The following is a 288358-nucleotide window of genomic DNA, read 5'->3' on the forward strand; positions in this document are numbered from 1 at the left end:
GATGATGACGACTATCATCCTGGCTTGCGTTCGCTGGCGAGACAAGGTGGCTAGAGAAGGACATTAGGCTACCGAAGGTACATAGGCTGGTACACAGGCTACAGATCTGCTGCTGTACCTGGCGTTCGTTCGTGGCTACAGCCTCACAGGTCCCAACGTTCCTTGTCCCATCTTCAGGGTTGCGGTCAAGTAGCCGCCGGTTACTTTTATTTTATTAGATCTACATCTTTTCCGCAACTGAGTGCATTGATAAGTGTAACTTCATCTTATTTCATGTCTGTTTTTTTCTCCGGGCCAGTGGCCTACCCTCTGGTCAGCCTCTGTTCCCCCTCGAGATCTGCCCTTGGAGTTGTTTCTCCACAATGGAACCCGTAGCGTTGCTGTCGCTTTGGTGCCGACCACCGGTGTGCTCATCCGCATGAAAAATCCCAGGACAATCCAAACGGAACTTTTTGTGATCACTTCCCACTCTCTACTGGTAACAGAGGTTCGTCAGTTTGGACGCGGGGGGATACTATGCTGCTCACCAGACAAGACTTGTATCCAAGACCTTCTGAAGTGCACTACTTTTGCATCACATCTGGTGAGCTCTTTTATCCCACCTCATCTAGCTTGCTGCAAAGAATTGGTTCGGGGGGTCGACGCAAGTCTAAGCCCAGCAGAAGTCTTGAACATCTTTTACCCAGCAGGTGTTATTTCTGTTTACCGCTGTACCAAACATGAAAACAAACAGAAAGTTCCCACTGAAACTGTAATTGCCACATTCGCTGGAACGGATCACCCTTCGGAGATCAAGGCATGGCCGCTTATCTACAGGGTCGAAGCTCTAGCTCCCCATTCGTTGCAATGTGCTAAATGCTGGCGCTTTGGACACAGTACTAAAGGTTGTCGATTGGACACTTGATGCCGCATATGCGGAGCCATATACAGGGCTGCTCATAGTACTGCTGAGTGCCAATCAGACAATAAGACATGCTGTTTGCGCAAGGCGAATCACTCTGCAGACGATCCTAACTGCCTGTCAAGATCAAAGGAACTTCAGGTGATTGAAATCATTAAAAGGAGACGATGCTCTCGTAGAGAAGCAATGAGAGAAATTCAAAGCAGAAATCAGGGTTATGCCGGCATAGCAGCTCGTCTACCACTTGCTATGGATGCACCACTTTCTCAGTCCATTTCAGCTATAATAGAAACGGCCGTAGAAAAAGTATTTGAAAATTTTTTACTCAATCTGTCCGACTCACTCAATAATATTATGGATTCACAGATGTCAGGCGTATCTGATCGAATAACTAAGCGTATCCAACCTCCCAGTGCTTAAATCAATAAGCCTGCCGAACATCAGTCAGATGCCTGTATCGATAATGAGGCAAGGCCTTCCCGATCTGACACAACGGAGCAGGAAGGTATATCTAATTCAGAATCAATAAGTAGTCGGGATGTAGACATGGATGCTCGCCTTTTCAAACGCACCAGGATATCTACTAGCAAACTTAATAATTCCTCTCATCCAAAAGCAAAGAAAAGTGTGAAGGAACCTAGGACTAATGTGGACTTCTTAAAAGACAGTATTGTCACGAGGTCGTGACGTGGTCGAAGACAGGAGACTTTGCGTTGGAATTTACCTGTTTATTTGGGCGAACCTGTGCCCGGCAAACTGAAAGTCCGATTGGCGGCGAACGGAGCGTCGGCCGTCGATCAACTACTGGCAAGTGGCGAAGCGCGTCGGCATTTATACTCTTGCCGTCGAATGTTCTAGCGTTATCGCTGGCGATGACGTTGGTTCCAGAATAATCTGTACCATTCGCAGAGTGGGCATGATCTCATCGAAATGATATACTACAGTCCGGAAGCTTCTCGACAACTGCAGGCGCGATTTGCGCTTAGAGTCGTGTAGTGTTTTGGGACGATGAAAAAACTTGGGAAATGGAACGTGGTATTGCCCCCATCTGAAAAAGGCGTCGTCCCGATGCTTTAACTAAATATGAAGGTGCAACAATAATGCAAGAAAGTACAATGAATAAATTACGATACAATAATAATACAAAACCACTGTTTTTAGTTTGATAACGCGCATGAAACGGCTTGAGGCGCGTGACATGGACGACTTCAGGTCGCGATCAGCGTCGTTGAGAGTTCGTGATGCCGTCGGGGACAACCTCGTAATCAATTGGGCCGAGACGTCGAACCACCCTGTACGGTCCGAAGTACCGTCGCAGAAGCTTTTCACTTAGTCCCCGTCGGCGTATCGGCGTCCACACCCAAACACGTTCACAGGGCTGGTATTCCACGAAGCGTCGTCGAAGATTGTAACGGCGGCTGTCGGTCGTCTGTTGATTCTTGATACGGAGACGCGCGAGTTGTGGGGCTTTTTCGGCGTGATGAAGGTACTCACTCACATCGAGGTTTTCTTCGTCAGTGACGTTGGGTAACATGGCATCGAGCGTCGTTGCTAGGCTCCTTCCGTAGACCAATTTGTATGGAGATATCTGCGTCGTCTCCTGCACCACCGTGTTGTATGCGAAGGTCATGTACGGAAGAATGGCGTCCCAAGTCTTGTGTTTGACGTTGACGTACATTGATAGCATGTCGGCAATCGTCTTGTTAAGCCTCTCGGTGAGGCCGTTGGTCTGTGGGTGGTGGTCAGGGGTGCGCCAGACGTCAGTCTTCCTCGGCGCACTGCACAGGCCCGCTGACGAACGGTAGGACGTTGGTGGCGGTGGTGGCGGCGGTGGCGTCTGGTGACGGAAGTGCGATGGGGCAGTGTTTTGGCGTGCGCGTGGCGGAGGGTTGTGGCGGTGGGCTGCAGCAGCATAGTTCATGGCTTGCAGCTGAGGCTCTTGAGGCTGAGAGACGCCCAGCAATTGCTGCATCTCCTGGCGTACGACGTCCGCGATGGATTCTACGTGAGGCTGCGCTGAAGGAAGTAATTTTCGCAGCTCTTCTTGCACAATCGCGCGGATTATATAACGCAAGTCAGTGGTTCCATGCCCTTGAATGCCAGCGTAGCTTGTAGACGAGAAGCTACGGTTATATTGCCGCATGCGCATCTAGAGCGTCTTCTCTATCATAGATGCTTCTGAAATGAATTCGGCGACCGTCTTTGGCGGGTTTCTGATCAGCCCGGCGAAGAGTTCTTGCTTTACTCCTCGCATGAGCAGACGGACCTTCTTCTCCTCGGACATGTCGAAGTCAGCGTGGCGGAAAAGTTTAATCATATCTTCCGTGAATAGTACCACGTTTTCGTTTGGCATCTGCATGCGGGTTTCGAGAAGAGCTGCGGCCTTCTCCTTGCGCACCACACTTGCGAAAGTAGTGAGGAACCTGGCGCGAAAAACGTCCCACGTTGTAAGGCTTCGCTCTTGATTCTCGAACCAGGTCCGAGCAGCATCTTTTAAGGCGAAATACACATGCCGGAGCTTGTCATCGTCTGTCCAGTCATTGAACGCGGCGACGTGGTCGAAACTTTCGATCCAGCTTTCCGGGTCTTCCAGTGGTGAACCGCGGAAAGTTGGCGGCTCTTTGGGTTGCCGGAGCAGGAGTGGTGCAGGCTGCACGGGGGCGGTCATGGTTGCAGTAGTTGATGTCGCGATCCGGGTCTGCCTGGCTGCTTCAGGAAGGGGTCCGTACTCTGGTTGTAGTCCCCTCTGCCTGCGGCTTGTTCGCTGTTCAGGGTTAGCGTCGGTGTCTTCTTTGCCGCTTTGGCTGGGGACACGGCTTGAAGGGGGCGTCCGGAGCATCAAAGAAGCAGCATCTCCACCAGATCTCACGGTGTCGTGACGTGGCCGAAGACAGAATACTTTGCATTGGTATTTAACTGTTTATTTGGACGAACCTGTGCCCGGTAAACGGAAAGTCCGGTTACAGTAGCAGTCTTGAACTGATAGCGGCAAACGGAGCGTCGGCCGTCGATCAAACTACTGACAAGCGGCGAAGCGCGTCGGCATTTATGCTCTTGCCGACGAATGTTCTAGCGTTATCGCTGGCGGTGGCGTAGGTTCCAGAATAATCTGTACCGTTCGCAGAGTGGGCGTGATCTTATCGAAATGATCTACTACAGTCCGAAAGCTTCTCGAAAACTGCCGGCGTCGTTTGCGCTGAGAATCGTGTAGTGTTTTGGGACGATAACAGAACTTGGGAAATTGAACGTGGCAGTATTTTAGATCAAACAGTTGCTACTGCTTGCTTATCATCATAGGGTGCCTTACAGTAGTTCAGTGGAACTGCCGTTTAATTCTCTTTGCAACTACAGACTTATTATACCTAATTTCTCAACAATGGTTGATTGATTGATTAATTGATTGATTGATATGCGGGGTTTAACGTCCCAAAACCGCTATATGATTATGAGAGACGCCTTATTGGAGGACTCCGAAAATTTCGACCACCTGGTGTTCTTTAACGTGCACCCAAATCTGAGCACACGGGCCTACAACATTTCCGCCTCCATCGGAAATGCAGCCGCCTTTCTCAACAATCTCCAGACGTCATAATGCTACAAGAGACTTGGCTGTCTGCTGATCAAAACTTCAATCTAAAAACTATCAGTGCTTTCGACTGGACAGAGACTTACGTGGTGGAGGATTAATTTTTTTCATTTCATCCAAAATTTATCATAAAGCACACTTAGTTTACAAACGGATATCAGAAAATTATGAGGTTTTGGTTCTGGAAATTCACTTGCCCTGATGCGCGCCACTATCTATAGTCAACAACTACTTTCTAGCCGGAATACAAGATGAAAGAGCCCTTGATGTGACTGTGAGTTTTTGCAGAAACAGTACACTGTTTGGAAGAGACTACAATTCCCATCACGTGTCGTGGGGATTCCGCACTGATTCATCGAGAAAACGGTTGTGGGACTGGACTAATCGGAATAACCTTATTTGTTTGAATTCCAGAGTTCCCACATTCGTTCGATGTAATTCGAGGTCCGTCTTAGATTTGACATTTGCTAGCTCAAATGTGACAATATCGTCTTGGACTGTTCTTGATACCGCTACAAGTAGAGATCACTGCCTTCTGGTATTTGAAGTCAGCATTTTTTTAGTGATGGTAGATCGCCAGGTGCAAAGTTTTGTAAACTACTCTAAATTTAAAACGAATTTACAGTCAACGTTGTCTTCTTTGCCCAATATGGAATCAAATATGAAAGATATTAGCTTTTGTTCCACTCTAAAGTGTACAATTAAAAAGTCACAGTTCACTATATCTTCATCAAAAGGAAAATTCATTTCTGCCTAGTGGAATCTGGATTGTGCCAGAGAATATAGACGCCGCAAAGCTGCATGAAAAAACCTCTTACTAACCAATGTCTGACTAATTGGAGAAATTATTTATTTGCTATAGCTACGTTTAAGAGAACAGTTTTATTAGCGAAAGACGATTATGAAGTAAAACGGTGTAGCTATCTATCCAAAAGCGGCAACAAGAAAGCTCTATTCAGATTTCTCCGTAATCGTAAAGCTATTACAGCACCCGTAAATATGGACTCAGTTATTTTTGCTTCAACTGAGTTGGAAGATACATTAACTGAAATTGCATCAAGGTTAGAGAAGAGATTTACATCATAAATTAAAATAAAGTTTGCGAAACCTTCATTCGGAAAGTATTTTATCGAAGTAAGTAAGGATGTACTTGCGCACGTCGTTCGTATTCTGCCAAACACAGGTCCTGGACCAGACGGCGTCACTTGAGAAATGTTAAAAGTATTATTCGACATCTCTCCTGAAGACCTCCTTAACGTTGTCAACTATTCACTTGAAAATAGTTGGATACCTCCTGACCGGAGACTTGTAAAAATAATACCGCTTCTTAAAAAATAGGGACTAGGAATGCAGATAGATAACATTAGGCCAATCGCTTTAACATCACGTGTAGTCAAGTAAATAGAAAGAATACTTTACATTACAGTTATGAAGTTCATAACAAATAATGCAATACTCAGTGCGTGCCAGATTGTATTTAGACCAGGTTACTCTTTATGGTGGGCGCACGTTGATTTAGAGGCTCGTATAAAGTTTGCTCGCCACAGACGACAATATGCGGCCCTAGTAACCCTTGATTTAGCCAAGGCATATGATAGTGTTGAACATCCTATTATTATCAATGCCCTAAAAGAGCTAACGTTCCCGTAGTACATAACAAATTGGATATACGAATTTCAAAAGACAGAAAATTTTATTGCTCCCAACGAGGTGTTTCCACACTGAAGTATAGCCAAACGAGAGGTGTTCCTCAAAGCTCTGTTCTGTCGCCTGTGCAATTTAACATTTTGTTAAGTTCAATACCACTGAGTGACAAGGTACAAGTATATGCAGACGATATTGCGTTTTTTACATCTGACTGTGATATTCATTTACTACATTCGACTTTACAGTTTTATTTGGCAAGATTGGAAACTTGGTTTCAGAAAATTCATATGAATCTCAACGTAACTAAAAGTGCTATAATCGTTTTTCCATTGGATGTACCAGTTACTATTTCTTTTCAGTACCATCAAGAAATAATTCCCCAGGTTAATTGTATTAAATATCTTGTGTATTGTACGATCAAAAACTGAGCTGGAGTCATCACTTTGAACATATTAAAATTAAGGCTACACGCGCTGTTGGAATGATAGGTAGGCTTGGCTGCCTCCGTTCCGGTCTTCGCAGAGATACGCTGATCATGATTTATTGCAAGTACGGTCGTCCGATTCTTGAATTCGGATGCGTACTATTCTCTGGTGGACCAGCATACAAAATGAATCCCTTGATTCTCTTAGAGCGGGAAGCTCTTCGAATTTGTTCAAATGTGCCAAAATTCACAGCTAACAATGTTTTGTATCAAGAAGCTCGTATAACCACCGTTGCTTGCAGATTCCGTATTTTGACAGTCAAAACCTATTTACAAATTTCTGAACCCCCCTCAAGAAAGCGACAGTTTGTATTCTTTTCCGAGCCCGGTATCTTTTTCAGTGAGCGTTGGTCCCGTGTATACAAACCCCAAGTGCTATTTGCTCAAACACTTCTAGATGCTTTATATGCTAATATATTCGAAATCACACCATCGGACAAACCAATCGGCCATGTGCAAACAGAATTTGACGATATTTTCCCAATGAATGCTAAATACTTGCTCTCTAAATATTCGATTGGCTTATTTGAACAACGCGAGTCTCAATTACGTACTAATATAGTAATTGCAGCGGGAGCATCTATGAGTGGCGAGAAGGCAGGTGTGGGTATTTTTTCTCTCTCATTATTCTGGTCATATTCATTACGCCTCCCAGATTATCCACATATATTTGAAGCGGAATTAACGGACCTTATACTAGCAATTTGTAAACTTCCTGCGACTCATTCGACAGCTGTGATAGTGACTGACTCGTATTCCGTGTATTCATTTTTATCATCGTCGTCGGCATCAGCAGTGCTTGAAACTTTTAAATCATTAATTTCAGCAAACATTCGTGTAGTGCGAATGATAAGGGTGCCAGGCCATCGTAGTATATTTAGAAATGAGATGGCTTGCACACTCTCGCGAACATCCCTTGATCTTCCGATTGTTCGAATTATGCCTCTTACAGCTTATGTAACAGCAGCGAGGTTTAGAAAACTTTCCCTTCTTGAAAACTCATCAAAAATTACGATACCAAATCCAGATTTCTGGCACCTGCACTTCGCATGGAATAATAAGTGATGTCCCACGCGTAAATTGGAAGTCTCTATAACAAAATTAGTTGTCATGTACCACTTCCTAAATTCTACTTAAACAGGTCTGGTCTGCTGCCGTCCCCTCTGTGCTCAAGCTGTAACGAACCTGATCATATCGACCATTTTTTATCACATGTCGCCGTTTCAAAAATCAAAGAAAAAATTTTTTCAAAATTTTATTTAAAAAACTAGGTATGTCACTTACTACTCCTAATATTTTGTCTTTTGGGGCCGCTTCATTGGGACACAGCGACAGGAACATCTGCAGGGCTCTTTGCGAATTCCTATATAACACAAGATTAGCTTGCTGAGCCATTGATCAGCTCTCAAATTTTACTAGCCCATCTACCATTTATTATTTAGCTGTTACACTGCAATGATTGAAACCTTCAGAAGAGTTTCATATAATGGTTATACCTCAGATATTCAAGAAGTTCTATGACTTCTCTCCTCCCTCACTTTTTTTACATTGCGCCAAATTAATTTCACAGTCAAAACAAAGTAATCCTATTCCACTAGTCTAGAAAACCTAAAGGTATTGACTTGCATTAATCACCGGCTTCTTGGCCAATCCCCCTTAGTGGGTGAGAGCCACAACAGAAAGGAACATGCAAGCAAGCAATCCGGGACAACGACTGGTGTGTGGTGTTGTTAGCGTCTCAATATGCTCTGCGATCCATTTCGTATGACTAGAAACAACCAACAACCACCAAGAAAACGTGCCCAGATCCAATGCCACAAGGCAGTAATAACGAAAGCAAGACAATATTCCCAACACAACATGCCAGCTGTGACAAATAAACCTTGTATATAGCTGTAGACCCTTTTGTCACTCAGTTATGTGCATGGGTGACCACCGATAATTTACAATGACACCGAACCATCCTACTGTTTCGCCCACTAATTATTATTCACTTCGTGGACAGCCATTGCTGTTTTTATTTTAACAGCAAAACTTCCTCGAGATTCCGGCTTGTGTCAACGCACATCATTAGACCTTTGTTAGCCTCGATTTGTTCAAAGCTGTTCCACGTGGTATATGCGCATATTATGGTCGGTGCGACCACGAGATTCCAGAAAAAGGATCCTTAAGCTTCGCCTATAGGAGTGTGGCGCGATAGCCTTATCCTGTCCCTAGCTATCAGAAATTTATATGTAGGGTTTAACGTCCCAAAACCACCATAAGATTATGAGAGACGCCATAGCGGAGGTCTCCAGAAATTTCAACCACCTGGGGTTTTTTAACGTGCACCCAAATCTGGGGTGCACGGGCCTACAACATTTCTGCCTCCTTCTAAAATGCAGCCGCCACAGCCGGGATTCAATCCCGCGACCTGCGGGTCAGCAGCTGAGTACCTTAGCCACTAGACCACCGTGGCGGGACAGTTCTTAAAAATTGAAATCTTTTTGAACTTGCTGTGTACCCACTACGTGGGGTAAAGGAAACAGGTGGAGCAAAGTGCGTGCTTTTTGTCCTTCATTTATTTATTTTATTTATTTTGTTTATTTCTGTACCCTGGAGGCGCAAAGGCATTACATAGGTGGGGGGACACACAAATATGAATAATACACCGTAGCACAAGTTCGAAACAAACATAGATGATACAACATTATCTTCGTGGCAGCCATATCAATGTCCTACGAAGCTAACTAAATGTACAAATAATATATACAGCTGTAATTCAAACACGTCACACACTTAAAAACGCTACAACAATACAAACGACATAGGAACAAATGAAGAACTAACACAGTGTATTTTTACAGAACTGAGTGGGAAAAAAGGTCAGATAGGACAGTATTACTTGGATAACAACAATATTATTATCTCTTCTGAAACTAGATAAATGAGGAAACATTGAAAATGACAGTAATCCAAGCTCTTGAGATATATGCAAATGCTTGAGCGAAATACACACGACACTAGAAGTCAAGTAGTAAAACAATATTTACGAATTGCACTTTGATGTGCAAAATGTCGAGAAAAGAGGGGTAAGAAAGGGGGGTGGAATTCAACATGCAAAAATTTTAGCGCTGAAGTGACATTTCAGACCATTTGCTAATGTATTATAATTAGTATCAACTGCAATGTCAGCTGAAAACTGATTTCAGTAACGAATGGCTCCAAGTAGCGGGGAGCTAAAGAAAGCATTGCTACGGACGAAGACGGGCCCAGCTTTATGTCGATGATCAAGGCGTTGCAACACATGATCTGGGGCCGGATTCACAAAACTCACTTACGAAAACATTTTTGCGCAAGAGAAATTTTGTTGTGTAAGTCGATTCATGAAACAAAAAAAACGTCGTAAGACGCCATCGTTGTCACATCGGCCGCTGCAATAGAGCGTGCTGTGACTGCCCGGGAACATGTTAACGATGGTGATGCAGTTGCTATATTTGCTTACATCACCGAAAAGTGCTCGTAAGTGGATTCACGAAGCGAAATTGTGCGTAAAAACAGCGTGGCTGAGAGAAAATCATAAGAGTGGTCCGAACCACTCTTAGGAACAATGTGGCTACTTAGAACCTGCCGCCGCGGCGGTATACTTTGGTGCCCTGGCTGGTTTAGAGTTAATTCACGCCCATGAAGGGCTGCTTGATGACTGCTGGTGCGCTTTTATTTCTTTTGGCACTTTGAGTTTCGTGTGTTGTTTCCCTTGTACGCAGTGAATGGTGTTGACAACCACCGTCGTCCAATAAGTTCGAAGTCGCAGTAATCGAAGAACTCTATTGGGCGTCAATGGCGTAAAATTATGCATTCAAAGATTTGTGGTTGGATGAAAACCAATGTGATACGTGAATTATCGATGCATTCGAACGCGGCATGGCGTAGGATCAACCTTATTTGTTATGTTGTTGTGTTGCGCCCCATCTCATCCAATTAAACGTACGACTCGAGATCCTTGCCTCATTGGTGAAAATTACCACCAGAGACGTTAATGGGAGCACATTTTTTGCACGCTATTGGAAATAAAAATGAGAGGAACTTTATAGTGAGTGGTTCATAAAGCTTGTGCTCTAGTGTACTTCTATTGGCTCTAACTGTCCAATGGGTGTGATCTCTGAAATACAGCTGTCAATACACTTTGGGACGATCTGGAACGGCGCGTATTTTGTAAACCGAAGCGTATTAGGGGTGTGCGTGATTACGCAAGGAACTACAAAAAGTTATGCATTTTCACCTTCACTGTTCGGAAACCGATATGGACCGTGATAATATGGCAAGCAGTCGGAATAAAATGACCCTAGTAACTTTTTATGACACCGGAAATCTGCAAACCCTCACGATTCTGCAGCAAACCTTGGCTGAATGCGACAATGACCTGCGACAATCACCAGCCGTTTAACTTGGCGCACGAACATCATTCAAAGGTAGAGCGAGTCACTGACATGTATTTTGTGCGACGCAGTGACCACTTGACCTGAGAATAATAGCGTTGCGAAGGCGAATCCTATCGCATGCTCTGATCGAAGCAGACGACAAACGCGAGCAGACGACGGCTGGGCTGACAAGCATAGCTTGTGATTGGTTGTGAAGCAATACCCTCTACATCAGCTCACTCCGCGACGTTGCCAAAACACTTCTTTCATCTGATTGATTGATTGATTTGTGGGGTTTAACGTCCCAAAACCACCATATGATTATGAGAGACGCCGTAGTGGAGGGCTCCGGAAATTTCGACCACCTGGGGTTCTTTAACGTGCACCCAAATCTGAGCACACGGGCCTCAACATTTCCGCCTCCATCAGAAATGCAGCCGCTGCAGCCGGGATTTGAACCCGCGACCTGCGGGTCAGCAGCCGAGTACCTTAGCCACTACACCACCGCGGCGGGGCCTACTTTCATCTGCCACGCCTGTTGTGTTCGTCATATCAGCCCCCTCGCACATAAGATCAAATTTTGTCACGCCATGAAAATTGCGCAAGTACTTTCTAAGAGCTCTCTTATGTGCTGCGCAGTTGTCAAAAACAACATTTATTTATTTATTTATTTTACCCTCAGGGTACACAGTACATTTCAGAGGGGAAGGGCATGCCCAACAATGAAAAAAAAAACAAGGAATACAAAACAAATAGCATAAAAATGTTGTCACTAATTGGGGTACAAAGATTATTACTCCTAACAACTCACATCATAATAAAGCAAATGATAACACTAATTTTATTTTTATTACATAGTGAAGGCACAAAGCAATACAAATAAACTGTTCAACAAACATACAGGGGGTAATTAGGTAATCATTGTTTTAAGGACATTCTTAAATTGAATGGGTTCATTGATGCTTGTTATTGATGCAGGCAGGAAATTCCATTCACTACAAGTTCTTGGGAGATATGATTGGGCATATGTTACTGTGCTGCAATGGGGGACTGTGACTTTTTGTTGGTGATTACGGCGAAGAGAAATGAAGGGAGCAGCTTGGATTAAACGGGAATGGAGTTTCGGATTACGATAGAATATTTTATGAAACAGACAAATGCGAGTGCGCTTTCGTCGGGTAACTAGTGAGATGAGGTTTAGAGATGCCTTCATTTGAGTGACACTAGCTGAACGATGGTAGTTAGCCAAAATGAAACGAGCTGCACAATTTTGAATGGATTCCAACATGTGTGATAATGTTACCTGACCGGAGTCCCAAACAGATGAAGTGTATTCCATTTGAGGACGGACGTATGTGGTATATAGTAATAACTTTAGTGATGATGGAGCAAGAAAGAAGTTTCTTCGAAGGTAACCCGGTGTTTTATTAGCTTTGGACGCTACATGTTCTGTATGTAATTTCAAGGATAAAGTGTTAGTTATGTGGACGCCGAGGTACCGGTAAGATGTTACAGTTTCAAGGGGGTGACTGTGAAGAAAGTAAGTTGGACAAGTTGTACTCGACCGAGAAATCCTCATAGATTTGAATTTTTGAATGTTTAGTTCCATTTTCCAAATATGACACCAATGAATTATCTTATTGAGATCAGCCTGCAGAGAATGAATATCATTGTCATTAGATATTTTACGGTAAATCACACAGTCGTCAGCGAACAAACAAATATTGGAAGTAATAGTAGCAGGTAAGTCATTATATAGATTAGGAATAGCAGGGGGCCAAGTACTGATCCTTGAGGAACCCCAGAATCAACCGGTGCAGTGGAAGAATTAACATCGTTAGTGCTGACAAATTGAACACGAGAAGAAAGGAATGCACGAATCCAGTTAAAAACGGCAGGGTCAATTTTTAGAACACTTAGTTTATGTAAGAGCAGGGAATGGTTAACTTTATCAAACGCTTTAGCAAAGTCAAGAAATATACAGTCAGTTAAAGAAGCAGAGTCCAAAGATAAATGCAAATTATTAGTAAAAGAAATTAGTTGAGTATCACAAGAAAACATCTTTCGAAAGCCATGCTGATTTGAAGAGAAAAAGCTATTATCCTCTAAAAAATTAACAAGATGAGAAAATATTATATGTTCCATTATTTTGCATGGTACACATGTGAGAGATATAGGATGATAGTTAGATGGACTATGTTTATCACCGCCTTTATGTACTGGAATAATCGCAGCAGTTCTCCAGTCTTCAGGTTGCACACCATCATGATGCGATTGTGAAAATATTCATTTAGGGATGATGGAACTGTATTCTTTGGTATTCTTTAAAAATTTACTATTAATTCCATCAATACCGTGAGAAGACGTCAGTTTCAGGTTGTCGATAATCGTGATGATGCCATGCAAGTCAAACGTGATGAGATCCATCGCAAAATGATTGTACGACTGAAGCTCAGGACGTTGGGTATAATTATATGAAAAAAACGACTTAATAAATGTATCATTTAGCACAGTAGAACAAAGATGGTCGGGAACAGGATCGCCGGTGGGTGTAACCAATGGTACTTTACTGGTGCTAAGTGGTTTCATTACACTCCAAAAACGTTTAGGGTTAGTCTTCAGGATATTCGGCAGGGTTAAATTGAAGAACAAAGATTTAGTATCCTTTAGCGCTCGCGAATATGCTAAAGAGGCTGTCTTGTACTTAGTCAAGTTGGCCGGTTTAAGTGAATACTTAGCGATTCTAAAAAGTCTTTTTTTCCTGTTAGAAATTCGGTTTAAGTATCTGTTATACCATGGAGCTTGGTTATTGGAGTACACCCGGCGAAGAGGAATTTGGAGATGAATTAGTTCAGACACTTTATTACGGAACAAACACCAATTAGTTTCTACTGAGCGCCCAAGATAACCTGGTAAGAAAATCTCTAAAAAGGAGCACAGTTCATTATTAATGGCTAGATAGTTACCCTTGTTAATGTCTCTGATGTTCTTGGACTGTTTTACTGATGGTGCATGCGACAAATCGAATGTGAAATGCAAAATATTATGGTCGCTCAGGCCAGGCATCTGCAATACGGGTGACGTGACAGTCTCTGATGACGTTAGTACTAGGTCTCTAAGGGAAGAAGAAGTTTGAGTGACACGTGTGGGTGAGGTGACGATTTTTGTTAAACCAAAGGCCATGCAGGTGGTGATAAACTGGCTTCGTAAACACCATATTGGTCGGTGCGACTTACAGAAAACGCTTCTCGCATGAGTTACTTCAGCGTTGTGATTATGGCACCGGATGCGTTGTGATTACGGCAGCTCTTTCGGTGCGTGTAAGCAGTGCAGGAAGCTGCGGCAGTGCAATGGTGTACGGTGAAGCGCAGCGAAGCCTGTGCATCGGTGTGGTTATCAAGCGGGGATCGGCGCCGGTGTATCGACGGCAACTAGCACTCGAGAAGCCTGCAATGTGTGTTTGTGTGCCGGTAACAGTTGTTTGCTTGAATTTCCAGTCCCTCTGTTGGGTGCTGTGCTCTATTTCGGATTGACAGTGTTTTGGCACGTTACTTGAGTGACCCCAAGTACGTACGGAAACGTATGAACTATGCGCTGTGTTCGGTTCTTGCTTCGCCATTGGTTAGCCCGTGCGCTTCTATTTTCTTGTGAGCAATCTAGTGTTCGGGAGTGAAACGATGTTCGTTGGGAACAGTGGTGCTGTGTTGACACTCCAAGACTTGTGAAGAAGCTGTGCTCGTGTGACCGAAAATTGAAAGACAGCGTTGATAACTGTTTTGCACTGCGAAGTTGCGGTGGTGGAGCTTGGCGCTTTTGTTTGCTAACTCGTCACTTCTCCTTTTTGTGATAACCATAGTCATAGCGCTGTGATGTGATCAACCAAAGCTGTGAGATGCTACTTTCTGTTGTGGATCGTGTTACTTTGGCAGCGCGCCTAGACTGTTTTTCGGTAAAAACTTGAGAGTTCTATGTGGCAGCGAGAGCCCGTGAGCGTCAAGCTTCCCTCTGGCCCCCAGAAAGAGCAAATATTTCACCGGTGCCTAGCTTTGGACGAAGTTGTAGGCCAATACCGCGTAACTACAGTTTTCCGAGTTCATCTGGCCATCGTTTTTCACGGCACTAGAGCCTTGACAACAGCCGGTCATGGCCAGTTCTTACACGTGCACGCCAGGCCAGCCCTTCATTGCTGTCATCGGCAGCTTCCAGTCTCCAGATGCTCTTTGCCTGTTGGCCGTAGAGCACACTTGGTTCCTCATGACACAGACGGCTACTAAATGCTGCCATCGGTGAGTTGACCTTGCAGAACTAAATTTCACTGGTACTATAATTCACGCAGTACTATAACGTGTGCATGTTTTAAGCCCATCAGATGTAATGTTTCTCTATGGTAAGTTTAAGCATGAAAAATTTACTACTACTGTTATATACATATATATATATATATATATATATATATATATATATATATATATATATATATATATATATATATATATATATATATATATATATATATATATATATATATATTATCGAGCAAATACATCAGAAGTTCTTTGTGATTTGATACAAGTGAGCTCTTGTTTGATTATAAGGTTGGGCCTGTCGATTTACGATGTTGGATAGTTGGAAAGTTAATGTGAATGTATTTTGCAGGAGCCAGGTTGCACTTAAGAAATTTGTTATTTTGGAAAATTAGTTTTATAGACGATTACCACTGTGGGAGCACTATACTTCACTAGGACGTATATATTGCGGTACGTAAATTTTACATGAGGCTTCAGTTTATTTCAAAGTGGTTAAAGCAGATTTCGGTCACTTTGACGAAGTGATAACTTCATCAAATAAGTATTAGAAGTGAGTGCTTTTAATGATTGTTTTTAAGTATCTCGTTTTTGGCTCTTCTCAGATTGCAGAGATTGGTTTGTTAAGGTCCTGTTATGCATCGGTTGCAGACACTGGTACATCAATCCCCATTATGACTTGGAGCACCTGTACAAAAATAGAAAGGACGCGTGCTCCCTAACTGTGCAAGTCTATGTCACTGCTGGGACTGTTAACATTCAGCAGATGTGGCCTGGAACCATGCATAGCAGTTTCATCTGGAAGGACTGTGATCTGCTTGGGAGCTTCGAGGGCATAAAACAGCCTAATGGCTGGCTGCAAGGTTGCTTTTTTTTAATATATATCATTAAGTGAACACCACTTACTGTGCACAAATTGAAAACCCAAGCAGGGTTGCTTGCAGTGAATACCTGTATTATTCTCACACATAATTCTTATTCAACATTTATAGAACTAAATTGCAAGATAAGTGAGAATGTTAAAATTTGAAAGTCTGCAACTTATGAATGAAACTCCAATCATCTGAAACTCAAAAGCTTGTGCTTTTAAACGAGCAAAAATACTTTGGTTCCTTATTGAGCTCTCGAGCTTGTGACTCCCTCTGTCGATCAAGTGCTCTGGATGGAAATAGCAAGTGGGTGAAAATCGCCTGGCTGTTCACAACTTGCAAGGAGAAAGGCCTAATGAACAAGCCTCAGACGACATAAGGCCAGCAACTGCATCTTTTACTTCATGAAGCTTTTTCTCACTCAGTGCTGTGGCTTGTTGTGTTTCAGCCGAATGTGTTCACCACGATTGTATAATGATATATATATATTTCTACAAATTGTACCTGACCTAAGTATGCATTGTTGGTCTCGAAAGGTGACGTTCAGTGTGTTTCAAAGCCATGGCTCCTCATCTGTCTGTGGCTAGCCTACTTCAGCAGCAGTGCGATGCAGCCAGCACACATGCAAGCTAAGTCATGGAGCGCATCTTTGGTGTTCTGTGCAGGACGCAGCATATCCATCCAGCAAGACACCGGTATCAACAATAATGGCGAGTGTTAGTGGCACCTGTGAGAGCCCGTTGTGTTTGTTGCGTATGATTATTTCCCCTGATGAAGTGCATTTTTGAAAGGTTTTCTTCATTTGGAATAATAGATGTCAGCAACATTGGCTGTTGTGTTGTCATGCAGTCTAACTTGTGTTTCTTAGTGAACTTATTTGTGGTCTGCTTCTTGCACCTAGTGTAAAGTCGAAATAGAAGAAAAATTTATTGGCTTTTTATGCCTGGCAGAAGTTTCATGCCTTCATCTATAACATTGTAGTTTTGCTCTTGTATCATAATAAAATATATTTTCAGTCTTCACTGTTTGTGTGTGTGTTGAGGCCTGTCATTGGCTTCTGAAAATACGACATCTGTAAATATGAGTACATATTTAACAACTGTCCACTCATGCATGTAGCATGGTTGTAACAATGATCTGTATTTTTCTAAGTTCCAGCTGTAACAAGGGATGTACAGTGTATGACAGTCATGTAGAGTGTATCAAGAACAGAGCACAGAAGACCAACAAGTATAAAGGGACTGCCAGTGACTGTTCTCCTGCTCAAAGTTTACGACAGCAGAAAGAGCACATTGTGATGTCAGGAGCAGTTTGAATTGTGTACGTAGTAACATTCTGCGCAGCTGCAGCTTAACTTCTTAGCAGTGCATTATTTAGCAGTTCCTTTGCTTGCATTCCAAATTATTTAAATTTTGCATGAAAGATACCAAACTATGACACTAATTTAAAGGCTGCTGTAGTGTTAGTGTGGCAAATAATTTTGAGCTGAAGTTTTTAACATGCGTGTTAAGTGCCTGCGTGTTTCTGCATGTACCTGTCATAAATCACAGCATCCATGGTCGACAATGGTAACGGTGTTTGCATTCTTTGTAGTACAAGAAGTAAAGCCTTGGATGCGGTAATCTTGTACTTAGTCGATGTAATCCTTCAGTCTACACTCATTGGTATAGCACCATGGATGCCATGAGTGTATAAGCTCTGGGAAGTGAATCTATGTGAATTATTTTATTTGGAAGGAAGAGGATCATCACTACTCCTAGTATATCTTAACAGTAGATTTTAGTGCTTGTGTATTGTTATCCCACTGCCTGTCCGTCCTTCAACAGTCTACTTATCTGCTTCTACTCTGTAAGTGTAACTTTTTTAATGCATACTTTGCTCGGATAGGCTTGTTCATAATGTAAACGTGTATTATGCAAGTGACTTATAATCTCTGCTGCTTTACTTAGAATAGAAATAAAAGTATCTATTTTAATTTTTATGTAGCTATAGCATGCATTTATTTATCTTTTTCTAGGTGCCTGTACAATTCTTGAGCCCTACAAAGGTACTGGTATGCTCTAATATTGAAGCTGGCATCTTAAAATACTTTGTTAGAGAAGTAATAATGCGTTTATAACCATTATTACTATTCTCAGATGAGCTGTGAAAACTCTATGGAAATGTATTTACATTTTTCTAACTGTGCGAAGGTAATTTTTTTATGTTCTTTCATTGTGGTCCCTGTTTCATGCAAATGACACATTATTACTTTGCAGTGGCATAGTATTAGTTGTGATTTTACACATACGTGCTGAACAGCATCGCAGTTGAGGCCAGCAGCAAGACATACATGCAGTGCACTGGAGCATCACCTCAAATAATTAGTGTACACTCTTTGCCCACCAGTAAACTGAATATTTTTCAACCAGACTAATAGACAGCTGTATGGGAACTGTGTTGATGTGCAAACTTTGAAGTCTTCTTGAGTGTTTTTCATCATTTTAGTCCAAGTGAACTAGCTACCCAAGGCCACAACTGGTGAAAATGTGGTGGTTGCCTCTCTCAAAAACCACTCCTACCAGCTGCCTTATTGTTAGCATGGGCTGAATTCACGAATTGGAAAAATAATTGGTCTTTATTTTCTTGGCCGAAAGAGACACTTCCTCCGTTGAACCACCACGACGGGCCAGAATAGAAACTTTTAGCTATATAAGTTGACTCTACTTTTGAGAAGGTTTTTTTGGAAATGAAATGGCGCCTATAGCTGTCAATATAAACACTGTTCGCACCAAGGAGCTTAGTAGCTAATAATTGTATTATTCATATATTGTCTAGAATTTCTTTGCGCTGTGCCAACTTTCAGCCCAAGTGTCCTAACATGCTTTGTTAGTGTGTTGTGAATGAGCCAAGCTATGTAAATAAACAGAGTGAAATCGCAGACATCTACAAAAGATTGATGCCCAGCCCTTTGCTTCAGTATGACATTGTCAAGGGCTTTATTCTTGTGTTTCTTATAAAAATGCTTGTCACTGGGCAGCAGCAGAAACTGTGTAGCAAGCTTTTGCGAGATAGTTAGAGAAACATCGCGTTCAGACATTACAGTGCTGGTGGATTTCTCTCGTAAGTTACTATGTGTAGTATATTCAAATTGAGTGTATTAGAATTGTTGTTTTATAGCCATTCATTTTAATATTTACACCTGAGTATGTATGTATGTATGTATGTATGTATGTATGTATGTATGTATGTATGTATGTATGTATGTATGTATGTATGTATGTAGGTATGTATCTTTTAAATGAGAATCCACTTATCATTGGTGAGTAAGTTTTGTAATAATTGGGCTGAATTTGTTTCTAGTTCTGTTTTCTTTTGAGCCATTATACATTTAAATTTGTTTTGTACTGCATGAAAATAAATGTAACCATACACAAAATATGTGTGTTCGAAGAAGTTGTTGCATTTGCCAACCTACAGTCATGGGCAAGAAATTGGGTAAAATGGAACGAACTTGTGAAGATTAGTTTAGAGCGTAGCCACTCTACATAGCATATCTTGTGCACAATGCGTTTGTCGAATATGTTGATTTCAACATATCAATTTTAATCAGAATAAGCAAGCTATCACCCATGGTTGTGTATGTGTGTGATATTAATGCATATGGTAATACCGGTTGGCAATTACAATTAAGGTCACAAAACCTAGTCAAGCTGCATACACGAATTTTGCCCATGCACCTTTCAACTGCACTAGAAATGTTGTTAATATAAAATAAACTTTGGTTTAAAAATTTATTCTAGTAACCAAAAGCAGAGTATCTCTCTATGACACAAATCAAATTTCCATTGTTCTGTTCCAATCCGGACAATAGGGGACCCTCTCATCAGAACTCAAATAACTGCTATAGTTCATTTTAACCATTTACAGTGGCATTACACTGAAGCGCGCAGCATGACAGATAGCGGGAGAGAAGACACAAACTAATCACTCTGTTTGTGTCAGCTCTAACTGTCCGTGCTCTTTGTTCTTGCTGCATGTGATAATGTCCACCAAATTAGCACGAAAGCGTGTCCTTACAAAGGCAGTCAAGTTGGCCGCAAGCAGTTAGCTCGTTGCATGTGTAGATTTTCTTCAAAACATCGTGACGACTGATCGCTGGTCGAATATCCAAACACGTGAAAAGTAATATACCAGGTATGATATTGGTATTTCAGCACTGGACACTTTTGCGATAAGAGAGGATGAAGGGGAAAGTTATGAAACCTGAATTATGTAATTTATAAAGGAGCACGGTACAGCGCCTTTGGGTCAAAAGGGGAGTAACAAAAGCAAGTGCGAAAGCCACCTTCCGAAAAAATTAGTACCCGCCACCACGCATAATGTCAGGCCGGGCAACCTCTTGAAAAATAAAGTGCTCAGTGATTCTGCGAATCGAACCAAGTACCTCCTAGGTTCTAGTTGAACGCTGTAACCGCTCGTCTACTGCAGCAGTGCTTGCATTCGCCCTATTGCTGATATATCGTCATTCCTTCGAATGAAGCCAAATGCAAAAACGTCCGGTGAAGCTTCGTCAAAAATAGAAAAAAAAACAGTTAGAATGCGTTTGCCCAAGGTTACCACAAGATAGAAACCGCCACGTGTGGCTGTATAACCGTGCACTATTTACCTTGTACATTACTGTCATGACGTTGGGATAGCCGGCTCTAACGTAGGCTACCTTCTCATAGTTTGCCAAATATAAATAAAAAATAAAAATTTATATCGGCCTGTGACAACGCTAATCAACTATTATAATTCACTGTCATTAGTGTCACTTTCACTATATGAATACTCAGTTTGTTTCCATTATCGTTATTTAAGGAAGATTTGGCTCAATAACTCACAACTCTCCTAATTAGCATTGATTGTCACATCAAAAGACAGTCACACTTCATCTCACTTTCTGTGTGACTGTCGCTCACATAAAACGTGTTCCACTTTTTTATGCTCTCCAAGCATCCGACGCTGCTTTGCGGAAACTTTTTCTGACGTCTGCTGGGCCAGAAAATTGTCTTTATTATCTATCGATTTCAAGCTTTCGCGGAGCCGAAACTTGAATCTCTCTCTCTCTTTTTTCGTCCTTTTCGCACATGTGATAACGTCTCTCTACTTCAAGACTCATATACACGTCCCTTGCTTTGTTTGCTCACTCAAACAACGCTAGACGAAATATTTGCACCGTGTTTTGTGAAAAGCATTAGCACTGAAACACCTCCCGACGAATCTCCCTCGTTTTACGTGGACACATACGTAAGCGTAAGCGTATGCACGTTCTCGCATTCCTGCTTTATAAAAATGCTGCGGCGCATGTAACGAGCGAAATCCCGCTCGCGATTTCATTTTATTACTCCTGTTATCTATTTTCGCACAATGCGTCTGCAGGCACAAAAGTCGCTCCTCTGTCTTGTAATAAGAATATTGTAACAAAGGCTACCTTTTACTATAGGTACAAAACACCCTTACGTTCACCACTATACTGTGCTCGATTGCACCGAATTAGTTAAGTAGCAGCGCAGCTTCATTAAAATGTAAGGTCGCGCTAAATAGGGGAAGACATTTGAGGCACATTTTCAAACATTGCATGCATCGATTTATGCGTGGTTTCATTGATGTGGTGCACCTGGAATGTTGTTTACTTGTACTTGGCGAGTTAGTGCATGGATTGCTCGATGGCTTTAGGCCACCGAGCAATTTCTTTTTTAGCTACAGTCATTGGGGAAAAGCGAGTGCTTGGCTTTGCACAGCCCACCAAAATGTCTATTACACCGTACGCTGCATCCCGTAAGCGCTGTAGCAGACGGTCGCGAACTGAAACTTAGATGCAGCAAATCATTGGCTATCATCGTATACTCTCGATGCTAGACGCTTTGCGTGCTTCCTTGATATTATAGGTACACCCTTCTTTCTTTTCTTGTCGTTTCATCGGCTATCTTGTGTCCTCCTCGCTCTCTTAAGTGCCGTATAAGTTAAATTCATACCCGCGCTATAGTAATCCCTCCTGATAAGAGAATTCTTGGCTAAGAAATTGCGTAGCCAAGAGAAAGCTTTGTGAATTTGGCCCCAGCTTTTTTGATATAGAAATCAGCACGTGATGACGGATTGTGATAAATTTTACGAAAAAAGAATAGAAGTGTGACAAGTCTGTGCGTTTCCAGTAGAGTGACATATATTGAAGATTCATTTCTGTTATACTTGATGTTTGCAGATACTTTATTGTGATAAATCGAGGATCTTTCTTTTGTAGAAATTCTAATTTATGAATGAGGTATGCCATATGCCCGTTCCAAATTAGTGATGCATATACAATTGTTGAACGTACCAACATGTTTTAAGCAAGAAGCTTAGTGGTGGTGTTAGCTAAACTTTCATTTCGCCGAACAAAACCGAGTGTTTGAGATGATTTGTTAACTATGGTGTTTATATGGGTGCTCAATGTCAGATCAGATGACAAATGAACACCCAAGTGCTTGATAGATCTTGATAATTGATAGGTGGGCTTAATGTCCGAAAACCACCATATAAATATGAGGCACGCAAGTTTGAGGAGGTTAGAGACGCGTTGTTTATTGTGTAGTTGAATAATGCATTATTGGATTTTGCCGGGAATCGAATGACTTTTGTCTTGTTGGTGTTAATTTCCTTTTGGCAATCTTCACATCATTTGCGATTTTATCCAAGTCCAATTGTAACTAGTGAGTGTCCATAGTGCTAGTATTTTCTTTATAAATTACGCAATTATCCGCAAATCCTAATTTAGAAAGATAGTGAATGATTAGCTTTAAAGATGAAGTCATTGTGATAATAAGATGTTCTGACGCCCGATGGTAATGTACGCTTGCACCAGTATTAATATTCCAATATTTCATCTTTCATTGTGAAGCATGTTGCAGGACGTTTGCGTTTCGTGTGTACCATGTGGGTGTTTTGTAATGAATCACTAGCTTTAAACGATGAAATCATTGTGATAATCATATGTTAGGACACCCGATGGTAATATACGCTTGTACCACGCATTAGCATTGTATTGTTCTATGTTGTATTGTGAAGCATGTATACAGTACCCGTGTGTTTGTGAAGCACGAGTTCTTCCACTGCCTTTCCAAGCAGAGGAACTTATTTTTACTGTATTCATTAGCTGACAATTGGCTGTGTGGTGTAACACCCACTTGAAACGCATAGGGCCGGGTTCAATCCTCACTCAGGCCCAAACTTTTGTATTTAATTTGTTTCCATCTTTCTCGACTTTTCGGTCACGTACAAGATTGTTTTTTGCTCACAACCAATCGGATGTCGACAGCGACGAAGCAATTTCTGTGAAGTGAACTTTTTAACGCTATCGCGTTACTGGATGCAAGGGCGATGGAGGCTGTCTGAGCTGACAAGCTGCTAAAGCAGATCGCTGGAGGAGGTCGTACGTTGTCCGAAGCAGACGGTGGGAACTTGTACGAAATGCTATAGATAATTTTGATCATGTGATCGTACCCACACATGGAACCAATTTTATTCAAATATCAGGCTCCGCTTCAATATTTGTCCCAAGGACTGTGTATGATGTCGCCCCTCTGGGACGAAATGTCCCTGACCTGGTGGTCATGCCTCAGACGAAAAGGTGGATGGTTTCACAAAGAATTTAATTGAACTTGCGTGTTTGGTACATGAAACTTGGTAAAAGGAAAAGCTGCAATAAAGCGGCTCGACTAGATTCCCTTACTTCAAAAGAAATTGATCAGAAGCAGTGGCCCATAAGTAACAAAGCAAATAATGGGGCTGAAATATAGCAAGATGAATGAGTGAAACGGGAGAAATTAGAATACTTACGTAATCTAAACGCAAACAGGACACAATAGTTGTTATAACTAAGGAAAGCAGCCCGACTGTCACTTTATCATAATGTAAAATGAGACTGTTCTCTTCGGGAAAATGTGCATTTTGCCTCCCCAGGATCATTTATTGGCTCTCAAAAAAGGCCAGCTACGCCACCAAGGTCCAAACGTAACTAATAAACTAAAAAAAACACGGGACAAGGTGGAGCTGACAGACAGGACGACTCTTAATCTTGTCCGTTGCTTTTAGCGCTAATTAGTTATGCTGCACCTAATATGCACAAAATAGCCCAGCCCACCTCTTTACTAGGATGCGCCACAATCTTTTCATGGTATCTTGTAGATAACCCATGAAAATCTCGAGCTTTCTAGACAGTATTTGGTGCTTAGGATGTACAGAAGAAGCTCTGTATTGAAAACAGAGAATTTATCCGGCACGTTTAAATTACTGACTTGCTACTCTGCTAAGAAAATGAGATTGAGGATTGAAAGTACTGATGGGGAGTGAAGGAGAAAAAAGAGAGGATGTCAAGTAGAACAGAATAAAACAATAAAGCAAAAGAAAGGCCACATCTTTGAACATTGAATGAGGACGCGTGGAAATTGTTTTTCCGTGGTGTCAAGCTACAGCGATAGTTTGCGTAGCTGACCTATGCTGTGCAAGTACGCGAACAAAACTTTCATAGCACGCCTCTGCATGCAGTGGGGATAAGCTAAAGGACCCAGTACACTGTCTGGGGAGAAAGTTCTCTCGATTATCGAATGCATGCAATGCTCATACAGCTCACGCTCATCAGCATACGCTCTACACTGAAACAAGATACGTTCCACGGGTTCGATGAAGCCACAGTTGTTGCAGTACGAACTCGCCGACTGACCGAACCGGTACCGTAAGCTGTTTACGTTGGCACTGTTTAGATCAAAACGACTGTAAAGCGTTTCGAGATGTGTAATAGTTCTGAATGAGAGTCTTGTTCTTAAATAGCCGTGTATGAGTGATAGAAGGCAAAATCATGTGTCGGAAGGTTCCAGTGTCTCCAATTTTCTTCAACCGCAACTCTTTTAGCCATCTGGGAACGCTTGATTTGGTGGAATGAGTTCGTCCGTAATTGGTGTGTTGAAGACGTTGTGCTTCTCCATCTACTTTTTTGTTAGCCAAAATGCCATGTTGAACTGGTATCCACCAAAATTTGATATAATTACCGTGAGTAATATTTAGGTGATGTAGGTATGCTATGCCGAATGAAATGAGGGGGGAATTCGTTTTTTTAAAAGGTTGAACAATATTCGTGGTACTCCCTCGGAGTCGGTGAAAATTGCCCATCGGTCCGGCGTTTGGCGCAATATGTAAAAGAAAGCTTATTTGATGCCATGAAGTTCTGCTGCTGTCATGGATGTGATCAGTTGCAGTAGAATAACGCTAGTTTTTTAGAGGAGATATAAAGCCCATAAGCGGAAATCTTTTGAGTGGTTAAGGCGTCAGTGTAAATATATGAGTTCTGAGCATAGTGCTCGGCTAAGATGAGGAGAATAGTCTGCAGCAGCACAGTATGTGACATTCGTCTCTGTGCCCCATTGATGGAACGATTTGTTTTATAGTTAGAGGCGAGAGCGTCCAGGGAAGAATTGTTGCAGGCAGGAATTTCTGAGGCTGGCGGTAGGGGCAAGTTGAAGCATTTGCACAGCTTTGCGTAATGCAGAATCGCTGTGGGCTAGACGGACTCGGTACAGGAATTGTTTTTGCCTTGTAATACATGTCGAAGACAAGTATATATGGGGCCTTGGGTAGAGATTACATCTAGAGGAAAACATCCTGCTTCCGCAACAGTTCCCGATGCTGATGAGGCCTTCGGGAGCCCTAGGCATAATTGTCGGGAGCCGTTGCGTGCGGCTTCCAGAATTCTCTCATTAGCTGGGGAGAATCAGTGAAGCACCGGTAGTCAACAGCGCAGTCTTCCTTCAACGTATGCTTTCTCAAGCAGTACCGTTGAGTGGCCGCTACTCCCCATCATATTCCAGCCATGAACTTGAAAAGTTGAGTTGCTGCTACTGTTCTAGCCCGAAGTTTCTTCGCCTGTGGAGACAAGGAAAGATTTCTGTCGTTGACCATTCCTATAAATATTTGAGACTGCACCTAGGTCAGCAGCTAGTTTACTGAGGAGGAGTGGCAAGTGGCTAGTTTTCTTTCTGGTGGAAGCAATGGCTGTACTTTTTGCTGGTGAAAGGCGCTTGCCTCGGGGCGCTAAATACGCGGAGAGGTTCTGTAAAGCTTTTTCAATTCGCTGTTTGGTGATGTAACGGGAATTTAAACGGGTCCTGGTATACGTATGTCATCGGCGTAAATTGTGAGGTGTACTCCTCGAGGCTGTGTACTAGTTATGTGTATCAGAATAAGGTTGAAAAGACGCGGGATAAGCACGCACCCTGGGGTTCACCCTTCTCTACTGTATTGGACTCTGTGTGACCGTTTGGAATGCGCATTTATATTTTCTATTATTTTAGATAGCTCTGAATTTATTGTATAGCTTCCCTCCCAGGCAAAGATCGTCCATGGCTGCGAAGATGGCATGGTGAATGACTGAGTCGAAAGCTGCCTTGATGTCAAAAAAGATGGCTGTCGGGATACGACCAGCGAAGAGGTCTTCAAGTGAAGAAGCAAGTGCGATGACAAGGTCTACAGCTGACCAGCCTTGGCTGAACCAATTCATTTTTTTTGCGAAAATTCTTTGCGGCTTTCTAGGAACTACGTCAGTCGCTCATCAATCATGCATTTCATGAGCTTCCCAAATAAAACGGAGTAGTGCGACGGGCCGGAAAGAGGTGTAGGTTGTTGGCTGCGTACCAGGTTTAACATGGGCACAATTTTCGCCAGCTTCTACTTATCATGGACCACACCAGACATCCACGACGTGTGAGTGATTCTTAAGAGAGAGAAAGGAAGAGAAAAGTGAGCCCCGTTATTGTCTGCTTCAGTGAGCGACACCGCCACAGTAGCTCACAAGGGATGGGGGTGAGGAGGGATAAAAAGGGTAGAAGTAAAGGTGTAGAAAACAGGAAGAAGAAGCAACAACAAACTGAGGGCATAGGAGAGACAGGAAAGATGGAAGCACGGTCACTGGAGTCCGAGGACGGGGCACACTTGCGAGAGCTCTTGTCGGCGTCGGTAGATGGCGTAGAGCAAGTCCAGTAAGTCAGAGCTACACTGTCGTCGAAGGTCGTCGGCGGCAGGAGGTGACGTAGGGCGAGCCCAGTCGGCCAGAGCTACGCTGACGCCGAAGATCGCAAGCGCGCGGAGCGCGCGGGCGCACAACCAGTCGGCACGGAATCCAGCAAGCGACTGACATCCACGAAGAATATTAATATTCTAGGAGTCGTAGGCGGGATCCATGGGACAGCTATGCAATGGCTTCATAGATTTATTTTTTTTATTTACCCTCAAACCCACAGCGCCATTCAGGCGTTGCTGTTAGGGGGGGGGGGGAGGGAGTTACAAAAAGAACTTATACATCATATCTTTCACAAGCAATGGCAGAGAAAAAAAAACAAATAGCAGTAAGTCCATCGTTGCTATGGGGAACTTGTGGCATACATTTTTTCAGTGCTCATGAATGACATAAAGATTATCTGACCTAGATGAATGGAGGAAGGACAGAAACCAAATTATACTGTAAAACATAAAAATGCAAAAACTCTATGAAAAAATAAACATTGCATGAAATTCGACTGCAGTCGAAAAGAGAATAAGATGTCACAGAGCGGCTACGTAAGCTTCACTGTCTTTTATGCTAACCATGTCAGCAGGCAGAAGATTTATTCAGAAACTGTTTGAGCAAAACAGTGATTTTAAAAATATTAGCTCTAAAGATATACATTCTAACCTACGGTTTATGATCTGGTTATCTTGATATGTGATGATATGTACTTCGTCATGACCGGTTGATTTGCGTATGTTTGATTTGCCGATAGCAGTGTTCAGTTCCTCTATTGTAAAAGGTAAGCGCTGGCAGCGCTGCCTGTGAGTTAGCAGGCTGATTACCTGCAGATGAGGTTCAAGGCGTTGAGGCCGTTGATAGTAGTTCGCAGTATCCTCTCCTGAGGCCTCTTTGAGGAATTTTAGTTCGTGAAGGGAGAGTGCGGTGAAAGGGTGAAGCTGTTGAGGTGGTATGCGCATGCCTCAAAAACCCGCCAGATTTTGACACATGTTGAGAGCATCTAATGTTGAGCAAAATTCGCGCCATCGTTGCCAGCTACGTTTATCCAGGTGGCACCGATTGATTTGTGGGGTTTAACGTCCCAAAAAGGCACCGAATATGACGGTGTGTCTGTCGGCAAGCGCGGAGGTCTTCCGGACACACTGTATGCAAAACTTTCCTTTCTGCTTGCCTGCTAGTAGCACACAGTCTATCAAGCTCATCATCATTTCACGGAAATCTGTCATTTTTTTAGCTCAAACGTGTGTACATTCTTTCAGATAATGATTCGTCGTAGTGAGTGATTCAATATACTTGGTAGCAGTAGTTATTTCCTTGCCTGCGGCGTCTTTGTACACATTCTACTCTGTAGATCCTGTGACGGCTCCCTTTGATGAAATTCGCGCCAGCATCTTTTGTCATGATTGCGTAGTGATAACTCCCAAACGTTTCCAAGTCGGTGCCTCAGTCAAAGCTGCGAGCGACTGAACATGTTACGAATATCACGTCGGTGCTACTGGTGGTCATGCCTTTTCGGTATAAGTGATGCTGCCATCATTTAGAGGTTAAATAAATGTTTTGAGAGAAGCTCTGCAAGGTTAGCTCCTCGAGTGCTAATGTGTGAGCTGCCCAAATTTCATCGAGGGAAATGAAGCCTTCACAAATGATTGGTGAAAAGGTGTCCTTGAAATCAAGTTTTCAAGCCTTGAAGCATCGAAAGGCCTGCCTAGTTTGAGGTACACTTCGTCGAAAGTGTATTCTTGTTTACCTATTATATTTATGGCACATATTTATTGTCGCTGTGGGGTGGGATGTCTGTCTCGGAAGCTGTAATGTCTATGCGAAAGCCGACGATCAATCTGCTCATACGATCAGGTCGCTTTGAGTAAAATGGTACTCGTTCATTCTAAAATTTTGGTCAACGCTCGATTTAGAAATGACGATGAAAGGTAATTGATATTTTTTCACCAGTCGCCGGAAATCTGGGAGCCTCAAATGAAGGCCGCGAGAGTTTCACTGAAATATGTTGCATCTGCCAAAGAACTTGCTGATGGTCAGTTCAGGTGAGGAAGTTGTTGGGGAAGCCTTGTTCTGAACTGTGAGGGAGTACGCCCCAGCGAAGCGTAAGACGTCGACATTGACGGCTCCATTGTAAGAAACGCATGTACCTCTGGGAGTACGGCAATGGCTTTCAGAACCGCAAGCAACATAGTGAGTACGCGCTCAAAATTTCGCTTGTGTTTCCGTCTTGCTGCTTTTTGCAGATCCGCTTGTCGTGTTGCGGTGGCTGAGACTGGTGATAACTGCACTCGACTGATGGATTTTGTGAGAAGCGTTGCAGTAGTTTTGAGCAATGTGATGAGCCAGTGGGCTTCCCATGCATTTTTTTGTTACATCAGCATGCGTTTTATCAGATGCCTTTTGGCTTTGTAACGATCTTCCCTTGTAGATGTCCTGGCGGTGATTAATTGCGCCTTGGTGGTTTCAGTGTGCTTGCTCTGACGAGAGTGCAAATGTAGCAGCCTTCTTTTTAACGCACCCTCCATATGAAGCAGGGTGGGACCACCAAACTTAGCACATTTGAGTTGTGCTCTTCAGGTACACTACTTGTGCGAATGAGCACCTACACAGACTTTGCAGCGCACCGGGCCAATCTAATGTCTCCGTATGTGACCGAGCCTCTGGCCCTTAAAACACTCTGTAGCTGCCCTAAGGCACTCGGCGACCAGGTAGCTACAGAACCCAAACTTTACTCGCACAGTTTTTATAGACGTTTAGTGGTGGATCATTGGCGAATTCCAAAATAATGGATCGAAGACAAGGTATATATATGTGTATATATATATATATATATATATATATATATATATATATATATATATATCATTGATATATGTACGACAAGGTATATATATCACTGACGAGTGATAACATGTACCTTGCATATCATTACCGTTTGCTTATGAGCATGCTCAACGAAATATTTTCGTTAAAGTATGACGGTACGTTCACCACTTTTTTGTGTTTATTATTTGCAGTGATGTTGCCTACCAGCATCTAACGGACAACATTGTTATGACTTTTCAAGAATATTTCAAACTGCTTGTATTGACTCGGCCATAACACTTGACACTACAGTTTTCAGATTATAACTAGAAACTTACTCTTGACCTTGTGTGTTGGCTATACGAACGTATATTGAAAGCCCCTTATACCGTTTGACTTTTCCTATTCTAAGTTAGTCAAGCGAAGCATCACTGAGTCTTTGTTTCATCAACTCTTAGGAAATCACGTCATCACAACATGCAGCGCAGCTTTGCTGCAAGGTGAACGGCTTTCGAATGCTGGGTACTCAGACATTCTACTATCATGCATAGCTGCAAATGAAATAAAACAAATAACGAAAGACCATGACTCCAAGGCCAGAGTCTAATAACCGTAAGAGACGTGTACATTTGTTTTACGTCCATGAAATGTCCCACTGACTAAAAATATAGGCTAAAAAGGTAGCGTAAACGTGGTGTTTTGAGCGCCGGACAAGCTGCAGCGGCTTTAAAAAGCATTCAATCCTCTCAAATCATGTGCCGCTGTTTCGTACACAAAGCACAAAACATCGTTTGTGCCCTGCTACACTGGTGCTGCTTACACGATACCACTCTCATATGGTAAGAGGTATATGGGGTGTTGCCTTAATGAAAGGCTAAAAGAGCACCATCACAATGCACACACAGCAACTAAGGGACGCATTAAAATTCACTGCCGTGATTGTAGATTTTATTCTTACTTTGACTGATGTGAAGGGGCAATAAAGCACTCGTCAAAAATCACTCAAAAATAGTTGCAGCGCATTGTATAGCAAGCGTGTGATGGGGGGCAGTTAGTTGGTAAGACATCTAGGAAAATTACAACAGCGCTAAAAACGAGACAAGAGAATGAAGTGGACAGGACGATATGATGGGGGGTAGTTGTGGAGGAAGCAACAAAAGGGAGGATGCAGGCAGGTTAACCAGAAACACATCCGGTTGGCTACCCTGCACTGGGGGATCAGGGAAGGGGACAAGAAAGATGAGAAAGACGGAAGAGAGGGAAAAAAAGGGGAGAGACTGACAGTAATTTCACTGCAGCGTGAAGAACTCTTCCGCATGTCAGAGGCGTTCACACAAGCCTGTCTTTCTCAGGAAACACAGCAGGGATTTCACTGCCTTGTGGGCTGTCGAGGCATGTGAACGTTGCTGTAATAACACCTGCACAGAAAGAGGCCGATCATCTAGTCGCCGCATTGCGTTGGCAAGTACTTGTCTATCTGAGGCAAATGGAGGACAGTGGCACAGCAGGAGTTTGATAGTTTCGTCTGTGTCGCAAACATTGCACGCCGCACTGTCAGTAATTCTGATTAACGTGGTATAAGTTTTCGTTAAAGCAACTCCCAGCGAAAGGCGATAGAGAAGCGAAGCCTCACGTTGATGTAGGCCACGTGGAGGCCGGAGTTGTAGTGAAGGGTCGAGCTCGTGCAGTCTTGTACGTCGTACGCTAGGTGTGTTCCACTCAGTCAGTGTGAGACTGCGGGCCAGTTGACGAATCCGTCTCACCGCATTCGCTCTTGAGAGCGAAATTGGAACGCTGTTTGCTTCTTCATGTGACGTGTGAGCAGCCTGATCTGCAGAATCATTTCCGCCTATACCACAATGCCCAGGTAACCACTGAAAGACGATGTCGTGGCCTTTTCGTATTAAAAGGTGGTGAACATTCACGGTTTAGTAGGCCAACTGGTCGGGGCATCCGTGTCGGAGAACTGATAGCAGGCGCTGTAACGTTGGTTTTGAGCCAGAAAACACGGCCCATTTACCTGGCCTTTTTTCTGAATTGGTGAGTTCTAGTGCACTGCGCAGAGCCTCGAGTTCTGCCGTCGTTGAAGTGGTCACATGTGAAGTTTTAAAACACCGAGTTATCCCTTGTGATGGCATAACCACTGCTCCACCTGAACTAGACGGCGTAGTCGAGCCATCCGTGTAAATGTGCACGTGGTTACTGTAGTTTTGTTCCAGTAGGAATAGACTCAGTTGTTTCAGGGCATGTGTTGGTAAGTCAGATTTTCTCCTCAATCCTGGAATCATTGAGTGAAATCGCGCCCGGCTGAAACTCCAACAAGGAAGCAGTGGCTCTGATGCAGGTGCGTACGTCTGAGTAAACGATGAACGATGCTTGTAGACAGTAGCACCGTATGCCGTGCGGCGCCTTTAGGCAGCTAGGCTCGCCATGTGGTAGGAATGGGTCCTGGCATTATTGCTTAGGTGCATGCGCATTGTCTCGGTAATAATATACGTGTTTATCGAGTGATCTTGAGTGATGGCGATGGTTTCAGCAGTTGAAGCACTGTGGGGTAATCCAAGGCATATCTTAAGTACTTGTGCTTGAATGCTATGAATTGCGCGCAGGTTGATCTTGCCGGTGTTAGATATTGCAGGTCAGCTGTACTGTAAGAATCCGATAAACAGCACTCTGTACAGTTGTAGCATGGATGGTATGGGCACTCCCTAATTCTTTCCTGCAAGGAATTTGAACATATGGCATGTTGCGATCAGCTGCTTCTTCACGTAGTTCACGTGTGGAGTACACGACAGGTTTCCGTTTATTATGACTCCCATGAACCTGTGGCTTCTGCTGAACGATATGTATTTATCATTAATCGATATGCTGTAAGCAGACATTGGTTTCCGCGTGAATGCTGCCACTGCACATTTTCTGCAGGACACCTCGAGGCCCTGTTTACGAAGGTAGCATGACGTCATTGTAGCAGCTTTCTGAAGGCGGATGCGAAGCTGAGGCCTTGTCACACCTGATGTCCAAGTGCAGATGTCATCAGCGTAGACAGAAAGTTCTACAGCGCTAGGTAGCTGATAGACTAGTCCAATGCGAGTTTGATTGAAAAGTGTAGGGCTTAGCACTTCTCCCTGAGGAGCTCCTCGGCTGTTGTAATAATCAAGTGTTGGGCGATTTGCTGTCTTCACGTAAAATGATCTAAGCTTTAAGTAGTTGTACACCCACATATACGTCTTGCCACCAAGACCTACCGTTTCCAAAACACTAAGGATGGTTTAGGGGATGGGGGGTAGTTAGTTGGTAAGACACTTAGGAAAATTATAAGAGCGCTAAAAACAAGACAGGGGAATGAAATGGACAGGATAATCACAGTCCGTTTCAATCGTCTGGTCCACTTCATTCCTGTGTCTCGTTTTTAGTGCAGTTATACTTTTTCTAAATTGTATAGCGAGGACTAGCATCATGTGTATTTGCGTCTCTTCATTGGCTTTAACGGAACATGAAGTTTCCTTCCTTAATCAGGTGAACCATCCTTGAATCTTTCGCGCGTCAGGTTGCGAAAGTGGTGTGTAATCTTGGTGATACATGCGGGTGTTCATTGTATGCTTGCAAAAGTGTTACGTCATGCGATTTGAGAATAAGCTTAGTTGGAGCGCTCGTTTCTCTTGAGGTGGTCTGCTAGGTCAGTTCGTTTTATATGCTAAGGAGCATAGAGTCGAGCTCAACGCAGTGTGCTGCGTAATCAGTCACCCTTACCATGCATGCGCGTCCACTCCCTTTCTCTCTATTGTCCTATGCCACCCCCACTTCATGCCCCGCAAGGCCGACACAAGGAGCATCTGCCTCTCACTTCCCCCCTTTCTCCTCTAGGCATTCCTCCCCGCGGCGTTTACTCCCCCAGTGCACATGCGCGTCCCCCCCCCCCCACTTTGCTCTCATCGGTTACACTCTTCACTCTGTCACCTCTAGACGCCTCAGCAGGCAACGTCTGCTATCGAGTTTCTTGATTGAAAAAAATGGCAGATCCCACGTTCAGTGGGAATCGATGATATGCGAAGCACATATGAGAAAGGTTGACATGTCACGTTAAAATCAGCACAATGTTATGAGGCGAACGTACATTAAAACGTACATGACTTCCATGTCGAGTTTATCAAGTTTGAACATGTCATTTACCTTCGTAATCTATTCACTGTCACAAAATTTGTGTTTGGAGCTAGAGAAATGGCTGTGACTGTGCTATGAGCGTAGCATGTAGTCATGTTTACATGACACGCATGCCATGATTATCACGTTTGGACGTGTCATATACCTTCGTCATCTATTCACGTCTTGTGATACCATTTCGGTATATGTGGAACTAGCGGAACGGCCACGAGCACGCTCTGAGCGTAGCATGTAGTCATGTGTGACATGATATGTAAATCTTGATTATCGAGTTTAGACGTGTCATTTACATTCGTCATCCGTTCGCGTCATGTAATACCTAATTTGGTATATGTTAAGCTAGCGAAACGGCCACGAGCACATCATGAGCGTGGTTTGTGGTCATGTTGTTACATGACGCGCATCTTTTAATTATCATGTTCGGACATGTAATTTACATTCGTCGTTCCTTCGCATCACGTGATACCAAATTTGGTAAATGTGAAGCAAGTGAGAAGGCTGCGAGTGCATCATGAGTGTGGAATGTAGTCATGTTGTTAAATGACACGCATGTCATGATTTGCATGTTAGGGTCTGTCGCTTGTGTTCGACATGCAGTCTTGTCAGATCATACCAGTTTTTCAACATGTCATGTGAACGAAACGACCGCAAGAGCAGCATGACCATGAAATCTAAATCAATGCATTTATAACGTACATGTCATAATTTTCATGTTATGAGTAGTCATTTATGCTCGTCACACAGTCATGTTATGTAATACCAGTTTTCGTACCGATACCAGATAGACAGATAAATAGATAGATAGATAGATAGACAGACAGATAGAAAGATAGGTAGATAGTTATATATATATATATATATATATATATATATATATATATATATATATATATATAGATAGATAGATAGATAGATAGATAGATAGATAGATAGATAGAGTTCCGTATAAATAGGCACTGAATCTTGACCTGCAATGTATTGCCACTAAGACATTTCCCCTGTGCGTTGCTGAAAAATGAACACTTGCAGCTAAAAGTGGGCTGCGGTTGTCTGTGTCTAATCTGAGTCAATGGCAGGTGCGTCGGTAGTTGTTTGATATATCTTGGTGTTCTTGTCACATCTTTGGGAAGCTCGTCGAGGCCTCACGAAACGGTGGCGCCGACAAAAGCTAAATAAGAAACTCAGACTCCGTATAGCGAAAATCACGGAGGAAGTAAACGCATACTCAAAGGAACTTTACAACAACAACTGGCGCACCTTCTGCGATTCCTTAAAAGGCACATTAAGCACGAAAAAGACGTGGAACATCCTACGGAGTCTTTTGGATCCCTCTGCAACAAGAACCGAAACAAACGCTACCCTTCAACGGCTCGCTGGGGAATTTCAAGGTGATCCGGATCAGTTAATAAAAGAGCTGAAACAACGCTACACAGGAGAACGCAAGCGAAACGTTAGCCCAACACCCAGTCAAGAATACAATGGAGAACCCAACACTGAGCTCGACGCCCCCATAACCTTTGCGGAGGTTTATGCAGCGGCTCAAAGCTTCAAAAGAAATACAGCGCCCGGATTGGATGGCATTACAAATGCCATGGTACGGAACCTCAGCGAGGAAGCATTACAAGCCATCACAGACCACTTTAATCAGAAAGTCTGGACACCGAGTGGAAAGATACATGCAGAATGGAGACTGGCACAGGTTGTACTCATACCTAAACCAGGCAAATGGCGAAGCCTTGATCAGCTACGACCAATTTCTTTAACGTCATGCATTGGCAAGCTCTTCGAAAAAGTTATACTCACTCGCCTTGACCAATACACAGAAGAACGGGGGCTTCTACCAACATCTAAGTACGGATTTAGGCGAGGAGTGTCTACCCAGGATATCTTCTTACTGCTCAAAGAGGAAGTGCTTAGCCCAGCGCCAGGTAGTCTCAACAATCTACTCGTTGCACTCGACATCGAAAAAGCATTTGATAATATTGCACACTCTACCATACTAGACGGTCTTGCAGCCATAGGATGCGGACAACGCGTATTCAACTATGCCTCTGATTTTCTTGGAAATCGCAAGGTGCAGATTGGCATAGCTGGTACCAAATCATCACCATACGACCTCCCACTGAAAGGCACACCTCAGGGCTCCATCTTGTCTCCATTTTTATTCAATATCGGCTTCCGGAAACTAGTCCTCCAGCTGGAGACTGTACCAAACCTGGGCTGTGCCTTTTACGCGGACGATATTACGCTATGGGCAACAAAGGGCTCCTATGGAGAACGACAAGATGTACTGCAAACCGCTATAGACATAATTCAAGGCTACCTCACTGCTGCAGGCATGTCGTGCACACCTAGCAAATTGGAATATTTGCAAATAAGACCCCCACGCACTCGGTCCAACCGTGCACCCGCGCTGCAGCTAGAAATTGCCGGACAGATCATCAACAGGACCCCAGTAGCTCGAGTATTAGGCATGCACGTGCAAGAAAACAACAGCGTAAAGACTGCAATAGGCAAACTCAAACACACCGTAAGGAGTATTGCATCCCTTATAGCTAGAATTGCGCGAAGTAATGCTGGGATGACAGAGGCCGACACGGTACGCCTTGTACATGCCTTCGTTTTCAGCCGAGTCACGTTCGCTCTTCCCTTTCAATCAACACGCAAGCCCGAAATAGAGCAGGTTGACAGACTCATCACAATTGCGTAAAAAGCAGCATTGCGACTTCCGAACAGCACAAGCACAGAAAAACTCATGGGACTCGGCATGCGTAATACGTATGAAGAATTGGCCGCCGCCACGGTAATCGCACAGCGAGAACGACTCACCACTACGCTCCAGGGAAGAACACTGCTACAGAGGCTGGGATACCCTCTCACCCCTCAATACTGTGGCGATGAGACAGTCATTGTACCCAAGCAAATACGTGATCAAATAATCGTGGAACCAGTTCCAAAAAACATGCACCCGCTCTACAACAAAAAGCGCCGTCAAGCGTGAGCACGAAAACTCCTGCAGAGAAGTAGCGATCCAGACGCTTACTTTACCGACGTCAGTCTTTATCCCGCGCCACCACAAGGCTCCAGAAAACAAGCATATGCATTGGCAGTGACTAACCAAAGCAAAGTCGTGGCCTGCGCGTCCCTACGCACCAGATCAAGCGCCACCGCAGAGGCAGCAGCCATAGCCTTGGCAATCAGAGAAGCCGAAAGAAGGGGGCGCTCAGCGTATATTTTGACAGACTCACAAGCTGCAGGTCACTTATACCTTAGAGGCACACTTCCAAGGTGCGTCACTGATATTTTGGGGTCCATGTTGATGGAGGCACATGGCGTCACTTGGTGCCCAGGGCATGACGGCCTGGGGGGGAACGAGGAGGCAAACTGCGTAGCTCGCGGACTTACTGGCCGAGACGCAGGACTCTCCTCAGGACACCTCACAGGGCATCATGAAGAGGAAAGTGTAACAAGCAGGCAGATATTGGAAAACCAACGCCTTACAAGACGCACGTACGCCCCTCCACATCCGAACCTAAGCAGCCAACAAGCCCGGGATTGGCGCCGCCTCCAAACTAACACATACCCCCCCATATCAAAACTACACGCAATTTTTCCACAGATATACACAACAGGGGTATGCCCATGGTGTAGTAACCACACAGCCACACTTACACACATAACCTACCAATGTACCGAGCGGCCAGCCAATGCAGTATCTAGGTTGGTGCGCTCACTACAAACACTCACAACGTGGTCTTGGGAGGCACGGCTTTCCGAGCAGGCACTGGGGAGCCAACTGGTGACCCTAGACCAGGCCCGGCGAGCCGCTATGGCCAGTGGGGCTCTACAAGAGGGCTCCACCCGGGATTAGTCACGTAATTTTAATTCTTCAATAAAGTTTATTCTCTCTCTCTAATCTGAGTCGTTTGTCTTCTGTTGTTCTTTAGGAGCAATTAGCATGTTGCAGTGGGAAACACCGGTCCGCCACTGCGGTTCATCGGCGCCGCGATGAACACCAGTGTCCACATCGCTGCTTGTGTAAGCGTTCGTGTCCACTGCTTCACATTTCCACGCGATTACTTTTAGCAGGAGATGGTGTAGTTCTTTTTTTTTTCACTGTAATGCGCTATACCAGTTCAAGGTACAGTGCCGCATTACTAGAAAAAAATTGGCAGCATATCCACGGAGTGAATGATGGAGAGTGGGGCGAAGCATTCGTCCGTCCATTCGTTCTTGCTTCCGTCCGTTCATGCGTCCGTCTGTGTGACCGTCCATGTGTCCATCCACCCGTCCGTGCGTGCGTCTGTTCGTGCGTGTGTTCGTGCGTCCGTCCCTGCGTTCGTCCATCCATTCAACACTCCAAGTACAACTACTCTCACCTTTTCATCATATGTTCCCCATATATAAGCACCGCCATCCAGCGGACATTCCAAGGACTAAACGAGAGGTGGCACACACACACTTTCTTATGGTTTGCGCTTCGGGTCTACTTGCAACCTTTAACCACATCGAATTCATGGTATATGCTACACTCGGCGACAGCTTTTGTTGACATTGGAGCGAAGGCTACGGAGGCGGGGCCTCCACACATTTGTCTTACTACGCAAGTAGTCCAGCAGCTTTCAGCCGATTTCGGTTCCAGTTTCGGTTTTCGCTTGCTCGCTGTGCTAGTGTGTTTAGCAAAATGTATGCATGCAAAATGAGAACGTCAGAGTTAAACTTTGATGAGAGTGCATACATGCAGCTAGTTACTGTGCTGTATATATACTGGTACATATAAATTTTCCGTTGTTCAGAACGTTTTCCCAGCATTATTCAGCCTTTATAACAGTGACGTTTAGGTTCCGTGTTCAGCCCAGTATATACGGGTACGCGCCACACGTGATCGAATGTTAACGTTTACGGTGTTGAGCCCAGGTACAGGTGAAATGGAAGGCCGGTTGCGGCACGATCCGGCCACGGGCCTGTCTTGTTTCAGTTTTGCTGTATTCGGTTAACGCCCTCAAAGGCTGTCGGCCATAATCGGCGCAGACTGTGCCTCAGTGTTCGAGAAGCCTCACAATTGTTGTAGATCGTTGTTAAGATTGCGCGCAAGACGCGAACAGTGAAGCTTATTTCAGAGCTTGCGCGGCCACCAGTGATAAGGCTGGAAAGTTCGATGCGTGATGTATAAAAGACGGCGCGTCCCAGCAGACGCAGGCGGCGTGCGGAAAACGTGGTGACGTCCAAGAAATAAAAAAGAAAAAAAACTAGGGCGCACGATAATTTCTTTTCTATGAAAAGCGTCCGATACTTGTTATATCCTTATAATGAAGAAAGTTTTATTTATTCGGGCCAAGTAGCTATTAGAATCAGAAAATAAAATAGGTACTATTTCCTGGCGCGCGCGCATGCAGGCGGTTTGGCTCTATAGCTTCCACAGTGCTGTCAAGAAAAGCTGTCGCTGAGTATATTTCATTGTATTCACGGCACTGCGGCTCAACGCTCGCTAAACATTTCTAAAACTAAGGAGGTTACGCTTAGCGAGTATAACGTAGCAACCCTTTCTTGTCAGATAGTGCTCAATGTACATGCAAATGACTGCTAATGGGGATGGACGCGTGCGCGTTAACTAAAAGCCGAATGCTCCTGTCTCGCATTCCCCACTAGCAGCCGTTGGCATGTACACTGAGCACTATTTTTCATTGTTCAACAACGCACAGAAGAAATATCTCACCGGCACCACCTTGGAGGTCAAAATGTTATACTTGCTACACACTACAGCGGCTACGAGGGACGAACGGGTGCCGCTATAAAAAGCTTCGCCCCTAAAAAGTAATTGCGTGCTATTCTCTTTCATGATCGAACGAACGTTGTGAGTTGTGAAGATGGGGTGGACAAAATCTTTAATGCTCATTTACGAAATCACCTAACATGACTGAAAAAAAATTACGGCATATTCACGGGGTGAATGATGATGAATGGGCGAAGCTCCGGAGGGATTCATCGGTAAACTGTGAATCTTCCGTGTAATTCGCCCAGTCGATCATCATGTAAAGACGTGAGAAACGCTGTGTGTGTATATACACAAATCAACTTTTATTTGTTCTTAGACGATGGATGGCTTGCGATGTCCCTTACCTCGCGCGCTCGCACATCGGGATTCTGTCTGCGAGCGCGCGCTGCTGCCGCCTTGCGCTCTCTCCGCTGTGCAGCCTTATCCATCCGGCGACTCCGAGCACGCGCCAACAGCGAACGGATTTTATTACAACGCTCCCCCTAGCGTACGTCGCCGCACTAAATCGAACGATTACCTTCAACCAATGACACGCGCCATATGTGACATCATTCCTATTTTATAAGATCTCGCGTCTTTCATCAACTACAAGTACCGCTTTATAGTTTATAACATCTTGCATCTTTTCATCATCAGCAACAAGTACCACCATCTAGTAAACACTACAAGAACTAAACGAGAGGTGGCTACATACAGGAGACGGTACCGCCATCTAGTGAACACTGCAAGAACTAAACTAGATGTGGCTATATACAGGGGATGATACCGCCATCTAGTGAACACTGCAAGAACTAAACTAGAGGTGGCTACATACAGGCTACAGGGGACGCACAGCCCACGCCCTAAGGAGCTTCGCCCGTAAGAAGAATGCTATACCTCGTTTTGGGGGCGAAGTTTCTTAGGGCTTGCCTTGTCTGGCGATGTACACGGGTCCACATTCGTACCTGCTACACAGCTGTAATGAAAGCACCTGCACCGTTCGTTTGTTATACTATTCGCAGACTTCAACACAGACATCATGGACCTCACGGCCTTGCTTCGCCCACTCGTGATCAATCACTTCGAGGAGATGCGCGATTTTTTTTTCAGTCACTGTAGTAATTCCGTTCCGCAAACTTTCGAAGAGATCTCTGTACCTATTTTGGTTTTGCGCTTCCTCCAGGATCGAACGCACCTCACCTGGTTTTACTGCAATAACAATTATACGGATACACGCGGCTCCATTTCGCCGCCGATGTCGGCATCATGCACCGTATATGTATTCGTGTGTATGTATATGAAAATGCAAGAAAGAAAGAAAAATCCCAGAAAAAGGACTCCGGCATGCGGAATCGAGCGAGCGACATCCGCATCATGAGTGCGAAACGTTAACCGCTAAACCCTTGAGGGTTTTTTACTTAGTAGTGGTTTTGCACGTGGTATAACCATGAACCATAATATACATGAACAATAATATACACAACAGAAGCGATGACAAGACATTCGCGGGACTATCAGTGGTTACAGAGCTAAAATTCCTTTAGGTTCACAAGGGGTTCAACCCTGGAGAGCCATTCTGAAACAAAGTGTTGTTGTTACAGTATATCTACGTATAAAGCAACGCTTTCGCAAAAAAAACACGTGTGCCGAACGCCTGTCAGGGTCACAATAGTAACCGGCCATTCTTGCCCGCCATAGACAATGGAGGCCAAGCAGCATTATAGGATCAAAAGGCAGTCCCTCCCCTTTTCCTACTGTTAAAAACCTGATACCCAGTGAATGCAAGGGAAGCTCCTTTTTTAGAGTTCTCTGTAAAACATTCTTGAAGTAAACCCCTTCCCAACAGTGCAAAAAAAACGAGATTTATTGTACCCGGCTTTCGGCAGATCAAACAGTTCCAACCCCATGGCATATAAACTCCTTCATCTTCTAGAAAAGTCTTGACTGGTAGCGTTCCGGAGTGTAATTTAAAGAAAAAGCTTTTTGCACTAGGCTGAATTTGCATTTTCTTAACACACCTAAGAACTTCATTGCCTTCTCCCCCGCTATTAAATACCCCTACATAGGAACTGGAAAAATGATGTCGCATATACCTTTATGCAATTTCTTTCGCCCGACCGAAAACAGGTATTCATTGATTTGTGGGGTTTAACATCCCAAAACCATCAAATGAGTATGAGAGACGCCGTAGTGCAGGGCGCCGGAAATTTTGACCACCTGGGGTTCTTTAACGTGCTCTCAAATCTGAGTACAGGAGCCTGCAACATTTCCGCCTCCATCAGAAATGCAGCAGCCACCGCCGGGATTTGATCCCGCGACCTGTTGGTGAGCAGCCGAGTACCTTAGCCACTAGACCACCACGGCAGGCCAACAGGTATTCATTAGAAAACCGTACTGAGAAGAAGTGGACGCTGTCCGCAACTTCCATACAGAAACCTCGCGTGGCTCCGGGCATGCTTGCGATGCTAACCACAAAGTTAGGCAAAACATGATAAAGGCGTAACTGGCGTACAGCTCTCAAGAAGGGGATGTCGAACGTCTTGAAAGAAAATAAAACGATTGACTAGTTGTCGCGCGAACAAGCCATCTCCCCCCCCCCCCTGTTTAACTATTCAGAGCAGATTCGTCCTACTACGTCTTTCCCAAGTAGACCCCATACAAACATAGCAAATATTCTAAGCAGTTCTTGCACGTGCACTCGTCAGCAACACAAAACCTGCATTACATACCATAATTCACTCATTTAAAATAGGTTGCATACAGTGGCTCTGGCAAACATTGAGAGACAGTTGCCGTTCCACTGCGCTTTTCTTTCGTGTGTTTCTTTTATTTGTTCAGTTTAGTAGTCATTAGTGTCTTTGTAGTGCTGGAAAGGCACGCCAAGATATTTTACTGGAGTTTTAAAACATTGAGCGTTAGCATAGATATCTGAGGTTGTTGACCAATCTCTGTGCCACAGCCTCAAGCACTTTTCGCAATTCACCCGACTTCCTGCAATTTCTCCAAAATTTTCGACAACCGCAACTGTCTCTTGTATACTTTCTTTGCTAGTACAGCACACTGCTACATCATCAGCATATGCCTAATCTGTAGGGGCAAAGCTTCTTATAGCGGCCCTTGTTTGTACCTCGTAGCTGTTGTAGTATTTAAGAAGTATAACATTTTGTCCTCCAAGGTGGTGCCGGTGAGAGATTTCTTCTGTGCGTTGTTGAACAATAAAACGTAGTTCTCAATGTAGATGCCAATGGCTGCTAATGGGGAATGAGAGACAGGAGCATTCGGCTTTTAGTTAATGCGCATGCTGCAATCCCCATTAGCAGTCATTGGCATGAACATTGAGCACTATCTGAGAAGAAAGGGTTGCTACGTTATACTCGCTGGGTGTAACCTTCTTAGTTTTAGAAAGGTTTAGCGAGTGTTGAGACGCAGTGCCATGAATACAATGAACTAGTATATACCATGAATGAGGAGACGCTAGGTGGTTGAGTGGCTTGCGGACGCGTCTGCATCGGCTCCGCCAACTGACGTAGTTCAAGTGAGTCTTGTGTGCTTTCCCTCCGAGATTTCTACTGGGGCAACTCCGGGAAGTTTCAAGGAACACCTGGATACCCCAGAAATCACGGTAGGTCCACTGGAACCTCTTTTGTGGGTCTTTTCTCCGACACCAAGGGTTAGGCCTATTTGTGCTTATACACGGCATCGGGCGCCGCCGTGCGGAAAGGCGGAACGCGCGGCCGCTTGTTCGGCCGAACGCCAAGGAGGCCATGCCTCATGAGGCTATGGTAGAAGGAGAACAAATCTCCAAAGAGGAATCCAAGTCCAACGGCTGGATTACGGCCCACAGAAAGCGGAATGTGGATAAAACCCGCTTCAAGCACGAGACGCACTCGGCAAAAATAAAGGAGGATATGGCTAGGCAAACTGGAGCCCACGTTGGCCCCGCTTAAGCCAGCCAGCTGAGAAAGGTTGCCGCAGCCTCCAGGCTACCGCGCCTGCCCATATCGCATTTTCTAGTGGTCGTCCGCCCGGGGGGAGGGCTGGACGTGCGAACATGCGTCAGTTAAAGGTCACGCAAGCCATTTTAATGGCTGCCAGGCTGCCCCTAGCGGCAGCCGAGGAGGATATCGTGTGTGCGAACGCTATGCAGAATATCTTCGTTATAAGCACACCCTCCAAATCGAATGCCAATGCATACTGCAAAGTTCAGGAAATATGCTTGGCAGATAAAAAAAATGGCAGCATATCCACGGAGTGAATGATGGAGTGTGGGGCGAAGAATTCGTCCGTCCATTCGTTCTTGCTTCCGTCCGTCCATGCGTCCGCCAGTGTGACCGTCCATGCGTCCATCAGCCCGTCCGTGCGTGCGTCTGTTCGTGCGTCCGTCCCTGCGTTCGTCCATGCAGCCGCCCCTGCGTCCGTTCATACGTCCATCCAGGCATCTGTCTATGTGTCCGTTCGTCTATCTATTTAACACTCCAAGTACCACCATCTCGCATCTTTTCATCATATATTCCCCATATAGAAGCACCGCCATCCAGCGGACATTCCAAGGACTAAACGAGAGGTGGCACACGCACACTTTCTTACGGCTTGCGCTTCGGGTCCACTTCCCACCTTTAACCACCTCAAGTTCATGGTATATACTAGTTCACTGTATTGATGGCACTGCGACCGAACGCTCGCCAAACCTTTCGAAAACCAAGGAGGTTACGCCCAGCGAGTATGACGTAGCAAACTTTTTCAGTCAGATAGTGCTCAATGTACATGCCAATGGCTGTTAATGGGAAATGAGAAGCGGAGAATTCGGCTTTTACTTTCTTACGGCTTGCGCTTCGTATCTACTTCCCATTTTTAACCACCTCGAGTTCATTCATGGTATATACAAGTTCATTGTATTCATGGCACTGCGGCTCAACGCTCGCTAAACCTTTCTAAAGCTAAGGAGGTTACACCCAGCGAGTATAGCGTAGCAACTCTTTCTTGTCAGATAGTGCTCAATGTACATGCCAATGGCTGCTAATGGTGATCGCAGCCTGCGCGTTAACTAAAAGCCGAATGCTTCTGTCTCTCATTCCCAATTAACTGCCATTGGCATGTACATGGAGCACTATTTTTTATTGTTCAACAACGCACAGAAGAAGTCTCTCACCGGCACCACCTTGGAGGTCAAAATGTTATACTTGTTACAGACAACGAAGGACGAACGGGTGCCGCTATAGGGAGCTTCGCCCCTAAAAGCACTCTATCTCGGCTTACATTACACCTCCAGGAAATACCTGTAGAGGTGTGATCAGAGGCATCGACACCGATCTGGCCGAACCTGCGCTGCAAAGCCTTTTTGTCACACCCAGAAACCCGATAGTGCTCGGAGTCGGGCACATAAAGGAGACCCCTACCGTGATTGTACTGTTAAACGGCATGAAAGAGCCCAACTATGTTCACTGCGGCCCCAACATGCTACGCAGTACACTAACATGCTACGCAGTACACGCAGTACAGCCATAATCGGCGCAGACTGTGCCTCAGTGTTCGAGAAGCCTCACAATTGTTGTAGATCGTTGTTAAGATTGCGTCCTCTTCTGCGCTAGTACTGGTGGATTGAAGAGGTGCTCTTTATAGCGTGTCGGCGTCTTCGTGCTTTTTGCCTGACTTGTACACGATGGTGACATCAAATTCCTGTAGGCGCAGACTCCATCGTGCTAATCGTCTTGAAGAGTCTCGTAGATTAATCAACCAGCACAAAGCATGATGGTCAGTCACCACTTTAAATGGTCTTCCATAGAGATAAGGCCTAAACTTTGTAATTGCCCAAATGACCGCGAGACATTCTTTTTCTGATGTGGAATAGTTAGATTCCGCGCGAGACAGTGCGCGACTTGCGTAGGCTATTACCCGTTCAATGCCATCTTGTCTTTGTACCAAAACAGCTCCAAGACCAATATTGCAGGCATCAGTGTGTACTTCAGTGTCAGCATCTTCATCGAAGTGGCCGAGCACGGGAGGGGAAGAGAGCCGGTGCTGTAGTTCCGCAAAGGCAGTCTGCTGGTCGTCAGCCCAGACAAATGGTGTGTCATCACGCGTGAGGCGTGATAGTGGCTCCGCAATGTTAGAGAAATTTTCAATAAAGCGCTGGTAATACGCGCACAGACCCAGAAACCGTCGAAGACTTTTCTTATCAGTTGGAGGTGGAAAAGCGGTGACGGCAGCAGTTTTGTAAGGATCAGTCCGAACACCAACGGTGCTCCTGACGTGACCAAGAAACTTTAATTCTTCGTAGCCGAAATGACATTTCTCAGGCTTGAGTGTGAGATCGGCCGATCTGAAAAACTCCCAAGCATTTCCCCGAGAGTGAACATGGTTAAGTGCGAATGCACGATCTGTCCCTTAATGCCGTACTGACCGTTGCCCCGCGCGAGCCGCCTGATCCTCATGAAGGGGAGTCGAGGCGAGATGAGGCGCTCTTCCACCGGGTTCAGATCGGGGAGGTCCGCGGGACGAGGCGGGTACGCGTAGCCGTGGCTCTTGCTTAACGGCGGAACCCGCCCGGCCAGCAGGGACTCTCGGCAAGACGCACACACCCGGAAAGCACCGAAGGGAGCCAGCCGCGGGTCTTGCGCATCTATGTCCTTGCATCGGTGTTCGCCCGACCGTCTTTCGAACTCGTTTGAAAGAACGCGCCACGTGTGCAACCTGTTGGTCTCGTTCCTCACGCCGGAAATGCAGCTCAGGTTGTTACGAACCACAGCCGGTCACACACGGCGCAGCTGTGACCGAAGCTGCGATCCACAAAGTCACGTTTGAAACGCGTGTCCGGACGAGCAAAGTCCAGGGCTCGCACCCTCTCCCGCGCGGCACGTTCACTGGCTCGAACGGCTTCGGGAACGTCCACTCGCCGTTGACGATTCGAGCGGCGTCTTGACGCCGGCCTTCATCGCCCTTCTCCGCCTGACGCTTGCGTTGTCGTTCCGCTTCTTGGGCCGCGTTCGCGGCTCGATGCTGACGCCTCATCTCGGCCTCGCGAGCGCGCAGTTCACCATCCGCTGCACGCTTCGCCCGCTTGTCCTCGGCCTCACGAGCGCGAAGTTCGGCATCCTCTGCATGCTTCGCCCGCTTGTCCTCGGCCTCGCGAGCGCGCAGTTCGGCATCCGCTGCACGCTTCGCCCGCTTGCACTCGGCTTCGCGAGCACGCAGTTCGGCCCGCTTACATTCGGTCTCACGAGCCCTTCGCAGCGCCGCCTTGTCTTCCAACGTCGGCGAAACCACCACGGTACCGTCACCTCCAATGACGGGTGCAGTGCTGGCATTCGGTTGTACTGCATTCGTTGTTGATGGTAGCGTTGGCTCCGGGATATCCGTAGCACGACCCGCTCTCGACGGGAGACTGAGAGAGAAGGCGGGCGCGCGAGAGAGAGGGGTGCGCGCGCAGCTGCAGCGAGCGAGGAGACTGGAGGAGCGAGCAAAGGGAGAGGGGGACACGCGCAGTGGCGTTAAAGATATAAGGCGCGTTACTGACACCGATATCAGCGTCGCGTCCGTGACTTATTCGGTAGAGCGTCGCGCTGCGGCCCGCCAAGGCCTCTTTCTTTTAAAGATAGAGAGAAGACTGCGGATGCCGCCGACGGCGGTGGATGGTTTGGGGTCGCTTATAAAGTGTATTCACACTTAATAACTTCGAGCACATTCCGAATGCGACGAAGATGCTCGTCAAACGTTTCTGAAAACACAACGACATCATCGAGGTAGACGAGACAGCTTTTCCACTTGAGGTCTGCCAGGACGGTGTCCATCATTCGCTGGAATGTGGCTGGAGCGAAACAGAGGCCGAAAGGGAGCACTTTGAATTCATAAAGTCCATCCGGCGTTACAAAAGCGGTCTTTTCCCGGTCACGTTCATCGACCTCTATTTGCCAATAACCACTCTTCAAGTCGACGGACGAAAAATACTTCGCGCGTCGCAGCTTGTCCAGAGAATCATCAACTCTGGGCAATGGGTACACGTCTTTCTTTGTGACATTGTTCAACTTTCTGTAGTCGACACAAAAGCGAAGCGTGCCATCTTTCGTTTTGACAAGAACGACTGGTGATGACCAAGGGCTGCTTGAAGGCTGTATCACGTCATCCTGAAGCATTTCCTTAACCTGCGTTTGAATCGCGTGCCGTTCAGTTGGCGAAACACGATAAGGCTGCTGCCATATGGGATGCGCGTTGTCGTAGGTGATAATACGGTGTTTCGTTATCGGTGGTTGACGTATCTTCGAAGAACGTGCAAAGCATGTGTGGAACTCCAGCAACAGCTCGCTCAAACGCTGCTTGTTCGCTTCAGAAAGCGTTGGATTGATGTCGACGCTGCAGAAAGGTGTTACAGCAGTGCCGATGGCCTCGGAAGCAAAACAATCGGTGACATTGGCGACTGGGTCGGCATAGGCGATGACAGTTTCAGAAAAAAGGTGCCGGTGCACGTACCTGAAGTTTGTGACAAAAACGTTGCAGTGATCATCACGAAGGTAAACAAGGCTTCTCGCTACGCAGACACCCTAAGACAGCAAAAGCAAGTGATTGCTTTCTACGACTGCTTCACCGTGCATCACTCCGTCCCACACCACCTGAACCACAACAGTTGCACGGGGTGGTAACGTGACAGCGTCGTCGACGACGCGAAGAGACACTCAGGAGTTTCTGGGGTCGGCGTAAGCTGTTGTGGCGTTTGTGGTCGTGAAAGTGACTAGACGTCGTCGAATGTCAATTATAGCACCATGCTCTCTGAGAAAATCCATGCCAATGATCAGGTCTCGAGAACACTGCCGGAGAACGCTTAAACTAGCAACAAATGTACAACCGCGAACTTGCAGTCTTGCCATGCACATACCGAGTGGCGTTCTCCGGCAGTGTTCTCGAGACCTGATCATTGGCATGGATTTTCTCAGAGAGCATGGTGCTATAATTGACATTCGACGACGTCTAGTCACTTTCACGACCACAAACGCCACAACAGCTTACGCCGACCCCAGAAACTCCTGAGTGTCTCTTCGCGTCGTCGACGACGCTGTCACGTTACCACCCCGTGCAACTGTTGTGGTTCAGGTGGTGTGGGACGGAGTGATGCACGGTGAAGCAGTCGTAGAAAGCAATCACTTGCTTTTGCTGTCTTAGGGTGTCTGCGTAGCGAGAAGCCTTGTTTACCTTCGTGATGATCACTGCAACGTTTTTGTCACAAACTTCAGGTACGTGCACCGGCACCTTTATTCTGAAACTGTCATCGCCTATGCCGACCCAGTCGCCAATGTCACCGATTGTTTTGCTTCCGAGGCCATCGGCACTGCTGTAACACCTTTCTGCAGCGTCGACATCAATCCAACGCTTTCTGAAGCGAACAAGCAGCGTTTGAGCGAGCTGTTGCTGGAGTTCCACACATGCTTTGCACGTTCTTCGAAGATACGTCAACCACCGATAACGAAACACCGTATTATCACCTACGACAACGCGCATCCCATATGGCAGCAGCCTTATCGTGTTTCGCCAACTGAACGGCACGCGATTCAAACGCAGGTTAAGGAAATGCTTCAGGATGACGTGATACAGCCTTCAAGCAGCCCTTGGTCATCACCAGTCGTTCTTGTCAAAACGAAAGATGGCACGCTTCGCTTTTGTGTCGACTACAGAAAGTTGAACAATGTCACAAAGAAAGACGTGTACCCATTGCCCAGAGTTGATGATTCTCTGGACAAGCTGCGACGCGCGAAGTATTTTTCGTCCGTCGACTTGAAGAGTGGTTATTGGCAAATAGAGGTCGATGAACGTGACCGGGAAAAGACCGCTTTTGTAACGCCGGATGGACTTTATGAATTCAAAGTGCTCCCTTTCGGCCTCTGTTTCGCTCCAGCCACATCCCAGCGAATGATGGACACCGTCCTGGCAGACCTCAAGTGGAAAAGCTGTCTCGTCTACCTCGATGATGTCGTTGTGTTTTCAGAAACGTTTGACGAGCATCTTCGTCGCATTCGGAATGTGCTCGAAGTTATTAAGTGTGAATACACTTTATAAGCGACCCCAAACCATCCACCGCCGTCGGCGGCATCCGCAGTCTTCTCTCTATCTTTAAAAGAAAGAGGCCTTGGCGGGCCGCAGCGCGACGCTCTACCGAATAAGTCACGGACGCGACGCTGATATCGGTGTCAGTAACGCGCCTTATATCTTTAACGCCACTGCGCGTGTCCCCCTCTCCCTTTGCTCGCTCCTCCAGTCTCCTCGCTCGCTGCAGCTGCGCGCGCACCCCTCTCTCTCGCGCGCCCGCCTTCTCTCTCAGTCTCCCGTCGAGAGCGGGTCGTGCTACGGATATCCCGGAGCCAACGCTACCATCAACAACGAATGCAGTACAACCGAATGCCAGCACTGCACCCGTCATTGGAGGTGACGGTACCGTGGTGGTTTCGCCGACGTTGGAAGACAAGGCGGCGCTGCGAAGGGCTCGTGAGACCGAATGTAAGCGGGCCGAACTGCGTGCTCGCGAAGCCGAGTGCAAGCGGGCGAAGCGTGCAGCGGATGCCGAACTGCGCGCTCGCGAGGCCGAGGACAAGCGGGCGAAGCATGCAGAGGATGCCGAACTTCGCGCTCGTGAGGCCGAGGACAAGCGGGCGAAGCGTGCAGCGGATGGTGAACTGCGCGCTCGCGAGGCCGAGATGAGGCGTCAGCATCGAGCCGCGAACGCGGCCCAAGAAGCGGAACGACAACGCAAGCGTCAGGCGGAGAAGGGCGATGAAGGCCGGCGTCAAGACGCCGCTCGAATCGTCAACGGCGAGTGGACGTTCCCGAAGCCGTTCGAGCCAGTGAACGTGCCGCGCGGGAGAGGGTGCGAGCCCTGGACTTTGCTCGTCCGGACACGCGTTTCAAACGTGACTTTGTGGATCGCAGCTTCGGTCACAGCTGCGCCGTGTGTGACCGGCTGTGGTTCGTAACAACCTGAGCTGCATTTCCGGCGTGAGGAACGAGACCAACAGGTTGCACACGTGGCGCGTTCTTTCAAACGAGTTCGAAAGACGGTCGGGCGAACACCGATGCAAGGACATAGATGCGCAAGACCCGCGGCTGGCTCCCTTCGGTGCTTTCCGGGTGTGTGCGTCTTGCCGAGAGTCCCTGCTGGCCGGGCGGGTTCCGCCGTTAAGCAAGAGCCACGGCTACGCGTACCCGCCTCGTCCCGCGGACCTCCCCGATCTGAACCCGGTGGAAGAGCGCCTCATCTCGCCTCGACTCCCCTTCATGAGGATCAGGCGGCTCGCGCGGGGCAACGGTCAGTACGGCATTAAGGGACAGATCGTGCATTCGCACTTAACCATGTTCACTCTCGGGTAAATGCTTGGGAGTTTTTCAGATCGGCCGATCTCACACTCAAGCCTGAGAAATGTCATTTCGGCTACGAAGAATTAAAGTTTCTTGGTCACGTCAGGAGCACCGTTGGTGTTCGGACTGATCCTTACAAAACTGCTGCCGTCACCGCTTTTCCACCTCCAACTGATAAGAAAAGTCTTCGACGGTTTCTGGGTCTGTGCGCGTATTACCAGCGCTTTATTGAAAATTTCTCTAACATTGCGGAGCCACTATCACGCCTCACGCGTGATGACACACCATTTGTCTGGGCTGACGACCAGCAGACTGCCTTTGCGGAACTACAGCACCGGCTCTCTTCCCCTCCCGTGCTCGGCCACTTCGATGAAGATGCTGACACTGAAGTACACACTGATGCCTGCAATATTGGTCTTGGAGCTGTTTTGGTACAAAGACAAGATGGCATTGAACGGGTAATAGCCTACGCAAGTCGCGCACTGTCTCGCGCGGAATCTAACTATTCCACATCAGAAAAAGAATGTCTCGCGGTCATTTGGGCAATTACAAAGTTTAGGCCTTATCTCTATGGAAGACCATTTAAAGTGGTGACTGACCATCATGCTTTGTGCTGGTTGATTAATCTACGAGACTCTTCAAGACGATTAGCACGATGGAGTCTGCGCCTACAGGAATTTGATGTCACCATCGTGTACAAGTCAGGCAAAAAGCACGAAGACGCCGACACGCTATAAAGAGCACCTCTTCAATTCATCAGTACTAGCGCAGAAGAGGACGGTGCCTTCGTGGCAACTGTCAGCGGACCAGATCTGATGTCTCATCAACGAAATGACGCTGATCTAAGAATGATTATAGATCATTTAGAGGGTGGCACCGCGCCCATTCCTCGACCAATGTCGCGAACGTTGCCATCAATTTGCCTACGAAATGGCGTCTTATACAAAAGGAACGCCGGTGCTGGTGACAGATCTCATCTTCTCGTCGTGCCTAAAGCCCTCCGCGATGACGTCTTATTAGCTTGCCACGACGAGCCCACATCTGGCCATCTGGGCTACTTGAGAACTATGGATCGGGTGCGGCAACTTTACTACTGGCCTAAAACGTCTGCCTGTGTCAAACGCTACGTGAAGGGATGCCGTGAATCCCAGCGTCGCAAGACACCACGTTTAAAGCCTGCAGGTCATCTACAACCGATCGATCCACCACGTACACCGTTTGAACAAGTGGGGATAGACCTCCTAGGCCCGTTTCCTTTGTCTTCTTCTGGCAACAAATAGATTATTGTCGCAACCGATTATCTGACGCGTTACGCTGAGACAGAGGCGTTGCCACGAGGGACCGCATCTGAAGTTGCCAGTTTTTTTATGCATCAATTGTGCTATGGCATGGCGCCCCATCTTATGTCATCACTGATCGAGGGACATCATTCACAGCGAAACTCTTGGATGATATCTTCAGGGTGAGTTACAAAACCCATCGAAAGGCCACTGCGTATCACCCTCAGAGTAATGGTTTAACAGAAAGGCTAAACAAAACGCTAGCCGAAATGATCTCTATGTACGTGGATGTGCAGCTCAAAACGTGGGACGACATCCTGCCGTACGTAACATTTGCGTATAACACTGCAACGCAGGAAACTACACGCTTCACACCATTCCGACTCGTTTATGGTCGAGATGTCAGAACTATGCTGGACGCCATGATTCCATATGAGGACATCGACAAGCTCGACCAATTAGCCCCCGACATCAATGAGTACACTCAGTGCGCTGAGAAAGCACGTCAACTGGCCCGTGTGCACATCCGAACTCAACAGTGCGCAGAAGCACGGCGGTACAACATCCACCATCGAGAAGTTAATTATGAACCTGGTGACCAAGTTTGGGTTCGGACACGCATTAGGCGGCGAGGTCTCAGTGGAAAACTCTTGAGGAAGTACTTTGGACCTTACAAAGTACTCAGACGTGTCAGCGACGTGAACTACGAAGTGGTTCCAGACGGAGGCTCACCATCATCCCAGCGCAGGTTACCACGCCCAGAGACTGTAAACGTAGTCCACCTAAAACCATACTTTACGCGGTGATGCGAATTTTCTTCTTGTGCCAGTGAACTTTTCACGTGAACAGTGAATGCCGTTTATTTCCGATTGCCGGGCCCAGGAGGCATTTTCTCTCGTGCACTAATTTGTTTGATGTTTTTTGTGTGACCTACTTCGACCCACTGCTGTGCACACATTTGTTTGAGCATCGGGTTGATGCTTTCTTGGGAGGAGGAGTAATGCCACCTGGTGTTCTGTGCCAGTGAACAGTGGGTCAGTTCTGTGCCGGTGAACGAGGAAGACGAAGACGAGCAACCCGTGCCAGCGGAGGCGTCCTTCTTTATCTCTAAGATTTTTGACAGTCGCGTCCTTTTATACGTTTTTTCGTGCTCTTAGCGCGTGACAATTTGTCTGATTATATTGTTGGTATTTCACCGTAGCATGGGCCTGAGGAGGAGCTGCAGTATATTAAAAAAACAGTAATCTCATGTGGCCCGATTGTGTCTATTTCTTTCTCTTTATCTGCCTGTTTACTCTTTCTGCCCTGGTTACCTTCAGGAATCTTCTAAGCGCACTCACCTCCCTTTTCTACTACCTCACTATAGTAAATATTGTTACGTGAAGGCACATGTGGAACTAGGCGTTTGAAGATATGTTTACACAGAGCCAACGCGCAAGCCAAGATGCAGAATAAGAGCTGTGCCCTACACCAAAATCACGTCGTCTTTCCCGGTGCCTATCTAACCGCCTTAGTGGAGCATTGTCTCATATCATAACCCCCGGGTGCTGAAGCACCCGGGGGTTATGTCGCCGCGTATTGCGTAAGGTCACAGAAAACTTGACGATGATGGGAGTTGTAAGGCTGCCGCTACTGATCTTGCGATGCTAAAAGGCGCTGACAGGCAACTTCTCATGCTTTTCGAGCTCTGGTGATAGCATTGCGGGCGTATTCGGTCGTCGAGTGAACGGCTGTCAGAAAGATGGTGTCAAACGTTAAAGTTGGATCACGTCCAAACACGAGATAGAAAGGTGAAAAATCAGCTGTATCGCGGCGTGAGGAATTATAGGCGAACATAACAAAGGGCAATGCAAAATCCCAGTCATGGTGGTTGAACGATACGTACATGGCGAGCATAGCAGTTAGAGTCCTGTTGAAACGCTCAGTCAGTCAGTTAGTTCGCGGATGGAAGGCTGTCGTAAATGATGTTTTGTCTCGCAGGAGCGAAGCAAGTCTTCGATAACTCGGAAAAGGAAATAGCGCCCACGATCTATGAGGAGTTGGCGTGGGGCGCCATGATTAAGTATGAAGTCGTGCAGAAGAAAATTGGCAATGTCCGTGGTACAGCTGTTTGGTAGAGCCCGTGCAATGGTGTACCGGGCTGAGTGATCCGTCGCAACAGCCATCCCCTCATTTCCAGAAGTGGACGCAGGGAAAGGCCCTAGGAGGTCAAGACCAACTCGAAAGAACGGATCAAAAAGAACGGCAAGTGGTTGGAGGAACCCGGCAGGACTCACAGAAGGTTTTGTTTCGGCGTTGACACTGGTCGCATGAGGCGACGTAGCTGTGGACCAAGCAATAAAGACTGGGCCAATAAAATCGACGCTATACACGGTCATACGTCCGAGACTATCCGCGGTGACTGGCAGTGGGAGCGTCATGGAGCTGGCCGATCACGCTCGCACGTAAGTGGGAAGGTACCACAAGGAGCAGTTTATGTCCATCACGGCGGGTGTTGTAACGGTACAATGTGCCATCCTTGAGCACGAACAATCGAGTAGACGGATCGGGTGCCGCATAATGAAGCTTCTCGATGATGTTACGTAAGACAGGATCTCGGCGCTGTTCCTCACGGATGTTGCTTAAAGCGGAGAGAGACAGGACACATGACGATCATCGAACGCCTCAGGTGAGACCACTGGATTCCGAGATCAGCAGTCAGCGTAAAGGTGTTAGAGGCCAGGTTTGTAGGACACCGAGTATGAAGTAGGCACCGAGTAGACACCGACGCGGAAATGTCGACCATGTAAGTAGGGCCTAGATTTTTCTACTGCCCAAACAAGAGCAAGGCATTCCCTTTCAGTGATTGAGTAGTTTTTTTCTGCCTGTGAGAGGAGGCGGCTGGCATAGGCGATAACGTGGGCGCAGCCGCTTTGATGCTGGACCAAAACAGCACCAAATACGTGGCTACTGGCGTCAGCGCGGACTTCTGTAGAGGTGGCATTGTCAAACTGGGCCAGAACAGGTGGTTCTCTTAGCAATGCAATAAGTATGGAGAACGCCGTAGCCTGCGCTGCACCCCATGTGAATGAGACATATTTTCTCAGTAAGTTTGTGAGAGGACGGGATACTTCCGCAAAGTTGTTCACAAAACGTCAAAAGTATGAGCACAGACCGAGAAAGCTGCGGACTTCTTTGGTGCAGGTCAGAATGGAGAAGTTCCGCACGGCTCGCACTTTATAGGGATGAGGGCGTACACCCGGGGAGACTACAAGGTAGCCCAACATAGTTGCTGGCGTCCGAAGTGGCACTTGGACGAGTTCAGTAGGAGACCGGCATTGCGAAAAATAGTCAGTATTGACGATAGGCAGTCAAGTTGGGTTTTGAAGGTCGGAGAAAAGACGATAACGTCATCAAGGTAACATAAACGAATCGACCATTTGAACCCACGAAAAAGAGAGTCTATATATATCATCCACTCGAAGGTGGCCGGAGCGTTGCATAACCCGAAGAGCATGACCTTAAACTGGTAAAGACCATCGGGCGTGACGAAAGCGGTCTTTTCGCGATCCATGTCGTCGACAGCAATTCGCCAGTACCCTTATCTTAGATCAATGGACGAAAAATACTTAGCGCCGTGAAGACAATCCAGCGGGTCGTCTACGCGCCGTGGCCGGTAAACGTCTTTTTTAGTGATCTTGTTCAGTTTTTGGTAGTCAACACAGAATCGTCAAGTGTTGTAATTCTTTTTGAGAACTACTCGGGAAGCCCATGGACTACATGATGGCTCAGTTAAGCCTCTGGTGAGCATTTTGTTGACTTCTGCTTGAGTTATGTGACGCTCAGTTGGAGATACGTGGTATGGCCGTCGATAGACAGGGGAGGCATCGCCACGGGTCAATGCGGTGCTTTACAGCAATGGTTCGACCTAGCGGACGATCACAAAAGTCAAATACGTCCAAGTATGACTCAAGTAGGTGAAGGAGCGCGTCAGCCTAATGCGGCAAAAGGTCTGACGCGATAATTTTTTTAACGTCAGAAGACGGGCTTGGTTGCGGAGATCGAGCATGCTTGTAGCTACAGTGTCCAGCATCGTTTGAAGACAGTGCTGGGATGACGCATTCGTCAGAGGGAGTCAGCATGGCGTGGGCAATTCCACGCTGGAGCACTTGTGGACACAGAGCAAACTTGAGCACAGGAATGAAGGCGCGGTTTGAACGTAACTGAATAACAATGTGTGGTAAGGTAACACTGTTAATGGAAAGAATAGATGTAATGGGCGCGAGCACATAGTCGCCATCGTACACAGGTGGTGAGGTCATTATGGTGATGCAGGTCACAGTTTGCGATGACGAACGGACATGCTCAGCAGAGCACATACGATCTTGGGGTGGACTGGGCGGATGAATCGGACACGGTAGGTCCAGTTGCACAGTACCAGATGAACAGTCGATGAGAGCGGAATGAGTGGACAAAATGTCAAGATCGAGGATCACATCATTTGCAGTGAGACAGAACAGTGAAGAGAACTGAAGTGTGACGGCCGGCGATAGTAACGCGTGCAGTACAGACGCCAATAACAGAAGCTGTACCACCATCAGCAACACGAACACTGCGTGAAGGGGCTAGAGTAAGGACTTTATTTAAGCGGTTACGAATGTGCAAGATCATCACAGAAATATGGGCGCCAGTGTCTACCAAGGCTTTAACAGGTAAACCGTCCACTTCAACGTCGATCAGGTGCTGATTGGTCGGGAACGTCAACAGAGGAATTGAAGAGCAAGTCGTATCAGCAGCGTCACCTCCAGGGGCTGCAGCCATTACTTTTCTGAAGAAAAACACCGGGCAGAGAATGGCGGTGGTGAACGGGCTGGTGGAATAGACAGGGAAAATCTACGTCGAGGTGAAGGTCAGCGATTGTACTGGGCAGTGGTTGTAGTGGTCGGGTCGTAATTAGCTGAGCCATCACGCCGTAGTAGTTCCTGGCCATAGAGATGGGCTGGTGAGTAAAGGTTGGAGAAGCTTGAGTTTGCCCGATACGGTGAAGTCTACGTGCTTCGGCAATGGTAGGAAATGTGTCCCACTCGTTCACAACGGAAGCAAATCAGCCTGTCATCAGGCGCCCTCCACGCATTTCGGTCACGGTTACGTGGAGCAGGGCGGCGATAATGCTGTGGGTGGCTGGAGGTACATGAACTGACAGCGTCAGGACTGTGCACAAAACAGACCGTGTGAATACCCGCGTTGGCTAGTTTTTGGTGAACAACGGTCTGTATTAGCGATATGGTCGGCCGAGGACCACTCGGTGCTAGTGCTCTCAAGGGTGCGGGTGATATGGCCTTGATTTCGTGGTGTACGATTCTCGTGATGTCACCGGAGTATGAATTGGGCTGGGCCAATATAAGGAGATCCTCGCAAGTTGACGTCACAGCAGTGTTGGGAAGGCACGTAAAGTAATGGGCAATGCCACGGTTTTTAGCTTTTTGAAAGCGTTGGCACTCCAAGATAACACATTGCACGGTTGTACAGCCTTTGCACACAAAGAGGTTAAATGCATCGTCGCCAATGCCCTTGAGCACGTGTGCTACCTTGTCTGGTTCAGCCATGGTTCGGTCAATTTTACGGCAAAGGGTCCGCACATCTTGTATATACGCCAGGTAGAACTCCGTGGACGCCTGAACACGTGTGTCAAGTTCTTTCCTAGCGGCCTGCTTGCAGCCGGCAGATTGACTAAACAACTCGCCTAACTTGGTCTTGCATACGTCCCAGCTCGTGATCGCGTCTACATTGTTATAAACCATGCCTGGGCCGTTCCTTGCAAATAAAAGATGATGTTTGCCAGCATCAACGTTGGGTTCCACCTGTGGTTTTTGCTGATGAGCTCGTAGAGTTTAAGCCACTCATCCATGTCCTCGTCCTCCGTTCCCGAAAAGTTGCCGGGATCGCGGGGTGGAGCGACCACGAGAAAAACAGAGGCGGTCGGCGCCGTTGATGCAGTGGGCTCGGCAGTTGACGAAGTGTCACTGCCAGCTGACATGTTGGAAGCAGCGACTAGGCATCCACTCGGTAACTCCGTCGTGCGTTGTAACCAAGCATCTTCCACCAAAATGTTACGGGAAGGCACACGCGAAACTAAGCGTTTGAAGATATATTTACACAGTGCCAACGCGCAAGCCAAGATGGAGAACAAGAGCTGTGCCCTACTGATGATGATGATGATGATTCCACAGCCATGGCTCGTACCCACTCGAGGGGATCGGCCAAGAATCGTTGACTTAATTCAGTAAGATTTTTTTTATATTCAATATCGAATCCACCCACTAGAGAAAAAAGAAAAGACACCCTAGGCAGAATGAAAGGAGTGCAATAGTTGTGTGTCACTCGTTCGGATCAGACAATCATTCATTACCTTGAATAGGAATTAGCGTGGTTAAACAAAGTTCCTGTTTATGTTGGAATATTTTTGCAGGAATAATAATCACGTAATTAAAAGCCTAATTCTTTCCCTTTCAATAAGGTTCTTGCAAACTGCATAGAAAACGTCCTCGTGGCTGATGCTCTGATCAGAAGCACCGAAGGGAAGCATACTTTCTATTGTGAAGTTCAGCCCCAGGCTAGCGAATGGGAGGACTAAAAGTCTTTTTGTGAGCAATTTGTATCATCGACATGATACAAAATAGTGCTCCATTGTTTCTGATTTTGAACAAAAATTGCATAGCGGTGATATCGCCAGACCAGCCCTGGCGATATCCCAACATCGAAATCTGGTTGCTATGGATCCCATCTTTCTTGTAGGACACCAATAAATTTTCCACAGAATTCTTATGTAAGTAAATTCTCGTGTTGACAACATTGCTTCCACTGCGTCTGCACGAAGCGAAAGTTTTCTGTATCTTGTCGCAGTTATAGTGGCCACTTCGGGAAGGACTGATAGTACTGGCCCTTCCAATGCTGCTCGTGCTTGAGAGAAGCCTCAATGATCAGATACCCACACTAATTTCAGTAGCTGCAGCTGAGGAGGGACTAGCGTAAGGAGCGTCTTTAAGGCCATCGATTTTGTTGACGCCGTAATCGACGTATTACTGATAGGGAATGCGTGATTATGATCACGTTATACGCATTCAAAGGTAGCTTTTGCAGCGCTAGAACTATTGCCAACAATTCAGCTTCGAAAACTGGGATGAAATCTGGAAATCCTAATGATAAAGGCCAGTCAAGTGAATAGGAGAATATGCCTACACCTGTCTTTGCATCCATTACTGAAGCATCTGTGGTTATAATATTATTCGTTTCTGCGTGTGCAAGATAATCCTGCAGTCGGCTATTTAAGACTCTATAGAATTTTAATTTAGCCTTAGAAGGAAAAATTGCTTCGAATTATATCTCAAGATTTTTATTTGTAACCTGGGCCGCAATCACATCTCGAATTTTTACATTTATCCTATCTGGTTGTTTCTGGACAAATGCAATCTGAGGTGTTCGAAACCGTGGCAAATGGGCAAGAAAAAAGGTGTCTGGGTCATTTATATAAGCATATACAGATCGTCTTGGCGCATAGCTATAACATTTCAGAGACATCTGAACTGTTAGGATACAATAACGGCAAGGCAATGTAGGTAATCATGATTCCTGATACAAAACATTGTTTGTTACAAACCTAGCAAGTCCTAGACATAATCTCATGGCTTCTCGTTCAAGCATAACAAAAGGCTTTATTTTGTAAGCAGGACAACCTGAGAACAATACGCACCAAAATTCTAGCATTGGTCGCATATACATTTTACATATCATCACACTTGTGCTTCTGCGTAGACCATATCGGTGGCTACTCAGTCTACGAAGAACTCTTAAGGCGCGTTGTGCTTTAGATACCATGCTTTCAATGTGGGGAGTCCAGTTTAGGGTGGCATTAAAAATTATTCCTAAACATTTAAGAGATTCCACCTGCGGAATGGGCTCTACCAAAATCACGTCGTCTTTCTCGGCGCCTATCTAACTGCCTTAGTGGGACAGTGTCTCATAACAATATTCTGAATTGTACTGTAGTGTACTATAATACACTACAGTATATTATAAAGTGCCATGATGTCAAGTGGCTACTAGCTCGCCTTCCTATATATACGGGTTACACGGGTAAAAAACCCCTGTGTGACGTGTTCTAGAAGTACCTGTTGTGAGAAGAAAGACGAGGACCAAGAGAGTGCGTGCCAATTTATATAGAAGATAATTTTTTACCTGCAACACGCGGCGAACCTCGAGCACTGCTGTAAGAAAATAAACACGCAAGGAAATAAGATCTGAAGATATGGAGAGGCCCACTATGCATAAGGCTGCGTGGATGAAACTGGTTGCCGGAAATGTTTAGTAGCTATTTTGATAGTCGCAGAGATGGCATGATTTATTCACCAGAGCAATTCTGTGGGCGTTATTTTGACACTCTTCCAGCTTTCACAGTGACTCTGCTGTGCGTTCCGTGGACGCCTGACTACTTTTTTTATTCGCCAATTGTTTGCCGCTTGTGGCATGCTTTCTCGTTTTAAGTCGCTTCACTATATTTTTGTGGGACGAAAATCAAGCACGTAATGTCTTAGTCTTTCGCGCTGTTCTCTGGGTCAGTCATCGTTGTTCGTAATGCTTCCATCGTTCATTTCCAATCTCGCTGTTTTTGCTCTCATTCATTATGCCCATTCGGTCTGTCAGATGCGCCGCTACACCCTTTCCACGTTCTGTTACGTTCACTAAAGACTGAAGGTAATATTACTGACCCTCGCCCGGACACTCCCGAAGCAATGCCTGTGCAAATTAGATTCTCGTATAACGAGCTTTTGGCGTGAAAGGAGGGGGGGCGCAAAGGGTGACGCAAGCAGCCGAAATTTCGCGAATGAACAGGCTCGGAATTTTCCTTCGTAACGAGCGCGGCGCGCGATATGCACCGCTACCCTCTCGCCGCGCGGCCCCGTAAAGGGTTTCCTCATTGAACACTCAAGAAAAGCGTTCGGGGCCAACGGGCGCACGTTTCCGGCGTCGCCTGTTGCTCCGATACCGTGGGCGACCGTCGACAGCGCTAATGGTTATGACGGGCCCGGCCTCTCGGGAATTGCTGCTGCCTGCTCAGGGCCCTGGGCAAACCGCGCGACGTTTCTCTGTTCGTGCACCCTCTCCCCGCTGTCTCTGGACACACGGACTCTTCAAAGAAGACTTCCCTCGCAGCCGTCCAGCCAGCCAAGCAGGCAGCCATCCGAAGCGAGGCGGCCTGACCCGAAAATACTCAGCGAGAAAAGAGGAGCCCGGCTCGGTCGATGCACTGGCAGATGAAGCTCCCCTCGCAGCAGCTCGCCCTGCCCTTGCCTCGGCTGCTGCGCTCGCTGGCGACGAGTCGCCGAGACCAGGCCGAAGACGAGTCCGGTCCCGTGCCGCGACGCCCGGCGACCAGCGCTGTCTCGGCCGCCGAGGCCCCCGCAGAACCAGCGCCCGCGGCCCGGACTTGCCGCCGGAGTCGGCCCGCCTCATGAGTGGCCGTCGATGGTGGCCGCCCCCTCCACCTTCCGAACGGGAGGCTGGCCGGCCGCGCTCCTGCCCTGGCTGCTGCTGCTGCTCGCGGCCGCGGCTTGTATGGCCGGTTGCTGGTGGATCGCGGTGTCGAAGGCGGTGCCCGCAGTGGCGCGGACAGCGGTGGTGGTTGCGCCAACAGCGTCGGGTGAGTCACGCCGTTGGTGGTGGTGGTCGCCCTAGCGCCTGCGCGGCACCTTTTGACCCCTCGCTCCTAACCGCTTCGACGAACCGGTAGTACTCCGGCGGAGCAGGTGCTTCAGAGGTGCGAAGTGACATTGTACAGCTACCCCCCCCCCCCTCCCTCTACAACCATATGGGGCCCGCCGTAAGGGTCGTTGCTCGGAGTGGGTGGCTATTCGTGGCCGTGAAGCAACTTAAAGGACCATTATTCTTCTTCTGGGCGGGAGGCGATGACGCGATAATTGTTTGCTTCCGAGTTTTGCGGCGCTCTCCTTCGCGACAGGCGAATTTCGAAGCGTTCGCGTTTCTTTTGAGGCACATAGCGGCATTTGAAAAAAGCGGATATTGTATTTCTTGAGAGATGTGTTCTCGAAAGCGCATACGTTGCCCGCCTGAATACTTGGTTCCTTGCTTGCGATCAAATCAAGCAAGCTTGGTAATGTTGTACGTTGTTTTTTTTACCATACTTCGTGTGGCTCCTTCCTGTGCTTCAGGTATCACCACGATGAAATCATCCGCGATTCGACAACCTTCTGAGCTGTCCGGAAAACGTTCCAGCCTTGTACAAGTTTTCAATTCATTTTTTTACATTTAAATATCTGCGTCTTTATTACCTTCCCAAATGAATTTCAGAATTTGTTGCACGCACTCCCCACAATCAATAGACATAAAAAATAAGAAGGGTTTCATAGCCTGCTTGAAGCAGTGAAAAGGATGGATAAGCCCAGGACATAAATGCTTTCGAGGACATTGTATGCGCTTTTTTGTTGCGTATTTGGCATGTGCGCCACATGTTAAGCAATCGAGTGTGGAGGAGCTGTCAATGTAGATGTCAATTTTTTAGATGCGACTACTATTAGGATATCGTTTATATGCTACTCGTTTGCTGAACGCCTACGTGTACTTCTGGAAAGTGAAAAAAGAAAATAAAACAGGGCACATCACAAAGTTTTGCACAAATTACTTCTCCTGAATGGTTTTACGTGTGAGTACCACCGAGCTTCTGCAAAGTGAAGTGTGACGTTATTTACAAAAAAAAAATCATTTGTTTACGTACATTCTGATGCTTCTTAAAGAAACCCCACGTCTTTAATATTAGTCTGGAATGTAACAATCCAGGGTTCCTTTCATTCATATTGTGACTTTGAAATCATGCCTTTCCTGTGCATGTTTTTTTGTAATTTTTTTAACAGGACAAACAACTACAGAATGTTGGGATAAGTTTGGAGTTCTAGCGCGTGTGTTCCTCGCGACAGTACATGTAGACAGGTAACCTTCAACGAACGCACAAATTCACAAATTCAAGAAAATACTCAATACTTATCAATTAGGATGCTAAATAAAGCACCGCTTCATTGCCCACAGACAAGAACGTAATAGGCAATAACTAAAACAAATCAGTTTATGTCACACATTGCGGGAACCGACTTCGTGTGAAACAATCGGGGAGCAGCTGTCTAGACCAAAAGTTCTGGCTTTGAGCCAAGTCTATCAATACATCCGTGTAAATGCAGCGTTTGTGTGCATATCACCTTGCTACTCGCATACTACACTAGCGTTTTCAGTCCAACATAACGTTGATTACGCTCACGCTGCAGCACAGTCGTCTCTTTTGATCGAACGGAAGTTTGAGCAGCATTCAATGGCGTGTTCCTTCAGAGACAATGTGCGCTAATTTAGAGCCTGCTAAGTCATAGTAATACACATTTCATCATAGTATAAAAAAAACAACGTGACGACACAAGTTATACAGGACTAACGGTGATTCATGTGCCTTGTCTTCATTGTTCTCGTGATGTTTTTACTATAAATATGCACACAATAAGCTAAAATCCACACGGTTCTCCTATATTAAATGTTTACTACATATATAGTTACTAAGCCGTAGCTGACATTATAACCCCATTGAGGTTAGCAATGCTCCACCCCAACTGATGTCAAGGAAATGTTTTGGGGGTATATTGTAGGCATATTTATTATCTATGCGTCTAATTGACCGAGAGGGTGAGCCCCTCTCTTCTTTTGTGCTGAATGGGAGTAAAAGCTTACGCGCACTCCCTTCACTGTGTCGGCATTGTGTTCTTGAGCTCTCGCTTATATTCACTGCAGCCAGAGAAGGAAACCTTATAGCTGAAAATGTGCATACCTCTTCATTGCTAGGTAATGCTTGTCTGAACACGTTTGTGTTCACCTGCTACAATTAAGGCATCAGCCAAGGCAAATGGCCTACAATTCTTTTCCGGTGTGCAGGGTATGTCATAAAGCTTCTGATGACTCTTTTCACTGTTCCTTGGTTGATAGAGTGAGAATCATGGATGACGCATAACCGAATACTACTCGTCGTAGTGTGCGGGTATGCGTCAACTACCAAATTGAGGAGGTGACGGTGAGAGCACGCAAAATAGGATAGATAGATAGATAAATAGGTAGATAGATAAACAGACAGACAGACTGTCAGTTAGATAGATAGATAGATACATAGATAAATAGATAGATAGATAGATAGATAGATAGATAGATAGATAGATAGATAGATAGATAGATAGATAAACAGACAGACTGTCAGATAGATAGATAGATAGATAGATAGATAGATAGATAGATAGATAGATAGATAGATAGATAGATAGATAGATATTCATTCTTGTTCTCCTTGGACGATGTCCGCATCCATGTAGCCCCCAGGCTGATGTAGGGGGCGTTACTACTCCTACTCAGCCTCCTCGCGATATATTGAGTAAAGTCAATCTCACTCGTTTCACAGTGGATCAGCCATCGGATTGCTTTGAAGCTTTCCGCGCTTCATGTGGTTTCTCAGAGCATCCCAGATCAGCCCACATCTGTGAAGCGATGACGTCAGGTGGTGATGACCGTTATATGTGCCGGGATAGTGGCGTATGACGTCATGTATTTTGGCAACTTCTTGATTCGTGTAGACGTTATAGAGTGACGCCATCACGTGTTGACCATCTTCAAAACCTCTCGTATAAGTTAAAAGAGAAATGGCGCGAAAAACTAGAGACCAGATGAAGGACACAGACAAAGCGCTGACTTAAAACAAAAACTTTATTTTTCAAACCACGCACATAGACTTATGCAGTGGAATGAAAAAAGAGAAAGACAAGTGTTACTCAAAGAAAAATGAAAAATGAAGATTATGAAATCGATTCTCATAGCTCGTGCAGTCAGCCAGATAAGAAGAAAAATTCCTTTTCTGAGAGGACAACCAAAGGACCTACTCACGCATTTATCCCCGAGTCTAGCGATATCCAGGGCCTCCAGTATTTCACGGGTAAGCTGGTCTCGTTGACGCTTGACAACGGCACATAATTTATAATCAGGTACGCACCCACAATCTCGGCAATTAATGCCTAGGTGGCCAGACATCGTTCAGAAAACGCTGTAAGGGTGTTCCTTGAACCACTCATTCAAATATCGCCCAGTTTGTGCTATGTATAGTGTACCACAAGACAATGTTATAGAATACACCACGCCATGAACGTATGGAATAAACTTTTTCCGATGCTTAGTTGGGCAGGCGATGGTCTCTCTAGCTCCTGAGTTCATGGCCCTACAAAGGCTTGCCAGTTTCTTCGGGGCAGAAAAAACAACCTCAACGTCACACCTCCCGGCTATCCTTTTAAGGTTTTGGGCCACACCATGGATGTTATGAATTACAGCGCCCTTCTTGATTTGCGGCCGATGTTAACGAGCCCGAGCAGGCAACCCTAGACTCATTTTTCGTTGTATGAGCAAACGTTCTGCCACAGTGATAAGTACTCAACAATTGCATCTAGTATTGGTGAAGCATTCCACCTGCACATTAAAACTGGCCTGGATCTTGTGGTAGCATGTCTACCCCAAAACGTGCTTGAAGCAGGCCTTCGCCATTGCTCTTCTTACAATTTTAGAGTGGGGCGACTCGAACAATAGCGAAGGCTTACTGGCCTGTGGGGCATACTGCCAAAAACATGGTCATAATCAACTGTAAGGTTCAAATCGAGGCAGCGGATAGTTCCCCCATCAGGAACTTCATGAGTTGAAACAAGAGGCGACATGCACGCACAAAAAAACGTCTAGAATACTGTCCATTGACACACCAACAGCTGAACTACCAGCTTAAGTTTAGTTATTTATTTGTTTATTTATTTGTATTGCGTACGCAGATACACAAGGACACAGAGGAAAGAGGGAGAGAGCAAGCTGGCGACTGCCACCTGGAGGGGCACAACGCCTGCTTACTCTTTCGGGGGGAGGGAAGAAACAGGGGAAATAAAGATTAGAGGGGAGAAAGGGGTAAGAAGAAGAGGAAGGGAAAAATGACGAAGACTTTGACGAATAGGGGTAAAAAACACAAATAAAATTAATAAAAAAAGAAAAAAGGAAAAAACAAGAAAAGAAAAAAAAGAGACCTTCTATAAACGGATGACCAGATCCGTTTGGTTCATAAATGTAAGGAGAGCTCCGTGGGCTTGGTCACGTCGGGAAGCACTACCACTCGGAAAGAAGTAGTCGTCTCGAGTCGCGCACTTAAGTCTTAGGAATTTATATTCCTTAATCAGCAAAGACCGCTGCGTAGCAAATGTGGGACAGTGCACTACGAGATGCTCAAGTGTTTCGCAGGAGCCACAAGCTGTGCACAATGGACTGTCCACATGCTTTTGACGGTGTAATCGTTCACGCACCAGCACAGAGCCCACTCTTAGTTTGTACAACCAGCTTCAAACACTACAAGAAAACAGTCAACGTAGCGAAAATCTTTTGCAACGTTCAGCCCGTCTGAGCATTCCTGAAGTGTGCGAGCGAGGCTGGTCAAAAAAATTGCCCGCAGCTTCCCTCGGGGGAACACTGAGGAGGATGCGGACCATATAATTGGTTAACGGGGTGTTAAAGTGCGACTTACTTGGGTCGATGGCTAAATTGGTTAACGTGGTTGTAGGAGGGGGTGTCAAATGAGTGAACACGTACACACGTATGCGAAAGGGCGGCGCTGGTCGAAGGGACGTCGATCATTGTGTTTGTGGATTCGTTGGAATTCATTTCACCGCGACCTTGGACGTCGACGCGCCATACAAACCAACCGACGAGCGGCAACTGAGCGAGCGAGCGCCGACCTTGAGTATATATACAGCACGACGGCGCATGCACTGTCAGCTGTTGAATGTTCTCGAAGCGCGACGCCACATGCGCGTCCACTGGAGAATCAGGAGAATTGTAGATGTCGAACGCGGTGTGTAGAGGAGGAAGGGTGCACAGATGGTGGAGGAGTGAAGCGCGCGCGGTGTGTAGAGGAGGAAGGGATGCACAGATGGTGGAAGAGTGGGCGACGACGCGACGGCGCATGCGCGCGCGTCAGCTGTCGAATGTTCGAGAAGCGGTGCGGACGGCGCGGACGGCGCGGACGGCGCACTACAAGGCGCGAGTATAAGATGCTCCGCATCTAAAATAAATAACTCATAATGGGTGCCAAGCACGAGCCAATACAAACTTCTTTTTGTTGCAATCGAACATGATTATCCAAAGTTGCACAAGTAAACCGAAGGTAAAAGCCAAGAAGTTTTATGAAGCTCTCCGCAGAAATACCCGCCATGGCGCCGCCGCGGTGGTCTAGTTGCTAAAGTACTCGGCTGCTGACCCTCAGGTGGTGGCATCGAATTCCGGCTGCGGTGGCTGCGTTTTCGATAGAGACGAAAATGCTGTCGGCCCGCGTGCTCAGATTCGGGCACACATTAAACCAACGCAGGTGGCCGACATTTCCTAAGCCCTTCACCATAGCGTTTCTATTAATTATAAGGTGGTTGTGGGGCGTTAAACCCCACGTATCAATCAATCATCTATCAAAAATACCGCTATGTTTTGATACGTATTGTATCAATCAATCATCAATCAAAAATACCGCTATGTTTTGATACGTATTGTATCAATCAATCATCAATCAAAATACCGCTATGTTTTGATACGTATTGAATCCAAATATTTCAATACAATAGCGGATGCAAGCAAAAAGCTCATGGTGTCGCAAGGAGTAATAAAGATCCTTTGCGCACACTTTGGGGAAGTCATTGTACCACAAGATCCAGGCCAGTTTTCATATATAGGTGGAACACCTCACTCATGCTGGGTACCCATTTCGCGTACCGACCGCTGTGGCCGAATGTTTGCTCAAAGAACGAAAAATTGGTCTAGAGTTGCTTGCTCAGACTCGTTAATGTGGGCCCCAAAATAAGAAGCGCACTGTCATTCCTTATACCCATGGTGTGGCCCACAACCGTAGAGGATAGCTGACATATGTGAAGTCGAGGTTGTTTTTGAAAGCGATAGTCTTTTTTGGGGTGCTTTGACGAAAGAATTGGTCTGTCTGTCTGCCTGTCTGCCTGTCTGTCTGTCTGCACATATTTCTATTTCTCCGTCGAAATGATACTCCAATAGGCCACATCCAACCCCATCCGCAGCGCCCACCGGTATTGCTCAAGTTTCAGCGTTCATTCTTGTGCGATTGTCAATTAAAAAGCCATTATTGCACATATCCGAGGCACAATAACAACACGTCAATATTCTGCCTGTGTGTCTTTATACTATAGAGATGGCATACATAAGTACTTCTAAGGACCGTACCATTTATCACGCTACGCTGACTGTGCAGTGCTATGTACAAAAAGGCAATTGCTTCCAACGTTTTCCTAAGACGACACGGTGGTGGCAGCTGCCCGCCGCTTTGCGTTCTACAGTTTATCGCCTCCGAGACAGGCGCGCATGCCTTCTTTCATTTTTGTAGATAACTGCCAGATAGCGCTCGTGTTTTACGTGCCTCGATACGCTCGTTCACCTTCACTGCACGGATCGTGGCACTCGGACGCAGCGCTTTCAGAATACAATTTAACGGTATCCTTGCGCAGAGCATCAAACGTTTTGTTCAATCTCTAGACGCAAGATTTTCGACGACATTTGCAGTGAAACATGCAGATACGGGGCCATTTTTTCCCGCCCCGAGAAGCTTGCCAGCCTGTGTAGAGCTATCAATCCAGTATCTAGGAAGACCACCACCTGCTCAACTAAGCATCGAAATTAGTTCGTTTGTTGCGTTCATGGCATGGTGTATTCCACACCATTGTCCTGTGTTAAACTATAGAGAGGGCAAACTGGGTGATGTTTTAATGAGCGTCTCAAGGAACACGCTTACAGCGTTTCTTCAACAGTGTCTTGCCACCTGGCATTCATTGCCGATAAGGATAAAGAATAAGGACGTTGTAGGTAGCCGGTGGATCTAGCCTTGCATAATTTGCAGGCAATTGCCCCGCCCGTTCATTGCCAGAATAGCAGGTGCGTCCCTGATTTTCAATCATCCGTGGTTGTCAAGCGTCATCGGGACCCGTGAAATACGGGAGGTCTTGAAGATTGCTAGGCTAAGGAACGCATGCGTGAGTAAACCTTCGGTTGCTTTCTCAGAAAAGGAAAGTGTCTTGTTGTCTGGATGGTTGCACGAGCTATGAGAATCGGTTTCATAATCTTCATTTTTCGTTCTTCGACTATCACTTGTGTTTCTCTTTTTTTAAACTTCACTTCGTAAGTATGTATGTGTGATTTTAAGAATTACCTTTTTGTTGTAAGTCAGCGCTCTGTCCGTGTCTGTTTACGTCTGGTCTCTCGTTTTTCGCGCTGTTTCTTTCTTCACGATGTCTTACCAACACGCCCAAGGAACCATTTTAGCTGTCGTAATTGCGACGATGGTACATTATAACGCTCAGTGAGCCATCTGAAACTTTTGCTGTTATAATATGCCGAAATTTTGAAAACTACACGTTCTACTTTGAATTTTCATAAATCGTGCTTGTAAAAAAATTCAGTTTTGCTTCTGATTTTGTTCCACGCCAAAGTGCTAATCTGACGCCTAGCTCTTGGTTGAAATTAGGGTAATTAATCACAGCAATGTTCACGAAGTTTAGCGAATATTCGAAGACAAGAATACCAATGATCTGAGGTTCTAACATGTGACTATTTGCGATCTCTCGTCAGAACTTAACAATACAACTTATCGTAATACACTATCATATGGCAATACGTAGCATGATGTCTGAGACCTCAGTAGTAAAGCGTGCTAATTAGCTTCACAATTCGTTATGTAGAACATACGGTGTTGTTATGTGTTTCAATTCCTCTCAGCATATCTTTGGTTTATATATATTCGGTCTTATAGTCGTATTCTTAGAGTATCCCTTTCGTGTGTTTGAAAGGTACTGCTCATAAAATGTTGCAATGCCCATGGTCGGCTTTTGCAAAGGTTGACGCATTGTGGCGCTATGCACTTGACGCCCGCACCATACGTAGAGCTAAAGTGATCGTTTTGTTGGACTAAACACAGATCTATCTTGGACTACGTAAGCTATGCTTAGGACCTTCGATTCTGCAGTTTTATTAAAACTTTTATACGCAGAGAGTGCTTGCGCTATATTGGTTGGGGTGAATAAAATGTACTATTATGTCCATTGAACTTAGTTTTAAGAAAACTTGCGGGATTTACAGGGCATCATAGCATTTCTCTGCAAAATCATGTGTTCCTGGCATAAAGGGTGACCAAGGTCTGTTAAAAGTAGGTGCGGCTTAAACTAGCTATGTTGAAACCCTCTCCAGTGGCCCGCGCAGCAGCAAACACCTTATGCAGTATATTATTTTGACTGAAGTGTCGGATACCGCCACGCAGTCATCTCTGTTCAGTAAAACTTCAGGCGTATACCGTTTTCATTGCTGACAGCAGTCGGGTCAGGACAGAAAAGTGTGGCTCGTTTGTGGTAGCATAAGAAAACAGCCGGTATTTTGAATGACAAGAACGTCGCAGAGCACGCTTCGCGAATATGTGGACTACGCTTAATGACGTACCCGCGTGCATGACCTACTGCGACATCCACGCCTAACGTCATATGTTGTGAAGACGTTAGGAGATCAGGCGAGACAAAGAACGTCGGACAGGGCGTTCGCTCCAAATATTCCGATGCGTCTGTCACAGTAATTTACTTTTCTGCACGCAATTTTCTTTTACCAGTCGCTTGTCGAAGTCCCCTTTTTTTAACACTCACGTAGTGGCTTCGTCATCTTCAGCTGCGATGAATTTCGCCGAAGTCTAAGAAGGGCTTCAACAGATATAGATTTACGGTTAAAGTGCCCTAGTGTGCACGCCAGGTACTCCAAGCTGCCTGCCCACAGACGCTCTTGCAATCCTTTGTATTATCTGCAGGTGCCGGTAAGTGTACGAAGGAAAGCAAAAGCATGCTTACGCAAGCGGCGTGGGGTCCCCTGAACTAAACTTATATTGACGTTAGGCGTTATATTGACATGCACTTAGAATAATGAATAAAATTGCATACGGCATTAAATACACTTTTGTGGCAATGTCCCAAGGCAGAGGCGCCGAATCTGAGAACAGTAACTGCAGTTAAATTTAGGCCTACTGTAGAAAAGAAAACTAGAAGTATTTTTTTAATTATTGATTAGTTTCTACAAGATATAAGGTAATGCTCCATTCTTTCTGTTTCTTCGGAGAATGGGCATTTCTGTTTCTTCTACGCTGTGTAAATAAAAGCTTAATGAGGGGACACGACATAGAAATTTGGTTAAAATAACTTCTAACTTTCTAGATTGATTCCACTGAGGCTTCAAGGGATTCACAATGTTATTTTTCGTCATTTTTTGAGAAGCGTGGTATCCGCTAAACACTTGCAAGGAATTTTGTACCAGCTGTTCATGCAATAGCAGCCGACGATGAGGAATTATGCGTGAAATGGGTATGCGCCACAGTTAAAAGAACATCAAGAACAAGCTTCTGAAATGGGTTGGAGCATTGCACTACCCACTCGCTACGCTATTCGCTTTGCGCGACGACTGGTTGTTCTTTCGTGTTTTTAAACGCTTTATAGGTCGTATTAACACAATTGCTTTCCTGAAATTAAGCCTGCCTAAGGCAAGTTTGCCAAAATGTCCGCAGTACCAGAAAAAAAGCTGAAAAGCGCTATCTTTATGAATTACTTCATAAGCTCCATACTTTTGAAAGTTAACAGCCGGGATTGGACGGGGACGAGATAAATGTGATTCGAGCACAGATACAAAAACATGATACAGATTTATACAGAGGAGCTAAGATTCGTTCCCGTGTTACCCATTTCACTGAAGAGGAACCCACTAAAAATCCCTCGGGGATGAAAAGAGATATGCACTTTCTAAACAGATACTGCAAATTGAGTCGCGGGGTTCCCTTTGCACAAGAGACATGTGAAATAAGAGCCGCATTTGAAGATTATTACAAATGTTTGTTCACCGCGGATGAGCTTCAGGAGAATTTTGAAGAAGAAGCTAACCACTTCATTTCCTTTGTGCCTCAGTTACAAGATGATGATAGACTCACTGTAGATGGGCCTGAGAGGAAATGATGGAACCTGAGATGGAACCTGAGAGGAAATTAGATTTGCAATAACAACGTTGCAGAAAAACAAAACTCCTGGCCCAGATGGCCTTAGGGGCGAATTTTACATAGCTTTTCAGGAACTTCTGATACCTTTCCTTGAGCAACTTTTTAAAGAGGCTTATGACCATGGTGAACTTCCTCCTTCTTTCTATCAGAGCCATACAACATTAATCCCAAGAATTGCTGATCCTAACGCATTAAAGGGAGTTAACAAATACAGGCCTATATCGTTATGTAACGTTGACTACAAAATATTTGCAAAATTTTTGACAAATCAGCTACAGACAGTGAATACTAAATGTGTAGGTGACCACCAAACATGTGTAATTCGTGGTTGCTCTATACAGACAAACATTCATATTGCACGTTCAGTTCTTGAGTGTATAGATGGTAGCATGGACCAAGTAGCCCTCCTTCAAATAGACCTTGCAAAAGCATTTGATAAGGTACAGCATGCTTTTTTGTTCCGGCTCCTAAGACACCTGCAGTTAGGTGATGTACTATACAATGGTATCTCACTTTGTTATAAGAAGTGCACAACTAGGCTAATTGTAAATCGCACACTTTCCAATACAATAGAGTTAAATTCATCTGTACGTCAGGGATGTCCGCTGTCACCTTTGCTTTTTGCAATTTATCTGGAACCATTATGTTTAAGTGTGCTTCTAAAGTCCAGCATAAGAGGCTACCGATATGATGCTGAGGAAGTTAAAGTTCTAGCTTGTGCAGATGACATTGCCTTCTTTTGCGCTGATAAACCCAGCGTTCAAGAAGCAGTCAACACTACTTTACGTTTATGTGAAGTCGCTGGCGCCAGCATAAATTTTGATAAAAGTAGTTAATTCTGGCTAGGCATGTGGGCTGCACTCCTTCGGTCTTCGCAAATATTCATTGGAATGCAACTCCTATGAAATACCTTGGTGTGCCTCTGGATAACTATCGTAACAGTGGCCCACACTGGACCGCTGCGATAACTACGATCCGCCGAAAGGTGGCAACATGGCACGGACGGGAGCTTTCCATTTTTGCCAGAGCGAAAGCGTGCAATATATTCCTTGTATCGAAGCTTATTTATATTCTGCCGGTGTTGCATTGCTCTCGGGTACACATTCAAGCCCTTCTTAGGATATTTGCCTGCTTTATTTGGAGCTCTTCCAGGGAACCCATGAGAGGAGACAATCTTTTTTTTCCACTCGAAAACGGTTGGCCTCGGCCTTGTGCATTTGTTCGTGCGACAGTTGGTGTTGCGATTTGTCTACTTCAAGGATGTGTGCCACCCATTTCAATTAGCGGTTTTTCGTAACCCGTCTACGTTACCACCTTCCTTTTATTCATGTCACAACATGCGTTGCTAAGGAATTGCCGTTGCGGGGATTCCTAAAAGAAATGGTTGATACTGTCAGTTTTTTGAAAGCCAGGTTTACCTTATAGTATTTGTATACAATTGACAGAACAAATTTAACCGGTGCACTTGTGAATAACATTTTCCCCGAACCTGTTTATCGAAAGCCATATTCGCTTCTGTCTGGTTACGATGTATTATTTCGTGTAGGTAGAATGTGTATATCTCCTTCAGCGAAAACATTTTTCTTTAAACTGCACACTTCCACGCTGCCAGTGAAAACGTGGCTGAATGAAAAATCATTATACGTACCCTGGACAGTGAATTGTAGACTCTGCAACCAACCTGAGACTATAGAGCATTGTTTTATTCATTGTCGTGATGCTTTTTATTTTTGGGACATTCTAAAAAGAACGTTAAGAAAAGAACTTCCATTCACAGCCCATGGTATTAGGTTCCTTCCGTTCAAAAAGAGTCTGACTGATAGTACTCCTTACGACTTGTTTATGTTGTTGGGACTTTATTCATTATGGAAAAGTCGCATGATCGATAGACACGCCGAGCCACCACGGTCGACGAGATCTGTCTTCCGAGAAGCAGCTGCTCAAGTGCGCACTGTTGTCGAGACTTTTGACCCCGTTCCGGAGTGGCTTCCCGTTCTTGACGCTTGTGTGTTTGCCTGACTTCTGATGAAGTATGTTCTGTGTACTTTACTAGTGATAATGTCATTCATTAAAGAATAAAAACCAGCCTGGCTCAGTGGTAGAATATTGGGCTGGCACCCAGTGGATCCGAGTTCGAGCCTTACTGTGTCGTTGGTGCTTGTTTCTTTTTTTTTTCCAATATCGTGCCATGTGGTTTCGGGCACCGGTGGCGGTGGCGGCGGATAACTACGGCGCTGCGTGAGACCCGAGATGTGATCTAACAGCTTTCGCTGTAAAAATAGGACAGGCAAGCGACATTAAAAGAAGGAGATAGGAAAGATGTACAAGAAGTCCAACGACGGGACATCACACGGCGAGAGCTGGGCGGCATCAGGAGGTCGCGGAGGCCAAGCCAGTAGCTCTACGCTGATGTCGGAGGTCGCGGGTGGCACATCCATTTAGCTTGAAATCATCCGAGCAACTCTATTGACAAGGTGTTCTCTTGTCACGCCTTTCATTTTTTATTTCTCTCTTCTCATCTTCCCAATCAACTTTCATTTCCCCTCCCCACACCTAAAGGCACTGAGCCGTGCTTCCGTGACGGGAGGCTGAAAATACCGTGCTTTTCAGTTCTTCCTATTTCTTTCATTAGGCTATCTCGCTCTCTCGAGGCGTTATGCGGGCAACTCATGGGGACGACTCACTGTGGCACTGCTGCGTATGGTGCCATTAAGAGGTGCCACACGAGCACTGTGACTGGCATTTCCAGAGCCACAAAATATGAAGACGAAGGAAAAGCAATATGACAGGCCTATAGCATTGGCGTTGAAAACCGTGTTCATTGCATCTCAGTGGGTAAGCGTACGGACGCACGTGTGGCACAAGCAGCCGCACCCATTGTGTGGCGTCGCATCATCGAACTAAGGCGCTGATCGCAGCCGCCGAGGAGCGAGCGTTTTCACTGACGTTCAAAAAAGTTGAGTAGGCGCTGGAACAGTGTACTCGACTGCGTGATCAGTCGAAAGTTTTGTAGCGCATGGCCACTTACACTGAACAACACGCCTGACCATGGTTGCATCCTGACAGTCAAATGCGTGTAGCGAAAGTACTTCGCGATTTCTTCGTTGATGCGTATACTCAGCCAAACGCGTAAACTTAGATTCGTTTATTTCTTCATCTATTATCAGCATATCATACTGGCTTTTTTTTGTGCATGAAAAACATTAGTGCAGACGTTAGCGGTAATCTGAATGACTGGCCAGCATGCTTTGTAGTTTCCTTACAAAGACAATATTTGTACACAAGAGGTTGCGTGTGGGCGTACGGCTTATCAAGGCGAAATCCATAGATAACTCAGCAAGCGCAATAAGCAAGCGCCGGCGCCTACACGAACAATTCAAAAGGTTACCGGTTCAAGGACGAATACGTGAAATTTAATGAAAACTGACGTAATTAGGACGCCGCAATCACAGTTTACAAGATGACACTACTGAGGGCCATCATCGCTTCGTCACAATTGCGTTGTTCCCGGCGGCACAAGTTATAGAGCACTTATTTGAGCGGGTTGGTACATGTTCACAGAAAATAGAAAAATAGCGGAAACCAAAAGGCGAAAGGGCAGAGATGGACCAAGTGCTTGTTTTAAACGAAAGCATTATTCTCTACACGTATCATGAAAGGGTACGAGGCAGAACAAAAAAGAGTGGCAAGGCATCTCTTATCAATTTTATGCAATCATCTCAAAAATTAAAAGCCCTCAATGACGTGAAATATGCGCAGGTTACATGGGGAGGAGGGCTATTGACGGCACACTCATGCACAATTTTTTTGTTCATGCAACAGACATCATATATTTCACGCACGCGTTGTTTATCGTAGCTCACTAGTATTTTGCTTTAATCAAGACAGTTCAGTACAACAACACGTGAGGTGTAGAAAACTGCCAGAATGGAGGAGGGTTCAATGCTGTCAATGCTGTCAAAAAAAGAAGATATAAATAACAAATTGAAGTTAAGTCATGATAAGCTTATTATAAACGGCAGAGTTTATAGGTGGGATAAAGAAAAGGAAGAAGTTGTTCCTGTTACAAAACCTTGACGTAGTGCCCAAATTAAGGCAACCCCTCATGTCGACCTGGTTGCTGTAGTTGTGAATTGCCGTAGCGTAAGTAACAAAGCGGATAAAGTTGCGGCCTTAATAGAGTCTGTAAAGTCGGATATAGTATTCGGCACGGAATCTTGGCTAAATCTTTCCATCAGCGAGAGAAAAGTTTTTCCAGAGAACTTTATTGTCTGTCGAAAACAGAGGCTGAGTCGTGGTGGCGGCATTTCTTTGCTTGTCCGATCTGATTTACGCTCATCTGCCCTTGCTATCAGCCATGATGCGGTGGAAGCTGTGTGGTGTAAAGTGCATTTATCTCATTGTTTTTCACTTACTGCCGGGGTGGTGTATCGGCCACCGAACTCTGACCTGGCGCGACTACATGCTTTCGGGGAAGTTATCTCTGAGGTTTCAAGTCAGGTTATGTTGGTAGGTGGCGACTTTAATTTACCAGACCTTCACTGGAGTGATAATACCTGTGTATTCCAAAAATGTAGTCAAGTTAACATGAACATGAAGAGCATTATTGATACCCACGGTCTGTTACAATATGTAACCGAGCCAACCCGTGAAAATAGTATCTTAGTTTTGCAACTCGCCAAACCTTGTAAACTCAACAGCTCTTATTCCGGGATTAAGTGACCACCACGCTGTAGTCGCATCTATAAAAACGAAAATTAATCGCGTGAAGCACTGCGGGAATAGAAGAGTATTCTTCTTTGACCGAGGCGACTATTCTAGCACAAATGAAAAACTGTATAGCTATCTACCAGTCTTCGAATTCCTGGCGGATGATAAGGATGTGCATGAATTGTGGCGTCTGTTCAAAAATAGGCTACTTGAACTCGTTGAGGCACATGTGCCAAGCGCGGATTCCTCCAAAATTAAAGAGACTGGACTATGGCTGAGTGTGCGCGCGTGTGCTGCCGAATGTGCTGTTTCTCTCTTCCCTCTCTGCTCTCTATTTTTTATCTCCCCCATCCCTCTCCCATGCGCAGGGTAGCAAACCGGCTGCCTATAGGCTGTTTAACCTCCCTGCCTTTCTTTCCCCTCTATTTTCCTTCCTCCAAAATGAAAAAAAACGAAGAAAGCCGTGGATGACGTCATGTCTGTTGCGGCTTATTAATAAAAGAAAGTGGTTATTCGCTAAATTCAAACGAACTAAACCGACTAGCCACTATCAAAAGTTATTTGAGATTACGAAAGAAGGCAGAAAAGGTATAAAAAGTGCCAGAGGTGTCTATTTTAAAAAATTGAACGACACGCTGAGAGCAAATCCTAAGCATTACTGGCAATATATCATGAGTTGCGGTTCTGAGATTGTCGGTATAAATGAAATTGTTTATAATAACAAAACTATCACAGATGACGAAGAGAAGGCGAATTGTATGACCAACTATTTTAAATGAATCTTTTTGCCAATACAGGATTTTGCCTATTTGGTCGACGCCAGCAGCATACCTTCAATGAACCCAATTGAGTTCAGCGTAAGTGGCATTGAAAAGCTATTAAAGCAAACAGACGAAACGAAAGCAACTGGTCCAGATGCGATTTCTCCGTGTATTCTGAGAAAGTGCGCCGAACCGATCTCTCTTTACTTGCACATAATTTATAAACAATCTTTGAAATCAGGCCTCCTACCAGTTGATTGGAAAACTGCCCATGTTGTTCCACTCTAGAAGGGGGAATCGAAAAAGAATGCTGGGAATTACAGACCAATCTCTTTAACATCAATAGTGTGCAAGGTAATGGAACACATTCTCTACTATGGAATAATAAAACACCTCACGGAAAACAATATATTAAAGAATGTTCAACATGGCTTCAGAAAGGGGTTGTCGTGCACCACACAACTAGTTGAATGTTATCATAATCGGCTATCCACCATTGATTCAGGGGGGCAAACTGAGTGCATCTTCTTAGAATTCCGCAAGGCATATACACGGTAACACATTCACTCCTTTGCAACAAACTTAAATTACTAAATATAGACTCTACTGTCCTAAATTGGATTGAAAATTATTTGTGCCAGCGCCGGCAATGCGTCATCTTAAACGGCAAAAGCTCTGATTATGTTGATGTGACATCGGGAGTTCCACAGGGTTCAGTTTTAGGGCCACTTTTATCTTTAGTTTACATAAATGATATTTCAGCAGGTATTTCATCACACATTAGATTGCTTGCAGACGATTGTGTTGTGTATAGACAAGTAAAGAATGAAAAAGACCATACGCAACTGCAAACTGATTTAGAACGTGTTCAAGACTGGTGCTCTACGTGGAAAATGAACCTAAATAATAAAAAGTGTGTCCATGTCTCTTTTACAAAGAAGCGGAAACCTATAGAAGCAGAGTATAATTTAAACAATGAACGTGTAAAAAGAGCAGATAGTTATAAATACCTAGGGGTAGTCTTGTCATCCGGCTGCTCGGGGAATGCGCATGTAGATGATGTGGCTTGTAAAGATGGGAAGGCGCTAAACTTTATCCAACGTAATTTAAAAACTTCGGAACTGAACTTAATTAAGACAGCCTATTTAACATGCTTACGACCTATACTGGAATACGCTTGTGCCGTATGGGATCCTTCGCGAGCCACATTGATTGATAAAATTAGAATAATTCAAAACCGGGCGGCCAGGTTCGTCTTGGGACGGTACAAGAGAGAGGAGAGCTGCACTCAGATGAAAAATGAGCTTGGGTGGAAACTGCTTTCCTCGCGTCGGCAAAATCTGCGACTGAAGTTCTTTTTCAGGTATATAATGATAAAACAGGAATTGATAAAGAAAAATACTTTAAGTAACCTCATTATCGTTCATCTAGAACTGACCATGTTTTTAAAATAAGAGAATTACGTACCCGGACGAACCTGTTTGGGAATTCATTTTTTGTTAGAACTATTAAAGAGTGGAATGGATTGTCTGCCATGCAAGTGTGCTGTAAGAACGAAGATTTGTTTATGTCGTTTCTGTAACCTCCTGTCCGCGAATTCATTTTTGTTAGAGCTGTTAAAGAATGGAATGAATTGTCTGCCATGCAAGTGTGCTCTAAGAATGAAGAATTATGTCGTTTCTTTAACCCCCCCTGCTGTAACGCCTTTGGGCAATGCGGGGTAACCTTTGAATAAAGAATAAAGTATACGTATCACTTTTTGATCATCTTGGGCAAATGTCCAAGTGACCGTCTAACTTATCGTCTCTCTTTCCTTTATAGTTTTAATCAGGTATGAAATTTATGACATTGAAACAGTGCGGCTTACATTTTCATGTTTCTAAGTGAAAAGCATTACTTTCGCAGGAAAAAAAGCGCGCCATACAGAAAGGCGCCAAAATCATCATTCGCTCTCTTCTTTAGCCTAAACGGAGCTTATCGCGGAAAGTGCTTGATCGCAGTAGTGCGTGCCTTGGAGCGGACCGCCCAGGTCATCGCATGGTTACTCTTTTCACAGCGCCGCAGTCTCATATAAGGGTCAACGTTCTCCTCGCCAACTGAAGTGCTTGTTTATTTCAAGTTGGAAAACAGCTACACGGACACAGCATTTCTCTTGCTTTCGTCTGGCAGCAAGAATAATCAGTAACCTTCATCCTTAGAGCTGTAGCCGTGTGAATGTACACTGGATGCGTTAAGAAAGTTTTTGATAATTTTTTTTGCTATAAAATGAACTTTCCTATACTTGGCAAGCACAGTATAGTGCTAATACACCACGAAATACAAGCAATCTTGCTTAGGTTGAAATTATTTAAAAAAAAGGACACAGCATGGTGAGAATCAGAAAACGAAACGAAAATCACAAGACAAGCGCAATGAGGTAACAAGGAGGGGAAATCTGGTATCTTACCCTAGTCTGAGGTTCAAGCCAGGACATTAAATCTCCAGTTAATCTGCGACGGAATAGCGTGCAGACGATAAGACAAATACACAGAAAAAAACATTTTTTTTCGTATTATGCAACTAGTTAAAGGCATTACATTACGATGAGCCTGACATCCAGTGTAGAACAAGAAATCACACGGCCTCGTAGGGTATACAAGCTCGAACTCGGACCTTTAGAACGGCTCACCAACAGAGAAACGCCGATGCTCTTTAAAGCAGTAATTTAATACAGGATGAAGGCATGTCGAGCAGGCCGAACAATTAGGATCTGCGATAGCTTCCCATTCGAGACTTTCAAAGAGGTTCAAACGGCCAGACAGCAATAATCTGGCCTGACCGAAATGCCAGGTGTCCTTCGGACTTGACAAAAAACAAAAATACAACTGCAAGCAATTGGTTCAATTGCTTCAAGTTAGCTATATCCTGCTCTGCCTACAAGGTGTGCGGTTTACCATCCTTTTTAGTTATTTTTGCCCACAGTGGAATTGCAAAGCGTACACACACACACACACACACACACACACACACACACACACACACACACATATATATATATATATATATATATATATATATATATATATATATATATATATATATATATATATATATATATATATATATATATATATATAGGATATGGCACAACGGGAGCGTTGTCAACAAGGATGAATATATTTATTTCACAACAGTTTCGGAAGGGGTCCTCCCTTCATCAGGGGATGAGTTATACTCATCCCCTGATGTATATTTATCCTTGTTGACAACGCTCCCGTTGTGCCACATCCCATACCTTCACGAAGACTAACATTATTACTCCCACTATATAAATATATATATATATATATATATATATATATATATATATATATATATATATATATATATATATATATATATTGAACGCGTTATTCGAAGGTCGTAGGATTGAGTCCGTGACATTCTGGGGAGCAACCGAGCACCGCAGCCACTGGTCAACCATAGCGGACAGAATCGAGATGTGTGTTTTTACACAAGAGAGAAGAAAGTGCCGCGACAATGTATTGTAGCACTACTTTATGGACTTACTCTTGTAGTTGTCAGCATTAAATTTCATCAAAGTGACGTACAGAATGAAAACACAGATCAATTTATGAAATCACCTGAGACCACTGCAAGGTGGAAGCCATCTGCTTCGACTTATGAGCCGACGTATACTGAGGATGGCGCACCAACCTGCGAAGGCTTTCTGCACCAGTTGTTGTTTACCACTGCCTCCAGGATCGACGACACCTCAGCTCATTTTGCACTGCCTGCTTGATTAGCTCACTGCTGACCAAGCTACGAGTTTGTGTGATGACGTCACCTTGTGACGTCAATACGACCTAACAAAAGTTTGGGATCTGTGACGTCGTGACGATTGTCAGCAACACTCGTGTGCGCGCCAACGAGAGATGTCGACGTGGCACGCCATCAATTCTCTCGTTTATTGGTAAGGCTGTAGCCTTACCAAAACCTTTGGCCACCCCTTTAAACGAATTTCCCTTACGAGGTAGCATAGACAAGAGAAGCGCTACTGGTGTAGAAGGATGCAATGCTTGCATAACAACAATCGTGAGTAAATCGTTTGGCGCACATCAGCGTCTACTAAGGGTGGCCGAAGATTGCTGCTGAAGCATGCAATGTGAAAAAAAAGAACTAGACTGTGCGAATCGAGGCTACCTTTCAGCACCAGTGGCGTCTCATTGCAATCGCAAAAGAAACAGGGTAAACGGGGCAATCGTAACGAGTTCGAAATCCGACCGCAGCTGCTGCCAGACTGCTCGTTTATCGAGGTGATCTACACCAATCTTGTGAAACCCCAACCACATCCTGAATCAGCTCTATCCGGTATCGTCTTTGACCACACCTGTGTTTGCGGATGCCTCTAGTGTTTATTTTTATACCCTTTAAAGGCGTAGCCATCCTTGTTCTAGCGCGTTGCAAGCCTCGGCTGACATCCGAGGCAATACGCTCCGGCATAAATCCAGGACACGAGGTCAAGGAGGCGAGGAAAGAAGACAGCAGACAAGTGCTGGGCATGCAGAGACAAAAAATAAAAAATGCAGCTTGAGAAGAAAGAAAACTCTGAAAAAAAAATGCTAGCTGGATCCGAGCATCGAGAAAACAACTCTGCAGCTCACCCAGGTTTAACGTCTTGAAATCAAACAGAGACGTTTTTTTTTATGTAGTTAACTTTACTTGTCGCGATGTTGAACATTTAAGCGTCAGGAAAGCCTCAATAAAGATGGGCCTCGCGCTATGTGAGCCTTCCATTTATTTATTTATTTATTTATTTATTTATTAAATATACGTGGTTCGTGAAGGAAGCGGTGCGTATCACTACAGCTTCGTGTTTGGCTCATTCGGCATCATTTTCTCGGCTTGAAAAGATCACCGCGTTGTCGCTTTTCGTGTCCTCCAACGCTGCGAGTGGTCTTCAGTTCACGCATTTGTGCCCACGTTTTCAAAGGTTGCTGACCACTTTGATGGTCTCAGCAGACATCGAGCGGCTTTTCACATCTCTTTTATTGGACTGCTTCGCAGGTAGGCTTTATCATAAATAAGCGACGTTGCGCGTCGCGTTGCGGCGCATTTTTTACCTCGAAAGCCTATGGCAGCGTGAAATATACTATTTATTTATTTATTTACAGTACCTTATGGAGCCCACGAGAAGCACTGTGTGAGGGTACACTTTCGAAGCACGCACGCACGCACACACACACACACACACACACACACAAACACACACACACACACACACACACACACGCACACACACACACACATATATATATATATATATATATATATATATATATATATATATATATAACGCGTTATTCGAAGGTCGTAGGTTCGATTCCTGCTCATGGCTGGTTATTTTTTCACCCACTTTTCTTTGTTCTTATTTACATTACATTTGCTCTAGTAACTTCCCTTTACATTCCTTGGTATTATTGTCTCCTAAATCTGAATTATATCATGTAAAAACACGAAAAAAACAAGCCCTTAGGTATACACCTCTCTCCCTTATGTATATATATATATATATATATATATATATATATATATATATATATATATATATATATATATATATATATATATATATATATATATATATATATATATATATATATATATATATATATATGTGTGTGTGTGTGTGTGTGTGTGTGTGTATGGGATATGGCAACTCGGGAGCGTTGTCAACAAGAATAAAAATATTTATTTCCCAACAGTTTAGGGAGGGGTCCTCCCTTCATCAGGGGATGAGTTATACTGACATGAACTTCCAAACTTCGTTGCTGCCCCGTCCCTCTCGCCTTCAAAGATGTTTGCGAGATGTTGTGAGAGTGATATATATATATATATATATATATATATATATATACATAGAAGAATAACTTCGGTTGCCTCAAGGTTATAAATATGAAAGTAGATGCGCTTTCACATAACAACTGTTTATCGTGCCGACGTTTCGACGGGAATCCCGTCTTTTTCAAGGCATAATAATATTTACACATGTTCCGTGTCTTCTTATAGCCTGTCGAGACAGGAGTGAAGGGGTCAAAAGAAAAGTAAAAAAAAGAAAAGAGAGAGAGAAAAAGAAGAAGAAACAGCGAAACGGGAGGAGAAACATTAAATAAAATATAGAAAATCTAGGAGAAGAAGCAAGACCGACACGGCGTAATTAGAAAGGAGCAGCATCTCAACAGAGTAGGGCAGAGGTAGATGAGCAATGTTATCATTGTCAACAATACCTCCCCCGCACCCACTCTTCCCCTAGTGGGCAGTGTGCCGCCGTTCTTGTATTTCACCTTTCCGTGCAGTCCGCTGGCGGCTCGTTCCTCTTTGAAGTTTAAGACAAGTTAATGGGGAGAGCTTAAGCGCTTCGAGTGGATGCTGGTGGCGTCAGGAGGATTGAAAAAGCCGGTGATTGAGGCGCCGCCATCGATATTCATTATATGCAATGGCTCCTTGTCAGTGAAAGAACAGAATGTGGGTTAAAAATATAAAGAAGAAAAAAGAAAAGGGGGGGAGGGTAGAATGTACGACATCTGGGACAATCACCACACAGTTGCTGCTCACTGGGAAGACATGCGCGCAAGTATGAAAAAGTTAACGAAACCACCTAGCTGTCAGCTCCTTGTCAGTGAAGGAACAGAATGTGCGTTAAAACTTAAAGAAGAAAAAAAAAGAAAGAAAGGGGGGGGGGGGACTGTACGACATCCGGGACCACTTATCTGTGCATTCTGGCTGTGCTTGAAGAGGCAAATCATTTCTATGTTGTCAGATGCACAGGCTAAAAGCTTTGTTAGCGGGTAATATCATTGTCGTAATGAAACCGGACTGATTAGAGAGAAGCTTTTGCGTCTTTTAGCGGTCGTAATGCTTACAGAGTGCCTGGATGTTCATTTATTCCGTATTTTATCGTGTTAAATTTGTAGATAAAATAAGATTCCCGTTGTTCCCGTTTTCTGATTGTTCGAAAGTTCTTTTCTAGTGGTGTAACCCTGATGTCATCAAAGCTGTGGTCTTTTAATGTGCAGTGTTTTGAAAGTGGAAGGCCTGGCAGAGATCGTACATGTGCCCAATGGTTGTTGAATCTAATTCTAAACGAAGTGTCTGTCTGGCCCACGTATTGCTTGTTACATACCCCACATTCTAGGAGGTATATGACGTTGTCTGAGTCACAGTCTAGTGCACCTCTTACCCTGTACTTAAAATCCGAGTGGGTGCTTTTCGCCACTGTCGTTGTCTGCATGTGTTTGCATACCTTGCATCTGCTTTTTCCGCAAGGGTGACACCCAATTTGTGATTTCACACCTATCTTTGAATTTAGTAAAAAATCCTTTATATTTTTTGGCCGTCTGTATACAACAGAAGGAGGAGAAGTGAAAATTTTGGATAGTCGCAAGCTCTGTTCCAATATGTTGAAGTGTTTTCTTAGGACCTTGTTTATGTTCGGTGGGTTGCTCGTGAAAGTTAATAGCAAGTTTTTGTTGTGGTGTTGGCCGGAGTTTTTCTGGTGGTTGACAAGAATATGGTGGCCCAGATTTTCAGCTTTTTTGATGGCGTCATCGATGATAGCAGGCGGGTATTCTTGATTAGGGAGTACTTCGCGCATATGTGTGCTGTTTTTGTGGAAGTCCTCGGTGCGGGAGCAGATTCGTCGGAATCTGTGTGTTTGGGAATAGGGAATGCTGGTCTTGCAATATCACTGGTATATACGCTATAACTAGCGTATACAGAAAACCTACAGACAGGCAACAATACCTTCACTTCAAAAGCTGCCACCCGCGACATTGCAAGACAGCATTCTCTATTCCCAAGCACTCAGATTCCGACGAATCTGTTCCCGCGCCGAGAACTTCCACAAAAACAGCACGCATATGCGCGAAGTACTCCTTAATCAAGAATACCCGCCAGCTGTCATCGATGACACCATCAAAAAAGCTGAAAATCTGGACCGCCAGACTCTTCTCAACCACCAGAAAAACGCCGGCCAACACCGCAACAAAAACTTGCTATTAACTTTCACGAGCAACCCACCGAACATAAACAAGGTCCTAAGAAAACACTTTAACAAATTGGAACAGAGCGTGCGGCTATCCAAAATTTTCACTTCTCCTCCTTGTGTGGTATACAGACGGCCGAAAAATATAAAGGATCATTTAATAAATTCAAAGATAGGTGTGAAATCTCAAATTGGGTGTAACCCTTGCGGAAAAAGCAGACGCAAGGTATGCAAACACATGCAGACAACGACAGTGGCGAAAAGCACCCACTCGGATTTTAAGCACAGGATAAGAGGTGCACTAGAATGTGACTCAGACAACGTCATATACCTCCTGGAATGTGGGATATCTAACAAGCAATACGTGGGCCAGACAGACACTCCGTTTAGAATTAGCTACGACAACCATCGGGCACATGTACGATCTCTGCCAGGCCTTCCACTTTCAAAACACTGCACATTAAAAGACCACAGCTTTGATGACATCAAGGTTACACCACTAGAAAACAACTTTCGAACAATCAGAAAACGGGAACAACGGGAATCTTATTTTATCTACAAATTTAACACGATAAAATACGGAATAAATGAACATCCAGGCACTCTGTAAGCATTACGACCGCTAAAAGACGCAAACGCTTCTCTCTAATCAGTCCGGTTTCATTACGACAATACTATTACCCGCTAACAAAGCTTTTAGCCTATGCATCTGACAACATAGAAATGATTTCCCTCATCAAGCACAGCCGGCACGCACAGATAAGTGGTCCCGGATGTCGTACGGTGCCCTCCCCCCTTTTTTCTTTTCTTTTTTTTCTTCTTTAAGTTTTAACGCACATTCTGTTCCTTCACTGACAAGGAGCTGACAGCTAGGTGGTTTCGTTAACTTTTTGATACATGCGCGCGTGTCTTCTTAGTGAGCCGTAACTGTGTGGTGACTGTCCCGGATGTCGTACAGTCTCTCCCCCCCCCCCCCTGTTCTTTTTTCCTTCTTTAATTTTTAACGCACATTCTGTTCCTTCACTGACAAGGAGCCATTGCATATAATGAATATCGATGGCGGCGCCTCAATCACCGGCTTTTTCATTTCTCCCGACGCCACCAGCACGCACTCGAAGCGCTTAAGCTCTCCCCATTAACTTGTCTTAAACTTCAAAGAGGAACGAGCCGCCAGGGCAGTACACGGAAAGGTGAAATACAAGAACGGCGGCACACTGCCCACTTGGGGAAGAGTGGGTGCGGGGGAGGTATTGTTGACAATGATAACATTGCTCATCTACCTCTGCCCTACACTGTTGAGATGTTGCCCTTTTCTAATTACGCCGGGTCGGTCTTGCTTCTTCTCCTAGATTTTCTAAATTTTATTTAATGTTTCTCCTCCCGTTCCGCTGTTTTTTCTTCTTTTTTCTCTCTCTCTTTTCTTTTTTTTACTTTTCTTTTGACCCCTTCACTCCTGTCTCGACAGGCTATAAGAAGGCACGGGACATGTGTAAATATTATTATGCCTTGAAAAAGACCGGGCACCCGTCGAAACGTCGGCACAAAAAATAATTGTTATGTGAAAGCGCATCTACTTTCATATATATATATATATATATATATATATATATATATATATATATTGTAACGGATATAACAACCTCACAACCGGGACGTCCTATTTACAAGGTTTAATAAGGGCGAACTTGTGCCCAAAGCCAAAAGAACTACACAGTAGCTGGGAGAAAGCAGCGAACGCTCGTCGTCCTCTTCTTCTCTTCTTTTTCCGCTGCTCGGTAGCAGCTCGTGCACAGGCTGGGCCGGCTCGTGCCTTCCGGCGGGCTTCATGAGTCGTAGCGATGCCGTCAGCGTTCCTCTTTTAACAACGTCTGCGTTGTACTGCGCCTTAACAATTCCTCGTGGCATTATCCCCCCTCTCAAGCGGCATCGCCCCGATGCTTGCGATGAGGCTGTTTTTTTTTTTTTTTTTTTTTTGTGTGTGCAAGTTTGTAAAAATGAGGTTGCAGTACGTCAAGGTATTGGGGTGGCTAGGTTTGGAATCGGTCGTAGTACGGTTTCATCCGTACAATGTGTACACGCTCCGTGGGATTGCGTCGCCTCGAATGCAGGTGGCCTGCAGGCTTGACTTCGTAGACGAGGTCATTGTGTCGCTGTACGATCTCGTAGGGGCCAAAATACCGTGAAATGAGTTTTTCGGAGAGGCCTCGTCGTCGTACTGGAGTCCATATCCACACTTTGTCGCCAACGTCATATCGCGTGTCAAGTCTTCCTCGGTTGTAGCGGTCGGCATCGATGCGGTGTTGGTGGCGTATTCGGTATCTTGCTAACTGGCGGGCTTCTTCCGCTCTTTGTAGAAAGTCGTCAAGATCGGGGGGGTAGTCATCTTGGTCTATTGGTAACATAGCATCCAGTGTTGTGGTAACAGCACGACCGTAAACTAGTTCAAATGGGGTGATTTTGGTGGTCTCTTGCACAGCCGTATTGTAGGCGAAAGTGACGTATGGTAAAATTTCGTCCCACTTTTTGTGCTCGACATCCACATACATGGATATCATGTCCGCTAAAGTTCTGTTAAGGCGTTCGGTCAGGCCATTGCATTGAGGATGATATGCAGTGGTTTTCCTATGAACAGTGTGAGTCATGTTGAGCAGGCACTTCAAAAGTTGCGCCGTGAAAGCCGTTCCGCGATCGGTGATTACAACCGTTGGAGCGCCATGTCGCAGGACTATTTTGTGTACGAAGAATTGGGCCACTTCTGCTGCCGTTCCTCGTTCCAAAGAGTCTGTTTCGGCGTATCTAGTTAAATAATCAGTGGCCACAACGATCCATTTCTTGCCGAGTAAAGATGTCGGGAAGGGTCCAAGGAGGTCCATTCCAACTTGGCGGAAAGGCGCTTTCGGTGGATCTATAGGTTGTAGAAGGCCCGCTGGTTTAGAACGTGGTGTTTTTCGTCTTTGGCACTCGCGGCATGTTTTGACGTAGTGTTGCACTGAAGCTAGTAGCTTGGGCCAATAATAATGGAGACTGATCCTTGCAAGCGTTCGCGTCACACCCAAATGTCCAGATGTGGGCTCATCGTGACACGCTCGAAGTATTTCTTGTCGCATAGTTGCTGGAACGACAAGCAGGAACTTTTCGCGGTTGGGCTTGAAGTTTCTCTTGTAGAGAACGTTTCCTCGGAGGCAGAACAATGCGAGGCTTCGAGAAAATATACGGGGTACTTGTACGTCAATTCCTTGCAGGTGTTCGATAAGCGGGAGTAATTCTTTGTCTGTACGTTGGAGTTCGGCTATTTGAGTGGTCTCGACAATTCCTACGAACGGAAAGTCGTCTTCTTCTGATAGTGGTGTGTCTGTAGGAGCCCGTGACAAACAGTCGGCATCGGTATGTTTTTTGCCAGATCGGTATACGACGGTTATATCGTATTCTTGCAGTCTGAGGCTCCACCTTGCTAGTCGTCCAGATGGTTCCTTTATGTTCGCCAGCCAGCAAAGCGCATGGTGATCGCTGACTGCCTTGAATGGTCTACCATATAGGTACGGCCGAAATTTACTGATGGCCCAGACGACGGCAAGGCATTCTTTTTCCGTGGCCGAATAGTTTGTCTCTGCTTTTGTTAGAGTCCGACTGGCATAAGCTATCACTTTTTCTTCACCTTTCTGCCACTGTATTAGAACGCATCCAAGGCCGATGTTACTGGCATCTGTGTGTATTTCCGTGTCGGCTGTCTCATCAAAGTGAGAAAGAATCGGGGGGTTTTCTAACCTCTTTCTCAATTCGTTGAAGGCGCTTTGTTGCTCGTTTTGCCACTGGAAAGGCACATCTTCTCTCGTAAGTCTCGTTAAGGGTTCTGCGATCTTTGAAAAATTTCTCACAAATCGTCTATAGTACGCACATAGACCTAGAAATCTCCGTACTGACTTTTTGTCTGTTGGCACCGGAAACCTTGCGACGGCGGCCGTCTTATCAGGATCAGGGCGAACACCTTGGGCGCTGACGACATGCCCAAGAAAACGAAGCTCTTCGAAAGCTAATCGGCACTTCTCTGGCTTGATTGTCAAATCTGCCGAACGGATTGCCTCTAACACTGACCGAAGGCGCTTGATGTGCTCCTCAAATGTAGCCGCGAAGATGACCACGTCGTCTAGATACACTAGGCAACACTGCCACTTCAATCCGGAAAGCACAGTGTCCATCATGCGTTGGAACGTTGCCGGCGCACAACAGAGACCAAACGGGAGAGCCTTAAATTCGTAAAGTCCGTCCGGGGTAACAAAAGCAGTCTTTTCGCGATCACGTTCATCAACCTCGATCTGCCAGTATCCACTTTTCAGATCTAGTGATGAGAAGAACTTGGCACACCGAAGTCGATCTAACGTGTCGTCGATGCGTGGAAGGGGATATACATCCCGTTTAGTCACAGCATTCAGTTTCCTGTAGTCGACACAAAACCGTAGCGTGTTATCCTTCTTCTTGACAAGCACCACGGGAGATGACCACGGGCTGTTAGAAGGCTGGATAACATCATCTTCAAGCATTTCTCGTACCTGCTTCTTGATGACTTCCCTTTCCTTAGGGGAAACACGATACGGGTGCTGGCATACCGGCCTGGTTGTCTCGTCCGTTATGATCCTGTGTTTTGTAATGCTCGTGCGCCGTACCTTTGAACTGTTGGAGAAACAGCTGCCAAATTCCCGCACGAGGTCGTATAGCTGTTGACGTTGAATCTCTGAAAGATTAGGATTTACGTATATTGTGTCGCAGGCATCAGATGGAAGTTTCACATTCGGTGACGTCGTTTCAAGACTGCATATTTCTGTCACTTCACAGAACTCATGAAGAAACGCTATTGCCGTCCCTTTTGCGATGTGCTGGAATTCGTTACCGAAATTCGTCAAGAGGATGTCTGTGCACCCGTTTCGCAGCTGGATAATCCCTCGTGCCACACAAACGCCTCTTTTCAAGAAAACATCCACGTTGCTCTCCGCCACACCCTCGTAGTCGCTGAATGCATCATTATGCACGAGAACCATTATACTGCTCCGTGGCGGTACAGTCACATCATCGTCGACGACGCGCAGTGGAGTGGTACATCGTTCATCTGATCGTGCTACCTTTAAAGCTTGCTCCGTCGAAAAGGACACGCTCGACCTCTGTAAATTGATAATCGCACCATTAGCTTGTAGGAAATCCATTCCCAGTATCACTTCCCTCGAGCACACAGGCAGGACGACAAAGTCACCGACGTAAGTGAAGCCCCGTATCATGACCCTTGCGGTACATCGGCCGGAAGGGGTTATGAGGTGACCACCTGCAGTACGTACTTGAGGTCCACCCCATTCGGTCAGAACTTTCTTGAGTCGCTTCGCTAATTCGTAACTTATCACAGAATAATCCGCACCAGTATCGATCAAAGCATTGAGCTCTAGTCCGTCAATCACCAACGGCAAGTCTGAAGTAATTTTCTCTGTACTGCACTCCTTTACCTGGAAACAGTCGTCGTTATCAGGCTCGTACCGCAGTGGAGGATCTTCACATCCCAAGTCGCCAGCGGCCTCGCCTCCACAGGTCGCCCTCTTCAGTTTCCCGGATTTGGGCTAGGCGAACGCTGCCTAGACGTGCTTGGGAAGGGACGTGGGCTAGACGAGCGGTAGCGCATAGGGGATGGTGAGCGTGGTTGATGACGACGAGGCGGGTCAAATTCCCGACGTGAGCATAGGTATTCTTCAATCTCGGAAGGTCTTTCGCCGTTTCGCGGACACGGTGCATTGATGGCGAATCCCCTAAGACCAGCTTGACGATATCGGCAGAATCGGTACAGGTGGCCAGCCTCTCCACAGTGGAAACACAAGGGCCTACGTGTGGCATCTCGCCACACATCGCTCTTCCGTGGCATCATCTCTCTCGCACGAGGTGGAGTGCGTGTTGCCTCTACGATTTCAGGCGGGCTGCGCATTGTCTGCACATAAGTACTTGGTGTCTCGATCGGCGAACAGTGCAGAGTAGGTCGCCTGAGCACCTCGGAGTACGTTACCGCCCGTCGTGTCGCCGGCACATCACTCCGCGGCTCCCGCATGGCCTGTCGAATTTCGTCTCGGACAACTTCAGCAAGAGACAGCTCGGGGGTGACATCAGGTGACTGCAGTTTCCTTAATTCTTCCCTGACAACAGACCGGACGAGCTCGCGCAATGTGTCAAGATTATCCACGACGCCTGCTGAGTAGACTCCTGCGGATGCACCGGCTACGTCGCGGTTGTACTGTCGGGCTCTCTGCTGAAGCGTCGTTTCGATGGTTGTTGCTTCCGACCGAAACTCAGCAACAGTACGGGGCGGATTGCGGATGAGTCCCGCGAACAATTCTTGCTTTACCCCGTGCATGAGGTGGCGCACTTTCTTGTCTTCCGTCATGCCAGGATCAGCTCGCTTGAAAAGGCGGGACATGTCTTCGATGTACATCGCGACAGTTTCGTTCGTTCGTTGAATCCGTGTGCGGAGAGCTGCTTCCGCCTTTTCCCGGCGATCACTGTTGGCGAACGTACTCAGTAGCTGCCGCCGAAACTCTTGCCACGACGTCAGAGATGCCTCGTGGTTTTCGTACCACACTCGTGCAGAGTCTTCCAACGCAATGTAGACGTTACGCAGCTTGCCTTCCTCGTTCCACTGATTTAGATTTCCCACTCTCTCGAAATGCTCTAACCAGTCTTCGGCGTCCTCGTATGGGTCACCATGAAACACCTTTGGGATGACCGGTTGGCTTACGATGAGTTGTGCCGGCGTAACTTGGCTCGGCATGGTGGTGGCGGCGCTTGTCTCCGTCACCGATGCCCTTGATACAGAAGGGAGTGGCCCAAATTCTGGCAACTCTCCTCGGATACGGCGGCTGACTCGTTGGTGCACCGGTGTAAGCTCCACTGGTTGCGGCTGGTCAGTGCTTGGACTTCGCTCTTGCGTGGGGCTCGGAATCATGTACCCAGCACCTCCACCAGAAAATGTAACGGATATAACAACCTCACAACCGGGACGTCCTATTTACAAGGTTTAATAAGGGCGAACTTGTGCCCAAAGCCAAAAGAACTACACAGTAGCTGGGAGAAAGCAGCGAACGCTCGTCGTCCTCTTCTTCTCTTCTTTTTCCGCTGCTCGGTAGCAGCTCGTGCACAGGCTGGGCCGGCTCGTGCCTTCCGGCGGGCTTCATGAGTCGTAGCGATGCCGTCAGCGTTCCTCTTTTAACAACGTCTGCGTTGTACTGCGCCTTAACAATTCCTCGTGGCAATATGATCTAACAGACAGTAATGCCAAGGAATGTACAGGGAAAGTTATTAGAACCAATGGAATGTAAATAAGAAAGGAAAGTGGATGAAAAAATAACCAGCCATGAGCAGCAATCGAACCTACGACCTTCGACTAGCACGTTCGACGCTCTAACCACTGAGCTACCACAGCGGCCTTCACTTCATCCACTTTTTTGGGTTAATATGTGAATTTAGAAGTAGGAGTGACCATCAGCGCCATCTATAAGCCAAAGGACGAGTGTGAAAACACTCTTATACGCATGTTTGGCGTCACGTAGCACGTGAACTTATTATGAGCGGGCAGCTGATTAATTGTCCCTTTTATACAACCTAAACACATCAAGTCTGCCATTACGAGACCCTCGTTCAATGAAATAAGGGAAAGACGTGTATACCTAAGGGCTCGTTTTTCCGTGTTTTAACACAATATTAATGAGATCTATCAGACAGTAATGCCAAGGAATGTACAGGGGAAGTTATTAGAACCAATGGAATGCAAATAAGAAAGAAAAGTGGATGAAAAAATAACCAGCCGTGAGCAGGAATCGAACGTACGACCTTCGAGTAACGCGTTCGATGCGCTAACATCTGAGCTACCACAGCGGCCTTCCCTCCATCCACTTTTTTGGGTTTATATGTGAATTTAGAAGTAAGATTGACATCCACGTTTCTTTCTTATTTACATTCCATTGGTTCTTATAACTTCCCCTGTATATTCCTTGGCATTACTGTCTGTTAGATCTCATTATTATTGTGTTAAAACAAGGAAAAACGAGCCCCCAGGTATACACTTTTTTCCAATATATATATATATATATATATATATATATATATATATATATATTGTTTTAAATTATCATCATTATCATCATCGTTATTATTGTTATTATTATTATTGTTATTATTATTATTATTATTATTATTATTATTATTATTATTATTATTATTATTATTATTATTATTATTATTATTATTATTATTATTATTATTATTATTATTATTATTCAACACCTTCTTTGAATGGGACTATGGGGCGGTTGTCCACAAAAAAAAATACCGCTAGAGGCCCCACAGCTGTCAATAGGACTTCAATTGAGGTACACGTAGTAAGGGCTAGAATACGAGCAACGGGTTTAATTCAGCGCATATAAACATGGGCAGTCAATTTACCTAATAAGGAAGGAACAAACTTGATCTGTGTGTGGAGAGTTCATGAATGTGGCCGCCTTGGTGGCTGAATAAAAGGAAACAAATTCCTCAAAATACTTGGCTACATTAGTCCCTTTTATTCATGTAAGGGTGCAAAGACGTTCTCTTAATGTTCCGAAAACTAGTGACAACTTCAAGTGGAGCCCTGAGCACCAAGCTGTGAAAGTGCTCGGAAGTGATGCAGATATCTAAAGTGTCTCAGAACTTGGGTTCCAAGGAACCACTGCTGCAAGCTTATGTAGGGGAAAACATCTTGCAAAGAACTGGTGGGATAATGAGATGGGTTGCTTGCTCGGTCTTTGACGCATATTGAAAATATGCGTGAAAGGGCTATGGTAGGTGTGTTCCTGTTTTTGAGCAGGCGTCTCACTATTTTATAACAGACGCCTGCTCATGGATTGGAAGCTTTTTTATTTTATAACAAATAAAATGATCTTCGTATAAATGTAAGCGCGCTAAAATTTTTTTGTTGGAGCTCTATATATGCCAAGAGTATTTAACTTCGATTTGGAATTGCAAATAATATTATTGTACAGTTCTTTGCAGCTTAACTCAGTAAGGTGGGATATACTGAAGCTCATTGAACGGTGCTTGTTTCCTTTGAATACAGAAACATGATATCTGCATAAAAGTATAAATAATTTTCATATGCAGCTTCATGCAGCTCCATGCAGCTTGAAGCTACAAAGAAAGTGTGGTCAAAATTTCTGAAAAGAAACCTTTCCAGTTGATTAAAAGTTCAAACTTTGCACCGACACCTCCCATATGTGTTCGGTCCAATTTAGTTACTCTTCAAACAGGACCTTCAGCAATGTTTGCTCGTATACTATAGATGCGTTTAGGCACGTTACTTTCGATTGCCACGTCATGGTGCGAAGTCTTATAGCATGTAACATCGCAAACACCAGCACTCTTTCGTTAACTAGGAAAATCGAATAATTCGTACATGTTTTGTCCTGCCGGTAATCATATTTATCATATAGTTGTATCAAACCGTTGCTGATTTGGTCATATTTCACTGCAACCTGGTAATTTGGAGGATCCACGAAACTTGCCAACCACGAAGCCCAGCAAATGTGCGACGCAAGAGAGCGAAAAACGGTGTCCACGAAGAACCGAAACTTCCATGTCCACACAAAAAGAACTAGTCGCCATACACTATAGTACCACAGGGACACGGTTGGCGAGAGACGCTTTAACGTCTGAGACAGACTTATATAGTCGATTTTGCTGGGCACACTGGGACTGCGTGGGCGATATCTATGGGTGCTTGTGGAGTGAAAGCTTCGACAAGAATTAACGTTTTCTTCACGTGACTTAACGCTTCCGTTGGCGTCTTCCACGATGGTGCGTTAGCCAACTGCAGGGGTGTTCAGCAGCAGATGTCGGGCTGAGAAGTTTCGTTATGGCTTAGAACGTAAGCCGCGCGCATACCTTTAGAACGGCGTATAACAGCCGAAAGTCATTGGCTGCCAAGTCATTGCGGCATCATAGGAAACAAACATGCCGATACTGCCGCGCGGGCAGCCCTTGAAGGAACACGAAAAGAAGCCATACCAATTTCGAGGACTGATGCTGCCAGTAATCTTCGACGACTTGCGCGTGAAATCACGTTTTCACTATGGTGCCCACCAAGCATCGATACGAATCGTCAACACCACCTGTCCTATTTGATGGATCTCCGCATGCCCACTGGACTCGACCGAAGAGAAGCCACCCTACTTCATCGCGTATGGCTAGGAGTGGCATTTACAAAATCTTACTCCTTTGTCATAGGAATGGCCGACAACGCTCTCTGCGATGCCTGTCATTGCAAAGAGACGCTACACCACATCCTGTGTGACTGTCCATTGTATGAAATCCAGAGACAGTTACTGGCGTCTGCTTTTGCGCGCATCGACAACAGCCAAATATCTGTGGACACTATTCTGTCAAGTGCCCGAGAGAAGACACTGCAACAGAAGGCGACGACAGCTCTGTTGAAATTGCTACGCGACACCGACTTGAACAAGCGACTGTAACAGCAATGTCACACACCGCGAAAGACAAGACTGGACTATGACTGAGTGGGCGCGCATGTGCTGTCAAATGTGCTGTTTCTATCTTCCCTCTCTGCTTTCTTTCATCTCCCCCATCCCTCCCCCATGCGCAGGGTAGCAAACCGGCTGCTTATAGGCTGGTTAACCTCCTTGCCTTTCTTTTCCCTCTATTTTTCTTTCTTCCTTTAGAACGGCGTGAGCGCTGTAATTGTGCCTTTACCGGCCACGGTTTAGTGCGCAGCCGATGGGGAGGTCAGTGGCTTCGTTGTGACATCGGGCGATGTGCTCGCAGTATCCCAGAACAGAAACATGGTGGAAGCTGATGAGATGAACAGGTTGAGCATCGGACGCGGTGTGTATACTGGCACAAAACATGTTTGCTACATTCTGCTGGACGAACGATCAACTGCCGGTCACTTTTATAGCGAAATAATGATCGTACGTGGTGGTGTCCGTGGTGGCAGGACATAATCAGTGGTGGGTTCAGACCATGTTTTGACTTAAGACACGGGGTTTCGAGCGAAGTTTTTGACATCTGTGACTTCTTTCTCGGGAAAAGTTCCGATAAAGTTCGAAATTTTTTTATTACAAATGCTCATAGGTGCCTAACAGCTTTCTCAGCTGATTTTAAAGACTAATATCGTTCTATTCCGCACAACGACAATCTCAAGTGTGCCAAAGAATGTATGAACAGTTATGGGGCCTGCAGGTATTGACATGAAACAGGCACTTCGACAGGGGAGTCTATAGAGAATTATCGTGTTTAGTTATTATCAATGTTTATTCAGTGGAGCCACAGCTTATTTACAAAAAAAGAGATTTGTATCAGTCCTTGCCAGGTGCCAGCGCTCAGTAACTTCTTTTTAGCGAAATTGAACATGGACATGTGTCAACGCCAGAAGGAGGTCACAAGTTTCAGAAAAGCCTATAGGTTTGCTGACGACTTTTGATTAGTTCTTGACTGACATAACATGTGTTTTCAAACGAAGCGTGATAACGTGTTTACCATTATTCGCGGGTATATAAAAGTCAATGTCACGACTGCAGTGCCAGTTGATGATTCTCTACGGATTCTTGATTTTCATTTTAGGTTGACCTGCTGTCCAACACACCTTTTCTTCCATATTGTTCGGCTTATTATAAGCTAGTTAGAAGGGCTTAACCAACCTGCGCTTTGAAGATATCACCATAAAATTGTGCCTTCCGCTAATGAGGGCAATTTTTCGTAATGTGACACGTCTTGAGGACACCGGGTATCTTAAACTTGTGTAGGTGTCAATAGCAGAAAAGTTGCTGAATCATGAACGCGTCACAGAAAGCCCGCAGGCTAACGGGGATGATAGCGGATGTTAGCACACAAGAATGGCTGTAGTACGTCCTACTCACCCGTTACCTCACAGCTTGAAAAAGACAAGACGCCGAGAAAGCGTAAGCGCTCTTTGTTTAGCTCCTAAAAAGTTGAACATTTTGGGGCAGAAACACTAATCCTGTATCGACTACCAGGTCGGTTTGTGGTAAGAAAGAGATTGAAAAGTTGGTAATCTTGTACTGTAGCGTGTTTCACCGCATCCACCTCTCATGTGAAACTTGTTACATAGGTCAGACGAGACAATGCATAAACAACTGGCTGAGGGAACGTAGAAACAAGATGTAACGTACGTCAGGTTACGGCTTCTTAGCGTTTTACTGCAATACTTGTGTATTCCATCCACTACTAGAAGCCACCGTCAATATTTCCAAAAGGAAATTCGAATCTGTAAGGCTGATAATAGAAACCCATCGCATCCTTTCCGCCGGGGGCAATCGTATCAACAAGTCGTCCTTGTCATTGTACACCAAATAAATTGAGTATTTACGCATGCCCTGAAGTTCATAACATGCAAATGTTACCAAAATATTGTGCGTTGGTTCGGCGGATTACATTGAATGTTTTTTCCAATTGTTCATAATTTGTAACAACGAGAAGTTTTTATCGTTGTCATCTGATTTTATGCCTACATATGACCAATTGGCAAAACAAAGATTTCATTGTTAAAATTACCGCTTGTTTTCTTCTAGTACTTCTTCTTTGTCGATGCGTGTTTGTGCTCTAACTGAGAAGCCAGTTTACGATGAACCAACAAGTTCATATTGGTATCCTTGAGCCACGATCACAGAGTGAAGCAAGCTATGTAAAATAAGGACTTTTACACTTCCCTTCAGCGGCATAGGTACATAATTTACGTAATCATCAAGAAACGAAAATGCGTTAGCGTAATGGCTAGTGTTGTTTTCTTGGTGCTTGGGATAATTCAGAATCACGTTAATTAAGAAATTCTGGCAATTCTGATGAAATTAAAATTAACCAGCATGCCTTTTTCGCCTGGCACATGCATGTCGTAAGGCCCAATATGTTTGGTGACGCAACTATTTATGTCGCAGTTGAGGGGGATATCAATGTGCAGCGTCTTAGCTTGGTGATGTTGTTTATTTGTTGAGTTTCTCCACTAGCTGCGTTTGTGACGTTAAAGTAAGTGCATTTCGTTTTTTTAAGTACAACGCTCGTCTGCTTATACATCGACACCTCCTAAAGCAGCACGCGAACCAGCATGCCGCCAACGGATTATTCCCTCCTGTGTTTGTGGCTTGCCTCGTCGTTCCAGAGCGCTGTTTTATAAATTGAGAGTCGGCTCTGCTGACGTGCAAACGCGAAACTAACGAGGGCGTGTTTACAGTCAGCTGTGCATCTTGTGCCTCCTGTTAAAGAGTTTAGCATGCTATAGTGCATTTTCCCGTTTGCTAAGCAGCGCGCTTTGCCTATTCAGGAATATAGATTCGTGCGATTTGAGTTGGTGGCTATAGGTGTTTACCTCGTTCCGAGAGGTTGTGTGTCTCGATGCGACCACTCCATCGAGCTCTATAAAATTATATGAACCAAACGGGGATGACCACACGTTTATAGACTGTTCTTTATGCGTGTTCATTTACGTTTTTGTAAGGCTTTGTCATTTTTTCCTTACGTCTCTCTCTTCTCTGCTCTTTATCCCCTCCCATCTTCTTTTCTTCTATTTCTTGCGTCCTCCCGAAAGAACAAGCAGGTGTTGTGCCCTGGTGACAGTTGCCTGCTTGTTCTCTCCCTCTTTCCTCTGTTTATTTGTGTATCCGTGTTTGCAGAATAATGAAACAAACAAGCAAATAAACAACCCACTTGAGAAATGGCACTGACGTCAGCAGTCCACTATGAAGGGGACGCTCATAGCATCCATCATTCATCCTTATAAGAATGGCATCTTGTAACATTCACTATTCCCCTAAATACCTGAAAAACTGTGCGGCGAAAACAGAGCCAAATTAAGAATCTGTGTTCCTATTCTTCGTTCGTCCGCGTTATTTTCGCGCAGTTTTTCTGATACCATTGTCCCCCTATCGTGGTGTGTATATTTACTCTTGCCAGTTATTTCCCAAGTTATTCACACCATGAAAGGTTGCACTCTGAACACCACATAAGGGTGAGGCCCTATAACTCTCCTGGGACTTTTGTCGCCGTGGTGATTGATTGATTGATATGTGGGGTTTAACGTCCCAAAACCACCATTTGATTATGACAGACGCCATAGTGAAGGGCTCTGGAAATTTCGACCAGCCGGGGTTCTTTAACGTGCACCCAAATCTGAGCACACGCGCCTGCAGCCTTTCCGCCTCCATCGGAAATGCAGCCGCCGCAGCCGGGATTCGATCCCGCGACCTGTGGGTCAGCAGCCGTGTACCTTAGCCACTAGACCACCGCGGCGGGGTGCCGCCGTGGTGGCTTAGTGCTTGCGGTGCTCAGCGGTTCACCCATAAGAGACGGTTCGATCGCGGCCATGGAAATCGCATTTAGATTGAGAAGAAATACAAAAGGCATCTGTATTGTGCAACGCCATCATGCGTTAGAGAACTCCTTGCTTAAGCCATTTCGTTGCTTGGATGCCTATACCAAGTGGAACATAGAAACTTACGCCATGAGCCGTCGTTACGTTTTTTTGAAGTCGAATGGATTGCCCCATCTTTAGAAAGGCTGATAATCACACTGGTTGAATGGTGAAAACCTCCTGGAGCTTTCACTTGTACACACTACGCGCGTTTCGGTACTTCACGACGTTCGTAAGCCAGCCTCGCACGCACGTGCTGAAAGTGCTGGTGTCTCTCTTCGCAGGAAGTCGCGGCGCACTGTTCAAACCGGTTCCTATGTTGTTCGACGATGAGCCGAGTCCGCAGGAGATCTGGTCAGCGGTGGCGTCATCCATTGCACAGTGGCAGCGCGCGCACAACGGACGCCACCGAAGAAGCACCAACGCGGCCACAGCGGAGAGGGGCGTCTGCTACGGATCTCTTGGCTGCTACAGGTGCACATTCAATAGCTATGCGCACAAGAACATTTCTCTCAATGTCCTTGCCTGAAAATTAGCATCGCATCAATGCACGTTAATCATGGTGATGTAGATGAATGGCGTCTCATGTGACGAGCAAGCTGTGTTCGTTTAATCCTGACATAAGCGCAGGTTTCACAACAATTATTAGGATAGACATGCATTTTGAGTGACAAATTGCCAGCGTCTTTAGTCGGCGCTAGGCAGTTTATTGACAAAACGCACAATAGGCACTTCTCTCACTCCTTTATCTCATCTCCCCACCGTGCAGAGAGACATGAAAAGAGATTATTGGAAATAAACTTATATAGGAAGGAAATGCTAATTGCGGAAATTTCTTACTTATAAAATAATTTATCCATGATACACATACCTGCCAACCTAGCACCATGAAAATTCGGGAGACCGCAGCCAGCGCGCGCGGGGGGGGGGGGAGGGTTTTGTCTTTTTTTTTCGCAAATCAGAAATTACTCAGGCTGAGGCACTTCCGACACGCTTTGATTGAAAAAAGCACCACGTTTGAGATCCTAGAAAGTTGTGTTTTCGGCATCTGCAGGCATTGCCTCGAAGGTGGCAGTTTGTTCCCGTACGTCCGCACCAGTACCGCTTTGCGTCCTTGATCTTCGGGAACATTTTCTGAAGCAACGTTCTTGAATTATCCAAAGCGCTTAGTGGCAAGTTGTGTTCCACAAAAAAACTCTTGAGTAGACATTTTGCGCGCATCGCACTTTCTTCGAACGTCTTTTGTAAGAAAATTGTGATGTTGTCCTGCCCTGCCACAGCACGAGTACAGTTCTGATGCTTCTGTAAAGCGATGTGCATCCTCATGACAACTTTGCCACCGTGCGAAACTCATTACAGGCGATTGGTACAAAATCCATACGTGTCACTTTTCCACTAAGTCACAAATCATCCAAACTCAGTGGCGTACCAGTGCAAAAACACAGTGCCATTGACTTTTTAACTGAACTCAAGAAAAATACTCGCTCCCACCTCCACAACATAACAGACAGCACTGACGCTTGGGTGCGTGGAGTAGGCCTTGCGTACGAAATGCGGGGGCGAAGACTGCCGCTAAAGTTGCAGGTGTGGTAGCTTTTCCTGCGCCTTCTTTTGGTACAGTGGCAAGCGGGCCTAGCGACCGCGGACCTTCGCCCAGATGCGTGGTGCTATAGTGGCTAGAGTATTGATACTTTGATTGTTAGTCCCTTTTATCCTGGCGCAACCCACGATGGGAAATCGGCCATGAAACGAACGATGCCTTGTTATTTAAAAGGAAAAGTTCATAATTTCGAAGTGTAAAATTTTATTGAATATGCTTGATTTTGATTATTTTTTATTGATAAACTTAGCATTCAATTCTTCTCGTCTGTCGAAGCAAATCTCGAACGGCCACGCAAACGCTCCTGTGGCTAAAAACCCAGCGTGGTAGCCCCAAAAGCAAAGAAGAACCGGAAGGGATAAGTTTAATCTCGACCTTCGAAGCAGTTCATCTAGAGGTCTTTTCCTCTGATTGGGGAAAAATCTACACGTTAGAAAAAAAATAATGAAGAGATTCACACTCATTGCGATGGAGGCATAAAGGTGACTGTACCAGACCAGACTTGTGTAGGTAAAAATTAAGTGAGGGACTCGGCATCGTACTTCGGTAACTGCAATCTTGGTCCTTTTGGAGGAACACCATCGATTGTTCCCACATAATTGAGGTGAGGGAACTCAGAAACTGACAACGCAGGCTAAGCGAAGTTGTCCGATATGGCAACTTTTTCAAAACACGCCGCAGTTACAAACGCCAACGTCGGCAAAATAGACATCGGACCATTACATGATAGAAGTGCGAGTGCATCCGCTTGTTCATTAGAGGTATACCTTTGTACCCTGGTACCCACACCAAGCGAATAATACGTATATGTATTGGCTTGAGATAATAAATGATTTTTAAAGACATTGAAAAATTTGACGCAATTATTGAGGAACAGATGGATAGATAAGCTGCCTGTCAGAATGACTGCTTCTAATAATGATACCGGTAATTTTCGTAAAGCTATTAAAATGGCAAGTAATTCTGCATAATAAATAAGATTAAAGTCATGTAAGCGAATTGAAAAAGACTAATTCAAGCAAAATAATGCAGTTTCCACTCGTGCCTTTTATTCGCAAACTGAAGCGTCAGTTGCTATCACAGCAGCCATCTCTAATCTAAATAAATGTTCCTCCTAAATGTAGTTTAAGTATCTACAGGGTAAACGCTTGAAATTCTTCAGAAATATGATAGGAGTGCGAGTGCATCCGCTTGTTCATTTAGAGGCATACCTTTGTACCCTGATACCAACACCAAGCCAATAATACATATATGTCTTGGAATGAGGGAATAAAATATTTCTAAAGAAACTGAAAAATTTGATGTAGTTAATGAAGAGCAGACGGATAGATAGGCTGTCTGTCACAGTGACGGCTTCTAATATAGATAAGGGTAATTTCCGTAGAGCTAATATAACGGCAAGTAATTTTGCATGATGAATATGAGTAAAGTCAGATAATTGAATTGAAAAAGACCGATCCTAGTGCAACGATGCATTTCCCACTTCTGCCTTTTTTCTTCACAAACTGAAGCGCCGGTTGCTATCACTGCAGCTGTTTCTAATCTAGTCAAATTGTCTTCCTAAATTCAATTTAAGTGTCTACTGGGTAAATGCTTGCCATTCTTGAGAAATATGTCGTCAAATTCTATTCGACTCGTTTGTACAGATCTGCGCATGCTTAGTACTTCACGGAGCTGCACTTGTAATGTTTCCAAATGTGTCTGTGCGAAAATAACTTGGGGACACCATAATCTTGGCCACTGATGGTCGAAAAATTGCGTCGGATTATTAGGAAAAATATATTGCGATCTCTTCAATGGCAATGCATAGATATTCAGAAATGTATGCACGGTTAGGATGTTAAACCGAGTACGAGCAGAAGGCAGGCGTACTTCTTTGTATAAAATAGTATTTGAGACAAATTTTGGAAGTAGAAGGCATAATCGCAATGATTCACGTTGTAAAAGAACCAGTGGTCATAGTTTGTATGCAGGTGCACGAGGAAACAAGACGCAGCTGAACTCTAATATAGGGCGAATATACATGCAGTAAATCATGACTAGAACACAGCGTAGACCTGAACGTTTGTTGCTGAGTCTACGAAGCATTCCCAGCGCACGTATTCCTTTGGCAGCTATATTTTTTATATGTGGCCTCCAATAATTTTTTTCAGTATAAGTGATTCCTGAATACTTAACGAATTCCACGTGCGGGATAACGTTTTGCCGGGAATGCAAAGCAATATAGACCGGAACACTCGGAGGAAAAACTATAATCGCATTTTTTTGACACACGGGGACAAGTGTATTTTTTTCTAATCACGTTTCCAGAGCGTTTATATACGTCTGCAGACTTCAATAAATTTAATGTATACCTGCTGCTGTAGCAAAAAACGCGATATAATCGGCATACACATACACTTGCTCGTCCACCTGTATAGGAATAGGGCATAGTAAAATAATAATAGTGGTGATAACACTGGTCCTTCTGGGATACCTCTAGTTTGTTTGTGCCTTAAAGACGATAAACGAGATTGAAAACAGTAAAATTCTCTGTCGTTTAAGAAGGAATGCACCCGTTCTACAATGTATTGTGGTAGACGTGCGTTTTACAGTGAATTTATTAGTTTTGAATGTTCCAGGCTTTCATAAGCTTTTGTGATGTCCAGGTTTATTAAGGCAGCATATTATTTCTTATAACAGGCAAGCTGTATTCTACTTTCCAAATCGACATGGTTACACCAAATGGAGCAACCACGCCTGAAGCCACATTGGCGTGGGCTCGAAACCATGTTATCATTCAACCATTTGTCTATCTTAATGTGTAAGATCCTTTCGATTAGCTTTACGAGATTAGATGTAAGTGCTACAGGCGTGATGTTCTCTAACGTCTCTGTTATCTGAATAGAGGAAGCATGTTAGCCATTCTCTAATCAGGTGGAATCCATGAGTTTCTGATAGATTGGTTAACCAATGCCAGGAGGTCGTGGGGTAGAACCTCATGAATGATTTTTATTGTCTAAGTAGTTATGCCATCAGGACCTGGCACAGTACTGGGCAAGTTTCTTACTACTTGTTCAAACTCCGAAGCAGTGATTTCCTGAAAACCACCACTTTTTTTAGGAGATCGAGTGTGGTGGGACAAGACAGACGTAAAGCGACTTTCTAGTCTTTTTGGAATATCTTCAAGAAAAGTAGACAATAGACTGATTTAGTAGACTGATTTATTGTACTTGGATAACGGTATAAGCTTTGTGGTTCCGAGGAAATTAAAAAGAGATTTGCTGTTGCTAGGTTTTGACAGAATTTCAGAACGCTGACTATGATAGCTGTTTTTCACAGCGGAAACTATTCTCTTAAAAATGACAGCCGCATATTTATAATCTCTCCAATTTCTAGGGCATTGGTTGTAAAGTAGTTTACGCCACGCGGCTCTTCTTAACGTGTAATCGCGTGCACAAGCTGAATTTCTACAATTATTAGGACCTTTGTTAGATCCCTTTACGTTTACGTCTAATTTCGATTTATTTCACGAATCATTTATCACGTTACTTATATTCATGACAGTTTGCTCTTCACTTTCACCTATTGATTGATTGATATGTGGGGTTTAACGTCCCAAAACCACTATATGATTATGAGAGACGCCGTAGTGGAGAACTCCGAAAATTTAGACCACCTGGGGTTCTTTAACGTGCACCAAAATCTGAGCACACGGGCCTACAACATTTCCGCGTCCATCGGAAATGCAGCCGCCGCAGACGGGGTTCAAACCCGCGCCCTGCGGGTCAGCAGCCGGGTACCTTAGCCACTGGACCACCGCGGCGGGGCTTTTCACCTATTCGGTTTGACCTGATGTCCTGTATTGATTTTTCAAATGTACTAAATTTTGCGGGAGTTATTGAGTGGCTAGTTAAAGAGGTCACCAGACATACAATCTCAAAATATTTAGGCAAGTGGTCACTACTTTACCCAAGTTCAGGGTAGACCATGTAGAGATAGTGAGGTTAGGACTGTACAAAGTAAAGTCAATTGTGGAACGTGACCGACTACTAACAAAAGTGGGTGTTCGTGTGTTAATGCATGTTAGGGTATACTGTGAAACCACATCCATCAAACACTTCCCACTCATATCGGTTCTGAAACCCTACGATGTATGGTGAGAATTGAAGTCACCCGCCAATACCAATTGTTTCCTACACGACGAAATTACAAAATTAAACACAGAAGTATCTTGGACACCACCTGGAAAATAAGCATTCACTAACGAAAAGGGGGGGGGGCATACCGGAAGAGACATATCTAGCACTAAAATTTCACTGTCTAAATTCATTACTTTACCTGTAATTTTAACTCGATGAGCAATTTTTGAAGTAATAAATATGGCTAAGCCACCACCCCTAGAAAGCCGATCTAAACTAAAGATGAGTCATTTTTATATAACAACTCTTGTTTTGTGAAAGCCAAGTTTTTTGCAAAAGAATTACATCAAGAACATATTGATTACAAAGGTAGTGTAAATAAGTTGTTTCACAAAAAATTGACCGGCAGTTCCACTGTAATATTTTAAGTCCACCTGTTTCGAAGGAATACCAGCAATATACACTGCCTTCTCCAAGATACTATCTCTCAAAAAGTCCTCTTTTGAAGCACTTTCCTTCTGATATTTTTTACTCTTGACCTTGTGATTCACTGGAGAACCCTGAGCTACAGGCGACGCACGCCATTTTATGTTTCTAGGTTCGGAGTTCATTTGCGATTCACGGGAACTCGAATCAGAACTCCAATCTAAGTCTTGCTTCACTGTAATTATTAGCTTATGGTTCATGTTAGACAAACCTGGTTTTGGGGAACCCATATCTTCATCGACAAGTATTATTTCCTTGCAGATAGTTACCGTTGAACCTGTTTCTATCGAACACGCATTAAGCTCCTTCGGTGGTGAGGATGGCAAAGAAGTCATACCCGGTTGTATAACGCTCTGCAGCATTTGTGTCCTCTGCGCGTTCACTATTTGTGCGAATGATTTGGTTTAGGTTAGGAAAAGATATTCCATAGCCTTTGCCATTGACCTTTCAATAGTTGATGCTATTACTTGTGGGAGAGAGGAATCTATAGCCTGATTAAGACGACTCGTAGCTCTGGCTTATCACCGAGACCACTCTACAATGATGACTCTAGCTTGGCGTCTAGAATATCGTTTTTGCTCAACGATTTTGATTATTTGCAGTTCTTGAGCCCTTGCAGGACAGTTAGTGTCCTAAGCTGCGTGAGGCTCGTTGCACAGGCAACAACGCCTTTCATGTGCTGTACATTCTTTAGCGTTGTGTTGCCCTGCATGCACACATCTGACAATGGACCGCCGATCTGCACCCATTTATGCTGTGACCATAGTGCCAGCATGTGGCGCATTGCAGTGGATGAGGGCTTATCAATTCAACCCGGTATATGAGTGGCCACGCCTTGACTTCCCTTGGTCGAGTTGTACCAGCAAACGTAACTATCACTGACTCAGTCGGAATCTTCTTTTAGTCGACGATACGCGAGCACCAGAACACTGATACAGTTCCTGCTACTGAAAACATTTCTAAAATCTCTGGAGGAGTTAGGCTCAAGTCCACCTCACGGACTAAACCTATGACACATGCCAAATGTGGAAGTATGAAACAGCTCACCGGTAGAGACGCGACAGTTGGGCATTTGAGGAGATCTGCTACACAGGCCTGGTCCGGCTAACAGCAAAGAATACCTTCACGACCGAACCATCGCACTTCAGTGATCAACCGGTAGTGTTCAGTCACCTTCCGGAGCTCTTCCTAAATGCTTTTTGGATTTTTCCACCGAATGGAATCTCTGATAGTGGAAACCAGGGCCACTGGAACGCTGCTCAGAACACTGCGCAAGAAAAGATTGATTGGTAACTCATTGGGAGCTAGAGAGTCCGACCAGGCAGCATTCGCCTGGCCGGGGGAACAGAGAGAGATCACTGCGTGATGCCTAATTCAGCACCACCCGATCAGACCACACCTCCCGGGAGGATGCACCAAGACACCGCTAAAAAAGAGGGAGTGGTGACCATGTCTGAACGAACGGGAAGTCTGGTGGCTTCTTCTTCCACGTGACACTCTAAGGTATGGGTATATTGAACTACAAAAGTGAAGCAGCAAGTGCGCTTCCACAGCACCGCAACTGTCACAGCAGGAAAAGGTCACGTACCCGCGGGATAAAAAAAGCCTCTGCTGTGGCAGCCACTTTTTGGCAAAACCTAGAGAGCATTTGTACAATCCAGAGATCAGGTCACAATTGGTGAATCTCCCGGACAAATCAGGAGAGGGGACAGGTATGGTTGAAGAAGAATGAAAATATATTGCTTGAATTGCTTTGTCTATCGATTATCATTTCATAAAAGAAACTACACTATCTTGAGCACAATTATTCGGTAACGTTGGAGTACGCTTGAGTGCGTAGTTACCGGAATTTTATTCACCAAGAAACTGTGGAGAATTTTCTTTCTATAGATAAGTTCTTGAATATAAAACGTTCACTGAAATAGGCTTACTACATATTTAAAGGGCATGCAATTAGGATGATTTGAAATAAGTACACTCATTTTTGCTTTAGTTTTTTTTTTGTTCAGTATGAAAGTTTGGGATATATGAAAATACCGTGTGACTACACTGCAGTGTGCATCAGAAACAAGTGCCCCTAAACTGGCTCATTAAATAAGAGATGAAAATGGAGAAGAAAATAAATTATTGAATAAATCCTTGAAAAGCCACACCTCTGTCGAGGCAAGGAGTATTTTCGGTCTGGGTTTGAAACGAGCTTCCCCAGGTGTGGCTGCAAACAGGGTGGCCAAACGATATGTTTTTTGTTTGGGTTTTAGTTTCGCACAACTGAAAAAAATCATTCTATTCCTTTTCCTTAACAAAAAAAAAACGTTCCGTAATGTTTATTTGTCACAAAATATTTGAAATTATAGTAACGACTAAAAGTAGTACAAGAAAAAGTACAATTGCAGTAGTGAGGCAACGACTTAAAAATAGCCACAAAAGATGCGGCAGCTACGCAGTGCAGGTATGAAGAATGATTAGAATGTGGAGCTGGCTGCATTGCCACCCTCCTTTACCTCCTCCTCAAGCTTGATTTCGATTCGCACTATACCGTACTATAGTGCGAGTACAGCCCAGTACTATGCAATGCTGTACCCTTTTTCCTTCTCCGTTATCTCCTTCTAACCGTTGCATTGAGTTCCACCACACTACAGCATGCTACACTATGCTTCGCTCTCTACTCTCCTCCTCCCCCTTCAATTCCTTCGCTACTTTCTTGCAAAATTACGCTATACAATACTATATGGTATAAAAGCATAGGTAGCCCCTTTTTGCTGTATGTTATGCTTCAACCACCACCCTTCAATTTTGATACAGTTCACCATGTCTTTTAACGCGAAAGTGTTTTATGCCGGCGTTCAACATGACTCCGCTGGCATATTTCCACCACGAATATGACGTTGCACAATTTATGCCAACAGATTACATAAAAAAACGAGAAGAAATATTTCCAGTGGGGCGTCGAACCAGCGACCTCACGCTCCTGAGCGCGTGACGCTAACCACTACGCCACAAAGCGAACCTCCTCAAACCTTTTAGCTGCAAGTCATTTGTATACACTACCCACCGTTCCACAGTCCTCTAAGCTCTGTCCTTTCAGTGCGTTGCTGTCATAAGTAGCAAGATGGAGTGAAGGGCTCGCGTTGGGTAAAGCGTCGGGCGTGCTCTAAAGACTGTCGCCTTTCGCGTTCCGGCAAGCACCACCTCCACAGAGAGTGTAGTGTCCTGCGCACACGCTTTTCAGACTCGTGATTCGTTAGAGCACAAAGGTTACTTCGCTTACTGCCGTGGCCGCGTTTGTGAAAGGAGCACGCTGCTCACACAAGAAAAAGTAAGAATTGTGAGAGTTGTTCACACTCGTCATGTGTATACACGTGCGTTGATTTCGTGCGCCTTTCTTTCTGTTTGAGCAGCGTGCTTTAATTGTAGAGCTGTGACAATAGTTTGTCCGCGCTCGTTCTGTATATGCTCAAATTATGCGTGATTTCTGCTAGATTTGTGCGCGCGGGGACTCGTTCGCTGGATTCCGTGCCACCAGTTGTGCCCTCGCGATCTCCGACGACAGTGCATCTCTGGCCGACTGGGCTGGTCCTCAACACCTCCTGACGCCATTCCCCGACGACGACGACAGCGTAGCTCTGGCCGACTGGATTAGCCCTACGCCATCTCCTGACGCCGACAAGAGGTCTCGGCGAGTGGTGCCCCGTCCTCGGACTCCAGCGACCGTGTTCATCTTTCCCATCTTCTCTTTACTTCCATCGCTCGCTATCCCTGCGCCTCACTCTCTCCTTCCTCTCTTCCTCTTATACTTTTTTATCCTGTACTTTTGATCCCTCTTTACACCCATTCCTTCTAAGCTACTGTTGAGGTGTCGCACCTGATGCAGGCAGTTACGGGGCTCACTTTTCTTTTCCCTTTAAAGGGCCACTCACCAGGCCCCGTACCGAATTTTAAGTTAGACAGTGGAAGTCGTTGGGTGTCGGATGAGGAACATTTCGCCACAAACATTTTTTGAGTCGGTTCGTCACGAGCGGCGAAAACAAGTTTTTAGGGGCGAAGCTCCTTAAAGCGGCACCCGTTCGTCCCTCGTAGTCGAAGTAGTAGTGAGTAACCAGTCTTACATTTTCACCTCCAAGGTGGTGCCGGTGGGAGATTTCTTCTGTGCGTTGTTGAACAATAAAAAATTCGCAGCGTGCCGGTTAACTAAAAGCCGAATTCTCCTGTCTCCCCCTTAGCAGCCATTCGCATGTACATTGAGCACTATCTGACAAGAAAGGGTTGCTACGTTATACTCGCTTGGCGTAACCTCCTTGGTTCTATAAAGGTTTAGCAAGTGTTGGGCCGCAGTGCCATAAATACAGTGAACTAATATATACCATGAACTAGAGGTGGTTAAAGGTGGGAAGTAGACACGAAGCGCAAGTCGTAAGAAAATGTGCGTGTGCCTCCTCTCGTTCAGTCCTTGGAACGTCCGCTGGATGGCGGTGCTTCTATATGAGGAATATATCATGAAAAGATGCGAGATGGTGGAGATGCGAGACGAACGCAGGGACGAACGCACAGATGGACGGGTGGACACACGAACAGACGCACGCACCGACGGGCGGATGGACGCACGGGCGGCTACACAGACGTATGCATGGATAGACGGAAGCAAGAACGAATGGACGGACAGATGCTTTGCCCCACTCTCCATTATTCACTCGGTGGACATGCTGCCATTTTTTGTTTTGAAGTGGCGCGAAACATGGATGAGAAGAGGCGAGCTCGAAACCCTAGCCGCTCCTCCGCGTAGCCTTCGCAAGCCAAATCTCCTCCCACCCTCTCCAGCAGCCGATCATGAGGTGACGTGGGCATGACGTGCCCGAACAAGTCCAACCGCCGAGCACGCGAGCAGCGTTGTTTTGTTGACAAGCGTTATTTTGTGGTTTTCTGCCTGTTTCTGCGGGATTGTTTGGAAACGCTGGTTTGGAAACGCTGGTTTGGAAATGCTGGTGGTAGAGTAGATGAGCACAATGAGTGCGTGAACGCGTAGGAGCGTTCCACGGCGGTCGTCTGCTCAATGCGCTGACCGTGGGGACACGAACGCATGCGAAACGCTGGCACATAAGCCCCACATCTCGTAGCATTTCACAGTAAAAAAAATGATAGAAAAACGCCCACACTTTTTACTGCGTCTCATTATTTATTTCATGTTTTAATAATCTCTTAAAGCAACAAATAAATAAACTACGCATTTTGAGTTAAATAATTTTTGCCGTGACACGTGGTATACTGTTGACAACATGTACGTAGGGCCATTCATACGTAGGGCCATTCATACGCCCACGTCATGCACTCAATTTCTAGGCGTGCGCCAGCAGAGTGGAGGGGGAGCAGCGTTCATCTTGAAATTTGACCCATTTCCGCGGCGTGTAGCGTTGCAAATTTTGGCAGACGTGATCATTAACGCCTCGTCTACGCATTGCGCTTGTCAGCGCAAAATTGCGAAACCTAGTGAGTGGCTTTTTAAGAACCACATAGTTTGTGCGCGACAAGCTTTGAGCGGCCAGCCATTCTTCACGTGACGCTGCAATTTGTTGCTGTACCATTCATTCCTTCGCCCTTGCAGGGAAACAATACACGACGATTGCTCATTTACCTCCCCGATGACACGTTTCACATTCTTGTTATACCAATCCCTAAAAAGAGGCAACAGCCATGTTTGTTTTTATGCCCCCGACCATCACTTTCCCACTACTTTCTTACACCATATTTATACGTCTATAGGCTATTCTTAACAAAATTCTCCCTTTTTCTCATTTTTTTTTACCCTCATAACACTCTTCCTTAACCTAACTTTGCTTTCCCACCCATACGAGCTGGGCGAAGCTACGAGAGGCTAAGCGCTGTGTGGCTAAGCTAGGCGCGGCTCTATCGAGAGGTTGCTAAGCAACGCCCAGTGCAACACTTTAACCGTGCCATGACCACGCCTCTAGGAAAGTAGTGTATTTGCGCGTGTGAATTTGTCATTGAAAATATCCTGGAATGTCTACTGCAAGTAAATAGTGAAGTGCCCAGTACGATATGATTCTGTTTTACGCAGCCCTAAAATTAGCCGCAAAGCCGTCATAAGGCGCCAAGTGCAGTTTGAAACGCACAATCACGGTCTGGTGCAGTTTATCTGCGCCACGGAGAAAGTTACTTTGTTTTTGTGTTCAGTATCGCAAGCTCATGAGGTTGCAGGAGAGTGCTAGTTTTCTAGAGCGTCATTTGCTTGTTGTTAAGCATCATGTACACAACGTTAGCAAGAAGCGCACTATAAATACTGGGCAATTTGAGTACAATACTCACAGAACCTGAGTAAATAGTGGCTCACCAGCCACTGTCTTTCAGGGAAGAGGTCCGAAAGGCAGCGACCCTTTATTGGAAAGCCTGAGGACTGAGACCACGCATCGCCGATTTCCGTCGGTTCGTGTACACCAATAAGTTCCTCATTGTATTCTGTCAGCCATATTTGCCGATCGATATCAGACTTTCTTGTTATGAGTTATTCATGTCATCTACAACTGCGAACAATGGCAGAGTTCTCAGGTTTATTCGCCGCGACCTCGCCTAAATTCATCAGCCGGTGTCACCTCACGATGAAAATCAGTATTTATGTATAAAAGTGAAGAGGAGACTTACCGTCGCAGTTGTGGGTGCCTACCTCTCTCCGTCAAACCGTTTCGAACATATAAGGTGACAAGGTATCCTGTCAGCAACTACTCACCCATGCATAATATTTGGCGACTTTAAGCTCATCATACAATCTGGGCAAGTTCGAAGACCTATGGTAACGGGAGATAGTTGGTGCTTTTCACCCCCGACAACAAAATCTTCTAGCTAAATGACACCAGTCCTACGTTTCTGCGTAGTTCAAAGTACAGCAGCTGTCGTGACCTGGCCTTTATTTCACAATGCCTCGTCAGGCATGCTGAGTGGTTTTCAGATGCATACACGCATGGAAGTGACCACATTCCCTCTTACGTCAATATTCAAAGATTATCCTATGCTAACATACGCGATAGCGCCCAAAATGTGGACTGGTTTAACTTTCAGTTTCGCATGGAAGAGCAATGACAAGCAAGCAGATCCCTTGACTTAATAAAGATTATGAAAAGCACAATACACGGCACTTTGTGTACTATCACACGCTCTTCAAGAGTAACGAATTTTGGCATCAAGTTAGAATGACTTCAAGTAATCCGATGGCGGCGTGCTGAACGATGATACCGACGCATGGAGGCAGTGGAATACTTACGGATCGCTCGATGTATACAGAAAAAGATTTAGCGCCGTATAAATAAACTCGAGTTACGCCATTGGACTGCTTTTTGTGAGTCGCTTGACCCACACAAACTTTTGTCACAATTGTGGAAGACGGCACGAGGTCTCTCCGCAAAACCCACTCAGTGGTCACCATTCAGGGCTCTCGCACTTTCTGAATAGAGACGCAGCATTGACGTGGCAGAAGACTTTTGTGCCAGATTATCTGGGCCTCTCGCAGTGTCCAATAGCCTAGTGTCTTTGACAAGCTGTCCACAAACACTGGATTCCCGCACCGATTTGCCTTTTTGCATCGTTGAAATCAGATCAGCACTAGCTTTGTGTGGACGCACGTCGGCACTAGCAGGGCCCGATAGAATTTTCTATAGGGTACTGTATCATCTGGGTGAAAACGCGAGAATACTGCTCTTGGAGTTGTACAACAAATCCTGGCAAGATGGGGTGCTCCCAACAAGCTGGAAGATAAATCGTCTAGTTCCACTACTGAAGTCAGGCAAGTCACCCTTGGAGCTATCATCCTACCGTCCGATCATATTGGCGAGTTGTGTAGGCAAAGTTATGAAAAGAAAGATCCTGGGACGCCTGGAGTGGTACTTGGAGTGCAAAAACATCTACCGAGATGCTATGGCGAGAATTCGACGTGGCCGATCATCGATTGACAACGTAGTCGACTTGGTAACTTAAGTTCAACACGAGCAAAGCTGTAAGCATCTCTGCGCATCTTTGTTCTTAGACGTCAAGTGGCGTATGAAAACGTCAAGCATGAAGCAGTCCTCACCGCTCTCGAAGATGTAGGAGTAGGTGATCGGATGTGTCACTAAATACGTAGTTATCTGTCAATGCGATCCTTCTTTTTGAGCACTGAAGACGGTCAAACCTCTGCACATTACAGTCACCGTGGCATCACCCAGGGTGGCGTACTCAGCCCTGTGCTGCTCACTCTCACGCTAATTGCTCTCACTGAAAATCTGCCAAGCACAGTCAGGCTATCAATGTGCGCAGATGATATCTGCGTTTGGGCATCGGCTGTAACACGCCTGCAGAAGCAAGCGAGAATTCAAAAAGCCACCACCAAAACATTTCGTTACCTCCGAAATCTAGACTTGGAAATTTATTCTGAGAAATGCGCCCTCATAGCTTTTACACGCAAGCCTATCAATAAGTACAACATAAGCATGAATGGTCCAACTGCACCATACGCTCGATCGCGCAAGTTTTTGGGCGTCAAAATTGAGAAGAATCAATCTTGGAGCGAAGTCTTTTTCCCGTCCGTGTTTTGTATACCGCTAGATCTTGGAGCGATCATGTCTCCTACATGAAAAAACAGTTAATAGACGTCTGTAATCTACTAAAGTTTTGTGCAGTGAAGACTTGAGAAATGTCACCCAGTGCAATGTTACAGCGGTACAGGGTACTTTTTCTCAGTTTCCTGTGGTACAGCTTACCAGCATTGACCAATGTAAGCAAAACAACCCTACAAACGTTACAGAGTTTTCAGGCCCAGGCACTCTGGATTTGTCTAGGATTGCCTTGTAGTGCGTCGACAATTGTTTTTATAGCAATCAGAACTGAACGGGACGATTAAGCTACCCGCTCTGACCATACTGAAAGCAATCAAATATCAATTCCGCTCTCCAGAACTGACGCTGCACGGAGACTCCGCATGCTGGCTCCCGAGCACACCACGTCGCGATGAAGCGAGTCTCTGTTCACTCACGCATGATTGTGTACCTTAGACCCAACCCTCAGTCTTCGAAGTCCTCCAAAACTTCACCGACGAGATGCAACAATGCTGATCAGGTTATGGTTGGGTGTCGCATTTAGTAATGCGTACGCGTCCCGCATAGAAATCGTCGACACTGCTGCATGTGTCTATTACGGCAGTGACAAAACAACTTGACATATTTTGTGCGAATGCCCTCAATACTGCTCGCAGAGACAGTCACTCTGCAATGCACTAGACTAACTGGTAAACCAGATTCTTTCGAAAGAAACAATCATGTGCTACCGACAGGACTTTATGTCACAGAAGAAGGCTGTGAAGGCGCTCTATCACTTTTTGCGTTCATCAGGCCACTCTAAACAACTGTGAATAGAATGCCCTGCATTTATGTGCATGTGAATTTTTTTCGTTGTTTGTTTTATATCTCTCTATTGCTACCCTCATTTCAACCTTTATTTCCCCACCCCTGTACAGAGTAGCAAACCAGTTATTCATCGTTAATCTCTTGGTCTCTTCCTTTTATTCCTCTCTCTCTCTCTCTATGTACAGAGTACATTACGCCAGTGTACACTGTTTCACTTGTACAAGGAGGGCACGCATTACTGAACAAAGATGCACATGTCACTTTTGTCTTTTTTCCATTGATGCTTATTGTGTGGGACAGCCACTGTTCAACTATATAGCCTTACGCTCATTTTTGACCCTTTCAGACGCGCATTATGATGCCATTATGAGAAACGTGGGAAGTTCGCGTGGCACAATTTCAGGGCACTCAGTATTACATTTGAAGAAAGAAAATAAATGAATGTGCACAAGTTTCACTATTTACGATAAAAAGTGTGAAATATAGTATTATGTTACCAGCCAGCTTAAATACTTGCATGAAAAGAATTAACTAGTAGCCTCAAAATGCATCCACAATTTGTTTTTTTGGCTGCATTCGTTTCGCACGCGGGAAACATACTTTTCACGTTGGTCCTAGACCACTGCACGTCGAATGATAATAAAACAAGGCAGTGTCTACAACAAAGTGTTATCTAGAGCAATACGGATCACAATAAGACTATATAACGGCTAGTTCTCTTCTCAACATGCTCGCATGAATGTGCACACTGTGTTTCAAGCCATCTCTAAAAACAGGGGGCCTGTGACGTCCCAGTGAAGCTTGTGCTCACAAATGTGGACGCCGTGACTCAAAGAGTTAATGAATGTGAGAAAAATAACACTAAAACTTTTCAAACATGCATTACGTTTTTAATGTTAACTGAACTGCCATTGGCAACTTCTTCGATAGACGTTCTTGAAAAAATGTAACACAATTTGTTCACTGTTACACAAGCTTTTCTTTACTAATTTAATCTGCAAAAACCATAATATGGTGAGGCACCTTGTAGAAGAAAGGAATCATTCTCGCGCAAAAGATGAAAAAGAGGCAACTCCGCTGCCAGAAGAACACTTGAAACGCATACATTGCTGGCCACTTCAAATCAGTGAACTCGTGGTACGAGCCACTCACTCAAAAACCATTAGTCCAATCGTCAGCCCTTTTTGGTATAGTCGTAGATGAGAAATCAGGGTGAATTTGCCATACGTGGAATTCTTTAGCGTGCACCCAATGGTAACAACACTAGTGTTCTTTGCCCTAAATGAAAAGTGGCCGGAAATCTAAACGGTGTCATCGAGCTTAGCATCGCGACCGCTTGCATGCTAAGCTACCTTCAGACTTCAGCTTTTACTTGAGAGAGCTTCTAACTGCTTCAGCTGTAAGTGCAAGTGAAGCGAGTCGTAGTGTTGATATATTTGATGCCATTGGAAATAGAAGGCTCTAATATTGAACAGGTTTGCCGGCTGAGAAGCGTTCTACCAAAAATTATTTAGAGCGCTTCTCTTACGCGGCCTCCTGCGTTGAGTGCCGTTGCCGTTGTCGAATTGCGTCGTCGATGCAACCGATACAACTAACAAGGACAAAAATGAAATATTCTGTACTATGTCACTATAATGACTCACTTGCCTCTAACCTCGCTTTTTTCCACTATCATGCACTCACCATGGCTGGCTTCTGTAACGGTGCTGCTGGCGTTTTGGTTGATTCGCAATGACGGCACCGCACTAAGTAGTGTGTGTAGCTCTTGATTGTTGACAGTTTCTGTGGAAATACAAAACGAATGTTACATTGCTTCCACTGCTGATAGCCGAAAGTTTAAATATATGCAGTTTAGATTGCCACAAGACGAAACTGGGCTCAAAATTGGCATTAGGCAGTATTATATTCTTATGTTAATTTTTTCATCATTGTACACAAATTTGGCTTTCAGTCTCCACTTGGTTCTGTTTATTAATATTTCAACTTACCATGATCGCCAGAACCATTTTCGCAGACAATTGACGGTCTCCAAGTCAATAACTGCGAACAGGATTCTAATTCAAAAACTTCCGTTACTTTTTAATGCAACGGTATATACCTATATCACGAATATTCATTGAGTGTTCTACCAAATTCAACATTCCTTATTCTATAGTTTACCCTCTTTAGCTCATAAGCTAAATCAAATTTACGACCAAACTATTTGTTCATATACTGTGTAAAGCATTGCGTTATGGGTCAGTGAATAATCGGATGCGAAACTTTATTGTTAGTCCTGCGGTGCACGACTCAACGTGCAATGGGCCGCTTCCACGTTCGGACAGCCAGGCCCAGCTCAACCGTCGCATCGTGGGGCCCCTGGACAGCCCACACTTGATCCCCGACATCAAGGATCTTCATAGCGGATAGCGACATGTCTTAATTCGATTCGTTCATGCACGGTAATGAGAGGCAATTTCAGAGTACGTGGTCTAGGATAGAGAACGTATTGCATTGCGTGCAGGAGCTATTGGGGTAAATATCAAGGAAAATTTTATGCAATAAATCCAGGCTGGCATACGAACCCGTCTGCAGTAGCCTGAAAGTCAATGCCTGCGCTTGATTTTTGAACTTCTTGTTAGGAAGGGGAAAGTCTATCTTGCCGAGATAAACATGATGTGTAATTTTGTTTTAAGGGGCCGAGTTATCTCTGTTCTCTGCAACTGCTGGCTGGCAGGGGAGTTCTCTATGGTCGCGGAAAACGAGACTTCGCGCCTTGCATTGCACCAGCTCGTTCAGGTTTGTGGGGCCTGCCCTGGTATACATTTTATGTGAGCGGGGACCCACGTGTGAGGGCTGGTAGTGATGACTATGCCCTCTAATATGCGAAAGGCTTCCTTGCACATGGTGCCAACGCTGAAGGCGTGGATGGCTGCCCTGGAGTCGCTGAATATATGTTCATGTTTGTCATGCGGAAGGGCCATAGTAATGGCCCTTGCTCGGCCGCACGTGGCGACGTGCACATTTTTTTGGTAACGTTCTTTGTTCTCGTTACCCAGTAACAACATACAAGATAGTGTGTTTTCTAGAGAAACTGTCAGAGGTGCCACGGCTACGTCGCTTTAGCACGTGTGTTCACTCGTGGATCTCGGCTAACAGAAGGTCTAGTATATTGTTACCTGCAGCGCACATCAGCATTTCGAAACCTTCCATTATAATTTATTTTCCTTTCTTTTTGATGAAAGCGAAGAATAAAGGCTATCCGCAGCTAGCGCCATACATTTCTCTCTCTCTCTTCCTGTGGGCAGAGAGGACACTGTCTCAGGACTGCCGAACGCCTTGCCTGAAAAACCCGGCAGCATTGGAACACGTTTCTACTTGAGCTCTCGCCGAAGCCGGGAGCCACGTCTCTTGGGAGAGTCGGCCTTCAACGCTTCGAAGCCAGTCAAGCTCATCATCCATGGTTTTGGCAGTAGTGGCAAGCGCTCCTGGGTACACCGCATGGTGGACGCGTTGCTCGTCGCTGTAAGTTTAACGCGCTAGATTGCTCTCCATTTGTGGATGTGAAGATTATTTCACAATGTACGCAAGCCGTCATGCCAATCTACAATCACTTTTTTATATATTACAACTGCTGGTGTTCATTATTGTTCATGGGTTGGGCAATGATCCGTATACGGCCAACCGGTAGACTTGCCAACGACATCTTGTGAACATGCTTGCAATGTACAAGAGTAGCGTAATCTTTATTTTTTTTCACTTTTGTGCAGTATGTGAGCAAGTGCGGATGAGCGCTTAAGTTTCCGAGCTCTTTTGTGATTCATAAACACATGTATGACTTTGCCGTATTTTCATCAATACAAATACAAAAACTGTTGACCGAAAATGCTATAGTGCAGCACCCTTATGTTAGTACACGCTGTATCAACTTTTTGCGTTAGGAGCTTGGGTTCTTGGAAGGCGACACTCTGAGTAGTCATGAACCATTATATGCGGATTGCGAGGAGCTAGGGTTTCGGCCTGGTGGGTGACATTCTCACGTCTTTTCGTATTTTTTTCACGTTATAACCATGTCTTCTATTTTGTGTAACGCTTTATTAGTATGACGTGCTTGTAACTGTCCGTTCCTTGCTCTTGTTTCGGCTACCTGCTCAATTTTCTCAAATCATAAAGCACGAACTAGCGTGATGAGAGATTTTGCTAAGTTATATTTGTTAAGAATGTTCACGGCGAATGACAGTGGAAATGTGCCCCAGATTATCGTTTCGTTCTTGAGAGCTTTCTGTCTGTGACACGTGCCATGCGCAGGGTGACGTGAACGTCGTAGTGGTGGATTGGGAGAAAGGGGCCACTCTGCCCAACTACGTCCAGGCGGCCGCTAACTCACGCCTCGTGGGACGCCAGGTGGCACAAGTGGTGCGGCGGCTCTTCCACCTCGGGGCGAAACCACGTGACTTTCACCTGGTCGGATTCTCCCTGGGCGCCCACGTAGCTGGCTTCGCGGGCGCCGAGCTCAGGAACCTATCGCGCATCACCGGTGGGTAGCGGTACTTCAACTGCTGATGTGATTTGATGCAATATTTTAACGATGAGTACATAAGAGACACCAAAGTGGTGGCTGGCGTAACGACCACCCTCAGTATAGTTTGCGTGATATTCGCGAAAGAATACTGCGAGATTCAGGGAACGCAATTGGTAGAGAATTACAAAGAGTTGGGATCAAAACACTACTTTCATGATTCATTCGTTGCTCTAATGGTCTTTGTTTCTTTCAGCTTGCCTTCATGCTGTAGTGTGCTTCATTCGCTCTTTATTAATGTTCCATGCGTCTAATTTTCATTGAACTTACTTTAATGCGCAATGAAAGTCTGACATCACCTGCAAGCTTTCGACCATCACGTCTGAAGGACGCATTCGCTAATCAAACGGGTGATTTAATATTGAGATCTGTATCGCAGCCAGCGCGTAGAGTTCACCAGGGAGTACAAAGATCGTATCAAATAATCATATTACACAGTTCGCACAGACAAAAATGTACGTCACCAAAATGGCCGCAACGAATAAACGTAGCCCATGCTAAAGCACGGCGCTTGCAAAATTGCGTTTATTTTTAAGAAACACCGGCTAATGGTCGGTAACTTTTTAAACTAACCTTTCCGCAAATGACATTGGCAAGATTACGGATAAATCTGAATTCATAACTTATGCGGTCGACATTAGCCTTTCTTGACAGGTATAAATGTCAAAACCTAATTATAAATACGTTAAAACCTTAAGCTGATCGATTGTATGGTTGGCGCTTTGTTCAGTACAATTCAGTGCAAGTAAAAAGTTGATATAATACAGAAGAAGGTCCCAAAGTAAAAAAATGTCAGGGGGACCTCCTGTGAATTCATGTATAAAAATATAGAACAAAGATTGGCAGCTAAGGAAAAAAACAGCAAGCGAATATAACAATATGAACGTAATGAAAATTATTATTGAAACTTATGGTAGTTCAAGATATTTACATGTAAGTGGTAAAACAAGAGGTAACTAACTGGATTAAATGACTAACATAACACATACATATCACTAATTAATACAGTATACAGTGTCACTTCAGAACCTATACACGTACACATAAATGCATATAACCGTATTTAAACACACACACACACACACACACATATATATATATATATATATATATATATATATATATATATGCAGGTCTCACATGTCACATGTTTTTAGTAAGAACTGTTTTAGATGTCGCCGAAAACAATGTAATGAGGGGCTTGATTTATTAATTGATAGTGGAAAGCTCCAGAAAGAAATTGCAGAAAACAAGGCTGTCATTTTGCCGTACTTAGTGCTTACTTTTGGAAGCAGAAGGTTACTATTTTCAGAAAACCGTGTGTTATTAGTATTGTGGAGATGGGTGAGGCGAAGTATGTCAGTGGGAATGTCACCGACTCTACTTCTGAATAATAAAATTCCAAGTTTGAGTTGAAAGGTGCAAATGAACGGTAGAATTTCGAGAGTGCTAAAGAGGGGTGCTGCTGATGCTGTGTAGGAACTATGTGTGATAATCCGGACTGCTCTTTTCTGAAGGTGAATGAGAGATGTTAGGTGTGTGGCGTAGGTATTGGCCCAGGTTGAAATGCAGTAGGTGAGGTGACTGTTAATGAAAGCATAGTGAAGTGATTTTAAAATGTGTTGCTGAAAACAATGCCTTGTGCAAACGAGTATGCGGATGCCAAAAGCAGTCTTCTTGATGACAGATTTCACGTGAATGTTATATTTGAGTGGAGGGTCTAATGTGACATCTAGAAAAGTAGTGAACTTTGATGGGGTGATGACGCAGTTATCAATGTATATTTCGGGTGAAATCGTAACGCTTTTTTGGGACGAGTGAAATAACATAAAAGTTGTTTTAACAGGGTTGATTTTCAATAAGTTACTTTTACACCATGAAACAAGTTTCACGACAGTGTTTAATTTTGCTAGTAGATTGTTAACATCTTTGTGACAAGAAAATATCGTAGTATCGTCAGCATAAAAGGTGCAGTTAGATGAGTTAAGTGATGATGGTAAGTCGTTAATCTAGATAAGAAACATGAGAGGTCCCAGAATTGAGCCTTGTGGGACACCCTGGTAAGGTATCATTGGTGAGGATAAAACACCGTCATAATTGACAACCTGGGTTTTGTTAGCGAGGTAGCTTCGTAAAAGGGCTAAAGTAGGCCCACAGATTCCCAAGGAATTAAGTTTAGCATACAAAATAGAGTGGTTTATAGTGTCGAAGGCTTTAGTTAAATCTATAAATAACGCCCCTGCCCAGAGCCCCTTATCGATGGACTGTTTTATGCTATCTGTTTGTTTAATCAGTGCTTATTCAGTAGAAAACTTAGCACGAAAACCAAACGGCTTATATGACAAACGGTTAAATATTGTTAGGTAGTCCATTAGGCGATTCACAATGAGCTTCTCAATTACCGTACTAAAGAATGGGAGGATTGTTAGAGGGCGATAATTAGAAAAAACTTTTCGGTCTCCCTTTTTGCATACAGGTATTACTTTTCCTTGTTTGAGGATTGTAGGAAACATGCCTGAACGAAATGCGGTGTTAATAAGCTCTGAGAGCACAGAAGATAACTCACGAGCAACAAGTTTGATTTTAGCTGAATAAATTGAATCGAGGCTACATCCTGTCGTCTTCAAACTTGTTATAGTGCAAAGAACCTCAGAAGGTGACGTGGGTTTTAAGAAAAAAGAGCGAGGCAAGTAAGACAACTAAAGCAAGTTAGTGACAGTCGATACTGAGTTGCTGAAAAATGATTCATTAAAAGAATTAGCGATAGGGACAGGGCAAGTTGAGTACAATATAAGTAGTCATTAATGCAGCGAAAGATTAAGCGGTAGTATTTCACTCATAAAGACAAATTTCTTCAGAAAATAGTCTAGGTATAGGTAGCGTGGCCATTGTAGATTCTAAAGAGTATAAAGGCTACAAATATTTTTAAATGCACATTGTCGTGGGCCCATCAGATTATTATCTTCATTACTAACGTTTCAAAAATTGTGAGCATACTTGCGCGAATGCGTTACTTTCTTTCAGTTTTTTTCATACTAACACTTTATAACTTCTTCTTTTTGTCTCCGGAAAATATTGACTTTCGTTAGGGGCCAGCGTAGCAACAACGGACACAAAGTATATAGACTGCAAAAAGAAAGCTCTCACGTATATAGCAAATTTCGTCTACTATGCACACACTGTAGAACATATTTAGCGCTTTTATAATGTTTCAATTCACTAAGTTTATGAGTATTCACTAGTTACAAGTTATGACGAATTTCATTTTCATAACAACTGAGCATTTTTATAGATATCTTTGTACTCGAAACACAAGCTACTTTGGACCCTACTCGTCACTAACACCACATAAACATTCAATTCCGTCGAACAAACTTTGGGTGACAAATGCTGCGTTTTACTGTTGCTGTGTTATGAAATAATTTACTGCCGGGAACAATAACAATTGAACCATACAGTGCACGTGATGATAGGCAATTGCTTTTTATAAAAAAATGGAATATATAATCATTCAGGCGTTAGTGGAACTATCACTATATATTGTATTTGGTTTTAATGCGTATCTTAACCAACTCTTTGCAATTTAGGAAGTGGGAGGGCTGTTCATGTGCTTTATAATTTGTGTGTATAACAATATCGTTCATGTATATAACATTTTGGGTTCCGGTATGTTTTGCATACTACTTTTGAATTTGTGCAGTAAGAAACTACTCAAGTATACAGCTGACCCCAATTATAACAATACTCAGTGCCATGGCGATTTCATTGATATAACTGATTAGTGCAACAAATGCATTGCCAAAACAAAAAGCAACTTAGAGACTGGCTGGCTGTTGCTATAACACTAGCATATCGGATGAGATATGGCAATAAACTTGGGAGTGATGAGGATGACAAAGCTGCCAACTTTTACAGCAAAAGCTGTTATGAGATCACAACTCGGGTCACGCGCAGTTGTCAGTCACCACATCGGGCGAAATTAGAAAAAAATACTAGCACCAATGTCACAGGGGGCTCGAACCAGGGTCCACTGGTTGCCAGCATAGCATTCTGCCACTGAGCCACACTGGTACTTGGAACTTGATGGGAAACTTGCCTTAGGCAGGCTTGATGTCGGGAAAGAAATCGCATTAATACGACTTATAAAGCTCTTTAAAACAGCGAAAGAACAAGTCATCGCACAATGCGAATAGCGTAATGAGTGGGTAGTCCAATTCCCCAACCCATCACAAAAGCTTGTTCTTGTTCCCCAATCAACTGTGGCACATACCCATTTCAGGCATAACTTCTCATCGTCCTCAGCCACTGCACGAACAATTGGCACAAGATTTCCTGCAAGTGTTTAGTGGATACCACGCTTCTCTAAAAAATGACGAAAATCATCATAGCGAATGCTGGCCTACTAAGATAAAGTTGAGTATTAATGCCATAGTTGGTATCATGCGAGTGTGCTTGCAGTAGTTACCCAATGAGTATTTTGAAAAGGCTCTGAAAGGCCGCTCATAATCGGCCAATTCCTTCTACTGGGTACAAGCCATGTGCAGATAACAACAACAACAACAACAACAAGAACAACAACAACAACAACAGCAACAACAACAACAACAACAACAACAACAACAACAACAACAACAAGGCCGCTCTTCTAGCTTTCACTGTGACTGTGATGCGCCTTCCGCGCAGGCCTGGCGTTTTCAGACAAGCTCGAAAATTCTGACACTTTCACATGACCGCATCAAGATATGTAGAGCCAAAGTATTACAGTTCCAAAAAGTGAAATTTTATCAACTGTGCTAACTGTGGACCATTCCAAGGCGAAATGCCATATACGACAACCCAGCAATTTGAATCTATGAGTGACATTGATATTTTGGCTAGTGCTGTGTGCACTGTTCTTGAACGACTTCAACCAAACTCGGCTCCGGGACCGGATGTCATTTATAATCACGTATTGAAGAGGTGTGCAAGTGTTCTAGTTCCATTTCTAACCGTCTTATTTTCCAAATCGCTTGAAGGTCAGAAACTGCCGTCAAATGTGCCAGTACCAAAGTCTGAAAACCGAAATAATGTTGTCAGCTACCCGCCAATTTTTCTTACCAGTGTATGTCGTAAAAAAAAAAAACCTTGAACACGTTATATTCAGTGGTAATAAAAAGTAATTGGAAAGAAACAATTCGTTCTGTACATTTAAGCATGGTTTTAAGTCTAGTCTGTCATGGGTTCTCGAACTGTGCGAATTTTTTTATGATGTTTCCAGTTCATATTATAAGAATTATCAAGTCAATTTGGTATTTCTAGCCCTTCAGAAAGTGTTTGAAACTGTTCTACATGCTCGTTTATTACACAAATTATCTTTTTTTAGTTCTGGCTGCATCTGTTCTTGGTTGGTTGAGGGATTATTTAAATTCGAGAAAGCAGTCCGTCCGAGTAAGTGGTTTGTATTTTTGATACCTCGTCGTAACTTTCGGGGTGCTACAGGGTTCGGTATTGGGTCCTTTACTATTTTTGGTCTATATAATGACTTGTCAGAGACGCTATCATCAAATGTGAGGTTGTACGCGGTTGATTGTGTTTATTAAAGATCAATAGACAGTATGTACGATATTTGGGCTAAACAACTTGATCTTGACAGTGTGGTAGGGTGGTGTGAGAAATGGAAGATGTGTTTAATGTAGAAAAATTGTTACTTCCTCAGCTTTACCAGAGAACGCAAACCTTTTGACTCGTCCTACAGCTTGTCAGAAGAACGACCGTCTTGAACATTTTAAATACCTTAATGTATACTTTTTTGCTGATTTATCATGGAATAATCATATAGGTTACGTAATTGGCAAGGCCAACGGTGTGTTAAACTGTATAAAACGCAATATGAGTCTGCCTCAAAAAGTCTGAAAGACGCTTTGTATGTTGCAAATGTCCGACGTATCCTTGAACATGCCTGACAGTGTGGGATCCTCATGGTGATACTGGGATTTATATACTTGAACGCATACAAAACTATGCAGCGTGGTTTGTCAGTGATAACTACAATTTTAACAGTGTTACAGGCATTCCGCCTTAACATAATTAACATGATTCCGCAGTAACATGATTGACATGATAACAAATCCGCAATAACAAGACTTTATACTTTATACAAGACTTATATACTTTATACTTTATACAAGACTTTAGACTTTATACAAGACTTATATAGCCCACCCTACTTGTCACGTAGAAATGATCCCACACACACAAAAAAATTCGCGAGCCCAGCTGTCGTACTGCTGCCTTTGCAAACTCTTTTTTTCCCTTTTACCATTCGCGAATAGAGTAATTTGGATGCGTGTGTTTTTGATTCTCTATCCGATGCTTTTTGTTCGTCACTACAACATGTGTACTCTTTGTGATTGCGCAGAAGCTGCTGTGCCATTTTCGACGGCGCGAACGTGCGCTTCGTTCGACTGTAATAGCGCTTTTTTCCCCTCACTCTCCTACAATAATGCCCACTTGGGCGATGTAGGTTGCACTAACAAATAAATAAATAAATAAATAAATAAACAAATATTTTACGCAAATGACTTGTACGAAAGTTTATTAAAGGGACACTGAAACGGTTTTGCATTCGAGAATTTATTGTGAATTCGGTATCTGCAACCCCTTACAACAAGCTTACGACGGTCTTTTTGCGATTATATAATAAAGAACGGTTCTATACGCGAAATAAGTTTGACCAAAAGAACGCTCCCCCCGCCTGACCCACAGGCGCGTAGCATGGTACAGATAGACACGTGTAGTGGTAACGTCATCGAAGGAGCGAGCCACCGTGTGGCGCCCAGTCAGCTCAGCTTGTTTTTAAATGCGAAGCATTTCTCAGCGAACTTCGGTGGCTTGGAGCGCATCTATCTATCTATCTATCTATCTATCTATCTATCTATCTATCTATCTATCTATCTATCTATCTATCTATCTATCTATCTATCTATCTATCTATCTATCTATCTATCTATCTATCTATCTATCTATCTATCTATCTATCTATCTATCTATCTATTGATTGATTGATTGATATGCGGGGTTTAACGTCCCAAAACCACCATATGATTATGAGAGACGCCGTAGTGGAGGGCTCCGGAAATTTTGACCACCTGGGGTTCTTTAACGTGCACCCAAATCTGAGCACACGGGCCTACAACATTTCCGCCTCCATCGAAAATGCAGTCGCCGCAGCCGGGATTTGAACCCGCACCCTGCGGGTCAGCAGCCGAGTACCTTAGCCACTAGACCACCGCGGCGGGGCATCTATCTATCTATCTATCTATCTATCTATCTATCTATCTATCTATCTATCTATCTATCTATCTATCTATCTATCTATCTATCTATCTATCTATCTATCTAATGATTGATTGATATGTCGGGTTTAACGTCCCAAAACCACCATATGATTATGAGAGACGCCGTAGTGGAGGGCTCCGGAAATTTCGACCACCTGGGGTTCTTTAAACTGCACCCAAATCTGAGCACACGGTACCTACCTACCTACCTACCTACCTACCTACCTACCTACCTACCTACCTACCTACCTACCTACCTACCTACCTACCTACCTACCTACCTACCTACCTACCTACCCACCTACCTACCTACCTACCTACCTACCTACCTACCTACCTACCTACCTACCTACCTACCTACCTACCTACCCGCTTACATTTGGTTTGTATGCTCTCGTGGTCACCCCCGTAACTTGGCTTGAACCAAAATTAGCATGGAAGGATAAGATCGTTTGACGAATATGACAATCCAGGCCCTTGTAAGAGACTGCATCGCGCTGACGACCGCCTCCTTTTAAAACTGTTTGCCAATACTGTACTGCGCCCGGCGGTGCTAAAACATTTCAACTCATCCTTTGATGGCATGTGCGAGTTCTGTGGTGAGGTGGCTGACACTTTCCACATCATCTGGGCGTGCCGGTCTAATCCATCTATCGCCCCAACCCCAACCCCACGAGAGAGGACTGGAAGGCGGCCCTGCTCGGCTGTCAAGACCTGAAGGCCCAAATGGCCCTGGTTCAACCGGCGCGGGCGGTGTTGCTTGCCAATGGAGCTCCGAAATAGGGGTTCCACCTAGTGCTGCGAGGGTAGGAGGCCAATAAGGCCCGAATCCAATCACCTCTCTGTAACCAATTATTGGTTATTAAATGTTTCACCACCACCACCACCACCACCACCACCACCACCATCACACGCTGGTCAAAACATCAATATTGTCACAATCCCATCGCGCACGTCGTCAAAAACTTCCCGCCATACAGTGGCACATACCCGCGGGTGAGTATGTACCGCTGGTAAGCGGGTATGTCCCACAGGTGATTGAGAGTATCTACCCAGGAATGAGGAGAACACACATGGGCAATTTTGACGCGCGAGCGTTAAGAAATACCGAGCATTGGTAGCGTCGACCAGACGAATGCAAGACATATATGTCAGGATTGCCAGCTGAAACGGAACTCAAGCATTCTGCGTGGCAATGAAGCGTTTTACAGAGCTACGTCAGGTCTCGAATAACATCGTGGTTGCAGTGATGCCTACCCCCCTCCCCCAAATTATAAACATTCCATAGGTACTCCTTTGATGGTGCCGTCACGTCGGGCTAACGTCAATTGCGGTTAGTGGCCATGCGCTGAAGTTGATTTACTTAGCAAGGTCCAGGGCCAGCATCCTCACGAGCATCAGCGCTTCATATCAGCTTCTGGCGTTACTACTAACAACTATGTATGCGAAAACCACATACATTGCAAAACCACAGCATTGGCTGTTCACCACGATTTCACAATACGCTTATTCTAGGCAGAGGCAGCAATGAAAATGCAAGGCTTGCTGTGGAAGCTTATCACATTAATTGTTTCAGCGATACCTCCGTTTCTTAGCATGCCATGAAATATGAATTTTTACGTGCACATTCTGATTAGGATATCTTGGTTGACGTGTGTGCTATGGGACCAAGCGTGTACATTCAAGTGGTGTGGTACGATGTATTATAAAAATTTCATCTGTTCGTACAATACGAAGCGTTTTCGTGTGCATGCAATGTATATGGTATTGGCATGTATATACGATGCTGTGAAAAGATTAAAACAGTTGTTAGTTTGGCTTCAACCTGTCTGTTTCCTCACCCGGTTTTTCTTATTTTTCTGCATTGTTTGCGCCAAAAACGTTCTCTTCTTATTGTGTCTTGTACCTAGCGGACCCAACGCAAGTTTTGTGGTGTTGCTGATAACCATGTTCCCATCGGCATTGTTGTGCAAGTGCAAACAATTGGTTACAAACATCTGCAAACCTTCAACATATATCTGTGCGTGCAACATTTGTGCATATTGTCGCGAGCAAAAACAAGACCTGCAGCCAGGAGTTCACCCGAACCAGAGCAACGAAAATGTTCTCTTCTTCTTCGTAGCCCAAAATGGGCATGAGCCACAGCGGCTCGTTCATCAATGGTGGCATTACCCCCTCTCCAAAGAAGCATCGTCTCGATGCTGTACATGAAGGCAAAAAAAAAAGAAAAAGAAAATGAGATGAAAATACCATGCAAGCAAAATGAATGGCGTAAGGCGGAATAACATAGTTGGTTGAGGAGCCAAGAGTTAAATGAGAAATAAGAAAAATAGGAAAGAATGTAAAGGAGAGACGAATAAAGTCAGTCACTCACTGGCGATTCACAGCGCGAAAAGTATGGTTTCAGCCGTGAAACGTGAACGACTTCAGTTCGCGGGGTGAAACGGGAACGTCTCGAACTGCCTTCTGGGAGAACTTCGTATGTGACGTCGCTGAGACGTCGTACGACCTTGTAAGGGCCGAAGTAGCGGCGAAGAAGCTTTTCTGAACGGCCACGTTGTCGGATAGGGGTCCACACCCAGACTTCATTACCGGGCTTTAAAATAACTTCACGGTGACGAAGATTGTAGCGGCGTGCGTCTGCGGTTTGGTGGTGTTGAATACGGTGACGAGCAATTTGACGGGCCTCTTCTGCACACTGCGCAAATTTGGCGGCATCGGCGCGGTATATTCCTAAGTTGTCGGGCAGGAGCATGGCATCGAGCATCTTCGTGACCTCGCGACCGTGGACTAAGCGAAAAGGTGTGAAACCGGTACTTTCTTGAACAGCAGTATTATACGCAAAAGTTACGTAGGGAAGTATGGCGTTCCAGTTCTTGTGATTGATGTCCACATACATTGACAGCATGTCTGCAATTGTCTTATTGAGTCGTTCAGTCAGCCCGTTTGCTTGCGGGTGGTAAGCCGTTGTTTTACAATGTTCCGTGCCACTTAATCGCAAGACTTCCTGCAGCATCTCTGCGGTGAAAGCTGTCCCACGATCAGTTACGACAACAGCTGGAGCACCGTGACGTAAGACGATGCTGTTCACAAAAAATTGGGCGACATCAGTGGCGGTTGCTTTTGGAAGCGCCTTGTTTTCACAGTAGCGTGTTAAGTAGTCGGTAGCGACCACAATCCACCGGTTTCCAGACGAAGACGTGGAGAATGACTCCAGCAAGTCCATGCCAATCTGATGAAAGGGCGCCTTCGGTGGGCCTATTGGTTGCAGTAGTCCCGCTGGTCGTAAAGGTGGAACCTTACGTCGCTGACAGTCACGACATGTGCGAACGTAGTGCTTCACAGTCTTTGCGAGACGTGGCCAGTAGTAGGAGCGTTGAATCCGTTGCAGCGTGCGCGTATAGCTGAGGTGTCCGGACGATGGCTCATCATGACACGCACGTAAAATGTCACCACGAAGCGTAGTTGGCGCAACAAGCAGATACATAACTTGTGTAGGATGAAAGTTCTTTTTGTAAAGCACTCTATCGCGGAAACAAAAGGAGGATAGCGAGCGTGCAAAGCTTCGAGGAGGGTGGGAATTGCGTCCTTCCAGGTAGTCAATGAGCGGAATGAGCTCCGAGTCTTGACGCTGTTGCTCAGCCAAGCGGGTTGCTGATACGGCAGAAAGAAAAGTGTCGTCGTCTTCAAGGTCAGTGTTGGCATTTTCGACCGGTTCACCTGAGAGACAGTCGGCGTCGGTGTGTTTCCGCACAGATTTGTGGACGTTGGTGACATCGAAATCTTGTAGCCGAAGGCTCCGTCGTGCTAGACAACCTGAGAGATCTTTGAGGTTTGCGAGCCAACAAAGGGAATGGTGGTCGCTAACTACCCTGAATGGGCGGCCAGACAAGTATGGGCGGAACTTTGTTATTGCCCAGACAACAGCGAGGCATTCCTTCTCGGTTGCAGAATAGTTTTTCTCCGCTGGAGATAACGTTCTGCTCGCATAAGCGATCACGCGCTCTACGCCATTATGCCATTGAAATAATACCGCTCCTAGTCCAACGTTGCTGCCGTCAGCGTGTAATTCCGTGTCAGCGCTTTCGTCAAAATGATCCAGTACAGGCGGAGCCTGGAGGAGGTTTCGGAGGGTGTCGAACGCATGGCACTGATCGGGACCCCAAATAAACGAGACACCGTCTTTTGTTAGCTTGTTTAGTGGTTCAGCAATCTTCGAAAAGTTTTTCACAAAGCGCCTGTAGTACGCACAGAGCCCCAGAAATCGGCGTAGGTCGCGCTTATTTGTGGGCACGGGAAAGGCGGCAACAGCACGGGTTTTCTCCGGATCTGGGCGGATGCCGGCATGGCTCACAACGTGTCCAAGGAACTTCAGTTCTTCATATCCAAAATGACATTTCTCGGGTTTGAGAGAAAGCCCCGCTGTTCTGAATGCCTGAAGTACTGCATAAAGGCGTTGGACGTGTTGTTCAAACGTGTCTGCAAAGACCACAACGTCATCAAGGTAAACAAGACATGATTGCCATTTGAGCCCTGTGAGAACCGTATCCATCATTCTTTGGAAAGTAGCTGGCGCGGAGCATAGACTGAAAGGCAACACTTTAAACTCGTACAGGCCGTCGGGAGTAATAAACGCCGTCTTTTCTCGGTCGCGCTCATCCACTGCGATTTGCCAGTAGCCGCTACGTAAATCTATGGAAGAAAAATATTTAGCGTTGCGTATACGGTCCAACGAGTCATCTACCCGGGGTAGAGAATAAACTTCCTTTTTGGTTACCTTGTTCAGTTTACGGTAATCAACTCAAAAACGCAACGTACCGTCCTTATTCTTTACTAGCACAACTGGCGAAGCCCAGGGACTGGTTGATGGCTGGATGACGTCGTCCTGAAGCATCTGCTGGACTTGGTCACGTATAGCGTCTTGCTCTTTTTGCGACACCCTATAGGCGTGTTGTCGGATGGGTCTCTCGGTGGGTTCCGTGATGATACGGTGCTGAGCAAGGGGTGTCTGTTTCACCTTTGACGTAGTGGAAAAGCAGTCTGGAAGTGAGCCGAGTAAACGCAAAAGGCTTTCTCGTTGAGCCGAAGGTAGTCTCTCGTTTACGTCGAGAGTGCTCACGAAGGCCTCGTCAGGGTGGCCATTTGATGAAAATAAAGGTAACGTGGGCGAACCATCGGCATCGGCAAGTTCTTCACAATATGCAATGGCAGTGTGTCTCGTTAGGTGGCGATATTCGTCGCTGAAGTTCGTGACCAGCAGGTGAACATGCCTATTGCTAGACTGAATGATTCCTCGGGCAACACAGATTTGTCGTGAAATAAGGAGAGACAACTTGGCCTCTGCAATTACCGCGTCAGACATGTCCTGTCCCAATTCTACTTCGACAAAGAGGCTGCTTTGAGGTGGGAGAGTCAGAGAATCGTCGGTAACACGAAGCGCTCTTTTCCGGAATCGTGTACTGTCAGTTGCAGCGCAAAAAGGATCTTCGAACGACACAAGTAATTCACGGAGGTCGATGACGGCGCCGTATTTGCGAAGAAAGTCCATTCCTAGAATGACTGGCCGAGAGCACACGCGCAATAAGAGGAAAGAGCCCGCAAATGTCGACGTACGTATACGAACGCGTGCCGTGCACATACCGGTAGGCATCACCAGATGGCCCCCTGCCGTGCCCAACTGGGGTCCTTGCCATGGTGTGGTAACCTTCCTCAGTTCAGATGCCAGTGCGGCGCTCATTACGGAATAGTCGGCGTCGGTGTCGACGAGGGTGTTAACAGCACGATTGTCGACGAAGACGGCGATTTCGGCAGAAACGATCTTCCAGCTGTCAGAGAACACTGGAAAACCGGAATGATCCTCGTCTGGTCGTTGCGTCGAATGAGGGTCTTTTACAGTTCGCCGGGCCGCGACTTCACCCCCAGAAGTAGCCGTTCCAGTTCACCCTGCGGGGACTTGGTGACCGGCTCCTGAAAGGAGCGGAATACGATGAGGGCAAACTGGGTGACGTAGACCGGCGAGGCGACGGTGATCTCGACAGGTGGTGCTGAACAGTCGAAGGTGTTCGCTGGCCCATGAGATAGGCTTCGATTTCGCGGGGGCGCTCACCGTAGCGCGGGCATCGAGCATCAGGATGGAAGCCGCGGAGACCTGGTTGCCGGTATTGACAGTTCCTGTATACGTGACCCGCTTCGCCGCAGTGATAGCAGAGCAGACGGTTATCCGAGGTGCGCCACGTGCTTGCCTTGCTACCACTTTGTCTTGAGGTAGACGGCAGATAGGTGGGCGTGCTCGAGAACCTTGAGCCGAGAGGCGGGCTCGAAGCAGTGGCGTGGAATGACTGCATAGCCTGGTACCTGGGCCGCATAGCAGGATCTGTAGCCGGTGGCGCAGGGGATCGCAATGCCGCTGCGTATGTCAGGACTGGGGCCTCGGGAATCGGTGGTGCGATTGGGGTCAGCGGTGTGACGGCCTGCCGGACTTCTTGTCTGATTACATCCGCGAGGGCTGACACAGGTTGATGGGATCCCATTGCCTGAAGCTGTCGCAGTTCGTCCCGAACAATACTTCGAATGAAGTCTGCGAAGGCCTGTCTCTCGCTGTCAGAGCCGATAGAGCATGCGGTGGCCGGGATCTGGCGTTCGTATTGTGACGACCGCTGCTGCCGCGTACGTTCCATAGTGGTGAACTCACTGATGAACTGGGGACTGTCGTTGGTGGATTGCGCACGAGCCCAGCGAAAAGCTGTTTTTTTACTCCGCGCATCAAATGCCGTACCTTCTTTTCCTCGGGCATGGCAGAGTCCGCGCGCTTGAAGAGCTGAAGCATGTCCTCGACAAACATGGATACTCGTTCGTTCGGCCGCTGGTTTCTGCAGGATATGGTTTGTTCAGCCCTCTCCTTCCTCTCGGTGTTCCGGAAGGCGTCACGGAGCTGACGGCTAAACTCTTGCCAGGTTGCAAAGGAGCCCTCGTGGTTCTCGTACCACGTCTTCGCAGAATCCTCCAAGCAGAAGTAAACTCGGCGCTGCTTGCGAACATCGTCCCATTCGTTGATACTGGCAACCCGATCAAAGTGATCGAGCCAGTCATCAACATCCTCGAAGATGTCTCCATGGAACGGCTTTGGTGTCTGTGGCACATGAAAAACATGGGCGAGAAGAGAACCATGGGCCTCGCTGGTTTGGACCGCCTGGCTTGTCATCGGAGGGGCCATCTTTCTGGGTGTCGATGTCAAGGGACCGAATTCATGAGGTAACCCACTCAGGTGGCGGCTGCTTCTTGCTCTGGGAGATGTAGCTGTCTCCACGATGGCCGTGACAGCCGAAGTACGCGTACCCAGCACCTCCACCAGTAATGTCGCGAGCAAAAACAAGACGTGCAGCCAGGAGTTCACCCGAACCAGAGCAACGAAAATGTTCTTTTCTTCTTCGTAGCCCAAAACGGGTATGAGCCACAGCGGCTCGTTCATCAATGGTGGCAATATATTTAGCATAATTTCATGACGTGTCACTAAAAAAAACTGCAACATGTGTGAAGAAGAAAGAGCATCGCTGGCAAGCAACATCGCCACCGCTTGGGTACTGGGTGCTGGGCTTCGCTCGCTCGGCTCGTGCTGATCATCGCCGGCATCTGCTTGACCGTTGCTCTTGCACGATCGTGTTTCTTCGTAGGACCACCGTTCCAACAGTCGCCAATAAACCCTTTTTCAATTGGTGGAGGGTGCTGACATTCCCCGTCGCCTGAACCTGGGTGCTGCCATTCGCCGTCGCCTGAACCTGGAGCTGCACAACCGAACGCTACCTCCCATCATGGCTACCAACAACGCGCAACCTGGCTCTTCCACTCCATCCCCCAGCAACCCCAGCGTTCTTCGTTTGCGAGAGCCCTAGGTCTTTAGCGGAGCTGATGAGACCGACTTGGAAGACTGGTTCGCTAACTACGAACTGGCGAGCGCAAACAACAAGCGGGATGACGCGGACAAATTGACTAACGTCATCTTTTACCTCACTGACGTGGGCGAAATGTGGTATAACAACCACAAAAACGACATTACGACGTGGTCCATCTTTAAAACGTCGTTTGCTGACGTTTTCGGCCGACCCGCTGTCCGCAAGTCCAGAGCCGAACAACGCTTGCGGACTCGCGCACAGAAGCCATCTGAATCATTCACCAGTTATATCGAGGACATTATTGGTCTTTGCAACCGCGTGAACAACGCCATGCCCGAGTCGGAAAAGATTCAACACATCCTCAAAGGGATAAATGACGGTGCATATTAGCTGCTCCTGGCCCGTAATCCTGCCACCGTTGCGGAACTTGTCACTTGGTGTCAAAGTTTCGATGAGTTGAGCAAGAAGCGCGCCCTGACTCGGCCATTTTCCTCACACGCCGACTCGCTTTCCAGTCTCACTTCTGTTCCCGACCACTCACCAACCCTGCAAGAGATTAAAGACTTCGTGCGTGAAGAAGTAGCTCGGCAACTGTCGTTGATTCCCTTCACGCAGCAGCCACCGTCCTCTCATCTGCCCTCACCACTCCGCGACGTTATTGCCGAAGAGGTAGCTCAGGCTGTTCCTGTCGCTGCCCACCAGCAGCCTGGGGCCATGCCTGTTGCCCATGCGCCGGCTATGCAGCCCGTGGCCGCGCCTCTTACGTATGCCCAGGTGGTACGTAGCAGACCCCGCCAGCAGCATTTGCCACCCATGTCTTCATTCGCTCCCCACTCCGCCCCTTTTTCGACACCTTGGGCCGCACCATGAGTCAGCAATTCCTGGCGCACTCTTGACAATCGACCGATCTGCTACGCCTGCGGTACTGCATGACACGTGGCACGATATTGTCGCCGTCGCTTCCAACCACTCCACGACGCTACTCGGCCGTTACCGTATGACCCACAGGCCTTGCACATACCTGCTCCCTATCCCTCACCGCAGTATGGATACACTAACCTTCTGAGTCTCGGTCACCCCAGCTTCAAACTCACTCTCCCTGCTCCCCATCTCCTCGCAGGTGATCACTGTCCCCAATGCGTCCTAGACCCGCTTCCTCCAACCGGGAAAACTGAACGCCGCAGTTCCAAAGGCAAGAACTGCGCCGTCGTCGAAATGCTCAAGTCCTCGCACTTCACCAGCTAACGTCGTCGCTATATCTGTCGATTGTGTTTCTACCTTTGCCCTCGTCGACACAGGTGCTGCCGTTTCTGTTATAGCTGCCCAGCTCTGCCGCTCCCTACGCAAAGTGACCACGCCGCTCTCTGGACTATCGCTTCGTACAGCTAGCGCACAACAAGTTCGACCTCTCGGCACCTGTACGGCCCGCATATTCATCCAAGGCTCTATGTACGTTGTCGAGTTCATCGTCCTTTCGGTGTGCTCGCATGACGTTATCCTCGGGTGGGACTTTCTTTCAAATCATCATGCCATCATCGACAGCTACTTGCCGGCGAATGTCTCGGTCGAGTGGAGTACCTCGATTCCTCTTTATTCCTTAATATGTCAGACGAATCGTGCAGTAGCTCCTCGACCGAACTTCATGCCCTTTCCCCACTAGAATGCTCATCGAGTGACACCTTCTCGAGTTCCATCGCCGACACCTTAAGTGCGCATGAACGCGCCTAGCTTCTTAATCTCCTCCAGCACTTCGCGAATTTATTCGACGTTTCTCAGCCGCAATTGGGTCGGACTTCCGCAGTGCACCACTACATTGACACCGGTTCGCACCAGCCATTGCGTCAAAGACCGTACCGTGTCTCTGCAGCAGAACGTAACGTCATCAACGACCAGGTCGAAGAGATGCTATGCCGTCGCGTTATTCAACCATCGCACAGTCCTTGGGCATCTCCTGTCGTTCTAGTTCGAAAGAAAGATGGATCGATTCGATTTTGCGTCTACTACCGGCGATTAAACAAGGTGACGCGGAAAGACGTCTATCCATTACCGCGCATAGACGACGCCCTTGACAGCCTCCAAGGAGCCGAATTCTTCTCCTCCTTAGACTTACGATCCGGATACTGGCAGGTTCCTATGGCAGAAGCTGATCGCCAGAAAACTGCGTTCATTACACCAGATGGCCTGTACGAATATAACGTAATGCCATTTGGTCTTTGTAATGCTCCTGCCACGTTTGAACGACTCATGGACAACACACTGCGTGGACTGAAGTGGTCTGTGTGTCTATGCTACCTCGACGACATTGTCGTTTTCTCTCCCGATTTTCCTACGCATCTGCTTCAGCTCCAACTGGTTCTGACGTGTTTAACCAACGCTGGGCTCCAACTGAACCTTAAAAAGTGCCGCTTCGCCGCGCGAGAGCTGTCCATCTTAGGGCACATTGTCTCCAAGCATGGTGTTCGACCCGACCCTGCAAAGCTGCGAGCAGTCGCTGAGTTCCCGAAACCTACTACACTGAAAGAATTACGCAGTTTTGTCGGACTATGCTCGTACTTCCGGCGCTTCGTGCGAAATTTTGCATCGATCATGTCACCACTGACCAACCTCCTACGCGGTGATGCAGACCTTTCATCCTGGTCTTCTGACTGCGACGTCGCGTTTGCCACGCTCCGTAGTCTGCTAACATCTCCTCCAATTCTTCGGCATTTCGACCCAACAGCTGCAACGGAAGTTCACACAGACGCTAGTGGGGTTGGTCTAGGCACCGTCCTCGCCCAACGCAAGCCGGGCTACTCCGAATACGTCGTCGCTTATGCGAGTCGCACACTTACTAAAGCTGAGGCCAATTACAGCGTCACTGAAAAAGAGTGCTTGGCGCTAGTGTGGGCGCTTCGCAAGTTCCGCCCTTATTTGTACGGACGCCCATTCGACTTGGTAACGGACCACCATGCACTTTGTTGGCTCGCCACATTGAAAGACCCTTCTGGCCGCCTAGCTCAGTGGGCACTGCAAATCCAGGAGTACGACATTCGTGTCATCTATCGCAGCGGACGCAAGCATTCTGACGCCGACGCCCTGTCGCGTTCGCCTTTACCTCCCGACTCGGCCTCTGGAACCACTGGTACCAACTCCATCGAATCTCTCGACCTCGACTCCTTTACCAGTGAACAACACAAGGACCCGTCGATCGCTTCCCTTTTAACTGTCTTTCTGGATCGTCAACCACTGCGGTACCACGATCTCTCCGACGTCAAGCTGCTCATTTCGCCATTCGTGATCGGCTGCTACACCGACGCAACTACGCCCCCGAAGGTCGTAAGTGGCTCTTGGTTGTCCCGCGCAGCTTGCGATCACAAATCTGCGCCTCCTTTCACGACGATCCCCAATGTGGTCATGCCGGAGTTTTCAAAACTTACGAACGCATTCGCCATCGCTTCTACTGGCGCGGAATGTATAATTTCGTTCGAAAATTCGTTATGGGCTGTCCTGACTGTCAACGCCGCAAACCACCGCCTTTCCACTCGTCCGGTGCGCTTCAACCGCTTCCGTGCTCTGCCAAACCTTTCGATCGGATCGGAATTGATCTCTATGGCCCTCTACCGACAACATCAGATGAAAATCGGCGGATCATAGTCGCTGTGGACCATTTAACACGCTACGCTGAGACCGCCGCCCTTCCAAGTGCCACTGCGCGGGACGTAGCATTCTTCATCCTTCATCGCTTCATACTAGGACATGGTGCACCTCGAGAACTACTAAGCGACCGAGGTCGAGCCTTCCTATCAGAAGTCGTCACGTCTCTGCTTTCTGAATGCCATGTTGTTCATCGCAAGACCACGGCATACCACCCGCAGACTAACGGGCTCACGGAAAGATTTAACCGCACCCTTGGCGATATGCTCGCCATGTATGTGACATCCGATCATACTAACTGGGATCGCATTCTTCCATTCATCACGTTCGCATATAACACCGCGGCACAGTCTACCACTGGATTTTCAACTTTCTTTCTTCTTTATGGACGCGAACCATCCCACACCATCGATACTCTCCTTCCCTACCGTCCTGACGCATCCGAATGCCCATCTGTGTCCGAAGCTGCCCGAAATGCGGAAGAGTGCCGTGAACTCGCACGCACCTTTACGTCACAAGAACAACAGCGCCAGAAAGAAAACAACGCCGACTCTTCACAAAGCCCCAGCCATTCCCCGGGATCACTTGTATGGCTGGCTGTTCCTTACCAAACCCCCGGCATTTCCTCAAAACTCGTTCCAAAGTACGAGGGCCCATACCGCGTTTTGGAGCAAACCTCGCCGGTGAATTTTCTCATCGAGCCACTTTCCCCATCTGACGACATACGCCGGCGTGGACGTGACATCGTCCACGTCGCCCGCCTTAAGCCATATCATAGACCTCTGCCTCCAGACTCTTAGGTCGCCAGGATGGCTCTTTTTCGGCGGGGGCAAATTGTGAAGAAGAAAGAGCATCGTTGGCAAGCAACATCGCCACCGCTTGGGTACTGGATGCTGGGCTTTGCTCGCTCGGCTCGTGCTGATCATCGCCGGCATCTGCTTGACCGTTGCTTTTGCACGATCGTGTTTCTTCGTAAGACCACCGTTCCAACAGTCGCCAATAAACCCTTTTTCACATGGTCGTCTTTTCCCCGCATGCTTCGCATGAAGCCTCATAGTATTTGTTAAGCATGCACGCTTGCTACTTGACCAGGAAACGCATATTGCCTATCCTGCGACAGAAAAACGCCACATGTGGTGAACAGTGCATTTGGTGCATGGTGTAAGAAAAAAGAGAAAACAATATTTTTCTAACGCTTGGTTCTCACGTGCGAAACACCGTTAGAGACGCTACAGAATGCATTCGCAGTTGCTCACGTTCTCTTCGGGGAAGTTAGGGCATTGATTTATTTTTGCAATGCCAACTTATCGGTAGGCAGTAGCACCTTATTTGTTTCCTATGCATGCTCTTGTTGCTCTCATGATTTAAAACTGGCGCCCAGTGATTATCGCGCACATAAAAACAGTCCAATGTGGCGCAGTTAGTACCCTGGCCAAATCAGTCCTCATGTCAGGATGCTGTCTCCACTGACAATCCTCACCCAACCAATCCCCATTGTGAAATCATATTATTTTAATTAGTACCTTCTCAGTATCTGAAAATTCTCAAGAATAAAATGCGGCGTCTCTTCCTTATTTTATTGCAGGGCTGGACCCGGCTGCGCCCTTGTTCGAAGGCTACGATCACACGTCTCGGCTGGATCCCACAGACGCAACTTTGGTGGACGTGATCCACTCCAACGGCGACAGCTTTCTGCGAGGCGGTCTGGGTGCCTTCGAGCCACTAGGACACGTTGACTATTACCCTAATGGCGGCAAGGCACAACTGGGATGCAATAGCGTCTTTGTCGGAGCCCTGAGTGACATCTTCTGTAAGCACTTACTTGGGCCCTGCGGAACACTTTTAGATTGGGTGCGATAGAAGCACTGAGCCTAAAGATACGTTAAAGTGGACAACAATATGTTTTAAGTTCAGAATTATTACATCAAAAACTCGAGAAATCCCTACTTTCCGTTTAAGAGACAAGAAAATTATTGTCAAACTCGGTTGTTAATTGCGCTAAAACCTGCGCATCTGAAGTCAAAGATTTCGAAGTAAATTTTTTGTATTTTGGTGACATTTTGCGCATCTGAAGTCAAACATTCTAGAGTGATTTTTTCTTGTTTTAATGACATTCGCTCAATTAAAGTCACTAAATCTTTGCATGTGGAGTATGTGGTCATCCCAGAGGACAGTATAACCAATTTTTACGGATTTAAGATTACGTAGGCTTCAGTAGGCACCATTGAAATCAATGACGTTACGTGTATTGGTGCAGAAATTTCAATGTGACGTCACACCTGCACAATTTTTACCGGTTTTCTCGCTTACAGAGCATGTTGTCGTGGCAAGCACGGTAATCTTGGCATCGTTACAGAGTGCTTTACTAGTACACAGAAATAAAAAATGAACTGTTTAGTGTGCTTGCAAATATAAAAGCAGAACATGCAGTCATGTAACTTTCCGGAAGAATTTGCATCAAATGGTTGCAAGGCAGTGCATATGTTGAATTGTAGTCGTAGCCAGTACTGCTCAGAGAGAACTGAATTCTCTCTTATCTTCGGCGTGTAGTAAAAAATAGCCCTTCGACATAGCAACCATATGAGCTGTCCGAAATAGTTTTACGATAAAGTGGTTGGCGTGTGGATGACAATAAATAAAAACGCCTGGTGACCCCTCAGTCATAAAATCGGTAGAACAAGAAAAGAAAACATGTACTTACAGAAGTAGTTCAACGTTTACTGCATATTGTTATGAGAGTGCTTGTGTATTGGTGTTTGACGGCTAAAGCTCCGCTTGACGTGGATGCACCCATGCATGTTGACGCTTTAGTCATGCCCGGAGAGTGAAATCAATACTGATTGAACAAATCTTTGTGGTAAAGTATGGTTGTGGTAGCTGTGGCAGTAAACGGTGAGAGGGGAATCAGAAAAGCGATATGACAGCCATAGAAGCGTGACTGATTGGACGTCATTGTGCACTTATTTACAGCGCAACCCCGGAAAACACAGACAGTGAAGGAGCAGAAGAGATAGAAAAGATGGTGCTTGGGCTTCGGTCGCCCACTCACGTTATGTTGGAGTCATTGAACACCTATGCCCGACTGGATGAAAACTCAACGCACGTCATGTCTTTTCCCTGCGGCGATTATTCGCTGGGCGAGTGCAAGCAGAAAACGCGGATTTAAAGCCAGAAAAACCGGCTGGTGTCGCAGTGCTATTTTTTTTCATGAATGGTTGCTGTAAGCCATGCCGACGGGTTGGGTAAGTCACCCACGGCAGCAGTATTGAGGCATTGAAAAAATAACACTTCTCCTTTACCATGAGGCGTAAGAGTGTCACATAACTACATCCAAAGCATGTTTTTAAGAATTTCAGTTGATATGGGCAAGAGATGGCACTCTTCGGCTAGGATTGTAGGTCCAAAGTCTCTGGTGGCCTCTGCATACGGAGTGCCAAACTAGGGACTCCAACCATTCATCCTTAGATATAATAAAGTTTTCCATCCAACCATCCTGTTGCAAAAGCGCCGAATGAGACAGAAATGACACGTTAAATAGACTGTTTATGAATGCCACAGTGATGTTACATTATTTCACATTACCAAGAACGGTTTGAGAAACAGTGGTAGCTCTAAAAGGCGTTTTTTATAAAGCATACTGTGTATGTGACCGTGGCACAATAAATAGAGCGTCTGGCATGCGTTGTCGTGGGCCCAGAGTTTGTGGGTTCCTGTTGATGGAACGTCTTGTATTCTTATCGTGCGCACTTTCTCAACGTCTTATTCGTGATGTACATATGTCACTGAAGTGTTAGTGTACCGCGCTATAAAAACATTTTCATGGTTAAAATATTTTCGATGGAACAGAGCAGCCAACCACGAATTTCGGCAGAAGTATAAAAGAAACTTCTGTGCCTTATGTAGAACAGTGGATCTTGATAAGAGCTAGTCGAACGTTGCCAGCTTAACTATTCTGTTAGGTTTTGTACAGGCACTCGTCGCAATAGCACAAGACATTTTTTTTCAGTGTGAGACCATTCACGAGAAGGATGAGGCGTTTTAATTTATTGCTTTCAATTGTGTTTCACTAAGCAGAACATATGCTACCCAATTCTCGGAGGAGCAGAGAGGAAACGAAATATCATTTACGCAGTATGCTAAGAAACGCGGGATCACCAAGGCTGCCTGACAAACGCGCGTATTTAACGAATCTTTGGTGAACTGAAATATGGCGCCAATATTTCGTGCAATGCTTTGGGCACTTATAAAAAGTTATAAAAACTTAACATTTTCATATTCTATTCACGATCTGCAGGGGGTCATTGGCAGAGCCTGTGCCACCACCGACGCGCACTTCAGCTGTTCACAGAGTCAGCGAACCCACAGTGTCCTTTTCCAGCGTTTTCTTGCAATACCTACGAGCACTTCCTGCGCGGCGAATGCTTCCCTTGCGAGCGACCAATGGACTGCAGCTACATGGGGTACTTTGCTGACCGGTCACGAGCGCGTGGACGAATGTTCCTGATGACTCGCCAGGAGCCTCCATTCTGTGGTCAGTGCTATATGAAGAATAAAATATAAAAATAATTCCGATGCACACAGCCAGTAGATATGCTACTGATGTGTGGAAAGAAAGCTGTATTGATGACCTTTGAAACGAGTGGGTGTGTGGTTCCTCTTAACAGAAATTTTGGTTCGGCATTTATTTTCGGTTCTCTGAATACTTTCAAAACATGTTTAAAAAACTGGTGTGATTGATGACTCTCATTCAATATAATAGTTATATTATATATATATATATGCTATCGAAGCAGGCCCGTAACCAAGGAAGGGGATGCTAGGGGCCTGCACCTAGTCTAACTTGAAGTGCTTATAGAGGAAAATGTTCTTAAAAATAGGTGTTTTTCTCAAATCGTCAAGGCATTAAACAAGTAGTGGCCCCTTGCCTCGAAAAGACTCTTTGTTTGATCAGTGCATGAATGTACAAAAATAGGCGCCTACAAAATGTGAGAATATAATAAAAAATGAATGAAGTATTGAAAGAGGGAACGGGTTTTTAGTGGAGATCTGGGATAATTGTCACCGCTGACACAGCTTATCCCGAGTACGCACTTCGTTCTACCAATTGCTGAGATCCGCTTTAAGAGCAAGCCGCAAGTTTAATACAAGGACGAAACAAGGGCAGATTAACGCCGTCGCATGAGTGCTTCACCGCATACTGATGTCCAGTTTTGAAGTCGCCTTTATTTATTTAGCTGCAAAGTGCCTTATTATTTTAAGTTGTCATCTCCTGTCGTCAGGAAGTGTCATGTGATCGGTGTCTATCATAAAAATGGCTATACACCACATTGGGAGAATTTCGCAACTCCACACTGGTCCACAAATATAAAAAGGCAACAGATCGCCAAAAAAAGTCACAGCTTTGCCACAAAGACGAAGCAATGAATGCGATAGCATCAAATTGGAAGATCACGTGCAGAATGGAAAGCAGATCAATACGTGCCCCGCTTTTCTCAAGCACAAATGATGCACGAAACGTACTCACAGTTACAGATGAACGGGAATACGCGTCTCAGTTGTTACTTGCCTGTGTCTCAAAAGCGCACCCTTTTCGCAAACGCAGACTGTGCAACAATTGCAGTGACCTTTTGCGCACCCGGTAACTACCATAGAATCGTTCCAGGCAAAGCTCGAGGCCAGCCAAGACGTATAATTCAGCCCTCCTCCCCACCGCGAGATAAGGGCGCGAGAGAGAGTTTCGCTCTCCTCATCTAAGCGGGGCGAAATACGCATGGGAGATCACAGCACATACCGCCACGCGATATGGCGACGCGTGCCCATTGCGCCATCTTGCTGGTAAGGCTGATACCACGATATCCCCCCCCCCCCCAAAGATGCCCATCACGAGCGGTAAGTGGTAGATTAAATAGCTTGCCGTTTGAATGGTGGACGACGTGCTACTCAGTGGTTCAGAGGGTAACGATTCGCACTCAGAACTGAAAGGACCCGAGTTTGATTCCGCGCGCCGGAGTCTTTGACTGGTTTTTTTCTCATTTCTTGCATATTCATATACATACAATTTTAGATACGTATACATATACGGTCAGTGACGGCGACGTCAACGCCGGCGGAAAAACACAGCCGAGAGTCTCCACATAAATTCTATAGCAATAATAAAAGAGATGGTGACGTTACTAGAGCAGAAACAAGCTTCTCTATGTGCTGTAGTGCTCCTAAACTCGGCACGCATAGTTGAAGAAAAAGAAAAAGAGGACCCTTAGGGTAAGAAGGCCCTTTGGGTAAGCTGTCTTTCTACCATTCCTACAAAAGCATTTACAAGTATCAAGGTCGCATATTGAAAAAAAAAGCGCAACTTTGACTCTCGCGAACGCTCAAACAAACAAACATCCATCCACGTAACACACGCGACACTCAGCACTACTCGGTGTTACCCTGGTGGATGCGTGACTTTTTGGGTGAGGGCGACAGGAAAGGTGACGCTAAATTTTACAATATCCCAAATAACCAACAAGCCGAACAACAAGTTTTATTGAGCCATATATTGACGTCGCATTCTTGGCCAATCCCCCAATGTAGGCATCTGTCGTTTATTGAAGAAAACAAATCCGACGCAGTGTTCGGATGACGCAAGTAGAGTGGAAGCACCTTAATTCCCAGTTTTATGTTTGGCACCCAGCAGTGCCTCATCAAAGAAATCTCTTTAAAAACACTGCGTGCTCTGCCCTACCCATGTTTAATTGAACTGAAACATTCTTCCCTGCATGTTTCGCTCTCCTGAATTTTTTTAATCACTTTGCTACATTCATTGGCCAAGGGGCAATTGCTGGTCTTGGCAACCACCTAATTCATTCCGATCATTCTGGATGATTGGCTTTTTGACCGGTGTATGTTGTGATCACTCAGAAACGTGTTTTACTTCGCGTATCGCTTTACTTATACTGCATAAAAACTAAACGAAGCATATTTGCAATGTCTTGAGGATAGTGACGGCACGAGATACGCTGCCATGTCATTGGAGTACGGGTGCTCAGTGTTTCAAATTTGCTGTCCAAAATAATCTGAAATGATCCTTTCCACGAGGCTCGTTCACACGTCTGTTTGTTGCAAAAGAAGCCTGAAATGATTATGTCAAAAGGTAGTCTTTGTTAATTGCCTTAATGCAAATGTTATAATGTACGTACGCTACGGAGTTAGTAATACACGAGGGATTCCCGTCAGCTTGGTGATTGCAATCACAAATTTATTGCGTCATATATTGCCGGATCGGCGCCTGAAATAACCATTGAAATAACCACTGAAATAACCACTGAAATAACCATTGTCAATACCGTAGTTGTACTAGTCCTCTGAGGTGGGTCATACCCATCTCTATTAGCTCACTTTGGCAAAATATCGGGTGCATTTTCCTATTAGGTTTTATAAGGCAACACTACTAGATGTAATAGCTAACAACACTTTGATTTTAGTTGACAATTATAAATAATCAAATATCAAAAGCGCGCAAAACTAACAGAAAATTAGTTTTTTCTCTATAAAATTCTCAGTGATGAAGAAACATTCCTACAGGCGCCTAAATGAAAGTCTGCGGTAAAAAAAAGAGGAAAGAAAATTTCTTCTTTGCTCACACATCATAACACAAATATTTTACTGTGCGAACAACAATGTCTAAAATTTTAAAGCAACCAATGCAAACCTGTACGTAGATGCTGCAAACCCAACGCAACAAAATGCGCAACCATTCGTCTACTTTTATTCTTTCATGTGTCATGATATCACTGCAATTCATAAAAGTTTGTGCACGACCGCCATGAGGACCGTGATTGGCGGTGGTCACAAATGCTGCAGCCAGTGTGCATCCTTTCGTGGCACTGCCTTTCAATAAAAATGAAAGTATAAACGTGTCAGCTGAAGCAAGATGCTCATCAATGATAGGAAAAAAAACGGGGTATTCAATAGTAGAAACGAGTGACTACATGTGTGTATATCAATAAATCATCTAAATAAACAAAGAAATGAATAAAGAAATAGACCTCATCTTGGGAGCAACAGCGAAACACACTGCATTATAGTAATCAGCAACCCTAGGTCATTACTGCTAAGAAAATGTGATAATAGAGGTCATAACCATTAGAAGTAATCACACATACATACGTACCCAAGAAAATGACGCCCCTACAGACACGCGGTAACTCAAAAGGCACACCAAAGCAAGTGTAATGCTACGTATATACCAGTTCAGTCCCCGTGTATAGCAAATTACCTTTCTGTAAATCTTGATTTCTTCGCAGTGAGATGGTTTCACTTTATAATCAAACATAGGTAATTTTAATCCATATATAGCCATCTGGCTTCCTGACGTCTCGGTTGTGCGAACGTGCCAAAAACAGTCTTGAACATCTGAAAGTTCCTTATATTTGTCGTCATCAACTTGTATAAAAGCACTACTTTCGAAGTTCATGTTTTTCAAGTTATTTGTGGATATTCAAAAAATTTGACAAAACCTCCAAGCAATAGGTTGATATGTTCTGCTTTAACATGCTTGTACAGAAATACATAATAGCACTGAGTGTATGCATTGCGGGTAAAGTTATGAAATACTGCTTTTGATTTTTTAATAATTGTTATTTGAGGTGACAATCAATAATTCATCGTCAACGAGGGCTTTAAAGACATCTGTTGTTAAAAACACCAACATGCTAGTTTTTTCTATCAACTGCAGTGCGTGTCGTTAAATCAATTGATAACGAATACCTCAGTAACTTCTAATGGGCAATGTAGCGTAGAAACACCTGTGTACAGGGACGTAAACAGTGTTGAAATATTTCATTCTGTTATTCTTCAGCGAGTCAATACAAGCTGGTTGTCAACAGCTCGGCCGGCCAAGAACCATCATATGGGAAAATTGAGCTGGAACTCTTCGCTGAGTCAGGCGCCAATGAAACGTTCAGCGTAACAACGTAAGTATACAACCTGCCTAGGTCCTTGTTTGGGCTAGTTGTTTGGACTTCATTGTGCGTGCGTGTGTCACGTTCTCTGTACTCCCGTACCTAAAGTTTTCACTGTACAGCAGTTCAATGTAAGTGTACACAATATAACGCCTTCATGCACGTAGTCGGAAACAGTTGCGTGTGTCAGGCTCACAATATCCGAAGAAAAAGATTTACTGTGTATGCATTGGCGGCAGTGTGCAACCTTCAGCTGCATACCCAGTGCTTTATTAGCGTAGGAAGAATTAACACAAAAATATTGCCGAATAACGGCTAGCGAAAGATTAAAGACAACAGTGAGCTATTTCGTTAAAAGGATTGAGTGGCAAATCATGAAGAACTGGCTTCTAAAGTATACATACCGATCTAAAGGTAAGATATCCAAACTGTGCGATACTTGTGAAGCTATAGCGACAAAAACGATATGCTGAAAAGTTCACTTTGAATGGAATTTCTGCGCCCAGTACGTGCTTGCTATGCACATGCACTGTATTTTGACATTGCCTTCTTGGTGGTCTATTGGCTAAGGCAATCGGCTGCTGACCTGCAGGTCACAGGATCAAATCCCGGCCGCGGCAGCCGCATTTACGATGGAAGCAAAAGTGCTTGAGGCCAGTGTGCTTAGATTTAGTGCAGGTTGAAGAACCCCAGGAGGTCGCGATTTCCGGAGCCCTCCACTGCGGCGTCCCTCATATTCATATGGTGAGGTTGGTACGTTATTCCCCGATGTGTTGCTGTTCATTTCGACATGGCTGTATACAAGAAGATAGTTATAAGGCGCAGCTATATTATTTTGATATTATCAAGCTGACAGAGTGCAGTTCGCTTTCAAGCTTGGGAACCTTCTTGTTCAAAATGTACGAACGATTGCGCCATTTTGATTTTCTCAATTATAAAGATAATTGTCCCTCAAAAAAGCGTGCACACACAAGTGAAAAGGACATCAAGGGTAATGCCACAGATTCCTGTACAAGACGTTTCGACTTATAGATTGATATGTGGGGTTTAACGTCCCAAAACCTCCATGTGATTATGAGAGATGTCGTAGTGGAGGGCTCCGGAGATTTCGACCAGCTGGAGTTTTTTTAACGTGCACCCACATCTGAGCACATGGGCCTACAACATTTCCGCCTCCATAGGAAATGCAGCAGCCGCAGCCGGGATTTGGTCCCGCGACCTGCTGGTATAAGACGTCTCAATAACATTTATGATATGCTTTGATGAAAAAAAGAGATAACGGCTACTTATGAGATAGAAGTTTGCCTTAAAAAGCAATGAAACTTGAAGTATGCTACACAAACGTACATTTTTTTCTAAGTCATTTGTAGATTCTCTCCAGGCAAGCATATCACTAAACACAATATTTGCGTAGGTATCTAAAAATGAGGGAAATTCAAGTTGTCTTTAATTTCTAGGCTTGCCCGGATAGTAAGTGAGAAGCCGAAAACATGATAACATTCTCGAAGAGGTTCGTGTATCTTATCAGCTCTTGAGTTACGCGGATATGTCGATGCCCTCATTTAAAGGTGTTCTTACTCGGTGCGGCGAAATGACGATGTATATAGAAAATTTATTTCCGAAGCCGGACTGTAATATAAATGGCTGGCTGTTCACCATTGAGATGTTTGACATTACCATATATTAGACTATGCAGCCCGCTTTTGAGTTTTGAATATGAAAATGGATGTCCAGATTCTTCACCGTAAGGCACGAACTCTTGGCAAGATTTTTGTATTAGTGCGACTGTGTGCTTCGTCTTAACGGAGAAATATCGGTGGTTCCTGATGGCGTTGCTGTGTGCGCTTATTTATTCATTGTGTAGTGAGCACCTTCTGTATGTGCACACAAGGCCTTTTTATAACCACTGGGCATATAAATAAGTACCAAATATTTACGCACAAAGGCTTATCAAATGATTCATAATAAGTCGTAGATTAAGGAAAGGCGTATGCACATCTTAGGGACTAACTATATACACAAATGCTGGAAGAAATTTCTGTTTGAGACAAGAAGTACAAACGAAGCTCGTGAACAAACACAGTGAGCACTTTCTATAGGACGTTGTAGCTTGAACTGGATAATAAATATTTGGCCATTCATTGTGATGCCGCAAATATTATAGTTCACTTAAAGTAAAAAAAAAATTGCTTCAAAGAAAAAGAAAACTTGCATAGTGCCTCAGTGATAATAATTGCTACAAAAAAACAATGAATCTATACACCTACTTGTTTAAACGCTTGTTCTCAGCGCCATTTTCTAGAAATTGCTCGGTGCCTCATAGCATGTCGTCAGTTCACGCACTTCACTTATCTATCATCAAAATGTTATCCACTTCGCTTTTCCAAGTGAAGTATGCCGTGCATACTCTGTCATTAAAGTTCATCATAGTTTATTCTTTATTTTTCACAGCAATTACAAAACATCGACGTCGTTTGCGAACGAAATGCGTACCGCTTGAATGTTCGTGCGTTCCATGCTTTCATTGGTTAATAGGAATAACCTTTTTAGGTGTTTTCTTTTTCACAAAACCACGTTAGGATTAAGACGACTTCGTATGGAACTGCTTGAAGAACTTGGAACTTCCCACGTTCAGTTCTGATGTTATTCTTTACAATTTTCGCGTGAAACACCCGGCTTGTTTGTACCTTTTCCTAATCGGTGTTCCTTGTTGATCAGTAATTTCAGCACCATCGCATTGTTCGAAATATCATAGTAAGTATGGTGGTTTATACTTCACCGCTACAGTGATTCACAGGAGCTGAAAGGTGGCCAGGCTGAGAAAGTGCTCGTCGCTGCCCACCCGGCTGTCGTCAACATCACGAGAGTAGTCATCAAGTACACCAAATATCGCGGATGGATTTACGGAGGCAAGGACTCCTGGTTCATCGATAAAGTATCTGTTCTCGACAGCTTCGGCTACACGTGCGTACACTTGAGTTTCTGAACATTTTGGGCTTTTTGAAGCGCACTTAACGCCATAACATTGCTCTCTGAGCTTCAAGTCCGTATCTTCGCATAAAAATCCAATCCTACATTATATTGCACAGTGCCGCTGTATAGTGAAATGGAGACTCATTATTGATTTTTTTTTGCGCTACTAGACGACCAACAAGCCATAAGGCCTTCAACAAAGCGCAATTTATCCTCAAATATACGGAACAAAGGAATGTAGGCTCAGACAAAATAACAAAGCTTTCAACGCGACAACGGAAAGCTTTGACGTGCATCACTGTATCACTGTATTACCTTTTACACTGACCCCGAATCGACAGCTCAATTGGCCTTCCGTGGAATATTAGGGCTGACACAATTGCAGCCGCAGGGCAGTGTGTTCATGGTTATGAACGACGCAAAAAACAAACGAGACACAAAATGAAGAAAACTGTTTTTTTGAGCAGTTAATAACTCAGAACCTACACCAACTTGCTCAACTGTCGGTGCTACTTAGAGCAGTGTGTGTAGCGTGGGTGCCAGAGACCACCAGAGCTCTATATGTGGTAGCCCTGCTTCCAACGAGAAAGCGTACACTCTCGCCCGTGAGTAGCTGCTGAAACAATCCAGTTATTTACAAAACTACCATTTGTTGAAAAAAAGATGCACCTCATTAGAAAGAAATTGAATAATTTTATTCTATAAAAGTAAATATAAATATTCGTAAGTCATAATTGGCTCTGGGTAAAGGGACATTCAAATCTTTTAACAGACCTTTGTTACTGTTTTAGCTTACTTTTGTTGTAGTTTGTTCACCTTATAATATGAAAAATGCGACAAACGTGGTTGAGCAGGTCTTAATCGACCACTAAAACGCTTCCTTGGGCTGGTTGGTACATAGTCTAGTATAAGGTCTGTTAGAAAAGTATCCGGCCTATGCTGGAAGAAACCAGCTGGCATAATTAGAGCGTTAGAAAACCAATCCCTCCCCACCCCGAAAAACAGTGCCCTTAGAACTTCACACTATTCTCCCAGTGGTGCTGCTATTGTTAGAAGCATTCTGCGAAGGCCTCTCTCGGAATGGAGTTTAGCTCAGCTGTCATTGCAGCCGTAATGCCCTCCATTGTCTGAAATCACTTTTCTTTTAATGTTCTCTTGATTTTGAGAAACATTCAGAAGTCGCAGGGGCCCATATCAGGTGAGTAAGGAGCCTGTTGAACTACAGCAGTTTCACGTTTCACCAAGAAAGTATGAACAAAGTGTGAGGACTGTGCAGGAACATTGTAGTTATGGGGACTCCTGCTTCGTGTCGTCCACAACTCAGGTGTCTTGCGCCGCACAGCATCACGTTGATAAGAGAGGACACCCCTGTAGCACTTTTTTGAGATTGCTCGATCCTGTAGTGCGTACTTTTGGTGTGCCACATCGCGAAAGTCAAAGAAAGCACTCAGCATTGCTTTGACATTACTGTGCACTTGGCGGACCTTCTTCGGTCTTGGTGACGTGGAACGCTTCCACAGTGACGACTGCAATTTGCTTTCCGAGTTGTACCCGTACGCATAAGACTTCCCACCAGTGATAATGGTGTTCATGATGCTAGAGTCACTGCTTGTGAAATCCAGCATATCCTCTGAGACTTCAACACGAATTCGCTTTTGCTCCACGGTGAGCAGTTGCGGCACAAATTTCGTCGCAACTCTCTTATGACCGAACCTTCAGTTATGATAAAATGTGCAGAGAAAGTGCTCGTGCCCAGCTCTTCCGCGATTTCCCGGATAGTCACATGATGGTCCCTATGACCACCGCGTTCATTCCGGCAATGACGTGGTCATTTCGGCATGTTGATGGCCGACAGAAGTGTAGCTCGCTCACCATCGTCTTTAAACTAGCTTTGCCACTCCTTAATCTGTGTGCGGCTCATAGCATCGTCACTGTTCTGGCAAATTTTATGCAGATGCGCTGCTCTAGTCGCTCCATCATTTTCCTTGCAATGTAAAGCCGACCAGAGCACTGCACACTACCTCACTCAAACGCTGCGCCTCAGCGACTTACGCCATTGGCAGGAGGAAAAAAGTTCACACATGCGCACAAAGCTTCAAGGTCGCATACTTCATACTATGCTAACAGACCTCGTTGTCAGCACGTGCGTCGTCAACAGCACGTGCCGACAACGTCACACTAGCAACGTCAACTTACTACAGGTATTATGCAAGTGGGAAGTGCTGCCATACACAAAAAATGTAAATTTGTTCCATCGTTGTACATGCACTATTAGAATAAGCAGAACACATTCCATAGTTAACGCTTATTGGGGCCATAATTTGCTAGCGAGTATTTACTAGGATTATACATTAGAGCATTGGTGTATTCAGGGGAGGAATGGGGTTTAGAGTCCTACTGAAAATTTTCAATTTTACAGGTGTACTTGTACACGCACGCATGCAAATGCACGTTTAATCGCTTATTATCAGCTTGGTGTGCCTCGAAGCGAGGTAGAAAGTGAAATAAAGTACGTTATCAAAGAGGAATAAATAATGCTCAGCTGCTCGGCTTCCTATTGATTTAGTCCAAGTTTTCTATATTCGAAATGTCGCATGAAGTATTGTACCAGTTACAACAGGAGTGTTCCAGGGCTCCACGCTTGGGCTTTTGTCGTCATTTGAAATGTATATTGCTGATAAGTTACACACACACACACACATATATATATATATATATATGTATATATATATGTATATATATATATATAAATATATATATATATATATATATATATATATATATATATATATATATATATATATATTGATACGAAAATGCGGCTAAACACGGCTGCAAGAAAGAGGAGGACGAAGTGGGTTTTTTCCGTTGGATGCTGGTCTGGCGCCATCTTACTCGTCGAGCTCTGTGCGCTGTAAATAGATTATTAAAGAAGTTACTCGTAACATTATTGGTGGAGGTGGACGACCCCTGTACCTCGATGGAGACGCGCAGCGGTCGCGCCATCGGTGAGCTTTCGACTGCTTCGACTGCTGGTACTTCCTCTACGCCGCCCTCGTCAGTCCAAGCCACCACCTACGTCACACTCCCGCACCTCCGGGATCCCGGCACTTTCTCCGGTGATGGTACGATCGACCTCGACACTTGGCTGAAGCGGTACGAGCGCGTCAGTGCAACTCACCGCTGGGATCCCACGCTCATGCTCGCCAACGTGTTTTTCTACCTGGACGGCACTCCCCGAACATGGTTTGAAAGCCACGAAGCCGACATAACGAGCTGGGATCTCTTCAAAGAAAAGATACGTGACCTGTTTGGCGATTCATCTGGTCGTCAGCTCGCTGCGAAGAAGACTCTTGCCACACGGGCCCAGTCTTCTACCGAATCGTACGTCTCCTACATTCTTGACGTTTTGGCCTTTTGTTCCAAGGCCGACCAGTCCATGTCCGAAGACGAAAAGGTTAACCACGTCTTGAAAGGCATAGCCGATGATGCTTTCAACCTGCTGGTTTTTAACAACATCTCGAGCATCGACAACATCCTTAAAGAATGCCGACGTCTCGAACAAGCTAAAGCCCGCCGTGTAACCCAAAACATCGTGCGCCTTCCGAACACAGCGGCCACCTCTTCGTGTGACGACGTCTTCCACCAGGCCCCTCCATGTGACAACCTCACACGCATCATTCGTCGAGAGGTCGAGGCAGCACAACCGGTAGCCACGCCACTACCGACGCCTACGCCTTCCCCGACCACGATTTCTTTGATACAAGCCGTCGTTCGTCAAGAGCTATCGAATGTCCGCCTACATCCTGTACCTGCCGTATACTCTGCTGCACCTTCTTTTCGTCCCCCTTCTGCTCCTCGCATACAACGCAATCCGTCCCAATGGCGTACCCTTGATGATAGGCCCATATGTTTCAACTGTCGACGCGTTGGTCATATCGCACGTCACTGCCGCAGCCGCTGGGCTCCACCGTCCCATTATGCACTTCAGTATCCCACCACTTCTGCTCGCCAATCATCCCCATCACTTTCTTCATCAACGCCGACCACATTTTCCGCTCCTACAGCACCTCTCAGCAGACCTCGCTACGACCGGTCACCGTCCCCTGCTCGACGTCAGTCCCGGTCGCCCCCACAACGCCGTGCTGCCTCCCCGACCTATTCGCAGCATCTCCGACCGGAAAACTAGGCCGTGCAGCTTCTGGAGGTGGAGCTGCGTTGACGACCTTCGTAAGAAATCCTCGATTAACGTTAACAACGAACCGGAACCTTTTGGACGTTACTGTCGACAATGTTCGGGTCAGTGCGTTGATAGATACTGGCGCGCATGTGTCCATTATGAGTGCTAACCTTCGCCGCCGACTTAGAAAAGTTGTCACGCCCGCCCTCAACCGAGCTGTACGAGTCGCCGATGGAGGAACTGCCGCAATTCTTGGCATGTGCTCTGCGCGAGTGTCTATTGGGGAGAGAAGCACTGTCGTTCTTTTCGCCGTTATCAAACATTGCCCTCATGAACTCATTCTCGGTATGGATTTTCTAGCCACGCACTCTGCCCTCATAGACTGTTCAGCTGGCTCTCTCCATCTCGATTTACCCCTCTTTTCCGACCCGCCTAGCCCACCGCAAACCAGCCTCTGTTGCATTGATTTCACGCGTCTCCCTCCTAACTCCGTCACACATGTCGACTTATCCTCCACGCCGCCAGTACCTGATGGTGATTACATGGTGGCCCCGATTCCTGCAGTGATGCTTACGCATGGGGTTGCTGTGCCGCATATGATTCTGACGATTAAGAGAAACCGCACCTTCCTTCCACTGGTCAACTTTTCAGTCACCACCCAAGTTCTGCCACAGGGTATCTCCCTGGCCAAAATTACTGCTCTCCAAGATGACCATGTCGAGCCCTTCAGAGTTGACGATTGCTGCAGCTCAGTCAGTGGTTCCACTCCATCACGTTCTTGGGGTGCCGACATTGAGCGAATGGTGTCATCGGACCTCACGTCTGAGCAAGCTTCAGCGCTTTGCCACGTTCTTGAGGGCTATCGTAGCATTTTCGACTTTGCCAGCAACTCTTTAGGCCAAACGACCATTGTCACCCATCGCATAAATACTGGCCATGCAACCCCCATTCACCGACGCCCCTACCGTGTGTCGGCGTCGGAGCGTGCAATATTACAACATGAAGTTGGCAAAATGCTTGCGAAAAACATTATCGAGCCTTCATGCAGCCCCTGGGCGTCTCCAGTCGTCCTTGTTAAAAAGAAAGATGGAACATGGCGCTTTTGTGTTGATTACCGTCACCTTAACAAAATTACCAAAAAAGACGTTTACCCTTTACCTCGCATCGACGACGCCCTCGACTGCCTGTACGGTGCCACCTATTTTTCAACCATTGACCTTCGGTCAGGGTACTGGCAGATAGCCGTCGACGAGATGGATCGCGAGAAGACCGCATTCATCACTCCTGATGGTCTTTATCAGTTTAAGGTGATGCCCTTTGGACTCTGCAATGCACCAGCCACATTTGAAAGAATGATGGACTCATTGCTTCAAGGGTTGAAATGGTCCACCTGCTTGTGTTACCTTGACGATGTTATTGTCTTTTCGCCCACATTCGACTCGCATCTCGATCGTTTGTCAGCTATTTTGGACGTTTTTCGCCGAGCCGGACTCCAGCTTAACGCCTCCAAGTGCCACTTCGCTCGTCGCCAAATTTCCGTGCTTGGTCACCTTGTCGATGCCCAAGGCGTGCGTCCAGACCCAGAGAAAATTCGTGCAGTCACGAACTTTCCCGTTCCGAGGACCACAAAGGATGTCCGCAGTTTTGTGGGGTTGTGCTCGTATTTCAGACGCTTTGTTAAGGACTTTGCGACCATTGCACGCCCACTCACAGACCTCTTGAAGAAAGACGCGTCGTTTACCTGGGGCCATGATCAAGCGTCATCGTTTTCGCAACTTACGACACTGCTTACAACGCCACCAATCTTGGCTCACTTTGATCCATTAGCCCCAACCGAGGTTCACACGGACGCCAGTGGACACGGCATAGGAGCTGTGCTATTGCAGCAACAACGCGGACACGACCGTGTTATAGCCTACGCAAGTCGACTACTATCTCCAGCCGAGCGCAACTATTCCATCACGGAGCGCGAGTGCCTCGCCCTTGTATGGGCAGTCGCCAAGTTTCGCCCATACCTGTACGGGTGCTCATTCCGTGTTGTCACGGATCATCACGCGCTCTGCTGGCTAGCCTCCCTGAAAGACCCCACGGGACGTCTCGCTCGTTGGGCTCTACGCCTTCAAGAGTACACGCTCTCTGTAATGTACAAAACAGGGCGATTACATCAGGATGCGGATTGTTTATCCCGCTACCCTGTTGACGAAGCAACCGATACCGACGCTATCACGGACGTTTTTTCCGTGTCGCAGCTGTTAAACATTGGCGAAGAGCAACGTCGGGATGCTTCTTTACGAGCCATCATTGACAAACTGGAGTCAACGCCACGCGACCCGTCCGTACGAATGTTTTTGGTGAAAGACGGGATCCTATATCGCCGAAACCTTGATTCCTTCGGATCAGACTTACTTCCTGTCATCCCAGCGCACCTGCGTTCCTCTGTCCTGCATCAACTCCATGACGCTCCCATAACGGGCCATTTGGGCGTTTCTCGCACGTACGATCGAGTACGACGTCGGGTTTTTTGGCCTGGACTTGCCCGCTCTGTTCGACGCTATGTCGCCGCTTGTGAGCCTTGTCAGCGTCGCAAAACGCCGTCTGCCCTCCCAGCCGGCTACCTTCAGCCGATCGACGTTCCCAACGAGCCTTTCTTCCGAGTTGGTCTCGACCTGTTGGGCCCTTTTCCACTCTCCACAGCCGGAAATAAATGGATTGCTGTTGCCACGGACTACGCTACGCGGTACGCAATCACACGAGCACTCCCGACCAGCTGCGCTACCGACGTTGCGGACTTTTTGCTGTACGACATAATATTAGTGCATGGTGCTCCCCGTCAACTTCTCACCGACCGTGGTCGCACGTTCTTATCAGCTGTCGTTCATGAAATCCTGAGGTCTTGTCATACCAAGCACAAATTTACTTCGTCGTACCATCCCCAGTCAAATGGCCTCACGGAGCGCCTTAACAGGACCCTAACCGATATGCTTGCCAAATACGTTGCGCCAGACCACCACGATTGGGACATTCATTTGCCGTATGTGACGTTCGCCTACAACTCATCTCGTCACAACACTGCCGGATATTCGCCCTTCTACCTACTATATGGCCGGGACCCAACTCTACCTTTAGACACGTCGGCCACTGAATATGCTGGTGAAGCCATTGCCCGCGCCGACCACGCGCGCCAAGTCGCCCGTAACCGTCTACAGGCTTCACAGGCGCGCCAACAACAGCTCTACAATTCTCACCATAGGGACGTGCACTTTTCTCCGGGTTCTCTCGTGCTCCTCTGGTCACCTACTCGGCGTGTGGGACTGTCGGAAAAACTGTTGTCGCCCTACACTGGACCATTCCGTATCGTTCGCAAAGTGACAGACGTCACGTACGAGATTGTTCCAACTGATCCCACAAAGTCATCGTCAGCTCCGAGCGACACCGTTCACGTGGCTCGGCTAAAGCCCTATTACCCCCCTTCGACATCATCTGCGTAAATTTAGCACCGGGACGGTGCTTCTACCGCCGGGGGTTATGATACGAAAATGCGGCTAAACACGGCTGCAAGAAAGAGGAGGACGAAGTGGGTTTTTTCCGTTGGATGCTGGTCTGGCGCCATCTTACTCGTCGAGCTCTGTGCGCTGTAAATAGATTATAAAGAAGTTACTCGTAACAATATATATATATATATATATATATATTTCTCCGCAAACAGAGCATGACGATTCCTCCCCGAAAAAGTGTTCTAGTCGACGTAACATGCTGTGGTTTGAGTGATGGCGATGTGGTGGCCGAGACAAATTTAGAACACCTCCTGCAACAAGGCATCTGTGTAGCTAGAAGTGTAATACACGTTCGTAATGGCCGATCTGAATTGCTCGTTACCAACTTTAGCAACGAGCATCGACACCTTTTCCGTGGCACTTCGATAGCATTCGCCCACGAGGTAGCAAACGTAACCAACTGTCTCACATCACAACTAGTAGATAACGCAGACAAATTAATGAGTAATACGGACATCAATCCTGATCTGTCCACCGATAACCAGACTGCGCTACGAGCGCTCATGTTCGAGTTCAGGCCTTGCTGTGCAAGTTGCTCAAAGATCCGCCAGACGTCCATCACTCAACACAGGATAATCACGTACGAGGACGCACGCCCGATACACCAGAATTCCTACCGCGTGTCGGCTAAAGAACGTGAAGCCATACGTACGCACGTCAGCGAGATTCTTGACGATGGCGTTATTGAACCATCTAACAGCACGTGGTCATCAGTCGTACTTGTCAAAAAAAAAGGACGGGTCGCTACGCTTCTGCGTCGACTACCGAAAGCTTAACGACGTGACCAAAAAGGATGCGTCTCCGCGGCCGCGTATCGACGATTGGCTGAATAGACTTCATCATGCCCGTTATTTCACTTCTCTCGATCTCAAAAGCGGGTACTGGTAAATCGAGGTAGATAAGCGAGACCGTGAGAAAACAGCCTTCGTGACTCCAGACGGCCTATACCAATTTTGAGTGCTCCCTTTTGGCTTGTGTTCAGTGCCGGCAACTTTCCAGCGAATGATGGTCACTGTCCTCACAGGGCTCAAGTGGCAGACTTGTCTTGTCTACCTTGATGATGTGGTGGTCTTCTCTACCACGTTCGAGCAGCACCTTCACCGCCTGCGCAGCGTGCTGGAGGCTATTCGATTGGCGGACCTCACACTGAAGCCACAGAAGTGCCATTTCGGCTACGAAGAACTAAAATTTCTTTGACGTGTAGTTAGCGCCGAAGGAGTCCGGCCCAATTCAGAAAAGCTTGCCGCTGTTGTCAAATTACCAGCTCCTGTCGATAAGAAAGCTGTCCGGCACTTTCTTGGTTTGTGTGCCTACTATCACCAGTTCATTCACGGCTTTTCTCAGAAAGCAGAACCCCTGACTCGTCTCACAAAAGATGACATGCTGTTTGTCAGGGAAAACAAGCAACAAGCAGCTTTTGATGAATTGCGACAGCGCCTGTAATCAACGCCCATTCTCGCTCATTTCGACGATGATGCTGACAAGGATGTCCATACTGACGCTAGTAACGCTGGGCTCGGTGCAGTGCTCGTTCAGCGCCAAGAAGACATCGAAAGAGTGATAGCCTACGCATGCCGTTCTCTATCCCGTGCCGAGGCTAATTATTCCACTACGGAGAAAGAGCGCATCGCTGTCGTGTAGGCAATCACCAAGTTTCGCCCGTACCTTTATGGTCGTCCCTTCAAGATAGTGACGGACCACCATGCCCTCTGTTGGTTGGCAAGCCTGCGTGACCCTTCAAGACGGCTAGCACGGTGAAGCTTGCGGCTGCAGAAATTTGACGTCACCATCTTCAATAGGTCCGGCCGTAAGCATGAAGACGCTGACACACTGTCACGCGCGCCCCTTCATGTCGTCAGTCAGAAAGCAGAGGAAGACGAAGGCTTCCTGTGCGCCGTTGGCTCATCAGACTTGAGCAAACGACAGCGAGATGACGTAGAGATTTGTGCGATCATCGATCATTTAGAAGGCCAGGGCACAATCATACCACGTCATTTATTTCACTCGTTGACGTCGTTCTGCCTTATAGACAGTGTGCTGCACAAGAAGATCAACCGTGCTTACCTCCTGGTGGTTCCTCGAGATATGCGAGACGACGTCCTCTTCGCTTGCCATGACGAACCCACACCCGGTCATCTGGGCTACTCACGGACACTTGCCAGAGTGAGCGAGAGGTACTATTGACCAGGACTTTTGGCAAGCGTCAAGAAGTACGTCAAGAGCTGTCGGGAATGCCACAGCCGAAAGCAACCGTCTGTTAAGCCAGCTTGTTTGCTTCAGCCCTTTGAAGCCCCATGCACGATGTTCTACCAAGTCGGCATGGGCATTCTCGGGCCATTTCTCTCGTCTGCGGACAGCAGCAAATGGGTGATTGTTACGACCGACTATTTGACACGCTATGGGGAGACGCAGGTGATCCCACGAGCCACGGCTTCTGAGGTGGCACAATTTTTCATGCGCCACATCGTGTTAAGACATGGTGCTCCTTCTAGCATATTAACGGACTGAGGGACGGCCTTCACAGCGCAGCTTATGGACGAAGTTTTCAAACTGAGAAACACGAGACACCGAATGACTTCTGCGTACCATCCGCAAACCAACGGACTTACCGAGCGACAGAATAAGACCATCGCAGACATGATCTCAATGTACGTCGACTTACAGCACAAAACATGGTACCGGATCTTACTTTGCGTGAACTTCGCGTATGATACCACCGTGCAAGAGACCACGCGATTTCTGCCATTTCGGCTTCTCTACGGCCGTGAAGTGCAGACCACGCTGGACTCTATGCTACCGTGTCGAGACGAAGACGAGTTGGCAACTGACGCCGAAGAATACGCAGAGCGTGCTGGGGAAGCCCGGCAGCTTGCGCGACTAAACATCGGCCAGCAACAGCAGGCAGAGGCACGGCGCTATAACACTCACCACAAAGAAGTGTTTTACAACCCCGGAGACAAAGTTTGCGTGTGGACACCCGTCCGCCGCCGTGGCCTTAGTGAAAAGTTACTGAGCCGGTACTTTGGCCCATATAAAGTGTTACGCCGCGTCAGTGGCGCGAACTATGAAGTGGTTCCGGACTCAACACCGCAGGCACGGAGCAGGACACGACCGAAGCCGGAAGTCGTTCATGTGTTGCGCATGAAACCATTTATTGCGCGTTGTTCGTAACTTTTTCTTTGCCGTACTCCGTTTTCTGTGTTATTTATTTTCGTGAACTGGCTTCTTTCTTCATTGATTTTTCCTATATTGGCACGCTCTTTATTTCTACTTTTACTTTAGCAGAATTTCCATATTTTTTTCACGTGCCTATGTCATAACATTGGGTTGGTGCTACGTACTTTTATTCCCTCTTTTGGAACTTTTTTTTTTCGTAAGGGGGGATTATGCCATCCACACGTAGTGGGTCGACTACAAGAGCGGCTCTCAGTCTGGAGAAAAAAAAAGATCGCTTGCTTCTTCTCGGCTTGAGAGCCAGCCACGAATTCTTCTGCACTTTTTCACGTGTTTTCTATGGAACATTGTTATTATTATTCTCTAATTTATCTCTTTTTTAGCAAGCGTTGACAAAAAATATCTAATAAAAGGTTCAGTGTGGCCAATCCCCCTTGTGGGTATGAGCCAAGATCTCCTAGGCGACAAGATAAGACAAGAAGCATCGTCCTAGAGCTAGCTACTTATTGGTTTAATAAACCCCCAGTACTTGTTATTCATCGTGACAATATGTTTTCTTTTATATCATTCTCCCGTTTTCTCGCCTTTCACCACCATCGTTATTTCTTGTTCTGTTGTTTTTTATCGGTTTTCCTTCTTTGCGAACGCTGTCACGTTGCTAGTGCACTGCCCCGTAGAGCCATGTGGCTCTGCCAAGGTAACCAAGGTTTCTGTGAGAAGTGCGGCCAGAGCAGCAGGTCTTTATGCGGGTATTCGCACAGCTGAAAAAAAAGTTAAAAAAAAGAGGCTGGTGGAAGAATTCAAGGATATATTTCAAATGAATATATGGCAGTCAACATTTCCAATAAACGTAATTTTCCGTAACTATCAGCAGGTTGCGAGGGATGAACTGCTAAACAACATATATGCTTTCAAGGTTAAACGATTTTTCATCACAATATCTTGCATCAGATATCATGTCAAAACTTGAGAGTACGTTTTTCAAGACATAATTTATAATGTAGGTTGGTGTGCATCATTTCATGTTTTACATGAACACCACCAGGCCTTTCCTGCAAGAGAGTTGCAAAATACCAGAATTGCAAATTAATAGCAGAATAACAGGAATTGCAAAATAACAGAATTGTTGAGTTTTGAAAGCTTTATTACCGGAATATTTCACGTACTGAGCTTTCTATGCTCATTCTAGTTATTATTATCATCATTATTATTAATATTGTTTTGTAACTTGCATGCTATTACAAGTACACTGTATGTGTTGTAAAATTTTTGTGTTTTGCGTTGAACAGCTAGCAGTGTACCTAAATATTATTTTAATAACTTATGCCTTCTTAGGCCTATATACAGTGTTTTTTTCTTGGTGACTTGCATAAAATACTGCTATGCTACATGTCCTACCACTCCCCTAAATTTGATGGCCGCTTGCTTTTGCAATTTCATAGGATAAAATGCTTTTCGATTTGTATTGCGACATTTTTTCACCTTCAGCATTGTAGATTTAGTGAATATTTTCAAAAGAATTAGCTACCATCTTATAAAAGTGAATCTGGAAATTGTTTTCCAAAGCACAAACGCATTATATTCTTCAAAAAAAAAACGCTCACCTAGAAAATCTAGAGACATGTAGGGAATTTTTTCACTCAAGAGAGGAAAAAAGTGGCTCCTTAGGTGGGCAGCACTAATCAGCAGGCAATCGATGACATGCCGGCATCTGTTCACGCGACTTTCGGAAACAAGACTAACGATGCGACTTGTTCAGAACGAAGTGGATGGACTGAGAATGCCTGGCCTACCGTTGTCTCACGTAGGCAAACGAAAAAAGCAGCAATCCCGGATGGAGATGGCTGTGAACGCCAATGACAAATTGGAAAGCGATCCGCCCACCGAACAACAAAAATGTCAAGCAACGCAGGGTCTCCAATGGATAAAATGATGCGGCCTACCGCTTCTACCAAAAGAGGACATCAAGATTATTCTAAAGCTGCAAATGTTCTCTGGGTTAAATTGCATTGAGTCTCTGGGTTAAAAAAGGGTCCCTGGGTTAAAAGTGGTTGTCAAAAAACGAAGTTTTAATGGCAACGACTTTCTGCTGTGGGTTCATTTAGGGTTGAACGTTGTGATCCCATTCACCCCAAGCATGGTGGTAGTGAGTAGGCTGCGATGCATCAGTCAATTAAAGTAGGGCGATAAATCCATGCTTTCAATGCATACGTGGCCGACGCCGAAGGGGTCTTGTGGGGAATAGTACGCGGATTACCAACTGGGATTTCGCAAGATGAACTAATATAGAGAACCTACGTGTTCGGACTCAAGGGGTGTAGAATGAGATAGCAAGAATGTTGGGCTCGTCAAAAACGATGATTATCATATTCGCGCGCAATGTGCTGCCGAGGAGCGTATGCATAGTGGTAGCCGAGTTAATCTGCTACCCATGCAAGCCAACAGTACAGGTGTGCAAGATGTGCGTCCTAACTGGACTCCGTGCGGACGTTTCTCCAACTCCAAATGTCTATATATGCCTCAGGTGCGGGAAAAAAGAATTAACGCAAGGACATGACTGCATCCCCAAGAGTGTCATCTGTGATAGTGAACACCCCACAGGAGATAGTGTGTACAAGAAAAAAAATTAAGAAAGCCGCTCCTCCCATGAAGTTGAGGACCGACCAGCCAAAAGACTGGGGAGGCAAACTTGAACGGACCGGCGATGCAAAGTCGTCCGAAGATTTCCCTCCACTAGGGCTGGACATGCCTCGATGCTTTAGCTCGGACCGGCAGAAACAGTGCCAGTCAAGGTCAAGTTCACGATCCCGATTAAAATCTCAGTCAAGGTCGCAATCGAGATCTCGTTCAAGGAGTGAGAGGCAACACCACACTAACATGGCACCTCCGTCCTCTGGAAAATCCAGCCTAAAACGCCAACGAAAGCGCTGCGGACCTCTGGCCGAGATGGGTTCCTACCAGGATTCAGAAGACGCCCTAGCCGCTGGCCAGATAAACATACATCAGGTGAGCTTTGTGAGGGCTGTGTCTTCCAAAGCCCCTGTAAACGAAAACTCGCAATATAAGAAAATATTGGAAGAAAGAAGAGACTGACCCAAGAGGTCATACAGCTGAAAAAAAAAAACATGTTGCTGAAGAGCGGTATGACTTACAGACAGCATTACTTTCATTAGAGAGACAGCTAGAAGCCAAACTGCGACCACAAAACCTCAGAGGAAAAGCTTGAGGATGTATTCAGAAAACAACATATCAACTGTGAATAAAACCCACCCTTTCAGGGGGGGGCATTGGCGTCGGCTGAAGTTGTGGAAGCGATGGTGTACGCAGGTATAACCCCCCACCCAAAGCACAAAAGTAAATAACCACGACCAAATAACGCATAGAATAGAGGAGCGGTTAGAAAAAAAATAGGGAAAGTTTATCTAACGTTCATAAGCTGCTAATCGATTTCATAATTCAGATAAAATTTTTCGTCGGGGAGAAACTTTAAACTCAAAGGCAGTACGCGAATGAAGCTGTGAGCAGCTTGCAAAGGGCAATAAATAAGCGTTCCCGCTCGACCTCCGCTAGGAATGGCAAACAACCTTAAGGAAATCGCGAAGACGTGAAAGCACCCATACATCACGACCAAAAATAACCAGAGAAGTGTGGAACAATTAGAGATCTTGCAGTGGAATTGCCGCACTTTTAACAAATGTGCCGCAGCCATCCCGAATTATATCAATGTGGCACCATTTACACCCGACGTTTTATGCTTGCAAGAAATTGGTGCCAGAATAGTGAAGCTTCAGGGTTATTTTGTTTTTCAAAACTCCTGTTATCCTCCCGTAGTGACGCTGGTGAGCGAGATGATTGCGACAAAAGATGAGTACACAGAAACGCTGCGAATCAACAACGAATATATTGAATGGAATCAAGTTTTTACTGAATTAATTTCATTGCACAACAAGGTTGCGAGACCAGGCGAAAACGCTGCACTGTGCAGCTTGAGGAGAACCTAGCCACCTGACACACTGATCAGTTACAGCAGTTCAAGGCATGCCCTATACCTCATGCATTAACACAACAGCAGGAACAGTAAGCGAACCCGGTAAGAAATATTGAGCAAAGGTATTGTGTGAACATTTGAAAACTAAAGGAAAAATTTCGGTAGGGATGAAGACAGCAGAAAACAAAAGCGTTGTTGTGGCGCCTCAGATATGCGCAATAATTGCTTTTTAATTGACAATAGCACAACTATGAACGCTAAACCTTGAGCAATATTGGTGGGCGCTGCGGATAGGGTTAGCCGTTTGGTGCCATTTGAGGCATTGATAGGGCGGACAAACAGACAATTGTACAGACAAACAGACCATTTTTTTTTGTCGAAGGTTCCCAAGAAAGACTATCGTGTTTAGAAAGCGAACAGGTGAACCCAAGGCAATACAGGCAATCATACGAATATGTTACGAAGGCTTTTCAGCAACACAGTGGTTACGTCGAGACCATTTTCTTTATGTAACCAATTTAAAGTAATCGGTAAACAATACTGTAGCATTTGGTCACCATCTAGTTTTATTTTGTTCACAATCGAAGGTTCTATCGGACGAAATTTATAAACGCAGTTATGTTGCTGCAGGTATGCTAGCTGTACTAAAGAGTCATCATTCTTATTTTTGCCCATTTTATACATGCGAGAAAGCCTATATGTGTACAAAGATTCAATATTTATGGTATTAAGCTTTGTCAACAGAGGAACAGTCTGTCAAAAATATGGCACCCCAGAAACAAAGCGTACAGCTCTTTTTTGTAGTGACTTGAGTCTCTGAACATTTTCGACTGTAGTGGTCTTCCAGACTAGAATTCCGTAATGAACCAAAGAAAGAAACATTGAATTATATGATTTTGTTAATGAATGTGGGAAGGTAACTGCAATGGCGACGCATAGTACCTTTTTCTCTAAATAATTTACTAACTAAGTAATTTACTTGGCCATACCATGACATAATTTCAGAGAAGTATGCGCCAAGTGATTAGCAAGACAGCAGTGTTTCAATTTCAGTATTATTTAATTTAATGGAGCTATTTTGAAATTGTTTATTACGAGATGAAACATTACTGTTTTAGTTTTTTCTACGTTAATTTTAATATAATCGCTCGTCACCTACTTGTGTATACTTGCAAGCGTCATATTAGCTTGATTTCACAGTTTACAACCTGAGTCACCCCAAAAAAACACGTTTGTATCGTTTGCAGAAATTACGCATTTGCCGATGGGTGAACATTTACGATGTCATTCATGTACAATACGAAAAGGTTCGGACCCATTAGGCTCCTCTGTGGGACACCTGTTGTTTATTCCCCCTAAAGAGAGGCATAGCGAAGATTATAATAGTCAACCTATACAGTCCTCCGAAAGCCGAAGGCTAAGTCTTCAATGAGCTACTAGCTGAGACGGTTAAATTCGCCGGCAACAAGGACCGCCTAGTGGTTTTGGGCAATTTGACTGCACCCAGCACGACATGGGGTTACCTAAAAGACTCACCGAAGGGAATGTGTCTCGAACATGCTGCGTCTAGGCTGAGCCGGAGTTTAATAACTCTCCCGATCTCGCCCACGAGAGTGAGCAACATCATGTGTAGAGACTTTCACTTTCAACCTTAAAGACGCATCCTGGACAAACCTCGAGGAAAATCTGGAAAGCGATTATTACATTATAAGCGTCTCCATATCGACTCCCAAACTGCACAGAGTGATAAGTGACGCAGCGATCACAGATTGGACCGAGTTAAGGAAACGAGATCCTCCACTCGACTCCGTACAGTACTCAATAGGGGCAAGGTCGGAGTGCATAAAATCGGTACACGCAAGCACTACGAAGAAAAGAGCCAGAACCGTACAGACGCCAGCAGTAGACAGCCATCCGCTACACCCAAGGGAGAGCAGGCGCAGCCTACTAAAGCGTTGGAAACGTCAACGCCTGAACAGGACATTACTGCGTAGGATCGCCGCTCTTGCAGAGGAAGGAAACGACTATGCAAGCAAATTGGCTACCGAGGGATGAGCCAGGCTCAGCAGTTCACTTCATAACACACAGAGCGCCGCGAAAACTTGGTCCTTTCTAAGGAATATTCTTGATGCAGATAAGTCCAAATCTACAACAAGCAGAACACTGCAGAAAATCGCGGAAACGTTTCCGGGCACGGATGACGACCTCGTGAGAGCCTTCAAGAACAGATATATCGCCGATAGTTCACCAAGTAATTCGGCTAATTAGATGAGTTACAGCGGAGCTATAAATGAAAAACTATACGAGCCGATAACAAAGGAGTAGGTCTTTGCGGCGGCCCAGGCAGCCAAGAGTAACACAGCCGTGGGGAAAACCAAGTTACGAATGCAATGAAAAAAATACTTAGAGACAAAGCCATCGAAGGCCTGACAAAACCATTCAATGAGCACTATTGGCTCAAAGGGAAGGTCCCTACAGAACGGGAAACCACCAAGATTATAACCATTGCCAAAAACAGAAAAAAGCCTCCCTGCAGGCGCCCAGACCTATATCACTTACGTCATGCATGGCGAGGCACTTTGAAGGGGTCGTTCACACCGGACTTCAGAATTTCATAGAACATAGGGGGCGGTTTCCAGCCACCAAGCTAGCCTTCCGCTGTGGCCTCTCGACACAGGATGCTGCCCTCCTGATACAAGACAAGGTCCTTAAAGGCGTTCCCAAGGGTGGAGAAGATGGACGATTGATATGTGGGGTTTAACGTCCCAAAACCACCATATGATTATGAGACGGCGTATGGTGGAGTACTCCGAAAATTTTGACTATTTGTGGTTATTTAACGTTCACCGCAATCTGAGCACACGGGTCTACGGCATTTTTGCCTACATCGAAAATGCAGCCGCTGCAGCCGGGATTTGATCCCGCGACCTGCGGGTCAGCAGCCCAGTACGTTGGCCACCAGACCATCGCGGTTGGGCCAAAGGTGGACAGCATTTGCTGCTTGCTCTAGACCTAAAGGAAGCTTTTGACAATATCTTTCACGAATCTATACTCTCAGAGCTAAATATAATTGGTTACGGGAGAAAATATAGACCCTTTCACTGTTTACAAACAACGCCCCTTGAGGACGTCTGGTTTAGTATACCGATGTGCCAAAATGACATCGGTGGGCAAGAAGAGCTTTTGAAAATAGCCTGGAGATTGTCAATGCTTTCTTTCCCCTATTTGGCAAAATATATTCAAATAAATGCTCTTTTGAGCTACCTAAAACTATAAGAGATTCTCTTAAACTTTACGCACGTTCCATTTATCTGAAAAGCTAAAGACAGACATGTCTTACATTTTAAAAAAACGTGAAAACGAGCTTTCCATTTCAACGTTATGAGCTGGTAAATGAGATGACCGGATGTTTTTTAGGGTGCAACGCTTGTGACCTTGAAACCGTCTATATAAATATATAAAGGATTTTCTGTTCGAGCGGGAGGCAACAATTGGTATCTTAAGCGTTAGGTCTGATTCATTCCGAATGCCAAACAAGAAAACGCCTCAAGAAGCCATCCTATCTCCTCGGTTGTTTAATATCGCTTTGCGTCGACTCACTCAGGCCTTGGACTGGGTACCACAGCTAGGTTATACCCTCTAGGTGGACGACACTACTCTGTGGGCCACATGGAAGGTCATTTGCCAGCATAGAGCAGACTCTGCAAGAGGCGGCATTGGCCGTAGAGAACTTTGCCAGAACTAGTGGTCTGAGCTGCACACCGGAAAAAGTTGGATGTGATCAGAATACACAGCAAACGCTACAAAAGTAGGGAAAGAATATAAATCGAAATCAAAAAGCAGAAAATAAAGAAGTCGCCATCGCCCGGATCCTGGTTTTCTGGGCTCAAAGCAATGGTAGGGCAAATCGCGCTATCGGTCTTCTTAAATCTGCAACCAAACAAGCGGCTAGGATGATTCAGATGATCACCTTCCACGAAAATGGCATGAAGGAAAGTGATACTGTGCGTTTAGTGCAGGCGCTCGTGATCAGCAAATTGACATACAGCTTGCCTTTCCACACGCTGAACAAAAGCGAGGAAGAGCAAGTAGATTCTATCATCAGAGGCGATTACAAGGCAGCATTAGGCTTACCGATAAGCACTCCAACACAGGCTTCTCGAGATCAGCGTGCATAACACGTACGCCGAATTGAAAGTAGCACCATTTATCTCTCAGCGCAACCGCCTCAGCCAGGCGAAGTCGGAAAAAGAGATATTGTTAAGGGTGCGTATGTCATACCAACCCCTAAACTTGGACGACGAGCTGATAGATTTACCAGACCCAGTCCGAAAGCATATTTCGATCACCCCCATTCCAAGCAATATGACCAAAGAGCGGCATTACAAAGAGCGAGAGGGGCGCGTAATATAGATAAGAAAATTAGTCAGAGGCAATGAGAACGTGCTATACGTTGACGCATCCAGGTATAATTGGAAGCGCTGCGTCGTCACAATGGTAAGAAGCGACACGAGAAGCATGGTGTCCAGCGCATCACTGTACACTGCATCGATCACCAAGGCCGAGTGTTTTGTGATCACACGGGTGATTAAAGGTCGAGAGCACGAAGACGGCTTGACGTATTTCACCATACTCTCTGATTAGCAAGAGGCGTGCCGGCTATTCACGAAAAGCCACCTCCCTTTAACATTTGCAAACTTTGAGGCCGCGAAATGAGCAACACTTATAGGTTGGTCTGGTTCCCTGGACATACAGGCCTAGAGGGTAACGAGAGGGTGGATGCTCTACCTCGAGCGCTCACCAACCGAGCGGTGCAGCAGCCTTTCTCACTTTTACTCGCGGGGAGGAAGAAAACGGCCCAGCTCCGATGGCTCCGCGAGGGCTCCTTGCTCACCAGCAGTGCACGCGGCAGAAATATAGCGCCCCCCTATCAAATCTCTTTAAGGGGAAGATGCCACAGACCTCCGTAAAATTCAAATGGGAGGTTATCCTAATTTATTACGACTGCACAAAATTCATCCAACTTTGTAAGGGCGAGATTGTCCGTAGCGTCACGACTCGCCACTGACCCTTTAACCATATTTCGTAGAGTTGTAATAAACGGCGAAAAGAACTCAATCGCTTACAGCGTATGTATTGAATAGAAAACTCTTTGGAGCAGTGGGAGGCACTCTTCACTAGGTTGGACTCGTAGGTTAAACTAGCACTCCTGGACCACGCCCGGCTGGCGGCGCAAGCCAGCGGAGACTCGGACATGGGGCCCCACCCATCTAGCTGCCAAACCCCTCCTTTTTCAACACAATAAAGTTATGTCTCCATTTCTCTCTCTCCCGTTAGAACGGGCGTCCACAAGCGTCCAGATAACGTCACATAAAAACAAAATTGGCAGATCCCACGTGCCGTGAGAATCGATGATATGTGAAACACAAATTAGAAATCAGCACAAAATTACGAGGTAGAGGTCAATGATGCCGTACACTACTTCCGTGTCTTGATTACCATGTTTGGATGTGTCATTTACCATCGTCATCTATTCAAGTCACGTCATACCAAATTTAGTATATGTGAAGCTAGCGAAACGGCCGCGAGCACGCTATGAGCGTGGTATGTTGTCATGTTCTTACATGACAAGCGTGTCAGGGTTATAATGTTTGCACGAGCCATATATTTCGCCGTCAAATGGCGTCGTGTAAAACCAAATTCGGTATTTGTGGAGCTAGCGAAATGGCCGCGAGTGCATCTTAAAGGGCCCAATATACTCCTTTGTAGCACTGCCCGTGCGCGCACGCTGAGCACAGCGAGGCTACGTTAGCAAAACGTGAGCACTCTATAGTCTGATGCCAGACGCGACTGGCGTGACCAGCGTCCGTCGGCGTGGCCCGACGGCAACCGGTGAAATGCTGCATTTCGCGCCGATGCATTACCCAGACAACACTGCGTCTCTCTCTTTTTGTGACGGAGGGATGTAAGACGCGCTGAAACGCGCATGCGTCAAAGCAACGCAGCACGGCGCATGCCTGCGAGAATATGACAGGAGCGGCGCGTGGCGCAGCAACGCCAGCGTGACGTGACGAAATGAACGCCGGCGAACCCGCACACCGCGTCACGTCGAAATGTATTGGCGCCTTGACTGTAGCATGTGGCCATGTTCTCACATGACACGCATCTCATAATTGTCATGTTTGCACCAGCCACATACCTTTTTCATCTATTGGCGTCACGTAATACCAAATCTGACATATGTGAAGCTAGTGAAACGACCGCGAGTGCATCATCAGTGCGGCGTGTAGTCATGTTGTTACATGACACCCATGTCGTGATTATCGTGTTTCGATGTGCCATTTGCATATGTTGTCCGTTCGTGTCACGCAATACCGAATTTGGTACATGTGAAGCAAGCAAAACAGCCGCGAACACATCATGAGCGTAGCATGTAGTCATGTTGTTACATGACATGCATCTCATGTTTATCATGTGTACACCAGTATCATACCTTCATCATCCATTCACGTCCCGTAATACGAAATTTGGTTAAAAGGAACCTTGCGAAACGGCCACCAGCGAATCATGAGCATGGCATGTAGTCATGTTGTTACATGACATGCATCTCATGTTTATCATCTTTGCACCAGTATCGTACCTTCATCCTCCATTCACGTCCCGTAATACCAAATTTTGTTAAAGGAAGCTAGCGAAACGGCTGTCAGCGCATCATGAGTGTGACATGTAGTCATGTTGTTACATGTCATGCATCTCATGATTATCATGTTTGCACCAATCACATACCTTCCTCATCCATTCACATCCCGTAATACCAAATTTGGTTAAAGGAAGCTAGCGAGACGTCCACCAGCGCATCATGAGTGTGACATGTAGTCATGTTGTTACATGTCATGCATCTCATGATTATCATGTTTGCACCAATCACATACCTTGGTCATCCATTCACGTACTGTAATATCAAATTTGCTATGTGTGACGCTAGCGGAACGGCCGTGAGCGCATCATGAGTGTTGCATGTAGTCATGTTGCTACATGGCATGCGTGTCATGATTTTCATGTTAGGGTTTGTCTCTTGTGTTGGCCATGTAATCATGCCATACCGTGCCAGTTTTGCAAGATGCCATGTTAACGAAACCACCGCAAACGCTGCAGGACTGTGAATGTAAACCTTGACATTCATGACATACATGTCATGATTTTATGTTATGGCTATTCAAATATGTTCTTCATACAGTCATGTTATCCCATACCAAGTTTGGGATCGATATCATTATCCAATTTGCCACTTTAGCTAAACGTCGTAGGCGGCTAGATAGATAGATAGATAGATAGATAGATAGATAGATAGATAGCTAGATAGATAGATAGATAGATAGATAGATACGCTCAAAGTTGCCGAAGTTCGCTAAGAAATGCTTCGGATTTATATGTTTATTCTCTCTCTCTCTCTTGCTTTGCACAAGCACGGCCGCTCGGTCTTTCCCGACCGTGGCACGAGCAGCGTTCACAAAGCTGTACACCGCAGCAGACAATGTGCCCGGCATTCAAAACTTCTTTTCCTTTAAATATATGCCGCGGGCGCGTTTCTCAACACGCAGTGTAGGATATATTGCATGCTAGAGTCAATGACCTTCTCAACAAAGCCTTGACGACACGGTGACTGCAGCCGGAAATACTACACAGGTCGAAGTGGTGGGCGAACCGGTGGCGGCTACTGGCGCGCCGGCTGTACGATCCCCGAAACGACAGCCATGGATGGATTGATATGGCTGTTCCGTTAAGATCAGGCGCTGGCTAGTGCAACCAAGCCATATTATTTAGTGGACCAAAAGCTAGAATGTTTTTTTTTCTTCAAATAGTGAGGTTGAGGACTCGTACTTTGCAGTGATAGGTTTATTTTCACTTGTGCCTTGACTTTAGCCACCAATCAGATAACCTCCTTCTAGTTAATGCTACCCGCTTAAAGCTTATTTTGCCCTCCCTGTCCCTAAACCCCAGAGATTTGAAAAACTCTGCCCCATCATCCAGAACTATAGGGTGAAGCCTTTTACAGAACAATAACAAGTGTTCGGTAGTTTCCTCATCCTCTCCACACGTACTGCATACCGTGTCTACCCCTTCGTATTCGGCTCGATATGTCTTGGTTCGCAATACTACCGTCCTGGCCTCAAACAGTAAAGAACTACCCCAAGTATTATCATAGGCCCTTTCCTTCTCAATTTCCTGCTTAAAAGTTTGATAGATCTGTAGTGCGGACCTCTTAATCAGCCGATTCTCCACGTATTGGTCTCAGCTTCGTTCACCTTCTTCTTAACCGATAATTATTTATGGTTTGGCCCCCTGCTAATTTCTAAGTATTTATACGTCAATTTTCTGGTTCACTTACTTCATTTTGTATCGACATCATTCATGTACAAGTAGCTGAATACCTTCCTAGCCCAACGCTCCTCCCCAATTTCTCTCAGTCGCTTCTCAAATTTTTTCTTGCTCCTAGCTTCCCAATCCTCAAATGATGTCTATCCTAAATCACCTTGTACTCCCTGATTTAGTGTATTCCCGTGAGCTCTTAAGGCAAGCCTACTTATTCCACGTTGCTTAATTTCTAATCTTGCTTGAACTTCTGATCTCATGCACAAGACCGCATTGTCGAACGTCAGACCAGGAACCATGGCCCCTTTTCATATTCCTCCCACAACATCATATATATTGTAATTCCAAAGTGCCCAATTTACCGTCTCATGCTGATATTTCTTTACCCCAAGTTAAAGGAGCGACTTTCAGAGCACCCAGACGTAGAGGGAAAGATAGATAGATATTAGATCTATATAGAGATATTAGGTAGATAGATATTAGATAGATAGATAGATAGATGCCAAAATTGATTGCAGTTCGGAAGAAAATGCTTTGCATTGAACAAACATGTACTTTGTGTACATAGTGATCTACACAGTGTATAATGTTAAACTTGCCCATTTATATGCATATGTATTATTTCTATATATTATTTATTGTGAATTGCCTACGCGTAAACTACGTAACTGACATTACTTTTGTTAGTTTTTTGTGTATTGCTTATTGTTAACGTGATTAGAGTTTTAGTATCATATAGTGCCCACCAGCTATGGTAGTTGTAGAGGCTGGTAGATTGCTGCGAACACTCACATTATATATATGTGTATATATATATACATATATACATATATATATACATATATATATATATATATATTGTTATGGCGTTTATTAGCAGGCACACAGAGAGTATAGAATATGGCGACAGTAACGGCCAAGCACGGACTCCCAGCGCGAGCGGCGTCCATTTTTGGGTAGACCCACTAGAGAACACTTGAGAGTTTGACCTACTTCAGTGTTCGGCGGCTTCTCTACAATCACCCCGTGGTCGAAGAGGGAGCCGCCTGGCGACCTAGTAGCTTGTCACTACGAGTGGGTCATAGTAAGCCTTCAGGCGCTCCACGTTGACTATGTCGCGCCCGCGGTGGCGCATGTCCGAAGATTGTTCAATTGGCTCGATAAGATAGTTGACCGGAGATGTGCGCTCGATCACACGGTAGGGACCTTCATATTTCGGGAGTAGTTTGGAAGAAAGGCCAGCTACAGAAGTCGGGATTGAGAGCCATACAAGGGAACCAGGAAGGAACATGGGTTCAGAAGTGGCGGAGCCATCACGAATACTCTTCTGCTGCTCTTGCTCATGCGTCGTAAATGTATTGGCCAGCTCGCGACACTCTTCAGCAAGCCTGGCTGTCTCGGAAATAGGTGCACACTCAGATGGATCCGGCGTGTACGGGAGTGTAGTGTCGATGGTGTGTGACGGGTGCCTTCCGTACAGCAAGAAGAAAGGTGAAAAACCGGTCGTGCTCTGAGGGGCGGTGTTGTAGGCGTAGGTGACGAAGGTCAGTATAGTATCCCAATTCGTATGGTTGGCGGCGACGTACATCGAAAGCATGTCACCGAGGGTGCGGTTAAAGCGTTCGGTCAGGCCATTCGTCTGTGGGTGGTAAGCAGTTGTTTTGCGGTGGACAGAATGGCACTCCATAAAAATGGCTTCGACGACTTCTGACAAGAAGACACGGCCTCGACCGCAGAGAAGCTCCTGAGGTGGACCATGGCGCAGTATAATTCAGTGCAGTAGGAAGGACGCAACATCACGCGCAGTAGCCGCAGGGATAGCGGCGGTTTCGGCGTATCGTGTTAAATGATTTACGGCGACGATGGCCCAGCGGTTACCAGCCGACGTCAGAGGAAGCAGCCCACACAAATCGATACCTATGCGCCCAAACGGACGCTCAGGGCAAGGTAACGGTTGAAGACTGGCTGGCGACAAGTGTGCTGACGGTTTGCGGCGTTGGCAAGCGAGGCAGGAGCGAACGAACTGCTGCACGTAGTGGTACATCCCGCGCCAGAAGTAGCGTTGTCGAATGCGACGGTAGGTTTTGAATACCCCAGAGTGCGCGCATTGCGGATCAGAGTGGAAGGATTCACAGATCTCTGACCGCAGACGGCGGGGTATCACGAGTAACCACTGCCGGCCATCGGCGTCGTAATTGCGTCGGTGTAGAAAGCCGTCACGGATGGCGAAATGGCGAGCTTGACGACGCAAGGCACGCGTGGATGGCGTTGCGGATGGATCAGCGAGCAAGTCGATGAGCGGGCCGATCGAATTATCCTTTCGCTGTTCGGTAGCGATGATGTCAACATCAATGGCAGAAACTGCATTCGAGGATACTGAGCAGAGCACATCACCTTCAGGCAGAGGGGAGCGCGAGAGGGCGTCGGCGTCAGCATGCTGGCGTCCGTGGCGGTAAAGCACGCGGATGTCGTAGTCTTGTAAGCGAAGAGCCCAACAGGCGAGACGGCCTGAGGGATCTTTCAATGATGAAAGCCAGCATAGTGCATGATGGTCGGTGACGACATCGAATGGGCGACCATACAAATAAGGTCGAAACTTTGTAAGGGCCCAGACGATCGCCAGGCACTCTTTCTCCGTGACGGTGTAGTTTGCCTCGGCTCTCGTGAGCGTACGGCTTGCATATGCTACGACATATTCAGGGAATCCGGGTTTGCGCTGCGCCAGGACAGCGCCGAGGCCTACACCACTGGCGTCTGTGTGCACCTCCGTCGGGGCCGTAGGGTCGTAGTGGCGTAGAATGGGAGGAGACGTCAGCAAATGGCGCAGCTTTGCGAACGCGTCGTCGCACTCAGACGACCACGAATTGAGGGGCCCGTTACTTCCAAGGAGCTTCGTCAGCGGTGATATAATCGTAGCAAAGTTTCGTATGAAGCGTCGGAAGTATGAGCACAGGCCCACGAAACTACGCAGTTCTTTGACGGACGCAGGTTTGGGGAATTCAGCCACGGCCCGAAGCTTGGCTGGGTCAGGAAGAATGCCATCCTTAGACACGACGTACCCTAGGGTGGTGAGTTGCCGTGCTGCAAAGCGGCACTTCTGCAGATTTAGTTGCAAGCCGGCATTGCTCACACGTGCGAAAACTTCTTTCAGACGTTGGAGATGCGTGGAGAAATCTGGGGCAAACACAACAACGTCATCGAGGTAACACAAGCACATGTGCCATTTCAAGTTGCGCAGAACGGTGTCCATCATGCGCTCAAAGGTCGCAGGAGCATTACATAGACCAAACGGCATGACGTTGAATTCGTACAAGCCGTCGGGTGTGATGAACGCAGTCTTCGGTCGAGCGTCATCAGCCATGGGTACTTGCCAGTACCCCGAGCGCAGATCGAGAGAAGAAAAAAATTCGGCTCCGTGAAGGCTGTCAATTGCGTCATCGATGCGCGGCAGTGGGTAAACATCCTTGCGAGTGATCTTATTGAGCCGTCTGTAGTCCACACAGAACCGCACAGAACCATCTTTCTTCGCGACAAGAACAGCAGGAGACGCCCATGGACTGTCCGAGGGCCGAATAACGTCGCGTCTGAGCATATCATCAACCTGCTCGTTAATTTCCCGACGTTCAGCAGGCGACACGCGGTAGGGACGTTGCCGTAATGGTGGATGGGCACCAGTGTCGATACGATGTGTAACAGCGGACGCGCGACCGAGAGAACTTCGCCCGACATCGAAAGAAGAATGATATTCTCGCAGCAGGTCCAGAAGCTGGGAACGCTGTACCGACGTAAGATTGTCATCAATGTAGGGGCCAAATACATCAGGAGATGATGAATCATAAGTGGAAACAGCGCTGACGGTACACGAACTGGGACAATGCGAGTCATCAGGTACGTCCAGGACTTGTGCGTTATCCACTGGTTCCACTGTGCCGAGACATTCCCCTCGAACCAAGGTAACAGTGTACGGGGATGGGTTGGTCACAAAAATGGCGGCGTTGCTCCGGGTGATTTGCACGGTCGCGAAAGGTACTAGCAACCCTTTCCTTCGGCAAGCACGGTCGGATGGCGAAACGAGCGCAATTGTGTCGGAGAGTCCAGCGCAGTAGACAGGTACACCCATCGCCGAGCTTGGAGGCACTATGGTGTCGTCTTTCACGAGAATCTTACTCAGTTTTGAAGGACTGTCTTCCGGCGTCAAATGCGAGAAGGGTGAGAGTTCAATTTCGGCATTGGCACAATGGATGACGGCGTCGTTGCGGGAAAGAAAATCCCACCCCAGGATGATGTCATGAGAGCATGCAGGAATGATGATGAATTGGCCGACATACAGAACGTCCTGAACGACAACGCGAGCTGTGCACTCTGCTGAAGGATGGATACGATGTGAACCGGCAGTACGAAGGGACAACCCAGAAATCGGCGTCGTCACTTTTCGAAGCAAGCGGGAAAAGTTTTCGTCCATAACGGATACTGCAGCTCCAGTGTCAATAAGAGCAGACGCATGAACACCGTCCACAAGCACGTCAATGACATTAGATGGGCGGCTCTGAGGGCTTTCTCATCGCAATAGCATCGCAGTCCTTGCCTCGGGGACTACGACGACTAGTTTTCCCGCTCATGAGTAGCCGAACTTCGCCTCATGGGGGACAGGGAACGACGTCGTGGAGACGGTGACCTTCGAGGAGATGGACCTGGGCGGGACGGCGGTGGCATAGACGGTAATTCGTCGTGATAGGGACGGCTGAGGTGGCCAGCACTAGGCGAAGAAATTCGAGCCGGCTGTACACGATGGCAATAACGGGCTACGTGACCAGCGTAACCACAGGCAAAGCAGATGGGCCGGTTGTCGGGTGTGTGCCATCGGTTCGCTGGGGTAGGTTTTGTCCATGACGCAAGAGCTGATGGACGGAACGGTGGCTGGAAAGGCTGCAGGGGGTGCTGGAGCTGAGTCTGAGAGGTCACGTCAACATACGTAGCCAGAATAGCCGCTGCAAAGGATGGAGGTCGTGCGGCAGCTTCGGCGTAAGTCAGTGGGGCGGGCGGTTGAACGACTGGGGGCGGCCTGGCGACCACTTGGGCGTAAGCTGGGGGTGCAGGGGCCGGAAGCTGTTGTGGTTGGTACGCAGGCATGACCTCCGCTATTTCCTGCTCAATTGCTCGGCGGATGGGTGAAAGAATAGTAGTGGCCAATTGTTGAGCAGCCGGTGGGCGGGCAAAGTGCAGGAGGGAGAACTGCCGCGCGATTTCCTCACGTATGAAGGACTTGAGGTCTGCCAGCAGTGCCACCTGATCACAACTCGCCTCCAAGCCTGCAAGCCCTGAATCTCTCGGTGTGGAGCGACGGGTCATCGAACGCTGCCGGCGGAGCTCCTCGTAGCTCTGACACAGCGTGATGACCTCAGCTACTGTGTCTGGGTTTTTGGCAAGCAGCATCGTGAAGGCATCATCGTGGATGCCCTTCATGACGTTCCGGATCTTGTCTGATTCGGACATGCTGTCGTTGGATTTCTTGCACAGGTCCAGGACATCTTCTATGTAACTGGTTAATGACTCACCGGCCTGCTGAGCGCGTTCGCGTAAGCGCTGCTCGGCTTGCAGCTTACGAACGGCAGGGCGGCCAAAAACGTTGGTGATAGTGGTCTTGAAATTGGACCAGGTTGCGATATCGGACGCGTGGTTGTTGTACCACAAGCTCGCAATGCCCGCAAGGTAGAACACCAAGTTTGTCAACTTGCCGTCCTCGTCCCATTTGTTGGGGATGCTCACGCGCTCGTAAATAGCGAGCCAGTCCTCCACGTCAGTGCCATCGGCGCCCGTGAAGATGGGTGGATCTCGGATCCTGGGGACACCGGGAAAAGGGGGTGGCATGGGAGGAGGCGTTTGCTGAGAGGCGTCGCGGTACATGGTAGATTGCAGGGTACGTGAGCGCAGTTCCCAGGGCATCAAAGGGGATCGTAGCACTCTCCACCAATTTGTTATGGCGTTTATTAGTAGGCACACAGCGAGTATAGACAATGGCGACAGTAACGGCCAAGCACGGACTCCCAGCGCGAGCGGCGTCCTTTTTTTGGTAGACCCACTAGAGAACACTTGAGAGTTTGACCCACTTCAGTGTTCGGCGGCTTCTCTACAATATATATATATATATATATATATATATATATATATATATATATATATATATATATATATATATATATATATATATATATATGATTTTTACCTTTATATACAGGAGATGATGAATGTGAGAGCCCAGAGATTTGGCAGATCACCGCACGTGCCAACTTCTTTCTACTCTTCTACGACGCCTTCACTCAGTATCGTAGCATTCTTCCTTCGCAGACTATGCGGGCGATTTGGCTTCGATGCGCTGATGAAAGCGTTTTAAACGGGCAACAAAGACGACGTTGGTCTTGTTTTACCAGCGGCCAGTTGACAACATCTAAGATATCAACGTGCGTGATATCGATGAGACGTTCCAGGACAACAAACAAACCAGTGTAGTTGGCCAGAAATTTTTGACAGAGGCCGCGCTTGCGAAGCACCGTCCAAAGCCACAATAAATCCACTTTCTCAAACAATACATGCCGTTGGCTTCCGTCATAACGGTTCTTAGAGAATATCTGGAAAACGAAAGTTCGAAGACAGGTGATGCGCTTGGACTCTTCTGCACGGCAAATGATTTCGGCGAGAGTAGGTTTATCAGTCTCGAAAAAAGGAAGAATAGTATTGAGAGCTGTGCGAGGTTGGCGTACGTAGATCAGTTAAAATGAACGGTATCTCTTTGTTTCGTGCTGTGCTTTGCTGTAGGTGAAATTTATAAATGGAAAGATGGTGTCCCATGTTTTATGTCTGGAATCAACATTCATGAAAATCATGTCAACGAGAGTCCTATATTAGTTCTTTCCGTTAAACCAGTTGCCTGTGGGTGATACGAGGCAGTGTGACGAAAATGGCACACTTCAAGACGAAGAAGGTCTTTAACTACATCGGCAGCAAATTGCCGCCCGCTGTCACTGATGATGACACGTATGGATCCATGGTGTAATATCATGTGCGGCAGCGTGAACTGTGAAACTTGAGTGTCTGTTGCCGCAGGAATCTTCGCAGTTTTGGCGTAGCGTGTGAGGTGGTGAACACCCGCAGCAATTCATCGGTTGCCATTCGTTGATCGGGAAAAAAGGCCGAGCAGGTCAACACCGACGACATCTGATGGTTAGTTAACACGGGGGTGCGATGGGATGAAGCAGGCCGTCTGGCGATGTTGTAGGCCGCTCATAACGTTCACATTGCTCACAGCTCGCAAAGTATGCAGCCACACTTTTACGCATCTTCGGCAGGAAGAAGGGTTGTTGCGTCCGATACAATGTCCTAGAAAAACCCATATGGCCAGATGTTGGGTCGTTGTGCATTGCTCGTAGTACGTGTTGTCGCAAACTTGTAGGCACAAATAAAAGTAGACAGGGGCCTATGCCGTAATAAGTCTTCTTGTAAAGAACACCATTCTTTACGACGAAATCGCGTTGACCGTTCGTTCCGGAGATAAAGAAGGAAGCGAGACTTGTCACTGCGTTGCTCTGCTCAAAAAGTTGTTGGGACAGGAAACGGTCGGGATCATAGACAATTGGTCAGGAAATGATCAGGTTAGGTCAGGATCGCAGAAAATCAATCCCCAAGATGATGTCATGGGTGGAGCTGGCCAGGACAGCGAATTCTGCCCGAAACATCTTGTTGCCCAAAGTAACACTAACAACACACACACTGATAGGGCACAGCGTCTCCCCACTCAATGCACGAAATGTTGCACAACTGTCCGAGCGGCTCATCACTTTATGTCCTAGCCGCAACTTGAAGTTAACACTCATCACTGAAACAGCTGCTCTAGTATCTAGTAAAGCCATCGTAGACAGTCCAGCAACACGCACGGGGAACCTATTTTGAGTTATGAAAATAGGTGGAGACATAGGTGCATGTAGTGAAACTTGTTTGATGACCTCACCTTCATTGGCCTCGCTACCTAGTGTCCCGGAGGTGGAGAAGTGACGCGTCGATCAGGGGGCGGTAAACGGAGCCGGCGTGCTGCGGCATGCATCAAGCTTCGCATAGAGGAAGGCGAGTCGTTGCGGGAATTCTGGTGGAAATCGCGTCCCACATGTGTGTCACTGCAGGTGGTTTGCTGGAAGCTGTCCCCAACATATGCGTCCCGCATTGAGAGCATATCATTGCACCAGCTGTTTTGTTGAGAAAAAGCTGATGTTCTCTCGTAGTAGCACGGCTGAAGGCGACGCCTCTGACCGCAAAATCGAGCCACATGTCCATGGAAACTGCAGTTATAGCCCACAGGGCCACCACGCACGTCGCCAAACCTTCCACGAAGTGGCATGCACCCATGATCGTGCTTTTAAGACAGCATTGTAGGTGGCTGGCTGGAGGCGTTCTGGAAACCACGGCGAAGATGGAGGTTGTCTGTTGGAGGCTCCAGTGCTCTTGATTGGGGCACATCATATAGCGCGGCATCAACGGCAGCTGGCATTGCGTCGTATGGCGGGGAGGAGCAGCCAGAATGTGCCCTCGGCCGAGTGACAGCATCACGTCGTCCAAGTTTTTCGCGTACGATTTGTCTGATCATTGAGGCAAGATCACAGGATGATGTTGGAGTGACGTCGACACTTGCAACGGTGGTCACGTTGGGAAGTATATCAAATTTGGGAGTGATGCGCCTAGTCTTAAGTGTCTCAAGCGTGGGGAAGTGTTTGATTTCGTGCGCTACAGGCTCCAAAGTGTCCTTGCCTATGAGGATATTGTAGACATCCTCAACAATCCCTTTGAGGAGATGCCCAGTCTTATTATCTTCTTTCAGGTGTTGGTCTACAAACTAGTGCGATTTCAGAATCTCTTCAATATCAGTTGTGCATGTATCACTGATGACTTGAGCACGCTGCATCTAAGTTGCTCCGTGCGCCACTTATTCATCAATCGGTTCCCGAAGCAGCTCGCTACTTTTTTCTAAAAGCTTCCCAGGTAGTTATTGTTTCTTCGTGGTTTTAGGGGCGAAGCTCCTTATAACGGCACCTGTTCGTCCCTCGTAGCTGTTGTAGTATGTAACAAGTATAACATTTTGACCTTCAGGGTGGTGCCGGTGAGAGATTTATTCTGTGCGTTATTTAACAATAAAAAAACTGCTCAATGTACATGCAATTGGCTGCTAATGGGGAATGAGAGACAGGAGCATTAGTCTTTTTGTTAATGCTCACGCTGCGATCCTCATTAGCAGCCATTGGCATGTACTTTGAGCACTATCTGACAAGAAAGGGTTCCTACGTTATACTCACTGGGTGTAACCTCTTTAGTTTTAGAAAGGTTTAGCGTGCATTGAGCCGCAGTGCCATGAATACAATGAACTAGTATATTCGCAACTTTAACAGATGGTGGCGTCGCCATGCGGCAACCGTTGTAACTCTCGTTTAGGGGATGCCCACGCAGCCAGCCCATGCCATCGTTCAGTCGGCCTCACTTTGGCGGTTTGCTGGTGCTTTATATTTTGTCGCTGGCGATTTCTCTAAGGTTATTCTGAAATCGGTAGTGAACTACCGAAGTCGGGCAGGTACTTTGATTTGTTTGCTTGCTGAGCTAGAAGACTCACGAAGTATGTTGGATGCCGTTGTGCAGACGCCATGCAGTTGAAGGCGAGGTTTCCTGCGTTGCACGAGCACGGCCGCTTGATCCTCCCCGGCCTTGGCACGAGCAGCGTTTACACTGTTTTACGTGCATTTCTTCACACTGCAGTAGAAGATGTGCCCGGCATTCAAAAGTGCTTTTCCTTCAATATAAGCTTCACACGCGCATCTAAACACGCAGTCTCGAATATAATACGTGTTAGAGTCAACGGATTTCTCAGCAAAGCCTTGACAACACGGTGGCTGCAGCCACAAGTACTATGGAGGTCGAAGTGAAGGGCACACTACCGGCAGCTGCCGGCGCGCCGGCTTTACAATCTCCAAAACGACAGCCATGTTGGGCATGCACTAGCGCCCTCTCTAGTCGGTGAAAGTTGCGAATACCATGAATGAACTCGATGTGGTTAAAGGTGGGAAGTAGGTACAAAGCGCAAGCTGTAAGAAAGTAAAAGCAGAATTCTCCTGTCTCTCATTTCCCATGAGCAGCCATTGGCATGTACATTGAGCACTACCTGACAGGAAAAGGTTGCTACGTTATACTCGCTGGGCGTAACCTCCTTGGTTTTAAAAAGGTTTAGCGAGCGTCGGGCAGCAGTGCCATGAATACAGTGACTAGTATATACCATGAACTCGAGGTGGTTAAAGGTGGGAAGTAGACCCGAAGCGCAAGTCGTAAGAAAGTGTGCGTGTGCCCCGTCTCGTTTAGTCCTTGGAATGTCCGCTGAATGGCGTTGCTTCTATATATGATATATGGTATATGATATATGATATATATCTTATGATATATATGATATATGGATATATGAAGGATGGAAACTTAGCAGGATGAGCATGATCTCTAAAGGAAGAGGTACAAAGCTGACCTAAACTACTACAGTCCTATAACAGTGACATCAGTGGTCTACAGGCTGGCGAGGCAGATTATAAAGGAAAGACTGCAGGCATGGATAGAGAATGAGGGGGTGCTGGGGGAACTGCAGAACGGGTTTCGGAAACACAGGAGGTTGGAAGACGATCTGTTCTCACTGACGCAGTGCATCGAAATAGCAGAAAAGGAACACAGGCCCCTGTGGCTAGCATTTTTGGATATCAAGGGAGCGTACGATAGCGTGGTTCAAGAGGAATTGTGGGAAATACTGGACATAATAGGCGTAGAACATGTAGTCACTTACCTTTAAAGGGTATCTATAAAGGTAACAAGGTAGTTATAAATTGGGAAAAACAGGTATCCAAGCCTGCAGAGGTAAAACGGGGGCTTAGGCAGGGGTGCCCCCTGTCACCCTTATTATTCATGATGTACCTACAAGGATTAGAGGCAAAATTAGAGGGAACTGGACTGGGCTCCAACCTCTCTTTGGTCAAACAAGGAAAACTTATTGATCAGGCACTACCAGCATTAATGTTCGCAGATGATATAGGGCCAACAACAAGGAAGATTTGCAGAGATCGATGGACATCTGTGGTAATGAGGGAGATAGGTTAGATTTTAGATTCAGTAAAGAAAAATCAGCAGTCATGATTTTCAATGACAACGAAGCTAGTGAGCTTAGAATACAGGAGGTCACGCTAGAGATAACAGATAAATACAAATATCTGGGCGTATGGATAAGCAATGGGACCGAATACCTGAAGGAACACGAAATATACGTGACAGCTAAAGGTAACAGGAATGCAGCAGTGATGAAAAATAGGTCACTGTGGAATTACAATAGGTATGATGCTGTGAGAGGAATATGGAAAGGGGTCATGGTTCCTGGGCTGACGTTCGGCAATGCGGTCTTGTGCATGAGATCAGAAGTTCAAGCAAGATTAGAAATTAAGCAACGTGGAATGGGTAGGCTTGCTTTAGGAGCTCACGGGAATACACCGAATCAAGGAGTACTAGGTGATATGGGATGGACATCATTTGAGGGCAGGGAAGCTAGCAGCAAGATAAAATTTGAGAAGTGATTAAGAGAAATGGGGGAGGAGCGTTGGGCTAGGAAGGTTTTCAGCTACTTGTACATTAGGAATGTCGATACAAAATGGAGGAAGCGAAGCAGGAAGTTGACTGGAAAATACTCAGAAAACAGCGGGTGGCCAAACCAAAAAGAACTATATGTTAAGAAAAAAGTGAAGAAAACGGAGCGTTACATGTGCAGAATGGGCATGAATAAGAAGTCCGCACTAAAGATCTATCGAACTTTTAAGCAGGAAATTGCCAAGGAAAGGATCTATGATAATACTCGGGGTAGTTCTCTACTGTTTGAGGCGAGGACGGGAGTACTGTGAACCAAGACATATCGGGCCAAATACGAAGGGGTAGACACGGTATGCAGTACGTGTGGAGAGGAAGAAGAAACTGCCGCACACTTCATAATGTTCTGTAAAGGGCTTCACCCTATAGTTCAGGATGATGGCGCAGAGTTTTTCAAAGCACTGGGGTTTAGGGACCGGGAGGGCAAAATAGACTTTAAGCGCGTAGACTTAACTAGAAGGAGGTTATTTGATTGGTGGCTAAAGCCAAGGCACGAGTGAAATTTAAAATCTTCACTGCAAAGTACGAATTCTCAAATTCACTTTTTAAAGAAAAAAAGTCTAGTTTTTGGTTCATGAAGTATTACGGCTTGGTGGCGCTGGCTACCACCCGATCTAAAGGGTACAGTCATATCCATCCATCTTTCCATAAAGAGATGCGAGATGGTGGTACTTGGAGTGTTGAATAGATGGACGAACGAACACACAGACCGATGCATGGATGGACGCAAGAACAGACGCAGGGGCGGATGCATGGACGAACGCAGGCACGGAGGCACGAACAGACGCAAGCACAAACGGGCGGATGGACGCATGGACGGTCGCACAAACCGATGCATGGACAGACAGAAGCAAGAACGAATGGACTGACGAATGCTTCAACTCACTCTTCATCATTCACTCCGCGGATTTGCTGGCAATTTTTTAAACCACACAAACGCCGGCGCTTTAAGAAATAATCCGACGTTGGTCAACCGCAAGGTCGCATCATACCAATTGTATTTACTCACATGATTGAAGTGTCTTAGCGATTCTTCGACATCTCTGACCTTCCCAGAGAAGCTTCGTGGTAGCATGTGTTGGAACCACGTAGCGCCAGATGAAGAGTGCGTGGTGTCGCCGTCAGCAATCGGATCCATAGAGAGTGGTGGTAGACCAGCCAGTCAGCGGCTTTGGCGCAGTTCTTGAGGTAGCACGTCCGTGATCGTTCGCCTGAGATCCCTCCGCTGTAACCCGCACCTCCACCAATCTTGTTACGGTGAGATGCCGTTATTTATTGTAGATGATGAATGCGAGAGTGCACGGATCTGTCAGATCACCGCTCGTGCCCACTTGGTTCCCTTCCACGCGTCACTCTCAGTATCGTAGCACTATATATATATATATATATATATATATATATATATATATATATATATATATATATATATATGTATGTATATATATATATATATATATATATATATATATATATATATATATATATACATACATTGCAGCGATAATAAAGGACCGTAGCTGTAGTGCGCGTTCGATGGCGGTTGCCTCCTTCGAAAATTCGTCGACGCTTGAAGGTGGGTTCCGTACGAGACCAGCAAACAGCTGCTCTTTAACACCACGCATGAGGTGGCTGATCTTTCTGTTCTCGAACATATCGGGATCGGCTCGGTGAAAGAGATGAGCCATGTCCTCAACAAACATAGCAACAGACTCGTTGGGCCTTTGAATCTGTGATTCGAGGAGTCGTGCATGCTCCCACCTTTCGGTGTTTGCGAAGGTGTCCAGGAATTTCCGCCGGAACTCGTCCCACGTTGACCAAACGCGATTCGTGAACTATGTGCGTAAAACTAAATTTGGTGTATGTGGAGCTAGCAAAACGGCCGCGCGAGTGCATCATTGAGGGCCCAATATACTCCAATGTAGCGTTGACGCGCGCGCACGCTGGGCACACCGACGCTACGTTAGCAACACGAGAGCACTCTATAGTCTGACGCCAGGCGCAACCGACACGACCAGCGTCCGCCAGCGAGGTGGTGGTGGTTAAAACGTCTTTATTTATTTACATGAAATTTTCTGTGGAGAAGCTCCGAGTAGTCGAAGATGCTTGGCTTGCGGTGGGGGGGGGGGGGGGGAGGGTTTAGTCTAGGGCTTCGCTTGCAGCAGCCGCTCTGTGGGTCCTGTTGATCAGACTCAACTGATCTTCCAGGTTCTCGCTGGCCAGCAGCTCCTCCCATCGCTCCGCTGTTGGATTTTGTACTGGTTGTAAGGCTGTTGTGGCCTGACAATCCCATGTTACGTGGTACAGAGTGGCTTTAGCTGAAGACCATGGGCAGAGAGTAGAGTATGCCGATAGGTGCATTTTAGTCAGCGAAGCCTGACGGCAACCGGCATGAAATTCGCGCCGATGCGTTAGCCAGACAACACTGTGTCTGCCTCATGTCGTGACGGAGGGACGCCGGACGCACTGAAACACGCATATGTCAAAGCAACGCAGCGCAGCGCGCACCTGCGAGTATATGGGAGGACCGGTGCCTGTCGTGGCAACGCTGGCGTGAGGCGACAAAATGAACGCCGGCGAGCACGTGCACCGTCGCGTCGAAATGTATTGGCGTCTTGACTGTGGCATGTAGTCATGTTCTCGCATGACACGGATCTCATGATTATCATGTTTGCACCAGTCGCATACCTTCGTCATACATTGACGTCACGTAATGCCAAATTTGGCATGTGAAGCTAGTGAAACGGCCGCGAGCGCATAATGATTTTGGCATGTAGTCATGTTGGTACATGACACGCATGTTGTGATTATCACGTTTGGATGTGTTATTCATTGGATGTGTTATCGTACGTTCGCGGCGCGTAATATGAAGCTTGCTACATGTGAAGCTAGCGCCACGGCCACGAGCGCATCATGAGCGTAGCATGTAGTCATGTTACATGACACGCATCTCATGTTTCTTATGTTTACACCAGTGTCATACCTTCGTAATCCACTCACGTTCCGCAATATCAAATTTAGCATAAGTGAAGCAAGCGAAACGGAACCAGCGCATTATGAGCGTTGCATGTAGTCATGTTGTTACATGACACGCATCTAATGATTAATATGTTTGCACCAGTCACATACTTTCGTCAACAATTCACGTACCGTAATACCAAATTTGGTGTATGTGACGCTAGCAAAACGGCCGCGAACGCATCACGAGCGTGGCATGTAGTCATGTTGTTACATGACACGCATGTGATGATTTTCATGTTAGAGTCTGCCGCATGTGTTCGCTATGCAGTCATCTCATACCATACCAGTTTTGCGACAGGCCATGTGAACGAAACCACCACATGAGCTGCAGGACCATGAAATGCAAATCAGGACATTCATGACATACATGTCATGATTTTCATGTCATGACTAGTCAAATATGTTCTTCATACAGTCATGTTATGCCATACCAAGTTTGGTATATATACTATTATCGAACCAGCCAGGAGAGCTAAATGTCATAGGCGGCTGGATATATAGATAGACAGATAGATAGATGGATGGATAGATAGATAGATAGATAGATAGATAGATAGATAGATAGATAGATAGATAGATAGATAGATACGCTCAAAGTCGCTGAAGTTCGCTAAAAACGCTGCGCACTTAAAATGTCAAAATGCACCGTAGTTCCATTTCAGAAGAGAGTTCCTTAACTCGCACAAAAAATCCACAGCAGAGGGAAGCTGTCCGGCCATAACTAAGAGATCTCGAGTGGACGAGGCTGGCTGTTAGGCTCTGGTCAACATAAGCGTGATGGAAACAAATGGAAATGCCGGCGGCGTTCTTGCAAAGAATGAACGAGGTTGGAACGCCTCGTAGGATCGACAGTTTTGTTGGCGTCTCATTTTCGTCGTGATACAAACGCCGTGCATGCAGTTTGTGTGCACATTTATCGTGGCTGATTGGGTGCTGCTCGTGTTCCTGCAGAGTACAAGCGGTTGTTTTGTGGCGTTTAGGAAGTTTTCTATGGTGATGGCGCAGATGTTCTGACCGAAGGCGCAATCTTGAACGCTGGTGCAGAAAAGTTCCTTGGCTTTTCTTTCTGCGAAGATGGCTCAAATGCGGAGTCAGTCTTTTCTGTAGTGTTCGTTGTGGTGGTGGTTGTGGTGGTGGTGGTTGTGGTGGTGGTGGTGGGTGTCGTTGTTCACGACATTGTTTAAGCCGCTGGTATGCTTGCGATGTGGCTTTAGTTCTTCGTTCTCCTTGTTGGTGTGGCCTTATTAACTGTTGGGCCTCTCCTTTGTTGGTTTTGTTGGCATTGCTTATGTTGCACTATCTGACGAGGTGAACTTCCTTAAGAAACACGAGCCTTTGTAGGTTGATGTGACCAGCAAATAGTTGATACTTCTTAGGGTGTCGCGATTCGTATCAGGCAAAGAAGATAGTGCGCGAGAATTGACAGAAATGTTTGCTGAGACTCTTACAACTACATTCCTAAGAAACGTTCCTTGCACAGGGCAGTGCTTGAGAGTTGTTCTTTCCGAGCCTCCTGTGTTGGTTGGGCTGTCAGGTGGCTGGGAACTCGGCGGCGACACTGCGAAAGGATTGGTTTGGTCATATGCTACTTGGGACTGTTTCTCCGTGTCCGCAACTTTGAATATAAGCTGTTCTGATGCATGAAAGTGGGCGGTTGGCCCTGGGCTTTGCTGAGTATACTCTGAGTTCCGCAGCTCTATCCCGACCACCATAGTGGGCGTGTGAGCGACGAAAAAGCCAAGTGATGGAAAACAAGGAGGTGGGCCAAGTGTGCGAGATGGGGAGTAAGCTTCTCCAATGCGTGAAGGTCGATTTTCACTCTTCGAGTCGTCATGGTGTTGTTTTGTATTTTCCCTGTGCGTCACCTAGTTTACCTTGAAAAAGGTGTTCTTATGACACGAATAGCGGCAGTTAGCAGCACCTAAGGAGGCGCATGTTAGGAAATCAGGTGGTGGTTCACGTATGCAGGAGAAAGAATGAAGGGCATCAGGTAAATGTGCAACGTATCGTTTCTTGTGCTGGAGCGATGACTTTGGAAATGCAGACGTTCGTGCAGAACGTAGGCGTGCTCGATGGTTGGGTTTTTCCCGAAATATGCATGGTTGACTGTCAGTGAACTCATGTGCCACTTCGTTTTGTTGCAGTTGTCGATTCGCGGTGGGCTTTCCAATGCTTTTAGACTGCTTCGGAAATTGACGATATAGTGCGGTTTTTTTCAGATGGTTGGCAATAAGTTGGTCTTGGTCATAGTCTTTAAAATGAGGGATCGTATCTTCTTTGATCTTTTGGCATGACTCGTAGTTTTCAAACATGTGCGTGAGGTAAAACCTAGATGCCTCAACGGAGATGTAGTCAGTGAAGCTGGTGACCATCTCCCTTTCTGACCAGGATGCAGCGGCGGCGTGGAGCTCGAATAGATTGAACAAACTCTGTACGGGTCCGTGATCCGCTGATACGTTGTACTTGGGGATGACAAGGTCAGCCGATGGTTCTGTCATGATGCTGCTGCTGTGTGCTGCTAGGAGATGATTCCGTATCCGATGTATGGTCAGGGTGTCTTGTGGGGAACTGCGTGGTTGATAAGCAGGTCTTCATCTTGCCGACTCGTACGACGCTATGATGATTGGACGACGTGGCTCATACGCCAAGTTTATTCCATAAGCACTTCTTCTTCGTCGGCTTCTACCAACCATCGCTACCTTCTTACGTCAAATATGTATATGCAGAAAAAATCGAGCAGATTATTATTTATTCAATACTGCAGACTCGAGGTCCAAGCAGGGTGGTAATACACATACAAATAATATAATTGCGAAACAAAACAATAAAGGGCGAAGAAGGTTGTTTGGTAGGTTAGTTCATTCATCACATGTATTATTAAGACAGTTCCATTCACTTATTGTTCTTGGAAAGTACGAATACGTCAGTAGGTCTGTGCGAGCAAAGTATGGCATCAAGGCCTTTGGGGTAGTGGTGTCGGGTGGGCCGGCTACTAAGGGGTGTCGAATACGGGGATGGGTCTTAGATATCACATATGTGCGAATGTGCGAAACAGTTATTGAGATGTTAGATTTCGCAAAAAAAGTTTTTGTTGCCTAAATGGCGCTTATAACTTTGGTCACCCAAATAAAATTGTGTCACGCTAAATTATTTATAAAATATTACTCGCTTGACCGATTGCTTCAAAAACATTTTTGCTCAATCTCAATACGCTACTTTTTCAGGAGTATGATAGGTTACTCATTTTATTTTTACGGTTTTCATTTTTTGCTTTGGCGAAGAATTTCAATATTCTACACTGCAAAAACTATTTCTCCTTGATTATGTAAAAAGGCGTTGGTAACATGCTGCCAACCACTTCCGTAAAAAGAAAATTGTACACCAAAAATCACGTAGAACACGTAAAACGTACAGCCCGTTCAACTTTCATGGGGATCTTTGCAATGAAGAAATGAAGTAACGGCTGCTACGAAACAACACCTGCTCCGTAGGTCCATTTCTCGCACATTATTCGTTATACTTATGCTACATGCCCGTAAACAACAAACTTGTTTCCATTAGATTCAACATGAAGCACACGTGACCAGCATATCTTTCTCCTGCAAGAACAAGGTCAATCAAAATTTCCCAGGCCACTAATCCACCTAGTCCTGCAGCAGCGTCACCTGGGAACATTTGGCAGCACCTGCACATGCTAAAAAATTTACGAAGTGAATTCAAATGTTTAAAAACCAACAAGGACAAGTTTTCTATTCACTGAAATTGAATTTTTGTTTTCCCATGATCATAAAACGAAATACAGCACAGATATGCTACAAACTGTGTAAACAAAAATTGTCAGAAAATTTATTTTATTTTAGTGGCTTTGTATCTGGAATTCAAATATGAAGAAGGAATATCACATCTTCAAGATACCCAAAGCACCCGTGTTGTTTTACTATTGTAACAGTATTGTGCAGACTTCTTTTCTGAAAAAGAGGAAAAACATTTTGTCAGCACAACCACACCAGGTGAATACAGAGCAAAAACATTGCGAGCACAATCAATTTATTTATTTCAAGACTCCTAATAGGCCTTGTTAGAAGCACTGGCTTGCAGCACAAAAATAAGTGATCGTACATAATAAATATTATTACATTCATACAGAATGAAAAGGCTGAAATCACAAACAACTTCACAAACACACCAAAATATTGGCTAATAACACTAGTTGAGGCAAAAGGGGCAAAGGAGTAATTGAATGTATAAAACAAAACAACGATTAGCAATATGCCATAAAAAATCACCCAGTGTTTTTTTTTGACCATCACGAATATGGCAGAAAAAATTTTCACGTTTGTTGAAGTTTGAAACTCGTCCTGATTATTTAATTTATTTGCCAAAAATGTTCCTTCCCAGTTATGAGAGTTTGTAGTATGGTGCCGACTGAGCTAAAAGTCGTCAAACAACAATTTTTTAGAAGTTGTTTTGGAATGTACTCAATAAATGGCATTTCCAACAAGGTAATGAAATGATATAACTAAAAGTAATGACTTACTTATGTATATCAATTCTTCAAGAGCTTTTCCCATGAACATTATCGAATAATGTTGCCAGGTTTGGTATTTTTTTCTGGTAACATAGTTATTCCAAGCACATAAATAAATGAACCTTTCTGGTCACCTTTTTGACATGATGCAAATTAAAAATAATTTACACACTGAAGTTTAGCAGATAGTATCAAAATATTGTGAATTTCACTTTTTTGGGGAAAAGCTCTGTATTCAGCATCAAAAAGCTTGCCTGGTTGGTCGGACAAAAAAATATGCAAAACATTTCCTGTTGTAGCTCCATGTACTACGTCAATATAGGTGAAGTTACTAAAAGTTATTATTTTTTAAACTCGTGAAGTATTTTTTGAAATTATAAATCTCCATCAGTTTTACCCCCGCTTAACTCCAGCGGCAAGAAGCACTCGCAAGGGCATTTCTCAACAGACTTCCATGGACCTGAGGTACACACAGCAAGCTTGATGCAGAGCGATTGAAATTGGAGTGGGGCTATCACCTGCATTCTATGGCCAACAGAGGTGCACTGCAATGAATGTCACTGGAGTGTGGAGATCAGTAGCGTAGCAAAAAGATATTTTTCGCTTGGGGGTGATGTGTGAGGGGAAGGCTACTTCGGTCATACTTTATGTACATTCTTGTGTGTTTGTGTGTGGGCATGTAGGTATAAACACGCACAACTAAGAAAATCACAGCACATCTACGAAGTGAATGATGATGTGTGGGGTGAAGCTTCAGAGGGTTTTATTGGTAACCGTGAATTCGTCTGTCTGTCACTCACACTAGTGCCTTCTGCTGAGTCATCGATAAACTAGGCGGTCACCACGAACCAATCACAGTAGAAGTACAATCAACGGCTTTAGGGATAAAAAATACCTGGACTGTGCTGGGGGGGGGGGAGAGTTAAGCAGCTCCTCCTGCCTTCCTGGCTATGCCACTGATGATCACACCCAGATGAGTCACCAAGCCGTTAAAAAGTATAATGTACCAAATTATCCCTTACGCAAAACATTAACGAGACTATCGCCTTGGCTACCAGTTCTTAATTTATAAAGTTATTTTCGCTTCTGTATTCATATGACAGGCTTTGGGTCTCAGGGAGCAGGGTGCTCTTTTGAAAGCCGGAAAAATAAGAAATGGTTGTTTTACGATAGCGTTTACCAGTGTACTGCGTCAATGCTACAAGCATACTATAAGACATGTACTGAATATGACTAAATATTTTGAAGTGTATAAAACACACATACTGCATTTGCAGAACTCCCAAGGAAAACAGGATGTCCGACTTTATATTTATAAAGCTGCATGGCTCACCTGGAAGTCACCACACTAAACCCAGCCTTAGTAGCACCCCTCCATCGGCAACAGAATGCAGACAATAATTCTATACCCATTTCAATTACTGTGTAGAGAGCACCAATTTCACTCTCTGTATTCCAGGTTAGTAGGATTCTGCTGAAGATTGCCCTTGCGAATGTGTCATGTCGCTTTAGTTACCTAGGCGAAAACTGATGCAGATACATATTCAAAATATTTAAAGTATTTTTTGAATTTAAAAATAATACTCTCTAGTAAGTCACCTATAACTAGGTTGTCCACAGAGCTTTCAAATGAAATTTTGTGCATATTTATAGTCCGACCACCAAGGCAAGTTTTTGATGTTGAATACAGAAGTTTTTCAAACAAAATGACACTCGCAATTTTTTTTAGAGTGTCTGCTATAACATCAGCGCCTTAATTATTTTTAATTTGTAGCATGTTGACAGATCACCAGCAAATATTTTATTTGTGTCCTTGGAACTTACCTTGTTCCCTGAAAAAAAATCCCAAATGTGGAAACTTTATTCAATATTGCTCATGTGAAAAGTCCTTGAAGAATTGATATACATAATTAAGTCATTACTTTAAAGTTAGATAACTTCATTACCTTGCCATAAATGTCTTTTATCGAGTGCATTAAAAAAACTTCTTTTGAAAAAAATTGTTGTTTGACACTTTTTAACTTATCTTAAATTAGTACAAATATTAATTATGACAGTAATTATAGAAATTAACACAACTATCTATTTACCCAGTGCTAATGGCCGGTCGGGTTCAATGGACAAATGGAACTTCTTCCTACAAATAATTCATAGCCATTTTAAAATTTAGGAAAAGAGACCGCTGGTAACCACCGCAGAGCGATGCATTCTGCTCAATTTAGCTGGCAAAACCGAAACTGATGCACCAAACAGTGCATTTACCATTCCCTTCGACAATTCCCTCCATGGCGACGCTGTTTCTCTTGCATTGGCGGAGAAGATTAAGTGAGCGTTGGTAAGCAAGCACAAAGAAAAGTGTCTAAATTGACCGTTGATAACCACTAGAGAAAGTGTCATCATTGAGGGCGTTGTTGAAATGAATGGTAGATGTGCTGTCTGGTGCATCGGTTTTCATTCGTACAGCTAAATAAGGCAGATTGCATCACTCCACAGTGATCATCAGTGGCTGCTTTTCCAAAATTTCAAAGTGGCTATAGACTTTTCGTTGAAAGGACTTGAATTCGCGCATTTGACTCGACCAGCTACTACCACAGGTGAAAAAGGTAATTGTCTTATTTGCCATAATTACTGCCACAATTAAAGTTTGTGCCTATCTGAAGATTACTTTTGTCACAGGAAAGACAATGCCACAACTAACACGCAAGTTCCTCCTTTCTCTAATTTTTAAAGAATATTGGACACCTTTCTTGAAACACCTTGTATTTCATACACATGCAGACAATGTGAGGTAAAAACAAACGATATAGAACGAACAGGAAGAAATAATGAGCTCATAAATAGACAGACCCGTAGCCAAGAATGTTTTTCGAAGGGGCGGGGAGGCACATGTTGATGGCCATAAAAAATAACTTTTTTCATTACTTATGCTCAGTAGGACAGCCCACAACATGCGAATTCGGGGGGCACAAACTTTTGGGGCACCCCTCTGGCTACAGGCCTCCACTGAGCACACTTCCTTGGAATACAGCAGATATCACATAAGCAGAAGAAAAGTTGTCATTATTAAGAGATGTAAACAGTGGTCTGCACAAAAGAAAGTCTTCAACCCAAGTGAACGAATTCAGAGGAATCTTTTGCTGTGTAAGTAGAATATTTAGCGACAAACCCTACCAAGAGCTGCAGAAAAGTGTGGAAACAATGCATCAATGAGAGCCCATATCAAGTAACAAATGTAAAAAGTCAAAAGGCCAGGAAGTCTAGTGTCACGTGAAGCGTGAAAGCCGCACTGATATTTGCAAATGATGTGATGAACTTCCAGCTAGAGGCCTTGCCTTGCAACAGGAAAGCTGCTACTCATCATAGATTAAACTTCCTAATTGTTATACAAGTTGGCAATGATGGTTCTGATCTTCCTAGTTGAAAAGTGGCCTAAGCATGTGCTCTCAAAATCGAGGTATAGTTGCTGACTTATGCAAACTCATTCATGTCACCACCACTCATCCTACTAAAGTATGTAAAATAACAAACCAAAATTTGGATACCTTAGTAGGTGCTATTGTGACTTTTTGTGCTCTAGCTCACCAATTTAGTATGCAGTCTAAGACAGTAACAATGTGCCAGAGATATTTTCAATACTCTTGCTAAGTTGCCAGCACTAAATATTTGCACTCACTATGGCTCGAGGTAGCCAGTGCGAAATTCAACACAGAAATTACAACTGCGTGTCTTGAAGGTCACCTTTCGAAAGCTATGTTTGAAATGTGAAATGTCGAAAGCAAATTTCAAACTAGATAATGACAACAAACTAAACATCATGTACATGGTACAGGTTTGTCTCACACACACTAATGTAGAAGATTAACAAGGAGTATAAAATCGATTGTAGTGCTATAGCCTCATGCAACAAAATATGGGTGTGCTTATGAGATGCTTGATCACCTGTCACTGTTCCATGCTGCGGGACTGAACGCAGAACCGTCCAGAATTGGCAGTGAAGGTTGCAGTGAAAACAATGGTGCTTGATAATTCGCTGGTGAAGCGGTGACAAAAATTTCTGCAACATCAAGTCACCAAGGTGCTTGTGGCATGAACAGTCATAGTGGCGCTGGCATGAGAGGTGACAACTGGTCGAAGAACAATAGAAGCAGCACCTAGACGAGAATAAATAGTGTGACATTGTAACTGCTGTGTCATGACCCTGTGACATGAATAATGTGACATGCTTGTTTAACACTATGTCAAACCTTTTTTATCAGTCATGTGTGTGCATACCTGCACACTACTCTCTGTGGAATGTGGGTATGACCCACATGTGATTCACTGCCTATGTTCACTCAGGAACAGCAAGAATGCACTCTGGAAATCTCTGAGTATGCATTAGGAGACAGTACAACAGTACATCTGTTGCCAATAATAGCAGCTTTACAACGAGCGAAAAACTTCAATGAAGAGATACAGTAAATACCAGTTGCAGCTGCATTTGAACCTTGGAATTCCAAGTGGTGTTTATAACCACACTAGTTGTTGCAAATGCTCCAAAAAAGACTAATCAGGCATCGTATTGAAGCAATGTCGAATGTATTTACAATTTTAACTATCCTTGTTCAAAAGAATGTATTAAACACTATATATGTACTCATATATGACCCAACAAGCTACAATGAAGTGCTGTTTTACCTGGCAGAAATTATGATATGCGCATCATGGCACTGTGGCATGCACCTGATTTTGATAAACCTGAAGTCTGTGCTTTTAAAAGTACAGATGTTAGTGCAGGCATAATATTGCACCATCAGCTACTCCTGAGGAATCAGTGCGATTGACATATCTGGTAAGCCCTCGATTAGCTGAGAGCTCCTAAGTTTATACAAAGATATATATTAACTTAGTAACAAGTGGCTCAAGGAGTAAAAAAATGCAGCCAAGACAGCTTGCCATTGAATCGTTCACATGAAATCGATCTCCACTAATCATGAGATTCACTGTATTGTATTTCAATTTAGTCCATGAGACGGTTTAAAAATCACACTTTTTAAAACTATTTCTGTGCCCTCTGCTGCACTGTGAATAATAATATCCCAGGTATAACGCTAACAGAACTTAAAAAAAAACAGCATGTTGCAACGAGTGTACTAAATCAAATATATACAAAAAATATCAAAATAAGTGTATATGGACTTCAAAAACATCTTGACACTAATCACCTGAGCCAACTACTTGCCCTGTTATATATCAGTTCTCCCTGAAAAGAATAGGAGCTTTCCAATTTAGTATATAAAAGTTGGCACTATTGCAACCCACCATGTAAACCATTTTACTATTTATAAGCTATTAACAACCAAAGCACATAGACTTGAGAGCGTGCAAAAAAGGCATACCTTTTTAGAATGTAAAAGCTTCTGCTGAAATAAATCGTAAGGTTTGTTTCTAATTGAAAAAAAATAATTGATTCTATTTCTGTCACAATAATAATGTATCAACTATGTTTCCAAGTCAAAAAATGAATTGGTTCTATGTCATTAACAACATTAGGGTATCAACTCTGTTCCTTATAAGGTGGAAGTGGCATCAAATATATCAAGTAGCCCTCACCTGGCAAACTTCAAAAATAACTGAAAAGAAAGGACACAACTCTTTAATGAAGCTTCACCTTAAAAGAATCAACTACCTTCATGATAAGTGCCTCGCTATGGTTTAAATGTTTTTTCACTTTTTCAATCTTTCACCAGCAGTCTTTAACTAGAGATAACACCAGCCATATTATCTGCAGAGGCTTTATATATGCCAGTAGTTAGCAGTGTCTTCGTATTCCTTTTTTTAATCTGTGCATCTAAACTTTGCTGCAAACACTCAATGGCAGGTAGCACCACATTGTCACTTTAATAGCAGGCATTATCACTTTAATACAGCTGTATTGGTTCATGACTAAAAAATTCCCTTTTTTCAGATTTCAATAGATCCTTTTCTTAATTGTGGTGTTCTTGCCACTTCCAAATCTTATCGCACAGGTAATAAGTTCTTGCATGTATCGGTTTGACTTACCAGTGTTGCATAAGCACACTGTTCAAACTGTCAGAAGATAGCAGCATGTGGTTAAATGCACCCTAGTACGGTTTGGATATCTCATTTATTCATGCAAGCTAATACTAGATAGCAAACTATTGAAGTAGGCACGGACGAAATTGATATGTTGTATAAATGTTCGTCGTGCCTGTGAAGCTAGTACTCACCACAAGGACGCATTGCTTCAAGGTATAAACACGGGCAAGCACAGAGTCCAGCAACCACATCAAAAAATTTTTCATCTCTTAAAATAAAAAGCCATTTGATGACTTTCTCTGACAGTAATCAATGAAGGTTACAACTAAATGTGTAATTCACTTTCTTTTTACTCGGACCGCTTCAGTGCTAAACTTAACATTAACAAAAAGCAATATCTTCGCAACCTATTCACAAGCAGAAAACATTATTTGGCACTGTACCTATATCGAATTATTTTTGCCCACAGAACAAAACTCTGATAATCAGCTAATACGAACTATCATAATTCACTACATATTATCTCTTTATGAAAAAAAGATCCCCAATATAGATCATATTCTTCATATACTGAAAATCCTACCATTGTTCTACACAGAAAATTTGTTTCTAACTGCATTGGAGATTAACAGATGTTTAAATAAAGTTCCTGGGGTTCGACGTCCCAAAACCACAATATCATTATGAAGCACACCGCGGTGGAGGTCTCAGGAAATTTTCACCGTTAGGTCATCTCTACCATGCACTGACATCGCGCAATACATGGGCCTTTGACATTTCCCCTCTATGAAAACGCGACTATATACCACGGCCGGCATCGAAAGCGCGGTCAGCAGCCGACCACCGTAACCACAATACCACCGCGGCAGACGAAGCATACTCTTTTTATCATATTTAGAACGCGTTTTACGAGTAATGGTTTCTAGCTTTCTGTAAGGATTCACATGCCACTTTACATTTTTTGAGTTCTCTCCGATCGTTCTCACCTCGGTGCTACCTGCCTTCAGCCACCTTTTCTTAGACAGCGAAGAGATGAACTTCGGCCGGACGGGGAGAACAAGCGTGTAAGCTGCAGCGCGCCAAGATTTCACGATAGATATCGCTTCGTCTTTCGCCGCAGCGGCGTACCAGCAGCGTTAACAAAACGCCACCAGCCTAAAGGGAGGCGCACACATTAAACGACTGCACTACAGCGTTGACAAGCCCGAATACTGTTGGCATAAAGTAATGCAACTGCTGTGGACAATAAGAGCGCAATGAAACTGTCATGCTTGAAAAGTAAGCACGACAGACACAGTGAACTGGCGATTTCTGTAAATGCTGTATTTTCTGCTCTCAGTACGTACCCCATCTCAGAAAAAGCATGCATGAGACAAGCCACGCAAAACCAACACCAACAAAGGAGCACTGCGTTTCTGGTCACGAATTTACTCGAAGTGGCCTAATCTGAGATATTTCATGCGTACTACACGACATAGATCATTAGTGGCACGTGCTGAAACCCAAACGGCGAGTAAATGAGAAGTTAGGCACTCACCTACAAGATGCAGACCAGATAAAACAGCAACGCCAGCCTGCTTCCGTTCCGTGTGTGCGTCCTGGCCTTTGAGGAGGGTAACCAGGCTAGTGACTAGAGTAGTGACAACCGATGGATGAGTGACGATGGCGGTGCGCCTGCCACGGTCGGATGGTTCATCTTTCCGCGATGTCTGCCTAAACTGCCGTTTGGGAACAAATACAGTTTGGTAGAATAAAAGTGGTGCACAGCACGTCGCGGTGTTGGATGCAATGATGGTGCGCGACAGCCATATTAGTATAAATTTCTTGAGGTCATCCGTATTGCAAATGATTAGTTTCGTGTAATTTTTTGTTTATGGAGAAGACACTTGTTTTTTGCACTAATGAGCGAAACATCATTGGGAAACGTGTGCTTTATGCATAATATTCGCAACCTGGTGAAGTGTGTGATTCTTATACGTGTGATATACCCTTGATGTTGCCGAAGGTGTGGAGTGTGTTTATTTTCTGGACACTGTGTCCGCTTTTCTGTCCGTAAATGGGCGCAATTTTTGCAGTGTACATGTTTAGCGTTTTTTATAAAAAGCACAAATCTTTTCACCAGTTCTACTTGAAGTTTCTAATTCGTGTGTTTCTATAAAGAATTATCAGGACACATCTGGCGCGAATGAAGTAAAAACATTGCCAAATTATTTTGACGAATTCGAAAAAAAGAACAATTTGACTCATATTGCGCCCTAATTTTCACAATATCGCGTTCTAAGTGAAAATATATCTTATATATTGTTGCGCAGTGTGGTTTTTAAGTAAAACATACAGGATTTCACAACAAAGCAGTCTTTCTTGAAAGAAAAAAAAACATTTTTTATCTTAACAACCAAAAGGTTGTCGAAAGTCTGGCTTTACCTCAATTTCACTGCATAGAACCTCAACGCAAGGTGTCATCGCGGCTTTTAGGCAACAAATCATACATGTCCTACAATAGTTCGTCACTTGTTCTTGTATTGATGCTAAATAGAACATGGAAATTGACTATAGTGCTATTTTTAGGGAATGGTATCCCGCCCCTTAGGTTAATAAAGGAGAGGTTGTAGTACACTGCATCATAGTCCGATGGGGCAGAATTATAATGCAATTGCTTGCCTGCAATGGAGTATTAAGGCATTGAGTTTTGATATATATATATATATATATATATATATATATATATATATATATATATATAGAGAGAGAGAGAGAGAAAGATATATATATATATATATACCTTTCTCTCTCTCTCTCTCTCTATATATATATATATATATATATATATATATATATATATATATATATATAGAAGAGAGAGAGAGAGAGATGAATGAACGCATGAAAGGGACACAGGGTGTGGCACAACAACATACTTCATTGCACTTGACAATACTAGTAACGAAAACACACATATTTTTATTTGCGACACGAACATGTCATTTGGGCATATAATTTTCCGTGTATGTGTAATAAATGTGCGCTGTTAGGCCAGTGTTGTGTATATGAAGTGGGACAGTTTATTTGGGAATGTGGTATCATGTATCCAGTGGTTTCAACTGGTTGTGTCGTAGCGAAGGCCGTCTTGAAGGAGGTGACGGGAGCGTTCCGGCTGCAACCCTTGAAATGTCCATATAAGGTGGCATGTATCTGCTTGCATCAGTAATATGGTACAATACGGACACATATCACCAACTGGTAAATGTGACCAGCTAGCTCTATGATAATATAACGGCCGGTATAAGGGCCACCTCTGCCCGAAGCTTCCTAAGCACAACTTCTTCCGCCCTAGTAAGTTGGGGAGAGATGACGATAGTTATAGCGCGAGAACAAAACGACGACACAGAGACAAGAAGGAGACGAAGGACTCCATCTTGTCTCGGTGCCGTCGTTTTGTTCTCGCGCTATAACTATCGTCATGCCATACCAACTGGCCTAAGCTGCCACACTTTTGAGGAGGAAGAGAGGAAACACAAGGTGGAATAGGAGTGCGTGTGTCCTAGCAGAGAACATTTTACGAGTATGGAGTGAGTTTAGGGGCTGAGGTGGAAGGGGAATAGCTGGGAGGCCAATACCTGGAGGGGAGTGCGCCTGCTGGTTCCTATATATTTCTTTATTTCATTTGATACATGTTCATATGTGTGATTTTTGGCCATGCTGCAAACCCACATAGAAACACACATATAAACATGTGCCGACAGACGACGCAAATAACTATGAACACGTAGGTGTTCTCAAAATACAATAATCAACAAGTCCCAGCATTGGAAATTTTCACGTGCGTCTCTAATGTTCTTATTTTAATCTCTCCTGTTCCCCTCGGTAACTACCGACTGAACTGGACGCGCAGTGTCGGCCACCCAAGATACCTATTGGTCACGCTCACAACGGACTGTCGATAGCGGCCGTCGGTACCGGCGTTCCTGCTAGTGTAGAAGGGTGCACCATTATCGAGGCGAGGAACACGGACGTCGTTCCACGGTGTTAGAACGGCGCCGGCTGTCATTCCGGGCACTTTCAGTGCCGCTCTGGCCCATGCGCCATTAGCATTGCAGACGGGTGCCTATGACCCCAGGCCCGCTCGAGGTTGGCGGCATGACGCTGACCTGCACCGGCCGCTCGCTGTACCACCCGCCAGCTGGACGACTGCAGCACGAAGATGGCTGCTCGCCGAGGTGGAAACTGCAGCGGATTTCGACGCTTTTCAGTCCTGGGGTGAAACCCAGGCCGCACCGACCACCCACCGTCCCCTCCATCGTCCCGCCAGCCTTCTTTTCTGCCCCCACCCGCCTTCCAATCTCGCGTGCTCACGGGCACTACTCTTTTTACTAGTATTATTCTTGTCATCTCTGTCACACACACACACACACACACACACACACACACACACACACACACATATATACATATAGCTGGCTGAATTCCCGCTGAAAATTTCCTCACTTCCTCAAAGGAAACTGTGAGGAAGTGTGAATGCATTTCTTGCGTCGAGAGCGGGCACAGTTCCGTCAGAAATACGCCTTAACAGATTTCTGCCACCGCTTTGAGAGGCGCCCAGCCAGCGCACGGTCGAGAGTGAAGCGCGAGCAGGTGAGAGAGTGAGGCGCAGGGACGAGAAAGAGCGGACGGCGAGACAAGGAGCCGCGAACCACTGCATCTAAAGCCTCTGCATCTACCCTTCCCAACCCTCTCTCGTACCAAATGCTCCACTTGCTAGAGGTGAGGGTAAGCATGGGCGCACAGCTGTTGCTGTGGGAGAGAGAGTGAGAGCCAACACCACCGCGGACAACACCGGATGCCTGACTAGCCCAACTAAGAAATGCATTCAATTATAAAAAAGTCTTAGTACATTGACAGTGTGAATCATCAGCTAAGTGTGCTAATGATGGCACTGATTAAGGCGACGTGCGTGAACAACTTGCGTAACATGCCAATGCCGTTTATTAGCTGTTACTGTGGCGTAAACCTAATTTTCGCCACTCAAAGGAGCCACCACCTTGACTAGGCCAGAATATTTGGAGAAACTTCCGGTACAGTTCTTTTTTTATGAATAGAAGTCAACAACCAAACCTAGTCTCCAGAAAAAAAACTTATCGGGATATCTTTGGTATGATAGTGATTCTTTCATTGTTCTCGTGATGACATTGTTTGAAGACGTGCAAGTTTTATGCATTTTCTGCATGACACAATGTCTCAGTGATGGAAAGATTTCCTGATGCGAAAAGGATAGAGTGTCCCTAAAACTCGGAGGTTTTAGGACATAAAAGAGAAAGAAAGGGGAATGCCCATAAGACTTATGCTTGGTGGTGTCGCATGCATAAGTGACGAAAGGTAAGACAGTCTGCATCTTCTTGTGGTCCGCATCAGCGTACAACGATAGCATATTCGTGAAAGTGTGATTTCTCCTCTCGCTAAGACAGTTTGTTTGCAAATGGTGAGGAGTGAAGTGGCGTAAGTACTCTTGATAATTATGTAGAAGAGAAGAAGTGGTAATGTTACCGTTAAGATCAGAATGCATTCCAATAAAGAAGAGGTTGACGGATGGGCTTTGCCATGTGGACGGCGGACTGTACTTTTCTTCACAATATTTTGGTGCCGCGAGACACGGGAGGAAGGACCTTCGGAGGTGAGACGGAGCGGACATCACAAATTTTGACCGCAGTCATAGCCTCGAGGACTTTTGCGAAGCCATTGTGGATAAAGCTGAGGTGTGAGGCCTAACCACCGCTGAGACCAGGGAGCGCGACTCCAGCGGCAACTTAGACCACTAGAAGCACTTATGAACTGACGTGAGTGCTGGCATCATCTGGAGGTTTGCGAGACGGGAGCCCTCACGTCTATTTCGGCTCCGTCCTAACTCGCCCTTCATGACGACTGACCGATACTCACTAGTCAAAGCAGTTCATAGGACAACGACCTATATTTTGACAGTGCAGCCTCGTGAGTACAGGCATCGTCTGGAAGCTCGCGAGACGGGAGCCCTCACGTCTTCTTCGGCTGAGTCCTGACTCGCCCATCACGACGATGTCCTGATGTGCACAAGATCGTTAAGAACGGCAGCCCGACAAGTGACGGATATTCTTTGTGCCAACCTATTGCGATGGATGATATGTTCGCTCCGACTTCGCCTCGTGACCCGGCCAGCCTGTCATCTCTCCCATTTCCGACACTGGACCGAATCAGAGATGGAGGAAGCTGAGATTTATGAGCACAATATTATTCTAGCAAGAGTCAGAGCAGAGTATAAGATCGCAGATACATTCAAGGCTTGGAAGACGCACCTAGACTTAATACGACAACGCATCAGAAAGGAGGCACAGAAGAAAGTACTCTCTCCGACAATGTCACCGCAATCTAACAATTACGTCGTCAACGGCCATCTTATCCTATAGAACTTGAATGAGTGTACCACAGGAGAAATAGAGGGACAAAATGGCAGCACACAAGCTATAACTTCCACAACAGAGAAGTCCTCTTCCACGCCGTTAGAGATATCATCAAGGTGCTGCACCCATATAGCTATTGGCAAGAAGTCTAGAATCACTGCAGTGTTCTAGGTGGAAAGCATTCCCATGGTTGAGAAGGAGGAAGACTTGGTATATCTAAAGGTTCATTCACGAGATATAATAATGCGTCGAAGCGAAAGCTGGCAAACTCAGACGTTACAGAGCTTTCATCACCATGCACGAAAGTGCCCGACGGAGGGAAAGGAAGGCCAGCTCACAAAGCGAGGAGAGACAGAAGAAAGAAAGTTAAGGCCATGACTACACAAAAGAGAGCTTATTGCATTGCTGAAAGCTTCAGCTCTTCGAGGCAGCTGCAGAAACCTATATTCAAAGAAATGTGTATGGCACAGATTCTTTCAGCGAATTCGCGAAATGCCCGCAACGTGGCAGGCCGCGTTCACACTGAGCATTCCGGCCGCCAAAAGTGCTCCGAATCCGGTTCGGCGGCGGCGAGATCCGTTGAAAGGGCCCTCTCCGCGCCGATCGCTCTCGGGCCGATTTTTGCGGCGTCTGCCGCCGAATCGGTCACCGCGGACCAATAAAAGCGCTAGTCAAGGAATTTTGAAAAATGGCGGCCGAGCCTTACTCACTTGTTATGCCGCAGTGCACGTAACTGAATGTTGAAACCAACGGGAGTTTAACCTACTCTGTGCCTACTTCGCGTCCGTATTTCGTGGAAGAGGTGACCGAGCTTGCAGTTGGCGTGACCGAGCTTGTTGCGGTCTTGCAGAGCAAAACGAACCCACCAACGCCGCTGGCGTTGGTGGTTTATCTGCTCTTCGTGCATTACAAGACAGCCACTTGCCAGCAAAGTAAGCAGTACTGTCTTTTCTTGCTTCTTGCGTATGAGAACCGTCAAAGTATACACCACCGGATATTGTAGTAGCGTTTGCGAGCCGCGACAATAATCGGGTGACAGCGCATGCATCCCGCGTTCGCCCCGTAGTAGATGGCATATTCGGCGGCGCGGGGCGCGTCCAGTCCGAACAACGCTGCGTTTCGGCGGCAGGGAAATTTCGGTCACTGTAGAAAGCGGATGTTTCAGTGTGAACTAGGCATCACAGCGGAGAATCGGACGAACCAGACGAAGGCGGAGTCAGAAGGCTGATGCTTACAAGGTAAGTACAGCAATCAAGAGAAAGCCAAGAAAAAGGATCCTCAGAGATTGCTTCGCCAGATCGTGCTGAAAGAGTCTTATCTGCTAGCTTTCATGTCAAGAAAATTCGCTCAGCGAGAACACAAGTACATTGATGCTAACGCACTCAATAGCACGAACGTAGCACAAGCGCTGTAAAAATCGCTGAAAGGCCAAGCGCAGAAAGGAAGCCGCATGATTCTACAAGGACTGACGTGTAACTTATATTTTTTTATTTATTTATTTTATTTATTTATTTATTTATTAAAATACTGCCGGTTTGATCTTCAGACCTTGGGCAGGAGTATGTATAAGTAAATACAAAAAAAAGGTTACAATGAACACATATGAGGCATTGCAGCGATAACAACAACAAAAAAAGATGCAACGAATTCATACAAGCAAAGCAGCAATATATTCAGATAACCAGTGAAATCATCATAAACATTGAAAGCATCATAAACAATGTGTACTGGAAACCCATGTGTGATTTTAGAGGTCTCCGTCGTAATTCATTACTGGGGGCGGGGGGCGCCGGCGATGTAGAAAATTATGTAGAAAACAAGGAGTGCTGATATCATCATTAACAACAAGAACAAGAACAAGAGGTCGACGGGTGGACTTCGCTGTGGATTGGGGATTGTTCTTTTCTCCACAACAAAATCACCACAAAGACGCGGAATTTCGTCGGCAACGTCGATGGTTAATAGCTCTCCGTGGTATGTGATGACAACCTGTGGAACTCCCCGATGCATTACTTTGAGAAACAGCGCGAAATTTGTTGGTATTTCAGATTTCTGGCCAGTGGGTCTCCCATGAAGTCAGTGTAGCGCAAATGGGTACCCAGGAAGACTGTAAGCTTTGCCATAGAGTACAGAATGAAGAGGATTGGGCGAAAGCTTTACAGCAGCACTAGAAAGAAAATGGCAGATCCCTAGTACAGTGGGAATTGATGATATGTGAAGCACGAATGAGGAAGGTTGATATGTCTTTTTAATATTACCACAACGTTACGAAGTGGAGGTTAATTACACCATACAAAACTTCCGTGTCATGATTATCATGTATAGATATGTCGTTTACCTTCGTCATCCATTCACGTCACATGATGCCAAATTTAATACATGTGGAGCAAGCGAAACGGCCGCGAGCACGCTATTAACTTGGTATGTTGCCATGTTCTTACATGACACACGTGTCATGATTATTATGTTCTCACCACTCATATGCCTTCGTCATCTATTGACATCACGTAAGACCAAATTTGGCATACGTGGGTTAGCGAAACGGCCGAGAGTGCACCATGAAGTGGCCAGTATACTCCAACGTAACGTTGACGTGCGCGCATGCTGGGCACAGTGAAGCTGCGTCAGCAAAACGCGAGCGCTCTATAGTCTGACGCAAGGTGCGACCGGTGCGACCAGCGCCCGTCGGCACGGCCACAGAACACCTACCACCTATCGACGGCAACCGGCGCGAAATGCGCACGCTGTATTTCGCGTCGATGCTACCCAGACAGCACTGTGTCTACCTCTTTTCGTGACGGAGGGACGCCGAACGCACTGAAACGCGGAAGTGTCAAAGCAACACAGTGTGGCTTTCGCCTGCGAGTATATGTCAAGACAGGCGCCTGGCGTGGCAACGCCGGCGTGACACGACGAAAAGAAACGCGGGCGCATGCACGCCGGGTCACGTCGAAGCGCATTGGCACCTTGACTGGAGCATGTAGTCATGTTCTCACATGGCACGCATCTTGTGATTATCTTGTGTGCACCAGTCACATACCTTCGCCAATAATTGATGTCACGTAATACCATATGCGACATATGCTAAGCTAGCGAAACGGCCGTGAATGCTTCATGAGCGTGGCATCCAGTCATATTGTTACATGACACGCATGTCTTGACAGTCACGTTTGGATGTGTCATTTTCTGATGTCACCCATTCGCGTCACGTAATACCGAATTTAGTACATGTGAAGCTAGCGAAATGGCCGCCAGTGCATCATGAGCGTGGCATGTAGTCTTGTTGTTACATGACACGCATGCCATATTTATCGTACTTGAACCAGTCTCAGACTTTCGTCATCCAATCACGTCCCGTAATACCAAAATTGGTACAAGGGAAGCAAGCGAAACGGCCGCCAGTCCATCATGAGCGTGACACGTAGTCATGTTGTTACATAACACGCATCTAAGGTTTATCATGTTTGCACCAGTCTTATACCTTTGCCATATATTCACGTACTGTAATGCCAAATTTGCTATATGTGGCGCTAGCGGAACGGCCGCGAGCGCATCATGAGCGTGGCATGTAGTCATGTTGTTACATGACACGCATGTCATGCTGTTCATGTTAGGGTCTGTCGCTTGTGTTGGCAATGCAATCATGTCATGCGAAACCAGTTTTGCAACATGTGATGTGAACAAAACTACCGCAAGGGCAGCAAGACTATGAAATGTAAATCATGACAATCATAACATACATGTCATAATTTTCATGTTATCACTAGTCAAATACGCTCGTCATATAGTCATGTAATGCCATAGCAAGTTTGGTATGGATGCCGATATCCAAATGGCGAGGAGAGCAAAAGTCGTAGGCGGATAGATAGATAGATAGATAGATAGATAGATAGATAGATAGATAGATCATCATCATCATCATCAGCCTACTACGTCCACTGTAGGACAAAGGCCTCTCCCATGTTCCGCCAGGCAACTCGGTCCAGTGAATGCTGCTGCCAATTTATACCCGCAAACTTCTTAATCTCATCTGCCCACCTAACCTTCCGTCTCCCCCTAACCCGCTTGCCTTCTTTGGGAATCCAGTTAGTTACCCTCAATGACCAGTGGTTATCCTGTTTACGTGCTACATGCCTGGCCCATGTTCATTTACTCTTCTTGATTTTGAACTATGATATTCTTAACTCCGTTTGTTCCCTAATCCACTCTGCTCTCTTCTTGTTTCTTAAGGTTACACCTGCCATTTTTCTTTCTATTGCTCGCTGCGTCGTCCTCAATTTAAGCTGAACCCTCTTTGTAAGTCTCCAGGTTTCTGCTGCATAGCTAAGTACCGGCAATAGATAGATAGATAGATAGATAGATAGATAGATAGATAGATAGATAGATAGATAGATAGATAGATAGATAGATAGATAGAAAGATAGGCTCGAAGTCACCGAAGTTTGCTAAAAATGCTTTGCACTTAAGTACAGTAGACCTTCAGCTAATTCATTCCTCGTGTACAGCAAGCCATTCGAAATTCTAGATTCCTTCTGGAAGACTGATACGCAGCTTCTAGTCAGCGCTTCAAGTATGGTCTGTTGTTGCTCCCTCCCGAACTTGATGTCTGGAAAGGCGGACGTGACAGAAACTAAATGGTCATCCGTCATCATCAGCACTTGGTGTGCTCTGAAGCAAGGCAGAATAGGCAGTTTGCATCCATATGGTATCATTCAATGTCGTAGGCTGATAGGTCCCAGAAAAGATGTACTCTTGGAAGCTCAACTCTTATCGAGCAAACCGACCAGACAGGTCGTGGACTACAACAAGCCAGGATAGTGAGTAATGATCGACTACTATCGTGAACTCACGGCCATGCAGAGACACTCACAACTGCTGAGAAGCGAAGATGACCGCTAGACAGTTGAGCTCGGCGACGTTGTACTTCTCTGCTCTGGTTAATATTTGACTGACGTAAGCGTAAACATACTAGCGGCCACTGGGAATTTGGACTAGCACAGCACCAAACACAAGTCCACTAGCAGAGGAATGCACTTCAATGAAATCTACGTGATCAATATTTCGAGGATAGGTCTTAAAAGCACCAATATTTTAGCTTTTGAAATGCAGCGTCACGTCGACATGCAGACAGACTTCTGTCGAATATTTACATTTAAGCGTCACGTTACTATCCCGCGAGTTGGCAGTATCTAACAAATAAAGAGACACCAGTTCAGAAGGGGGTTGTTCAAAGTTCCAAACATATAAGGTAGAACATCAGCCAACACCCCAAAAACGTCATTGGATCTTCATTGCTCAAGGTTGCTCAGACCTAGAGGCTACTGAGGTCTTCTGTGGGTCTGGTATTATGCCTTCTCTCTTATCTAAAGAAACTTACCATGATGGCTATATGTTTGCCAGAAGAACACTTTTTAGAGTTTAAAACAACGCCAACTTCCCTTAGGCAATAAAGAACAAGCGACAAGCGGTGGTTGTGTTTTTGAAAAGCGCTTCCATAAATAATGATGTCACATTTAAGTTTCCCATTTTAGTCGACAGGGTACGGTATACCTAAGACGTGAATGTCGCTGGAGCACTGCACAAAATTGAGGGCATAACGTCAAACTCAAGAAGGCCATCAGGTGCTACGAAGGCAGCTTTCTGCTTGTCTGATGGCTGCATAAGAATTGGCCAATACGCAGAACGTAAGAAAACAGAAAAAAGGGGGCAAAGTGCAGTAAGTCAATGACGTCATTCATGCGTGGCAGAGGTTAAATGACGTCTTTGAGAGTGAAGCTCCATAGGCTCGCGCAATGTGTGTTGTCACCGTCGTTTTAACTGTCGCCGTAGGTCTCGTTGGATCGAAATGCAGCTGTTACATATCATTTACATGGCGTGTTCAAGGCGCGCATATCGTTTAAAAATAGACCATTGTCTACAAGTCAATCATAGCCTCCCTAAAGACACTTTGAACTGACATGCTAGAGTTAGGGGCTTTTTGTAATTTGGCTGCTTCTTGTATACAAGTAACAAGTCCAAAAATATTGCAATGTATTCGCAAAGCGCTGTTGCAGAGAAACGATCTTCTCTGGACACTTTCAGCTGTGTTTTCTGAAATTTATTTGGCACGGCGATACGATATTGAATAAGGGCGTGACCATGCTGTGAACTCTGGTGCCAGAGTTTTACGAAGCCGAGAATACACGCCATCCCAGACTGCATTAAAAATTGTCTGTTTTATTTGCTGTACTGACGTATTATTTCTTCTATTCACCCTTATAAATAGAAAACTTATTTGCATTGATTCCCCTCTCATACTATTCACCAAAGTGACTAGTGCATAAAACGTATGTCGATGCTCACGATTAGAGATGATCGTACGCAGATATACGTCCTCGCCATTTTTTGTTATATGACTAATTAGTACGTTTTTACCATTCAAAGTGTCGATACTTTTATTCATCAAGGACTCTGTCACGCCAGAGCAAAAACGAACAAGTGACATCGCGACATTTAGCATACGCAGTGCAATCTACATTAGCGCAGCGCCTTTTCATGTTACCGATTTACAATGGAAGTGCCATTTTCCTGCAGAGTCTCGTACTGCGGACTACGGACACGACTTACCGACGGCATTCCACTGAAGCTCCGCATGCGAGCCGAAGACTGTCAGCCACCACCGCCGCAGCGCGTGGCCCGACTGGTGTGGCAGGTTCTGAGCGACCCCGTAGTGGGCAGCCAGCCCAGGCCTCCCCGACTCGTCTGGACGCTGAGGCTGGAAGACGCGGCGATCGCATCTGCAGTGGTAGCTGCTGCACCTCTCGAACCTCGCCCGCCAGTACCACTTGCACCGACTCGAAGCCGGTAGACACCAGCAACTAGGCAAATTTCGAACTGTCGTTTGTCTACGGAGGCAGACTGGAGAATATCTGTGGTAAGTACAGGTGAACGCAGCTACAAAATAACTTGTCGCGTCTAATCCACACATCTCTCGCCATCAATGAAGGCCGTTTGAGTCAAGAACAACCAGGCGTAGGTTGCCGCCAGCACTTCATATAGCTGCTTTCCAGAATCCGGAGATCACCTGAGATATATATACGCAGCACTTAAAATACCCCACCATCATCATCATAAACAGCCGGACTACGTCTACTGCAGGACAAAGACATCTCCCATGTTCCGCCAGCCAAGTCGGTTGTGTGCTGCCGGCTGTCTTTATACCTGCAAACTTCCTAATCTCATTTGCCCACCTAACTTTTTTGTCTCCCCCTAACCCGCTTGCGTTGTCAGGGAATCCAGTTATTTTCCTTAATAATCAGCGGTTATCCTGCCTACGTGCTACATGACCGGCCCATGTCCATTTCTTGTTGATTTCACATTTCATATCTTTAACCCCAGTTTGTTCTTTGACCCACTCTGCTTTCTTCTCGTCTGTTAATGTTACACCTATTATTTTCGTTTCCGTCGCTCCTTGTGTCCTCCTCAGTTAAAGCTGAACCCTCTTAGTACGGCTCCAGGTTTCTGCTCCATAGTTAAGTACCATCAAGATCCAGCTGCTATATATCTTCGTTTTGAGAGATAACGGCTATCTACTACTCATCATTTCAGAGTGCTTTCGGAATGTGCTCTACCCCAATTTTATTCTTCTTGTTACTTCAATCTCATGGAACGGCTCTGCGGTTATTACCTGTCTCAAGAACACGTAGTAATTTACAACTTCAAGTGCACTATTACCTATCTCGAAGTACTCTAATCTTCCGAGGTTGTTGTACATTACTTTCATTTTCGGCAGATTGTTTTCAAGACCTACCTTTCTGCTCTCCTTGTATATTTCAGTAATCGTGAGTTCCAATTCGTCCTATGAGTTAGTCAGAAGTGCAGTGTCATCGGTGAAATGAAGGTTACTAAGGTACTCTCTATTAACTCTTAGCCCTAACTCTTCCCAGTTTAGGCCTCTGAAAACCTCCTCTTAACACGTGGTCAATAACATTGAAATATTGTATGTCCTTGTCATTTACCCTTCTAGATTGGTATTCTGTCGCCTACTTTATAGAGCACTGTGGTGGAAGTTCATCGTCTGCAGATTTTTAAAAACGAGTACTAATAATTTTATCTCGAAATACAAGATCTGCGTGAAATAGTTCACAATGGTGGATAAGGCTGACTGTAGCATTCGTTGTCCGCCTCAGCTGCAGAGGGCCTGTCGTTGTTACGGCTATTCGTCAATAAGGTAACGCTGGCGAGACACATTGCGAACACTGCATGAGTCAAGCAGGCCCAATGGTCTATAAAACTATAGTGTAATAAAATATCAAAGCAAGAGAGAAGATATTTTGATATGTGTAGTTTAACGTCCTAAAACCACCATATGATTATGAGAGACGCCGTAGCGGAGGGCTCTGGAAGTTTCGACCACCTGAGGTTCTTTAACGTGCACTCAAATCTAAGCACGCAGGCTTACAGAATTTTGCCACCATCGGAAATGCAGCCTCCGCAGCCGGGACCCCATCCCGTAACCTCTGGGTTAGCGGCCGAGTACCTTAGTCACATGACCACCGGGGAAGGGTAGCAAGAGAGGAGGATAACACTTGATTGATATTCAAGCGAAAATTGCTCTTTGACTCAAATATAAACCATTTGCGGGGCTTAGCCAGAATTATACTGTGAAAGTTGTTATGAGATAAAAACAAGTGCCGTTGCACTGTTGTTGTCCACAGCCGCCGGTGTCTGTAACACTATCTCATAAAATAAGAAGAAAACTAAGTAAACATAAAATCCAAGAACATAATAGCATTCGAACCCTGGTCATCTAAGTGCTAGCTCAGTATGTATTACAGAGCTGCACTGGTATTCCCTTTATATGATGTTTATTGTGCTGCGTGTTTAAAAATATGACATATATTATGACCTAGTGATGCATTCAGTTAGCTACAATAATCGCAAAACCACTGCTCAGGCATTCAAAGGCAAAGTGACTTTAAGAAGGCTATATGTCTGGAAATAAATTATGGTATTGTACGTAAGAAAGCGTTTTAGAACATCAAAAAACAACCAGGCATCACTTAGTGCGAATCACGTAACGAGTGGGTCGTCGAATAATCCAACCAATTACATTATCTTAAGCATAATTATTCATCTTACGTCAGATCCAGAAACAAAATACTGCACAATTTTTCAAAGTGTATAGCGGCTACGACGCAACTTCGGAAAATAGCATAGTGGGTGCCTCACTACAACACGAAAATATGACTTTTTGAGTAGTGGGCACCCTGCAAGTGCGCTTTCAACAGATACCCAAAGAATGTATGAAAAATGCTCTAGAAAGCCCACTCTACCAGCTCGTGCTGCGACAATGCTGTGTGCTCCACGCAGGCTTAGCGGACTTTTTGTAGTGGAGGGGGGGGGGAATGGCAGGCGGGGATAGGAGATAAGGGCTTTGATCTGCCGTGTATGTATCTGTACGTTCGCGCGAGCATATCTACCAATAATAAATGTAGCAATGGCAAGGATCTGCAACCATGCATTCTTCAGAGTGGCTACGCTAATGACCACTGATTATGCTTCAAACCTTTGTATTTTATTAGTGCCGTGCTATAACGATGCAATATTGGCATCACGCAATTTATGTGGCCAAGTTTCTGGCTCGTGTAGAGTGGGAAGACTTTTCACTATTAGCATGGTGCCGCTGGTGTTTGTAACCAGTTTTCTTAAGAGCGAAAATTCTAACGCCAGCGTGCTTACTCGGTAAATTAACTTTGCCAGCTCTTCATTTCTGCTGGTGAAATACCATGCTTTGATTGCTGCTCTTGTCCTTTTTTTGGAACAGGTGCAAGAATCGTTATGATGACTGACTCTGCTTGCACAAGCATTCCACGTTGGAAGTCTGAAGCCGAACAACTGCTGACGCTGTAGTTCAAAACTACAAAACGCTATATTGCAAACAGGGTAGCGAATGGCTGAAGAACTCAATATTTATTTCACTGTCATTCCCTGCAACAGCACAAAGGAAGACAAGCAAAATTGTTTTGCATGTGAAGTGCTTTTAAAATACTTGTTGCAGACTCCAGTTCCTCGACACTTTCAGAGTAACGTCTAGTAGCAACAGCTATGTAGCACATTAGACAAAACCACTTGAACTTAATAATTGATATATATACTTTTGATGTTAGGCTGATTATCCAGTAAAAGGATAATAAATATTATTGTTGAATATGTGCAACTTCCAATGACTACTATTTCTCGTAAGAAGGAGCTGATCCCAAAAAACGAGCAGGTTTTACCCAGCAAGAAATTGCAGATTAGCCCTGGTGAGGCTGAAACAATGGCTGCTCAGCCTTCAAACACGAACGTAATTACACGTGAAATTTATTTCTAGTGGCAGGTTGCTAGGGATATTTACGTGACTATGGCAGTGGTGTTCAAGAGGGAAAGCACAGACAAGATTTTAAGTGAAGGTATGTCGCCGGTTTTGGATTTTTAGTATTTTTGTAGTATGTGTTACGTCTGTGACGAATATAGAGTGCATATGACACAGTAAAATAAACACCCGGTTGAGTTATATAGCCTCATTTGTTAGCTTATCGTCGAATGCAGCAGCCCATCCGTTCTGTAAGAGTTGTTCATCTCTGACGCATACCTTCATTGTTTTTCTGCCTTCACAATTCATGGGTGACGTGACGTGATCCACGTCATGGCTCACGTAGGATATAATGATACACCTGTATGTCTTTAAGACATTGTAATTGACTGCAACATTATCTAGTGTTTATAAAAGTATATGCGCCCCTGTGCGAGCACGCTTTAGTTTTACTTTTACTGCTGCGTGACAACAGTGTTTTGGATCTCGAAACACGTCGTGAAGTCATGTTCCAGGGAAAAAGTATCAAATATGCACCAGCTGACGCGTCTTCATAAAAGAATATGAACCGAGTCACACATAATGAAGCCAGTACTAGTTCAGATATTGTGAAATAATGCACTTCCAGTTTGAATTGGCGTAATCAGGAATAACTGTGTTAACAACTGACCTTGGCAAAGATCACAGACGACATTACGGCGCCTTACTTTGACATCCCATTTTTAGCCCTTTTTTACAGCTTAAGATTATGTGCTGTGCATAAAATGAGCTTGAAGTAGAGAGAGCTTTCAATGAATTACTATTTTGTGCTCGTTCAATGTCTTTAGGCTGCGCGCAACCACAACCAAGGTACGCGCTTCAAGCTGCTGGCGGCTTTGTAAATATTATACGTATATGGCTCAAAAACTCTGATTTATTTTCATTACAGCAGTGAAGCCTCGATTTGCGTTCATGTTTTTTGGCTGTATGCAGACTATCCCGCAGCCGTTCCTTTTTATTTCCGTTACAGAGTCGCAACTTTGTGCACATGTACCATGAAACAGAAAATCAGACAAAATAAAAAAGTGGAAGAAATAGCGCTTCAGCCTCGCACTCTTTTTTGGGGACTTACAGAGCACTCATTTCGACTGTTTATCTGTTTCTATTTCGCAAATGAGAAAACGCGTGTCGTTCAAGAAACAATAAATGTAGTTACGCGACGCGTGTAATCGCATCAATATTCTTTATTTTTTATCTGAAGGACCAAGCGTAACATCTACAGAGAAACATTAACAACCAGCTTGTTGCAGCACAAAGCATCATTCATTGTACGAAAAAATCCTTCTAGTTGAGGAATATTTATTTCCGGATTCTGGGATCACACACGAGACCAACGCCTTTCGGAGATGGTCGGTGTGCAAATTCAGGTAACTGGGATGACAGAAATAGGAAGCGTGAGGGCTATTCAATTGGTACATCAGAGCACACAGACAGTGGTCATTGCAAATACGTTACTGGGAACACACAATGTGGCAAAAGACACACAGCCTGAGTTGTACTCCAGAAGGTCCAAGTCATGGTGTAAGAATAAGTTGGGTGTTGACACTCGCCGCACCGCGCAAGTAGAGGGCGCAGGCAGATTGTGTAGGGCGATGACCTTGAGCTACAAGTAGTTTCCATTGCGCGAGTGCTTATGTTATTCCTTCACTTCACTTCACTTTATTTCCTTAAAGACCCCCGACGGGGTATTACATAAGGGGTGGGTTAACAAATAAGTTCTGTTATTTTTTTTATTGACATGGGTTTTCATTGCGAAAGACGTGCAGACAGTTGGTCGAAAAATGTTGATGGACAGGAAATGGCCACGACGTCGTGGGGATGATCATTCCAGTCGTTTGCAGTCCGTACGAAAAAGGACATAGAAAAAGTGGTCGTTCTAATGCGTGGACGGGCAGCTTGAAGTGGATGTCTAGTGCAGTTAGATATGCGGGCTGGTGGAACAATGTAGGGATGACGGAATGGGCTGTGAAAAATTTTCTGAAACAGGCAAAGCTGGAAAAGCGACGGCGAACGTCAAGGTTTAAAAGAGCAGATTCTTTTTTGAGGGATGATACACTAATATTATACAAATACGAAGAATGAATGAACCTAGTAGCACGGTTTTGAACTTCCTCAAGTGAGTCGATGAGATATGCTCGGTGTGGGTTCCAGATTGCAGAGGCATATTCCAATTTAGAGCGAATAAGGGATTTGTAGGCCTGTAACTTGACGTCCTGCGGGGCGTGCCGAAGGTGACGTTTCATAAAACCCAGGGATTTTTTTGCCGATGATATAATGTTGGTAACATGCAGGCGCCAGTTAAGATCATGGCACAGGGTGACACCGAGATACTTATATGATTGCACGTGTTCGAGGGCGACGTTAGCGATTGAGTAAAGGAACAAAAAGGGGTTGCTACGGCGGTGGAAAGAGACTGTTTTACATTTGTTAGGGTTAAGTTTCATAAGCCAGCTTTCACACCAGTCCTGCACCTGGTTAAGGTCATCTTCAATAGCGGTTTGATCTGTCGGGTTAGTGATTGAGTGATAGATTACACAGTCGTCAGCAAACGAACGGATACTAGAGGAGACATGCGAAGCTAAATCATTAATATAAATTAAGAAGAGAAGGAGACCAAGAACGGAGCCTTGGGGGACACCTGATGTTAATGAAAGGGGGTTAGAGGGCACGTCATCAATTGAAACAAACTGGGAGTGGTTAGTTAGAAATTCCTCAATCCAAGCTAAATCATCGGGATGTACATTTAAAGATCTAAGTTTAATTAGCAGTCGCTTATGAGGTACCTTGTCGAACGCTTTCGAGAAATTCAGGAATATTACGTCAGTCGGCAGGTTAGTATCTAGACTTGTGTGCAGATCCTGGACAAAAAGGGCTAATTCGGTTTCGCAAGAGTAAGCCTTACGGAACCCGTGCTGGGAAGGAAGGAAGAAGTTATTGGCATCAAGAAAGTGAATGATTTGGGTGTAGATGACGTGTTCCATGATTTTACAAGATACGCTTGTTAGAGAGATTGGGCGATAATTTAGGGGGCTGTCTTTGTTACCTCATTTGAAGACCGGAGTGACCTTCCCCACCTTCCAGTCGCCTGGTAAGATGCCTGTGTGAAGTGACTGTGAGAATAATAATGACAAAATCACTGAAGAAATAGATTTTGTGTTTTTAAGAATTTTAGTACTGATTTCGTCCACACCTGCTGAGGAAGACAGTTTAAATTTTTCGGTAACAGACAATACACCCGATGGAATAAGTGTGATAGGCGACATAAAAGATTGGATACAATTCGGTAATGCAGGGAACGGTATGTGGGTTTCGTTGGTAAAAACAGATGAAAAGGCAGCATTGAAAAGTTCAACGACGTCAGTGGTACTCATATTATCGCCAGCTTCATTTTTCATTGTAACCGTGTGGGTCTGCTGGGGGTTGATGATTTTCCCAAATTTCCTGGGATTATTGGTTAGAATCTTGGGTAAATCTGTGTGAAAAAACGAGTGTTTTGCGCTGCGTATGGCGAGAAAATACGCTTTTTCGGCCGCGTAGTATTTATCCCAGTTCTGAGCTATAGGTTTTATCTTGGCAGCCCGAAACAATCGTTTCTTATTATTACATAGTTTCTTCAGGGTTTTTGTGAACCATGGTTTCTGACAAGATGCGCGAAATGTGGTTTTCGGTATGTACTTTGTTGCCAGTTCCCATACTTTGTTTTTGAAAATCGTCCAGTTGTCTTTTACTGATCTGTTCCAAAAGTCTGCTTCGAAGTCCGGGAAAAAATTTTGAAGTTCGTTATGCATTGCCTCGTAGTTTCCTTTATCATACAGACTGATAGTTTTAGGATGAGGCTTGCGGGACAAGTGGTCGAAATTCAAGACTGAGTGTATTACCTTGTGATCGCTGATTTCACGCAGGTATGTAAGTGACGATAAACTTTCGGGGTGCGTTGTTAGAATCAAGTCTAGTATATTGGCTGAGTTGTTTGTCACTCGGGTTGGCTCCGATACCAGCTGGGTGAGATTAAAGTTTAAGCAGATGTTTACAAATTCTTTTGTTTCAACACTGCTCCCTGCCAAAGCGACTTGGTCTTTTCAGTCAATATCGGGATAGTTAAAATCACCAAAAAGTAGGACATGCGCGTTGGGTTGTTTAACAGTGAGGTAGTTCAGTATGTTGTTGAATTTCTCAGGAAAGTCTGGACTGCTTTGTGGGGGACGATGCACACTCCAAGCAGCAGAGTTACTGGCGTAGAACGAATACGAAGCCATAATATTTCAATGTCAGATGTAATGTCGACAACTGAGCACAATAGCGACTTGCTAGTGGCGATTAAAACACCTCCCCTTCGAGCCCCTTTGCGGTCGTTCCGAAAAACGTCAAAATTCGGGAGATCAGCCAGGATTTCATTGTCCGTAACGTCACTTGACAGCCACGTTTCTGTGAGGACGAGTATATTGCTGTCGGATGACAAAACAAGATTAGATAATTGCTCGCGCTTAGAAAGAAAACTACGGGCGTTAGTGTAGATTACGGAGGTGGAAATATTGGGTCGTAATCGATTGCATGGGCGGTGTGACGGTTGGCGTTGCTTTTGGGATTGCTACGCCATTTCTTTGATGGATTGTGACATTTCATCGAAGACGTACCGCTTGGAGCCAAGAAGCAACGTTTTGTAGGGGCATGAAAAAGCGATGGATTTGCTCCTAGCGAAGGAAATGAGGTGTTTCCGTGCATTTTGGACAGAACGAGAGAAATCCTGACCTATTGCGTAAGTTGTGCTTTTCAGTTTTTGCTGTCAAAAAGAATCGTTTCTTTAGTCTTAAACGATGTGAAATTTAAAATGACCGGGCAGTGCTGGCCAGGCTTGTGACGACCGAGCCGGTGTGCCCTTTCAACTTCTTTCGTGTCAATTTTAACGTTTAGGTGTTTGCTGCAGAGGCTCACAATTAGTTCTTCGGACTCAGAGAAAGTTTCAGAGTGGTTAGTATCTGGGATACCATAGAATATTAGGTTGTTCCGTCGCGAGCGGTTTTCCGCATCGTCAAGTCTGGGCTCCAAGGTTTGAATGTGACGAGCTGTAGTGCCTGCACTGGTCTCTAGCGCCGTTATTTGTGTTTGAACGGTTGAGAGGCTTTGGTAGTGTTTTTCCAGCGGCGTTATTTTATTACTTACATCACTGATAGTTTTTTCTGTAGTATTCAATTGTGTTTATAGGTCTTGCACCTGGGAAAGAAGCTTAGCCTGCCCAGAAGATATATTTTTTAGTTCAGCGAGAATGACAGCACTATTGTTAGGGGGCCCTGGATTGTACTCAATGTCCCCAGACAGTAACAGCAATAAGCATTGTATGATATCAATGCATTTGAAGGCCATGCATACACAACACTGCAGGCTCGGCAGCTGTACCAGACAGTAATTGCTTGATTTTTTGGAGAATACCAAGCTTTGTCTACTAACCTGCATGACGAACAGGAGCGGGTTACAGGACTGTTTCGTGGCGCAGCCACCGAGCCCACAGAGCGGCGCGCCGGGTTGTTGCCGCTTTATAGCTGTTGCTGATGTCGATGAAGATGAAATTTGTGATGTCTGCAGGATCCATACTTTCTCGGGTTGGGGCGCCGCTTGACAGGCCAGAATGTTGGGGTTGGAGGCGCATTGGGTACTCGTATCCGCGCTGGTGTCGAGCCGCAGAGGCTCGCGGGCTGCTGGTCCGTCAGTCGCGGCACCGAGTGAAGCCGAGGAGAGTAGATAGATAACGAGCGTAGCATACACCTGCATGGCGAACAGGAGCGGGTTACAGGACTGTTTCGTGGCGCAGCCACCGAGCCCACAGAGCGGCGCGCCGGGATGCTGCCGCTTTATAGCTGTTGCTGATGTCGATAAAGATGAAATTTGTGATGTCTGCAGGATCCATACTTCCTCGTGTGGGGGCGCCGCTTGACAGGCCAGAATGTTGGGGTTGGAGGCGCATTGGGTACTCGTACCCGCGCTGGTGTCGAGCCACAGACGCTCGCGGGCTGCTGGTCCGTCAGTCGCGGCACCGAGTGAAGCCGAGGAGAGTAGATGGATGACGAGCGTAGCATACACCTGCATGGCGAACAGGAGCGGGTTACAGGACTGTTTCGTGGCGCAGCCACCGAGCCCACAGAGCGGCGCGCCGGGATGCTGACGCTTTATAGCTGTTGCTGATGTCGATGAAGATGAAATTTGTGATGTCTGCAGGATCCATACTTCCTCGGGTGGGGGCGCCGCTTGACAGGCCAGAATGTTGGGGTTGGAGGCGCATTGGGTACTCGTAGCCGCACTGGTGTCGAGCCACAGAGGCTCGCGGGCTGCTAGTACGTCAGTCGCGGCACCGAGTGAAGCCGAGGAAAGTAGATGGATAACGAGCGTAGCATACACCTGCATGGCGAACAGGAGCGGGTTACAGGACTGTTTCGTTGCGCAGCAACCGAGCCCACAGAGCGGCGCACCGGGATGCTGCCGCTTTATAGCTGTTGCTGATGTCGATGAAGATGAAATTTGTGATGTCTGCAGGATCCATACTTCCTCGGGTGTGGGCGCCGCTTGACAGGCCAGAATGTTGGGGTTGGAGGCGCATTGGGTACTCGTACCCGCGCTAGTGTCGAGCCACAGAGGCTCGCGGGCTGCTGGTCCGTCAGTCGCGGCACCGAGTGAAGGCGAGGAGAGTAGATGGATGACGAGCGTAGCATACACCTGCATGGCGAACAGGAGCGGGTTACAGGACTGTTTCGTGGCGCAGCCACCGAGCCCACAGAGCGGCGCGCCGGGATGCTGACGCTTTATAGCTGTTGCTGATGTCGATGAAGATGAAATTTGTGATGTCTGCAGGATCCATACTTCCTCGGGTGGGGGCGCCGCTTGACAGGCCAGAATGTTGGGGTTGGAGGCGCATTGGGTACTCGTAGCCGCACTGGTGTCGAGCCACAGAGGCTCGCGGGCTGCTAGTACGTCAGTCGCGGCACCGAGTGAAGCCGAGGAAAGTAGATGGATAACGAGCGTAGCATACACCTGCATGGCGAACAGGAGCGGGTTACAGGACTGTTTCGTTGCGCAGCAACCGAGCCCACAGAGCGGCGCACCGGGATGCTGCCGCTTTATAGCTGTTGCTGATGTCGATGAAGATGAAATTTGTGATGTCTGCAGGATCCATACTTCCTCGGGTGTGGGCGCCGCTTGACAGGCCAGAATGTTGGGGTTGGAGGCGCATTGGGTACTCGTACCCGCGCTAGTGTCGAGCCACAGAGGCTCGCGGGCTGCTGGTCCGTCAGTCGCGGCACCGAGTGAAGGCGAGGAGAGTAGATGGATGACGAGCGTAGCATACACCTGCATGGCGAACAGGAGCGGGTTACAGGACTGCTTCGTGGCGCAGCCACCGAGCCCACAGAGTGGCGCGCCGGGATGCTGCCGCTTTATAGCTGTTGCTGATGTCGATGAAGATGAAATTTGTGATGTCTGCAGAATCCATACTTCCTCGGGTGGGGGCGCCGCTTGACAGGCCAGAATGTTGGGGTTGGAGGCGCATTGGGTGCTCGTACCCGTGCTGGTGTCGAGCCACAGAGGCTCGCGGGCTGCTGGTCCGTCAGTGGCGGCACCGAGTGAAGCCGAGGAGAGTAGATGGACGACGAGCGTAGCATACACCTGCATGGCGAACAGGAGCGGGTTACAGGACTGTTTCGTGGCGCAGCCACCGAGCCCACCTGGCGCAGCCCCCGAGCCCACCAACGAAACGAAAACCTAATTTCTAAACGAAAAGAAGATAAAAGAGCCCGGTAACTGTCTCTCGGGGGGAGGACACCTCAACAGTAGCTCACGAAGAATGGGGGTAAGAAGATAATAAAAGAATAAGAATAAAAGGTATAGAAATAGAGAGATGAGGAAGGAGAGAGCATGGTGCAGGTATAGCGACATCCAGAAGTAAATAGAAGATATGAAAGATGGACGCGGTCGCAGATGTCCGAGGGCGGGGCACCACTCAGCGAAAGCTCTTTTCGGTGTCAGGAGATGGCGCAGGGTGAGCCAGCCGGCCAGAGCTGCGCTGTCGTCGGTGATCGCGGGAGCACAACTAGTCGGCCCGAAACCCAGCGAGCGAGTCCTCCGCGCGAGTTGGATGTCGCTATACCTGCATGGTGCAGGTATAGCGACATCCAGAAATAAAGAGAAGATATGAAAGATGGACGCGGTCTCAGATGTCCGAGGGCGAGGCACCACTCAGCGAAAGCTCTTGTCGGTGTCAGGAGATGGCGCAGGGTGAGCCAGCCGGCCAGAGCTGCGCTGTCGTTGGAGATCGCGGGGGCACAACTAGTCGGCACAAAATCCAGCGAGCGAGTCCTCCGCGCGAGTTGAACGAAGTTGGTTGGTTGTTCCTCAGAGTCCTGGCGCCACCCACTATGGGGGATCGGCCATGAAACGGACGGTGCCTCATTTGTGAGGTGGAGTTGTTTTACCAGCCGGAATACTTAGATAATGATGTTTAAACAAAGAACCAATTGGTAAACGATAGATTAGAAATAAAGTAAATAGAGGTAGTACAAAGAACGAACAGGCTAATATGGTTCGAAATAAAGTTAATTTATGCCTCAGCTTAACATTCTAATCGTTTGGTTCCCTTTATAAAATCGCATACGGCCTCGCAAATGTTCCTGTGGCTAAATTCCTTTTCAGTTGCTCCAAAGGAGAGGAGGACCGGAAGGGATAAATTTAGAGCCAACCTACGGAGAGGTTCTTCTAACAGTCTCTTCCTTTGGTTTGTGTATGACCTGCATGTTAAGAGGAAATGGTGAAGCGATTCACTCTCATTGCAGAGGGGGAATAGGGGAGGCTGTGCCAGGCCAGACCTGTGTAGATAAATGTTCAGGGGGGGGGGACTCGGCATCGTAGTCTCGTAATTGATATCTCCATCGTTCTAGAGGAGCGCCATCGATTTTTCTAAGGGTACATAAGATGGGAAAAATCCGATGTTGCCAAGCGAGATTTTTCAAACTGATCTGACATGACAAATTTTTCAAAGCGTGCCACGGCAATAAATTCTAGCGTGGGCAATATAGAAATTATGGGATAATTGTGTGAGGCCACTGCGAGTGCATCTGCATATTCATTGACTTTGAAAATGGAAAAAGGAAGAAATAAGCGCAGTTCTGTTATTGCCTCTCTCAAACGAGGGCACTTCCATAGTTCTGCGCAGGGGATGGGGGAATTGGAATCAAAGGGAAAGGAGAAAATAGGCAAGAAAACGGCAAAGGAAAAAAAGGGCATCAAAACTGCGAGTCGCGCGCGCGAATAAGAAGACCCGTATGCCACACGCAGTCGGCTCAGGTTACCACCAAGAAGACCGGGGTACAGTGATGTGCATTTTTTAACACGAGCCAGAGAAGAACTTACAAAATGCAGTCGCTTCGTCCAGGGAGAGGCCAAACCGTTCAGCCATGGACTTGAAGGCGAGCAGGGGCACAAGAGATAAATTGTGCTCGTGGGAGCCAACTGGAAGGGCCCTGAGCGGAATTCGAAGTCCCGAAGTAAGCCCAGTCAGGATGCTGTTCCTGGTTTTGATGCCAGGCTGCTGCGAGGTCAAGGTAGCAGGCTCAGTCATCCTGCTTTTGGTGATGGTGACAGGAACCCGCGGTTGTGAAAAAGCGCGCGGTGTCTGCATTGCCGTCGAGCGCTTTTCGACGACGGTACGGGCCGGCTGAGCTGTGGATGAGGGCGGGTCCGACGTCGTTGTAGTAGGGACAACGGGCTCACTCGTTGTAGAACTAGGGGCGGGCTCTGAGGTCGTGTCGCCGGTAACGGCGAGCGCATCTCGGGAGGACCATTCCTTGATGATGGAGGCGTTGCTGCCAGGGATCCTAGCTTGCTGCAGGGCTTAGCGGTGAGTCACGGTGCCGTCGGTGGAGGCCACAATGACCACGGCCCTGCGATAGAGCTACCAGGATAGACAGCACAGCTCGGTTGCAGGATGTTTTCCGTGACAGTTCACGCAGTGAGGGTGTGCTGCACAGGATCCTGGGTCGTGCTTGATGCCAGAGCGCAGGCACCGTTAGCCTCGAGAGCAGTTTGTGGTTGCGGGCCCGAGGCGGCCGCAACAGGATCACTGCCGGGGCCGGGGCTGACGGGGTCAAACCGGGCGCCTTTGCTTGTAAAGCAGTACATCCGGCGGGACGGTAGGTCCAGCGAAAGTGAGGGTGATGCAGTTGCCTCTGTGTACACCGGAAACGAGGGGCATTGGTGAAGCATGGTTGTCGATAAAGTCCTCGAAGAGGATCGTTGGGTCCCCTCTAAAAAGCATGCCAACACAGGTGTTCAGGTCGAGTTGTTTGACTCGTACCTTGGTCTCGCAGATCGTCCCAACGTGGAGTGGGGGGGGGTCAGATCGGCGGTAGGGTGGGTGTCGACAGCAACAAGGTTGCACCGGAAATTGACCCGCGCTCGCTGGGTGGCTGGAAACCCCGAAAGGAAGGCGGCAATAGCATCCCTCGACGCAGCCAGGAAGTTAGCCATCTTCCCGAGGCTCGAAAGACGATGGTGGCCGCACATTCACTCGGAGGAAAGTCGCCAACGACGTGGCGACTGTCACAGCACTGAGGCGTGCTTGAGGGCACGCTGCGCTCACCGGAGGCGGACGCCACTTGCTCGGCGGCCGCAGTAGTTGAAGGACGGGATGAAGAGGTGTTACAGCCAGGGGGGTATCCCTCGCAGATAGCCACAACCATGGCAGAAGACGAGGAAGCTCCGGTGTGCACCTTCGCTTTGCTCGAAGCCGGGAGAGGGTGACAGTGTGATGACAGCTGACTTTCAGCAGCTGGGTTTTCTTGGAGCGTGCTGGATTGAATTGTGCCTGCTGCTGCTGTGTTGGCACTGAAGATTATGCTGAGGCTGCCTTGATGGCATCCTGCTGTGGTGTTTTTTTTCGGTTGCCTCGCTGAGGCGCTATATGTAGCCCTTAAAAAGGCTGCACGCTAAGAGCGCGGAGCGAAGATCGAAGTAAGGACGGGAGCGCAAAAACACGCGTCCTTCTCAGTTGAAATCTCATCCGCGTTTCGCGCACGAGTCTTCAGAATCATTCCATCTGCCAACTTTTAGAGGCAGATGGAAGACTACACGGCCCTCACTGAAAGACCTCGGCTTTTGCCCATCAACAATGAACCCGTTAACCATGTCAGTAAGTGCATCGCCTAGGACGTCGAAGAAAGTTATATAAAACCCCGTCAGTATTCCGTCTCGACCTGGAGCCATGGTAGTGTTCAGTTTCCTCAAGGCATGCCAAACTTCATCTTTCGTCGCCTCAGCGCAGAGCATATCGAACGCCTCAGGACACAGCGTGGGCAAGCCTTCGAGAAAGTCTGCGATTCTTTGATGCTGGTTGCTGTCTTTGGAGCGATGATCTGGAGAGCAGAGCCTTTCAAAATGCACCCTGAAGACCTCCTCGATTCATTTGATATCTGTGACGATGCTCCCACACTCTGTCCGTGCTGCACCGATAATACTGGGCTGGTGTTTCCTTACCCCTACTCGCTGTGCGTATGCCAAGTTACCTAGTTCATCCGTAGACAGGTGCAGTTCCTCTGCGCGTTTAAAAGCCCCGGACCTTGCCCTCAACAAGAGGTCGTATTTAGCCTTTTTGGCCCCAATGTACTCTTGAATTGCGCCGGTCAGATTATCTGTGCGCTCAACGATTTGAATACGCCTCAATGTTTCATTCATTTGTGATTTTAAACGTGCATGGCGCAATTTCCCGGCCTCTTGCGCAATCACACGCCATCTGGCCTTCAAGAGATCCCATACTGTCGGCGTAATTTGTGGCGGGTCTTCCAGAGGCACATAGATATTCATGCGCATTTCAGATACCGAAACTGTATCAATTAAAATTGACGAATCCATTCACCACAACTTGGAGCAGTGCCTTCCCAGCTGGGTCTTCAAGGTGAACAGCACTGGCATGAGGTCGCTGAGCATGCGTTGCCCAGGCGCTAAAGAAATGATATCGCATCTATCTAAACTTGAAACAAGCTCATTAGGGATATAGACTGTGTCAGTCCTGCTCCGAGACATACCCTGAACGCGCGTGGCTCCAAAGGTGTTCCCGTGAAGCGTTGTCCATGCATCGACCAGCTTCAACTCTCTACTTATTTTCTGCCACTCTTTCGAATGGTATGTGCTTTGTCCTTGACTAGGGTCTCAGACATCTCGAATTGAATCAAAGACACAGTTGAAATTACCTAACAACACGCACGGTGATGAATTCAGCAGGAATGACCTGGTACCTCTAAAAACTCATTGGCAAGAGACCTATCCACGGGCGCGTAAAAGTTGGTGAATTGGATTTTCCGGTCATTTAGCCACATGTCCACCGCAATAACACGGCCTTCTGCATCGAAGAGGCAATGCGCACCCTGCCTGAACCTCGGATTGAGAAACACGACACCGGTGCCACGCGACTGCGTCTGCGTTAAGGAGAAGAAGGCTTCAACTGAAAATCTAGTACGGAAGGTCATGATGTCGTGTCGCATTCGAAAGTTGACTCTTGCAGAAAAAGCACGTCGACCCCGAGCGAGCGCACAAGGTTCATTATCTCCTGTTGTTTTACAAGATCTTTGAAACCACGAACATTGAAAGTCATGAAAGATAGCCTATTCATTTGAAATAAATTTAGGGGGAAACGAAACAATCGTTTTTTTTCCTTTTTTCAACAGCAATGCGTAAGGGGAGGTATGGCCTCTCCTGTGTCAAGCGGCAGTGGATGAAGTCAACGGGATGATACTCGAAGGACTGGCGCTGAGATCTACTCACGCGCACAGATAGAACGAACCCTGTAAGCAACACCAACAATAACAGAAATAGTACACGCAGCATGCAACTTTACTAACATGATGCATTTACTATAACAGGGCATAGCCACCACAGCATAGGGCTCACAAATTTGCACATGAAGGTTCCATCGTGAATGACAGTAACATATGGAATACCAAACAGTTTGCATGCATCAGAGACAACAAATGCATAGTGGTTGTAGGGCTGGGAAGGAAGCATTACAACGGTACAGACAACAGGAAGCGGAAAGAATGGATGTGGGCAGCACAAATTAAAAAAAAAACATTAGGTCCTCACCCGCATCAGGTGAAGGATCTAGGTTTGGCGAATCCACTCGGGGCTTTTTGGATGTTCCGGAGATGGTGACATCACTTCCACTGCTTGAACTACCAGGCTTGGTGCGACGCTGAGAGTTTGTGGCTCTAGACAACTTGTCGGGAGAACACGTATTTTCAGGAGACAAAGATACCAATCGTGAGGCTTGGGAAAATCTGTCACTCCTTAATTTTCGTGATGGTGACCAGCTCCTACGATGTCTGGATGTCTTGTTGAACGCTTCTTCTTTGGCCTGTACAGCGTGTGTGTGAGACGTGTTAGATTTCCTTGGAGACCTGGTCTTTACTTCTTTCGTGGGCTTTGTCTTCACGCTACCTTCCAGACCCACAGGTGGCCGTTCATGGAGCTCGTCACTTGCACTTATTGCCTCGGAAGGTCGAAGTGATTTTTCCGGTTGGCCAGCACTCCGAGATGCTTGAGACGCTTCTTCTAGTGGTGATGCGTTAGAATATTGTTGGTTTTCTGTGGCCTTGAGTTCCTCTGATGAAGACGTAGCAGACGCTCTCGGCGTCTCCACAGTGTTTCTGAGCTCCTCCGACGTTGTAGGAGATGACAACGCTGCGGTGTCCCCAGTCAGCGCAGAAACGTCGTTGTCATTCGTTGTGCATGGCGACGCGGCATCAACGCCGCAGGCGTCTTCTGTCTTGGCGTCATAAATTTTGAGTCGGTTGCGCTGTCTTCATCCCAATAATCTGGAATTTTCTGTAGCCGTGGCTTGGTGCTTGGTTTTGCGTTGCAAAATTTCCATGTGCCTGGAGGTTCCAATTTGGGTTGGTCTCTTCAGAGCACTCTTTCCAAGTTCTGGAAATTCTTTCAGTGACTTTGAGGTGCTCTGCGCTGCGTCTGCGTATGACTTGGGACGGAAGCAATGTTTCTTCGCGTGGTCTCCATTACAGCGCTTACACTTGGACACACAATCCTCAGATCTATGGCCGAAGGTGCCACATTGTTGACAGAAGGGTGTTGTGCAAGTAGCCGCAACATGACCTTCTCTGCTGCAGTGTGTGCATGCTCTGGGGATACCACGATACTCGAGCATCACACGGTGACCTTGAATTGATAAGAAGTTAGGGGCGGGCTTGGCCATCTCGATTCGGACAATGCGGGTACCAGTGTACGTTGATTGATGCCTTTGCAAGGTAACAAATGTGACACCCTTCACTTTTCCGTATGGCTGAAAAGCTCAACGTCAGCAATCACCTGACAACGTCAGCAATCACCTGACGTTGTTTGGCGCTTAATTAATGATGTGCTTGGTTGCGGTAATCGGGACTCCGCCCCAGCTAAGATTACCGTTGACAATGTCGAGCTCGCTGGTAAAGAACTTGCGGGTCACTTGAATAATCATTTTGTCAATGTGGGTGTATCAGCAAACGTGCCTTGCAGGCAGACTCTTTCATGGCAACACCAGGAAATAGACGCCCCGACAGTATTTTTGTAGCACCAATTGATAAACGAGAAATTTACACGACATTTATGAACCTAAATAACAGTAAGGCACTAGACATTGACAACATTCAAATAAAACCTGTAAAATTTGTCTTAGAATGCATTATTCCTGCGGTCAGCCACATTTTTGATTTGATACTTGAGTCGGGTGTTTTTGCAGAAGATATGAAAAGAAGCAGAGTGACTGTGTTGTTCAAGGGTGGTGACAGTAACCTGGTGACTAATTATAGACCTATATCTATTAATCCTGTGTTTTCTAAGGGATCAGAAAAGTTAATATATACACGTATATCTACCTTCTTCTGCTCCAGAAATATAATAGCTGACTCAGTTTGGTTTTAGGAAAGGAAGGTCAACGGAGACGGCCCTATGAACACTTGTGGAAATGATACTGCAAAATTTTGAACGAAATCTTTTCCCGTTAGCTGTTTTTCTTGATTTCAGCAAGGCTTTCAATTGCATTAATCATACTATTTTACTGCTTAAGCTAGAATCATACGCAATCCGTGGCACATCACTTCAGTTGATAAAGTCATACTTGCAAAATAGGCAGCAATGCGTTCATTTAAGCACTCATACGTCATCATATTTACCTGTTCTAAATGGTGTGCCCCAGGGAAGCGTACTGGGGCCGCTATTATTTAATGCTTACATAAATGACATCGTGGATATTGATGCCAGTGTGAGCCCCCGCAGGGGCGCCTGCGCGAGTAGGCGTTTGGTGTGTAGCGACACCATGGACCCGAGCTAACGGGGGAGTTTCGGCTCCCTCCCACGCCTCGCCGTGTGTGGCTTTGCCGTGTCCTGGGAAAAGGGGATCCTGGGGGTTGAGCCAATGCTGGGTGATTGGACCTTTAAGGCCCCCCGGCAGAGGCAACACACCCCTTTGGCCCCGGCTTCACGTAGACGACACCCCCGGATTGACCCGCCTGGGGGGAATCGGCAGTCGCCTTTTCCTGTCTCCCCCTCACATCTTCGTCTTTTCTCTTACTTCAAATCTTTCCTGTCCTCTACTCTTTTTCGTTGACTTCCGTGTTTCCTGGCGGCAAGGGTTAACCCTGTGTGGCTACTCTACCTTAGATACACCATATTCGGTTTTAGTGGTCGTGTACAGCTGGCGTCTGCAGGTCCTGCGCTTACAGACCCTGCAGCGTCCCCTTGTAGGACTCCATGGTGGGTGGCTGGCGCGGCTGCTGAAAATAAACTTTTTCTTATGGCTTGTTTCTTCCCCCCACTCCCTCATCGCCCTCAGAAAAGAGGGCGCACCGATGAAGTATTCCAGTTTTTTGGTCACCAGAGAGTATCCTTTCCCCGATTCCACGTTATCCACGCTGACACGTACACCCAGCCAACTAGTGAGAACAATTTCACCTTTTCTTGTTTCGAAGTCTTTGATAGAAATCTTTGGCCCAGGATATAAAGCATCGAGAATGGCAAGTGGTGACCTCCTGTTGGAGCTCCACGACCAGAAACAATATGAGAAACTGCCTAATCTAGTGAAATTTGAAGATACCAAAATCATAGTAACCCCACACCGAACCATGAACACCACCCGTGGTGTTGTTTCAGATGATGACCTGTTAGGGCTGACTGAGGCTGAACTTCTGGAGGGTTTCAGAGAACAGAATGTCATCAACGTAAAACGAATTAGGATGAGACGTGATGGCAAAGAAGTCCAGACTAAGCACCTAATACTTACGTTCAATTCAAGTGTACTACCCGATTCCGTTGAGGCTGGGTACATCAAGCTTCGAGTGAGGCCTTATATTCCAAACTCTCTACGATGTTTCAAATGCCAGTGGTTCGGCCACAGTTCGCAGAACTGCCGAGGCCGCCTAACTTGGGCAAAATGCAGTGCAGAAGACCACACATCTGATGCCTGTGAAAACTCTCCTCCCTGTGCGAACTGTAATGAGGAGCATGCCGCATACTCACGGTCATGCCCATGCTGAAAAAAAAGAACAGGGAGTTATCACAATTAAAGTAAAACAAAACATTTCAATTAGGGAGGCACAAAGGCAGGTGTGCTGCCTACCAGAAACCAGCTTTGCCGAAGTGGCGCATCAGGGGGCAGCGCCACGACGGCCCCCGGCGCCTGTCTGGCCCACACGTAGTGAGCCAGCGGTGACGCCATCCGCCCCCTTGGCGGTTGCAGCAAGTGCTTCTCCGCCATTCAAGAAAGACCCACCAACCTCCGGGCTGGGGGCCGCGAATGTCTCGTCCTTTGAGGCGAGGCCCTCAAAACAAATGCAGCGCTCGCAAGAGCGCGTGTCCAGCGCCTCGCAAGAGGCAATGGACACAACGTCGAGCGTGAGGGCGCAGCCAGCGCCTAAGGATCGGCGCGACTCTGTCGACCGATCCAAAAAAGAAAAATCTCGTGTCACGGCCCCTGGAAAGGGTCCGTGAGCTTACTTTCCATCCTTGAGCACACAACCCAAAACACATCTAAAATGGACACACAAATACTACAGTGGAATGCCAGAGGCCTATTTAATAACCTAGATGATATCAAAGACTTGCTTCATGACTATCAGCCAAAAGTGTTCTTTGTTCAAGAAACTCATTTAAAGTCGACTCATGTGAATTTCTTAAATCAATATGTGGTTGTTCATAAAGATCAAAATGGTGGCAATTTCTCTTCTGGAGGTGTGGCCATCATTGCACAAGGAAGCGTAGCATGCCAGCACATTGTGCTACAAAGCTCTCTTGAGGTTGTGGCTGTTCGCGCTATTCTATTCAACCGTCTTATATCTATCTGCTCGATCTACATAGCCCCTGACGAACCATTCAATAAAACAGAGTTCGAAAAGCTTATTGATCAGCTTCCAGAACCATATGTGTTAATTGGAGATTTTAATGCTCACAGTTTGCTATGGGGTGATATCAAATGTGATGCGAGAGGTTGTGCAATAGAAAACTTTCTTCTCGCATCTGCAGCCTGTCTGCTCAATGAGGCAGAGCAAACATACTTCAGTACCACACACAATACATATTCATGCATAGATTTAGCCATTGGGTCACCGTCACTTCTACCTTATTTAGATTGAAAATCATTACTAATCCATAAGAAGTGACCATTTTCCAACTCTTTTAGTAACAAAACAATGGGATGACCGGCCGTCTTATCCCAAAAAGTGGAACTTTCATGTTGCAAACTGGGTGAAATTCAGACAGCTATGTACACTACACCTCGAAGAGGTAGACCATTTGGAAGTAGAAGAGATGGCCAACTATATTTCTGAATATGTTCTTGTGCAAAAAAGTGCAAAAAGTGCAGTAGAAGAGATGGCCAACTATATTTCTGAATATGTTTTTGTGCAAAAAAGTGCATACCGCTGTCCAGGAATGATAAGGTTAACACAAAGCCATGGTGGAATCGGGAGTGTGAAATTGCTGAAAACGGCAAAACAAAGCATGGAGGGTTTTTTCTCGCTACCCAACGGCAGAAAACTTGATAACCTTTAAAAGTTGCAAAGCGAATGGCAGGCGTCTTCGCCGTATAGCCAAACGGGAAAGCTGGACACGGTATATATCCTCAATAAACTCCTACAAAGACGTCAGCAATGTTTATAATAGGGTGCATAAACTTAAAGGACAAGGCCCAAATCCCTTCCCTTACGTGAATGACTGCGGTGATACAATAGAAGAACAGGCAAATGCTCTTGGCGAACACTTCGAGAAAATGTCAAGCTCAGAAAACTATACCACTAAGTTCTTACGCCACAAAAGCATAGCTGAAAGTGTACCTCTGTGCCGGAACAAGGAATCAGACAGATACAATAAAGCACTAACACTATGAACTGAAGCTCGCCCTTGGTTCCTGTGGAAGTTCTGCTCCTGGTTCTGATACAATTACTTATGAAATGATCAGAAATCTCCCTGATGAAACCCTGAACTGCCTTTTAGCACTTTACAACAAGATTTTCAATACCGGCAAAATACCCTCTGTTTGGAAAGAGGCAATAGTACTACCAATCCTTAAACAGGGCAAAGATCCCTCTTCGGTAAATAGTTACAGGCCTATCGCCCTCACAAGCTGCCTACTGAAAGTGTTTGAAAAATGATTAACTGCCGCTTGGTCTATTACTTGGAATGCAACGGCATATTGGACCCATTCTAGTCTGGTTTCCGTACAGCTAGATCCACAACCGACAATCTTGTCCTCCTCGAGTCGTATTTACGTGACGCGTTTGTACACAATCAATACTGTCTGTCTGTTTTCTTCGGTCTTGAGAAGGCATATGATACTGCCTGGCGATACGGAATTCTGCAAGATCTACTGTCTTTCGGAATATGTGGCAGGTTGATTACCATCTTAAAAGATTACCTGTCTGAAAAGAAGTTCCGTGTAAGAATAGGTACTGTGTTATCGCGCACATTTCTTCAAGAAAATGGAGTGCCGCAGGGAGGAGTATTAAGCTGCGCACTATGTATAGGTAAAATGAACTCTCTTCGCTCTGTTATTCCTCCTGCGATATCGTACTCTGTATACGTGGACGACATTCAAATTAGTTTCAAATCGTGTACCTTGACTGTATGCGAATGCCAGATACAGTTAGATGTTAACCGACTTGCAAAATAGGCTGACGAGAATGGTTTTAAGTTTAACACTGACAAGACTACTAGTGTGCTGTTTTCGAGATGACGAGGTGTGCATCCTGACCCCTGCATACTAATGAATGGACAAAACATAGTCATCGCGAAAGAACAAAAATTCCTCGGTGTAATTTTTGATTCCAAACTCACCTTCATCCAGCACAAAAAACAGCTGAAGTTAAAATGTCTCAACACCATGAACCTTTTAAAGATTTTATCGCATCAGTCGTGGGGGACAGACAGGCACTGTCTCATATTTCTGTTTCGAAGCCTGATTCTGTCACGCATAGACTATGGATGCATAGTATATCAGTCAGCTTCAAGGACAGCACTGAAAATGTTGGACCCTGTATAACACATAGGTATCCGGCTGGCACTTGGTGCCTTCCGTACCAGCCCTATTCAAAGCCTTTATGCAGAGTCAGATCAGTGGCCACTAGACTATCAGCGCACGTATCTAGGAGTCAACTATGCAGTTAAGATCATGTCTCTGAAGCAGCACCCATGTAAAACACTTATGAACGATGTGTCTAATACCCAGTTATACCTAAACCGTCCTTCTATCGCCCCACCGTTTCCATTGGCAATAAGACCTGCAGTAGAAAAACTTGCAATTTTTCTCAATGACTTGGAGGAAAGTGACCATGTCAAACACATCCCTCCCTGGCAGCAATGTCCAGTCACTTGTGACTGGTCTTTCAAAGACATCATAAAGGAAAATTGTCCAAGTGCACTTATTGAGCAACATTTCTTGGCCCTTGAACACAAATATTGTTCAACCACGCTCTTCTCTGATGGCTCAAAGTCTCAAACATCTGTATCTTGTGCAGCCTATGGACAAAAGTTCTCGAACACCAGAAGCATGCATACACATACCAGCATTTTCACAGCGGAAGCCTATGGTATCCTGCTTATTATACAACACATTAAACAACGCAAGATACAAAAGTCTATAGTGTACACAGATTCTTTAGTGTTGTCAGGGCCCAGTCTTGTGGCAAGTACAGCAAGAACCCTACTTTCAACAAGCTCCTTAACGAAATCTATGCAGCCTACAACCTAAAACTTTCTATTGTTATTTGCTGGGTTCCAGGTCATTCTGGAATTGCGGGCAATGAAATAGTGGACAAGAATGCACGAGAAGCCGCTGGTCGGCAAACCATAGATATAACCTCTGTTCCGAGTGTAGATCTAAAACCTGTTGTACGTAGAGGTCTACGAAACCACTGGCAAGCTCAATGGGACAGAGAAGTCGACAACAAACTCCACCTTGTAAAACCCCAGCTGAGAAAAGTTATCCCCCCAAAACTCAACAGGTTCGCCGAAGTCACTGTAACACGGCTCAGAATAGGCCACACTTATGCCACACATAAACACCTTTTGACAGGCACTAATCCACCTACATGTATACACTGTGGAGAGAGTCTAACCATTGTGCATGTCCTCATACAATGTCCTGTGCTTCACCAAGCACGACTGACCCATTTCAGGGAGCTCTATCGATATCATATCCCACTTCATCCAGCGCTGTTTTTATCACTTGATGCAGTGATTTTATCACGCTGTTTTTATCACTTGATGCAGTGGACCTTAAGAGACTTCTTCATTATCTTGGGAAAGTGAAATTTTTAACAATGATATCATTCCATCCTAGGCACCAGACTGCGCCTGAAGTGTGAGGTACCGCCTGGTGCATAAAAAGTATGTCTGAGCCTTCGCAGTTCTTGCTCAGGCAAGGACTTCAGCTGCAAGGGTCTTGGGCCTTGCAGGCTAATTTATCAGCACAGACTTCAGCCAACAAAATAATTTTTTTAACAAAGTGACATTCTTTCTAAATTCACTGTGTTTTAAATGGTTCGTAGATATTTGTTTAAACTTTTAATCATGTTTTAATCATTTGTTTTAATTTTTAAAATAATAACCGAAATGAAACAACACTTGTACTGGCGCTCTTTGGCCTTAGATGCCCTTGCGCCAATAAAACCTAACGTAATAAATAAAGATCCCAGTGTGAGCTTTGTTATGCTGATCACACGAACTTACTTTTTTCCGGCTCTGACGCAAACGAGCTAATTATCCGGTGTAATAAGCTATTGAACAAGCTTTTCTTGTGGTCTAGCAAAAATTTATTGAAAATTAATCCACTGAAAACAAAAGCCATTGTATTCCGAGCTAAAAACAAAATATTTTCATCTACACAAGCGTTAGCTTACGCAGGTGAAGACATTCGTTTTGTGGATGAACATAAAATTCTTGGCGTCACGTTTTTATCAAACCTCAGCTGGAACCAACACGTCGTTGGCATCTGCAAAAAAGCCTCTAGTGTAGTTGGTGTGCTAGCTCGTTGTAGATATATCTTACCCGCAAAGGTGAAACTGCAAATATACCATGCTCTTTTTCTTTCGCACATAAATTACTGCAGTTTGGTGTAGGCAACCATGACAAAAACTAACATAATGAAACTTCAGACCATGCAGAAAAAAAGATTACACATGCCGCTAATTTAGATTATTTGTCATCAACACAACTTGTGTGTCGGGAGCGCGGTACTATTAAAGTTAAATATATGTATATCTTTCGCATTCTGCGATCCTGTTATTTCTCTTCCATTTCGTTTAAACAATTCATTAAAAATACCGCATGTCTAACTGCAAAAAATGTTTTGTTAGGAACAAGAAGCAGTGATGTTTGGATTGTTCCGAGGTTTCGCAATAATTACAAATCTCAAACATTGCAATACAATTTACCAATGATTTTCAATAAATACAGCCACGTAAACAGTTTCTCATTAAAAGAACTACGATCCTTTTTTGTAAATATAGGCTAACTTTTTCACGTTGTAAAATGTGCTGTCTGTACGATAGTACAATTTCATTTTTCTTTCAGCGTGTGCATTCATGCTATACTGAATAGGTTATATGATATGATTCTGTCTGTATAAATTTGTTTGTCTGACATGTGATGTACATTGTATGATGCAGCACATACACAAGGAGCGAATTTGTATATATCTTCCCTGATATTTTCATCATTTGTTTAGTTTTATTATTTCATTTTTTGGCAATAATGGTGTTATGGTTGCTGGATTTTTCTTTTGTTTTTTTCTTTGTTTTTTTTTCCCTTTTTGCTCGCGTCCATGTAATCTGTGCTATGCTGGTATCAGGATGTTTCGTAGGAATGTATATATATGTTTTTATTACACCGTATTTGGTATTGTAATGTTAGCTTATGGTCTTTATTGTGTACACATCTTTGTCATTGTCCCACCTGCCTTGTATAGGGTTTACTGGCCTCGTCAAGCTGTCCACAAACAGCTTTTAGCCAGTGAACCTCTCCAGAACCTTTTTTCTTTCTGGGAAAATAAAATGATTTGATTTTGATTTGAAAAAAAATAACTGCGTCATCTGGCACGTACGACGGGAGGTAGAACACACTGATTTGTACGCTTGGCGCACCGACTGCTTCAACTTATACCTTGTGACCTTGTAACTTGAATCCTTGGTTTACCATCAACTTGGTTGCTTGGGCAGCCGACCGAGCCGCAACTAAGAACTTCGAAGCTCCGAAGTGTTGCAGGAGCAGCACCCCTTCACTCCCCATGACGTCTTCGAGGCCATCGATGATCGCGTCGACGGACGCCGTCCCCTGCGGGACGGTGAAGTTGAAGCAGGGCTCCTTGAGCGGGAGTGCCACTTGCCTTGACGCCATCCTCGCTGGTCCCGGCAGGGGCCGACGACGATGGGATCAGGCCTAAAAAAAAAAAAACTGGCTGGCAAAGTCGCGAGTGGACACCCGGCAGCAACGCCACTGGAACGCTGACCACGTCAAGGACTGGAACGCCGAAGCTCCCTATAGCGACACCCGTTCGTCCCTCGTAGCCGTAGTGGTAGTCATAGAGTGTAACCAGTATGACATTCTCCAAGGTGGTTCTGGTGAAAGATTTCTTCTGTGCGCTGTTGAACAATAAAAGATAGTGCTCAATGCACATTCCAATGGCTGCCAAGGGGGAAAGAGAGACAGGGGAATTCGGCTTTTAGTTAGCGCGCACGGTGCGAATTTTGAATTGTTCAACAATGCACAGAAGACAAGAAAGGGTTGCTACATTATACTCACAGGGCGTAACCTCCTAGGTTTTAGAAAGGTTTGGTGAGCGTTGGGCCGCAGTGCCATGAATACAGTGAACTAGTATACACCATGAGCTCAAGGTGGTTAAAGGTGGGAAGTAGACACGAAGCGCAAGCCGCAAAAAAGTGTGCGTGTGCCTCCTCTCGTTCAGTCCTTGGAATGTCCGCTGAATGACGGTGCTTCTATATGGAGAATAAATGATGCAAAGATGCGAGATGGTAATAGTTGGAGTGTTGAATAGATGGACGAACGGACACACAGACAGATGCATGGATTGACGCATGAAGGGACGCAGGGGCGGATGCATGGACGAACGCAGGGACAGACGCACGAACAGACACACGCACGGACGGGTGGATGGACGCACGGGTGGGCACACAAGCGCACGCATGGATGAACGGAAGCAAGAACGAGTGGGAGGACGAATGCTTCGCCCCACTACTCATCATCCACTTCGTGAATATGCTGCAATTTTTTCGGTCCAACATGAAGCAGGCTGCATTCGAAGCTCTGTCGAAGGCAGTCGCTGATGGGCCATAGCTGCACGTCCCTCACCTAAACTTACTCTTCACTGTGCGAACTGACGCAAGTCAATTGTAGCCTTGGATAAGTTTTGCTCCGACAGGCTTTGCCCGCTACATTTTTGAGCCCCATGCTCTCGGGTGCCGAAAGTAACTTCGCCATAACAGATACAGAGTGCCTTGATATCGTAGTCCCGCTGAACATTTTCGGCATGCATCTGAATGGAGCAGCATGGACGATTTAAAAGTATTACCAGTCGCGGTCATGGCTTTTAAAAATGCAGAACCCATCCGTGGTCTGGCCTGGTGGGTTCTTACTCTCCAGAAGTACAGTTACAAAGTGGAGTACAAAAAGTGGACCAACAACAAAGTGGTTTATGCTGTTTCCCTAGCGCCACTCTCTGGGGATTGTGAAGCGGCCACCGAGCTCTAGTTGTGACAGTGTGTGCAGATGCTTGGGGAACACCGGTCTCACAACAGCAGCTCTTTGATGCTCAAACAAGTGGCAACTACTGCAATCAGATATGCGGGGGCCTGGGAGCTGCCAGCCCTACCGGGAGCACGCGGTCAGCAAACACCTACAGCCTCTACTCGCAGGCCAAGGATGGCCCGCTCATGCGTCACGTATCATCCCTGGAAACGCAGTGTCGAGTCCTCGTTCTGCGTTTTCATTCCTCGGAAGCTACACAAAACTTTGTTGACCTACTTTTATGACCCTCGCCTAACTGGTCATAGTGATTGCAAGAGAACTGTTGAAAAGTTGTGCAGCGTCGCCACAAGGCCGCACATAAGAAATGACGTCATGACACGTTTGCACTTGCTCTACCTGCCGGACTGCAAAATCAAGGAGACGTAAACCACCGGATCTCGTGCGATCTGTGGACAGTAGATACCCAAGGTAAATGGTTGCCTGGGACGAAATGGGCTCTTACCGCAGATCATCCAAGGAGTTTCGACAATTGTTGGAATTCCCTGACCATTTTCGAAATGACTTGAGTTTTATTTGCTAAGCCGGCTGAACATAAAAATTATATTGGATTGTCTGCTGCAGAGATTCACCTGCTTCGGTTTTACAAAGCAGCTGATAAAAGATAATGCCACATATTTCACAGCAAGAATATTTCTGGACATCTGTAATGTTCTTGGCGTACACCACGAAGGCACAGCGTACCACCCTCGGGCGAACAACAATGGGTACGTCAACCGAAACCTTAAAACAATGTTGGTGTGGTTCACGAACCAGCACAGGAACTGTGCTGCCCGCGTACAAAAAATAGCATTCACCACATGAACAACAGCGATTCGTTCTACTGCATTTAGCCCGGCAGCCATCTACTAGGTCATGAACTCAAATTTCCTATCGAACATGCGCTCATCCATCACTTCGAACCATCACGCTGCAGCGAAGGAACGTTCGCGCAAACTTTTACTAGTTGCTGAAGTGAAACTTTGCGGGAGGCCAGGGAGAACTTTGACCTATCACACCTGGAATATTTCCATCAATATAATTGGGGCAAGATACGACTACAGTTGGCGGTTGGTGATGAAAACCTCCACCGAACGCACTCACTCAGTGACGCAGCAAAAGCGTTTGGTGCCTCCCTCGCATCACGATGGCATAGTGCTTACGTAATTGCAAAGCGAATTTCTAGATTGCATAAAATCTCAAAGCAAACGCACTGGTCGAGTAAGAAGCCCTGCAAACGTGTGTGAACTCAGAACATAGTACGGGGGCCCACTAGATGCGTAAAAACATTCCTCCGCTATCATTGACACTGCTTTTTTACGTATGCGTTGAATGTCGATCAGGATGTGGTGCCCTTCTTTTTTAGGTGCTAATGCATTTTTTATTCGGGATATGTCAGGCGTCCGTCGGAATCTGTCTACCGCCCTCTCCAATAGCGACAGCTGCGGGCCCGCGCGGCCCTAGCAACGAGAACCCATATCATTTGACGCTTCGGCGTCGGCAGGTGTAAGCAACAGCTGTGGGCGTACACATCTAACGTCACCCCTAGCAACCGGAGCCCCCAACTCCTTGACTTGAACGTGACTTGCAACGCCTCCACGCAGTGCGTTTGAAACGACTTTCTTTGTTCGTGCTGCCAGCGTTTGTGTAGCGTTTTTTTAAATGCGAAGCATTTCTCACTAGCCTTCGGCAACTTTGAGCGTATCTATCTATCCATCTATCTATCTAGCCACCTACGACTTTTAGCTCTCCAGGTCGTTTTCATCATGGTATAAATACCAAACTTGGTATGGCATAACATGACTATGAAAAACTTATTTGACACGGCATAACATGAAATTCGTTATATATATGTCATGATCGTCAAGATTTACATTTCATGGTCCTGCAGCTCTTGCAGTAGTTTCGTTCCCATAGCATGTTGCAAAACTAGAATGGTATGGCGTGATTGCATGGCGAACACAAGCGAAAGACCCTTACATGAAAATCATGACAGGCGCGTCAAGTAACAACGTGACTCTAGGCACGCTCATGATGTGCTCGCGGCTGTTTTGCTTGCGTCACATATACCCAATTTGATATTAAAATACGTGAATGGATGACAAAAGTATGTGACTGGTGAAAACATGATAATCATGAGGTGCGTGTCATATAACATGACTACATGCCACGCTCATGATGCGCTGGCGGCCGTTTCGCGATCTTCACTTATACCAAGTTTGTCATTAAGCGACGTGAATGAATGACGAAGATATGATACTGGTGTGAACATGATAAACATGAGATACGTGTCATGAAACAACATGACTCATTGCAATGCTCATGATGCGCTCGCAGCCGTTTCGTTAGCTTCACATGTACCAAACTCGGTATTACGTGACGCGAACGAACGACATTGGTAAATGACACATTCAAACATGATAGGCGTGACATGCGAGTCATGTAACAACATGACTACATGCCACGCTGATTATGTGCTCGCGGCCGTTCCGCTAGCATCATATGGCAAATTTGGTACTACGTGACCCCGATGGAATACCAAGGTACGTGACTCGTGCAAACATGATAATCATGAGGTGTGTGTCATGTGAGAACATGCCTACGTGCGACAGTCAAGGCGCCAGTACATTTCGACGTGACGTGGTGCGCATGCTCGCAGGCGTTCATTTCGTCGCGTCACGCTGGCGTTGCCATGCCAGGTGCTGGTCCTGTCGTATACTCGCAGGCGGGCGCCGCGCTGCGTTGCTTTGACGCATGTGTGTTTCAGCGCGTTCAGCGTCCCTCCCTCACGAAAAGAGGGAGACGCAGTGTTGCCTGCGTAGCGCATCGGCGCGAAATGCATCATGTCGCATTTCGCGACTGTTGCCCTCGGGCCGCGCCGACGGACGCTGGTCGCGCTTGGCGTCCGACTATAGAGTGTTCACATTTTCTAACGTAGCGCCACTGTACCCAGCCTGCGAAGGCGTAAACGCTTCATAGGAGTATATTGGGCCCTTCATGACACGCTCGCGGCCATTTTGCTTGCTCAACATATAGGAAATAAGACGTTACGTGACGTCAATGGATGCCGAAATATATGACTTGTGCATACTTGATAATCCGTACGCGCGTGTAATGTAAGAACATGAAAACATACCACGCTCATGGCATGCTCACGGCCGTTTCGCTAGCTGCACATATACAAAATTTGTTATCACGTGAGACGAATAGATGACAAAGGTAACCGAGACATCCAAATATAATAAAAATGACACGGAAGTAATGCATGGCATCATTTACCTCCATCTCGTAACGGCGTGGTGATTTTAAAGTAACATATCAGCATTTCTCATTCGTGTCTCACATATCATCGATTCCCACTGTACGTGGGATCTGCCAATTAAAGGGGCGAAGCTCGTTAAAGCAGCACAAGTTTGTCCCTCGTCGTACTACGTAACATGTTTTACGCTTTGACCTGCAAGGTGGTGCCAGTGGCAGATTTCACCTGTTGGTTGTTTAACAATGAAAAATTTGCAGCACGCGCTTTAACTAGAAGCCGAATTCTTCTTTCTGTCATTCCCAATTAGAAGCCATTGGCATGTACATTGAGCACTCTCTGGCAAGAAAGGGCTGCTAGGTTATCCTCGCTGGGTGTAACCTCCTTGGTTTTAGAAAGGTTTAGGGAGCGTTGGGCCGCAGTGCCATGAATACAGGAAACTAGTATATACCATGAACTCGAAGTGGTTAAAGGTGGGAAGTAGACAAGAAGCGCAAGCCATAAGAAAGAGTGCGTGCCACCTCTCATATATTCCTTGAACTGTTCGCTGGATGGCGGTGCTTTTGTATGCGGAGCATATGATGAAAAGATGCGAGATGGTGGTTCTTGGAGTGTTGGCTAGACGGACGAACGGACACACAGACATATACATGAACGGACGCATGGATGGCTGCACGGATGGATGGACGCATGGATGGACGCAGGGGCAGATGCATGGACGAACGCAGCGACAGGTTGACAAATAGAAGCACGCATGGACTGGCGGATGGACGCATGGACGGTCACACATACGGAGGCATGGACGGACGGAAGCAAGGACAAATGAACGGAGGGATGCTTCGCACCACTCTCCATCATTCACCCCGTGGATATGCTGCCATTTTTTTAACCTTGCGCGCTAGCTACCATAGCTTCAAACGCATACCGCCTTCCTCGCGACGGAAAACGCCACATGCGGCGAACGGCACTATGGACAAGAAGGTGAATGAAAAAAAGAAAATATTTATCTTCTAACAATAAGTTCTTACGTGTGAAACGCCATGATGGACGTTACGCAACGCCTTCGAATTTTTTTCACGATTCTCTTCAGGGAGAAGAAGAAGAAGAATAACTTTATTTATGAAGTCCAGCGAAGTTGATTTGGGGCGGGCCTAGGCGTCGGCCACGAGCCCTTGGGCTCGGGCGGCTTCCTCGGCTCGCTGGACGGCCCACAGTTGTTGTTCGAATGAGGAGCTGAGCAGAGCCCCCTCCCAGCGTGTCCTGCGGTCCGAAACTGCCTCTTCGTGGTTTTCATCGTTGCTTTCATCTAAACTCGAGCATTCCCATAGTATATGTGAAAGTGTCGCCCTTTCATCGCAAACCTTGCATTTTTCTGTTAAATACAGATCAGGGTAACAGAGACTAAAGAGAACTGGATTCGGATAAGTATATGTTTGCAGTTGTCACCACGCAACTGCCTGTTTTTTATTTAACCTGTTGTGTGGCGGAGGGTACTTTCGCCTTTCTAGCTTATAGTGCTGCGTTATTTCGTGGTAACTAGTCATGCGGTCCCCCCACTCCCACTCCCCCCCGCGTGGAACTTCGTCCGAGGCGGCGTCGGCGTTCGCAACGGCTCGGTTCGTGAGTGCTCGAGCCGCCGCGTGCGCCGCCTCGTTGCCGGCCAGCGGGGTTTGTGTGTGTGCGGGGGTCCATATGACGAAAGTGTCATTTTTTTCCCGAATTTTGTCTTCGTTAGTCATTAGGATTCGCAGCGCCTCTCGGGAGACACGACCGTTCGCATAGTTGCGTATCGCTGCTTGCGAGTCACTAATTACTACTTCGGCCTCAGTGGTCGCCACCGCGAGTGCTATGGCCACCTCCTCGGCCGTCTCGGTCAGTGGCGTTTGCACCGTAACGCTCGTCATGCATGTCCCTTTACCGTCGACCACCGCGGCCACGTAACCACACCTTCGCGCGTATCTGGCCGCGTCCACGAATACCGCTTCCTTGCAATTTCCGAATTTTCTCTGCAAGTCCTGCGCTCTCTGGTTTCTTCGGCCGGTGTGATGTTCCGGGTGCATATTTTTGGGCAACGGCGGAATCACTATCTTTTCCCTTACCATCACGGTTATGTCGGCTTTTTCGCCTTGCTGCGTGTGATAGTGGATTCCCAGTTTTTCGAGGATGTACCTGCCCGTTTTAGTCTTAGAAAGTCGTTCATACTGTGCTACGTTGTGCGCTTCTATTAATTCGTCAAGCGTGTTGTGCAAGCCTAGTTCTAATAATTTCACTGTGCTTGTGTTCATGGGTAAGCATAAAGCTTGCTTATACACTTTCCTGATTAAGCAATCTAATTTTATCTTCTCGGCGACGTGCCAATTCAAGTAAGAGGCAACGTACGTGATTCTACTGAGGACAAAGGCTTGCACAAGTCTAATAGTGTTCCCTTCTTTCATACCACTATGTCGGTTCGTAATTCGTTTTAGAAGTCGGATTGTCTGATTTACCGCGTGTTCCAACCTGCGAACAGTTTCGCCATTGTGGCCATTGGCTGCAATATACAAGCCTAACACGCGTATAACGTCTACTTTGGGAATGACGTGGCCTTCCGAGGTCGTTAGCTGTATCGCTTCCTCTGCGTGATTTGCGCTTTGTTCGCTGTATTTGGGCTTTCGACCTCTGCGCGTAGGTCTGTAAACCAGTAGCTCCGATTTCTCAGCCGAGCAGGTGAGGCCCGTGTCCTCTAGGAATCTTTGAACCGTATCGATGGCTCGCTGTAGCGTCTGTTCTATTTGGCCGTCACATCCCCGAGTTACCCACAGAGTAATGTCGTCTGCGTACAGACTGTGGGAGAGCCCGTCAATCTCTTCTAATTTAGCTGGTAACCCTATGAGTGCGAGGTTAAAGAGCAAGGGCGAAATCACCGAACCCTGAGGAGTGCCGGCGCTGCCCATCTCTATCTCTCCTGACTCTAATTCTCCCAATGTGATCCTCGCCGTCCTGTCCGTTAGAAAATCACGGACGTAGTCGTACGTCCTTTTACCGAGTCCTAGTTCTATTATTCGGGTAAGTATAGTCGAGTGCTTGACATTATCAAACGCCTTCTTTAAATCTAGGCCTAAGATTGCCTTGGTAGAAGTGGTCATGCTGTCTATTACCTGGTGCTTGAGTTGTAGCATGGCGTCCTGCGTGGAGAGGCTCTTCCTGAAGCCCAGCATGGTGTGAGGAATCAGATCGTGGTCCTCGAGAAAGTTTGTAAGTCTCGCGAGGACCACGTGCTCCATGACCTTACCAACGCAGGACGTCAGCGATATCGGCCTTAGATTTTCCAGCTGTATGCGCTTTCCTGGTTTGGGTATCATAACGATGCCGACATTTGGGTATCATAACGATTCCCGACAGTGGAAAACCGCCCGCATCTCTTCAGGGAGGTGGGGACATTTTTTTGTCCTGCTGTTGTAGTGTTGACTTCCGCAGGGCACCCGGTGGCAACACCGGTGCTAACTAACTTGGGACAAAGCACAAGGCTGACACCCGTCATGGAGCGCCGATACACGCTACGGGCAGCTTCCATTCTCTGAAACCGGTGGGTCATACAGGTCACGAAATATGTGATGTGGGACGTGTGGGCAGGCATTGTTTATTGGAACTAACAAAACTGAGACATGCGACGAGTGTTGATGCGTTGTCGTACCAGACAGCCTGTTTAGACAAGATCATCCAACTAATTAATAATTGATATGGTACTGGAAGAACTGTGTAGACTAATCAAGGACTGCTTTTCAGTTTACTTTTCTATTTTATGCAGTGTTCATTATTCGCAAGTTTCGTCACTATAGAGGGCGCACAGCGTGGTTCAATATGGCGCACACAGAGAGTGTCGAAGTCGCTGAGCAAACATGCGGCCTGCACTGCACTCTTTGTTTTTCGCAACTCGATGGCTCTACTCTTGTTGCAGTCGCATATTGATGCAAAACAGCCACTAGACGTGGCTGCATGAAAGAAGAGGACGAAGTTAGTTTTCTTTGGTCGATGCTGGACTGGCGCCATTGTGCTCGTCGAGTTCTGTGCATTGTGAATAGATTATTAAAGTTACTCGTAACATTATTACTGGAGGTGGACGACCCCCGTACCTCGATGGAGACGCGCAGTGGTCGCAACATCGGCGACCCCTTGACTGCTTCGACTGCTGGTACTTCCTCTACGCCGCCCTCATCAGTACAAGCCACCACCTACGTCACACTCCCACACCTCCGGGATCCCGGCGCTTTCGCCGGTGATGGTACGATCGATCTTGACACTTGGCTGAACCGGTACGAGCGCGTCAGTGCTACTCACCACTGGGATCCCATGCTCATGCTCGCCAACGTGCTTTTCTACCTGGTGGCACTTCCGAACATGGGTTGAAAGCCACGAAGCCGAAATAACGAGCTGGGTCCCCTTCAAAAAAAAAAAAAGATCCGCGACCTGTTTGGCGATTTGTCTGGTCGTCGGCTTGCTGCGATGAAGGGTCTTGCCATACGGGCCCACTCATCTACCGAATCATATGTCTCCTACAGTCTTGACGTCTTCTCCCTTTGTTCCAAGGCCGATCAGCACATGTCGGAAAACGAAAAGGTTAACTGCGTCTTGAAAGGCACTGCCAACGATGCTTTCAACCAGCTGGTTTTTAACAATGTCTCGAGCATCGACACCATCCTTAAGGAGTGCTGACGTCTCGAACAAGCTAAAGCCCACCGCGCAGCCCAAAGCATCGTGCGCCTCCCGAACACAGCGGCTACTTCTTCGTGTGAAGACGCCTTCCACCAGGCACTTCGATGTGACAACCTCACACGCATCATTCATCAAGAGTTCGAGGCAGCACAACCAATAGCCACGCCATTCCCGACTCCTGCGCCTTCCCCGACCATGATCTCTTTGATACAAGCCGTCGTTCGTCAAGAGCTATCGAATGTTGGCCTACATACTGTTCCTGCCGTATACTCTGCTGAGTCTTCTTATCGTCCCTTTTCTGCTCCTCGCATCCAACGTGATCCGTCTAAATGGCATACCCTTAACGGCCGGCCCATATGTTTTACCAGCCGATGCATTGGTCATATCGCTCGTCAACGCCGCAACCGCTGGGCTCCACAGTAACTATATGCACCTCATTCTCACACCATTGCTGTCCGCCAGTCGTCCCCATCACTTTCTCCATCAATGCCGACCGCATTTTCCGCTCCTGCAGCACCTCTAAGCAGACCTCGCTACGACCGGTCACCGTCCCCTGCTCGTCGTCAGTCCTGGTCGCCCTCACAACGTCACGCTGCCTCCCCGACCTAATTACAGCACCCTCGAACTGATAACTATGCCTTTCAGCTTCCAGAGGTAGTGTTGCGTTGACTACCTTCGTAAAAATTCTCGCTTAACGTTAACGACGAGCTGGAACCTTTTAGACGTTACTGTCGACAACTTACGTGTGAGCGCATTGACAGATACTGGAGCGAAGGTGTACATTGTGGGTGTTAACTTTCACCGCCTACTTGAATAGGTTGTAACGCCCGCCCTCAACCGAGCTGTATGAGTCGCCGATGGAGGAACTGCCGCAATTCTTGGAATGTGCTCTGCGCGAGTTTCTATTGGGTCGAGAAGCACTGTCGTTCTTTTCGCTGTTATTGAACATTGCCCTAATCAACTCATTCTTGGTATGGATTTTCTAGCCACGCACTCTGCCCTCATAGACTGTTCAGCTGGCTCTCTTCATCTCGATTTACTTCTGTTTCCCGACACGACCAGCCCACAGAAAACCAGCCTCTGCCTCATCGATTTCCCGTGCCTCCCGGCTAACTGTCACACATATCGTTTTATCCTCCAAGCCGCCAGTAGCTGACGGTAATTAATTTCATGGTGGCTGGCCCCTATTACTGCCGTGATGCTTTTACATGGCAGTTGCTGAGCCGGATGTGATCCTGACGATTACGAAAAACCGCACCTTCTTTCCACTGATCAACTTCTCAATCACCACCTAAACTCTACCAAAAGACAGCTCCCTGGCCAAAATTACCGTTCTCCAAGACGACCATGCCGAGCTCTTCAGAGTGGACGATTGCTGCAGCTCAATCAGTGATTACACTATATCACGTTCTTAGGGCGCCGACATCGAGCGAATGGTAACATCGGACTTCACGTCTTAGCAAGCTGCAGCGTTGTGCCACGTTCTTGAGGGCTATCGTAGCATTTTAGACTTTGCCAGCAACTCTTTAAGCTAAACAACCATCATCACCCATTGCATCAATACTTGCCATGCGACTCTAACTCACCGACGCCCCTATCGTGTTTCTGCATCGGAGCGTGCAATAATACAGAAGGAAGTCGGGAAAATGCTTGCGAAAAACAGTATTGAGCCTTCATGCAGCCCCGGGGCTTCTCCAGCCGTCTTTCTTAAAAAGAAGGATGGAACATGGAGCTTTGGTGTCGAATACCCTCACCACAACAAAAATACAAAAAATATGTTTATCCTTTGCCTCGCATCGACGATGCCCTCGACTACCTGTATGGAGCTTCTTATTTTTCATTTATTGACCTCTCTATAAGTGTAAGTTCAAGCGCACGAATTAAGAGAAACTAGCCCAATGTTCGAATCTATTGACCTTTGGTCAGGCTACTGGGAGATAGCTGTCGACGATATGGACCACGAGAATACCGCATTCATCCCTCCTGATGGTCTTTACCAGTTTAAGGTGATACCCTTTGGTCTCTCCAATGCGCCAGAAAAATTTGAAAGAATGAAGGACTCCTTGCTCCAAGGGTTGAAATGGTCCACCTGCTTTTGTTACCTTGACAATGCTATTGTCTTTTCACCCACGTTCGAGTCGCATCTCGATCGTTTATCAGCTATTCTGGCCATTTTCCGTTCAGCCGGACTCCAGCTTAACGCCTCCAAGTGCCACTTCACTTATCGTCAAGTTCCCGTGCTCGGTCACCTTGTCGATGCCCAAGGCGTGCGCCCAGACCCAGACAATATTCGCCCAGTCACAAACTTTCCCTTTCCGAGGACCACAAATTATGTCTGCAGTTTTTGTGGTTGTGCTCCTATTTCAGATGCTTTGTTAAGGATTTCACGACCATCGCACGCTCCCTCACAGACCGCTCGAAGAAAGACGCCTCGTTTATCGGGGGCCATGACCAAACGTCATAGTTTTCCCAACTTATGACCCTGCTCACAACGCCACCAATCTTGGCTCACTTTGATCCGTCAGCCCCAACCGAGGTTCGCACAGACGCCAGCGGACACGGCATGTAGGAGCTGTGCTACTGCAGCACCAACGGGGACACGACCGTGTTATAGCCTACGCAAGTGGACTGCTATCTGCAGCCGAGCACAACTATTGCATCACGGAGCGCGAGTGCCTAGCCCTTGTATGGGCAGTCAGCAAGTTTTGTCCATACCTGTACGGGCGCTCAATCTGTGTTGTCACAGATCATCACGCGCTCTACTGGCTAGCCTCCCTGAAAGACCCCACAGGACGTCTCGCTCGTTGGGCCTTACGCCTTCAAGAACACATGTTCTCTGTAATGCATAAAACAGGGCGACTACAACAGGATGCGGATTGTTTATCCCTTTACCCTGTGGAGGAGGCAACTGATACTGACGCTATCGCGGACTTTTTTTCCGTGTCACAGCTGCTGAACATTGGCGAAGAGCAACGTCGGAATACTTCTTTACGAGCCATCATTCACAAACTGGAGTTAACGCCTAGCGACCTGTCCCTACGGATGTTTTTGGTGAAAGACGGGATCCTATACCACCGTGACCTTGACTCCTTCAGATCAGACTTGCTTCCTGTCATCCAAGCGCACCTGCTTTCCACTGTCCTGCACCAACTTCATGAGGCTCCCATGACGGGCCATTCGGGCGTTTCTCGCACATGCAATCGGGTACGACGTCGGTTTTTTTGGCCTGGACTTGCCTGCCCTGTTCGGCGCTATGTCACCTCTTGTGAGCCCTGCCAGCGTCGCGAAACACCATCTGCCCTCCCAGCCGGCTGAAGGCAGCTGGGAGGGCAGACGGCGTTTTCAGCCAATCGACATTCCAACTGAACCTTTCTTTCGAGTTTGTGTCGACCCGTTGGGCCCTTTTCCACTCTCCACACCCGGAAATAAATAGATTGCTGTTGCCACAGGCTACGCGATGCGGTGCGCAATCACACGAGCACTCACGACCAGTTGCGCTACCAACGTTGCAGACTTTCTGCTGTACGGCATAATATTAGTGCATGGTGCTCCCCGCCAACTTCTCACCGACTGTGGCAGCACGTTCGTATCAGCTGTCGTTCACGAAATCCTGAAGTCTTGCCATACCAAGCACAAGTTTACTACTTCGTACCTTTCCCAGTCAAATGGTCTCACGGAGTGCCTCAATGGGACCCTAACCGACATCCTTGCAAAATACGTTGCTCCAGACCACCAGGATTGGGACATTCATTTGCCATATGTGACGTTCGCCTACAATTCATCCCGTCACAACACTTGCGGCTCTTCGCCCTTCTATCTCCTATATGGCTGGAACCCTACTCCACACTTAGGCGCTTTGCTATCTGCGGCAACTGAATATGCCGGGGAAGCTATCGCCCGCGCCGACCACGCGCGCCAAGTCGACGGTAATTGTCTACAGGCCTCACAGGTGCACCAACGACAGCTCTACTATTCCCACCATAGGGACGTGCACTTTTCCCCGGGTTCTCTCGGGCTCCTTTGGGCACCCACTCGGCGTGTGGGACAGTCTGAGAAACTGTTGTCGACCTACACCGGACCATTCTGTATCGCTCGCCAAGTGGCAGACGTCACGTACGAGATCGTCCCAACCAACCCAACAATGTCATCGTCAGCTCCGAGCGACACCGTTCACGTGGCTCGGATAAAGCCCTATTACCCCCTTTGGCATCTTCTGCGTAAATTTAGCACCGGGACGGTGCTTTTACAACCGGGGGTTTTGGTACATACCAGCCGCTAAACTCGGCTGCATGAAATACTAGGACGAAGTTAGTTTTTGGTTGATGCGGCACTGGCGCCATCTTGCTCGTTGGGTTCTGTGCGTTGTGAATAGAATAATAAAGAAGTTACTCGTCACAATATTATGCGCCACTCAGACGCATTAGAAACTTGGATACAGTACCTCGTTGAAGGCGAAGAGGTCCTGAATGCCAAACACATCACTTGTTGTGGCGCGTGATGTCCATGCATGGTGTCCTTAAATAAAGGCCTGCCTTGCATGTCACGCAAAACCCCAAAAAGTGCTATAACATTGTGTATTTCCTTTTACGTCCTGTGTTTTAAGCAGATACTTAGCCATGTAAGATTTCACTAAGTTATCGCAATGCAGATAGTTTTGACGCATTTTTTATAAAAAAGTCACAGCTTTGCCACAAAAGCGAAGCATTGAACACGATAGCAAAAACTCGGAAGGTCAAGCGCCGAATGGCAAGCAGTTCGAAACGTGCCCCGCGTTTCTCAAGCACAAATGACGCATGAAACGTACTCACAGTTACAGAAGAACGGGACTAAGTGTCTCAGTTGTTACTTCTCTGTGTCTGAAAAGCGCACCCTTTTCGCAAATGTAGGCTGTGCAACGGTTGCAGTGACCTTTATGTGCCCGGTAACTACAACAGAAACGTTGTAGTGAAGGCCCGACGCCAGCCAAAACATACATGCACATGCTATGAGCGCCGCTGCCCTACCGCCACTCCGATACTCTTTGAAAAAAAAATACGCTGGCGGCCATGTGGCGGCGTGTCAGTCTACGAAACTTGCGAATTTCTTCTAGTAGAATGTGTACTCATTGTAGTGTGCGCTCTTGTTTGCGAGGGAAGAGGAGTTTCGGGCCGATGGGCGCTTATCTGCAGCACGCTCGATGGAAGCAGGGCGGTGAGAACATACGCGCAGTGCTCATGCACAGGACCAGCGTCCGCGTTCAAAAAGCCAGAGGGGGCGGGAAAGTGGCTAGCCCATAAGTAGAGGGGTTTCTTTCTAGAGCGCTACAAAGCAGAGGCCACGACAGTTCGCGGCGTCCGCTAACGCGAGTCCTCGATTCGCTTTTTATTGCTACTTGCGTGTGGATTCGCACGTTTTTCTGCTGTATTGTTTTCCATCTTATACTTCGTTGGCCGCCATTCTGCTGGCAATGTTGATTCCGGTATTTTTGTCCTCTGGTATGCATTCCTGCCGCATTGTGCTATTCTGGAATGCTTGATAAGATATGGTTGATTAAAAGGGGTTCTTGTTCTCAGCTTTGCTGGCTTGCCTCATGCGAATTCTGGTTCACTTACTCCTCTGAGTGAACGTGAAGTCTTTCAAAAGTCATTATTTAGTTGTTCTAGCGAAATATAAAACAAGAACAGATAATTGGTGAACAGTACGTCTGATGAAGCTGAAAGAACCACCATCTTCTAGTACAATCAGGGTAGAACTTCGTTGTACAGTGGATCATTTTTACAGTAGAACTAACGTACAAAGTAGATCGTTCAAATGCTTTATTTGCTTCACTCAAGCCAATAATTGGTTTAGAAGCACCAACATGCACACTAACAGTTTTGGCTCTGAAAGCAGTTTAATTTTTAAATCGCACTATGAATTTTTGATCGGAGAAAATCAAGGTCTATGTCTGAATTGAGCTTCAAGGCAAACTCGGTGTCGAAAAGGTGGATCACTTCGTCGACGTCGCTTATGTTACGTTGCTCCACTTGCCCGCTGATGGAGCGGCGACAGAAGCGGCCGTTCACGAGCGTCAACCAGGAGCCATCCACGAAACGCCCCACCATCAGGAAATGACGGAACAGAGATCGTGGGTGCTGCGTGACGTACCAGTTTTGGGACACGAAGTCGATCCACTTTTGCGGATGAGGAAACACATGGTATATCGGACGCCAACTCACCGGTGCACCCTTGCGTCCCGTCGACTTGATGGCCACCTCGATGTTTCTTTCTTCGTCTAACATCTGCACTCGGTAAGGCTCAGCTTCGCCTTCCACGGGCATCGCCTTGAACGGGTTGGGGCCGCCAAACCCCACATCAGCGAAGTGCTGCCCTTCATCGCCAAGGTCGATGCAAAAGAGCAGGTGTCCCAACGGCGTGAGTGGCGTGTTCATCGGGCGCCCCCATCGAATCCTGGCCGCCAGCATGTGGAACTTGAAGCCCAGTGTCAGCAAAAGCCTGCCGAAAACACTATTGAGCTCAAAACAAAAACCACCACGACGTTGTATGATTACCTTGTCAAATACAGAGTCGTCGTCTAGTGGCGACTGATAGCCGATGAACGCGTCTAATGCCTGGAAGGGGATCTGCTCAACATGGGCTTTGATAAGGATGTTCAATGTAGCCAAGTTCACTTCCCTCAGGGCAATGAGCTCCAGCCTCAAAACATCTAGGTATAGCCGCAGTTCTCTTTCGCTAAGCAGTCCCATGCAATTGGCACTCCAATCAATCTTTTGCTTTGCCGCCACAGCAAACAGCTCCGGGTCCGGATGCTGAAATGATTCTCCGTATTGGCAGTCACGTACCAGGTTCGGTGTTGTTGAAAAGCAAGACGCACTTGCCATTGCTACTGCCACTTGCTTGCTCCGCCGGGGCCGCGCTGATGCTGACGAGGGAAGGTGCTGCAAAAATGGCGCTAGCTTTTGCATACGCGTAAAGCAACTGGTCGACAAGGTTACTCAAAGCGTGCGTGATGCTTCCTTGGTTCACAGAAACATCTGTTTCAAAACAGCTCACCCCACCTGGGTTTACCTTGCTGTATCGCGGATAGAACGTTTACGTGAAGCTTCCTCTGACTAAGACAAACCAAACTAATAAAAGATAATAAGTTCAATACGATGATGCATTGACAGTTTATAGCTTACTCTTGAGTTCCAACGCGAACATTCAACAGCCGGTGTCACAGGAAACGTAGTGTCAGTGTTGGTGGCACGTTTTTCGAGAGCAGGAAATCCCGTTGCGGGCATGGAAAAAATCGCGGATACAGCTGTGATCGAATCCAGGCATTTGCATGGAAATAAAGTAATTTAATGAACTGTCAAGCCACTGGCTGAAACATAGTCGCGCAACTCACCCTGGTGATCTAGGCGTTGGCACAATCGAATCCTATAGTGGTGGAAGCCACATTTCCGGCTGAAAAATCTTTAGGTAAATCTGTACGTAAATTCCGGCCCACGTCAACGAATCCCGGGTAGTCAATATTGCTGAGTCCTCCACAACAGCGTGTCTCATAAATATTGTTTTAGAGACGTTAAATGCCAGCAGTTTCTATTACATATTACAAACTGCGTCGCAAAAAGATTCGTTACAGTCGTCAGGTAAGACCAGAGGCTAGCAATCTGGTTAACGCACTTATTTTTCGTGCCAGAAGAGTAAAATTGTACTAAAAGTCACAATATTTGCGTAAAAAATGGGTGGTTGGAAGGTGCCAATTCATTACAAAGCAAGTGAGCTTCCCCTTTAATTCGTCATCATCAACAAGACATTGGTCATCAACCATTGCCTTGTTGGTGATCAACAATGTGCGGTTGACTCGAAAAGCAGGGGTTTGATCCGGACAGCAGCAATCACATTTAAAATGAAGCAAAACGCTATATTCCTGTGTGCCGTGCGATGAGAGTGCACCTCAAAAAGCACCAGATGGTCAATATCACGGGAACCGCCAACTATTGACGACGAGATCTACCGTAGTCACTGCGTGGTGGCTACTACCTAAAGCTCGCCTGGTGTCGCATAGCGTCCAAGGTAGCGCACCAGCATGTTTCTGTCCGGCCGTCCCGATACGGAGAGAGCTCAATTTAGGACAAGGGCGTAGCCAGAAATTTCTTTTGGTGTGAGGGAAGTTCACACTGACTCTACTGAGGGGGAGGGGAGTTCCCCCCTTTAATAGATCTATGCGGTTCGCAAGTCAAGAATGCCTCCGCCTACGGCGTGGAATGAGAGGTATACCCAGCATGCTTCTGTACATTTATATTTACATTTCTGTTTTGCTTACAATGCTAAACAAATTTCTTACTGTCGATGTGCATGGCTGCATGCCAACGGAACATTTTTATGTCAAACTCTATATTTCAAGCAGCCCTAACGCTGTGAGAGCTTTTAGTCAACTTTTGTTTTCTTAATTTACTTTGCGCAGGCAAGCACGCTTGCAGCATTTGGTAAGCAATTTTTTTGTAAGTTATGCTGCATGCTGGCAAAACAATTTCGCACGTGTTTACTTTTTCTTTTGGGGGGGGGGGGGGGAGGGAGGGGTAATGTTGGTTGACATTATAACTGTACCATTATTTGTAACAGCAATGAAAGTGAAGTACTCCAATCATAACAGTTTTATCGAGCAATTTGCGAGGATAATGTAACCATGGTTAACAAATGCTCACTTTGTCTTAATCTAAACAGCAGCAGGGACCAGACAATAACTACTCACGTGTAAATAGCTTGTTCGCTGCGTATATGGGCTGGAAAACTCAGATAAGCACACAAAAGCGTAATTTTCTCATTTTTGTTTTACATCTTTCGTCACTCTCCCTGAAACAATAGCGCTGCGGCAAGGTGTCTTCCATAGTTAGCAAGTTTGCAGACGTCATTTCTCTTAACGTCAGTCGATTTAGAAGTTTAATGAATATTTCGTCACGCAGAATCTATATGTCATGTATACACTGTTCATTTATGCACGAGAGCAGCGTCGTACCACACAAAATATTGAGTGATTGGTTCACTGGTGCTGAACCAATGAACTCCGGTCCTGTTTAGAACAAGGTGCACCGCAATACGTTCCTCAGAACACGTGGATTCCGGCTAGAACTGCCACCGCATGCAACAAAAATTTACGTACGCTGTCCTGTGTACCATCCGTGACAATCAGTTGCCTGTTTTGGGCATTCTGAAGCGAGTAAATGAAATTTCGATGCTGCCATCAACTCCATTGCGTTTATTCACGTTTGCGGTATGGGATCACAACGCAACAGCAACTAACAGCCTTCTGTAGGTGCGCAATCACAAACGCGAGGTGTTACGCGTGCCGAATAAAAGAATGAGCGGGCCCGACCTTACCGGCACTTAAAGGAAGTGGAGGAATTGCATACTGCGAGGTGAGGTATTTGCCTAGTTGATTTTTCATAACTGAAAAAACTGCGCTACAGCTGCTGCGGAAAACGAAGTCATGGAGAAAATAGGTGATGAAATCGACACTATAAGCACTTGTAGTGTCGACTTCATTTTTTGCCTTCTCCCTACCTTTGTTCGCAGCAACTGTAGTGCAATGTTTTCGGTCATACCCGCGAATCTTTCCGCCACGTGAGAAGGAAGCGCTAGTGTTTAAGGCACAAGTCTACCAGCCTACATATATCGTCGCTTATGTTCTCCTTTCTTGCATTCAGGGTCACTGCCTGAACTTAGCTGAGCGCGTTGTTTCCCAGCGATGTGGTCACCCCGTTCAAACATGCTGCCTACACTTATTGCTGGGTGTTTCATGTTCAGTGTCAATCAATACCCTTCTATAAGACTTGATGGCGGCGCCGAAACGCCCTAAGCTAACGCTAGGTGATTATTTTTCGAAAGGCGACGCTGCTCGAAGTACAGACTCGGCAACTGGCAAAAATGAGGATGCCGCATGTCACAGGTAGGCAGCTTCTAATGGCCAGTTTCTAATGGTCAGTTCATGGGTTTTATCATCCCAAAACACCAATATAATTGTGTGAGACGCCGTAGTGGAGAATTTTGGAAATTTCACAACTTTGGGTGTCCAAGGTGCACCTTAACCAGAGTGCACGCGTTGCGAACCTTCGAATAATGCAGGTTTTGTCGCAGGTTTGGTTCCTGTCCACGGCAAGTCATGTTTTCACCAACTTTTATTTTCTTCACATTTATATTACACATTGGTCTAATGACTTTCTCTATACTATCTATGGCATTGCTGTCTGTTTGATCTCAATAATACTGTGTCAAAAGACGGAAAAAGGAGTCCTTAGGTGTACACTTCTTCCCTACACACACACACACACACACACACACACACACACACACACACACACACACACACACATGCACACATACACACACACACACACACGTACATACATACATACATACATACATACATACATACATACATACATACATACATACATACATACATACATACATACATACATACATACATACATACATACATACATACATACATACACATATTATACTTGCCATTTATTTTTTTCATTTTATGTTCCTTATTTTTGCACTGTTTGCCGCGCCGCTAAACAATAAAACTTGTGCTCACTACGGCTGCCCACACTGCACTTTTTCTTAAAGGACCAGTAAACAGGCTCCAACTTTATTTTTTACACCCCCCATGCAAGCTCAGAAATTCGTAGATTAGACCGCAGCGATCATGTTTTCTGAATAGAACAGCGCTGTGCGCCGCGCAGAGTGTCTATTTCGCAAAACAATTCCCGCGCATCTTTCCTACACCTGACCGACCCCCTTGCACGCGCAGTGACGTCAACTCGGCGATCGGCGACGGGATGTAGCACGCAGCTCGCCGATTGGTCTAAATAAGGTGTGAAAAAACAGTAAAGAAGTTAACGTCAGTTCCTGTTCACGCCTACAGCTACGAAACGCACTGCGGTGAAAGAACCAGAATTGGCACTGCGGTGAAAGAACCAGCCCAAGACCAGCCTCGCAGTTGTCACGTGCAAGTGTACACTCTTCGCTCCACTACAGCGCCTGTGCGCACGTACGAACGTATTTCGCACTTGACGTGAGTAACACGGGTAAAAAGAGTTGCTCTGTCGTCGGCTTAAAATCGAGTGACTGGGCAGTGGAAAAGAATCGGCACCGGGTGCCTCACGATTAGGGCTTGCGCGCTGCATGGCTGCAGCGAATCGGCCATCCTGTGACGTACGTCGGGGTCCTGATCGTTTGTGGTCGCTTACACGGTGACGTGTCCTTCTTGTCTCTGTGTCGTCGTTTTGTTCTCGCGCTATAACTATCGTCATCGACGCTTACACCGTTGACCCGCAGCTGGTGCGGCAAACAGTAAACAAACAACCACGCTTCGCAGCAAGCGAAAGTGCGTTGCGACTGATAGAGTTCACCGATGACGTAAATCACTGACGTGGGTTTACGTTGCCGAAGTGGGCGGAGTCACGACGATGGGCTACGTCTTCCTCTTAAAGGAAGGAAGAAGGGGGGCAAGGCCGCGCGAAAATTTGAAACCAGCTAAGACCAATGTTGTAACCTCTGTAACTTCATTATATAGCACGTAGTCGCTAAATTCTTTCGGCAGCATGTTTGCAAAGAAAAACTGCACATATATCTTTTTTTAAAATTTTGTGGACATCAGAGATGTTTACTGGCACTTTAAGCCACTTTTGGTTTATGAACACCATCTTTTTGTTTATCAGGTAAAGTTACATGCTGTCATGATCAGTATTTTAGCAGGCCTGTTTAAGGTTGTGATTGGCCTGCACGTTTGCCTTTGTTGCACTTCCGTTCCTAGAGAACCCCTTGGAGTGCCCTTAGCTATTACGTCGTGGTAAAGATATGTATCAATATATTGTACAGTCACGTACATGCGAAGTTAGTTGTATAAACAAAATACTCCGTCGCGCGCACGCACGCATGTGTCTGTGTGTGTGTGTGTGTGTGTTTTGACAGAATGTGCGAAAGTGAAATAAAAATGTTGGTCTCTGGCTTCAGCATATTTTAGCACACGTACGAAGAATCAAAATGTAATGTTATTGAACGTGGCTTATCAGGCCTTATAACTAAGTCTGTCTTTTTCTATGAAAACGGGCCTCTGCCTAGTGCAAATTATCGTGGTGATCGACTCCAGCGAGATCTGTTCCAGCGGGCACAAGCATGACCACCGCCGCCACGTTATAATCCCGTCACCGAGCGAACTTAAAACTTTCGAAGCTGATATTGCTGCCCGAAATCTCACACAATGCAAAAACCTTCTCAAACTCTGCGACACGTTGGCTTTAATAGTAGCACCACTTAGTTTTGAAAAAATGTCCGCGCGAACCGACGAAAAGAAGCGATGGGTAAGTGGGAAGGGTGTTCGTGAAAATTTCGGGCAGGGAGGTGGACCACCGCGACCCCCTCCCCCCTTGGCTACGCCACTGAATTTTCAGAAGAAGGCATGGCCCACTCCTCTACCACAACACAACGCTTGTCTTTTAGGGGGCAGTAGAATGAACGAAGCGGCCCTGCCACATTCATATTTAAAAGGATCTTCCTGGCTTCCCTGCGCGAGCTGTCAAATTGTCAATTGGTTGAGTAATTGCCAAAAATTTTTAACTGATCACGTGTGTATACTTACCTGATGTTGTCATTATTCAATGTCTATACTATTTTTATTTTGTATTTTATTGTGTGTTTGTACTCACTCCTGCAATGTCTTGCTGTGCAAGATGGCAGTGTATGCAAATGAAATAAATAAAAGTCAATCTCGCTTGATTCTGCGGTGCGCGACAATAGCGGTGGAGGTGAAGTCTTTGTGATGAAATCGACAAGTATTGCTCACTGGGCGAGTTGGTATAGGATAAAATGGTATTGCTTTTGCACAGCTTAGTTTGATTGTGAAAATGGTATGGTAAATTAGCGCTCATATTTCTCTCTGTTTTTTTCCTTTCTTGACCATAGCATTTCTTCTTCACAGTCTAACTGAGCTGTGCTAAAACAGACATTATTATTGTACTTAATAGGTGAACAGCATGCGCATTCGTAGCGTGCGCTTCGTAGCCTGCGAAAGCTGTAATTGTTCGTTCATAGCACATTTATTGCATTGCTGTGTTTTGATACAGCCACCGGCCAAAGTTTAAGCACTTGTTAAACGGCCAGCCATCTCCAACCGAGAGCTGCATTTGTACTTATGTACATTGTTGATCAAAAAGCAAATAATAGGCATACCTGTGCTGAAACATGAACACGGAAGTATTATGTGGTGTGCTCTTTTACTAGAAAATATATAGATACGAAATTTTGAAGGCCGTAGCGTTTTTTAGGCCGCGCTGAAAATTAAATGCTATGCACAAAAAAAGCAATCTACCGATGATATGTTGCTCCCACTTGGCAGTGGCCCCGGGTTCGGCACAAGGTTAAGTTTTCATGTTTTCCGAGACACTGCCAGATGGCGTCCATGTCTCACTCAGCGCCTCCTCTATTTTATCGATGCCAGCCAGATGCAGGCGATTCGACATAGAGGAGGTGCTGTGTGAGGCCGTGGATGAGACGACTAGGACTCATGTAGCATGGCCGGCATAACACTATTGCCTTTCCTTGACAGTTGCAGCGAAGTGCGCAGATACGCAACCAATTTTTATCAGTGTATATACACCTCCTAAAACATATGCAATCGTTACAGAATTGCGTCAATACATTCCTTGTAACAGGAGCGTGCCCACACACAAAAGAAATAAAATAACGTGCAATAAGAATTTTCAGATTCACCTAGCTGCTCACTCAATATGATGCGGTTTGAAAGCAATGCTTTGGTCCCCGCTAAACCATAATTGGCTATCGGGGAACTGGAAATAGCGGAGAAGTCTCAGAGCCACGATGATGCACTAGTTTTATCAGCAGCCTCTACGATATCAAGAACAATAATTCTCAAGGTAGTTTACAAGAGCTCGATTTTTTCAAGAGAAACCCGAGTACAAGTAATATTGTCACAACGTGTTTATCGTTGACGACTTTTTTATCGTGGCAGTTTTCCGAAGGAAGAAAAGGCTTTCCGAAAGACCTATCGTGTTTTGACCATAAGCTTCGCGCTTACTCTGCATCGGATCATATGCTAGCTCCGAGTGCTTACAATACCCGGAGGCTGAGCCAGGAAGCCAAGCCAAACGACACGTTTATTTTTGAGTCACGAACTCAACACAAAAGGGGTTTTTAAAGGAGCACTGACATCAAATTTTAAGAATAACATGTGCCCATCATTCGATTGCTTGGTATGCATAGGTCTTATTGGCCAAATTTGTACGGCATTTAACGCGTTGAAGTTATTTTAATTCGATGTCAAACAGCGTAGAAAAGCTAAGAAGATAAAACGGTTATTAGACTGCCCAACGACATCGACACTAGTGCTACGTGTTCGGTGTGATACATTCCGCAAATTCCATCATGAGTGACAATGCCCTAGTAGCGATGACGGGCACGATCCGAGTGTTCTTATCGTGGCGCCAACTGGCGCCGAATTACAGAAACGCACTCGCTCATCGCGTGTGATCTTCATCGCACCGGTATGAATGATTTCATGAAATTGTCAAGATAAAAACCACCTTTAAAGGATTGGCGAAAGAAAAAGGCACGATGAAACGTGTGCTTGTCGGTCAGCATGTCGGGCAATCTTTGTGAGTTGCAGATGAGTTGCAGTCGTATAGTTTGAAGCGCGGAAAAAGCGCAATGAGGGCGTCTTTTCATATCACGTATGTGTTACAAATCAACACAACCACAAGCTATCAAAAGTGGAACAGTGTATAGTCAGATATCGCTCACAATGTCTTAGCGAAAATTCCAATAAAAAACATATTGGTCCTATACATAATTTGTATTGGTTTGATATGTCCTCTATTTGAAATATATAAGACCATTATGATGCAAATAGATTTGTGGATTGGTCTCATAGGATAGAGCCTATCAGTCTAATTGGCATATACGCACGTGGCTTATTGGGTGTATATGGTCCGAGCTAGTTCTATTGGAAGACGTGTATTGGTGTGACCAATACCACCAACAAAACTTGGATACATGTGTGTATGTACAGACAATTTTTCAAAGAACATCACATTTATTTGTTCATGTACTTCAACATTTTACATATTGAGCAGGCAATATATGAGAAATAATCAAATTGAGCAACACAAAAAGAGCAAGTGAACAAATCTAATGGGCAGATTCAATAACGTACACTTTGCATCATGAGTGATACACAACGAAAGTCATGAAGAACAGTATTAAAAAATTCAGTAATAAAAAAGCTAATTATGTGGGTACAACTGCACTCTTGTTCATGATAAATTATAGGCAATGCCAATTTAGAACCTGCTAGTCTGGACTTTCAGGTAAACGTTGTCTTACAGTCTATGGACAAACACAAGCTGAAAATGATGATTATGACAATGATGAATTGCAAAAAACGCAACACAAACAAATGAAAGCATTTCCTTAGCTCTCTACTTCTTCTCTTCAATCCTGTTCCCACATATTCGGCATGTCTGCAGCATACTGCTTACTGCTGACTGTAAAAAAAAATCGAAACTGTTAATTTCATGAGGAAAAAGCACTACCATTTGAGCTTCTTGTTTACACACATACATACGAGGCAAACTTTTATTCATTTGACAGGCCATTTGTGTGCATATTAAAACACATGTGCCATCCAACAGCTGTATGGCTCTCACCAAGCCATAATGGTGCTAGCCTATGCTGCTGAACACACAGTTGCTAGTCTTCTTGGCATGACCGTATTTTTTAGCATGAATGCACTGGTTGTGGACCTCCAATCGTTGGTAGCTTGTCACTGCATTGGGTTCATAGCCAAGTCATTGAACGCAAGCCACTTGTTCGTCTTGTTCAAGAGTTTCCAAAAGTATTCCCTTTTCGAACAGCCTGGGTCCCATGTTTTCAGGAGCACCTGCAGGTGGTGGCATCAACTCTTTACACAGCAATTGTGCAGATTCACTAAGTTGAGGTGTATTTGGAAGCTTTGCATTTCGAGTTTTCATTACAAAGTGCTCAAGAACCTGTTTAGCACACCATTTTCATCAGATATGAGTCGAAGTAAAAAGCCATTGCCCGACTCAAAAATGAATGTTGCGTGTGACTACAAGGGGCCCAGCTCCAGAACGCAATTTGGAAAGTGAAGCAATCAACGCACATTAGACGTCATTGCTGCTTCACTGTAGAGCACCTGAGTGTGGATAACAAAACTTGAAATGCCATCCATAGCTTTGCAGACATCTTCCTTGACAAAAGCATCTTTCAGTAGAAGAAAAACAGCAGGCACAAGCAAACACAGATGCTCATGATATATATCAGGCAAAATGTCATCCAGGCATGGCACAGCATAGAATAGCAGCCATCGCTTCCACTTGCTAGCTTTCCAAAGTGCTCTCTCCTTCATAGCACGTGGTAGTCCTGTTACTCACTCTGGTGGTGTCATGCCAAGAAGCCTTAGGTTCACCTGTCGCACAGAGTAGAGGGCTCCCCAGTATATGCAGCAGATCTTGGTGCTCCAAACCAGACCTTGCCAGCTGCTTACAAACTCCTTCCGAGATCCAGTGCATAGAGTCGGGAGAAACGCTCCAGACAAGGTCAAACCTACTCAGGTGGGCAAGAGGAGAGTGCCCTCTGAATTCACGGGACACCCCTCCAGTAGATACTAATAACCGCATGTCCTTTCTTACAGTGCTGTCTGCTCGTGCTGTTGGCAGTGCTCCACTGACTGGGTACTTCACAGTGCCTAAAAAACACATACATGGCTATGCAGTTACAATAATGCCTTAAAAATAAGCACTGTTACATAGCCGCAATTCCAGAAGAAATTGTCAGTGAGAGCAAATTAGTACTATCAAGCAATATAAGGAGGACTATGAATTAAATATGTTTAATGAACAAGCAACTAAGGCTATTTGCTGCAGCTCTGTTGAGCATATGATTATAATAAAACTACTCAGGCTGTCCGTTGAAGTTTGACATAAGAATGCAAACTTGAGCGAGTTCGTATGCATTCATCTTCATGAAACAGCGCACAAGAGACGAGGATGAACAGAAAGAACACAGACAAGCACTGTCTGTGTTCTTTTTCTTCGTCCTTGTCTCGTGAGCACTACCTGTTCAAACAAGATGAAGTATGACTACAAGATATTTTGCAGGTAAGATATGCGTGCAAAGCTCAATAGATACATTTTATTATACTTAGGACCATCAAAGGCACCCTTGTGGTGGCAGTAGCTACATCCATAGTACCCATTGAATTGTTTCATGTTAAGCACAGCAGACCTTGCAGGAGCATCAAAACAACAGCAGATTGCCCGTATTCTGCACTTGAAAACTTGTCCATAACATTCCCTATTTACCGTTACTGGCTTTGTGATAGCGTTGGCAAATACTTGAAGAAAGGCCTTCATCTTCGGATGGCCCTTTCGAAAATAAAGTTCACAAAGTAAGACATGGCTCCACCACATCGCAACAGGGAGTTCATTAGTTACTGCCTATATAGGCCACAGTGTGGATTTGCTGCTGTTGAATACTTTAGCACCATCAGTGTAAAGGTAATGGAGAGGTTTCACCAAGATGCGTCCTTCCTCAGGTGCTTGTAAAGCGTTCCATCAATGATGTCTTTCAATGGGACATTGCTATTCTGGGAGACACTGTCTGCCTGCACCTTTTTATGAGTTTAGAAGGGCCTTTATTACTTTTGGGTACGAGAAATGAACCTTCATATATTTTTTATGTTCACAGTATGAACACATTTCTTGAAGTGTTGTTAGCATTGCAAAATAGGCAGCTGTACTCTTTTGCAGCTTCTTCATTAAGGACATTTTTTCCACAAGGCTCAGAGTAGATGTGGTCTGTGAGCATGTCTACTTTCCATATCTTCCACACCTTACGGATAAGATACTGAGGCGTGGGCACAACATACTTGCCCCCAAAAAAGGTTAATTACTGAAACTAACTTTTTCATATGCATCCAGTTCAAACCGACAGATGCGGAACAGAACAATAAAATGAGCATGGCGTCTCTGACAGTCAAACCGCGGTTTGGGAGGCGTTAATCAGAGAACATATTGCAGAATCCTTCTACGTCACCTTGTTTCGCCCTCTCAGCATTAACATCGTCATGGCATTCACCACTTGTGTCAAAAGCGTGTGTTTCTCTGCTGGGGTGGTGACCTATTCTGCTCTCACTCCTATTTTCTGATACATTGCCGGAAAGAGCAGTCTCACTTTGCAAGTCTTGTGAAGAGTTGCACCGTACTTATTTTCCGTCTCGTCATCAAATGTGGAGTAACTATGGAGTCGGCAGCATCAGTGACAGCGGTAGAAGGGCTAGCTTCACTGGCGTCAGCGGAATCTTCAGCCTCACTCATAGCAGTCGAAATGATCGAAACAGATTAAGACAATAAACTATACGAGAGCCAAAAAAAAAATTACACAAAATTCACAACGCCACAACACTTTGGCGCATTGACTTAGCCTGGCTTGACTTAGCAAGTGGCTTAGATGTTAAGAGGCGCTACTTGGTGCATGGCCCGCCTTTGAGTAGACCCATAAATAACGTTATTTAGTGATGTTGAGAAAACTTCTAATGCGAAATTGAATTATTATTTCATCTATTTAACTTAAAAACTGGTATTTACAAAAATGAAGCATAACACGTATATACATACAGAAAAAAAACACAAAAACGAAGTTGAGCAGCAGCCGTCGCGGTCGGATTGTTAACGACATCATCACGCATGCACCGCATGTTCTGTTCTCGCATGTCTTCTCTTAAGTGCCATCATACTTTGTGATCGTATCTTCCTCATGTCAGTTCACGCTATCATGTACGCGTACATACGATTCCGCGATGATAATCATCGAGCTGTTGTTGAGAAAACAGACTTTCGCAACTTCAGCCCTAAACACAAGGACGACTTTGAGAGCAGGTGGTACGAAGTCTTCTGGCACGACGAGGTCCAAAGTAGTTACTTCAAAGCACAAGTTGTGTGCCTGTACGGTAAGGGATCTGTACCTCTGGGAGCGTTACAGTTCTGTCATCTATGTTTCGCTACTGCATGCAGCTTCAAGGAGAAGATGACGAGAAGCGTGACAAGAGAGTGCCCATACCGCCGCCTCCCTCGGACAGCGACAGCGAGACGGGCTCGAGTGATGATAGCCAATGAAAAAAGGTACCTATACTCGAACCCTCTTGATGAAGATGTAACCAGATCGATAGTCCTGTTGCTTTAGGATCATGTTTTTTGATGGGTTCACGGCGTACTATCGCCATAGTTGCGCATCAAAAGTAACACTTGAGTGCGTGGGGAACACGTTGGTAACACGTTGATATGCCGCAGCGAGGGAGCAGAACAAAGACCAAAGGTACGACACGTTGTATCTTCTGCTTGCACCTCTACGGAAAAGGCTTCAATGGTATTACTCAATCTTTTGGTACGCTTACCAATGAAAACTACTTGAGCTGAAGTTGATATTATGCGCACCGTTGGTAGCAAGACTACTGTCGCGTTTTTTGGTTTCTTTCAACTCGTGTGTTGTCGATCAACAAAGCAAACATCGAAGGGCGGCTACCTAATAGAAGGAACTCCACCACTTTTTTAAGTTGTGTGCTGGACGATGAGTGCTTGCTCGGGCATATAATGAATAGTTCATAATAATGCTGGCTGATTTTCCATAGCATACACGCATAGCACATACTTCAAGACATCTCTAATCATAGTAATCAGTTGTAGATTTATTAGCCTGAGAAATCTAACGATAGATGACGATTTTTCATTTTTTTGCCTAATAAATGAAGTCTTAACTCTGAAGACATATGCAAAGTTTTGTCAATTTATAAATTTCGTTTATCTTCTTTTATTGTTGCACACACTGTTGCATATAGTTGCTTCCACACACCATGCTGGTAGACTTAGACTAATCAGGGGAATTGAGTTCTTGCCCTTATTGCTTATCACACTTCGTTATAAAATATTAGTGACAAAATTGATGCAAGCTACCTTCAAGTTAAGTGCGCTGACCAACTTTTACATTCTCCCAGTTACTCATGGCATACTTGAGCGACGGAGTACCAATATGCCAAGTACCACATGCCTACATGAGCAGTGCCATAGCAGCTGTGTGCGACCTTCCCAGGCCACAAGAAAAACATGGTACGAGGTGTGGAACTAGAAAAAAAAAGAGACTTGTCTGGAGCTGCCACATACTTTCTTCGGCACAAGTTTACCCCAACTACTTTATCCTACTGATGTGTGCTCTTTAATTGTGTGTTACAATATAGTGTTACTGCAAAGTCAAGCACAAAATAAGTGCTTAGTAATGCTTACTTTTTGTATAGGAAAAATATTTGAAAACAGTGTAAGGCAGTTATGCCTCAAGAAAGTTTGCGTAACAGTCAGCCAGTCCACAATGTTTTTCTTTGTTTTCAACATTATAGTGGGAAATGTTTAAACTGGTGTTTGTCTTGTACAATCCATCATTGATTGTATTTTTCTTGTCATGTAACATTTTCTAGTTGATGTGTTCTCATCATTAAAACTGCGAGTTAATGTCCGGAAACTTCTTGGTTGGCTATGGATGAAGGTGTACTGTTACCAGCATATTCCCCATGCACTCACACGTTACTTCAAGTGAATTCCTTTTGTTCTCCCTAGTTTTCTTAGTATTGTCATGCTTTTTCACTTAATCTGCAAGTTGGAAAGGAGAGGGTGATGATGGCTTTCTGGTAGCCATTAATACAGACAATGCCGAGAAGGTGCTGAAATTCGCCCGATCATCTAGCGCTTAGAGTGTCACTGGTGATGATGCTGTGGACGTACCCTATGAAACGGGCTGGTATCGATTGACTCCAGGCCAGCGATTGCTGGAAAGGCTAAAAAAAGGCAGAAAGTTAATAAGCACAGTTATACCACGCCATCTGTCCCGCTTGTTGAAATCCTTCTGCCTTCGAGACAAGGTCCTGTATAAGAAAAACACCGCTTTTACAAGCCGTGCTTGCCTCCTCATGGTTCCAAAGAACAAGTATGCAATGCATGGCAAATGCATGTTTTTAAATTGTTCCACCGTTCAGCCAAGCCTACAGAAATGAGCTCAGGAGTGCTACACTTGAGCTACTGATTTATAGGAGATTGTTAATTGCTAACCTAATGTCCTCTAAAATATTTAAATAATGTGGCATGTTATTTTCTATGCAATCATAAGGTCTCTTTCCATTAAATAAGCAGTTTAGTCAATCTAACTGTTTTTATAAGTGCAGGTCGCAAAGAAACTAATGTGCAGGATGCTGCAAGAGGAGCACTTCAAAAAAAGAAACATGAAACTGCTGCGTGTCGGAAATCAAGATGAACTGGAGGAGCTCAGGGAAGAAAATAAAAGATATCACTACCACATCGGCATGCTGAAAAAAGTGTTGTGCAGCAAAATTTTCGAAACAGGTGTAGTTTCAAGTTTTTTACTCACTGGTTCGATTTCATGGTTCTATCTGCTGGAAGCATTCTGTACATAAGTGAATGTGCCTTTGGTATCCTACTTCCCTTCAAGAGTAAAGTCATCTTCTATCTACACAACTTAAGCTTCACGGACCTTTTCTATGCAGAACAAAAGCGGTCTAGAAAGGCTGGCTCACCACCAGAGAACAAGAGACTTCTAGAGTGCGGAACAGTCCGTCCCGGAGTGCAGACCACACCATAAAAAAGCCGGGATGAATTGTTAGATGAAGTGCTTGTACCACCTTCACCTGACAATGGTGCCGCAAGGTGATGTTATGCCTGAGAGTCCACACCGAATGTCCATGCCTCTGAAAAAGGCAATCTGTGTCAAGGACAGCACGCGAGCCCGCCTCACGCGAACAACTCAACGGCGTCATCACGCGGCGGCACCTTTCTGTCCGGAAACGTACATCGAGCTTCCTCAGCCCACGAGCCCGTCGAAGCAATCGGCGCCTTCCTGTCCGGCGAGTCTGACGCAATGCGTGGCGAGGTCACCCGTCCTTGAAAGCAACCACGCGCAGCGGCTCTGGATTCGATGAGAATGACGCGGCCCAAGTGGCGACCCCATTGGAGGATTCTGACCTGACGGCCAGCGGCGCTTCTGGTTGGACATTTGGTTACTCAAAGAATCCTCCCGGTGCATATAAAAAAAGCCTTGTGGCGCGTCGCGAGCAGTAGACCTATGTGTCAGCGAAGAGAGCACGGCTCTTCGAGTCTCTAAACTGTCGGCTCCAGTGCCGAATTTGTAACCCCTCTGTATCTATGCTGTACATAAACCTTGTTTAACTCGCCGCCGTCTCGTCCGCTCGTCTATCAGCTGCGCGCAGAAGCAGTCGCGAGCTGAGAAACCTACGCTACCAAATGGCGGGTGACCTTCCCGGCGGTGTTCAGAGCAGTGGCGCCTTCGGGACTGTGTTGGCGTCGCCGTCTTTCGTAAGAGTGCAAAGAAAAACCTCCCGAAGAGGATAATTTGGTGCCATTTGTGACCGTTGGCCATGAATTGTGTATATGATAGATTGGTTTGTATGCAGTGAATCTTTAAGTAGTGAGAGATAAACAGTGTGGTTTTGCTATGCGCAATATATTTCAGGTATTCCTAGGAAACGGAGGGAAAATTTCAAGGGCAACCTTCAACCATTTGATGAGCCGTCTTAAGAACAGCATAATCATGCGGGAGGCATCAGTCGCAATATTTTAAACTGTGGGACTTCTTAGTCGCAGTGTTACGGGCTCTTTGTCCAATTGTACAAAAACAGACATGGAACCAGCTTTGAATTGCCTGAAGAATGAAGCACTCAGTGTTATGTGCCAATTCTGTGCATTTAGTTGAGGTGCACGCTTTTTCCAGAGTCATGTCCTATCTGCTTTTGTAGTAAGAGATACCACAACCATGCAAGCATGAATGGCTGTGCGTTGCAATTAGGGTATAGCTGATTCAACACTATCCTTCTTTGTGCAACAGTTTAGTCAGAAGCAAGAAAAGGGGTGACATATGCCTATTCAGCAGATCACTGGCTTCTACTCATGTACAGTGTAGGCCTCGCATGTTTCCGCAGTAATTTCACTTCTCTTTCTTCTTGCGAGTCTCAACTTGTAACTGGGGTATGCAACAGGATAGTCCAAGGCTGAGTGTGGGGGTTGGTATATGGTCTGCTCTTTTTTCCTTCCAAATTTCTTCAAACACTATCTAGAGCAACATTGGAAAGGGCCTGATATATACCTGCGGCACCGTGCCTTACGGAAAATCCTTGCCATGAAGATTGCGGATGTAACCAAAGGACAGATGCTCAAATTGCACGAGATGCTCAAACCAGAATAAATGTTGTTAAATATTTCGATGTTTCTATGGCTATAGTGCATCGGCGACTGCTTTAAATAGCACATGCCAACAGGCCTATAGGTCCATAATTGTGTATTGGTCCAAATATGTCTATAGGTATTTGGACCGCTAAGCTTATTTGGCCATATATCTCTATAAGTTCTAATAGGTCTATAGGTTCAAATAGGTCTATAGTGTCAATAATCAAATAGCCTATTGGTGTTTTCTAATGTTTTTTCTAGGAAAGGAACACGCAGGTATCGTTGAATTTCAATTCATCTGTGTACTTTGCGTCCAAGTAAAAGTGGCCATATCGTGTTAACCGTGACAGGCTCGTAGGTGGGGCCATCTGGAGGCGCAAAAAAGAACCTGGCGAGCAGTAAACTTACTCTGTTTCTCCACTAATGCTCATTCGCGATAGCTATATTGCATTGACCCCTCTGCGTATACCTGAATGCTTTGCACGCCAAAACACGCCCATATAGCTATCTGAGACACACGAGTGAACATGGCTGAAGCGTGCAGCCTTGGGCACCTCTGCAGCGCTATGGTGGCTAGCAGCGCTGCTTGCAACGGCGTCAATTTCGGAATCACTTTTCTGCAAATGGTTGATTGACGCAAAATTAATTCGCGACGTAGCAAATCACTGGGATTCCAAGCTCCAGACTATCGTATTGAACCCGAGTGGACACTTTGTATGGTGACCATTGCAATGCAGGTGACAAGGCATGACTGAATGTGTCCGCCTAGCAGATGAAATGTTTGCGGAACAGTTGAGCCTGACGTCACTATTTCCTGTGGAGAAGTGGTCAGCTGTGGCGTGACCTGGAGATGACCACGAGGTAGCACCACTGCTGTTGCTCCAAGCGCTAAAATGGCGGGGGATTGCCGGCCAGTTTGAATAGTGCTAAATACCAGTCATATAAATCAATAAAACTGATAGTTATTCACCGTTCAGTTGCGTTTTAAATCGCGAATTGCTGCTATGGGGGTCTATAGCTACTCGCTGACGCAAAAATCTTAGCATGAGTAAATTTGATGTTAGTGCTCCTTTAAGCACACTCAAAAGCACCATTGTATATACCACCCGTTCCTAATGCTACCTTAACTTTTTATACCTAGTTCTCATTTTCTGTCGACACCTTATGTATTGCTGCTTTTGAAATCTTGTATTGGCGTAATGACATTGCAAGCCAGCAAGCAATTCGTTGTGAGAACGTTCTGTATTATAAATCTAGAGTTTTTAATGAGTGTCAAAAGTGTCGGCAGGCGCTGGTGCTTTGTGAAGCAAAATCTAACAATCGTATTTACTCGCATTATTTGCGCAGGTTTTTCACGCTTTCGGGGCGCCGAGATAGGGATACACAAGTAACGCGATGATTTGGCCAGTGCATACAAAATATTTTGTCACAGTCCTCGCGCGCGCAGTTTGTACAATTAAAAAAGAAATAACGGAAAAAGAAAGTGTCTCTGTTAATTTTGAAAGAATAAGCGCATACTTTATCCACTAAGATTCTGTAATGGGCGGTCTAGCGGTAATCACTGATTGCGAAGTCCATTTGGGAATCATACTTGCGGCCGCTGCCATCGCCTTACGGAAGCGCATTGTTCTCTGTTCTGACTAGCGCGTTCGAAAGCCCCTTTTTCTTGAAGCTCTTTTGACAATGCTGGGAAAAACTAGGTCCACGACATGGTGATACCCGAAGAACTAAGCATCCGCACATAATAAGAAAGTCTTTAATGGCAGGAAACTTACAGTAGCAAGTGCAAAGTCTTCTGTTTTTTCGCGTACCAATTATGCTGGTCGTCTCGTTGAAGTACGTCTTCTGAAGTTTTTTTGCGGCAGCAGGCTTCCCGTTTTCTTCGGCGAAATTTACAAAAACGAGCTTCAATTTCACCGTATAATAAATCACTATAGCACAACGCAAGGAAAGTGTAAAAATGCATTGGTTGGAAGGCGAAACCAGAACTACCGAAATCGACAAAGCGTGCGTTGCAGTTCAGACGCTGAGAACGAAGGGAACAGTATGCGTGAGAAGCATTCGCACGCCTCCTATACAGATAGTCCGTGCCATAACGCTAGCGTGCATTCTCCCCATTATCGCAGTGGTAGAGATTGGGAAATAGGGGAACGCGAACGCTCGAACAGTGCCGGCAACCCGTCCACAGGTTTGTGTTCGCGTCCGGTATTTTGGGAACCCTAGTTCGAGGGAAGTCCTCGGAAGAAGGGAATGTCGCCTGCTGCTGCCAGTGACGTGTTTGAGACGGGCGTGCTGTTGCCACAGCTCGGTTCCGCAAATGCAGCGACTGTTAATAGAAGCTGACCGTGGTGTTGCGAGACGGGCGCGCTGCCGCCACAACTAAGCCCCACGAAATGCGGCGGCTGTTTCGCTAAGCGGAAGAGTCGACGCTGTTTTTGGAAGCGAATAGGTCGACTTAACAGAACTGAACAATCGTGCCCTTCAAGCTGAGGAGGAGTCGGGCTCCGTGTTGACGGTTCACACCCCTTGATTCCTACTTTTACTGCGAGCAGCCCCTGCCTTTCGTGAAATGGACTGTGGTACCGAGGGAGAGGGAGAAAGACGGGAACGACGGGGGTAAAAAGGACGAAAGGGGATGAGAGACGAGAGACGAGAGGGGCACGAGAAAGCCGAGATGGCGGGCGCTGGATCAACGAGGACCAGCAAACGTTTTCTCTAAATGTAAATAAATCACTTTTTCAGGGTTCCTGAATGGAAGTTCTGCTTTAATCACCGGCCTTATCTTGGTCATCTCATCCAATATATCCCACAATGCTAAAAACTGGTTGGCAGGGGTGGGATCAAGAAATGGCGTGCCGAAAACTGCGGACGGAAGATCGACTTCTGTGGATCCGGGATCAGCAGAACGAGACTTCGTGGCTCCCGGAGGCGCCACCATCGCAATGACGATGGTGGCGCCTCCGGGAGCCACGAAGTCTCGCAGTCTCGCAGTGCAGGTTTGGACGACTCCAGAAAACTAAGCACGAGCAGCAGAAGGCAGACCCAACGATCTGGGATCAGCGGTGCTGTGAACGTGGCTCTGGGAGACACTACCTTTGCCAGCTCCAGGTTGGAAGCAGCTGTGGACGGAAGATCAAGTTCTGTGGATCAGGGATCGGCGGAGCGAGACTTCATGGCTCTGGGAGGCACTACCGTTGCACTAACGGCATGAAGTTTTGGACGACTTCAGGAAACAAGGACGAGCAATAGAAGGCAGACGCAGATCTGGGATCGGTGGACCTGTAAACGTGGCTCCGGGAGACACTTCCTGCGCCAGCTAAAGGTTGGCTGAGTGCTTGAGCGATCACGTTTGGCCGGACGATAAGAACAGGGTTCTATCAGGTGATTGGCTCTGAATAGACCACCACTGGTGTGCGGTGCATATGCAGAAGTACTGGTTCGCTCTTGTGAAGGTATGGATATCGGAGGCTCAAAGAAAGAAGATCTGTTGCTGTTAGCAGCAGAGCTCGGGTCAGATATAAATAGCAGGTTAAGGAAGCCCGAAATTTGTAGTGCGATAAGCGAAGTGGGTTTCGAGGAGGACGAGCTCACTGAGGCCTGGGAAAAGAAATGTGATGAGAAGAAAAAAAGGAAGGAAGAGAAGAAGGCCAGAGCGGAAGAGAAGGAAAGGCAGGAAAGGCGAGAACAACGGCCGGCAGAAATTGAGCTCGAGAAAATCAAGCTAGAGCAGGCGAGATTAGCGCGCAGAGAAGGAACGGCGCCGCCGCAAACAGAGCCTAAAAATGACGAGTTTGCTTCAGCTGTACAAAACAGGCGATGACATTGGTCTTTACATCTTTAATAATGAACGGATCTGTGAGAAACATTCATTTCACCAGGACACATTGCCAAAACGGTTGCTTGCGTTGTTACCGGGAGAGGTCTCGCAGGTCGTGGCCAGACTGGGTGCAGCCGAGGCAGTGTACAGCTCAGTGAAGTCGACATTACTCGCAAAATACAGCTCTTCACAGAGTAATTTCGGAGGAGATTTAGACAGGCAAGAAAGAAGCCCAGTGAAGGCTTTGTTGAGTTTGCGTGTAGCCTGAGTAATAATTTTTTAGAGTGGGTAAAAGGAGCCGAGATGAATAACTTAAGTAAACTGGGGGATATAGTTTGCTTGGAGCAGTTTTATGACACCCTGCCGGTGAACGTGCGCCTGCCAGTGGGTTAAGGATAGGCAGGGAGGTATGTCTGTGAGGTGTGCAGCACAGCTTGCTTATGAGTACGTGGCCAGTCGAGGCTTCAGAACACCGACCAACAGTACACATCACCATCCGAGGCCTGCACCACGGCCCCAAGATTACACTCGAGGACCGCAAAAGACAACAAAAGTGAGACGACACTAGTCTAAATTCGGCTTTTGCTGAATGCAGGCCAGAAGAGCCGGAAAAGAATAGAAAGGATGTCAGTAATCCTTCTGAATTGTTAGAGTCGTGAGCTAAAGCATTATGTTTTAAGTGCAACGAAGAAGGCCACATTGCCCGAAACTGCTCAAAAGGTAGGCCAGTATTTGCTTGCATAAGCGATCACCTGGTCACCAAGATCTTTTGAAGCCTTGCATGACGGACTTATTGATAAATGACAAAAAGTGTAGAGTACTCACAGAATCCGCCGCTACCACGGATGAAGTCCATCCGAACTACATAAAAAGTGGCGACTACTTATCTGAATGCGCGTGGATAAGACAGGCCGTCAGCGAAGCTTCAGGGTGTTTACCTATGGCAAAGGTACAAATACGGGGACCTTTCGGAGTGATCGAGGCAGTAGCAGCAGTCTCCAGGGGGCTCAGGGGGCTACCAGAGTGCTACCCGTACCTTTTTTTCGAACAGCTCAGAGTCACTACTCAACGACAAGGGGTGCACTTTTGCTGATGTCCAGGTCATGACTTTGACGAGGTAGAAAGCACGTGAGTTGGCTCAGCAACTGCATCATAACGATGGGGTAAGAGCGAAGGCGAAAGATGTAACAACTTAATCTGAACAAGTTAAGCAGGAGGGGGAAATGATCCCTATTCGTCCTAACAAAAATCCGGGACAGGGTCAGGCTAAGAAACTATCTGTTGAGAAAAAAAAGAAACATTCAAAGAAAAAAGATCAGAGTTTGCAGGTGTCCGTGTTAGCACTGATCTCGCACTGCTACAAGCGCATGCTCGGAATTGACAGGGAAGCGTTACGGCTGTCTCAGGAAAATGACCCTAGTACAGCGGTTATGAGCAACGGGAACAGTGAAAGTGTATCGTCAAGAAACATCACTTGTGAAGTGAGGAACGGTATCCTGTCTCGTAAATACCAAAATAGGCGAGCGCAATACTAAGATAAATTGGTGGTGCCATCACCATATCGCAAGGACCTACTCAGTCTTTGTCACAATCAATCATGTGCAGGACACCCTGGTATAAATAAAACCAAGAAAAGATTGTTGCAGGAATTTTATTGGCCAGGGTGTTTCAGGGAGGTGCAGAATTTCGTGAAGACTTGTGACGCTTGCCAGAGAGCCGGTAGGTCTAACGACAAATGGATGGCACTGATGGTAAAACTGCATATTATCTCTGAGCCCTTTTGCAGAGTTGTGGATTTGGTGGGGCCGTTGCCGAAAACAAGTGTGGGAAACAGATACATACTCACACTTTTTATTCCCGCAACAAAGTTTCCTGAGACGGTACCCTTAAAGTAGGCAACTTTGCTTGAAGTAGTCGACGCTTTACTTTCCATATTTTCGCACCTAGGTTTCCCTGCCGAAATAAAATCAGACCAGGGAACAGTGTTCGCGAGTGCTCTCACGACAATGTTTTTCTAGAAGTGTGGCGTTGAAATGTTTCATAGCAGGGTTTACCAACCACAAAGCAACAGTGTGAAGAGATGGCATGCTACCCTCAAAAAGGTAATGAGGGCGGTTTGCCAAGAAAAGAAGTGTCATAAGGATTGTTGTTTACCGGGCACGCTATTAGCGTTGCCCACAGTGCTGCACGAGGGAACTGGGTTCGCACTGGCAGAGTTGGTGTACGGCCGAAATCTTCGAGGTCCGCTGAGGCTAGTCCACGAACTGTGGGAGGATGATCGGGGATCTAAAAGTGTGATCGAGCATGTGTTAAACCTAATGCAAAGGTTACACAGGTGTCGTGAGATTGTGAAAGGCAACCTAGAGGTAAAGCAAGACGCTTCAAAGCGTTACTATGATAGAAATGCTCGGGCGCGATCATTCAACACAGGCGACAAAGTGATGATCTTGAGGCCAAATCGCCAGAATAAACTGGAAGTCCACTGGGATGGACCTGCCGAGGTTATCAGTCGCCTTTCAGAAGTAAACTACACCATGAGATTACCCGGAAGAAAACGTGAGAACAGAGTTTATTGCGTAAACCTAATGAAGCCAACTTTAGAGCGAGCAGCAATCGTTAGCATCGCCATGAATGTTTCAGAAGAGGTTCCTCTAGAGGTATCTTGTTTTCGTGGGAACATGGGTCCTAGTGTAGAAGAGATAATCGTGTGCGCAGTTAACAAAGACGAGTTGGGTACCGATAAAGTCGAAGATTTTAAGAGCCTTAGTCACGAATATCGGGAATGTTTTGGGGAAAGGCTCAGAAGGACTCATTTGGTACAACACGATATCGAGCTCACTACGGAGGTCTCTTTTAGCTCGAAGGCGGACCGCATGACTCCGCAACAGCTGGACCTAATGAAAGCGGAATTTAAAAAGATGCTTCGCCTTGGCGTGTTTAGAGGAGCGTATAGTGACTATTGCTCCCTTTTGATGTTAGTTGAGGGGCGAGGAAGAAACCACGGCCATGCGCCGATTATCTCAGGGTAAATGCGATTACAAAAGACCAGGTGTACCCCTTGCCTAACATAGAGGAAACGGTGGAACTTGTAAGCCGGGCTACCTTCATTTACACCCTAGATTTGGTGAGGGGATATTGGCAGGTGCCCTTAACCGAATGAGCAAGTCGGTTTGCAGCTTTTGTAACCCCCTTCGGCGTTTATCCGCCCGTCATCATGACAGTTGGTTTGAAAAACGCACCCTTCTGTTTTTCAAGGGCAATAAATCGGGTGCTAGAAGGAGTAGGAGAATTCGTGGTGCTGTATCTGGATGACGCGGCCGTATTTTCTAATGATGGGCAGTCCCATTTGCAGCATACTCGAACAGTGCTTGAAAGGTTCAAAGAGGCGGGCCTGACGATTAATGCCGAGAAGTCTCATTTCGGCAATACGCGTGTCACGTATTTGGGACACAAAATAAGACACGGAAAACGAGAACCAATGAAAGCCAAAGTAGCGGCGATAGTCAACTTCCCAAGACCCGTAAACAAAAGGGAGGTGCGAACATTTCTAGGAATGACAGGCTATTACCACCACTATATTCTAAATTATTCGGAGCTTGCCAACACGCTAACCGACAGCCTCCGAAAACATGAATCGGAAGTGGTAGCTTGGAGCACCGAGAAAGAAGAGGCTTTCCAAAACTTGAAGAAGGCTTTGTCTTCTCAGCCTGTGCTTGTCGCGCCAGACTTCAGCCGAGAATTCATTCTCCAATGCGACACCAGCAACCGAGGTCTAGGTGTCGTCCTGGCCCAACTTAACGAGGGTGGTGAAGAGCATCCTGTGCTCTATCTCAGTAGGAAGCTAACTCCGCGAAAAGAAGCTTTCAGTACCTCTCAGAAAGAATGTTTGTTCATTGTGTGGGCAATTCAAAAGCTAGCTGTTATATTCAAGACACAAAATTCACGGTCGAGGCTGACCCCTTCCCACTTTCATGCCCGAAGCAAAGGTCTAATAAAAACGGGAGGCTGTTGAGATGGAGCCTCATACTACAAGAATATAACTTCGAGGTCAAGTATAAAAAGGGGAACCAGAGTAAGAATCCCGACGGACTGAGTCGCGGATTCAAGAAGTTGCGCACTGATTTCCTTGTTGCTGTTTTTTTGATTACTAACTTGTTCCTATCGCAGTTGAAGTCACGGCACTTAAACATTCATTTTAAAAAGCTGAGCACAATAAAAAATAGAACGTAAAACAAGGACGTTCTATAGAACCTCTGGAGTGACAGTTCCGGCCACCGCTAATGGAATTAAGTGAGGCCGCTGGTGGCCATATTGCTAGAGAAAAAAAACAGGGCGAAACCGCCATAGACCGCAGTGGAATACACGCGTTGCGCACGTCGGTTTACAGTTCCAAGATAAAAAAATGAGATGCAAGCATCTTTTAGGTTACACCAGCGAATAAATGCCTCTTATTGCTTATGACATAAATTATTTGATGCACCCAGTGTCAGTTGCACGCTTTTCGATCAATCTGTTGTCGAGAGATGCTTCGCATATTGAGCTTGCTGGCACACTATTGCGGTGAAAAAGGGCGGTAGTATATATTGGGTACATTAAAAAATGTGCCTGCAGATACTCAAGATCAAAAGCAACGTGACATTAGCTCGCCTTTTTTATATATGTGCTTATGTGTGTGCGGGCAGATTACCAGAGAATATATATAAGGAAGTTTAAGTAATTAAAGCTAAAGCTGGAAAAGAGAGTTAATTAAGTAAACTGGGAATCACCAGTAAATTTCCGGGAGTTATCAAATTCTAACAATTTTACAGGAGGAACCAAAACTGAAGCACCGATGTCGCGTGCAACCGACAAACTCCAGGAGACGTGCCCCATATGAATTGTTTACAAGAACGATTGCAGTGGCGTTAGTTATGCCTAATATCAATCAACTTCTGTTGGGGACGTGCGTTGTCATGGCAAGCGCAGCCTTCAGAGCCTAGAAACGAGGTAGCTAGATGTTTGATATTACGCCACTCACTCATTTTGGCAACTTCGTCTATCGGTGTTTTGGTTTCGGGTTCGTTGGCAAAACAAAACGAATTTCAAAGGTGTCTCATTTTGTTTTAGAAGCCAAAGCTTAATTTTCTGACTACATTCTATTGAAGCTACGTCAAGGAAGTTGAAACAAACAGGTATTTGTAGATGCGTTCGGAAAGCAGGAAAAATCGAAACTGCACTGCCAGGCCGCAGTCTGGTTGTCTGCCTCGTCCTGTCGAAGCAGCATTGTTCGAAGTGAATAGAACAGAGGTGGTCAACGTCCGTAGCCCTCCAACTATTTCTTCGAACTGCAGGTTCCCAGGCAGAACGCAGCGCACTGTCTTTCAGAAGCCTGTACCACGGATGATCACAGCATGGAATTATTTTCTACTTTTGCAAATTCCTCAATAAACATGCATAAAATTTCATAATCGCTCGCTGAAAAAGTATGCATGCACGCCGTCAATCTTGCCGTGTAAGACAACACCAGAAAACTTGGAATTAAAAGGGCATTCAGACGTCCTATACTCGTTCCATTGTTTCATACATATACAGTCGTATACAGCAAGTGCTTTGTCCATAAACTTACAACTTATGAACAACGTTGTGTCAGCGAGCATTTAAAGCTTTAAGTTACCTTCCATACAGCTATACGCATGTATTACACGAATGCGCACCTTTCATATTGTTTCTAATTTAACAGCATACGCGAAAAAACAGGCGACAGTCAGCCAACGAAGCGAGAATACTTACACGTGAAAAGTGATCCCAGGCGTCTTCTTGGTGCGATTTGTGCAGTCATAATGGGAGTGAGTTAAATTCTTTAACTGCTTTACAAAAACATGTCACAGTCTCCAAATGACACTGCAAGGGTGGAGCTACGAAGCGCACTTTGTCGTCTGCTTCCGAGTTTTTTTTTTGCAATATAGCGGCGACCAGCGTCACTTATCGGGACGCACCACCACTCCAGAAGACATAGACGGTTTCGCCAGAGCCTGCCGGTGTCTGGCAACATTGTGCGTTCACCAGAAAACCCCCCCAGGAAACATCCGGTTTAGCTTGTTCTTGCATGGTTTTAGCGTTTGTTGTTGGCCGCGGCTGCCTGTGTCCCGATATTTCATACGGATAAACTTATTCCGATGAAGCGCTCGCAACTCAAGCACAACTCTTGTCAAGCCAAGATGCAGTCTGCAAGCCTGAACTAATTTTATATGCTAGTCAAAACGTTATGTTTTGATCAGGAGACAAAACTGGATTGCCGTTAAGAGCGCGTAGGCTTGTTCTTCCCACTTCATTAAAGGCAATGTAAAGCTACGTGCACACTAATGGCACAGAGACGATACTCAGACTTTAGATAAGTTGAAGGTCCCGGTTACCTGCGGGAACACATCGGTCACTGTCGTCTCCCACTCGTGGCAGATACGTGTACTGACGCGTGAAATGGGTAACAAAACGTGAAAGCAAACATTGAAAATGCATCGCAAAAGGGTTTCTAGTATAGTTTGAACGATAGTAACGGTGCGTACTGTTTGAAACAACACGGGGCACAAAATAGCCATGCTCTACATGAATAGCCGCACTTTGTACGTCGTGGTGTCCACATTTTGTTGTCATTGAATTGAATTTTTTTAAAGCGACGCCGGCGAGAGGGCACTCATCTGTGCGAGCAAATGACTCATTGCCTGTCTTTCTGCCACTAGTTAATATCGCTGCATTCTAGCTCATTTAGCTTTCCGTGTGAACTACGCTTAGGTAGGTTCAAATTGAAAGTTTGATTCATGAATAGCTTACTCGTGAGTTAACCATAATAGTTCGCGTGACCAGGCCTCAATGAATGTCATCACATAACCAGTACATTTTATATTTTCTCGTTCACACGAACACTCCGGATCGCTAGAAATTCCGAACGCCGATGATCTAGAGTGTGCCCGGCGTGACACAGGCGCAAAAATAAGCGCTTTATCTAGAGGTTGTGTGCTTAGACGGAAACACAGATATGTTTGGGGTTTGACAGGATGAAGGTTTTCAGTTCTAGTCGAAAAGCTGAATTGAACAACTTCACTATGGATCGGGCAACTCTTTTCCTGCATGTCGACAAGTCGGTGCGCTTTGGTGACTTGGAAAGAAAAAAAAACACAGGTGTGCGCTGTCAATTCTCTGTCCGCGTCTTCAAGGTGCATGCACATCGACATGCAGAACCAACTGGCCCAATTAAGTTTGCTGACAAGCTTCTCCTGCAGCTGTGGCCACTGCCAGAGGTAACACGGAGGAGGGGGCTGCGCTCATCGGAACACCACGGCGAATATTTTGTGCGGCGCCCGTCAGCCACGCGTACCGTGTTACCTGTAGCAATACCCGCATCTGACGTGGCACCAATTACATCCTAAGGAATGCACCAGAAATAACAGAGCAGCAAACTCAAACACACCACAAAAACACCGCCGCGACCATTGGAGAAGCATTACCTGAAGTGGCGCACCGGAAGTCGGCTGGGGTAGGCCATTTGGTGCAAGCCAGTTTCTTTACAGGCACCGAAGTCGTGTATAGAACCTCCTTGGGGTAAAATGATGAGAGTTATAGCGTCCGGTCGGCGTGCCACTCGGTCACGCCAACCAGAGTGTGTGTGCTTTTGTTCTGTATCCTAGGGACAGGGTCACTGGTGACGCGAGTGCCGAAGTCCAGAGAAGCCGAGTGTTTTCACATATCGTATTGACGCTTCGGGTGACCTGACAGTTGGCCACCCTCTAATCGAGTCTTTCGGTGGCTGAGGAGTCTGTTCCATCCAGCTGCCAGAGACGTGTTCCAGACGGGCGTGCTGTCGCCACAGCTCGGTTCCGCGAATGCGGCGACACTTATTAGAAGCTGACCACGGTGTCGCGAGACGGGCGCGCTGGCACCACAACTAATCACCGTCGAATGTGGCGGCTGCTTTTGGAAGCGGAATAGTTGACGCTGTTTCTGGAAGCGATTGGGTCGACTTAACAGAACAGAGCAATAGTGCCCTTCGAGCTGAGGGGGAGTCAGGCTCCGTTTTCACGGTTCGCACCCCTTGATTACTCCTCTTACTGCGAACCACCCCTGCCTTTCGTCAAATGGACCGAGGTACCGAGACAGAGGGAGAAAGGCGAGAATGACAGGCGTAAAAAGGACGAAGGGGGACGAGAGACGAGAGGGGCTCGAGAGAGCCGAGATGGCGGGCGCCGGATTAACGAGGGCCAGTAAACGCTTTCTCTAAATGTAAATAAATCACTTTTTCAAGTTTCCTGAATGGAAGTTCTGCTTTCGTCACCGGCCTGACCTTGGTCATCCCACTCAATATACCCCACAACATTACGGGACTTATTACTCGCACAAACTTAGTCCATATATATATATATATACATATATATATATATATATATATATATATATATTTATATATACAAAGTATTTCTAATGTGCCACACGTACTTACGAAGAGAAACTGCTGTGGCGCTGTTCCTTTAGGATGCACCACCTATATCTAAACTACTGATGTCCCATAACAGTGACACCAGTAGTTGACAGGCTGCTGATGCAGATAGTAAAAGAAAACTACAGTCTTGGGCAGAGAATGAAGGGGTGCTGGTGAGAGAACTAAGAAATAAGTTCCGTAAGCGAAGGATGCTGGAGGACAATCTGTTTTCATCGATGCGGTGTATTTAAAAGGCGGAAAAGTAATACAGGCCCTTGTGACTGGCATATAAAGATATCATGGGAGCTTATAGTGTGACTATAGAACACTTTTTGGGGAATACTGGATGCACTAGATGTGAAAGTTGGAATAACTAATCTTCTAAAGTATATCTATAAAAGTAACAAGGTAGTTATTAGATGGTTATACCGGGTATCAGAACCCATAGAGATAACGCTTCGACAGGAATGTTCCTTGTCCCCTTTGTTATTTCTGCTTCATCTACAGTGACTAGAAGCCAAACTAGAATGGAGATCATTCAGCTTCAGCGTCTCTTTTGCCAAGCAAGGAAAACATGTTAAACAGTCATTAACAGCATTGATGTGTGCAGATGATATAGTAGTACTAGGCGACAACAAGGCAGATCCGCTGAGATAGATGGACATCTGTAGTAATGACGAAGATAGGTTAAATTAGAAGTTTAGTAGGGAGCCCCGCCGTGGTGGTCTAGTGGCTAAGGTACTCGGCTGCTGACCCGCAGGTCGCGAGTTCAAATGCCGGCGGCGGCGGCTGCATTTCCGATGGAGGCGGAAATATCAAAGGCCCGTGTGCTCAGATTTAGGTGCACGATAAAGAACCCTAGGTGGTCAAAATTTCCGGAGCCCTCCACAACGACGGCTCTCATAATCATATGGTGGTTTCGGGACGCTAAACCCCACAAATCAATCAATCGACGTTTAGTAGGGAAAAGTTGGCAATCGTGATTTTCAGTGCTTACACAGGCAGTGAAGATGGAATGCAGGAAGCCACGCTTGAAATTGTGAATAAAAAACTGGCAGATCCCACGTTTTTTCATTCCATTCCATTCCATCCCACGTTTAGTGGGAATCGATGATATGCGAAGCACGAATGAGAAATGTTGATATGTCACTTCAAATTCAGCACAACCTTACGAGGTGGAAGCAAATGACGGCGTACATGACTACCGTGTCATGATTATCATGTTTGTATGTGTCGTCTACTTTCGTCATTTATTCACGTCACGAGACACAAAATTTAGTACATGTGGAGCTAGCGGACCGGCCGCGAGCACGCTATGAGTGTGTGTCACGTGTAAATATCGCAAAAACGTCGACGCGACTGGTAAGGTGAGTCTGACGGTTCGATGATTCCCTGCGCCAGCATCTGCTGTACTTCTTCCTTTACCACCTGTTGAACAGCAAAGGGTATTGGGTATTGGCATTCGTTCACTGGCAGAGTAGATGTTGTCGTGATCTTGCACTCTACCAAGTTAGTCTTTCCCGGAACGTATGAGAACATATCTTGGTATTCTGACAGAATATTCTCTATCTCTGCCTTCTGGTTCACGTCAAAGTTGTCAGCGACCTTGACGTCATGATAGGTCTCGTTTTGGTGAAGCGCGAGGAACAGTAGTTCCCGTTCTTCTTCCGGGGTTTCCGTTTGTTCCGTGACAGCCGCGTGGTCCATCGTGTCTGAGGTGGTCTCTCCGCGTACTTCTTAAGTAGGTTGATGTGGAACAAACTGGTTCGGGTTCCTAGATCAACGACATAGTCGATCTCGCTCCGCTTCTCTAGTACAGTGAAGGGGCCTTTCCAAGTGAGAATCAGTTTGTTGGTGTCGGAAGGTAGTAGTAGTAATACCTTGTCTACGACGCAGAGCTGACGAGGCTTCGTTTTGCGATCGTAGATTTGTTTTGTGTCAGCTTGGATTTCTGCAGCTCTTCGTGCGCAATTTGACACGTCTGATACAAACGATCGCGAAGCTCCATGACGTAGCCGTACATAGTCTTCGTTTAGAGATCCAGCGTTTTTCGCGTCCATAATTCCTTCAGTATGGACATTGGGCCTCTAATGTATCGATCATACAGGAGGTCGAACGGTGAAAAGCCGATGCTGGACTGAGGCACCTCTCTGTATGCAAATAATATAATGGTGCCAAGTATCTGTCTCAGTTCTTTGGACTTTCGTGACACATGTGCCATATCATTTGCTTTAATGTACCATTGAAGCGTTCCACAAGACCATTTGCCATAGGGTAGTATGGGGTAGTTGGCAACTGTCGGAAAGCAGTAGTCTGTTCACTTCCTGCATTAAGCGTGGTGTGAATGACCTTCCACAGTCGCTCACGATTTCTCGTGGTATTCCAACGCACGAGAACATTTCCACCAACGCTTCTGCTATCGTCTCCATTTCTATGCGTGGTAATGGAACAGCGTCAGGATATCGCGTTGCGCAGTCGACCATTGTTGAAACGAAACGGTTTCCTTTGGCCGATGTCGGTGATAGTGGACCGACTATGTCAATCTCCACACGTTGGAAGGCACGTCAATCACCAGCATTTTTCTGAGGGGGACACATCCGACTGAGTGCTTTGGCACAGTGCACTGGCAGATGTCACAAGAGCGCACAAATCATGTCAGTGTGGTATATTGTCATGCTCCTACATGACACACGTGTCAGGATTATCAAGTTTGCAGCAGTCATATATATCGTCATCTATTGACGCCAGATAACCCCAAATTTGTATATATGGAGCTAGCAAAACGGCCGTGAGCGCATCATGAAGGGCCCAATACACTCCAATGTAGCGTTGACGTGCTCGCACGCTGGGCAGAGCGACGCTACGCTAGCAAAACACGAGCACTCTATAGACTAACGCCAGGCGTGACCAGCGTCCGTCAGTGCGGCCTGATGGCGACCGGCGCGAAATGCAACATGCTGCATTTCGCGCCGATTCGCTAGCCAAAAAACAATGCGTTTCCCTCTTTCCGTGACGCCAGACGCGCTGAAACGCGCATGCGTCAAAGCAACGCAGCGCAGCGCGTGCCTGCGAGTATATGGCAGGACCTGCGCCTAACGTGGCAACGCTGGCGTGACGTGAGGAAATGAACGCCGGCGAGCACGCGCACCACGTCACGTCGAAATGTATTGGCGCCTTGACTGTGACATGTAGTCATGGTCTCACATTACACGCATCTCATGTTTACGATGTTTGCACCAGTATCATGTCTTCGTCATCCATTCACGTCCCGTAGTACTAAATTGGGTATAGGTGGAGCCAGTGAAACTGCCTCCAGAGCATCACGAGCGTGGTGTGGTCATGTTGCTACATAACACACATCTCATGAATATCATGTTTGCACCAATATTATACCTTTGTAATCTATTCACGTCCCGTATTACCAAATTTGGTATAAGTCAAGCTAGCAAAATGGCCGCCAGCGCTTCATGAGCGTGGCATGCAGTCATGTTCTTACATGACACGCATCTCATGATTATCATGTTTGCACCAGTCACTTACCTTCGTCATCCATTCACGTCACGTAATACCGAACTTTGTTTAAGTAAAGCTAGT

General features: G+C 45.8%; 2 protein-coding genes and 2 long non-coding RNA genes across 4 annotated transcripts; 2 read left to right on the forward strand and 2 right to left on the reverse strand.

Annotated features, from left to right (window-relative positions):
* The first annotated feature begins 61390 nt into the window (after positions 1 to 61390).
* LOC119173616 (pancreatic triacylglycerol lipase) lies at positions 61391 to 217967 on the forward strand. The gene is made up of 10 exons (XM_037424419.2): positions 61391 to 62258; positions 100962 to 101151; positions 119552 to 119768; positions 120552 to 120780; positions 141246 to 141470; positions 143955 to 144191; positions 148503 to 148617; positions 151393 to 151569; positions 213131 to 213470; positions 216363 to 217967. The coding sequence occupies exons 1-9, from the start codon at positions 62084 to 62086 to the stop codon at positions 213402 to 213404; spliced, it is 1839 nt and encodes a 612-aa protein (XP_037280316.1). The 5' UTR covers positions 61391 to 62083; the 3' UTR covers positions 213405 to 213470; positions 216363 to 217967.
* LOC142818026 (uncharacterized) lies at positions 143684 to 145503 on the reverse strand. The gene is made up of 2 exons (XR_012895489.1): positions 145185 to 145503; positions 143684 to 144198 (listed from the first exon to the last, which is right to left on the reverse strand). It is a non-coding gene; the product is annotated as an uncharacterized LOC142818026 (long non-coding RNA).
* A 37049-nt stretch (positions 217968 to 255016) lies between the features above and the next one.
* LOC119173614 (arylamine N-acetyltransferase / N-hydroxyarylamine O-acetyltransferase) lies at positions 255017 to 256259 on the reverse strand. The gene is made up of 2 exons (XM_075894466.1): positions 255387 to 256259; positions 255017 to 255302 (listed from the first exon to the last, which is right to left on the reverse strand). The coding sequence occupies exons 1-2, from the start codon at positions 256131 to 256133 to the stop codon at positions 255069 to 255071; spliced, it is 981 nt and encodes a 326-aa protein (XP_075750581.1). The 5' UTR covers positions 256134 to 256259; the 3' UTR covers positions 255017 to 255068.
* A 14020-nt stretch (positions 256260 to 270279) lies between these two features.
* On the forward strand, positions 270280 to 271103 carry LOC142818027 (uncharacterized). The gene is made up of 2 exons (XR_012895490.1): positions 270280 to 270644; positions 270806 to 271103. It is a non-coding gene; the product is annotated as an uncharacterized LOC142818027 (long non-coding RNA).
* The last annotated feature ends 17255 nt before the right edge of the window (positions 271104 to 288358 follow it).

The sequence above is a fragment of the Rhipicephalus microplus genome, chromosome 5 (assembly GCF_043290135.1).
Source record: "Rhipicephalus microplus isolate Deutch F79 chromosome 5, USDA_Rmic, whole genome shotgun sequence".
NCBI classification, from domain to species: Eukaryota; Metazoa; Arthropoda; class Arachnida; order Ixodida; family Ixodidae; genus Rhipicephalus; species Rhipicephalus microplus.

Bases quoted from the DNA above. Each gene is read 5' to 3' on its own strand.
- LOC119173616 (XM_037424419.2), top strand. From the start codon at position 62,084: ATGGTGGCCGCCCCCTCCACCTTCCGAACGGGAGGCTGGCCGGCCGCG. The intron at 101,152-119,551 runs GTGCACATTCAA...TCCTGTGGGCAG, and splicing joins GGATCTCTTGGCTGCTACAG to AGAGGACACTGTCTCAGGAC. The intron at 148,618-151,392 runs GTAAGTATACAA...TCACCGCTACAG, and splicing joins GAAACGTTCAGCGTAACAAC to TGATTCACAGGAGCTGAAAG.
- LOC119173614 (XM_075894466.1), bottom strand. From the start codon at position 256,133: ATGCAAAAGCTAGCGCCATTTTTGCAGCACCTTCCCTCGTCAGCATCA. The intron at 255,303-255,386 runs GTGAGTTGGCGT...TACGTCACGCAG, and splicing joins CGGGACGCAAGGGTGCACCG to CACCCACGATCTCTGTTCCG.